The sequence below is a fragment of the Pantherophis guttatus genome, chromosome 4, assembly GCF_059756535.1.
Source record: "Pantherophis guttatus breed Tessera chromosome 4, ASM5975653v1, whole genome shotgun sequence".
Taxonomy (NCBI): Eukaryota; Metazoa; Chordata; class Lepidosauria; order Squamata; family Colubridae; genus Pantherophis; species Pantherophis guttatus.
The window spans coordinates 2237161-2520547 of NC_142066.1; the positions used below are offsets into that span (position 1 = coordinate 2237161).

At 50.5% G+C, this 283387-nt stretch overlaps 3 protein-coding genes and 1 pseudogene across 10 annotated transcripts in view; 3 read left to right on the forward strand and 1 right to left on the reverse strand.

Moving 5' to 3' along the window:
* Positions 1 to 13516, forward strand: part of EFNB3 (ephrin B3) — a 65571-nt gene extending 52055 nt beyond the window's left edge. The window contains exons 3-5 of the mRNA XM_034408131.3: positions 8569 to 8661; positions 9648 to 9752; positions 11519 to 13516. Coding sequence (XP_034264022.1) covers positions 8569 to 8661; positions 9648 to 9752; positions 11519 to 11925 — 605 coding nt within the window. The 3' untranslated portion in view covers positions 11926 to 13516. The remainder of the gene's footprint in view (positions 1 to 8568; positions 8662 to 9647; positions 9753 to 11518) is intronic.
* Positions 13517 to 52494: 38978 nt separating this feature from the next.
* Positions 52495 to 56352, reverse strand: LOC117660065 (T-complex protein 1 subunit theta pseudogene; annotated as a pseudogene). The gene is made up of 2 exons (XR_015733648.1): positions 56222 to 56352; positions 52495 to 54268 (listed from the first exon to the last, which is right to left on the reverse strand). The product of XR_015733648.1 is annotated as a T-complex protein 1 subunit theta pseudogene (transcript).
* A 13868-nt stretch (positions 56353 to 70220) lies between these two features.
* DNAH2 (dynein axonemal heavy chain 2) lies at positions 70221 to 232607 on the forward strand. The gene is made up of 88 exons (XM_087891622.1): positions 70221 to 70382; positions 72918 to 73051; positions 83081 to 83172; positions 87343 to 87513; positions 91390 to 91618; positions 92697 to 92807; positions 104201 to 104439; positions 106074 to 106265; positions 108085 to 108242; positions 114585 to 114672; positions 114966 to 115171; positions 115298 to 115427; positions 117132 to 117314; positions 124810 to 125024; positions 126097 to 126243; positions 130130 to 130286; positions 131405 to 131644; positions 132874 to 133062; positions 133384 to 133531; positions 137462 to 137654; positions 146896 to 147096; positions 147505 to 147661; positions 148836 to 149010; positions 150468 to 150631; positions 151147 to 151308; positions 152190 to 152293; positions 153803 to 153959; positions 154169 to 154251; positions 155734 to 155914; positions 156083 to 156221; positions 156446 to 156663; positions 157091 to 157189; positions 157535 to 157660; positions 158156 to 158266; positions 159597 to 159785; positions 160432 to 160535; positions 161304 to 161493; positions 163098 to 163278; positions 165176 to 165303; positions 165417 to 165569; positions 167292 to 167417; positions 168800 to 169018; positions 170274 to 170391; positions 172865 to 173001; positions 173116 to 173253; positions 175511 to 175663; positions 177353 to 177505; positions 177610 to 177701; positions 179074 to 179272; positions 181330 to 181554; positions 182084 to 182188; positions 183935 to 184123; positions 188994 to 189079; positions 190145 to 190275; positions 192368 to 192511; positions 194236 to 194403; positions 194519 to 194679; positions 197215 to 197354; positions 199930 to 200077; positions 202139 to 202278; positions 202457 to 202667; positions 202760 to 202876; positions 203831 to 203972; positions 204977 to 205146; positions 205227 to 205343; positions 206593 to 206757; positions 208069 to 208194; positions 208711 to 208859; positions 209006 to 209072; positions 210292 to 210442; positions 210534 to 210682; positions 210798 to 210931; positions 212256 to 212400; positions 213851 to 214050; positions 215245 to 215371; positions 216999 to 217185; positions 219640 to 219788; positions 221820 to 222003; positions 222111 to 222301; positions 224281 to 224472; positions 224923 to 225107; positions 226483 to 226711; positions 228583 to 228734; positions 230602 to 230716; positions 230907 to 231083; positions 231194 to 231268; positions 232076 to 232226; positions 232363 to 232607. The coding sequence occupies exons 2-88, from the start codon at positions 72934 to 72936 to the stop codon at positions 232515 to 232517; spliced, it is 13512 nt and encodes a 4503-aa protein (XP_087747748.1). The 5' UTR covers positions 70221 to 70382; positions 72918 to 72933; the 3' UTR covers positions 232518 to 232607.
* A 10808-nt stretch (positions 232608 to 243415) lies between these two features.
* KDM6B (lysine demethylase 6B) overlaps positions 243416 to 283387 on the forward strand; it is an 85667-nt gene continuing 45695 nt past the window's right edge. For 3 of the 7 annotated variants that reach the window (XM_060682672.2, XM_087891626.1, XM_087891625.1), the window contains exons 1-2: positions 251577 to 252122; positions 271391 to 271530. The gene's annotated coding sequence lies outside the window, so the exon portion shown is untranslated. Of the gene's footprint in view, positions 243608 to 244755; positions 244812 to 251576; positions 252123 to 271390; positions 271531 to 283387 lie in introns of those variants that run through there. The other 4 variants (XM_087891623.1, XM_087891628.1, XM_087891624.1 and 1 more) reach the window with 3 other exon arrangements.

The window sequence follows — 283387 nt, forward strand, 5'->3', positions numbered from 1 at the left end:
ATTCTATATTTCATTATCTATTCTATTCTAATTCTATATTTTATTATCTATTCTGTTCTATTTTCTATTCTATTCTATTCCATTCCTTACTCTATTCCATTCCATTCCATTCCATTCCGTATTTTCTATTCTATTCTATTCTATTCTATTCTATTCTATTCTATTCTATTCTATTCTATTCTATTCTATTCTATTCCATTCCATTCTATTGTTATTCTATTCTATTCCATTCCATTTCATTCCATTCCGTATTTTCTATTCTATTCTATTCTATTCTATTCTATTCTATTCTATTCTATTCTATTCTATTCTATTCTATTCTATTCTATTCCATATTTTCTACTGTTATTCTATTCTATTCCATTCCATTTCATTCCATTCCGTATTTTCTATTCTATTCTATTCTATTCTATTCTATTCTATTCTATTCTATTCTATTCTATTCTATTCTATTCTATTCTATTCTATTCTATTCTATTCTCACGCACACAAGGCGGGCACGGATGCCCAGATGCCCTGCTTCCTCCTCCTCTTTTCTCCGTGCGCCCCCCCGGCAAGTGGGGGAAAAAAGGGGGGCTGCCCTCTCTGGAAGACCCCTCCCCTGGGGCACTGCTGGGCACCGCCGGGTAGCGGAAGAGAACTCGACTCACCCTTTAAAATCTGGTGGCATGCAAGGATGTCGGCATCGCTGACAGCCCGTCTCGGCCTGCCCCAAATCCCTTCTGTCACCCTCCCCGCTTCCCTCCCATCAGCTGATGTGAGCCCCCCCCCCAGGTGTAGGAACCACGGCCGCAGGCGGGCATCACGGCGATGCCACCCTGGTGTCCTTTTTGGTGCCGGCGCGGTGCTGTTGACCCATATTTTTTCTCCTTTTTTGCAAAGGGTTTTATGCCCAGCCGAGCGTGAGAGGAGAGGAGTAGACAGCGGAGGGGAAGGGAGGGGAGGGAGCCAGCCGGGCGGTGGGCGGAGGTCCCTGGGGGGCTTGGCTGGGCCATCTAGGGCAGGGAGAGGGGAGGAGGGCATGGGGAAGCTTGCAAAAACCGGGTTGCGTCTTGCCAAGAAGGAAGGAGGGTGGAAAGATTTGAAGGACGGGGAAGAGCTTAGCAGGAATAGCCAGGAGGATGGGGTTCCCTGAGCATGTACAGAGTGCATTTCCCCCTCCACAATGGCCTCTGGTGGCAAGAGCAGTTTGGGAGAAGAAAAAGTGGAAATATTTGGACTAGAGGAGAGTTCTTAGCAGGAATTCCAGGAGGATAGGGTCCCTGAGCATGTGCAGAGTGCATTTCGCTCCCACAACAGCCTCTGGTGGCAAGAGCAGTTTGGGACAAAAAAATATTTGGACTAGAGGGGAGTTCTTAGCAGGAATTCCAGGAGGATGGGGTCCCTGAGCATGTGCAGAGTGCATTTCCCCTCCACAACGGCTTCTGGCGGCAAGAGCAGTTTGGGAGAAAAAAATATTTGGACTAGAGGGGAGTTCTTAGCAGGAATTCTAGGAGGATGGGAGTCCCTGAGCATGTGCAGAGTGCATTTCCCCTCCACAATGGCCTTTGGTGGCAAGAGCAGTTTGGGAGAAAAAAATATTTGGACTAGAGGGGAGTTCTTAGCAGGAATTCCAGGAGGATGGGAGTCTCTGAGCATGTCCAGAGTGCATTTCCCCTCCACAACAGCCTCTGGCAGCAGGACAATGGGTTCTCCGAGTATGTGCAGAGTTCAACGGCTTCTGAGAACTCCTGCTGAGGAATTGCAGAGAAAGCAATTTGACTTTTGGACCCATCTTCATCCGGGCTGGGTTAGACGGAGACGCGACACCCCAGGAGTGTAGGACTAGGGGACGCCGCAAAGCTGGCCCTGGTTGTGTCGAGACTTGGCTCCGTCGCCCATCCACCGGCTGGGCACCATGGGTTTGAAGGCACAAATGCTGGGCGCATCTAAAAACAGATGAGTTTGGCTTGCTTGCCTGCCTCCACCAGTTTACAAAACCCGTAGTAATATAGACGTAAAATATAACAGTCTGTTTCTTGAAAGCCTCCGGTGTTGGAGCGCCCACAAGTTCTGGTGGCAGGCAGTTCCACTGGTTAATTGTTCTTAATGTCAGGAAATTTCTCCTAGGTTGCTTGATAAGTTTCCATCTGTTGCTTCTTGTCCTGCCTTCAGGTGCTTTGGAGAATAGCTTGACTCCCTCTTTTTTGGGGCAGCCCCTGAGATATTGGAACTCGGCTATCATGTCTCCCCCGGTCCTTCTTTCCATTAAACTAGACCGACCCAATTCCTGCAACCGTTCTTCATATGTTTAAGCCTCCAGCCCCCTCATCATCTTGGTTGCTCTTCTCTGCACTCTTTCCAGAGTCTCAACGTCTTTTTTATATCGTGGCAGCCAAAACTGGACGCGATATTCCAAGTGTGGCCTTACCAAGGTATTATAAAAGAGTATTAACACTTCATATGATCTGTATCCCCATTGTGGTTCGCTTACTCTCTTCTAATCCCTTCCTCTGCGATCTCTCCACTCCCCAGCATAGCTGACTGGGGAATTCTGGGGTCTTACACAGTATTCCAAGTGTGGCCTTATCAAGGTATTATATCACTTCATATGATCTGTATCCCCATTGTGGTTCGCTTACTCTCTTCTAATCCCTTCCTCTGCGATCTCTCCACTCCCCAGCATAGCTGACTGGGGAATTCTGGGGTCTTACACAGTATTTCAAGTGTGGCCTTATCAAGGTATTATATCACTTCATATGATCTGTATCCCCATTGTGGTTCGCTTACTCTCTTCTAATCCCTTCCTCTGCGATCTCTCCACTCCCCAGCATAGCTGACTGGGGAATTCTGGGGTCTTACACAGTATTCCAAGTGTGGCCTTACCAAGGTATTATATCACTTCATGTGATCTGTATCCCCATTGTGGTCCGTCTTACTCTCTTCTAATCCCTTCCTCTGCGATCTCTCCACTCCCCAGCATAGCTGACTGGGGAATTCTGGGGTCTTACGCAGTATTCCAAGTGTGGCCTTACCAAGGTATTATATCACTTCATATGATCTGAATCCCCATTGTGGTCCGTCTTACTCTCTTCTAATCCCTTCCTCTGCGATCTCTCCCCTCTAGGGGGGTAGGAGGAAAAAAACCCAGCATAGCTGAATTCTGGGGTCTTACCAAGGGATTATAAAGTGGTATTAACACTTCATGTGATCTTGATTCTAACTCTCTGCAGCCTAGGACCGTATTAGCTTTTTTGGCAGCTGCCACACACTCCTGGCTCATACTTAAGTGGCTGCCTACTAGGAGTCCAAGATCCCTCTCGCAGTTAATGCTATTGAGCTACGTTTCATCTAATCTGTATATATTTATATATATATATGTAGGTCTTTGGTTATTCGGGTTTTCTTCCACGTAAAATTGGAAGTGTCCTGGCGACGTTTCGAAGTCTCATTCGTTATCTTCAGGCTGGTGTTTTCGGCTTCGTGCTTCTAGAAGCAATGATATATATATATATGATTATATGTGTTTTTTCTGTAGCCAATCATATATATGATTATCCTTTTCTCACCATCAAATTTCATTTTGTTAGAAAGGACCCAGTGTTCAACTATGTCAAAATCCTTCTGGATCTTGAGCCTATTTTCTGGGGATGTGGGTGAGGAGCAGCGGGGAAGGGAGGGAGAAGGGAAGGGAAGGGAAGGAGAGAGAAAAAGGAAGGAAGGAAGGAAGGAAGGAAGGAAGGAAGGAAGGAAGGAAGGACGGACAAAAGAAAGAACAAAAGAAAGAAAGAGAAGGAATGAAGGAAGACAAAATAAGAAAGAGGGAGAAAGAAAGAAGGAAGGAAGGAAGGAGAGATGGGAAGCAGAAGAAAAGGAAGAAAGGAGCAAGAAAGAAAGAAGGAAGGAAGGAAGAGGGAGGGAGAGAGGGGAGGGAAGGAAAAGAAGGAAGGAAGGAAGGCAAAGTAAGAAAGAGAGAAAGAAGGAAGGAAGGAAAGAAGGAAGGAAGGAGAGATGGGAAGCAGAAGAAAAGGAAGAAAGGAGCAAGAAAGAAGGAAGGAAGGAAGATGAGGGAGGGAGGGAGGGGAAGGAAGGAAAAGAAGGAAGGAAGGAAGGAGAGGGAGGGGAAGGAAGGAAGGAAAAGAAGGAAGGAAGGAGAGATGGGAAGTAGAAGAAAAGGAAGAAAGGAGCAGGAAAGAAAGAAAAAGGAAGGAAGGAAGGAGGGAAGGAAGATGAGGGAGGGAGGGAGGGGAAGGAAGGAAAAGAAGGAAGGAAGGAAGGAGAGGGAGGGAGAGGGAGGGGAAGGAAGGAAGGAAAAGAAGGAAGGAAGGAGAGATGGGAAGCAGAAGAAAAGGAAGGAAGGAGCAAGAAAGAAAGGAAAGAAGGAGGGAAGAAGGAAGAAAGAAAGAAGAAGAAAAAAGAGAGAAAGAAAGAATGAATGAAAGAAGGACAGAAGGAAGGAAGAAGAAAGAGAGAGAGATAGAAGGAAAGAAAGAAGATGAAGGGAGGGAGGGGAAGGAAGGAAAGGAAGGAAGGAAGGAAGGAAGGAAGGGGAGATGGGAAGCAGAAGAAAAGGAAGAAAGGAGCAAGAAAGAAAGAAAGGAAAGAAGGAAGAAGAAGGAAAAAGAGAGAAGGAAAGAAAGAACGTATGAAAGAAGGACAGAAGGAAGAGAGAGAGAAAGAAGGAAAGAAAGAAGATGAAGGGAGGGAGGGGAAGGAAGGAAAAGAAGGAAGGAAGGAAGGAGAAGGAGGGGAAGGAAGGAAGGAAGGAAAAGAAGGAAGGAAGGAAGGAAGGAAGGAAGGAAGGGGCGTCGGCTCTTCCTGCCCGCCAACATCAGGGCACACAATGGATTTAAAATCTTTTTTTTTTTTGGTAACGTGGTAACCAAAACTGGATGCACTACTCCAGGTGTGGCCTTCCCAAGGCATAGTAAGGCGATAGGAACCCTTGGCTGGGATCTTGATTCAATCCCTCTCTTCACACAGCCCAGGATTGTGGCTGGCATTGTCTCTTCCCTCCTTCCGCCAGGAGTTACGGCGAGCAGCAGGCGCGGAGGGGAAGGCTCGGCCATGGCAACCTGGTTTAATGTCATCGCGACCTGATTGCAAATCAAATTGCAAAAATGTCCTTTTTTTTCCCCCCCCTCCCCACATCTGTCAGAGCCTCTCCAGGTCTTCACCTGGCTTCAGACAATCTCGGGGGGTTTGTTTTATTTTTACAAAGAGTTCCCAGCTTGCTTATAAAGGAGTATTAGCACCGCTTTGTAAAGCCTTCGGAAGGCCACGCTTGAAATATTCTGCGTCCAGTTTTCGTCCCCACGTTACAAAAAAAAAAAGAAGTTGAGACTTTTGCAAAAAAGTGCAGAGAAGAGCAACGAAGAGGATCAAAGGCCCGGAGACTAAAATTATACAAAGAACGGTTGCAGGATTTGGGGTTTTGGCCGGTCTAGAGAAAAGATGGACTGGGGTGGTATTTGAGGGGCTACCCCAAAGAGGGAGTGGGGGGGGGAAATCCTCCTATTCTCCACCTGAAGGCAGGATTAGAAGCAAGGGATGGAAACGAATCAAGGAGAGAAGCAACCTGGAATGAAGGAGAAACTTCCTAACAGTGAGGTCACCAGTGGAACAGCTGGCCACCAGACGTTGTGGGTGCTCCATCACTGGAATAGAATAGAATAGAATAGAATAGAATAGAATAGAATAGAATGGAATGGAATGGAATGGAATGGAATGGAATGGAATGGAATGGAATGGAATAGAGTAAGGAATGGAATAGAATAGAAAATAGAACAGAATAGATAATAAAATATAGAATTAGAATAGAATAGATAATATAGAGTTAAGGAAGAATAGAATGGAATGGAATGGAATGGAATGGAATGGAATGGAATGGAATGGAATGGAGAAGAGAAGAGAAGAGAAGAGAAGAGAAGAGAAGAGAAGAGAAGAGAAGAGAAGAGAAGAGAAAATATGGAATGGAATGGAGTAGAATAGAAAATAGAACAGAATAGATAATAAAATATAGAATTAGAATAGAATAGATAATAAAATATAGAATTATAGTAGAATTGAACAGAATAGATTATAAAATATAGAATTAGAATAGATAATATAGAATTATAGTAGAATAGAATGGAATGGAAAAGAAGAGAGAAGAGAAGAGAAAATATGGAATGGAATGGAATAGAATAGAAAATAGAACAGAATAGATAATAAAATATAGAATTAGAATAGAATAGATAATAAAATATAGAATTATAGTAGAATAGAATAGAATAGATAATAAAATGTAGAATAGAAAATAGAATAGAATAGATAATAAAATATCGAGAATAGAATAGAAAAGAATATAGAAAATGGAATAGATAATAAAATATAGAATTATAGTAGAATAGAATAGAATAGAATAGATAATATAGAATTGGAATAGAATAGATAATAAAATAGAGAATTATAGTAGAATAGAATAGATAATAAAATGTAGAATAGAAAATAGAATAGAATAGATAATAAAATATTGAGAATAGAATAGAAAAGAATACAGAAAATAGAATAGAATAGAACAGAATAACTTTATTGTCACGTTGAATGTACACTAATTGGCATATGTTAAAAACGAGATTTCGTTGCCTACAGGCTCTTCAAGGGCCACCACCTCCAAGTTGACCACATACCACGCGACGAGATAAATAAGCAAATAAGTACAAAATTATGAACCTTGTGGAGGTTTTTAAGAAGAGATTGGACGGCCATTTGTCTGAGATGAGTTAAGAGCGACAGCGCTTAGACTGAGATCCCGCTTCACGGCGCCTTCCCGCCCTCTGTAAGCGGCTTACAGAGTCAGCCTCTTGCCCCCCCCCCAAAACCCTCCTTAAGGTCTCCGGCTTGAGCAGGGGGTTGGACTAGAAGACCTCGGAGGCCCCTTTCCAACCCTCTATTCTGATTCAGCTCGGAGTCCGTGGTGCGCTGGCAGCGTCCCTCTTCCTCATTCCTTGCACCCCGAATCAGCCCCGCCTAAGGCCTCCCTTGCGCCGTCTTGGCATCGCCTTAGATGCCCCGACTTGGCTCCCGATGCCCGGGTGACGTCTCCGGAGCCAGGACGAGGCTGGCGTTGGCACAGGGCCTGTGGGGACTGCCTGGCTGGCACCCGGATTCCTGCCAGCCTCCGGGAGAGCAGCTGCATTAAATCTGCCTGGGGATTAGAGCGGCTCATTACCAGATCACGCGGGATCCTTGTCTGGACAGATATTAAATAGCTTGTTTAAATATTAAATGGGCCTGCGGCCGTCGGGCGGGGCGGCAAGGAGGCGGGTGGGGGTATATGGATGGGCATCGGAGTGGCTGGCAGGTGACTCAGCCAGGCTGGGCCTTCCGTAAAATCAGATTTCCGGGATGGATAAAGGACTTTTTGTGCCATTTTGGGGGGAATCTCATCCTTTCTCCTTCCCACAGGTGTGTTCAAAAAAGTCGAGATTATGCAAAGGAGGCTCCGCCCCTATTTTACGGGGTGGCCATCTTGACTTTTTTGACCTCCCCTCCTGAGGTCATGTGATCCAAAAGTCCGCGGGGAAGCCAGATCCACTTCACAACCTTCAGTTAGTGTGACTCGCTGAAGAACTGCACTGATTCACTTAGCAACGGGGGCAGGAAAAATCATAAAACGGGGCAAAACTCCCTTGGCAACAAATGTCTCGCTTAGTGACATAAATTTTGGGGGCCGTTTACGCTCGTAAGTCGAGGAGTCCCTGTTTCAACTCACGTGTGGTTTGATTGGTTTCAAGTACGCTGAATGGGGCAAAACTCCCTTGAAAAATGTCTCGCTAAGCGACATAAATTTTGGGCGCCGTTATGGTCGTAAGTCGAGGACGTTGAGGGTATTCTCGGGGACCGGAGGAAAAGGAGAAATAGGGGCTTGAAGGATGATAAAATTAACTTAAATAAATAAAATAAAATAAAATAAACTTAAGTACAGGAAGTCCTCAAATTACGACCACAACTGAGGCCAAAATCTTCGTTGCTAAGCGAGACAGTTGTTAAGTGAATCACCTCAGTTGTCAGATTAGTAGTATGGTCGTTAAGCGAATCTGGCTTCCCCATTGACTTTGCTTCACAGGAGGTCACAAAACGGGATCATATAACCCCGGGACACTGCGACCGTCATAAATACGAGTCAGTCTAAATTTTGATCACGTGACCCTGGGGCCAAGGCGACGGTCAGAAGTGCGAAAAACGGTCCTAATTCCCTTTTTTTCCCCCAGCGTCGCTGTCACTACGGACGGTCGCTAAACGGACTGTTGTAAATCGAGGACTAAACCTGGGTTCTAATTTTAAAATCTTAAAAACGTTTTTAAAACAATAACGAAAAAGCCAGTAAAAAACATGAAAACCATGAAAAAGAATTAAAATGTCTCCGTCGATGACATGCCAGGCAAGAGTTGCCACCGGAAATGCGGTCGTAAGTCGAACAATTCCCGTATTTCGGAGCAGCTGAAGTTTCTAGACGGTCTTCAAGGGTGGGCCCCACCAACAGCCTGCTGCGGTAGTCTAATCCCGGACGGGCATTAATCTCAAACTCTTTCCTGTCTCCCGCAGCCACCTCAGACGGTACCAAGGAAGGTCTCGAGAACCTGAAAGGAGGCGCCTGTTTGTCCAAAGGGATGAAAGTGATGCTAAAAGTAGGACAGCGTAAGTGGTCCACCGAGGAGGGGGGGTGGAGCCTACACTGGTGGCTGTGGGGAGGCAGGCGGAAGTGACTTATGGGGCTGCGAAATCCGGGCCTCGCTCGTGGGGAGATGAGCTGCGGCGGTGGGGTGTCCTTTGTGTTGGAGAACGCCAGTAGTGGGTTTCACTTACCTTCGCTATCGGTCCGGGCCACCGCCGCTACCAATTCGCCCGAACCTGTGCGAACCGTTAGAAACCCACCACTGGAGAATACCCAATTCTTTTGACCAGAAGAAACAGAGGGCAGTATTTCTCAAACTCTGAAGATGGCTGGACTTCAGCTCCCAGAATTCCCCAGCGCCATCGCTTGGCAACCGCCTCACATTTAGGACCATCCTGCGGTCACATGACTGAGATTTTTGGCAATTTTGGGGGCCTGTTTCCGGCATTTCTGTCCGATTTCCAGCAACCCGTCGAAGAAAACAAGTGAAGCGGCGTCCACTTAATGTCCGCCACAAAAATGTCGTAAAATAAGAGTGCAGGCACACGGCGACCCGCTTAACAACAACATGATTATAATCCCGGACTCAGTTCCGATCCTAGTTTGAGGACTGCCTGTATGTTGGGTTTGTTAAGGCAGCTGTGTCATTCGCACGACATGATGGGCTTGTGTAGAGTAAGGAACGATGCTTGGCTAGTGTCTTAGCGCTGCGCGTGAACGCAATCCTTTGGGCATAGTTTTGACATCCTAGTGTAGCGGTGACACAAAAAATCTAGGTCAAGGCCCTTGTGTGAATGGGGTTAAGATGGTGACGGTAATTGTGTCATCGACGCCGCGCCCTTGGTGCCTGGTCGTAGAACCGACAGCACTTTGATTGTGTAGACATGGGTTTTTTTGACTCACTCCCCCGTTCGGTACCAAGGAGTGGGGGCTTGGGACGCTGCGTTGGGGCATGGTGTGTCTTTTCCTGCTCGGACCGTCCCTCTTTCCTCTGCCCCACCTTTCCCAGATCGCAACACGGGCTCCAAATCCCAGAATTCCATGCCCGCCACACCTCCGGAGAAGGACCGAGGGACGCCAGGTGCCGCCGAACCCAACAAGGAGATGGTCCCAGGTATGGCCCTTCTACCACCCCACCCCTGGCGATTTCTCTCCCGCCACCTAACACTGGCGCACTTTTGAAGAGGGCATTGCGACTGCCGTCACCGTAAGCCAGCAGGGTTAACCGTCCGCTCTCTGGCAAGAAGCTTTCCGTCGTAATGTGGAACCCAAATATTCCCACGGAATCTTTCTACATTGTCTTGATGTCCTGGAACCTCTTCCTCCTTCCCTTTCTCTCTTCCTCCCATTGCATGTAGTCCTCAACTAACAACCATTTGCATAGTGACTGTTCAAAGGTACGACAGCCCTGAAAAAAGAGTGACCGGTCCTCATACTTACAACATCTGCAGCATCCCCGTAGTTAAGTGATAAAAATTCAGGCAACTGGCATGTATTTATGATCGTTGTAGTGTTGTGTGATTGCCGTTTGGAAACCTTCCCAGCTGACTTCTGACAAGTAAAGTTAATGGGGGGGAAGCTGGATTCACTTAATGACCACGTGATTCACTTAACGACTGCAGGGATTCGTTCAACAACCGCGGCAAAAAGAGTCATAAAATCGGCCAAAACTCGCTTGCTTAGCCATGGAAATTTTGGGCTCGAGTGTGTCATACGCCGAGGATTCCCTGTACAGTCCTCGACTTAACGACCGTAATGAAGCCTGGAATTTTTGTTACCAGTCCCGTTTGTGGTCATAAATTGAGGACTACCTGAATTCCTCGTGGACTCTGAGCAAAATTTTCCATGAATGCTTGGCATATAACGAATAGGAAGATTAGGGAAGGAATTCAGTTGTAGCCGTAGTGGAAAAGAAGCAGGGGTGGGCTTCAAAAATTTTAGCAAGGTGTTCTCTGCCCAGTTGCTGGGTTGGCGTGGCCATGGTGGGTGTGGCCTAGTCGGCCTCCTGCACCACGTTTGGTGGGGGGTGTTTTTGCCCTCCCTGGGCTCCAGATGTTTTCCTCGAGCCTCCCAGAGGACAAAAACGGCCTCCCCAGGCTCTGGAGGCCCTCTGGAGGCCAGAAACAGGGCCATTTCCAGCCTTCCCAAACTTCCAGTAGGCCCATTTTTCGCCCTCCTCAAGCCTCCATAAGTGCCCTGCACTTACCTGCATCCAAAACGGGCCGCGTGGGGACTCCTGGGAGGGGCGGAGTGGGGTAGGCAGGACCAGCCAGGAGTGGGATTTGAGGGTTCTCCGAACTGCACAGAATCTTAGTTTGAGGTTCTTCTGAACCCCTGTGAACCTGAGCCCTGAGAAGAAGGCTGCTATCTCCAAAGGAACACAGAACCCATTTTCCACAGCGTTGCACTGCCTGCCTGACCTTCATGTCAGCTGAACGTGGAGGCATAGCTGGGGTTAAAAACAGTGAGTCAGCCTTCGTCCCCGTTTCCTATCTCGGCCTAGGTTGAGACGGATACTTCGGCGAGCCCAGACAGGGAAGAATTGGGGGACCAGCAGGTTCCTGTTTGGGCCCCCCCCTCCCCTTTTACCAGGAGAATAAAAGAGAGTTGGAGGGGGCAGAGCAGGGTGTGATGGGTCTTGAAAACTGAATGACCCCTACGAGGCTGTCCCGGGCAGATTTCCGCAAGGCAATTAGCTCTATTAATCAGACTCGACAGACGTGAAGGTTGTGCTGAGCAGGCAGTTGCTCCTTTGGGATGTCACGATGCGCCGAACGGTTTTCAACCACTTGTACAAATTGTGAGGCAGTGTTTCCGTGTCCTCTAAATCATGGTGGCTGCGTAGAATTAAGACTAATGCCCATTTCCCTGTGCCCACAGGACCCTCTTCTGGAAACACGACTGGGAAAGTGGGGGGCGAGAACGGCCCGTTGCCGCAGTCCAATGTACCCATCATTGCTGGTGCTGCCGGAGGAGCGGCGTTTGTGTTGCTGGTGGCGGCGGCCGTGACGGGGGCCCTGTGTTACCGCCACCACCGGGCCAAACACAGCGAGTCGCACCACCCGCCGTTGTCTCTCAGCACCCTGACCAGCCCCAAGCGAGTCGGGGGCGGAGGGGGCGCCAACAACAACGGCTCCGAGCCGAGCGATATCATCATCCCGCTCAGGACTTCAGACAGTGCGTTCTGCCCGCATTACGAGAAAGTGAGCGGCGATTACGGTCACCCTGTCTACATCGTACAGGAGATGCCACCGCAGAGCCCGGCTAACATCTACTACAAAGTATGAGGCGAGGGGTGGCTCATCTGAGCCCCCGTGGGCGGCCTTTGGAGCTCCGCGGTGGGCAGGCAAGGACTCGGAGCGGACAGGACACAAGCGGACATTTAGCCTTCCTGCCTGTTCTCGTTCATCTCGGATGCTGCACAGAGAAGGGTTTGATGCACAGGTGCCTCGTTCACCTCCAGTTATTTTGGGGGGGACCCTGGAACTGATACGGCCGCTGCCACAAGGGATGCAACTCCTGTCCGATCACGTACGAGCGGATTCGATCGCGACAGCCCTTCCCCGTCGATTCCACGGCAAGGTCCAGCCCAAGTGTGAAGTTCAGCTCCCACCTGCGGTGGGTGCCCACCTGCCAAAACAGATTTGGGAGTGGAAAACACTACACCTCCCCGTTTCTTTTGCAATAATTCAATCTGATTGCCTTGTCCGTCTCTCTCTCTCTCTCTCTTCTCCTTTTGACAGCTTATTCATGGGCCGCGGCTGATAAGGTTAGACGTATGGGGAAGGGTGGGGTGGTTTAAAAGCAAGCACCCCCCCAGCGCTCAAAAAAGGTTGCATTTGTTGTTAGTGCCACAAATCAAAACAAGGAACGTTGCAGGTCTGCCTTATTCCCACCACCATCCACCCCCAGAGCAGCATTTCAAATGTGTTGTTTTCGTTTCGTTTCGTTTTTTTTAACTTCAAAAGTTCGCACCCTTTTGGTGTTTTTCTTTTCTCTCTTTCTTTTTTTGGGGGGGCAATGTTGCCTCTGTAAGATCTCTTCTTATTTTTTTCCCACGGGGTTCCTTCGGGGTTGTAGCCCTGCAGACAAAGGGGCTCGTCCGTTCCCTAGTTGCAACCCTCATCCCAAATGGCCAGTTTCCCCCGTCGATACAGACAAATGTGTACATCCTCACGATGCACATGTGAATTGGGGGGGGAGGGAGCAGAGCCCCTTTCTCTCTCCCCACGTTTGGATCGGGGAACCCCGTTTCCACAGGTTGGACCCTGTTGCTGGGGAAAGGAGATCCTGGTTTGTTTTATCCATCGGCAACCATTTTGAAGTCTTCAATGGTTTCGTTGCTCGAAGGAGATGGCAAACAAAATGGCCGACTTTCCCACCCATCCACATCGGAAGTAGGATGGGAAGATGAATTCCTCCAAATTTTTAATGTTTCTCTCTGTCTCTCTGTCTCTCTCTCTCTCTTCTCTCCCCCCACCTCGCCATTCGGGACGGGATATTTCCCCAGCTTTTGATGGAGTTTTGACGAAGTGGCAACCTATTGTGTGTGATGTTTAGTGGCACGCCGAAAGAGGCGGGACTTCTTGTGTTAGACTGGGAAACGTACGTGGGTCAACTTTCCTGCTTTTTTCAGGGGAAACTGTGGTTTTTTTCAGCTTTAATAGATTTTTTTAAAAGTTCTTTTGTTTCGGTTTACTTTTTTTTAATCTGAAACGTTTTCTTAGCTTTCTTGGTGAAATTTTACTGTTGGACATTGTTGATTATAGACGTTCTTGTGCAACTGGTCTCGGACTCGTCTGGTTATTTCCTACGAAATTTCCTCCCGTTATAAAAAAATAAAAAAAAAATAAAATTAAAAACAAACCGCACAAAAAACCCGGTTCTTCTCTTGGTACCATCCCTGTGGACTTTCAAGGAGCCGATGGTCTTCGCCGTGTAGAACCGTACAGTTGGATCTTAGTCGGGTCCTAATTAGTTAAGTTGGGACTTAATTTGATCTCCGCTGGATGGTGGGTAGATCCAGTGGTGGGATTCAAATAATTTAACAACCAGTTCTCTGCCCTAATGATTTCTTCCAACAACCAGTTTACCGAACTGCTCAGAAAGTTAACAACCGGCTCTCCCGAAGTGGTGCGAACCGGCTGAATCCCACGACTGGGTAGATCGCAAAGCAACAGGATGCCTCCAGATTTGGGGTTTTTGGAGGGAGGGGGAAACAAATTTCATGGCTGAAGTTCGGCTTGGGGTGGGTTGTTCAGGGACACATGCATTTGGGGAAGGGGTGCAGAGACATCTCGGTGAATTAGGGGTGCACCTCAACCCCGAGAACCCAGCGTCTCGTTCTGGAGGTCCACCATTTTGGGGGCGGCTCAGGGCCTGATGGTGTTTCAACTTCCGGCCTCAAAGTCCGTTGACCCGAAATGCAAGCGGGCAGTTGCTGGGCGTGGGGCAGCCCCCAACCTCCCCCTTGATCATTCTGGGTTTTCCTCCCCCCCCCCCCGCCCGTCGCCCCTCACCCTCCACAGCTTCTCTGCCCATTCTTGAGCATTTCGAAGAAACGGCAGTGACATTTTTTGCACATGATGAATTGTGACAGGCCGGGCAGCACAGTGGACTCCCCAGGGCTACGTCTGTCCCTTGTATCAGGGATCTAATGGTGCCTCCCGCTCGACCATGCCTGGGCTTGCATTAAGTAAACAGCAGCCGGGGGGGATCTATGGGGTGAGAATTTGGGGGAAGGAGAGATAAGGAAACGGCCAGACCAGTAGCACCAGCTTTGCAGAAAAGTGTCGCCTCCTATCACCTCGATTTTGTTCTGACGGCTACAGGCAGGCGTGTAACCCTCCTGCCCTCCCTCCCCAATCTCACCCTGCCCTGCCCTCCCTTTCCTGCCCCACCAATCCAACAACTCTTTGGGGCCGGTCTCTTCCCATATCCAGACACCTTGTCAGTGTTGGAAGGAGACAAGGAACTCAGGAGGTTATTTTGGGAACAGGAGCCATACAACGCAGCAACTCTGCCATGCAAAAGAGAAATGCTGATCCTACATCTGCCCCAGTGAAGTGGGGGGGAGGAGGGGGTCAGAAGTGGCCATGAGATGGGTGGGGGGCTGGGAAAACAGAACACCGGCCGCCATATTGGCAGGGTCCAGTTTGAGAAAGAATTGAGCGCTACAAAGAGGCCCGTTGCGGTGCCACGCTGTTGAACGTATGTTCCCACCGTGTGAAACGGGACGCCGTAATGAAGGAGGACTTCTACCCGGCACCAGCAGGGGGTGCCCTGCAGAAGATGCCCCTTCTGCGACGCCCCGCGGGGCGACTTCTCCCTCCTGAAAGTCCAACCGGTGCAGCTCCTCTTGGCAGCCTCTCTTTGCCCGCCCAACGGTCTCGTCTACCTTGAGGTCTCTCGGCCGTTCTCTCTGAGCCACGGGGGTATTTTTTTTTCCCGAGTGGAAAAAGTGGCCAATTTGACCACGGTCTCTGCTGCATTTTGTGGGCTGAGCATGCAGTTCTGCTACACCTGGAACTGGGAAAGCATTTTTGGAAATAAGTTTTTTTTTTCCCCAGAGGGGAATGCTTTGATTTTTGGGGCATGCGGGCTTCGGTTTAATTATCCTTCCTAACAAGAAACAAAATCAGATGGGGCACCAACGATTGTGACCTGCCAAATTTATGTGGGGGGTGATCTCGGTGGGCTGGGGAAAGCAGGCCATCCTGAAACGTAGTTTGGTTTGAGGTGTCCTTGTTGGCCTCTGAGCTTGGTTGTTTTCTTGCAGACGTTTCATGGCCAACCTAGATAACGTCATCAGTGCTAGTAGGGAGTTAACGCCAAATTTAACATTAGACCAATAATCAAGCTAACGGTAAACAGCCCAACCAACGAAACGTCAAGACTCTCACTGACAGGCAAGCTGCTAGAATATAAAAAGAGAGCAAACTCCACTCCCTACTAGCCGTGATGATGTTACCTAGTTGGGTCATGAAATGTCTACAAGAAAACAATCAAGCTCAGAGACCAACAAGGACCCCATACTCCTCCTCCTCCTCTCCATAAACACCACTCCCTTCGAGCACTGATACTGTTATCTAGTTGGCTCAAGAAACTTCTTCAAGGAAACCACCCAGTTCACAGAACACCAAGGACCTCACTGTCCTTTTCTTCTCCTCCTCCTCCTCCCCCCTTCCAGCACTGATGATGTTCCCTAGTTGGGTCATGAAATATCTGCAACCCCACCCCCTCAGCCCAGCTCAGAGACCACCAAGGACCCCCCACCCCAGTTCAACCCTGAGCTACAAATAGGGTCTTCTCTCTCTATCAATAGTTGAGTTTGGCTCCATGGTGGTCCCCAGCACAGTCCTTCCTTCGCCCCGCTGGGGATTTATTATTTCAGGGCTGCCCGGCTAACTACGGTTGCCGTGCCTTTCTGTTTTCATTTTTTACGGAGGCTTTGAAGCCGCCTTCCCAAGTTTGGACGGCCGTTGTCTTCCAAATATGGGCTTAGGCAGAGCGTGGCCGATTCTTAAGGCCTCCTTGAATGAGGGGGTGTGAAATTGGGATTAAGATTTCGCTTTGCGTCGCTGGGGAGGGACGGAGGGAGAAATGCTCCCGCTCTTCTACACACAAACCCACAAACCCACAAAAGAAAACCCGATTCCCACAAGAGAGGAAGGCGTTGACTCCTCCAAAGTCGTGCATCAAACGTGAGACGGACCCAAATCGGTTCTCGTGTCTTTTTTTTAAGACACTGAGCTCGTCGATCGGAAAGGTCGGCCGTTCGGCCGTTTGAATCCCTAGGACATGGGGGTTGGATTAGATGGCCTCCGAGGTCCCTTCCAACACTGTTACTGTTGTTATTATCTCCTAGCAGGAGTTTTTTTTGGGGGGAGGGAGATGCCCTCCCTTCTCCCCACTCAACCACGGGACTGTGAGGAGGGGAGGGGGCGGAGGGGAGCCCATTAGCTCAGCCAGCTTGGCCGGGAGCCAGAGGTCGCCTGGGGTCACTCCCCAATTAGGTCACACATTTTCCTCCTGTCTCCGACTTGGAACAAACCGCCGCTAATGAGGCAACGGCTTTTCGGGGTGGGCTGGTGGGGGGGTTGTCCCTGGCTTTTGCAAGAAGGGATCTACTGGATTCGATCAGGAACGGGAGTGGGGTGGTGGGGGGGGGAATGCAGGACACGCTTTCCGCCTGCTGAAGTGGCAGAGAGAGACGTGACGGGAGGGATAAGAATAACGGGAGTAACCGAGCTGGAAGGGAACTCGGAGGTCCTCTAGTCCAACCCCCAGCTCAGGTAGGAAACCTTAGAACATTTCAGACAACTGGTCGTCCTGTCTCTTCTTCAAAACGTCCGGTGATGAAGCATCCACAACTTTTGGAGACAGATTGTTCCACTGATAAATAATAGAATAACAGAATAAACAGAATTGGAAGCGACTTCGGAGATCTTCTAGTCCAATGATGGCAAATCTTTTTGCCGTTGCGTGCCAAAAGTGGGGGGGGGGAGTGCGGGGGGTGGCTTGCGTGCCCACATGCCCACACCCATAATTCAATGCGGCCCATCCCCCATGCTTCCCCCCGCTTTTGGCACACGATGGCACAGTGGGCCCCATAGGCCCGTTTTTTACCTTTACCCAGGCTCCAGAGCCTTTCTAGGAACCTGGGGAGGGTGAAAACAGCCTTCCCCCCGCCAGAGGCCCTCCGGAGGCCAGAAACTGCCCATTTTCTGACTTCCATTGGGACCGGAGGGTCCGTTTTTCGCTCTCCCCAGGCTCCAGAGCCTTTCTAGGAACCTGGGGAGGGTGAAAACAGCCTTCCCCCCGCCAGAGGCCCTCCGGAGGCCAGAAACTGCCCATTTTTTGACTTCCGTTGGGACCGGAGGGTCCGTTTTTCGCTCTCCCCAGGCTCCAGAGCCTTTCTAGGAACCTGGGGAGGGCGAAAACGGCCTTCCCCACCCCACGGAGCCCCTCTGGAGGCCGGAAACAGCCTGTTTTATGACTTCCCACGGACCCGCGTGCGCCGGAACTGACCTAGGGCAACGCTTGCGTGCCCACCGATATGGCTCCGTGTGCCATAAGTGGCACGCGTGCCATAGGTTCACCATCACGGTTCTAATCTAACCCCCTGCTCCAGCAGGCGATCCTATACCATTTCAGAGGCCCCCCCCAACCTTTTGGGCACGGAGAGAGTTTTTTCCATGGAGCGGAGGAGGGGCATGGTTTCACATGCTGCCTGCATCCCACGGAGGGGGCTTTGCTTGTTTGAGTGGCCCGGTTTCTGGCATGCCGTGGACTGGTGTCGGTCCGTGACCCGGGGTTCAGGGACTCCTGCCCTTGACCATTTCAGACAAGCGACTGTCCAGTCTCTTCTTCAAAACTTCTAGAGATGGAGCACCCACAACGTCTGGTGGCAAGTAGTTCCACTGGTTAATTGTCCTCACTGTTAGGAAGTTTCTCCTTAATTCCAGGTTGCTTCTCTCCTTGATTCGTTTCCATCTCCTGCCTTTGGGTGCTTTGAAGAATAGTTTGACCCCCTCCTCTTCTTTGGGGCAGCCCCTCGAATACTGGAATATTGCTATAATGTCCCCCCCTAATTCTTCTTTTCTTTTGATTAGCCCAGCCCAAATCCTGCTATTGTTCTTCCTATGTTTTACTCTCCAGGCCTTTAATCATCTTAAATTCCGTCCGTCCATCCATCCATCCATCCATCCTATCTATCTATCCGTCCATCCATCCCTCTCTCCCTCCCTCCATTGTCTCTCTCTCTCTATCCCTCTCTCTATCCCTCTCTCCCTCCCTCATCTCTCTCTCTCTGTCTAGCTACCTACCTACCTATCTATATCACTCCCTCCCTCCCTCTGTCCATCCATCCATCCATCCATTCCTTCATCGTGTCTCTGTCTGTCTATTATCAATCTATCTATCTATCTATCTATCTATCTATCTATCTATCTATCTATCTATCTATCTATCTATCTATCCATCCATAATCTCTCTCTTTCTCTCTTTCTATCTGTCTATCTATCTATCTATCTATCTATCTATCTATCTATCTATCTATCCATCCATCCATAATATCTCTCTCTCTTTCTCCCTCTCTCTCTCATCTCTCTCATCTCTCTCTGTGTCTATCTAATCATCCATCCTGTCTGTCTGTCTGTCTATTATCTATCTATCTATCTATCTATCTATCTATCTATCTATCCATAATCTCTCTCTCTTTCTCTCTCTCTCTGTGTCTGTCTATCTAATCATCCATCCTGTCTGTCTGTCTGTCTATTATCTATCTATCTATCTATCTATCTATCTATCTATCTATCTATCTATCCATAATCTCTCTCTCTTTCTCTCTCTCTCTGTGTCTGTCTATCTAATCATCCATCCTGTCTGTCTGTCTGTCTATTATCTATCTATCTATCTATCTATCTATCTATCTATCTATCTATCTATCTATCTATCCATAATCTCTCTCTCTTTCTCTCTCTCTCTGTGTCTGTCTATCTAATCATCCATCCTGTCTGTCTGTCTGTCTATTATCTATCTATCTATCTATCTATCTATCTATCTATCTATCTATCTATCTATCCATAATCTCTCTCTCTCTTTCTCTCTCTCTCTGTGTCTGTCTATCTAATCATCCATCCTGTCTGTCTGTCTATTATCTATCTATCTATCTATCTATCTATCTATCTATCTATCTATCTATCTATCTATCTATCTATCCATAATCTCTCTCTCATCTCTCTCTCTGTGTGTCTGTCTATCTAATCATCCATCCTGCCTGTCTGTCTGTCTGTCATCTATCTGTGTTTCATCTTCCGATTGCAAAAGGCGTCCACTCCTGTACTCCGACCACCAACTCTTACGCGTCGGTTACTCAGACGCACCAATATTTGTCCTGGCACACACTGGATGGGAATCCCACCACACCTGGAGACGGAGCAGGTCCCACCCCCCTTATGGCCAAAACGTCATTCCTTTGGTCAGCCGCCCCCTCCCCGCCCCATGTTGGGGGTGTCCAGCCGATGGATTTTTCTGCCCCCTCCTCTCATCTCCCCCACCCCCTCTGGCTCCCCTGGATGGGGGGGGGGAAATGGGGGTGGGCCTTCTCTGAAGCAACAGGCGGCAGCTGCTGTGGGGCTGACCCGGGAGGAGAAAGGGGTGGTCCATCAATCACTTGCCCCCTACCCCCACCCCACATTTGGCGACAGGGAAACAACCTTCGCCCCCCTACTGGGCCGGAGTGGCAGGGTTCAAAGGTCAGCGAGAATGGATGGGGTGTCAAAGCCCCCCTCCCCTCATTTGCAGAGTGGCATCTCCAAACTCTGAGGACAGCGCCCTCTGGTGTACGTTGGCCTGCACTGCGCCCTAAAGCTCACGACGCCATGCTGACCCCTGGTGGTCAGCGAGGGGATATCCTCCCCTCCATGGAAGGAGAGGGTTGGTTTGAACAAGGAGTGGGGGGGTCTTTGGAGTTGGGGGGGGACGACTTTCCTAAGGGGGCGGGAAGGGAGAGGGGGGAGAGAGAGGAGGGGGAGAGGAAAGGTGATCTCGTGCCCACAACGCAACACACAACTGCACAATATGTATTTCTTTTTCTAGGCTGGGGTGGAGTGAGGAATTGGGGTGGGGGTGGGTGGGTTTAAAAGCATAGGATAGCCCTCAAAAGCATAGGATCCCGTCCCCCCTCCCTCCTAGGTTGCTTTCAAGGAATTTTCACTCAAGGTGTGTCTATATATATGTGTGTGTCGTTGTGTGAATTGTGCGTTCGACGACGGAGAAACCCCTGGGAAGAATAAAGGGGGAAAGTAGAATCTGGGTGTCTCTAAATCAACACACACCTACACACACCGCAAAAAGGAGGAAAAGGGGAGTGGGCCTGGGTCTATTAATTCCTGGGTAAACACCGTCTTGCCTTTTGTACACGTCGAGACCGAGTCCCTTTTTTCCCAGATATTCCGCACGAGTCCCCCACCTCGTCTGGAGGTGAAGAGGACGTCAAATGTTTTAATTTTTTCCCCCACCTGTGGGTCCTGCAATACACACACACACACAAACACGCAAAAAGGAGGAAAGGGGAGTGGGCCTGGATCTATTAATTCCTGGGTAAACACCGTCTGGCCTTTTGTACACGTCGAGACCGAATCCCTTTTTTCCCAGATATTCCGCACGAGTCCCCCACCTCGTCTGGAGGTGAAGAGGACGCCAAATGTTTACTTTTTTCCCCCCACCTGTGGGTCCTGTAAAACACACACACACACACACACACACGCAAAAAGGGGAGGGGGCCTGGATCTATTAATTCCTGGGTAAACACCGTCTTGCCTTTTGTACACGTCGAGACCGAATCCCTTTTTTCCCAGTATTCCGCACGAGTCCCCCACCTCGTCTGGAGGTGAAGAGGACGCCAAATGTTTTTAATTTTTTTCCCCACCCGTGGGTCCTGCAATACACACACACACACACACAAACACGCAAAAAGGGGAGGGGGCCTGGGTCTATTAATTCCTGGGTAAACACCGTCTGGCCTTTTGTACACGTCAAGACCGAGTCCCTTTTTTCCCCGATATTCCGCACGAGTCCCCTACCTCGTCTGGAGGTGAAGAGGACGTCAAATGTTTAATTTTTTTTCCCCACCTGTGAGTCTTGCAACACACATACGCAAACACGCAAAAGGGAGGAAAGGGGAGGGGGCCGTGTGCGGGCGAGCCGAGCCCATAAACCATTTTTCATATATATATATATATGTTGCTGCAAAAGACCCCTTGCATAAGCCTGATGATGGCAGATGAGATTCTGCCGAAACGTTGCCAGACTGCTCTCAATCTTACACAGGGAAAAGACACGAATACACCAAGACTTGCATATATATATATATAATTTTTTTCCCTCCAGAAATTTTTACATCTCTATTCTTTGGCAGCACCACACCCCCCACAGGAGAGGTGTTCCTATCGCTGGCCATCGCCCTGGGCAACCGCAACTGTAACCATGACAACCTGTTGCCCGGTGACAGAAACACAGTGTGCCAAGAAAGATGCCCTGACCTCAGGATCTCTCCCTCTCTCTCTCTCTCTCTCTCTCTGTGTCTCTCCTAGGAAAAAGAGGAGGGGGCTTCTCTTATCCACTTGACCCCCCCTCCCTCCTCTTCTTTCTAGCGCACAACTGGACATCTTAGGGAGGGGGAGAAGGGGCTCTGGGAGCTCTCGGACTCTCCCCAGAGTTTGTCGGTGTAAAGGATGCAATTGGCTGGGAAAAGAAAAGGGAGGGAGTGAGAGGGGGAGAATTTGGGGAGGGGGCTTCCGTCTCCTCCTCTCATTGTCGGACTCGAGATTATTTCCCTGTGCGGTTTTTTTTCTTTTTTTCCTCCGCTGCTTGCTTGTTGTTATTCCTTGTGTCTGGAAATGAAAAAAGAATGATAATTAATAAGAATATGAAAAAAGAATGATAATTAATAAGAATATGAAAAAAGAATGATAATTAATAGGAAGACGAAAAAAGAATGATAATTCCTAAGAATAATAAGAAGAAAATGCGTTTTTAGAAGCAGAATCGCTGGCAAACCTAGGACGGTTAGTCCTCGACGTATGATACACACACCCCAAATCGAGGCCCTCAAGTTTTGGCTGCTAAGTGAAACGGTCGGTTTGGGGAATCGTGCCCCATTTTACGAGCTTTCTCCTCACGGTTGTTAAGTGAATCACTGCAGTCGTTCAGGGAGTGACACCGTCACAGTGTCACAGTGACACTTTCCCTGTTGACTTTGTTTGTCCGAAGGTCGCAAAAAGGGGATCACGTGACACCTCCCCCCCACCTGGGACACTGCGACGGTTATAACTATGAGTCATCGTCCAAGCATCTGAATTTTGATCACCTGACCGTCGGGGGAAGGACTGCAACGGTCGTAAGTGCGAAACACAGTCCTAAGACTCTTTTTTTTCAGTGCGGTTGTAACTTTGGTCGGTCACTCAATGAACTGTCGTAAGTTGAGGACGGCGGCACTGACACAATCTCCATCCGTTTATTGATTTAGCGCCTGGCCTATCAAAAAATGGATTAACAATATAGGCAGGCAGTCCTTGACTTATAACGGTCCGTTTAGTGACCATTCTAAGTTTCAACGGCACTGGAGGAAAAAAGCGAATTAGGACCGTGTCTCACACTTACGACCGTTGCAGCTTTCCCCCACGGTCAGGTGATCAAAATTCGGACGCTTAGCTACTGACTTATATTTTTGATGATCAAAGCCTTCCCAGCTGGTTTCCCACCAGCAAAGTCAATGGGATTCGCTTAACGACTGTGGGATTTGCTTAACGGTTGCAGTGATTTGCTTAAGGACCATGACAAAAAAAAAACTAAAAACCAGGCATGGCTCAGGTAGCCACCGCCCTGCTTAGCAACGGAAATGCTGGTCCCCGTTGTGGTCGTAAGTCGAGGACTATCTCTATCAGAGCTCCTCCCCCTCCCTCAGAAGGATCTCCCATGGTGTGGTCAGAGTGGCCATCTTGACTTTTCTGACTCCCCCCCAAAAATCCAGGGATGGGATTCAAATAATTTAACAACCGGTTCTCTGCCCTAATGACCGGCTGAGTGGGCGTGGCCATGGTGGGGCGTGGCCAGGGGGTGTGACGGGCAGCACTCTGCCTCCTGCACCCCCCAGGGAGCAAAAATTGGCCACGGGGGGCCGCGCTGCACCCCCCACACCCGCTTTTGGGCCTAGTAGGCCTCCCTGCAGCCTCCTGGGAGCCAAAAGGGGGCGCTTGGGGACTTCTGGAAGGGGCAGGGAGGGGAGGGGCAGGGAGAGCCAGCAAATTTAACAACCGGTTCGGCCGAAGTGGTACGAACCGGCTGAATCCCATCCCCACTTCCGGTGGACGACGGAAAGTTTGCCGGCCGGCTTATTTAAAGTGGAGAGGACAGCAGAACTGAAATAGCTGGGAATTTCCCATAATGCCCTGCACTGACCCAAAGCTTCAAGGCCTTCTGGGAAATATCATCGGAGGGCCGTGACGAAGGTAGCTGACTAGTATGAGACCCCCGCTGCCTTCCTCCCCCCCCCAATTTAATTTCCACGTTTGGGGCAGAACGGCGCCTGGCAGCTGGGGAAAAGTCGGCGGGCGGAAACGGCTAATTGATTTTGACTTTGCAAAGCGTTCGGAGAACGTGGCCCGTGACGTCCTGATTAGCGGCGTCATTAATCTGGGCGGGATCATGGCACGTCTCTAAGCAGAGCCATGGCAAGCCCACCTCCCCAACCCTCCCGCCCACCGAAGCCTGGTGCCAGCCATCACCCAGGCAAAAAATTTGGGGGTGTCTCATTCATTTTGGGGTTATCACATCGATGACAAAAAGACCATTGACTGATTATAGACCGTCCTCGATTTACGACCACAATGGAGCCCCAAATTCATGTTGTTCGGTGAGAAAGTTTGTAAAGTAAATCCCTGCAGGCGTTAAGGAGGTAACACAGTGAATCTGGCCTCCCTGCTGACTTTTGCTTGTCGGAAGGTTGCTGCGACCGTCGTAAATATGAGTCCATCTGAAATTTGATCTTGTGATCGTGGGGAATGCTGCAACGGTCATAAATGTGAAAAACGGTCATAAGTCACTTTTTTCGGTGTACTTATTTTTCAGCCATCCCCATGCTAAATACATACATACATCTATACCAGGGGTCAGCAACCTGCGGCTCCAGAGCCACATGTGGCTCTTTGGGCCCTCTGGTGTGGCTCCCTATCAGGTGATCCTGATAAACGGAACGACATGCAACGATTCCGTTTGACCACGGTAGCCAGGGAGGTCGTAAAAACGAGTCGGAATTCGCTTTTGTCTCGCTTAGCGATGGAAAGGGGGGGAGGGGTTCTGTTGCAGTCGTAAGTCGAGGACTGTTTGTTTCCTGGTGGCTGAAAGAGAAAGCCGAACGGTCTGGGTTGGTGATGGGATAAGGCTGTCTTAACATGCTCAGAGGTACTGTTGTCCTATTTTTCAGAGAGCTGGAATCAAGCTTGGGGAAGGGGGATTTGATCCTTTCACGCGATTAGAGGGGGAAAAAAAATCTAATTTTTTTTCCCAATTTTTTTTTTTATTTTTCAAAACACAAAACGTAAAATACATCTTTCTAAATCTCCATCCTTTTAACAATCAATATTTCATATACATTTCTCAATTTAAGACCCCTTAGACCAAATCTATATCTCACCTCTTCTTGATCACAACTAATATCCAAATCTTATCAAAAATTTATTTCCCTGATCAAAAATCTAATTTTTTTTTGAAGGGTGGGGGGGACGCATTGAAAGGAAGCAGAATTGCTGGAAGGGACGGAGAAAAACATTCCTCGTTTTTTCTCCAGCAGCCTGTCAGCAGATCCAATTCTTGCCGCACTGCTTTTTCCGAGGTGTTAATTGAGACAGACTGTGTGTGTGTGTATGTGTGTGTTATTTGTGAGTTTGTGTGTGTGTGTGTGTGTGTGTGTGTGTGTGTGTGTGTAAGGAGAGAAGCAGCTGGCAAAGACGCGTGAAGAAGCCCCATCCAGCATCTGCAAGAAAACAAATCAGGGCCAAAGCAGAAGGAAGGCAGTTTATGGCCAATCATGGGTTGCAGTTCTCAAACCGTCATCTAACTCGGTTCCCTTTTCATCTGGGGCAAACTCAGGACAGGACAGGACAGGACAGGACAGGACAGGACAGGACAGGACAGGGCGATCCAGACATTTGAGGGTTTCCAAGGGGGGGAGGCTCAGCGGAAGGATTAGACCGAGATGACGAACCCTTCTTGGGTGGGCGGAGGGGAGAGGGGTTTGCGTCTTCTCGCTCAATAAACCAGGTTACGTGGGTGAAAGCACCCACAAATTATTTTTTGAACTATATGAGCATTTGGCTTGCTGTCTTGGAAGCCACCTGGAGTCAACCCTGGATAGTGAGATGGCTGGCATGTAAAATAGACGATGAGAGAGAGAGGGAGGGAAGGAGATTGGATGGATGGATGGATGGATGGATGGATGGATGGATGGATAGACAGACAGACGGACAGAGATGATATAGATGATAGATAGATAGATAGATAGATAGATAGATAGATAGATGATAGATAGATAGATAGATAGATAATGATACAGATAGAGAGACAGACAACAGACAGATAGATATAGATAGATAGATAGATAGATAGATAGATAGATAGATAGATAGATAGATAGATAACGATACAGATATATAGACACAGATGATAGATAGATGATAGATAGATAGATAGATAGATAGATAGATAGATAGATAACGATACAGATATATAGACACAGATGATAGATAGATGATAGATAGAAAGAGATAGATATAGATAGATGATAGATAGAAAGAGATAGATATAGATAGATAGATAGATAGATAGATAGATAGATAGATAGATAATTATACAGATATATAGACAGACAGACAGATAGACAGACAGATAGATAGACAGACAGATGATAGATAGATGATAGATAGAAAGATGGATAGATAGAAAGATAGATAGATAATGATACAGATAGATAGACAGACAGGCAGACAGATAGCTAGATAGCTAGATAGACAGATAGATGATAAATAGATGATAGATAGAAAGATAGATAGATAGATAGACAGACAGACTGACAGATGATACAGATAGACAGACAGACAGACAGACAGATAGATGATAGATAGAAAAATAGATACATGATAGAGAGAGAGAGAGAGAGAGATGATAGATAGTTAGAAAAGTAGAAAAATAGATGATAGACAGACAGATAGATAGAAAAATAGATAGACGATAGACAGATAGATAGAGAGAGTGAGAGAGAGAGAGACAGAGGGAGGGAGGGATAGGAGGGAGGGAGGGGGAGAGAGCGGGAGAGAGAGAGATGATGTAGATAGATGATAGAAGTGCTGGCAAGTTCTTTGCTATTGCCTCATTTTGGAAAAAAACAACAACAATCCATTTGCTTGTCCAGCTCTTCAGTCACACACTTCATTTGCAAAATGCTTTTTCCTACAAAGTAATCCCAGCTGGACAGTCCAGCCCGGGGAGGGGTCCTTGTGCTGCGGCCTCCCCCCCACCTAGCCAATTTTAATTCCCCACATTTATTTATTAAATATCTCTCCCGCTTCTTCGCTAACCTCTGGGGTGCCTACGGGGCAGCTTAGAGGACCCCCCCCTCCCAGAAATTCACATTTTCAAACGCTCTACGTCAAGGCCTGGCTGGAATTTCCACGGGCCTGTGGCCCTGCTTCCCATAGCCCCCTCCTCTGAAAATATATATATATATATATTTAAGGGGCACACACCGTCCCACGGCATTGTTGGAAACCTGTGTGCTCAGCAAATCTCGGGAACAAAAGCTTTGTCCGACTCTCTTCGGTGGCAAGCAGAGATGCCTAGGAACCAAGGTTTATTAAAAGAGGGGGGAAAAAAATAGGTTTTTTTTTTTTTAATTTAAAACCCACATCAATCACGCCCCCGGGGCAGCCGATCAGGCAAATGTCTTCTCATTCCCACAGTCCGGGAGTTTGGGAGGCAAAGTGGACAACAGCTGTGGGGCTGGCGAATGGGCAGCCAAGGGCAGGTGATGGTGGGAGGGGGGCACAGGATTTTCTCCAGCCTCCTTGACCTCTCTCATATTCGCCTGCCAAGCCAGGCTGGGATCCAACAGGCTGAGTCCTGAGTGCCAGCTGGGTTTTGCAAAACACTTACTCTGACCCAGCTTTTTTTAGGCTGGGGTCTTTAAGCCTCTTTAAAGGGCTTGGCAAAGGGTCTAGGGAAGTGCTATTGTCACTTGAAGATGGGTGGACTTCAACTCCCAGAATCCCCCAGCCAGCATGTGAGATATAGATACATCTTTGGTTGCTTTAAGATGGGTGGACTACAACTCCCAGAATCCCCCAGCCAGCATGTGAGATAAAGACACAGCTCTGGTCACTTTAACACGGGTGGACTTCAATTCCCAGAATCCCCCAACCAGCATGTGGAAATATAGATACAGCTTTCGTCACTTTAAGATGGATGGACTTCAACTCCCAGAATTCCCCAGACAGTATGTGGGAAATAGATTCAGTTTTGGTTGTTTTAAGATGGATGGACTTCAACTCCCAGAATCCCCCAGCCAGCATGTGAGATAAAGACACAGCTCTGGTCACTTTAACACAGGTGGACTTCAATTCCCAGAATCCTCCAGCCAGCCTGTGGGATATAGATACAGCTTTGGCTGCTTTAAGATGGATGGACTTCAACTCCCAGAATCCCCTGGACTTCAATTCCCAGAATCCTCCAGCCAGCATGTGGGAAATAGATACAGTTTTGGTCTCTTTAAGATGAATGGACTACAACTCCCAGAATCCCTCAACCAGCATATGCGATAAAGATACAGCTCTGGTCACTTTAACACGGGTGGACTTCAACTCCCAGAATCCCCTGGACTTCAATTCCCAGAATCCTCCAGCCAGCATGTGGGAAATAGATACAGTTTTGGTCTCTTTAAGATGAATGGACTACAACTCCCAGAATCCCTCAACCAGCATATGCGATAAAGATACAGCTCTGGTCACTTTAACACGGGTGGACTTCAACTCCCAGAATCCCTTGGACTTCAATTCCCAGAATCCTCAAGCCAGTATGTGAGATATAGATACAGCTTTGGCTGCTTTAATACGGGTGGACTTCAACTCCCAGAATCCCCCAGCCAGCATGTGAGATATAGACACAGCTCTGGTCACTTTAACACGGCTGGACTTCAACTCCCAGAATCCCCTGGACTTCAACTCCCAGAATCCCCTGGACTTCAATTCCCAGAATCCCCCAACCAGCATGTGAGATATACAGGATATACAGCTCAGGGTTGAATGCAACGATCAGATTTTTCTTCCAGTGTTGTGCACTGATTTGAATCCGGAACTTCTTTGCTATTGACAGTAAGATCACAGAAATACCAGCCTGTGCTTTCCCTCCCCACGGTTGTGATAGTCCTTGTGCCACAAAAAGCTGCGCGAGAGTTCACAGGTCTTGGGTTGAAGTTCAGAACTTGGTGCTCCTCGAACTGAGCAAACCGCGTTGGCGCTGGTTTGATGTGCCCATGGGAGACGGGGTAGAAGAACAGAACCAGCTTAAAAATACCAGCTGGGCGGGCTTGCCCATTTCTAGGCGGGGCACGGATGCCCTCCGGGATCTCATCTGTAGTTGTGGGTCTTTCTTGAGGGTCTTGGCCAGGAGTGTCAAACTCAAGGGCCGGGGGCCGGATTCGACCCGCGAGGTGCTTAGATCTGGCCCATGGGAAAGCAGGAGGCTGTCGCAGCCAAAAACTGAGCTTGCGAGGGCCGTATGTGGCTCTCCCGAGCTCCATTTTTGCTAGCAGAGGGTTGCAGGAGGCTGTCGCAGCTGAAAACGGAGCTTGCGAGGGCCGTGTGTGGCTCTCCCGAGTTCCATTTTCGCTGGCAGAGAGTTGCAGGAGGTGGTCGCAGCCGAAAATGGAGCTTGCGAGGGCCGTGTGTGGCTCTCCCAAGCTCTGTTTTCACTGGCAGTGGGTTGCAGGAGGCTGTTGCAGCCGAAAACGGAGCTTGCGAGGGCCGTGTGTGGCTCTCCTGACCACCATTTTCTCTGGCAGAGGGTTGCAGGAGGTGGTCGCAGCCGAAAACGGAGCTCGGGAGCCTGTTTTCACTGGCAGAGCGCTCGGGCCACCACAGGTGCCCCCGACACGAGTGAAGTTGAGCTGTACACGCCCACCCCAGGCATGCTCACCCCAGCCCCCCCCCCAAAGGTAAAACACAACCCTGATGTGGCCCTCAGTGAAATCGAGTTTGACACCCCTGGTCCAGGCCACCTCACCACAGGACAATTCAACACTGTATCAATCATTATATTCAGGTAGTTTTATTATTGGTGACCACGTTTTCGTCGAAATTATTATAACTCATGCACGTTTGGTCCTCAATTTACAACCAGAATTGAGGCCAAAATTTCTGCTGCTAAGCGAGACAGTTGTGAAGTGAATTTTGGCAACCTTTCTTGGCATGATTGTCCGAGAATCACCACAGTGGTTAAATTAACGACAGCCTGGTCATTGAGTGAATCCGGCTTCCCCAATTGAATTCGCTTCTCGGAAGTTCCACAAAAGGGGATCTCATGACCCCGGGACACTGTGACCCTCATAAATGTGAGTCTGTTGTCAAGCAGGTGACCCTGGAAATGTGGCAAGGTGTCATAAGTGTGAATCGCGGGCCTACGTCACTCTTCTCAGTGTCGTTGTCACTTTGAACGGTCACTAAACGAGCTGATGTAAGTGGACCGAGGCCTACCGAGGTATTTCTGGATCGACTTGCTTTCTTTTATTATTAATTCCCTCAAGATTAATTTAACGTTTGTATGTGTTGAATTGACCCGCGGCGAGTTGGCTTTGACGAGGTGTCCCATATTTCTCTCAGAGGCGGAATTCACATAATTTAGCTACCGGTTCTCCCAGCACCAAAAAATGTGAGTGCGTCATCTCCACACATGCGCCCGGCCTTCCGCACACGTGCTTTGCTCTCGCGCGCGACTTCCTAGCCTCGAAAATGTGCCTAAATAGGACAACATAGAGCCGGAACGGATGGGCAGGCCCACCTGTGATTTCTGCTACCGGTTCCCCCAAACCGTTCCGAACCGGTTGGATTCCACTTTCTTGAACAGGACGGCGAGAGGCCGAGATGGTTCCTCTCCTTCTCCGCTATCTGCCTTTCTTTTCGCCTTCTCCCGACTCTCCCGTCCCTTGCATCCGGGGGGCACGGATGTGTCACCTTCGAGTGTTTGCCTCTGTGTTGTGTATGTCTCTCGGTGTGTGTGTGTGTGTGTCTCTCTCTCTGTGTTTGACACCCGTTAAGGTGGCATCTTGGCTGTTGGCTGTGTAATTTCACAGCTCCGTCTCTGGCTCTGGAGTTGGAGAGCAGAGCTACCTGGGGGGGCTCTTGAGTTGGGGAGGGGGCCGGGGAAACCGGGGAGGAAAATTTATTAATCCGCAGACACCCCGGCACTCTCTCGCTTCGAGAGGAAGAAACACCTATCAATAGTCCCTAATTAAGACAAAAGGAACGGGAAGGAGCTTTGATTACATTTCCATCTAAAATAACGCTAATGACATTTCGCTCTTTATGTAGAAACTCTGATCTCGACGGTTTGGCATGGTGTGTGCGCACGCATTGCCTGCTTTCCCCCCCCACACACACACACAAATACCCCATCTGCTTGGCCCCCTCCCCTGGCAGCGGTGCAGCGGGCACAGCTCAAGGTGCAATGTGTGTGTGCACCCTGTTGCTATGTAAGCCATGTTGTGTTTTTTTTTTTTTGCAACCTGGCATGCCGGTCTGTGGGTGCGGGCATTACCGAAAGGTGAAAGGGCACCAGCTCGGATGGAAGGGAGGGGTGGGGGGTGTCTTTTCAGCCCCCCAACCCTTGTCAAATCCACTGGCCGGAAAACCCCGCAGGGCTCTTATGGCGGCCAATCAGGACTTGATTATCCCTCCCCGGCCTCTCATCTGGCAATCCCCGGCGTGGCTGTTCGGAGAAGTGTGCAATTATGGTTTTGTGCATTGGAGGCGTGCAAAGGCATAAGTGTGCCTCGATGGCTCTGGAAGGTGCCGGGTGGGGGAGGGAAGGGGCAAGGAGGGGCGAAGTTGAAAGGAGAAACACGGCGTACTAATGCTAAAATCGCGGATTTTTGTTCTAACGGCTAATTTTGGCGGTTCGTTTTTCCGGGCACGGGTTGCCAAAAAAAAATAAAATGAAACAGCTCGCGTTCCCGCAGAATAGATGACTGTTATTCAAAATAATAGGCCAGGATTGTGTGGTAGCCATGGTTAGTCAATCTCTCCTGGAAAAGAGCATCCGGGACCCACACAGGGGTCTCACCCGGATGAGTCCCTGTCCGGTTATGGGATACGATGACACTAACTACAACTAGGCCTTGATTTACAGCAGTTCATTTAGTGACCGCACTGAAAAACGTGACTTATGACCGTTTTCCACAGTTACGACCTTTGCACATTCCGACGAAAGTGTGATTAAAATTCAGGCGCTTGGTAACTGGTTCATACTTACGGCCGTTGCGGTATTCCGAGATCACGCAATTCCTTTTTGCGACCTGCTGACAAGCAACGTCCGTGGGGAGGCCAGATTCATTTAACAACCGGGTGGCTAACTTATCAGCTGCGGGGATTCACTTAACATCCGCGTCGAGAAAGGTCGTAAAAGGGGGCAAAACTCACTTAACGGATGTCTCGCTTAACCACAGAAATGTTGGGCTCCATGGTAGTCGTACATTGACGGCTCCCTGTACAACAGCATGATTGGTTCCACCAAGATGCTACGGGGTGCTTTGCTCAATCATGGTTCTGTAAAGCCACCATTGGCTCAGTTTCATGAAGCCGGTAACCATGATTCTCAAAACTGGGTTGAGACCCTTCAGATGGACCTTGATTCACAGTTGTTCATGGTCATCTCGGTGAAATATTCTGGACAACCGTCGAGAAGTGGGAAACTTCCCCTGGGAGGTTTTCTGACTTCTGAGTAGACCTAATTTTGGGGTTCTCCATCCAGGTTCTCACCAGCTCTGACCTTGCTTAGCTACCAAGGTCATCCAGATGCTACTAGCTGGCTGGGAATACACACAACCAACTTCCTGTTTCCGAGGATGGCCAACCCACTCTGTGACGGTCCCTGATCAAGGCTCATGTCGAAGAGACCATGCAGGAAGCTCATTTCGGGGTGTCCCACCCCACAGGAGAAACACGGTGAATGGACTATGGATCGTGACAGAGAAGATCACGTTGACCCTCAAAAACTGGGAGACGTAAGCAAAGATTAAAAAATGGTGATCTGTTAAATCGGGGCTTCTCCACCTTGGTAACCTGAAGATGGGTGGACTGCAAGTCCCAGAATCCCCTGCTGGCTGGGGAATTCTGGGAGTTGTACTCCACCCATCTTCAACTTGCCAAGTTGAGAACAGTCAAGAAATCACTTCCTGCTCTGAGATTCGAGGAACGAACACCCGTTTCCTCTTCGAGCTGGATCTCAGGAACAAAACTGATGTGTCCATCCAAGATCTTGCAACGTTGGGAAGGGGTCTTTCGCCCCCCCCAAAAAAAATAGCCCCCTAACCCCTGGCTCCTCTTGCTTTTCCAGCCCGTCTCCCTCCTTTCCAGTTACTACGACAGCCGTCTCCCACCGAGGCCTCGGTGGGGCAGGCGATGCTGACGGACACATGACTCGGAGATTCTCCGGCCCCCGAGGAGTGGGGTCGGAGGAGCTGTGGCGTGGGCCCCCACGGCGAAGTTAAATATTGACGGATTGGAAAGGTTGGCTCGTTACGCGCCAAGAGAATAAGCCGGGGTCTCCTGGAGCGTCGAGCCTTCAAAAGGCCTTCTGGTGGGAACCTGTCGAGGAAACGAGACGAGCGAAAGGCCATCCAGACATAAAGCAGGCAGGACAAAAGAGTTGAAATCCCACGACGAGCCAATATTTTTCTCTCTCTCTCTCTCTCTCTCTCTTTTTATTTTGCAATAAGTGTTTGGCCTCGGCAGCTGGACTGATTTAGCGTCCGGAAAGGTGTCTGCCAAATCGGGGAGGCCCAGAAAAAGGTCATCTCCCGCAGCTTGTCCAGCTGACGTCCAGGATCGCTCGGTGGTCGCTCCGCAAGACGGCCGAGACGGATTGGCGATCTCCGATGCACCTTGGCAAGCCGAGAGAGAGAGAGAGAGAGAGAGCAGAGGACCCCCGTTGCGTTCGCATTTTCTTCGTCGGGTTTTCCCAGGAGGATAATAGATAGCCCTCGACTTATGACCCATAAGGGAGCCCGACATTTATGCAGCTAAGCGAGACGTTGGTTAAGGGAGTATTCTCCCCGTTTTACAGCGCTGTTCAGGGAATAATCACCGCAGTCGTGACGTTAACCCAGAGAGTCCTCCAACGTACGACCCACAACGACTGAACCGAAAATTTCTATGGCTAAAGAAGACAGCTGCTAGGTGAGGTTTGCCCCATTTAACGGCCTTGCTGGCCGCCGTTGTTAAGTGAATCGCTGCGGTGGTTAACCGAGGAACACGGTCATTCAATGAATCCGACTTCCCCCGTTGACTTGAAGGCCGCAAAAGGGATCACATGACCCCCGGGACGCTGCCACCCTCATAAATACGAGTCGGTTGAACAGGTGACCCTGGGGGATGTCGCAACGGTCGGAAGTGTGAAAAACGGTCGTAACTTTTTTTTCAGTGCCATGGTCATTGTGAACGATCGCTACTGTAAATCAAGGACGACCTATATTTATTGATTTGATGTATTTGTTGAATTTATGTGCTGTCCATCTTGTAGCAAATGATTTTGGGTTTCTTAAGAGGTCTCTTCAGGGGGAGCCAGGGGGAACCTTCTGTACCCCAAACGGTTTGACCCCTGACCTGACACCTCCAAAATTCCCATCTTCCCTGGATTCTTCCCAGCATCTTTTATGTAGCTTTGCTAGGAAGTCCCACCTCTTCCTCCTGGTCCCAGCTACTCTCTTCCTTCCAGGCATGATCTTCTACAGGTCATTTTACAACCTGGTGGGGGGTTTTTTTTCGGTCTTGGCAAGGCTGGTACGGACTTCATCTCCCAGAATTCCTCAGCCCACCCCTGTTTGTTTGCTTTTTGCAGACGTTTCATGACCCACCTAGGTTACATCATCAGTGTTGAGATGGGAATGACGGTTGCAGAGAGGAGGAAGAGGAGGAGGAGGAGGAGACTGTGGGGTCCTCGGTGTTTTCTGAGCTCGCTTGTTTTCTTGCAGAGGTCTCATGACCTCATCAGTGCCAGAAAGGAGGCGGTTTTGCTCTCGGATTATGTACAAGTGGCTTGGTACGCTGATGACGTTACCTACTTGGGTCGTGAGACGTCTGCCAGAAAGCCGCCACTAGCTCAGAGAGCACCGAAGACCCCACTGCTCAATCCTGAGCGACAAAAAGTCCTCTTCCATTGTTACTTTAAGGTCTGTGGATTTTCGCCTCCCAGAATTCCACCGGGGGGAGAATTCTGGGAGTTGAAGTCCACACGTCATCTTAAAGGTCTCTATGGTTGAGAAGCCCTGACTTAGAGGTAGCTGGCAGTTCACTGCTCACCTGTTGGACATCCCTAGGAGGGACAGGATGCCATCCTGGCCTCGAGGTCAGCGGGGCCTCATGGGATCTCCAGGCAAAAAAATGGAAGGGCAGCAATTTACAGAAGGGGGATCCTTTCCTTTCCTAGTTGACTTTATTCGCCTTTCCCTAGGCAAGTGTTTCCCCAGGACTTCAACTCCCAGAATGCCTAGCCTGTTTGCTCTGAATGGTGGGAATTGAAGTCCCACCTCCCAATAGACAAAGAGAAGAGAAGTCCTCTAGTCCAACCCCCTGCAGAATAGGATAGGATAGGATAGGATAGAATAGAATAGAATAGAATAGAATAGAATAGAATAGAATAGAATAGAATAGAATAGAATAGAATAGAATAAAGAAAATATGGAATGGAATATACAGTAGAATAGAATAGAATAGAATAGAATAGAATAGAATAGAATAGAATAGAATAGAATAGAATAGAATAGAATAGAATAGAATAAATATGGAATGGAATGGAATAGAATAGAATAGAATAAAGAAAATATGGAATAGAATAGAATAGAATAGAATAGAATAGAATAGAATAGAATAGAATAGAAAAGATGGAATGGAATGGAATGGAATGGAATGGAATAGCATAGAATAGAATAAAGAAAATATGGAATGGAATGGAATATAGAATAGAATAGAAAAGAAAAGAAAAGAAAAGAAAATATGGAATGGAATGGAATGGAATGGAATGGAATGGAATAGAATAGAATAGAATAGAATAGAATAGAATAGAATAGAATAAATATGGAATGGAATGGAATAGAATAGAATAGAATAAAGAAAATATGGAATAGAATAGAATAGAATAGAATAGAATAGAATAGAATAGAATAGAATAGAATAGAATAGAATAGAATAGAATAGAATAGAATAGAAAAGATGGAATGGAATGGAATGGAATGGAATAGCATAGAATAGAATAAAGAAAATATGGAATGGAATGGAATATAGAATAGAAAAGAAAAGAAAAGAAAAGAAAATATGGAATGGAATGGAATGGAATGGAATGGAATGGAATGGAATAGAATAGAATAGAATAGAATAGAATAGAATAGAATAGAATAGAAAATATGGAATGGAATGGAATGGAATAGAATAGAAGAGAAGAGAATCTCAGAGTTGGAAGGGACCTTGGAGGTCTTCTAGTCCAACCCCCTCCTTAGGCAGGAAACCCTACACCACTTCAGACTGGATGAGAAAACCAGGTTACCATGTTCCACAACAACCCAACTCTGGTTTTTGTTTTTGTTTTGTTTTTTTTTTAAAAAAAACAAACTCCGATTCCTAAAGAGGATCCGTGCGTGCGCCCTTGGCAGACCCCCCCTCTCCCATCCACCCCCCACCCTACTGCCATTTCTCCTGCCGGCCTGAATTCCCCATCCTGCGCAACTGTCACCTCTGGTGCTCCCGACTCCCCTCGCCTCTCCCTTCTCTCCCTCCGCCCTTCGCACCTCTCCGCCTGTTCTTCCACCTCTTGATTCCTCACACCTCCTTCTCACAGCCCTCCTGCTGGGCCTGAGACCTCCTTCTGCTCTCCCCAGCTCCGTCTCACCCCCCATCTTCCCCCCCCCACAACCCCCCCACCCCACCCATTTCTCTTCCTTCAGATCCAGCTGCTCTCCACAGTACACAGGCCCATTTTGCAAATGCAAGACACGGGAGAATTGATGGATGGTACACAAAGGGGTCCAGGGAAGCCCCTTTTATATCCCACCCTTGGGATATTGCATCCAGTTTTTGGTCCCCACGAGATTAAAAATAAATAAATTAATAAATAAAGTGGTTGAAACTCTGGAAAGAGTGCAGAGAAGAGCAAGAAACACGATTAGGAGCAGTGGTGGAATTCAAATTTTTTTTTTACTACCGGTTCTGTGGGTGTGGCTTGGTGGGCGTGGCGGGGGAAGGATACTGCAAAATCCCCATTCCCTCCCCACTCCTGGGGGAAGGATATTGCAAAATCTCCATTCCCACCCCATTCCAGGGGAAGGATACTGCAAAATCTCCATTCCCTCCCCACTCCAGGGGAAGGATACTGCAAAATCTCCATTCCCTCCCCACTCCAGGGGAAGGATACTGCAAATTCTCCATTCCCTCCCCACTCCAGGGGAAGGATATTGCAAAATCCCCATTTTCTCCCCACTCCAGGGGAAGGATACTGCAAAATCTCCATTCCTTCCCCACTCCAGGGGAAGGATATTGCAAAATTCCCATTCCCTCCCCACGCTTGGGGGAAGGATACTGCAAATTCTCCATTCCCATCCCATTCCAGGGGAAGGATACTGCAAAATCCCCATTCCTTCCCCATTCCTGGGGAAGGATACTGCAAAATCTCCATTCCTTCCCCACTCCACGGGAAGGATATTGCAAAATTCCCATTCCTTCCCCACGCTTGGGGGAAGGATACTGCAAAATCTCCATTCCCATCCCATTCCAGGGGAAGGATACTGCAAAATCCCCATTCCTTCCCCATTCCTGGGGAAGGATACTGCAAAATCTCCATTCCTTCCCCACTCCACGGGAAGGATATTGCAAAATTCCCATTCCTTCCCCACGCTTGGGGGAAGGATACTGCAAAATCTCCATTCCCACCCTACTCCAGGGGAAGGATACTGCAAAACCCCCATTCCCAGTTCTCCGAACTACTCAAAATTTCTGCTACCAGTTCTCCAGAACTTGTCAGAACCTGCTGGATTTCACCCCTGGACTGGAGGCTAAAATAGACAAAGAACGGTTGCTCGAATTGGGCGTGAGTAGTCTAATGAAGAGAAGGACCAGGGGTGACATGACAGAGGTCTTCCACTATTTGAGGGGCTGCCCCAAAGAAGAAGGGGTCAAGTTATTTTCCAAAGCACCAGAAGGCAGGACAAGAAGCGAGGGATGGAAACTAACTAAAGGAGAGAAGCTACCTGGAATTGAGGAGAAACTTCCTGACAGTTGAGGACAATTAATCGCTTGCCACCAGAAGTTGTGGGTTCTCCAACACGAGGATTTGAAGAGACTGGTCAGCATTTGTGTGAAATGGTATATAGTACAGAGTCATCTGCTTGAGCTGGGGGTTGGACTAAATGACCTCTCAGGTCCCTTCGAAGTCTGTTATTCTATTAATTAATCAGTGGAACATCTTGCCTCCAGAAATTGTGGGTGCTCCAAAAAGAGGTTTTCAAGAAGAGGCTGGACAACCATTTATCTGAAATTATCTCGGATCTTCTGCTTGAGAAGCGGGTTGGACTAGAAGACCTCTAAGGCCCCTTCCAATTCTGTTGGACTGTTATTCGGTTATGGCCCTAATAAGACTTTTAAGAGGAAAGGGGAAAAAATGGTTCGTGGACCAAGGGGAAAAAAAATACACCCCGCTGTGCTGAGACTTGTTCAAAATCAACCCCGCTCCTTAGTTTCATCGCTGATGGCCGGCATTTGAATCCAGAGCTCAGCTGGAGCCTGGACCCACTTTATGAAGTCTGGGTCGCCATTAGCAGAGACCCCGCCGTTGGGGGCAAATGAAGCCGCTCGGCCATAAGGCTGCAGGGGGTCTCAGGTGAATAGGAATCTCCAGGCCCCTTGTTAGTCGTTCAGTCTTTCTTATTCTTGACAATTTGTAGATGGGTGGACTTCCACTCCCAGAATTCCCCAATCAGTGTGCTTTAAGATGAATGGACTTCAAGTCCCAGAATTCCCCAATCAGTGTGCTTTAAGAGGGGTGGACTTCAAGTCCCAGAATTCTCCAGTCGGCATGCTTTAAGGTGGGTGGACTTCCACTCCCAGAATTCCCCAGCTAGCATGCTTTAAGTCAGTATCCTTTAAGATGGGTGGACTTCGACTCCCAGAATTCCCCAGCTAGCATGCTTTAAGTCAGTATCCTTTAAGGTGGGTGGACTTCCACTCCCAGAATTCCCCAGCTAGCATGCTTTAAGTCAGTATCCTTTAAGATGGGTGGACTTCGACTCCCAGAATTCCCCAGCTAGCATGCTTTAAATCAGTATCCTTTAAGATGGGTGGACTTCCACTCCCAGAATTCCCCAGCTAGCATGCTTTAAGTCAGTATCCTTTAAGGTGGGTGGACTTCGACTCCCAGAATTCCCCAGCTAGCATGCTTTAAGTCAGTATCCTTTAAGATGGGTGGACTTCGACTCCCAGAATTCCCCAGCTAGCATGCTTTAAGTCAGTATCCTTTAAGGTGGGTGGACTTCCACTCCCAGAATTCCCCAGCTAGCATGCTTTAAGTCAGTATCCTTTAAGATGGGTGGACTTCGACTCCCAGAATTCCCCAGCTAGCATGCTTTAAATCAGTATCCTTTAAGATGGGTGGACTTCCACTCCCAGAATTCCCCAGCTAGCATGCTTTAAGTCAGTATCCTTTAAGGTGGGTGGACTTCGACTCCCAGAATTCCCCAGCTAGCATGCTTTAAGTCAGTATCCTTTAAGATGGGTGGACTTCCACTCCCAGAATTCCCCAGCTAGCATGCTTTAAGTCAGTATCCTTTAAGATGGGTGGACTTCGACTCCCAGAATTCCCCAGCTAGCATGCTTTAAATCAGTATCCTTTAAGATGGGTGGACTTCCACTCCCAGAATTCCCCAGCTAGCATGCTTTAAGTCAGTATCCTTTAAGATGGGTGGACTTCGACTCCCAGAATTCCCCAGCTAGCATGCTTTAAGTCAGTATCCTTTAAGATGGGTGGACTTCCACTCCCAGAATTCCCCAGCTAGCATGCTTTAAGTCAGTATCCTTTAAGATGGGTGGACTTCCACTCCCAGAATTCCCCAGCTAGCATGCTTTAAGTCAGTATCCTTTAAGATGGGTGGACTTCGACTCCCAGAATTCCCCAGCTAGCATGCTTTAAGTCAGTATCCTTTAAGATGGGTGGACTTCCACTCCCAGAATTCCCCAGCTAGCATGCTTTAAGTCAGTATCCTTTAAGATGGGTGGACTTCCACTCCCAGAATTCCCCAGCTAGCATGCTTTAAATCAGTATCCTTTAAGATGGGTGGACTTCCACTCCCAGAATTCCCCAGCTAGCATGCTTTAAGTCAGTATCCTTTAAGGTGGGTGGACTTCGACTCCCAGAATTCCCCAGCTAGCATGCTTTAAGTCAGTATCCTTTAAGATGGGTGGACTTCGACTCCCAGAATTCCCCAGCTAGCATGCTTTAAATCAGTATCCTTTAAGATGGGTGGACTTCCACTCCCAGAATTCCCCAGCTAGCATGCTTTAAGTCAGTATCCTTTAAGATGGGTGGACTTCGACTCCCAGAATTCCCCAGCTAGCATGCTTTAAGTCAGTATCCTTTAAGGTGGGTGGACTTCCACTCCCAGAATTCCCCAGCTAGCATGCTTTAAGTCAGTATCCTTTAAGATGGGTGGACTTCCACTCCCAGAATTCCCCAGCTAGCATGCTTTAAGTCAGTATCCTTTAAGATGGGTGGACTTCCACTCCCAGAATTCCCCAGCTAGCATGCTTTAAGTCAGTATCCTTTAAGATGGGTGGACTTCCACTCCCAGAATTCCCCAGCTAGCATGCTTTAAGTCAGTATCCTTTAAGGTGGGTGGACTTCCACTCCCAGAATTCCCCAGCTAGCATGCTTTAAGTCAGTATCCTTTAAGGTGGGTGGACTTCCACTCCCAGAATTCCCCAGCTAGCATGCTTTAAGTCAGTATCCTTTAAGGTGGGTGGACTTCCACTCCCAGAATTCCCCAGCTAGCATGCTTTAAGTCAGTATCCTTTAAGATGGGTGGACTTCGACTCCCAGAATTCCCCAGCTAGCATGCTTTAAATCAGTATCCTTTAAGATGGGTGGACTTCCACTCCCAGAATTCCCCAGCTAGCATGCTTTAAGTCAGTATCCTTTAAGGTGGGTGGACTTCGACTCCCAGAATTCCCCAGCTAGCATGCTTTAAGTCAGTATCCTTTAAGATGGGTGGACTTCGACTCCCAGAATTCCCCAGCTAGCATGCTTTAAGTCAGTATCCTTTAAGATGGGTGGACTTCCACTCCCAGAATTCCCCAGCTAGCATGCTTTAAGTCAGTATCCTTTAAGATGGGTGGACTTCCACTCCCAGAATTCCCCAGCTAGCATGCTTTAAGTCAGTATCCTTTAAGGTGGGTGGACTTCCACTCCCAGAATTCCCCAGCTAGCATGCTTTAAGTCAGTATCCTTTAAGATGGGTGGACTTCCACTCCCAGAATTCCCCAGCTAGCATGCTTTAAGTCAGTATCCTTTAAGGTGGGTGGACTTCCACTCCCAGAATTCCCCAGCTAGCATGCTTTAAGTCAGTATCCTTTAAGATGGGTGGACTTCGACTCCCAGAATTCCCCAGCTAGCATGCTTTAAATCAGTATCCTTTAAGATGGGTGGACTTCCACTCCCAGAATTCCCCAGCTAGCATGCTTTAAGTCAGTATCCTTTAAGATGGGTGGACTTCCACTCCCAGAATTCCCCAGCTAGCATGCTTTAAGTCAGTATCCTTTAAGATGGGTGGACTTCGACTCCCAGAATTCCCCAGCTAGCATGCTTTAAATCAGTATCCTTTAAGATGGGTGGACTTCCACTCCCAGAATTCCCCAGCTAGCATGCTTTAAGTCAGTATCCTTTAAGGTGGGTGGACTTCGACTCCCAGAATTCCCCAGCTAGCATGCTTTAAGTCAGTATCCTTTAAGATGGGTGGACTTCCACTCCCAGAATTCCCCAGCTAGCATGCTTTAAGTCAGTATCCTTTAAGATGGGTGGACTTCCACTCCCAGAATTCCCCAGCTAGCATGCTTTAAGTCAGTATCCTTTAAGGTGGGTGGACTTCGACTCCCAGAATTCCCCAGCTAGCATGCTTTAAGTCAGTATCCTTTAAGATGGGTGGACTTCGACTCCCAGAATTCCCCAGCTAGCATGCTTTAAATCAGTATCCTTTAAGATGGGTGGACTTCCACTCCCAGAATTCCCCAGCTAGCATGCTTTAAGTCAGTATCCTTTAAGATGGGTGGACTTCGACTCCCAGAATTCCCCAGCTAGCATGCTTTAAATCAGTATCCTTTAAGATGGGTGGACTTCCACTCCCAGAATTCCCCAGCTAGCATGCTTTAAGTCAGTATCCTTTAAGATGGGTGGACTTCCACTCCCAGAATTCCCCAGCTAGCATGCTTTAAGTCAGTATCCTTTAAGATGGGTGGACTTCGACTCCCAGAATTCCCCAGCTAGCATGCTTTAAGTCAGTATCCTTTAAGGTGGGTGGACTTCGACTCCCAGAATTCCCCAGCTAGCATGCTTTAAGTCAGTATCCTTTAAGATGGGTGGACTTCCACTCCCAGAATTCCCCAGCTAGCATGCTTTAAGTCAGTATCCTTTAAGATGGGTGGACTTCCACTCCCAGAATTCCCCAGCTAGCATGCTTTAAGTCAGTATCCTTTAAGATGGGTGGACTTCCACTCCCAGAATTCCCCAGCTAGCATGCTTTAAGTCAGTATCCTTTAAGATGGGTGGACTTCCACTCCCAGAATTCCCCAGCTAGCATGCTTTAAGTCAGTATCCTTTAAGGTGGGTGGACTTCCACTCCCAGAATTCCCCAGCTAGCATGCTTTAAGTCAGTATCCTTTAAGGTGGGTGGACTTCGACTCCCAGAATTCCCCAGCTAGCATGCTTTAAGTCAGTATCCTTTAAGATGGGTGGACTTCCACTCCCAGAATTCCCCAGCTAGCATGCTTTAAGTCAGTATCCTTTAAGATGGGTGGACTTCCACTCCCAGAATTCCCCAGCTAGCATGCTTTAAGTCAGTATCCTTTAAGGTGGGTGGACTTCGACTCCCAGAATTCCCCAGCTAGCATGCTTTAAGTCAGTATCCTTTAAGGTGGGTGGACTTCGACTCCCAGAATTCCCCAGCTAGCATGCTTTAAGTCAGTATCCTTTAAGATGGGTGGACTTCCACTCCCAGAATTCCCCAGCTAGCATGCTTTAAGTCAGTATCCTTTAAGATGGGTGGACTTCCACTCCCAGAATTCCCCAGCTAGCATGCTTTAAGTCAGTATCCTTTAAGGTGGGTGGACTTCCACTCCCAGAATTCCCCAGCTAGCATGCTTTAAGTCAGTATCCTTTAAGATGGGTGGACTTCCACTCCCAGAATTCCCCAGCTAGCATGCTTTAAGTCAGTATCCTTTAAGGTGGGTGGACTTCCACTCCCAGAATTCCCCAGCTAGCATGCTTTAAGTCAGTATCCTTTAAGATGGGTGGACTTCGACTCCCAGAATTCCCCAGCTAGCATGCTTTAAATCAGTATCCTTTAAGATGGGTGGACTTCCACTCCCAGAATTCCCCAGCTAGCATGCTTTAAGTCAGTATCCTTTAAGGTGGGTGGACTTCGACTCCCAGAATTCCCCAGCTAGCATGCTTTAAGTCAGTATCCTTTAAGATGGGTGGACTTCGACTCCCAGAATTCCCCAGCTAGCATGCTTTAAGTCAGTATCCTTTAAGATGGGTGGACTTCCACTCCCAGAATTCCCCAGCTAGCATGCTTTAAGTCAGTATCCTTTAAGGTGGGTGGACTTCCACTCCCAGAATTCCCCAGCTAGCATGCTTTAAGTCAGTATCCTTTAAGGTGGGTGGACTTCCACTCCCAGAATTCCCCAGCTAGCATGCTTTAAGTCAGTATCCTTTAAGATGGGTGGACTTCCACTCCCAGAATTCCCCAGCTAGCATGCTTTAAGTCAGTATCCTTTAAGGTGGGTGGACTTCCACTCCCAGAATTCCCCAGCTAGCATGCTTTAAGTCAGTATCCTTTAAGATGGGTGGACTTCGACTCCCAGAATTCCCCAGCTAGCATGCTTTAAATCAGTATCCTTTAAGATGGGTGGACTTCCACTCCCAGAATTCCCCAGCTAGCATGCTTTAAGTCAGTATCCTTTAAGGTGGGTGGACTTCGACTCCCAGAATTCCCCAGCTAGCATGCTTTAAGTCAGTATCCTTTAAGATGGGTGGACTTCGACTCCCAGAATTCCCCAGCTAGCATGCTTTAAATCAGTATCCTTTAAGATGGGTGGACTTCCACTCCCAGAATTCCCCAGCTAGCATGCTTTAAGTCAGTATCCTTTAAGATGGGTGGACTTCGACTCCCAGAATTCCCCAGCTAGCATGCTTTAAATCAGTATCCTTTAAGATGGGTGGACTTCCACTCCCAGAATTCCCCAGCTAGCATGCTTTAAGTCAGTATCCTTTAAGATGGGTGGACTTCGACTCCCAGAATTCCCCAGCTAGCATGCTTTAAGTCAGTATCCTTTAAGGTGGGTGGACTTCGACTCCCAGAATTCCCCAGCTAGCATGCTTTAAGTCAGTATCCTTTAAGATGGGTGGACTTCCACTCCCAGAATTCCCCAGCTAGCATGCTTTAAGTCAGTATCCTTTAAGATGGGTGGACTTCCACTCCCAGAATTCCCCAGCTAGCATGCTTTAAGTCAGTATCCTTTAAGATGGGTGGACTTCCACTCCCAGAATTCCCCAGCTAGCATGCTTTAAGTCAGTATCCTTTAAGGTGGGTGGACTTCCACTCCCAGAATTCCCCAGCTAGCATGCTTTAAGTCAGTATCCTTTAAGGTGGGTGGACTTCGACTCCCAGAATTCCCCAGCTAGCATGCTTTAAGTCAGTATCCTTTAAGATGGGTGGACTTCCACTCCCAGAATTCCCCAGCTAGCATGCTTTAAGTCAGTATCCTTTAAGATGGGTGGACTTCCACTCCCAGAATTCCCCAGCTAGCATGCTTTAAGTCAGTATCCTTTAAGATGGGTGGACTTCCACTCCCAGAATTCCCCAGCTAGCATGCTTTAAGTCAGTATCCTTTAAGATGGGTGGACTTCCACTCCCAGAATTCCCCAGCTAGCATGCTTTAAGTCAGTATCCTTTAAGATGGGTGGACTTCGACTCCCAGAATTCCCCAGCTAGCATGCTTTAAGTCAGTATCCTTTAAGATGGGTGGACTTCCACTCCCAGAATTCCCCAGCTAGCATGCTTTAAGTCAGTATCCTTTAAGATGGGTGGACTTCCACTCCCAGAATTCCCCAGCTAGCATGCTTTAAGTCAGTATCCTTTAAGATGGGTGGACTTCGACTCCCAGAATTCCCCAGCTAGCATGCTTTAAGTCAGTATCCTTTAAGATGGGTGGACTTCCACTCCCAGAATTCCCCAGCTAGCATGCTTTAAGTCAGTATCCTTTAAGATGGGTGGACTTCCACTCCCAGAATTCCCCAGCTAGCATGCGTTAAGTCAGTATCCTTTAAGATGGGTGGACTTCCACTCCCAGAATTCCCCAGCTAGCATGCTTTAAGTCAGTATCCTTTAAGATGGGTGGACTTCCACTCCCAGAATTCCCCAGCTAGCATGCTTTAAGTCAGTATCCTTTAAGATGGGTGGACTTCCACTCCCAGAATTCCCCAGCTAGCATGCTTTAAGTCAGTATCCTTTAAGATGGGTGGACTTCCACTCCCAGAATTCCCCAGCTAGCATGCTTTAAATCAGTATCCTTTAAGATGGGTGGACTTCCACTCCCAGAATTCCCCAGCTAGCATGCTTTAAGTCAGTATCCTTTAAGATGGGTGGACTTCCACTCCCAGAATTCCCCAGCTAGCATGCTTTAAGTCAGTATCCTTTAAGATGGGTGGACTTCCACTCCCAGAATTCCCCAGCTAGCATGCTTTAAATCAGTATCCTTTAAGATGGGTGGACTTCGACTCCCAGAATTCCCCAGCTAGCATGCTTTAAGTCAGTATCCTTTAAGATGGGTGGACTTCCACTCCCAGAATTCCCCAGCTAGCATGCTTTAAGTCAGTATCCTTTAAGATGGGTGGACTTCGACTCCCAGAATTCCCCAGCTAGCATGCTTTAAGTCAGTATCCTTTAAGATGGGTGGACTTCCACTCCCAGAATTCCCCAGCTAGCATGCGTTAAGTCAGTATCCTTTAAGATGGGTGGACTTCCACTCCCAGAATTCCCCAGCTAGCATGCGTTAAGTCAGTATCCTTTAAGATGGGTGGACTTCCACTCCCAGAATTCCCCAGCTAGCATGCTTTAAGTCAGTATCCTTTAAGATGGGTGGACTTCGACTCCCAGAATTCCCCAGCTAGCATGCTTTAAGTCAGTATCCTTTAAGATGGGTGGACTTCGACTCCCAGAATTCCCCAGCTAGCATGCTTTAAGTCAGTATCCTTTAAGATGGGTGGACTTCGACTCCCAGAATTCCCCAGCTAGCATGCTTTAAGTCAGTATCCTTTAAGATGGGTGGACTTCCACTCCCAGAATTCCCCAGCTAGCATGCTTTAAGTCAGTATCCTTTAAGATGGGTGGACTTCCACTCCCAGAATTCCCCAGCTAGCATGCTTTAAGTCAGTATCCTTTAAGATGGGTGGACTTCCACTCCCAGAATTCCCCAGCTAGCATGCGTTAAGTCAGTATCCTTTAAGATGGGTGGACTTCCACTCCCAGAATTCCCCAGCTAGCATGCTTTAAGTCAGTATCCTTTAAGATGGGTGGACTTCGACTCCCAGAATTCCCCAGCTAGCATGCTTTAAGTCAGTATCCTTTAAGATGGGTGGACTTCCACTCCCAGAATTCCCCAGCTAGCATGCTTTAAGTCAGTATCCTTTAAGATGGGTGGACTTCCACTCCCAGAATTCCCCAGCTAGCATGCTTTAAGTCAGTATCCTTTAAGATGGGTGGACTTCCACTCCCAGAATTCCCCAGCTAGCATGCTTTAAGTCAGTATCCTTTAAGATGGGTGGACTTCCACTCCCAGAATTCCCCAGCTAGCATGCTTTAAGTCAGTATCCTTTAAGATGGGTGGACTTCCACTCCCAGAATTCCCCAGCTAGCATGCTTTAAGTCAGTATCCTTTAAGATGGGTGGACTTCCACTCCCAGAATTCCCCAGCTAGCATGCTTTAAGTCAGTATCCTTTAAGATGGGTGGACTTCGACTCCCAGAATTCCCCAACCGGTATGCTTTAAGATGAATGGACTTCAACTCCCAGAATTCCTCAGCCAGCGTGCTTTAAGATGGGTAGACTTCGACTCCCAGAATTCCCCAGCTAGCATGCTTTAAGTCAGTGTCCTTTAAGATGGGTGGACTTCGACTCCCAGAATTCCCCAGTCGGCATGCTTTAAGATGGGTGGACTTCGACTCCCAGAATTCCCCAGCCAGCATACTTTAAGTCAGTGTCCTTTAAGATGGGTGGACTTCCACTCCCAGAATTCCCCAGCCAGCATGCTTTAAGTCAGTATCCTTTAAGTTGGGTGGACTTCAACTCCCAGAATTCCCCAGCCAGCATGCTTTAAGTCAGTATCCTTTAAGATGGGTGGACTTCCACTCCCAGAATTCCCCAGTCGGCATGCTTTAAGATGAATGGACTTCAACTCCCAGAATTCCCCAGCCAGCATGCTTTAAGTCTGTATCCTTTAAGATGGGTGGACTTCCACTCCCAGAATTCCCCAACTGGTATGCTTTAAGATGAATGGACTTCAACTCCCAGAATTCCCCAGCCAGCATGCTTTAAGTCAGTATCCTTTAAGATGGGTGGACTTGAACTCCCAGAATTCCCCAACCGGTATGCTTTAAGTTGGGTGGACTTCAACTCCCAGAATTCCTCAGCCAGCGTGCTTTAAGATGGGTGGACTTCGACTCCCAGAATTCCCCAGCCAGCATGCTTTACATTGGTGGACTTCAACTCCCAGAATTCCCTAGTCGGCATGCTTTAAGTTGGGTGGACTTCAACTCCCAGAATGCCCAGCCAGTGTGCTTTAAAATAGGAGGACTTCAATTCCCAGAATCCCCCAGCCGGCAGGGTTAAGAAAATTGCCCTAGATTTACACAAAGGCGTTAAGTATCAAAAACGTCTGAACCTTCCCTGCTAAAGAATCGGAGAAGCCTCGCCTCGTTTGTTTGCTCCGAAGCTCCTCGTGCAGAAGGGGGTTTGTGTGTCTGTGTGCTTGTGCGTTTGTGTGTCTGTGTGTCTGCTTGTGTCCAGCTTAGCACCAAAATCGGCACCATTTTACCCCATGTGCGAACAAAGGGATGCGTAACCAACTGACTGCGTTCCAGAGAGCTGTTCGAGTCCCTGCACAGCTGTCTGAGGACGACCAAAGGCAGAGACACAACGAGCAAATTAAAATAGGAAGAAGGCGGCTAGTCCTCATGCTCCCATCCCCGAGAGGTCCTTATCCGACCGTAGATATTCAGGAGCAGCAGGATTTTGAAATATTAAAGCGCGGCGCGGCGCATTATCCTTGCCACCGGGGCCGGCTCCCGCTTGGAACTCGAACACCGCCGAATGAATCATTGCAAACCCAGCTTAACTCCTCGCTGGGCTGCTTGGCTGCATTTCCCGGCTTGGCTGGCGCTGCGAGAACCGTCCCTGGACGCTCGCTCCAGTCTGGAAGCAACAGCTGGGTTTTCACTACAAACGCACAAACGAGGGTTTTTTTTGCGGGTGTCGGATCCAGGCTGGGTGTGGGGAGGAAGGACGGTGGTGGGGAGGCTTGCCCTAACCCCCTTCTTTGCGGAATTCCACCCCCCTACACACACACACACCCCTCTGGCCTGGCCACTGTGTGAGACGAATGAGGCGCGGCGTGGAATTGCAGGACCGCCGTGCCAAAAAATCTGGGCCACCCGGATAGCTGGGGAAGTCCGCGAGTCCAGCCAATGCCTCCCTGGCTTGGGAACGTGAATTTTAGAATCCTATATTTCAAATACAGCCGGCCTTCAGTGTCCGAGCGCAACGGAGCTTGAAGAATTTCGGGTCGTTAAGCGAGACCTGTGTTATGCGGGATTCGCCTCCTCCTTTTCACGGCCTTCCTTGCCGCAGTTGTCACGATGTGGTGAAGGGACGCCATCGAATCTGCCTGTCAGAAAGTCACCGAAATTGCACGACCACCATGCCGGCTCTTGCAACCGCTGTTAAGTACGTGCCAAGCGTCCGAATTTCGACCACGGGGATGCTGCCATGGTCGTAATTTAAAGGGAGGGGGGTCTTCCCTCCCCTAAGCAGGGCTGGGGGGCTGCCCCCTTTGTTTCCTCCGTTATGGCCAGGCCTGCTGCCTCCCCACGCCCCGTCAGCTGCCCCTCTCTGCCAGCACCGAGCGCCCAATCTACGCCGTTCCTCAGCCAAATGTGCGGCTACACATGAAATCGACCTGGCTTCGTTTAATTGATTACGGAGAAATCGGCTTCGTTGCAGGCCGTTTAGTTAATTACTCCTGGACGGGGAATCTCACTCGCTAATTGCCGCGTTTGGACGGAGTGGTAGAAGAGCTGCAGGTGCGGTGCAGTACCAGAGCCAGAAGAGGCCCAGGGCCTTCTCGCGTTAAACTATGGATAGTTCTCGACTTAAAGTAAAGGTAAATGTTCCCTTCGCACATATGTGCTAGTCGTTCCTGACTCTAGGGGGCGGTGCTCATCTCCGTTTCAAAGCCGAAGAGCCAGCGTTGTCCGAAGACGTCTCCGTGGTCGTGTGGCCGGCATGACTCAACACCAAAGGTGCACGGAACGCAGTTCCCTTCCTACCAAAGGGGGTCCCTATTTTCCTACTTGCCTTTTTTACCTGCTTTCAAACTGCTAGGTTGGCAGAAGCTGGGACAAGGAACGGGAGCTCGCCCCGTGACGCAGCACTTAGGGATTCGAACCGCTGAACTGCCGACCTTCTGATCGACAAGCTCAGCGTCTTAGCTACTGAGCCACCACGTCCCACTCTTGACTTAAAACAGTACATTTAATGAGTGTTCGATGTTACAACAATTAACTACTGTAACGCTCTCTACATGGGGCTCCCCTTGAGGAGCATCCGGAGGCTCCAACTGGCGCAGAGTGCGGCCGCGCGGGTGGGTATGGGAGCGACATGGCGTTCCTATGTAACACCTCTCCTGCGCGAGCTGCACTGGCTCCCGGTGGTCTTCCGGGTGCGCTTCAAGGTTTTGGTTGCCACCTTTAGAGCGCTCCATGGCTTAGGGCCTGGTTATTTACGGGACCGCCTGCTGCCGCAAATGGCCTCCCACCGGCTGGTACGCTCTCACAGAGAGGGACTCCTCCGGGTGCCGTCAGCCGAACAATGTTGGCTGGCGGCCCCCAGGGGGAGAGCCTTCTCTGTGGGGGCACCTACTATCTGGAATGAGAATCCGCTTTTGTGACCTTCAGACGAGCAAAGTCGACGGGGAAGCCAGGTTCGCTTAACAAGCGTGTTAACCGCTGCCGTGATTCGTATAACAACCGAGACAAGGGAGGTTGCAAAAGGGGGCAAAACTCACGCAACAACTGTCTCACTTAGCGACAGAAATATGGGGCTCGATTGGGGTCATAAGTGGAGGATTACCTATACATAATAATCGTGAGGGAGCTCTGGTTCAGATTAGGCGACGCCTGGCTCAAAAACTGCGGGAACTGCGAGATGGACCTTGGAGTCCCACGATCACTTGAAGACGAGCCAGCCGTGTGCGGCAGCAGCCAAAAAAAGCTAATACGATCCAGGATTGTATAAACAGAGGCATAGAATTAAAATCACGTGGAGTATTAGCACCGCTTTGTAAAGCCTTAGTAAGGCCGCACCTGGAATCCTGCAACGAATTTTGGTCCCCACATTACAAAAAAAAGATGTTGAGACTTTGGAAAAAGTGCAGAGAAGAGCAACTAAGAGGATCAAAGGCCCAGAGACCAAAACATAGGAAGAACATTTGCAGGATTTGGGTTTGGCCGGTCTAGAGAAAAGAAGGACTAGGGGGGACATGATAGCAGCGTTCCAATATTTGAGGGGCTGCCCCAAAGAAGAGGGGGTCAAATTATTCTCCAAAGCACCTGACGGCAAGAGAAGAAGCAACAGATAGAAACTAACCAAGGAGAGAAGCAACCTGGAATGAAGGAGAAACTTCCTAACAGTGAGAACAATTCACCAGTGGAACAGCTTGCCACCAGAAGTTGTGGGTGCTCCATCACAGGAGGTTTTTAAGAAAAGACCAGACAACCATTTGTCTGGAATGGTGTAGGACAGTGACGGCTAGCCTTTTTGGCATCGCGTGCCCCATTCCCCAACTGTTGGTAGCAGAGGATGGTTTAACGAACCTACGCTCATGTGGTAATGCGCTAGACTGGAATGTCTGCAGTTGAACAGATGTTGATTAGGGCAGCAGCAGCAGCAGCAAAAAGTATGAAGTCACAAACTGGACTGTCTGGGGCTCAGGCCAAAAATGTTTTGGCTGAAAAACCCCAAACTCTAATTGATTTAGAGAATAGTGGAGCTGTAGGTTTTGGAGCAGAGGCCTTAACTTCTAAAGTGCCTAAGATAGTGACTATACCATCATCACCTAAAGAAGTAGAGACTGGAAGAACGCCACTTCAGGTCTTGAAAACAAATACAGAACTGCCCCCCCCCGAACTCCCCCTGTTTTTGGCACACAATGGCACTGTGGACGCAGTAGGCCCATTTTTGTCCTCCCCAGGCTCCAGAGCCTTTCTAGGAGCCTGGGGAGGGCGAAAACGGCTCCCCCCCCCCGGTGGCCCTTCGGAGGCTGGAAACGGCCCGTTTGCAGGAAGTCGAGAAACGGGCCATTTCTGGCCTCTGGAGGGCCTCCAGGGTGACGAGGAAGGCTGTTTTCGCCCTCCCCAGGCTCCTAGAAAAACTCTGGACTCTGGGGAGAGTGAAAAACGGGCCTTCCGGTCCCACCGGAAGTTGGCAAATGGGCCATTTCCAGCCTCCAGAGGGCCTCCGGGGGTGTGTGGGGAAGGCTGTTTTTGCCCTCCCCAGGCTCCAAGAAAGCTTCTGGAGCTTGGGGAGAGTGAAAAACGGGCCTTCCCCATCCCCCCGGAGACCCTCCAGAGGCTGGAAACAGCCTGTTTCCCAACTTCTGGTGGTCCTGGAAGCCCCGAAAATCAGATGGCCAGATTTCGCATGCGTGCCGGAGCTGAGCTAGGGCCACACTCACATGCCCACTGATATGGCTATGTGTGTTGTGGCTCCGTCCTCCGAGCCTATCTTATCGGAGGAAGAAGGCTCCGAACATGAAGGAGAGGAGACGGCCAGGCCTCCCTCTCCAGGACCCTTCTCTCTGGCAATGCCTCAGGTGTCTCCCAAAGGAGAAGAGATTGGCCAGGAGCCAGGTGTTTCCGAGCCGTCGGATAGTGACGAAGAAACATTATGGTTGGACCCACGCCAGCGTCGGAGAGACAAGCGTGCGCAGCAGAAAAGGAGGCGTGCCAGAGATTAAGCTGAGTCACTGGACCACATCCCACAGGCTATAAAAGGGAGTGTGGTGGCCATTCAGACTCTGTGACGGACAAAGCTAATCTCTGGTGAGTCACTTTGCACCTTTGGACACAATGCCTATTTGCTGTGGATTTAATTACAAACTGGACTATTCAAACTGTGTGTATTTTTGTCTGTGTTATCGGAGTAAAAGTTCTTGGCAGGCAGCCACAGAGTTGCTGCCAAGTTCCTTATCACTGACGTTGAGTGTTTGAAGAGTTTATTTAACCCTCGGCTGGCTGGTTGGGTGTGTGCGTGGTACAGGGACAGAACAACGTGTGCCACCTTTTCCGCGTGGTTTCTTTTCCCAGAATTCTTTTCCCTACATCCTTGGAATGCAACTGGTATCGGCTCCGACCAGCAGATCCAGAAGTTAGAGCAAGAGGGATGTTGCTGGAAAAGCCAAGGTGTGTCACGCCCGCTACTCAATGCTGGATGGAAAGCGAGAAACTCTTTGATGGAGACCAAGATTTTATTAGTCAAAAATGAAAAGGACACCAACATGGCGCACAGCAGGCCTGGTACTTTACTTATAGGATGCTCTTGACCAACCTGAGGAGAACCTCTCAATCCAACGCATCTGGTTCTTTGTCCCAGTTGGGGTTATCTCCTCGTGGTTTGGGACCCCCACTCTTCTTGGCCATCATGATGTCGCTGACATCCAATAACGTCACTGCTATTTGAGTGGCCAGGACGATACCTCGGTATTTCACCAGGAACGGGTCCAGCACACCTTCCGTGACAGCATCCATGGTGCTGGCCTCTTCCACGCCCAACAGGATGCCGGTGTTCTGGTTGCCCAGTTGATGTTGGATTTCCATCTTGGCCATAATCTCATTGACCGGCAGGCCTGCATTGTCCGCCAGAGTAGCCGGGAGAGTTTTCAAAGCTTGGGAGAACTCCAAAATGCCGTACTGCTCACATCCGGGGTAGTACATGCCCAGAGTGCTCAGGCGCACTGAGAGGGCCATCTCTGTGGCGCCGGCCCCTGGCAAAAGCCGCACATCAGTGCCCAAGTTCTTGTAAACCTGTACGCCATCTTGGATGGCAACTTCCAGACAGTCCAGCATCTCACCGGTGGTTCCTCGGAGCACCACCGTAGCCAAAGGACACGGCGTACCGTGTTGACTGAAGACCAGTACAACGGTGCTGCCGATCTCGGTGGTGTAGACACGATAGCAGTGTCCGACCTCCTCAGGCGACGGCACCTCGGGCTTGTACAGTAGGGTGGCGCCCACTGTTTTGCACAGTTGCTGGAGCTGCATCCGGGATGGCAGCCGCACCACCATGATCCTGCATCGGTCGGCGTAGAAAAGAGCCAGACTGTCTACCCTTCCTCCCGCCACAATGACGTTGACCCCTGCTTTCGCAAGACCCAGGACTCGTTCAGCGATGAGGTTTTCTTCCTTTTTCCCGAAGTTCTTCAGCTGGGTCGCGCTTTCAAACATGACCATGTTCTTGGCTACCATCTTGGAGACACCAAAGGGACAACAGTAGGCCGCGATTCGGGCTCTCTCCACTCGCTTGATGACGCCCTCTGCCTCCGTGGGGATGAGCATCCCCTCCAAGACGTAGGAGTTCAAGATGCTACCCCCTAGGACTTTGAAGACACGGATGAGATCTGGGTTGAAATCCAAGTGGTCCGGCGGTGCCACCGCGATACAGGCCGTGGCCACCAGCTTGGACAAGAACTTCTGGTAGCTGAAAAATTTGCTGCCCATGATGGACTGTAAGACACATTGCACCTCCTCTTGGTTGTGGGGGTTTTTCAGCATGACGCAGACAAGGCCCGGCAACAGCCGTAGGACCTCTTTGCAAGCCATGTCATAGCCCGCTCGGATGTGGACAATCGACAGACCGGACCTCAGGAGCTTCTCGGCGTTCTCCAGCAGGGCCCCAGCCAGCAGGACGACGAAACTCGTGCCATCTCCCGTCTCTTCCTGTTGCGTTTCGGCAGCGGAACGCAATAGGCAAGCCATGGGGCTCTCCAATTCCAGCTCTTTCAAAATGGTGGCGGCGTGGGACGAATGGAACATCTTGCCCAGGTGGTTGATCACCAGCTTGTTGTGTCCCAAGGGACCGTAGCAGGTGCGTAGACAGTGCATCAGCGCTTTGCAGGCCATCAGGTTGGTGAAGAGAGTCTCCTGCAAGCCGCTGAAGTACTTCATCCCCGCCTTGAGCATCTGAGGAAGACCAGGGGCCGTGGGGACGTGGGCTGCCATGACCTGGGGAGAGAGAAGCAGGGGTTGGAGTAGAAAGGAGATCCCACGCCCAGCTTTCAGGTAGGACTTGACGAAGTCCAAACGAAGATCATTATTTCCAGAGATTGATTAGTAGAAGGAAGCCTTCTGCTCAACTACTGGGGAGGAAAGTCCTCCGTCTCTGCCCATCATGGATAACTACTCTATCTTCAAGACCTTAATTTCTCTCAGGAGGTGGTCCATAAGGTATGGTCCAGAAAGTCAGTTGCGCCATCATGGCTGCCATCTTGACTTTTTTGACCATGTCTTGGGGAGATCATTTCCCTTTTGTGCAGCCACTAGTGAGGTTGTCTTTACTCACCTCTACTCTACTCAACCAATTCTATTCTATCCTAATCTACTCAACCCAGTAGTGTTTTCCAGTTGTTTCTAATCCTCCATTCTGCACAACCTTTATCCATTCGACCCTACTCTACTCAACCTTCTCTATCCATTCGACCCTACTCTACTCAACCTTCTCTATCCATTCGACCCTACTCTACTCAACCTTCTCTATCCATTCTACTCTGCTCTACTCAACCTTCTCTATCCAGTCTACTCTACTCTACTCAACCTTCTCTATCCATTCTACCCTACTCTACTCAACCTTCTCTTATCCATTCTACCCTACTCTACTCTATCCATTCTACCCTGCTCTACTCAACCTTCTCTTATCCTTATCTTCTCTTATTAACTTTTGTATTTATGTATTTTATTCTGTGCCTGTTCACCGCCCTGAGTCCTTCGGGAGTAGGGCGGTATATAAATTTAATAAAACATAAACAAACAAACATCCATTCTACCCTACTCTACTCTATCCATTCTACCCTGCTCTACTCAACCTTCTCTATCCATTCTACCCTACTCTACTCAACCTACTCTATCCATTCTATTCTACTCTACTCAACCCACTACTGCTCCCCAGAGTTGTCTCTACTCAACTCACTCAACTCATTCTATTAGCTTGCTTAACCCAATATTGTTCCCCTGAGTTGCCTCTACTCAACTCAGCCTACTCTACCTCTATTGTGTCTGCTCTATTCCACCCACTACTGCTTCCCAGAGTTGTCTACTCAACTCTACTCTACCCTACTCTACTCAACCCACTACTGCTCTCCAAAGTTGTGTCTACTCAATTCTACTCAACCCAGTCTACCCATTCTACCCTACTCTCTTCAACCCACTACTGCTCTCCAGAGTTGTCTGCAAGCTAACTCCTCTCCCATCATTCCTTTCCCTCATACCTTTCGACCACCCTAGGCCGGATATGTCTGTCTAGCCCTAATCAACGCCACGAACATAGCTACTCATCTGCCTTTAAGCTTCACCTCCGGCACTGATTTTCTCTCGTCACGGCCTCCGCTAATAATACAGCTAATAGTAGAGCGAAGGGCGGCATAAAATCTTCCAAAGGACATAATAAAATGCTTTCATCGTCTCGTCCGCTGCCTCTCCTCCCTTCTCCACCCTTCCCCTCCCCTCCCCTCCCTCTCTCTTCTAATTTACAAAGCCTTTTAGAGCTGGGAAACTCATCTGGGTCTTGTTTACAGACGCCGGGGTGTAAATTAAGAGGAGGGGAAAAGTGAAATCGACGCTAATAGAGCCACGTCTATCCTGTTAAATGCTAACCGCCCCATTTCAGCTTCTTAAACCTGTTGCATCGGGGTCTCCCCATTGCAAGGTTTCTCAACTTTTTAGTAGCTTGAAGGCGGGTGGACTTCAACTCCCAGAATTCCCCAGCCGGGGAATTCTGGGAGTTGAAGTCCACCCGTCTTCAAGCTGTCAAGATTGAGAAACGCAGATTATTTAATCCCCAATAATCCCAGATTAAATACACCAAGGAGGACAGGGGTACCCCACTTTCTAGGGGTTGATTCCTCATTTTCTCTACCAACGGCGTCCCCCACCCACCCACCCCGGACCTCAAAATTAGCATACTGTAATATCTGGGGAGGGGTCCAGACAAGACCCACAGTGACCAGGAATACAGCAGGGGGCTTGAACAACGGAAGCGACCGGTTAACGGCGGTTGTGGTGGGAGGGGCCTGTGGGGTGATGATGTCACACTCGAAGCATTCCAGGAAGCGGCCAATGGCTTTAACCCGTCTTGCCCATCCACCGGACATCCAGCTGTGTTCGGTCCACTTTTATATTGCACAATTCTTAAATTTGACCGGAAATCGGGGCCAAATGGGTTTGAGGGCTGTTAGGATATTCCAGGCATTGGAGCTAGACCAGTTGAATGGGGATCTTGCAATCCAGGGATTGGAACTTGACCGGTTGAATGATGGCCTTGCAATGCAGGGCTCGGAGCTTGATCAGTTGAATCCTGGCCTTGCAATCCAGGAATTGGAACTGGACCGGTTGAATGCTGGTCTTTCAATCCAGGGCTAGGAGATTGACCGGTTGAATGATGGCCTTGCATTCCAGGCTTTGGAACTTGACCGGTTGAATGCTGGTCTTTCAATCCAGAGCTTGGAGCTTGACCAGTTGAATGGGGGTCTTGCAATCCAGGGATTGGAGCTTGATCGGTTGAATGGGGGTCTTGCAATCCAGGGCTTGGAGCTTGACCGGTTGAATGCTGGTCTTTCAATCCAGGGCTAGGAGCTTGACCAGTTGAATGGGGGTCTTGCAATCCAGGGATTGGAGCTTGATCGGTTGAATGGGGGTCTTGCAATCCAGGGCTTGGAGCTTGACCGGTTGAATGCTGGTCTTTCAATCCAGGGCTAGGAGCTTGACCAGTTGAATGGGGGTCTTGCAATCCAGGGCTTGGAGCTTGACCGGTTGAATGGGGGTCTTGCAATCCAGGGCTTGGAGCTTGACCAGTTGAATGGGGGTCTTGCAATTCAGGGCTTGGAGCTTGATCGGTTGAATGGGGGTCTTGCAATCCAGAGCTTGGAGCTTGACCGGTTGAATGGGGGTCTTGCAATCCAGGGCTTGGAGCTTGACCGGTTGAATGGGGGTCTTGCAATCCAGGGATTGGAGCTTGACCGGTTGAATGGGGGTCTTGCAATCCAGGGCTTGGAGCTTGACCGGTTGAATGGGGGTTTTGCAATCCAGGGCTTGGAGCTTGACCGGTTGAATGGGGGTCTTGCAATCCAGGGCTTGGAGCTTGACCGGTTGAATGGGGGTCTTGCAATCCAGGAATTGGAACTGGACCGGTTGAATGCTGGTCTTTCAATCCAGGGCTAGGAGATTGACCGGTTGAATGATGGCCTTGCAATACAGGGCTCGCAGCTTGATCAGTTGGTCTCACTTAGCAATGGAAATGTTCCATGTGGTCGTAAATTAAGGTGGCAAGGAAGGTGGCAATAACGGGGCACGATTCACCTGACCAAGCGTCTCGCTTAGCAACGGAAACGTTCCATTGTGGTCGTAAGTCGAGGTGGCAATGACAGGGCACGATTCACCTGACCAAGCGTCTCGCTTAGCAACGGAAACGTTCCATTGTGGTCGTAAGTCGAGGTGGCGAGGAAGGTGGCAATAACGGGGCAAGATTCACCTGACCAAGCGTCTCGCTTAGCAACGGAAACATTCCGCTGTGGTCGTAAGTCGAGGATTAGCTGTAATTTCCTTAAAGAGTTTTAAGGGCTTCGGAAAAAGAGTATATCGAGGTGACCTGGATTTCTCCACAAAAGCCGGACTATTTCGGGAACAGGGTTGCAAGAACAGGCTGTGAACCAGCTCCGTTGTTAAAAAAATAATAATTATAAAAATCCCAATATTTCCACTCTTCTGTCGCCCCAATTTACAAAAATAACGTTTCTTCCCCTCCCTCAAAAAAAAAGTGAGAATCGACTGATAGAAATTTCCAGAATTGGCTCCAAAAAACCCCCCACAAAAAAAACCAAACAAATCAGACTCCGGAGGTGGGAGAATGCTGTGATGGGCGTAAGTGCGAGGACTGGCCGTAAGCCACTTTTTAATTGTGACGTCGAACCGTTGCTAAAACCGACGGTTGTAAGTCGAGGACTGTTGTATTGACGGGAGAGGGTCCGTTTGAAAAATACTTATCCCAAATTTCCAAAAAAAACCCAGACACGTTGGCGTAAAATGCAAGGGGGGGGGGTTTGCCGTCGTAATTCGGAACGGTCGCTAAACGAATGGTTGTAAATCGAGGAGCTTTGTTTTGGGGTGGCCAGAATAAAAGGAGGAGGAGGAGGAGGAAGCTGGCTGTTTTCATGGGTGCCTGCCTGCTTTAAGGACGGATTTGCATCCCACGTGCCCTGGGATGCCAGCACGTTGCTAAATGAACGGTCGTAAATCGAGGACTACCTGCCTTGAGGGGGAATGTCTGCTAACTGAGGAACTGAATGGAACTCTTCTCTTTGAAGCCTTTTTTTCCAGCTTTGCTCCTTCTCTGTCTCCTTCCTTCTCTGTCTCCTTCCTTCTCTCTTTCTTCCTCTCTTCTTTCCCTCCTCTCTCTCTCTCTCTCTCTCCCTCTTTCTACCTCTTTCTCTCCCTCTTTCTCTCCCTCCCTCTTTCTCTCCCCACTCTCTCTCTCTTTCTTTCTCTCTTTCTCTCTCCCTGTTTCTCTCTCTTTTTGTCTCTTTCTCTCTCCTCTTTTCTCTCTCTCTCTCCCCTCTTTCTCCCCCGCTTTCTCTCCCTCTCTCTCTCCCCTATCACTTTCTCTCTCCCTCTTTCTCTCTCCCTCTCCTTCTCTCCCCCCTTTCTTTCTCTCTCCCTCTTTCTCTCTTTCTCTTTCCCTCTTTCTCTCTCCCCCTTTCCCTCCCTCTTTCTCTTCCCACTCTCTCTCTTTCTCTCTCTCTTTCTTCGTTTCTCTCTTTTTGTCTCTTTCCCTCTCCTCTCTTTTTCTCTCTCCCCCCTCTTCCTTCCCTGCTTTCTCTCTCTCTCTCTCCCTCCTTCTCTTCCCCCTCTCTCTCCTTTCCCCCTCTCTTTCTCTCTCCCCTTTTCTCTCTCCCTCTTTCTCTCCCTCTTGCTCTCTTTCTCTCTTTCTTTCTCCTTCTCTCTCTCTTTCTCTCTCCCCCCTTTCCCTCCCTCCCTTTTTCTCTCCCCACTCTCTCTCTTTCTCTCTCTTTCTCCCTGTTTCTCTCTCTTTTTGTCTCTTTCTCCTCTTTTTTTCTCTCTCTCTCCTCTTCCTCCCCCGCTTTCTCTCTCCCTCTCTCTCTCCCCCATCACTTTCTCTCTCTCCCCCTCTTTCTCTTTCTCCCTCCCTCTCTCCCTCTTTCTCTCTCTCCCTCCTTCTCTCCCTCTCCCTCCCCCCTCTCTTTCTCTTCCCTCTTTCTCTCTCTTTGTCTCTTTCTCTCTCCTCTCTTTTTCTCTCTCTCCCCTCTTCCTCCCCACTTTCTCTCTCCCTCTTTCTCCCCCCTCTTTCTCTCTCCCTCTCCCTCTCTTCCTCCCCCTCTCTTTCTCTCTCCCTCTTTCTCTCTCTTTTTGTCTCTTTCTCTCTCCCCTCTTTCTCTCTCTCTCCCCTCTTCCTCCCCTGCTTTCTCTCTCCCCCTCTCTCTTTCACATCACTTTCTCTCTGCCCCCTTCTTTCTCTTTCTCCTTCCCTCCCTCCTTCTCTCCCTCTCTGTTTCTCTCTCCCCCTCCTTCTCTCCCTCTCTCCTTTTCTCTTTCTCCTTCTCCAATCATCAGCCGATCTGTCCTCGCCATCCTCCGCTACGATAAGGCCTCTGCCAGAAGAATTTGGCTCTGGAGTTTTCGAAACAAAGGAGGGGAAAACCTCCGGTGGGAGTCCAGGGGAGGCGGAGAAGGGCCGGCTGCAAATCCTGCAGGACCCTGGGAAGGAGAAGGGAAGCTGGCCGGGTGATATGGTGCCCGAGAAATATCGCTGACTTATGGTGGGATTTTTTTTTTTTTTCTCACTCTTGTTTTCTCTCTCTCTCTTTGTGGCAAAAAAAAGCTTGCAAAATGTGGAGCAGACTTTTCTTCGCCAGGGAAAAGGAAGAGAGGAAAAAGGAGATATCCAACCTTGGGAACTTTTGTGGACTTCAACTCCCAGAATTCCCCCAGCCGGCATAGCCGACGACGGTGAGGAATCCGTAAAGTGAGTTTCGCTCTTACAACTTTTCTTGCCGACGTCGTTACGTCCATCGCTGCCGTCCGCCGTTAAAGGAGTCGCACGGCGGCGAAGCGAACCCGGCTACTCCATGGACTTGGCTTGCCAGAAGGTCGCAAAAGCATGACCTCGGGGCACTGCGGCCGTCATAAATACGAACAAGCATCCGAATGTAAATCACGTCACCGCAGGGAATGCCGCAGCGGTCGTTAAGCGTGAAAAGCGGTCATAATGGCATTTTTTTTCCAGTGCCGTTTTAACTTTGAATGGTCACTAAGTGTTGTAAGTCAAGGGACTACACTTCACACTTACGTCTGTTGCAGCTTCCCTGTGGATACGTGATCAAAATTCGGACGCTTGGCAACTGACTCGTATTTATTTAACAACGCTGGCGAGAAAGGTCGTAAAATGAGGCAAAACTCACTCCACAAATGTTTCCCTTAGCAACACAGATGTCAGGCTCCTTAATTTGAGGACTACTTGTATGGCAATTTTTCTGCAATCTTGTTCAGCTGGCAACTCCCCCTAAGCTACTCTCTTAAAGTCCTCCTCGCGATTCTCGGCCGTCGAGAAAACAAAAAAAAAATAATCTGATTTTTCGGCTTTTCCCGATGACCTCGTTTCTCCTTTTGTTTGCAACTTCTACGTCCTTCCTCCGGGGTCTTTTCTCCTGCAAAATTTCCCCGTCTCGCTTTCTCGGCCTGCTGTCTGGCACTTGGCTTTGCCTGTCGCTACTAAGGTAATCGTCGGTGAGCATCGCCAAATATCTGTGCTGAAAAAAAAAATCAAAAGAAACTTGGAATAAAACCACACGGATGCACCCATCAGGAGCGTAATGGGGGTTCGGGGCAATTCGGCTGGAACCGAAAACCATCAGCGGTCGGAATAATTGGTTCCGCGGTGAGACGGGAAGGAGGGGGGGAGATGGATACGAAAAAGTGAATTTCTTTCTTTTTTTTTTCCCCTTGTCCTGAAATTCAATCGGAATTCAGCTCGCCTGAAACTTAAGACCGCAAGTCCCTGTATTCCATTCTGAAACGATAAAAAACAGACATGGGTTATTTTCTCGGCCACAGGAAAAAAAAGAAGAGAGAGAGAATTATATGGAGTGTCCTCGATTTACGACCATAATGGAGCCTGTAATGTCTGTCGTTAAGCCAGACATTTGTTCAGTGAGCTTAGCCCCCGTTTTACGAACTTTTGTGTCACAGTTGCTGAGTGAGTTTCGCATCGTTTTATGGCCTTTCTTGCCAGATGTTGTTAAGTGAGTCACGTGGATGTTAAGTCCATCGGTATTGCTTGTTGGAAGGTCGCAAATGGGAATCGCATGACCCTGGGACACCGCAACCGTCATAAGTGTGAGGCAGTTGCCAAGTGTCTGACTTTTGATCAGGTGACCATGAGGGTGCTGCAACGGTCGTAAGTGTGAAAAACGGTCATAAGTCACATTTTCAGGACTGTTATAACTTCAAATGGTCACTAAATGAATTGTTGTAAATCAGGGAGTACCTTTTTTTTTCTTTCCCACCTAGTTTGGGGTCAAACCCCAGAGGTGATCAGCTGTCATTCCATTCTATTTTATATAGGGAATCCTCGACTTACGACAGTTCGCTTAGTGACCGTTCGAAGTTATGGCAACACTTTAAAAAGGGACTTATGACCGTTTTTCACACTTTACGACCGTGGTAGCCTCCCCATGGTCATGTGATTTACATTCAGGGGGCTTGACAACTGATTCGTATTTATGACAGTTGCCGTGTCCCAAGGTCACGTGATTTCCCCTTTGGCGACCTTCTGTGACAAGCAAAGTTGACAGGGAGGTCAGATTCACTTAACGACGAGGTAACTCATTGAACAACCGCAGCGATTCACTTAACAACTGTGGCAAGGAAGGTCGTAAAAGGAGGCAAGATTCACTTAATGACGCCCATTTAACGACGTAAATTTTGGGCTCAATTGTACGCAGTGGAATGACTTGCCACCGGAAGTTGAGGGTGCTCCATCACTGGAGGTTTTTAAGAAGAGATTGCACAGCCGCTCCCCCTACTTCTGGCACGCGATGGCCCAGTGGGCCAGAGCCTTTCTAGGAACCTGGGGAGGGCAAAAACAGCCTTCCCCACCACCCGCCCGGAGGCTCTCCAGAGGCCGGAAACAGCCTGTTTCCCAACTTCTGGTGGGCCCAAAAGGCCCGAAAATCAGTTGGCCGGAGCACGAATGCGCACCGGAGCTGAGCTCACGTGTCCACGAATATGGCTACGTGTGCCACCTGTGGCACACCTACCATAGATTCGTCATCACGGATATAGGATCTTCTGCTTGAGCCGGTATTGGACTAGAAGACCTTCAAGGTCCCTAAGAAAGGAAGGAAGGAAGGAAGGAAGGAAGGAAGGAAGGAAGGAAAAGAGAGAAAGAAAAAAAAAGAAAGCAAGGGAGATAGAAAAAAAGAGAAGGAAAGAAGGAAAAGAAAGAAAGAAGAAAGGAAGGGAAAGAGAAAGAGAGGGAGAAAGCAGGAGAAAGAAAAAGGAAGGAAGGATGGAAGGAAGGAAGAGAAAGAAAGAGGGCGGGAGGGAGGGAAGGAAGGAGGGAGAGAGGAAGGAAGGAAGGAAAAGAGAGAAAGAAAAAGAAAGGGAGATAGAAAGAAAGAGAAAGAAAGAAGGAAGGAAGGAAGGAAGGGAAAGAAAGAGAGGGAGAAAGAGCAGGAGAAAGAAAAAGGAAGGAAGGAAGAGAAAGAAAGAGAAAGAAAGAGAAAGAAAGAGGGCGGAAAGGAGGGAAGGAAGGAGGGAGGAAAGAAGGAAGGAAGAGGAAAAGAGGAAAGAAAGGGAAGGAAGGAAGGAAAAGAGAGAAATAAAAAGAAAGGGAGATAGAAAAAAGAAAGAAGGAAGGAAAAGAAAGAAAGAAGGAAGTAAGAAGAAAGGAAGGGAAAGAGAAAGAGAAAGAGAGGGAGAAAGAGCAGGAGAAAGAAGAAGGAAGGAAGGAAGAGAAAGAAAGAGAAAGAAAGAGGGCGGGAGGGAGGGAAGGAAGGAGAGAGGGAGGAAGAAGGAAGGAAGAAAGAAAGAGGAAAAGAGGAAAGAAAGGGAAGGAAGGAAGGAAGGAAGGAAGGAAGGAAGGAAGGAAGGAAGGAAGAGAAGCAACTTGGAACTAAGGAGAAACTTCCTAACAGTGAAAAGAATTAACCGGTGGAACTGCTTGCCACCAGAAGTTGTGGGTGCTCCATCAACTGGACAGCCATTTGCCTGAGGTGTTATAGGGTCTCCTGTTTGAGCAGAGGGGTGGACTAGAAGACCTCCGGGGTCCCTCCCAAACTCAGTCCTTCTGTCCTTCTCGAAGGACCCCCTGTAAAGATCTGGACCTCGATCCGTAGCCTTTTTTTAAGCCTTAGTTGCATCCTGGCTTAATTCCCTGCGCACAGCCGCACGACGGAGGGAAAAAAGCGATCTAAAAGGCACCGATTCTTATTTATATTTATTCCAGGCAAGGGGGAGAAAAAAAATCTGGTTTTTCGGATTACCGGTTGCGCAGAGGCCGGGGAAGGAAGCCGCCTCCTCCATATGAATGAGGGCCGTTATGCCGTTTTGCATGACACAAATGCATTTAGGCAGCAGGGGAGGGAAAGTGGCGGTGGTGGGTGGCTAGTATGCCACACCACAGGCTCTCCACCGTGCCAAACCAGACTTCCCCCCCCCCCCAACAGCCCAGCCCTTCCAAAGACCACAATTGGGAGACAAAGAAGCCGCAAGCTCTGGTTTTGATCTGGCCACGTCGAGAGACACCCGGGGAGAGAGAGAGAGAGAGAAAGAGAGAGAGAGAGAGGGAGGGAGGGAGGGAGGGAGGGAGAGAGAGAGAGAGAGAGAGATCAACGCCGGATGAATCCGGGCAAAGACGTCTCTGCTGGTGGCATTAAAAATAATAATAACAATTGGAGGGGGAAAAAAATCAGACCGGCGAGCTCATGGGAGACCTGTGGGACTCCTGCCTGACACCGAAAAACGGAAATCCACGCGGGATTTGCCGTGGACTCGCTAAATGAAATACTTATTGCAGTGATGGCTAACCTTTTTGCCGTCGTGTGCCAAAAGCGGGGGAGGGGGGAGTGCGGGAGGTCACCCACACCCATAATTCAATGCCACCCTGTGCTCCGCCCGCCGCGCATGTGTGCACGACAACCCACCCGCTCCGCACTCCCCTCGCTTTTGGCACACGATGGCAAAAAAGGTTACCGGTGGGCCTAGTAGGCCTGTTTTTTTGCCCTCCCCAGGCTCCAGAGACTTTCTTGGAGCCTGGGGAGGGCGGAAATGGCCTTCCCTATCCCCCCCCAGAGGCCCTCCGGAGGCCTGTTTCCCAATGGGCCAGGAAGGCCCGAAAATCAGCTGGTCGGCGCAGACATGCACACTGGAGCTGAGCGAGGGCAACGCTCGCGTGCCCACAGATATGGCTCCGTGTGCCACCCGTGGCACGTGTACCATAGGTTCTCCGTCACGGACTTATTAGAATGAAGGAATGAGCGGGAAGGGACCTTGGAGGTCTTGTAGTCCAGCCTCCTGCTCAAGCAGGAGAACCTTGACCAGCTGTCAGAGACAGATACAGAGAGGGGGAGAGATACAGAGAGAAAGGGAGGGAGGGAGAGAGAGAGACAGAGAGAGATACAGAGAGAGAGAGAGCGAGTGAGAGAGATACAGAGATACAGAGAGGGAGAGAGGGAGATATATATATATATATACAGAGAGAGAGAGAGACATAGAGAGATACAGAGAGAGAGAGAGCGAGTGAGAGAGATACAGAGATACAGAGAGGGAGAGAGGGAGATATATATATATATATACACAGAGAGAGAGACATAGAGAGATACAGAGAGAGGGAGAGAGGGAGAGAGAGATACAGAGTATATATATATATATAGAGAGAGAGAGAGAGAGAGAGAGAGAGATACAGCGAGAGAGAGAGAGAGAGACATAGATACAGAGAGAGAGAGAGGAGGGAGAGAGATACAGAGAGAGATACAGAGAGAGAGGGAGAGAGAGAGAGAGAGAGACTAGAGAGATACAGAAAGAGAGGGAGAGAGGGAGGGAGGGGAGAGAAAGAGATGTCAAAAGGATTTTGTGATTCCCGGTGTTTTTTAACAACTGGTTCTCTGCCCTAATGACCAGCTGGGTAGGCGTGGCTAGGGGGGGTGTCATGTGACTGGTGGAAGTGACTGACGTCGAGCTGGCCACGCCCACTCAGGTTTTGTGACTCCCGGTGTTTTCTTTTCTGTGGGAAACGGGTCCAAATGGCTCTTTTGAGTGTTGAAGGTTGCAGACCCCTGACCTAAACCAGTGATGGCGGACCTTTTCGGCACCGTGAGTGCCCAAACCGGAACGCACATGCACCGGTTTCTACCCAAAGACCAGCTGGCTGGTGGCACACGCCGTTGCGCTTACGACTGTTTGTTGCCGCGTCCCCCACGGTCCCGTGATTTAACGTTCGGGATGCTTGGCAACTGTCTCATATTTACGACGGTCGCAGCGTCCTGGGGAGGGGGTCCCGTGATCCCCTTTTGCGACCTTCTAACCGACAAAATCCACGGAGAAGCCGGATTCACTTAACAACGTGAAGACCGGAAGAGCAGCTGGCGACGGCGGACGTCCCCACAGAGAAGGCTCTGAATGCCACCTCTGGCACGCGTGCCATCACGGACCTAGGCTATTTCCCGATAAGTGACTGTCTAGACTCCCTTCTTTAAAAACCTCCAACTTCTGGTGGCAAGGGGTTCCCCTGGTGAATTGTCCTCACTTGTCAGGAGGTTTCTCCTGAATTCCAGGTTGCTTCTCTCTTTGATTCGTTTCCATCCGTTGCTTCTCGTCCTGGATTCTTCAACATCGCGTTACAGATAATCCTCGACTTACAACGGTTCGTTCAGTGACCGTTCGAAGTTAACGTGACACCGGAAAATGGGACTCGGGAGTGTTTTTCCCACACTTACGTCTCCGTGGCCACCTGATCAGAATTCGGAGGCTTGGCAGCTGACTCGTATTTACGACGGGTCACATGATTCCCCTTGTGACGAGCAAAGGCGATGGGGAGGCCACATTCACTTAACAACCGAGTGACTCATTTAATAACAGCAGGGATTCCCCTAACAATTGCAGCAAGGAAGATCGTAAAAGGAGGCACTTAGCAACTGTCTCACTTAGCAACGGTAATTCTTGTCCCAATTGTGGTCGTAACTTAAATCAAGGATTATCTCAGTATAGTTTAATGGAAAGAAGGACTAGGGGTGACATGATAGCAGTCTTCTAATATTTGTGGGGCTGCCCCAAAGAAGAGAGGGGGGGTCAAATTATTCTCCAGGGCACCTGAAGGCAGGAGAAGAAGCAACGGATGGAAACTAACCAAGGAGAGAAGCAACCTGGAATTATGGAGAAATTTCCTGACAGTGAGGACAATTCACCAGTGGAACTCCTTGCCACCAGAAGTTGTGAATGCTCCATCACTGGAGGCTTTTAAGAAGAGACGTGCACCTGAAAGGAAATCTGATAGATAGAAGAAGGGGAACCCAAGGAAAATGAATAGGGTGGGTGGGTGAGAGAATTAGCTATTTTTTGTTTTGTTTTGATTGATTTATTTTTATTTGATTTTTTTTGTTTTGTTTAACAGTGTTTTTCAAGCTTGGTCCCTTTAAGAGAAGGTGGACTATGACTCCTAGAATTCTGGGAGTTGAAGTCCATCCATCTTAAGCAGGGAATTCTGGGAGATGGTGTCCACCTATCTTAAGTGTGGAATTCTGGGAATTGAAGTCCATCTATTTTAAGCAGGGGATTCTGGGAGTTGAAGTCCATCCAACTGAAGCAGGGAATTCTGGGAGATGGTGTCCACCTATCTTAAGCGTGGAATTCTGGGAATTGAAGTCCATCCATCTGAGGCAGGGAATTCTGGGAATTGAAGTCCATCTATTTTAAGCAGGGGATTCTGGGAGTTGAAGTCCATCCATCTGAAGCAGGGAATTCTGGGAGATGGTGTCCACCTATCTTAAGCGTGGAATTCTGGGAATTGAAGTCCATGTGTTTTAAGCAGGGGATTCTGGGAGTTGAACTCCATCCATCTGAAGCAGGGAATTCTGGGAGATGGTGTCCACCTATCTTAAGTGTGGAATTCTGGGAATTGAAGTCCATCTATTTTAAGCAGGGGATTCTGGGAGTTGAAGTCCATCCATCTGAAGCAGGGAATTCTGGGAGATGGTGTCCACCTATCTTAAGTGTGGAATTCTGGGAATTGAAGTCCATTTATTTTTAAGCAAGGAATTCTGGGAATCGAAGTCCACCTTCTCTTAAAGGGGCCAAGCATGAAAAAACAGAAATTCCTTTGTGAAAGAGAGGAGCAAAAGGGTTGGTAACATAATACGGGAGAGTGCAAAAAAAAATAAATAAATTCACAGCTACTGTATTTTTATTTTTTTTTAATGGGGAAAGCTTGCATTTTTTTTTAAAAAAAAAAGTATTTTATTTTTTTGGGGCCACGGCAAGCCAGAAGTGGCCAATTTAATGGAGAAAATTGCTTCTGCCTGGATCCCTTCCTAACATCCTCCGCCCCGCCCAACCTCCGCCCTCACCCAAGTATCTCTGAACTGTTGCACGCTTTTACACACTCACTCTCGCTCTTCTCTTTCTCTCCGCAAAACAGAGATGGCCAGACTCAAAAGTGCAATTTTGCAGAGCCTAATTGCCCATTAGAGTGGACGGCTTCCCGCTTTGCATAAAAGGACTCGGAATAATATAACCGCCGGCAGCGGAGTAAACGCAGCCACGCGGACAGAGGCTTTTTGCAAAGGCTCTTTCCAGGCCTTTCCCCCCCCCACCCTCCCCATTTAGCAAGCGAGAAAATACAAGCAGTCCTTGACTTACAACGGTTCATTTAGCAACCAGAGTTACGACGGCACTGGAAAAAAAGGTGACTTGGGGCCCGTTTTTCCCGCTTACGACCGACCGTCGCAGCATCCCCAGGGTCGCACACGATCAAAATTCGGACGCTTCCCAACTGGCTCACATTTACGACGGTCGCAGTGTCCCGGGGGGGGGGGTGTCACGTTTTTGCGACCTTGGGACAGTCCGTGGGGAATGCAGATTTCACTTAACAACCGTGGGACTCTCTTTAAGAAACTCAGCGATGCCGTCGACGCCTTTTGGAGGCATCTCCGTGCGATCAAAATTTCAGAGGCTTTGGCGAACTGGTTCGTACTTATGACGGTTGCTGAGTCCCAAGGTCCCACAATCCCCTTTTTTGCGACCTTCTGACAAGCACAAGCAATGGGGAAGCCATAGATTCGCTTAACAACCATATTACTAACTTAACAGCTGCAGGGATCCCGTAATGACAGAAATTTTGGATCCGTCGTGGTCATAAGGCGAGGACCATCTGTAAGGACTTAGGGGGAGCAGGATGCAATGTTTTCCTGGCTTAGGGGGCCGCTCCCAATTGCTATTTCTCAATCTTGGCTATTATGCGAAGGGTGGACTTCAACTCCCAGAATTCCCCAGCCAGCCTTGCTCGCTTCAAGCTGAATTTTTTTAACTTTTCTTGAGCAAGATAATTAATGATTTATCATTTATTAACCCATTAAATTGATATGCTGTCCATCTTGCTCTGCAAAATGACTCTGGGAAGCTTTATCTGTTTATTTATTACATTGGGAAGCAGCCATCAAGTGACGCTCAGCGGTGGTGCAATGCATTATAGGAGGGCATCTGGTTTATTATTATTATTATTATTATTATTATTATTACTATTATTATTGGTTAATCTTTAGTGAGATTCACAGCATTTGAGGCTGGTTAATAGCTCAGCAGCTCGAGTCCTAACCAAGGACCTAGGAACTGTTAAGGTATCGTCGGAGGACGATATTATTATTATTATTATTATTATTATTATTATTATTATCTTTATTCATTAAATATGAAACTCAGTCAACTGAACTTTCAAAAATGCATCACAAATACCATTGACTGGTTATTGTTATTGTTGTTGTTGTTGTTGTTGTTGTTATTATTATTATTATTATTATTTACTTTATTCATTAAACATGAAACTCAGTCAACCGAACATTCAAAAATGCATCACAAATATGATTGACTGGTGCTAATGGTTTATGATGATGATGATGATAATAATAATAATAAGAAGAAGAAGAATTCTAAAATTAATGGCATTTTGGGGGGGGTTACAGTTTCCCTAGGCATGTATTGTACCACCTGAACAAAATTTGGCGATGAAACTCTGAATTTTCCTTTTTAGATTTTGTTAAAATGTGTTTTTTAAAATTAAAATTGATTAAAATATAAAACGTACTGAAAATTAAGATGTAATCAAATTAACATTTCTTAGAATTTATTAAAATTTAGAATTTGTTAAAATTAATATTTCTTCTCCATGATTGGTATATTCCCAATTACTATTTCTTTTTTCCCTCCCTAAATTTGATTTTTTTTTTAAATTTGGCTTTTCTTTTCAATTATGAGGTGTTATATTAGTTTGGAGGGGGTTAATGAATTCTGAATTGAAAATCTCCAGTTGACCACTAGGGGGCAGCAAGGAGACACCACCATCTTGTTCTTTGACGCCCTCTAACTATGGCAGGCCTAGTTTTTCTTTTTCCCCGATTCATATTATCCAATTAGATGAACCACAGGATGTGATTGACAGGCCGGCTCCCGCCTCCTCTCCACCCCCTCCTCTCGCTACCGCCTCGGGTTTGTACTGTATAATGATTGACAGCTGACGTAGATTTCCCCGCCTCTTCTTTCCCACCAACCGCCGCACGTTGTTTTTTTCCCACCCGCCCCGCCCTTGGTGATTTGCGCGCGAACTATTGTTCCTCCCTGTCACGCCCTCAACCGCTTCCCTCAGCCTCCTTTGCCTGTCACTCATGAGAACTGATGCCCGCCCACCGCCTTGCTTGAGGCAGCCGAGGCTCCGCCCCTCCCCGCAGCAACGGTTGCCACGCGGAGCTCCGCCCCCGAAGCCTTTACCGTTGATCCGTTGCCTTGGAAACACGGATGAAGGGGCGGAGACCTGGAAGAGACCAACCTGCTTTGGAAGGGGGGACAGGTGCGAAGTTGGGACGTGGAGAAGGAGGAGGGGGGGTGCGCATTTGCAAAAAAAGGGGCGAGGGGGGCAGGAGGAGGTGGGGAGGGGGCTCAAGCAGGGAGGGGCGGAAGGGGGGAGCAGAGGCTGCTGGGAAACCCAAAGGACGGGTAGAGTAGTGGTGAGAGCCACCTGAGATGCTGGGACTTCAGCTCCCACAATTCCCTGCAACCCTGACTGGTGGCTGGGATTGCTGGGAAATGTAGTCTCCAGGGCTTCTGCTGCCCCCCCCCCTTCTGCAAGGGGCTCTGTTGTGTGGGTCACGGAAAAGATGGGGCCAAAGGTCTCGGGGTTGGGGATGATGGGAAGATCATTGGGAATGATGGTGGGGGTCATTGGTGGGGGTGGGGGGGGGGAACCATGGCAGAGGAGTGAGGGATGAAGGAGGTGGGAGTCCCTCCCTTCCCCACAATTAGTTGTGAATTCAACAGGGGTGTGTGTGTGTGTGGCTTTGCACACTAGCTAAGTCAAGATATGGTTCATCTTGGATGTGACTGCCCATTAGGGCAGTGTTTTTCAACCTTGGCCCCTTTAAGACGGGTGGACTTCAACTCCCAGAATTCCCCAGCCAGCAACGCTGGCTGGGGAATTCTGGGAGTTGAAGTCCACCCGTCTTAAAGGGGCCAAGGTTGAAAAACACTGCATTAGGGTTTGCCAACCATCAGTATCAACTTAAATCAGAGGTGTCAGCAACCTGCGGCTCCGGAGCCCCATGCGGCTCTGTGAGCCCTCTGCTGTGGCTCCCTGTCCGGTAAGCCTACCGCTAGCTGTCCCCGTCCCTCGCCCTCCCCTACCAGTCCCTCCTCGCCTGGCCTGAGAAGGTAAGGGCGATGGCAGGGGATGGAGAAGTGGCCGGGACAGAGACAGAGATATATAGATAGAGAGAGAGAGAGGGAGGAGAGAGAGAGGGAGGAGAGAGAGGAGAGAGAGAGAGATATCAAAGGGGTTTTGTGGTTCCCGGTGTTTTCTAACAACCGGTTCTCTGCCCTAATGACCTGCTGGGTAGGCGTAGCTAAGGGGGGGGTGTCATGTGACTGCTGGAAGTGACTGACGTCGAGTTGGCCACGCCCACCCAGGTTTTGTGACTCCCGGTGTTTTCTTTTCTGTGGGAAACGGGTCCAAATGGCTCTTTGAGTGTTGAAGATTGCAGACTTAGATAAAGGAATTATTCATAGTCAACCATGATTTGAAGAAAATGGTGGCTTCATCTAAAGTGGGAAGCCCTGCTTGGGCGCCGATTCGGGGTGATTCGAATCCCGGCTGACTTCAGATCATACTAGGGCCCAGCCGATGCTGTCGAAGAGAAAGGGAAAATTTCATTGTTTCTTATTTCCTAAGTTTCTATGCCTCCCATCGGACAGCCGAGTTCACAACAGCCCAAAAGAGAGGATTACCGTATTTTCCGGCGTATAAAATGACTTTTTAACACATGAAAATCTTCTCAAAAGTCGGGGGTCGTCTTATACGCCAGGTGTCGTTCTCCTGTAACCAGGCAGACCAGCCCGAAAGCTAATCAGGCAACTCAGCTTGGATCGCCAGAGCCATGTAAAAGGAAAAAAGTTTTCCCCCTCCAGCTTGCTTACCTTAGCTGCAAGTCGCAACGCTTGCCTTGCTTCGCTTGCCTGAATCCATTCCATCAGCAAGCCACTCCCTGCCTGCAATCAAGCAGGCAGGGAGTTGTGGACTTCAACTCCCAGAATTCCTCAGCCAGCAAAGCAAAGCTGGCTGAGGAATTCTGGGAGTTGAAGTCTACAAGTCTTAAAAGTTGCCAAGGTTGGAGACCCCTGTTCTATTGGGTAAGTTTTTTTCCCCTTTGGGAGCTTTAAAAAAAAAAAAGTTAATTGGGGTTTTTTTTTATTGTTCTTTTTTAGACCTAGCCATTTAAAGTTTAGGAAGTTTTAAATTTTGCTTTCATATAAAAATAAAATAAAATAAAATAATATTTGTGCAGCTTTCTGAGATTTAGTGTGTTTCTGTAGTGTTTCACTCTAACCACACAAACACACAAAATCTCACAAAGCTGTATGTGTGTGTAAAGTGTGAAAGTTGTTTTTTGGGGGCTTTTTCTGGCTGTGGGAGGTTCCTGCTTGTTGCAGGGGCCATTTTGGGTCTAAGCACAGCTGCTTTTACATTGTGGGTGAGCCAGTTGATGTTTTTTAATTTTTATTTGGTGTGCGTTGGAAGAGGGGTGGTCTTATACGGCGAGTATAGCCCAAACCCTATATTTTAACAGGAAAAGTTGGGGGTTGTCTTATACGCCCAGTCGTCTTATACACCGGAAAATACGGGTAACAAACATTACATTTGTAATCAACATTTGTAACGTGGGATGAATTTTTACAAAGGAGAAATAAATATGTTTTTAAAAAAAAAAAAAAGAAATCCAACATTTTAGGGAGCCGAAGAGCAGAGAGCTGAGGCTCCGTTTTGCTTTCTGCTACTTTTCTTTGCTTGAACTTCATTCCTTACCTTCATTGCAACACGGATGTTGTCTTGCAGAATCCTGTGCTAAAAGATGTCCGCTCGACGACGTGGCACGGTTGCAGAGAAGAAAGGGAAACGCGCCTCACGGGCGATATCGTTATCCGGACAGAAGAATGACCTGACTACTCCGTCAGTCGTTGATGAATTGGGTAATTGCATAACCTGGGTGAATTGCAATCAGAATAGAGCTATACCCGTGATGACGAACGTGGAGCCATATCGGCGGGCATGTGAGCGTTGCCCTAGCTCAGCTGATTTTTGGGCCTTCTGGGCCCACCGGAAGTCGGGAAACAGGCTATTTCCGGCCTCCAGAGGGCCTCCGGGGTGTGTGTGTGTAGGGAAGGCTGTTTTTGCCCTCCCCAGGCTCCTAGAAAAGCTCTGGAGCCTGGGGACAGTGAAGAACGGGCCTTCCAGACCCATCGGAAGTCAGCAAACGGGCCATTTCCGGCCTCCGGGGGGATGGGGAAGGCTGTTTTTGCCCTCCCCAGGCTCCTAGAAAAGCTCTGGAGTCTGAGGAGGGCGAAAAACGGGCCTACTGGGCCCACCATGCCATCGTGTACCAAAAGCGGGGGGCGTGCAGGGGTGTCGCGCGCGCATGCGTGGGGAGGGGGCGGGACAAACTGAATTATGGGGGTGGGCACGCATGGGCGCAACCCCCCCCCCCACGCTCCCCCACGCTTTTGGCACATGACAGCAAAAAGGTTAGCCATCACTGCTCTATACCATTCTGGATAGCAAATGGCTATCTAGTCTCTTCTTAAAAGCCTCCAGTGATGAAGCACCCACAACTTCTGGTGGCAAGCTGTTCCCCTGGTTAATTGTCCCCAACGTTAGGAAGTTTCTCCTTCATTCCAGGTTGCTTCTCTCCCTGATGAGTTTCCATCCTTTGCTTCTTATCCTGCCTTCTGCCCCTATTCCTTCTTTTCATTAAACTAAACGTAGCCAATTCCTGAAACTGTTCTTTATATGTTTTAGCCTCCAGTCCCCTAATCACCTTTGTTGCTCTTCTCTGCACTCTTTCCCGAGTCTCAACATCTTTTTTACATCGTGGCGACCAAAACTGGATGCAGTCTTCCAGATGTGGTCTTACCAAGGCCTTATAAAGTGCTATTAACATTTCACGTGATATGTATCCCCATTGTGGTTCGTTTACTCTCTTCTAATCCCTTCTTCTGCAATTTCTCCACTTTAGGGAGTAGGAGGGAAAAAAAACCCAGGCTGACTGGAGAATTTTGGGGTCTTACCAAGGCTTTATAAAGTGGTATTAACACTTCACGTGATATGTATCCCCATTGTGGTTCGCTTACTCTCTTCTAATCCCTTCTTCTGCAATCTCTCCACTTTAGGGGATAGGAGGAAAAAAAAAACCCAGGCGGACTGCGGAATTTTGGGGTCTTACCAAGGCTTTATAAAGTGGTATTTACACTTCACGTGTTAATTCTTGATTCTATCCCTCTATTAATACAGCCTAGGATTGTGTTGGCCTTTTAGGCAGCTGCCGCACACGCCTGGCTCATATTTAATTGGCTGTCTACTAGGACTCCAAGATCCCTCTCGCAGTCACTACTATTGAGCTGTTTCACCTAATCTGTATATATACATTTACATTTTCTTGCCTAAATGTAGAACCTTCCTTTTTTCGCCGTTGTAAAAATCGTAGTCCCTGACCCGCAGTCGTTCTGATGAACCGTTCGTTCAGGGACCGTTCCCTCAAGTTACGGCGGCATTGAACGCGTGACTTGCGACCGGTTCTCGCCCTTAACAATCACGAAACGAATGGTTGTTAAGTCCAGGATCTACCTGGAGTAACACGACACAGGTGTACGCCTTTAGGTCCATGCGTGCGCCCCCGGGGACGGGCAGAAGCCCCCCCTCCCCTCGTGTGGATCTGGGGCGTCTCCTGCGAACAGATGTGGAGGAAGCTGACAGATGCAGCTTCCTGTTTAATTAGCCGCATCGTTTTGATGGCGTCCTCTGGGTGAAAAAAAGCAAGTAAAATTAAGAAAAAGGAGACGGCATCTGTTGGAAATTAATGGGGTGACGCAGGTCAGCTTCGAAAGACGTCTTTCCTTTCCCCCCACCTTCCCCTCTTGGAAGAGACGAGAATCGGCACTGGGGAGGGTGTCTTTCCTTAGAGAGCCCCCTCCTCTTTATACACAGGGGGGGGGTCCAGGAAACACGTGTGCATCACATTCGCCTTACCTGCGCGTTTCCACAGTAACTGGCCAGGATTTGCAACCGTGCCCCTGCAAGGAACTTGCGCCAGCTCTGAATCCTGGCATCGCCCAATCCCCAACCCTGTTGCCATCTGTCTTTGCTACAGGTGGGGGGAACCCACGTTGCCCTCTGAATCTGGGAAACGGAGTCCTGGTGCACGGCGGGGAGCTGAAGCCACGGGTGTGCTTGTGTGTGCGTGTGTGTTGCATCATGCGACAGGTGCCAGGGTCATGATTACGGAGGAGAGGGGTGCGCGGATGAAAGAGCTGAACGAGGTGGAGAGAGAGAGAGAGAAAGAGAGAGCTCCCAGCTGGTTAGCAGGCAGCATCGCCTGCGACACAGGGGTGGGATTCAACCGGTTTGGACCGGTTTGAGCGATCCGCTAGCTCCGACGATCAGCGCGTGATCACCGAACCGGTTATTAAACCGGCAGGATCGCACCACTGCTGGCACCCTCCCACCCTTCTCCCCTCCCCACCCACCCCAAGCAGCCCCGTCCGCAGCTGAGCCTCTTCTGCTCACATGGCACGGTAGCTTCGGTTCTGCTGCAGAAACGCGGCGGCCGATTCGGATGACAGTTTCCACATTTGCCCCATTCGGGAGAGTTAGGGGGTTTCGTCTTGGGGAGCAGGGGGAAGGTGTCAGAGGCCACTTGGAGTGGGCAAGCGAGGAACACAGTCATTAAGTGAATCCGGGCCTCCCCGTCGGCTTCGCTCGTCAGAAGGTTCGCCAAAGGAAAATCACGGGACCTCCGGGACACCGCCAAACCGTCGTACCCGCGAGTCCGTTGCCAAGGGCCTGATCACGGGACCGCACGGTCGTTCAGGGTGAAAAACGGTCACAGACCGCTTTGTTCAGTGCCGGTTGTAACTTTGAGCGGCCACGAAACGAAGTTGAGGAATACCTGTAGCGCCCTCAGGTGTGCGTGTGCATGGAGCGTGAGGGTCCCGTCGTCCGTCCCCCCGTTTCTCCTGTGCTCATCTCCAGCCTGGCTTCCCTACAAAGCAAGTGCAACACACACACACACGTCTGAAATGGTCTAGGACCGTGATGGCGAACCTGTGGCATAGGTGGCACGTGGAGCCATATCAGTGGGCACACGAGAGTTGCCCTAACTCAGCTGATTTTTGGGCCTTCCGGACCCACCGGAAGTCGGGAAACAGGCTATTTCCGGCCTCCAGAGGGCTTCCGGGGGCGTTTGGGAAGGCCGTTTTCGCCCTCCCCAGGCTCCTAGAAAGGCTCTGGAGAATGGGGAGAGTGAAGAACGGGTTTTCCAGTCCCACCGGAAGTCAGCAAACGGGCTGTTTCCGGCCTCCGGAGGGCCTCCAGGGGGATGGGGAAGGCTGTTTTCACCCTCCCCAGGCGCCAAGAAAGCCTCTGGAGTCTGGGGAGGGCGAAAAACGGGCCTATTGGGTCCACCACGCCATCACGTGCCAAAAACGGGGGGAACGCAGGGGTGTCACGCGTGCATGCGCAGGGGGCGGGGTGCACTGAATTATGGGTGCAACCCCCCCACACTCCCCTCCCACTTTTTGCACATGGCAGCAAAAAGGTTAGCTATCACTGGTCTAGGATTGAGCAGGGGGTTGGACTGGAAGACCTCCAAAATTCTCTTCCAGATCTATTCGAATTCGAATTTGAATTCTGAATTCTGTGCTGTTCCGTTCCAATTCTATTCTATTCTTCATTCCATTCTTCTCTTCTCTTCTCTTCTCTTCTCTTCTCTCCTCTCCTCTCCTCTCCTCTCCTCTCCTCTCCTCTCCTCTCTTCTCTTCTAGTCTTCATTCCATTCTTCTCTTCTCTTCTCTCCTCTCCTATTCTATTCTGTTCTTCATTCCATTATTCTCTTCTCTCTTCTCTTCTTCATTCCGTTCTTCTCTTCTCTTCTCTTCTCTTCTCTTCTCTTCTCTTCTCTTCTCTTCTCTTCTCTTCTCTCCTCTCCTCTCCTCTCCTCTCTTCTAGTCTTCATTCCATTCTTCTCTTCTCTTCTCTCCTCTCCTATTCTAGTCTGTTCTTCATTCCATTATTCTCTTCTCTCTTCTCTTCTTCATTCCGTTCTTCTCTTCTCTTCTCTTCTCTTCTCTTCTCTTCTCTTCTCTTCTCTTCTCTTCTCTTCTCTCCTCTCCTCTCCTCTCCTCTCCTCTCTTCTAGTCTTCATTCCATTCTTCTCTTCTCTTCTCTCCTCTCCTATTCTAGTCTGTTCTTCATTCCATTATTCTCTTCTCTCTTCTCTTCTTCATTCCGTTATTCTCTTCCCTTCCCTTCCCTTCCCTTCCCTTCCCTTCCCTTCCCTTCCCTTCCCTTCCCTTCCCTTCCCTTCCCTTCTCTTCTCTTCTTCATTCCATTATCCTATCCTATCCTAATTCTACCCCACCACTTCTGCTTTCTCCAGGTCACCCCCAAACTTCCCAGAGGTTGTGCCAGTCGCAGAAGGACCCCCACCGGTCTTTCCTCATCTGTGTCCCCACCTCCCGGTCCCTTCGGGTTGATGCCATAATCCCAGTGGGAATTTTGCCCGTCATCCTCGCTGGGTGCCAAGCCTCCCCACGGTGGGCTCGCTCCCTGGCTCCCCAGCTTTGGCAGCAGACCTGGCGATGCCATTGCGGTGGGAGAGTCGGAGAGGGTCCTCGGGGGGATGGGGTGGGGAGTGGGCTACCCCGAAAACCTCCTTTCCAGACCGGGGTTCTGCCCTGCCGGGTGAGAGTCTGTAAAATAGATATATTTTTTTTTGTCCTGCCTGCAGCATTAAAATATTTTGGTGGCCTCTGTCTCTCCTCCCACCCCTCAATTTTTGCTCCTGGAGACCCTTCTCTGCTCCGGGTGAAGAATCTATACGGGGGTGTATGTGTGAGTGGGGGGGGGAGATCAGCTCCTCTGAAAAGTGCCGTTTTCAATCAGCGTTAAACCTTCGTAGCTCATGACGACGTCTGACACAAAAAGAGGTTCATGGGGAAATGAATTGTAATTTAGTTTGACAATGCCAAATGTTCTCTGGAACAGTTGTACGCTCTCTCTCTCTCTCCCTCTCTCCGTCTCTCTCTCTCTCTCTCTCTTTCTGTCTGTGTTTCTCTCTCTCTCTCTCTCTCTCTCTCTGTCTCCCTCTGTCTTCCTCTCTCCCTCTCCCTCTGTCGCTCTCTGTCTCTCTCTCTGTCTCTCACACTGTCTCACTCTGTCTCCCTCTCTGTCTCTGTCTCTGTCTCTCGCTCTGTCTCTCTCTGTTTCCCTCTGTCTTCCTCTCTCCCTCTCTCTCTGTTGCTCTCTGTCTCTCTCTTTGTCTCTCTCTCTCTGTCTCTGTCTCTGTCTGTCTCTCTGTCTCCCTCTCCCTCTCTGTCTCTGTTTCTGGCTCTCCCTCTCTCTCTCTCTCTCTGTCTGTCTCTCTGTCTCTCTGTCTCTCTCTCTCTCTGTCTCTGTCTCTCTCTCTCTCTCTGTCTCTATCTCATGCTCTGTCTCTTCCTCACCTTCTCCCTCTCCCTCTCCCTCTCCCTCTGTCTCTCTGTCTCCCTCTGTCTTCCTCTCTCCCTCTGTCTCTCTCTGTCTGTCTCTCTGTCTCGCTCTGTCTCCCTCTCCCTCTCTGTCTCTGTCTTTCCCTCTCCATCCCTCTCTCTCTCTCTCTCTGTCTGTCTCTCTGTCTCTCTCTCTCTCTCTGTCTCTGTCTCTCTCTCTCTCTGTCTCTATCTCACGCTCTGTCTCTTCCTCACCTTCTCCCTCTCCCTCTCCCTCTCCCTCTGTCTCTCTGTCTCCCTCTGTCTTCCTCTCTCCCTCTGTCTCTCTCTGTCTGTCTCCCTGTTTCGCTCTGTCTCCCTCTCTGTCTCTGTCTTTCCCTCTCCCTCTCCCTGTCTCTCTCTCTGTCTCTCTCTCTCTCTCTGTCTCTATCTCATGCTCTGTCTCTTCCTCACCTTCTCCCTCTCCCTCTCCCACTCCCTCTGTCTCTCTGTCTCCCTCTGTCTTCCTCTCTCCCTCTGTCTCTCTCTGTCTGTCTCTCTGTCTCGCTCTGTCTCCCTCTCCCTCTCTGTCTCTGTCTTTCCCTCTCCATCCCTCTCTCTCTCTCTCTCTGTCTGTCTCTCTGTCTCTCTCTCTCTCTCTGTCTCTGTCTCTCTCTCTCTCTGTCTCTATCTCACGCTCTGTCTCTTCCTCACCTTCTCCCTCTCCCTCTCCCTCTCCCTCTGTCTCTCTGTCTCCCTCTGTCTTCCTCTGTCTCTCTCTGTCTGTCTCCCTGTTTCGCTCTGTCTCCCTCTCTGTCTCTGTCTTTCCCTCTCCCTCTCCCTGTCTCTCTCTCTGTCTCTCTCTCTCTCTCTCTCTGTCTCTATCTCATGCTCTGTCTCTTCCTCACCTTCTCCCTCTCCCTCTCCCTCTCCCTCTGTCTCTCTGTCTCCCTCTGTCTTCCTCTCTCCCTCTGTCTCTCTCTGTCTGTCTCTCTGTCTCGCTCTGTCTCCCTCTCCCTCTCTGTCTCTGTCTTTCCCTCTCCATCTCTCTCTCTCTCTCTCTCTCTCTGTCTCTCTCTGTCTGTCTCTCTGTCTCTGTCTCCCACTCTGTCTCTCCCTCGCCTCCCTCTCCCTCTGTCTCTCTGTCTCTCCCTCTCTCTCCAAATTCCACGAGAATAAATGAAAGGAAGATAATTGGGGGGCCTCTCTTTGTGTGTGTGTGTGATGGTGGTGGTGGGGAATAGGCCAGGAAGGGTCCGTCCTCACCCTGGTTCGTGACGCCTTGATGAAAAAAAAACCACCCTAACAGAATTTTGCAAATCGCTTTTTATTTATTCATTTTATCTGTTTCGTTAGATTTTTGTCCTGCCTTTATTACTTTATAGGCAGTGAGCATAACTAATATCACTCCTCCTGTTTTCATCATAACAACAACCCTGTGAGGTGGGATGGGCTGAGAAAGAGAGACTGACCCAGTGTCACCCAGCCAACGTTCATGCCTAAAGTGGGACTAGATCTCCCAGTCTCCTGGTGATAGGCCCAAAGTCACCGAGTCAGATTTCATACCTAAGGCGGGACTAGAGCTCACCGTCTCCTGGTGATAGGCCCAAAGTCACCCACCTGGCTCTTAGGCCTAAGGCGGGACTAGAACTCACCGTCTCCTGGTGATAGGCCCAAAGTCACCCACCTGGCTCTTAGGCCTAATGCGGGACTAGAACTCACCGTCTCCTGGTGATAGGCCCAAAGTCACCCACCTGGCTCTTAGGCTTAAGGTGGGACTAGAACTCACCGTCTCCTGGTGATAGGCCCAAAGTCAGCCACCTGGCTCTTAGGCCTAATGCGGGACTAGAACTCACCGTCTCCTGGTGGTAGGCCCAAAGTCACCCACCTGGCTCTTAGGCCTAATGCGGGACTAGAACTCACCGTCTCCTGGTGGTAGGCCCAAAGTCACCCACCTGGCTCTTAGGCCTAATGCGGGACTAGAACTCACTGTTTCCTGGTGATAGGCCCAAAGTCACCCACCTGGCTCTTAGGCCTAATGCGGGACTAGAACTCACCGTCTCCTGGTGGTAGGCCCAAAGTCACCCACCTGGCTCTTAGGCCTAATGCGGGACTAGAACTCACCGTCTCCTGGTGGTAGGCCCAAAGTCATCCAGTCAGATTTCATACGTAAGGCGGGACTAGAACTCACTGTCTCCTGGTGATAGGCCCAAAGTCAGCCACCTGGCTCTTAGGCCTAATGCGGGACTAGAACTCACCATCTCCTGGTGATAGGCCCAAAGTCACTCACCTGGCTCTTAGGCCTAATGCGGGACTAGAACTCACCGTCTCCTGGTGATAGGCCCAAAGTCACCCAGCTGGCTCTTAGACCTAATGCACGACTAGAACTCACTGTCTCCTAGTGACAGACCCAAAGTCACCCATTTGGCTCTTAGGCCTAATGCGGGACTAGAACTCATCGTCTCCTGGTGATAGGCCCAAAGTCACTCAGTCAGATTTCATACCTAAGGTGGGACTAGAACTCACCGTCTCCTGGTGATAGGCCCAAAGTCACTCAGTCAGATTTCATACCTAAGGTGGGACTAGAACTCACCGTCTCCTGGTGATAGGCCCAAAGTCACTCAGTCAGATTTCATACCTAAGGTGGGACTAGAACTCACCGTCTCCTGGTGATAGGCCCAAAGTCACTCAGTCAGATTTCATACCTAAGGTGGGACTAGAACTCACCGTCTCCTGGTGATAGGCCCAAAGTCACTCAGTCAGATTTCATACCTAAGGCGGGACTAGAACTCACCATCTCCTGGTGATAGGCCCAAAGTCAGCCACCCAGTTTCATCGCTAAGGCAGAACTAGAACTCACAGTCTCCCGCTTTCTAGCCTGGTGCCTTAACCACTAGACCAAGCCAGGGAGTGGGTGAGAAGATGCACCTTTGAGGCCCACCCCATCCATTCCCTGCATCTGAAGCAACCCCCCGGCCATCGGAGGGAGGGGAGGGCAAGACTTGCAGCTAGTAAAAGTTGCCAGGATCCCTCGTGGGGAAGCCGGCTTGTTTCTGAACTGAGGGCAAATGTGGTTTGTGAACGTGGCGTGTGGCCAGGAGGAGGTGGCACCTTGATGGCTTTGGGATGGTAGAGGCTCAAAGAGGTGGTCAAAGTTTGAGAGCTGCATGCAACGAAATTTCATTTTAATGTATGCCAGTTAGTGTACATTCAAAGAGATAATGAAATTATTCTATATCAGATAGATGGATATCTATCTATCTATCTATCCATCCTATCCTATCCTATCCTATCCTATCCTATCCTATCCTATCCTATCCTATCCTATCCTATCCTATCCTATCCTATCTATCTCTAATCTATCTAATCCATCCATCTATCTATCTATCTATCTATCTATCTATCTATCTATCTATCTATCTAATCTAATCTATCTATCTATCTATCTATCTATCTATCTATCTATCTATCTATCTATCTAATCTATATTTAATCTATCCGTCCATCCATCCATCCATCCATCCATCCATCCATCCATCCATCCATCCATGTATTCTATCTAATCTATCTATATCTATCCATTCATCCATCCATCCATATCTGTCTATCTGTCCTGTCCTGTCCTGTCCTGTCCTATCTTATCTATCTATCTATCTATCTATCTATCTATCTATCTATCTATCTATCTAATCTATATTTAATCTATCCGTCCGTCCATCCATCCATATCTATCTATCTATCTATCCATCTATCTAATCTATATTTAATCTATCTATCCATCCATCCATCCATCCATCTATCTAATCTATCTATATCTAATCTATCTGTCTGTCTGCCTATCTAATCATCCATCCACCCACCCACCCATCCATATCTACATCTACATCTACATCTACATCTACATCTACATCTACATCTACATCTACATCTACATCTACATCTACACCTACACCTATCCTATCCTATCCTATCCTATCCTATCCTATCCTATCCTATCCTATCCTATCCTATCTCTCTCTCTCTATCTAATCTATCCATCCATCCATCCATCCATCCATCCATCCATCCATCCATCTATCCTAGCCTATCCTATCTCTGTCTCTGTCTCTGTCTCTGTCTCTGTCTCTGTCTCTGTCTCTATTTCTATCTAATCTATCCATCCATCCATCAATCTATGTATCTAATCTATCTCTTGCTAAGGGCCGTCTTTCGACTTTGATCCTAAGGCAGGCTTCCTCAGCCTGGGCAGGCTTGGCCGGGGATCATGGGCCTTGTAGTTAGCAACGCTTGGGTGGGGGGACTGCCCCTAAGGTCCGAAGCGGCATCCTCGGGGCAACAAGGAGCAGCCCTGTTTAGTCCTCCGCTCCTTTCTTGGCCTTTCCTTTCCTTAGCCCTTCCCCTAACAACACCCCTGCGAGGTGGGCCGGCCGAAGAACAACGAAACGGCCCCCATTCCCTCCATGTGTATGGCTGAAACTCAGCTCTTCCCATTCTTAGTCCGGTGTCTCTAACCCCCCCCCTCTTCTTGCCCTCCCCCAGATTATATCCAGCCTAATGTCCCCGAAGAGGCGGAAGAGAACGTGGAGCTGGTCATCGTTCCTTCCACCCCCATGGAGGGAGAGGCGGATTTGGTAAGTGGGTAGGTGGGGGGGGCGGGTCTCGCCCTGTGTGGGGGGGCATCTGGGTCCCTTTGGGTCACCGTCCGCTGGCAGGACCCATCGAAACTCTGGGAATATACCGGCAGCTCCCGATTTACGACCGCAATTCGTTAGCGTGAGTTCTGCCCCATGTTGCAGCTTTTCTCTGCCACATTGACCGTCGTAATTTATTTATTTATTTATTTATTTAATTAATTAATTAATATACCGCCCTACTCCCAAAGGACTCAGGGCGGTGAACAGCCAAACAGTAAAAATACATAAATACAAAATTTAAAAACAAAGTAACTTTGAACGGTCGCTAAATGAGCCGTTGTAAGTCAAGGAGTACGCGTACTGGAAAAAAAAAAAAAAGGTGACTCGGGACCATTTTTCACACTTAACGACCGTGGCAGCATTCCCCGCAGTCACCCGATCAAAAATTCAGATGCCTCGAACCGACTCACTTTTACGACGGTCGCGTGCGTCCCGGCAGCCTTCTGACAAGCAAAAGACAAGGGGGAAGCAATGGGGGTGGGGGGGGGAAGAAGAAGAGACAGGACGGCCGTTTGTCCGAAACGGTCTAGGGTGGGGGGTCTCCTGTTTAAGCAGCGGCGTTGGACTAGAAGACCTTTTTAAGGATATTGTTGTGTTACCAACCAGCAGAGTACGTGCACAGAGAAACGGTACTGAGAGCAATGAATACAATACATACAAACTGGTTTAACAAAGCTTTTACTTTGTAGTAAAAAACAATTGCCTAGTCTTTTAATCAATCCAAGTCTTTAGCCATTCAAATCAGTCCGAAGTTACAGATACGTTCTTACCAGACAAACAGCAGTAATTCATGCTAGTAACAAATCACGATGGTAGCAGATCCATCCACGTCTTCACCCATGACAGTAACAGTTCCAATCAACAGTTCCAGTCAAGCAGCAAGTCAAGCAATGATGAGAGCAGGTCCAACAATGACTATAGCTGGGCTTCCTTCTTATATACAGTTTACATTAGTAATTATCCACTTAAGATAAGTGAAGTCAGCAGTGCAATGACTCAACAGTACAATTATGATAATTGCAGTCAGCAGTCATTAGTCATGACAATGACTCAGCAGTACAATTACTCAGCATTACATTTAAAAGTTACAGAATACATTTAAAGTTATAGCACACATATATTGCCTGGACAACTTGTTAGGTTTAAACCATATCCTAGCAGACCTCGGATCTATTCAAATGTATTGATTGGGACCCTGCCATCGTGCCGCCCTGGGATTGCATCTGCAGCCAGCGATTTTGCAATGGGGAGAAAGGGAGGAAGAGTCTTCCCTAAGCACAGGCAGTCGCTTGGATTCCCCCCCGTCCCCCCCCCGCAAGACAAATCCCAGGGAAGGCCCAAAAAAAAGGGGGGGAGTAATATTTCTGCTTGCAATCTTGCACACTTCCTTTGCATCACACACCCCAGCACATCTGGTTCTGCGCTTCCACGCCAGATGTTGTGTTAATGGGATCCTGATTTCCAGGGTTTTTTCCCCTCGGAAAAGCTCTTAGGAAAAGTTTATTCGTCAAGCATATATAAGATTACGGGTAAAAAGGATAAACATCCTTTGAATACCATTTGAAAAGGGTAAGTAAAAAGGAGTATTAGGACAGGGACGGTAGGCACGCTGGTGCACTTATGCACGCCCCTTATAAGGGGATAACTTGGGGTGAGGGGGGGGGAAGAAATTGGCTTGAAACAACCCCACCCTTTTCGTCCCCCTGACTTTTTTGGGGTTCCCCAAGCAGCAAAGTTTAGGTAGTCCTCGACTTACGACTGTAACGGAGCTCAGAATTACCAGTCGTGAAGTTGTGCCGGTCGTTAATTGGATGACCGCATGACCGTGCCTGGTTTTACGAGCAGGGTGGTTTTTTTTTCTTGCAGCGGTCGTTAAGTGGATCACTGATCATTAAGCAAATCCATTCATATATATGTGTGTGTGTGTGTGTGTATATATATATATATATATATATATATATATATATATATATATATATATATATATATATCTATCTATCTATCTATCTATCTATCTATCTATCTATCTATCTATATATATATATATATATTGTTCTTTTTAATTCGTAAGTTCAAATGTATAATACTTTTCTAGTCAGGGTTTTTATATATATATATATGTGTGTGTGTGTATATGTATATGTATATGTATATGTATGTATGTTTTTCTTTCTTTTTCGTAGGTTTTATTTGTATGTCTCTTTAGCCAGGTTCTACCTACGTAAACCAAGATATTATGCAGCCCTAGTTCAGTGAAATCACAATTCACTAGTTTCTGGGCTTTTTTTTTTTCTTTTTCTGGCAGCCAGCAGACCCTTTGCTGCCCATTGGGAGACTAAGATAGATCTATTTCAGCCTTATAAGGCCTCATCAGTTAGCCACACCCTCATCTCATCTCATATATGTATGTATGTATGTATGTATGTATGTATGTATGTATGTATGTATGTATTTTTCTTCAACCGGGTATTTTCCAACGTAAACCAAGTTTCTCAAATTGCAGCCATAGCTCAGTGAAATCACCTCCACTATCCTAGGCTTCTTCAGACAGCAAGCATGCATTTTGCTGCCTATTGCTTGCTGTCTGAAGAAGTCTAGGATAGTGGATGTGATTTCACTGAGCTATGGCTGCAATTTAAGAAACTTGGTTTCCGTAGGAAAATACCCGGTTGAAGAAAAATACATACAAAAAAACCTACGATAAGAGAGGAAAGCATATATATATATATATATATATATATATGTATGTATGTATGTATGTATGTATGTATGTATGTATGTATACATACATACATACACACAAACATACATATATATATGTGTGTGCCAAGATATTCTCAATCTTACACAGGAAAAGACCCGAATACACCAAAACTATATATATATATATGTATTTCTCTTTAGCCAGGTTCTTCCTACGTAAACCAAGATTTTTATGCAGCCCTTGTTCAGTGAAATCACAATCCATTAGTTTCTAGGCTTTTTTTCAGGCAGCCAGCAAGCACTCTAGCTGCCCATTGGGAGACTAAAGAGACTAAGATAGATCTATTTCGGACTTATTAGTCCTCATCAGTTAGCCACACCCTCATCCCATGTATCCTCCCTGTAAAGGTACAGTATTTGTTTTCTTTTCTTTTTGTAGGCCTTTATGTGTATTTCTCTTTAACCAGGTTCTTCCTACGTAAACCAAGAGTTTTATGCAGCCCTAGTTCAGGGAAATCGCAATCCACTAGTTTCTAGGCTTTTTTCAGGCCTAGATTTTTACAGGGAGGATACATGGGAGGAGGGTGTGACTAACTGATGAGGACTAATAAGTCCGAAATAGATCTATCTTAGTCTCCCAATGGGCAGCAGGGTGCTTGCTGGCTGCCTGAAAAAAGCCTATATAATACACACACACACACACACACACACACACACACACACATATATATATATTACAAACTATTCTAAAAATATATATATATTACAAAATATAAAATACATATATATTACAAAATACAATATATATATATATTGGTGGGAAACTAGGAAGTAAATGAAAGGTTTCCGTTAAATACGACATAAATATCAGCTGTGTGACCAAGGGACGCTGCAAACGGCCGTAAATTTGCCCAAAACCCCAAAGTGTGATATCACATGACGAGCAAGGGAGGTTGGGGGTGGTCACTGTCGGAATTTCAAATCTGGGTCGTAAGTACAGGTACGTCCTCGACTTACATCCGCAACTGAGCCCAAAAGTTCTGTTGCTAAGCGACACGGTCGTTAAGCGAATTCTGCCCCATTTTACGATCTTGGGACATTGCAACCGTCGTAAATGGGGATGCTTCAACGGGCGTAAGTGTGAAAAAACGGTCAGTTCTAACTTCGAACGGTCACTAAAACGAACTGTCGTAAATCGAGGACTCACTTTACCTGTATTCCCTCAGATAGGAACCTTTGAACGGTCACTTAAGGAACCGGTCGTAATTCGAGGATTATGTATGTGCATGTCTGTGGAGGACACAAACTCGTCCAGGGAAAAATCGTCCCTCTCTTGAAGACAGTGTGGCTTGTGTTACTTTGTCAAAATTGTGGGTTCCCCCCCCCTCCCCGGTCTTTGTGCAGAAACCATGCCTCCGAAAACGGCTGTCCTTGTCCGGCGTCACCGAAGAGATGTGGACGGAGGAACATCTGGCCGCCATGGACCAGTTCCTGAAGGATGTCACCCAAACCATGATTGTATTTTACGTCGACGACTTCGCCGGGCTGAAAGTGGAACCGGTCATACCTCACCAGGTCAATCAATCAATCAACCAATCAACCAATCAATCAGTCAATCAATCAATCAATCAGTCAGTCAGTCAATCAGAACACAGCTGGAAGGGATCTTGGAGGTCTTCTACTTCTCCAACCTTCTGCTCAAGCCGGAGATTCTACACCGTTTCAGACAAAGGGATGTCTGATCCCTTTTTAATAACCTCCAGCGATGAAACATCCCACAACTTCAAATTTTATTTCAATAAATCAAGGAACGTATTTTCCCAAAGCGCCGGAAGGCAGGACAAGAAGCAAGGGATGGAAACGAATCAAGGAGAGAAGCAACCTGGAATGGAGGAGAAACTTCCTGACAATGAGGACAATTAACCAGTGGAACAGCTTGCCACCGGAAGTTGTGGGTTGCTCCATCACTGGAGGCTTTTAAGAAGAGACTGGACAGCCACTGGAATGGGATAGGGCAGAGATGGGAAATCTTTTTGCCGTCGCGTGCCAAAAACGGGGGGAGTGGAGGGGAGGGGGGTTGCGTGCGCGCATTCCCACACCCATAATGCAATGACTCCCCGCACTGCCCCTGCGCCCGCTCTCCCCTGTGCATGCGAGAATGACCCCTCCATGCCTTGTTTTGGGCATAGCAGGCCTCCCTGAAGGCTCCAGAAGCCGGAATCAGCCCATTTCTGGACTTCCAGTAGGCCCGTTTTTCGCCTTCCCTAGGCTCCAGAAGCCTTCCTGGAGCCTGGGGAGGACGAAAACAGCCTTTCCCGGCTCTCTGGAGGCTAGAAACGGCCCATTTCTGGATTTCCAGTAGGCCCATTTTTCGCCTTCCCTAGGCTCCAGAAGCCTTCCTGGAGCCTGGGGAGGACGAAAACAGCCTTTCCCGGCTCTCTGGAAGCTCTCTGGAGGCTGGAAACGGCCCATTTCTGGACTTCCAGTAGGCCCGTTTTTCGCCTTCCCTAGGCTCCAGAAGCCTTCCTGGAGCCTGGGGAGGACGAAAACAGCCTTTCCCGGCTCTCTGGAAGCTCTCTGGAGGCTGGAAACGGCCCATTTCTGGACTTCCAGTAGGCCCGTTTTTCACCTTCCCTAGGCTCCAGAAGCCTTCCTGGAGCCTGGGGAGGATGAAAACAGCCTTTCCCGGCGCTCCGGAGGCTCTCTGGAGGCTGGAAACGGCCCATTTCTGGACTTCCAGTAGGCCCATTTTTCGCCTTCCCTAGGCTCCAGAAGCCTTCCTGGAGCCTGGGGAGGGCAAAAACAGCCTTTCCTGGCCCTCTGGAGGCTTTCTGGAGGCTGGAAACAGCCCATTTCTGGACTTCCAGTAGGCCCATTTTTCGCCTTCCCTAGGCTCCAGAAGCCTTCCTGGAGCCTGGGGAGGGCAAAAACAGCCTTTCCCGGCCCTCCGGAGGCTCTCTGGACGCTGGAAACGGCCCATTTCTGGACTTTCATTAGGCCCGTTTTTCGCTCTCCCAGAGCCTCCGGGTGAGCCCTGGACTTACCTGGCACCTGAAATGGGCTGCATGGAAACTTCTGGAAGGGGAGGGGCGGCATGGGCATGGGTGCGCATCTTCCGCATGTGCGGCAGAGAGCCGAAAATCAGCTGGCCAGCGGGAGGCACGCAAGCACGCATGGTGGAGGTGATCTAGGGCGACGGCTTGCGGGCCTGCAGAAATGGCTCTGCGTGCCACCTGTGACACGCGTGCCAATGGTTTGCCATCACTGCTATAGGATCTCCTGCTTGAGCATGGGGTTGGACTAAATGACCTCCAAGGTCCCTTCTGACTCTATTTGGATAGCTAGTGCAGGCCTGTCAAATTGGCAATTTGAAGACAGGTGGACTTCAACTCCCAGAATTCCCTGACACAAAGGCATTCCGTTGGATACGTTGATACCAGTGGTGGGTTCCTCCCGGTTCGGTCCGGTTCGGCCGAGCCGGTAGCGGTGACGATATGACGTCACCGAACCGGTTCTCCCCCCCCACCCTCCCACCCACCCCACCCACATTATTCTTACCTTTTATTTGGTCCCACCCCCAATCTATTGCTGCCTCCTGAGTCCCAGCTGATGACTAGAGGGAAAAAAAAACTGTTTAAACTCTTGCCGCGCGGCTTCAAAGGGCCGCCCTACAGCTGATCAGTGTTAAAAGCAAACAAATGATTCGGGTCGTAAGTGCGAGGACTGGTCGTACGTGCGAGGACCTTCCAGAAATGACTCTGACCAGCTAGCCACGCCCACCTAGTCACATGACCTCCAAGCCACACCCACAAAATAAGGCACGCCCACAGAACCGGTGGTAAAAAAAATTTAGAACCCACCCCTGGTTGATAACGTATCAAACGTTGTGGCCTGCTTACTCTTTTGTAATCCCTTCCTCTGCAATCTCTCCATTGTTCTGTTAAGTGGATCCAGCTAAGGTAGTGTTGGGTCAAGCAGAGACTTCCGTAAAGACTGTCGGAACAGAACGGAACAAAACGTCATTCGAACGGAAGGGACTTTGGAGGTCTTCTCGTCCAACTCCTTGCTCAGACAGGAAGACGTTATACCGTTTCAGACAATTCTGGGAGTTTGACGTCCACGGAGTTTTTTTTAAAAATTATTATTATTATTATTAGATTTATATACCGCCCTACTCCCGAAGGACTCAGGGCGGTGAACAGCCAAGAGATAAAACACACAGATTACAAAATTTAAAAACAGTATAAAAACCTAATTAAATAAATTTGGCCCGGAACAGATTAAAACACCCCTAAAAGTTTTAGACAAATTTAAAATTTACAATTAAAAAGGGCGGTTAGGCCAGGCCAACCTGTTGGAATAAAAAGGTCTTGAGGGCACGGCGGAAGGTGCGTAAATCCGGGATCCTCCGTATCTCCGGGGGGAGCTCTTTCCAGATAGCGGGTGCCTCCACAGAGAAGGCTCTTCCCCTGGGGGCCGCCAGTTGACACTGTTTGGCCGACGGCACCTGGAGGAGCCTCTCTCTATGGGAGCGTACTGGCCGGTGAAAGGCTACTGGTGGCAGCAGGCGGTCCCGTAAGTACCCGGGTCCTAAGCCATGGAGCGCTCTAAAGGTGGTAACCAAAACCTTGAAGCGCACCGGGAAGACCACCGGGAGCCAGTGCAGCTCGCGCAGGAGAGGTGTTACATGGGAACGCCACGTTGCTCCTATCACCACCCGCGCGGCCGCACTCTGCGCCAGTTGGAGCCTCCGAGTGCTCCTCAAGGGGAGCCCCATGTAGAGAGCATTACAGTAGTCCAGGCGGGAAGTGACGAGTGCTTGAGTGATCGTGCGTAAGGAGTCCCGATCCAGAAACGGACGCAACTGGTGGATTAGGCGAACCTGATAAAAAGTCCTCCCAGGCACAGCCGTCAAATGCTCTTCTAAAGACAGCCGCGAGTCCAGGAGGACACCCAAGTTGCGAACCCCATCTGTGGGGGCCAATGACTCGCCCCCAATAGTCAGAGATGGCACCAACTGACTATATCGGGACGCCGGGAGCCACAGCCACTCAGTCTTGGATGGGTTGAGCCTGAGCCTGTTTCTCCCCATCCAGATCCGTTCGGCCTCCAGGCACTTCAAGGGCATCATTGGGGTGGTCCGGGGTGGAGATGTACAGATGTACAGCTGGGTGTCATCAGCGTACTGATGGTACTTCACCCCGAAACCACGGATGATCTCACCCAGTGGCTTCACATAAATGTTGAACAGGAGGGGCGAGAGGACCGACCCCTGTGGCACCCCACATATATATATAATATAGTATTGTATATTTGTTTTCTCAGGTTTGTATATTGTATTGTATATAGTATTGTATACATATATACAAAATATATATATTGTAGGTTGAGAGAACGCGACGGCAGGGGACTCCCTTGTCCCCGTCTTGATTTTTGCCGTTCTCCCGACAGGAGCAGAAACAGCTGGCCTACTTCATCCGCCAGGAGAACGCCGAAATTACGGAGGAGAACTTCCACGAAGTGGTGCAGTTCGGCTCCGTGCGCAGGCCGTACATCGATTCCCTGATGCGCACGCTCAACGCGGCCTATCTGCCCCGCCTCTTCCGCAAAGGCTCCTGGCCGGAAAGCATCAAAAACGAATTTTTCTCCGAAATTTATCATTTCATGACCTCCCTGACAGGTAGGCTTCGGCCGTTTTTCCCGTCGGATCCGCCTTTGCGGTCACAGATCCGTGGGGCTGGTGCTTTGGGGTTGTCCCAGGCCTCTGGCTGCTGATACGGGGTCGTCCTCGGCTTAACGAGCACCACTGAGCCCAAAATGTCCGTTGCTAAGTGAGTCGTTTGTTCAGTGAGCCTTGCCCCGTCGTACGACCTCTCTTGCCATAGTGGTTAAGCGAATCAGTGCAGTCGTTAAGCGAATCCGGATAACCCACCCCCCATCCATCATCATCATCATCATCTTCATTTAACAACTCCATAATCCCTTGCGGGTGGAGTCTGGGCAACTGAATGGAGTTAGCAGTGTGTTTTTTAATGGCCGGATGCCTTTCCTGTCTCCAATGAGGAGTTTTGTTCGGCAGATACATTCTCAGTGTGCCCAGAGAGAGAAATAGCTGCCTCTACCTAGGCTCGAACTCACAGCCTCCTGATTGTGAGGCGAGAACGCCACCTCTGGGCCACCGCACCACTAACCCACCCCCGATTGCTTGTCCCAGAAGGAGATTGCATGAGTTTTGCCCCGTTTTACGACCTTGCTTGCCATTGTCGTTAAGCGAATCCCCGCTGTTGTTGAGTTAGGATCACCGTTGTTAAGTCAATCCGGCTTCCCCCATTGGCTTTGCTTGTCAGAAGGTCACAAATGGCCATCACGTGACCCGAGGACATTGCCACCGTCATAAATATGAATCGGTTGCTAAGAATCTTCATTTTTAATCACATGACCAAGGGGCGGAAGTGTGAAAAAAAGGTCATAAGTCATGTTTCTCAGTGCCGTTTGTAACTTTGAACGGTCACTAAACGAACTGTTGTAAGTCGAGGATTACCTGTGCTGGTCGTAAGTCGCTTTTTCGGTGCCGTCGTAACTTCAAACGGCCGCTAAACAAATCATCGTCAGTCGAATGGACTACCTGGGATTGTGGGTGTCTCAATGGAGGACCGAGGAGAATGAGAATTGGGGGGGGGTCCTAAGGAGATGTCCCGAGGTCTCCCTCCCTCCAAAAGCCAACAAAAACCCTAATCCCCGGCCCTCTCCGTCCGCAGATACTCGCTACAAGATGAAGGGCCGTACCGTCCTTTACATCCCGATCGAATCCTTCACCATCACCCCGGAGGTGGCCCAGAAGGACAAGGCCGTGGTCCATCGTCTGGAGAGTGAGTGATGGGTCTTGGGGTATCTGAGGGGGGTGGGGGGCGCTCACCGGATGGGAAGAGGAGGAGATGGGCCGCTGGGGAAGACCACACCAGGCGCGATCATCTCACCGGCCGCTCTCGCGTGTGAGTGGATTATCCAAGCCGCCTCCGCGCTGCGTCTATCATTCCCAATCTGGTCAGACGCTGTGTGTGCACCCGGTCTTACGGCAGGGCAATGAGTCCAGCTGCAGGGGGTGGGGGGAAACGGGAGGACGAGAAACCGGGGGTCTTCTTCCCAGCTCGGCTCCTCTGGGGTCCCGGGGAAGCCCGTTTTCTTCCTCCGCATCGGAATTCACCAAAGAAGCACAATATAGGCAGGATACAAATGAGGATGCAGGGAGGGAGGAAGAAGATGAGGGAGGAAGGGAGGAAGAAGACGAGAGAGGGAAGGGAGCGAGGGACGAAGGAGAGTGGAGGAAGGAAGGAAGAAGATGAGGGAGGAAGGAAGGAAGATGAGGGAGGGAGGGGGAGGGAGGGAGGAAGGAAGAAGATGAGGGAGGAAGGAAGGAAGAAGATGAGAGAGGGAAGGGAGCGAGGGACGAAGGAGAGTGGAGGAAGGAAGGAAGGAAGGTAGAAGATGAGAGAGGGAAGGGAGCGAGGGATGAAGGAGAGTGGAGGAAGGAAGGAGGAAGGTAGGAAGGAAGGAAGGTAGAAGATGAGGGAGGGAGGAAGGTAGCGAGGGACGAAGGAGAGTGGAGGAAGGAAGGAAGATAGAAGATGAGAGAGGAAGGAAGGAAGAAGATGAGAGAAGGAGGGTTAGGGAAGGAAGGAGGAAGGTAGGAAGGAAGGAAAGTGCAGGAAGGGAGGAAGGAAGGAAGAAGATGAGGGCGGGAGAGGAAGGTAGGAAGAAAGGAAGGGAGATGAGGGAGGGAGAGGAAGGGAGGGAGGGAGGGAGAGGAAGGGAGAGAGAAAGGAAGGAAGGGGAAACCATCCCTGTGGGGTTTGTGCATTCACAGATTTTTGTTCATCTGACAGTGGCCATTCGGGAGGGGTGGGCAACAGGAGGAGGACGGGCTGGGGTGGGTGGGTGGTCTCAGACACTGGAAAAAGGTCTCGAACTCCTAGAGGAAATCTGTCCTTCCTTCACGACCAACGTTGGGGGGGGGATTGTGGACGACCCACAATCGAGCCCCAAATTTCCATCGCTCAGCGTGACATCCATTAAGGGGAGTTTTGACCCGTTTTACGACTTTGCTTGTGAATCCACCGCAGTCGATAAATCGGTCGCCCGGTCGTTAAGCGAATCCGGCTACCCCGTGGACGTGGCTTGTCAGAAGGTTGCAAAAGGGGATTGCGTGACCCAGGGACACGGCGACCGACATAAGTATGGGTCAGTTGCCAAGCTTCTGAATTTTAATTGCGTGACCCCGGGGAATGCTTCAATGGTCGTAAGTGTGAAAAGCAGTCATCGGGGGAGGGGTTAGTGCTGTTGTAACTTTGAATGGTCACTAAATGAACTGTTGTAAGTGGAGGATTACCCGTGAAAGGTTTGGGGCCTGGTGGGGTGGAAATGAGGCATCCCCTGCAGTTGGGGTGTGGGGGAAGCTTATGAGGGGACCCAGTGGGAAGATGGACAGGGGTCCCTCCAGCGTTTCTGCGGTCAGTCATAACGGCAAATGAACATGGACGCGGTGCAGCGGCCGTAACATTGGGACCGTGTTGTAAGTAGCTTTTGAGAGGTCTGCGGTAACTTCAACGGTCATTAAGCGAGGACCGTCTACACAGAGTCCTCAACGTACGACCGCAGTTGAGCCCCAAACGCACGGGGTTAAGTGAGAAAGTTGCTCGGTGAGCTTTGCCCATTTTCCCGCCACCGTTGTTAAGTGAATCGCTGCGGTTCTGAAATGAGGAACACCGTCGTTAAGCGGATCCGGCTTCCCGGTGGACTTGGCTCGCCAGAGGGGAATCGCGTGACCCCGGGGATGCTCCCACCGTCATAAATCTGCGCCAATTGCCAAGGATCTGAATTTGTGACCACGGAGACGGCGCAACCGTCGTAAGTGTGAAGACGGCCGTAAGTCCTCTTTTTTTTCAGCCCCGTTCTAACTTCGAACGGCCACTAAGCGAACGGTTGTAAATCAAGGATTACCTGTGTTCTAAAAATTCTGCTTTAAATGTAGAGGCCGATTTGTTAGCACTTCCCCAAATTAATTCAAACCATGGTTTATTTCCACGCCTATCAAGGTTAGAAGCCGGCGTTACGTTGTAACGCAGCTTCCTGGCAGACGGGTTGGGGCAGCCTTCCGGCCGAGCAGAAATGCCCAAATTTGGGTGGTGATTGTTATCGGGCACTATCTCCGACAGGCCTCGCCAACGTTTCCGACGCCGTTCTTGCTTTTGGAGTGTCGAGGGGGTGTCGGAATTCGCACCCGGTCCCGTTCTTGAACCCTTTGCCCCATTTGCCTGAAAGAATTCCAAGGCCGTGGGGCACGCTGGGAGGTGAAGTCCAGCCGTCTTCAAAGTCGCTGAGGTCTGGAAACTTTGGGATAAAACCAGGGGCCGGCGAACTTGGCAACTTTAAGATTGGTGGACTTCAACTCCCAGAATTCCTCAGCCAGCAGGGAGGAATTCTGGGAGTTGAAGTCCAACAAGTCTTAAAAGTTCAGAAGTTCTAAAAAAGTCCAGAAGTCTTAAAGTCCAGAAGTTTTAAAAATCCAGAAGTTTTAAAAGCCCAGAAGTCTTAAAAGTCCAGAAGTCTTAAAAGTCCAGAAGTTTTAAAAGTCCAGAAGTTTTAAAAATCCAGAAGTTTTAAAAGCCCAGAAGTCTTAAAAGTCCAGAAGTTTTAAAAGTTCAGAAGACTTAAAGTTCAACAGTTTTAAAAGTCCAGAAGTCTTAAAAGTCCAGAAGTTTTAAAAGTTCAGAAGACTTAAACAGTTTTAAAAGTCCAGAAGTCTTAAAAGTCCAGAAGTTTTAAAAGTCCAGAAGTCTTAAAAGTCCAGAAGTTTTAAAAGTCCAGAAGTCTTAAAGTCAAGGTCTTACAAGTCCAGAAGTCTTAAAGGTCCAGAAGTTTTAAAAGTTCAGAAGAGTTAAAGTTCAACAGTTTTAAAAGTCTAGAAGTCTTAAAGTCCAAAAGTCTTAAAAGTTCAGAAGTCTTAAAGGTCCAGAAGTTTTAAAAGTTCAGAAGTCTTAAAAGTCCAGAAGTCTTAAAAGTCCAGAAGATTTAAAGTTCAACAGTTTTAAAAGTCCAGAAGTCTTAAAGTCCAGAAGTCTTAAAAGTTCAGAAGTCTTAAAAGCCCAGAAGTCTTAAAAGTCCAGAAGTTTTAAAAGTTCAGAAAACTTAAAGTTCAACAGTTTGAAAAGTCCAGAAGTCTTAAAAGTCCAGAAGTCTTAAAAGTCCAGAAGTTTTAAAAGTTCAGAAGACTTAAAGTTCAACAGTTTTAAAAGTCCAGAAGTCTTAAAAGTCCAGAAGTCTTAAAAGTCCAGAAGTTTTAAAAGTTCAGAAGACTTAAACAGTTTTAAAAGTCCAGAAGTCTTAAAAGTCCAGAAGTTTTAAAAGTCCAGAAGTCTTAAAAGTCCAGAAGTTTTAAAAGTCCAGAAGTCCTAAAAGTCCAGAAGTTTTAAAAGTCCAGAAGTCTTAAAGGTCCAGAAGTTTTAAAAGTTCAGAAGAGTTAAAGTCCAGAAGTCTTAAAAGTCCAGAAGAGTTAAAGTTCAACAGTTTTAAAAGTCTAGAAGTCTTAAAGTCCAAAAGTCTTAAAAGTTCAGAAGTCTTAAAGGTCCAGAAGTTTTAAAAGTTCAGAAGTCTTAAAAGTCCAGAAGTCTTAAAAGTCCAGAAGATTTAAAGTTCAACAGTTTTAAAAGTCCAGAAGTCTTAAAGTCCAGAAGTCTTAAAAGTTCAGAAGTCTTAAAAGTCCAGAAGTCTTAAAGGTCCAGAAGTTTTAAAAGTCCAGAAGTCTTAAAAGGCCAGAAGAGTTAAAGTTCAATGGTTTTAAAAGTCCAGAACTTTTAAAAGTCCAGAAATCTAAAAGTTGCCAAGTTTGTCCAGGTAATCCTCGATTTACAACAGTTTGTTTAGTGACCGTTCAAAGTTACAACGGCACGAAAAAAAAGTGACTTAGGACCGATTTTCACACTTAACGAAGGTTCCAACATCCCCACGGTCACCTGATCAAAATTTGGACACGCGGCAACTGGTTCCTACTAATGACGGTCGCAGTGTCCCGGGATCATGTGATCAAAATTCAGATGCTCAGCAGCTGACTTGTATTTATGACGGTCGCAGTATCCTGGGGGTCATGGGATCCCCTTTTGCGATCCTTCCGACAATGGGTAATCCAGATTCACTTAAGGACCGTTTTACTAACTTCGCAACTGCCGTGATTCGCTTAACAACTGTGGTGAGAAATGTCGTAAAGTGGAACAAAATTCACTTCACAAATTCCGATCACTCTTGTGGTCATAAGTCGAGGACTGCCGGTATCTCCGCTAAGGAAGAGATTAGAAAGAAAGATATGGAAGGCAATGAACAGGCCCGACAGTCTATAGCTAGTCCCCGATTTACAACGTAAATTTGGGGCTCAATTGCGGTTGTAAATCGGGGACTAGGCAGTCCTCGACTTATGACCACAAGAGCGATCGGAATTTGCGTCGCTAAGCAAGGTCAAATAAGTCAACGCCTGACTTTACGAGCTTCCTTGCCACGCTTGCTCAGGGAATGACCGCGTTTGTCCAACGGATCCGGCGGTCGTTAAACGAATCCAGCCCCCAGCATTCGCTTTGCCCGCGGGAAGTCCCTTGGGATGGTCGCAAAAAAGGGGACCGCGGGACCCTGCGACGGTCGTAAATACACACCCCTGAATTTTGATCCCTGGTGTTTGTCGCAACGGTTGTAAGCGTGAGGACTTTGAATGGCGGCTAAACACATGGTCGTAAATCGAGGACTGGCCGACCATTGGGGTTCAGACTTGTCGGGGTGAGCTGAGGGGGCCCTCCCCATCTCTTTTATTCCCCCATTTGCGTTGCCCCCCCCTCATTTTTGTGTGAGACCACCCAGCCAGGGGTCTCTCGCCTGCGCCGGGCGGGAGGGGGGGGCCGTCTTACGTCTCTTTCCCTGCCCCGCAGGCGGAAGGCGCGGCTGGGCGCTGTCGGCCGTCAGTTCTGGACCCGCGGCTCATTTGTTCCGCCCTGCGCAAATTCAATTGAACGTCTCGCTCTGCGGACCGGAGAGAAAGAGAGAGAGAGACGCTGACTGAATTATGCAGTGCCCACATCTCTATTAGGGAAGCGTGGAAGCCGGGCTGGGGAGGGTGGGACTCGGAGTGGAAATGGCTGGTTGGGCCGAGTCCCTCCTTGTGCAAGTGGCCAGGATTGTTTGTTTGTTTGTTTCCCATCCCTCCCTCTCCTTCTTTCCTTCCTTCCTTCCTTCCTTCCTTCCTTCCTTCTTTCCTTCCCCTCTCTCCCTCATGTCCTTCCTTCCAGTCCCTCCCTCTCCTTCCTTCCTTCCCCTCCCTCCCTCCCTCTCCTCCCTTCCTTCCACTTCCTCCTTCCCTTTCCTTCCTTCCATTTCCTTCCACTCCCTCCCTCCTTCCCTCACCTCCTTCCTTCCTTCCCCTCCCTCCCTCATCACCTTCCTTCCTTCCTTCCTTCCTTCCTTCCCCTCCCTCCCTCATCACCTCCCTTCCTTCCTTCTTTTCCTTCCTTCCTTCCTTCCTTCCCCTCCCTCCCTCCCTCCCTCTCCTTCCTTCCTTCCTTCCTCCCACTCCCTCCCTCCCTCATCTCCTTCTTTCCACTCCCTCCCTCTCCTTCCTTCCTTCCCCTCCGTCCCTCCCTCTCCTCCCTCCCTTCCACTTCCTTCTTCCCTTTCCTTCCTTCCTTCCACTCCCTCCCTCCTTCCCTCATTTCCTTCCTTCCTTCCTTCCTCCCTTCCCCTCCCTCCCTCATCACCTCCCTTCCTTCCTTCTTTTCCTTCCTTCCTTCTTTTTCTTCCTTCCTTTCTTCCTCCCTTCCCCTCCCTCCCTCATCACCTACCTTCCTTCCTTCTTTTCCTTCCTTTCTTCCTTTTCCTTCCTTCCTTCCCCTCCGTCCCTCCCTCTCCTCCCTTCCTTCCTTCCACTTCCTTCTTCCCTTTCCTTCCTTCCTTTTCCTTCCTTCCTTCCACTCCCTCCCTCCTTCCCTCATTTCCTTCCTTCCTTCCTTCTTTCCTCCCTTCCCCTCCCTCCCTCATCACCTTCCTTTCTTCCTTCCTTCCTTCCTTCCTTCCTTCTTATTTAATTCATATCCTGCCTTTATTATTTTTAAAAATATCTCAAGGCAGACATATCCCAAACTCCCTCCTCCTCCTATTTTCTCCACAAAAATAGACAAAAGAAAAAAGAAAGAAAAGAAAACTCCTATTTTCTGAGGTGGTGGGGCTGAGAGAAAGGGATTGGCCTAAAGTCACCCAGCCGGCTTTCATGCCTAAGGCAGGACTAGAACTCGCCGTCTCCCACTTTCTCACCCTCTGCCTTCACCCCTGGACCAAACTGGTACTCTGTGCCGGCCGCCTGGCACGACCCTCCTTTCCTTTGGAGCCCCGTAGGACCTTGTCTCTCTCGAAGAGGTACCGACATCACTCTCGCCTTGCCAGTTTCGGGGACTTGGGCGAGTTCTGCGTGCGAATTATCCCTCCCGCCAGCTTTTTGTGCTGGGTTTCCCTGGAAGTTGCGGAGTGGCCTCTTCCTTCGCTGTCTCGCCGTGGCCATTATCCGGAGCGGCTTTTAGTGTCGCTTTGTGTCACCTCGAGCCTGCTGGGCACGAATTGACCCGTTTTCCCCGGCGGAAAGCGAGGCCCGTCGTGACGGAAATAAGATACCCGCAAAGCCAGGGGAAAAAAAAAAAAGAGGGTATGATTTGAAGGGCTGGCATGTCCTTTTTTTCTTGGCTGTGCAGCTCTGGCAGTGTAAGAGAAAAAAAAAAATCAACCTGGACTACGACCATTCGCTTAGTGACGGTTCCAAGTTACAACAGCAGTGGAAAAAAGAGATTTTGCAACTTTTTTTAAAAAAAAATAAAACCTGAGTAAGGCCACACCTGGAATATTCTGCGTCCAGTTTTGGTCCCCACGTTACAAAAAAAGATATTGAGACTTTTGGAAAAAGTGCAGAGAAGAGCAACTGAGAGGATCCAAGTCCCGGAGACTAAAACATACGAATGGCTGCAGGATTTGGGTTTGGCCAATCTGGAGAAGAGAAGAATTGGGGGGGGGGATATGATAGGAGTATTCCAATATTTGAGGGGCTGCGACAGAGAAGGGGGGGTGTCCCCCTATTCTCCAAAGCCCCTGAAGGCAGGACAAGAAGCAACGGATGGAAACTCATCAAGGAGAGAAGCAACCTGGAATTAAGGAGAAATTTCCTAACAGGGAGGACAATTCGCCAGCGGAACTCCTTGCCACCAGAAGTTGCGGGTGCTCCATCACTGGAGGTTTTTAAGAAGAGACTGGACAGCCACTTGTCTGAAATGGCATAGGGCCGTGATGGAAAACTTATGGCACGCGTGGCACAGGTGGCCCGTAGAGCCATATCTGCGGGCATGTGAGCGTCGCCCTAGCTCAGCTCCAGCTGATTTTCGGGCCTTCTGGGCCCACCGGAAGTCGGGAAATGGGCAGTTTCTGGCCTTCGGAGGGCTTCCGGTGGGGAGGCAGTTTTCGCCCTCCCCAGGCTCCAAGAAAACCAGCTGATTTTTGGGCCTTCTGGGCCCACCGGAAGTCAGGAATGGGCCGTTTCTGGCCTTCGGAGGGCTTCCGTTGGGGAGGCAGTTTTTGCCGTCCCCAGGCTCCAAGAAAACCAGCTGATTTTCGGGCCTTCTGGGCCCGCCGGAAGTCGGGAAATGGGCTGTTTCTGGCCTTCGGAGGGCTTCCGGTAGGGAGGCAGTTTTCGCCCTTCCCAGGCTCCCAAAAAGCCCCTGGAGCCTGGGGAGGGCGAAAAATGGACCTACCAGGCTCACCGGTAAACTTTTTGCCGTCACGTGCCAACAGTGGGGGGGGACACGGGTGGGGGCATTGAATTATGGGTGTGGATACACACGTGTGCGACCCCCCCACACTTGCCCCCGCTTTTGGCACGTGACGGCAAAAAGGTTAGCCATCCCTGGGCATAGGGTCTCCTGCTTGTGCAAGCAGGGTCGTAAAACAGGCCAAAGCTTACTTTGCAACTGTCTCTCGCTCGGCCACGGAAATGTTGGGACCGTTGTGGCCGTTAAGCCGAGAGCTCCCCCGCAATCCTGGGGTTGCCACAACCAATTGGCGACCTCGGAGGGGCCTCGGGTGTCGCTCAAAGCTCGGCTGTTCTCCAGCCCTTGAATGACGCTCGGCTGTTTTAATCCCCTGAGCCGTGTGATTGTTTTGCCCGGTAATTTGGCACAAAGATTGCGGCTTCCATGCTGTGAGACGCTTTGGAGACAGCCGCCCGCCCGCCGGCGGCAGCTATTAGCCGATTCCATTCCGAGCCTTTGCTGGGGAGGGAGGCCAGGAGGGGTGAATTGCCAGCCTTTGCCCCAAACTTTTCGACCGTTGTAGCCGAGAAGCCTCTGGTGGGAAGGTCCTCTTTTGGGGGTCCTTGTAGGCCTCTCTTCACTTACTGGGGAGCCAAAATGGGGTGCGTGGGGAAGGGGAGGGGCAGGGAGGAACGGGGCGGGGCCAGCCAGCAATTTAACAACTGGTTCGGCCGAAGTGTGCGAACCGGTTGAATCCCATTACTGATCCTTGCCCATTCAGGCACTTTGGGGGGGTAGTCTTCCTTTGTTTGGCACCCCCACGAAAAAGAAGCCCACTTGGCAAGCGGGACCGGCCAAGGAACAGCCCGTGAAAATAAATAGTCCTCGACTTACGACCGCCATTGAGCAGTCCAAATTTCCGTTGCTAAGTGCGATAATCGTTTAGCGGTGACCTTTCTTGCCATGGTTCTTAAGATGAATCGCTGCAGTCATTAAGCGAATCTGGCTCCCCCGCTGACTTTGCTGGTCCGAAGGTCGCAAAAGAAGGATCGCGTGATATCCCCTCCCTTCCTTCCAGGGACGCTGCGACCGTCATAAATACGAGTCAGTTGCCAAGTGTCTGAATTTTAATCCTCGTGACCACGAGGATGTCGCCGCGGTCGTAAGTGTGAAAAATGGTCATGGGTCACTTCCCCCCCCCGTTCCGTTGTAGCTTTGAACAGTCACTAAACAAATGGTTGTAAGTCGAGGATCTCTGCACCCAACCAGATGTGGCGGCCACCACCACCTCAAAAAACCGCATTTTGGGCAGCTCCTGAGAGTGGTGGGGACAACAAAGTCCATAAGTGGCCACAAAGTTGGGACACCCCGGTAGAAGGTCTCCTGTTAAGAGCAGGGGGTTGGACTAGAAGACCTCCAAGGTCCCTACTAACTTTGGAATTCTGTATCGGTTCATATTGCACGCCAGTTAAGAAAACCCCTCGAAATCTGTAATGGCCTCCTCACGGACACACAATCTTTGGGGTGAAGCCAAAAGGCTGAGGAGAAGTTGTGGGCCTTTCCCCAAAGAGCTGGCACAGCCCGGCGTCACCATCTCCATCCCGGACCTTATTCCCCTGAGACCCCCTTCTGGCCTTACCCCATAGACCCGGGGTGTCCAACCTTGGCCACTTTAAGGACTTGTGGACTTCAACCCCCAGAATTCCTCAGCCAGCAAGGGTTTCCCAGAATTCAGCATGGATAGGATGAGAAGAAATGTGCCTAGACTAACCTTTATCGCATTTGTTGACAGGATATATAAATATATTTTAATAGATAGTGGGAATGCGGTCGATGTAATATATCTTGATTTCGGCCAATTGAAAAAGAGCTGGCTTGGAGAATTCTGGGAGTTGAAGTCCACAAGTCTTAAGTGGCTATGTTTGAAGACTTTGCTTTTTGATAGGATATTTTTTTAATACCAGTAGATAGTGGGAATGCGGTCGATGTAATATATCTTGATTTCGGCCAAGTGAAAAAAAGCTGGTTTGGAGAATTCTGGGAGTTGAAGTCCACAAGTCTTAAGTGGCTATGTTTGAAGGCTCCTGCTGTAGACCTTTGCTTTTTGATAGGATATTTTATAAAATACCGGTAGATAGTGGGAATGCAGTCGACGTAATATATCTTGATTTCAGCCAATTGAAAAAGAGCTGGCTTGGAGAATTCTGGGAGTTGAAGTCCACAAGTCTTAAGTGGCTATGTTTGAAGACTTTGCTGTAGACCTTTGCTTTTTGATAGGATAATTTTTTTAATACCGGTAGATAGTGGGAATGCGGTCGACGTAATATATCTTGATTTCGGCCTAGTGAAAAAAAGCTGGTTTGGAGAATTCTGGGAGTTGAAGTCCACAAGTCTTAAGTGGCTATGTTTGAAGGCTCCTGCTGTAGACCTTTGCTTTTTGATAGGATATTTTTTTAATACCGGTAGATAGTGGGAATGCGGTCGACGTAATATATCTTGATTTCGGCCTAGTGAAAAAAAGCTGGTTTGGAGAATTCTGGGAGTTGAAGTCCACAAGTCTTAAGTGGCTATGTTTGAAGACTTTGCTTTTTGATAGGATATTTTTTTAATACCAGTAGATAGTGGGAACGCGGTCGACGTAATATATCTTGATTTCAGCCTAGTGAAAAAAAGCTGGCTTGGAGAATTCTGGGAGTTGAAGTCCACAAGTCTTAAGTGGCTATGTTTGAAGGCTCCTGCTGTAGACCTTTGCTTTTTGATAGGATATTTTATAAAATACCGGTAGATAGTGGGAATGCGGTCGACGTAATATATCTTGATTTCGGCCTAGTGAAAAAAAGCTGGTTTGGAGAATTCTGGGAGCTGAAGTCCACAAGTCTTAAGTGGCTGTGTTTGAAGGTTCCTGCTGTAGACCTTTGCTTTTTGATAGGATATTTTTTTAAATACCGGTAGATAGTGGGAATGCGGTTGATGTAATATATCTTGATTTCAGCCAATTGAAAAAGAGCTTGCTTGGAGAATTCTAGAGTTGAAGTCCACAAGTCTTAAGTGGCTATGTTTGAAGGTTCCTGCTGTAGACCTTTGCTTTTTGACAAGATAATTTTTTTAGTAGATACTGTAGTGGGAATGCGGTTGATGTAATATATCTTGATTTTGACCAAGTGAAAAAAAAGCTGGCTTGGAGAATTCTGGGAGTTGAAGTTCTGGGAGTTTGAAGGTCTCCTATTAATAGACCTTCACTTATGGTTTTTCTCCATCCGGGCACACCTCCAAATGCACTGACCTCCGCTCCGCCCCCCCCTATTTTTATTTTCCAAGATTTCTCTGGACCCCCGGGATATGGCTGGCAACTCTTCGACCATGGCAGGCAGCTTGGGGGTGCCAAGATTTGCTCCTGGCTGGGCAAGGGGAGGCATCACCCTACCCCCTTTTTCTGTCTCTTCCAGCTTCCATGATTCACTGGACGCGACAGATCAAAGACGTGCTGAGGGCCCAAGAGGCGGTCGAGAGCCGAGAAAGCGCGGGGCCCCTGGAAGAGATTGCCTTCTGGAAGAACCGCTGCACCGACCTGTCGGAGATCAGCAAGCAGCTGTGCCAGAAGGGGGTGAAGCACATCGAGAGCATCCTGATGCTCTCCAAGTCCTCCTACGTGGCCCCTTTCCAGCGGCTCTCCAAGCAGATCCAGGTTAGGGGCAGGGAGAGGAACCGGGAATGGGGGGAGGCGCTTGTCCAACCAGGATGAGTTCTGCAGGACGGTGGCCAAAGGGCCAGGCTGGAGCAGGGGTTGCCCTGATGGTCTTCGGCCTGGCCGGCTTAGAATGTGGAACATAGGGTACAGTAACAGTGATAGAAGGGACCTTGGAGGTCTTCTAGTCCAACCCTCTGCTTGAGCAGGAAGTGCTATATCAAAAAAGGAAGGAAGGAAGGAAGGAATCAGGAAGGAAGGAGAGAGGGAGGGAGGAAGGAAGGAATCAGGGAGGAAGGGAGGAAGGAAATAAAGAAAGGGAAAGAAGGAAGGAAGGAAAGAAGGAAGGAGGGAATCAGGAAGGAAGGAGGGAGGGAGGGAGGGAGGAATGAATCAGGGAGGAAGGAAGGAAGGAAGGAAATAAAGGGAAGGAAGGAATCAGGAAGGAAGGAAGGAAGGAATCAGGAAGGAAGGAGGGAGGGAGGGAGGGAGGGAGGAATGAATCAGGGAGGAAGGAAGGAAGGAAGGAAATAAAGGGAAGGAAGGAAGGAATCAGGAAGGAAGGAAGGAAGGAATCAGGAAGGAAGGAGGGAGGGAGGAATGAATGAATCAGGAAGGAAGGAAGGAAAGAAAGAAAGAAGGAAATAAAGGAGGGAAGGAAGGAAGGAGGGAGGGAGGAAGGAATCAGGAAGAAAGGAGGGAGGGAGGAAGGAATCGGAGGAAGGAAGGAAGGAAAGAAAGAAAGGACGGAAGGAGGGAGGGAGGGAGGGGGAGGAAGGGAGGGAGGAAGGGAAGGAAGAGATTTATTAAAAATACAGCTGCAAGCTTTCCAATCTTTGCTTGAAAACCTCAAGATGATAGATGATAGATAGATAGATAGATAGATAGATAGATAGATAGATAGATAGATAGATAGATAGGTAGATCGATAGATAGACAGACAGATAGACAGACAGACAGACAGAGATAGGCAGGCAGGCAGGCAGGCAGACAGAGACAGATAATAGAGGAAAGAAAGAAAGGAGAGGGAGAGAGAGAAAGAAAAGTTGATAATAGAGATAAAGAAAAATGACAGAAGAAAAAAGAAAGAAACAGAAAAGAAACAGAAGAAAGATAGAAAAATAGATGATAATCGATAAAGAAATGACAGACAAGAAAGAAAAAAGAGAGAAGGAAAGGATGGATGGATGGATGGATGGATGGATGGATGGATAGATAGATAGATAGATAGATAGATAGATAGATAGATGATAGATAGATAGATAGATTATAGATAGATAGATAGATAGATAGATTATAGATAGATAGATACGATAGATAGATACAATGATAATGATAGATGATAGGTAGGTGATAGATAATGGATGGACAGACAGACAGTCACAGATAGATAGATAGATAGATAGATAGATAGATAGATAGATAGATAGATATTGATTCATATGGCTGGAAGTGCACCTTGGAGATCATCTAGTCCAACCCACTGTTTAAGCAAGAAGACCCTATTATATACCATCCTGGACCCATGGCTGCCCAATCTCTTTCGATGGTGTGACGGAGCGCCCATAACTTCTGGTGGCAAGCAGTTCCCCTGGCTAACTCTGGTTCTCTCGCTCTCTGCCCTTGCTTTGCAGGACGGGTCGGAGCAGGCCCAGTCCAACCTCCGCTTCCTGTCCATCCTGAAAGAGCCGTTCCAGGAACTGGCCACTCTACGGCCCAAAGATATCCCCGAAAAGCTGCCCCATCTCATCAGCCTGGTCCGGATCGTGTGGGTCAACTCCCCATACTACAATAGCCGAGAGAGGATCACGGCGCTCTTCCGGAAGGTGGGGGGGAGGCGGGGGCTGCCTTTATTTCTCCCCCCCATCCCTTTATTCTCTCTCTCTTCTTTTTTTTAAAAAAAAAAACTTTTAAAAATATTTTGTTTTGTCCAAACATGTTAGCTGAACAACTCACCCACGTTCTTCGAATGCAAAAATACCAAATACTAATATGTCGACTGATAGACGGGAATATTTGTCACTTAGGAAAGAGGAGGAGGAAGAGGAGGAGGAGGAGGAGGAGGAAGAAAAGTATGGTGGTTTTCTTGCAAGACGTCTCACGACCCAACTAGGGAATGTTATCAGTATTAGAAGAAAGAGGAGGTGGCAGAGAGGAGGAGGAAGCGTGTGAGGTCTCTAATGCTCCTTAAGCTTGGCTGGTTTTTTTTTTTTTTTTTTTTTGTAAGATGTTTCATGACCCAAGTAGGGAACATCATCAGTGCTAGAAGGGAGGGGGTATGTAGACGAGGAGGAGGAGGAGGAGGAGGAGGAGAAGAGGAAGAAGAAGGAAGAAGAAGAGGAGGAGGAGAGGAAGAAGAAGGAGGAGGAGATGAAGAAGGAGGAGGAGAGGAAGAAAAGGAAGAAGAAGAGGAGGAGAAGAAGAAGAAGGAAGAAGAGGAGGAGAGGAAGGAGGAGGAGGAGATGAAGAAGGAAGAAGAGGAGGAGAGGAAGAAAAGGAAGAAGAAGAAGAGGAGGAGATGAAGGAGGAGGAGGAGGAGATGAAGAAGGAGGAGGAGAGGAAGAAAAGGAAGAAGAAGAGGAGATGAAGAAGGAGGAGGAGAAGAAGAAGGAAGAAGAAGAGGAGGAGGAGATGAAGAAGGAAGAAGAAGAGGAGGAGATGAAGAAGAAAGAAGAAGAAGAGGAGGAGAAGAAGAAGAAGAAGAGGAGGAGAAGAAGAAGGAAGAAGAAGAAGAGGAGGAGATGAAGGAGGAGGAGGAGAGGAAGAAAAGGAAGAAGAAGAAGAGGAGGAGATGAAGAAGAAGGAGGAGGAGGAGAGGAAGAAGAAGAAGGAGAGGAAGAAGAAGAAGAAGAGGAGAAGGAGGAGGAGGAAAAATATGGGGCCCTTGGTGGTTTTCTTGCAGACGTTTCATAACCCAACTAGGGAACCTCATCAGTGCTAGAAGGAAGTGGAGTTTGTGAAGTGGAGGGAGGGAGGAGGAAGAGGAGGAGGAGGAGGAGAAGGTCCACTTTGGGGTCCTGGGTGCTCTCTGAGCTTGACTATTTTCTTTGCAGACGTTTCATGACCCAACTAGGGAACGTCATCAGTGCTAGAAGGGAGGGTTTGTGGAGGAGGAGGAGGACAACGACTCTAGGGTCCTTGGTGCTCTCTTGGTCATTTTAAGACCTGTGGACTTCAACTCCCAGAATTCCCCAGGCCAGCCACGTAGGGTAACTTTCTTCACATGTGGTGGGTATGCAGTAAACGTAATATATCTTGATATTCAGCAAAGTGGGGGAAAAAAGAGCTGGCTGGGGGATTCTGGGAGTTGAAGTCCACGAGTCTTAAATCAGGGGTCTCCAACCTTGGCAACTTTACGATTTGTGGACTTCAACTCCCAGAATTCCCCAGCCCAGCCACATAGGGTAACTTTCTTAATAGATGGAGGGTATACAGTGAGCGTAATATATCTTGGTATTCAGCAAAGTGAAACGAAAGAGCTGGCTGGGGAATTCTGGGAGTTGAAGTCCGCGAGTCATCAAAGGACCCTCGTTTCCCCCCCCCCCTGCCATGGAAGGACCTCAAAGGGGGGGGTCGTCCCCGAGGGGATTGTGAGGTCTCTCTCTCTCTCTCTCTCTCTCTCTCTCTCTCTCCTTTCTCCTCCAGATGAGCAACAAGATCATCCAGATGTGTTGCAAAGACATTTCCTTGGACCGCCTGTTCGAAGGCTACATCAACTCGTCCCGCCAGACGCTGCACAGCTGCATCTCCTGCATGTCGTCCTGGAAGGAGTGCTATCAGCAGGCGGCCTACATGCACAACAAGTAAGGGGGGGGCGGAGTCTGGGGGGGGCGAAGTTGCGCCGTGCCAAGAGGCTAGTCCTCAGTGATCACGATTGGCCGCCACTCGGATGTAGGACCGCTTGCGGCGCGGTCACGATCGGTGACCTCAGTAACTGATCTCTGACCAAGCAAAATGTCCCTTGGGGGAAGCGGGATCTGCTTAACGACCAGGGGATTCACTTAACGACCGCCAGTGTCTGTGCTAAAAATGGTTGTTAACAGGAAATATTCTGCTGTAAGGTACACAAATAATTCTCTTTATTCTCATTTTTCACCGTTTTATGGGCAACATTGCAACCGTTGATTTCAATTTTCCTTGTCAAATCCGGCTACTTTTGGGCCTTTTAATTTTCATTTTTCATTTCATTTTCATTTTTGGTGTTAATTTTCAAGTCTAACATTCCCTGCAAAAATGTGATTTTTTTCAGACAACGTGCAGAATAGCAGCGGTAAGATATATCTTCTCAACTCGTGCCTCTTTATATTCCTTACAGGCAGGCTTACGGCCACAATTGACCCCCAAATTTATGTTGTTAAGTGAGACATTTGTTTTTGCTCCGTTTTATGACCTTTCTAGCCACCGTTGTTAAGGGAACCGCTGCAGTTGTTAAATCGGTAACCCGGTTGTTAAGTGAATCTGGCTTCCCCGTTGACTTTGTTGGTCAGAAGGTCGTAAAAGCGGATCACCTGACCCCCCCCGGGACACTGCAACCGTCATAAATGTGAGTCAGTTGGCAAGTGTCTGAATTTTGATCATGTGATCACGGGGAGGCTGCAACGGACGTTAAGTGTGAACAACGTTCCATAAGTCACTATTTTTCAGCGCCATTTTAGCTTTGAATGGTCACTAAATGAACCGTTGTAAGTCGAGGACTACCTAAATTCCTGAGCTTTTTCCCTTGTTTTTCTGACCCCCTTAAATCAAGTTCGTTTAGTGACCATTTGCAGTTGCAACGGCCCTAAAAAAAAGGGGGGGGACTTATGACCGTGTTTCACACTTACGACCGTCGCAGCCTCTCCGTGGCCACGCGATTTACATTCAGATGCTTGACAACCGACTCACATTTATGACGGTTCCGGCGTCCCGGCATCACGTGATCTCCTTTTGTGACGATGGGGAAGTCTGATTAACTTAACGACCATGTGACTCACTTACCAACGGCAACGTTTCACTTAACAAGGGGGGCAAGAATGGTCGTAAAATGGGGCAAAATTCACTTCCCCAATGTAGCCGCAAGAAATTTTGAGCTCCGTTGCGGTCGTAAGTCGAGGACTACCCTGTATTGGAAGAAGCGATTCATTCCCGAAACTTTTTTTTTTTAAGACGTTTTTTTCCTAAATTTCCCGGGCTTCTCCCCAAAAGCTGCATTTCGAATCGAATACAAACCGAGCTGGAGGTGGGGGGGGGGCCTTGGAGGTCTTCTAGTCCAGCCCTCAGTTGTCGTTTTTGCTTGGATTTTCTCCTCTCCTGCTCGCACCGACACACTCTTTAACTCTGTTCTGCCCCAGCTACGGATCCCAAAGAATGTAGCACACGCAAACTCCGAACAAAACTGAGTTTACTTCAAAACACAGGTTTTTTTGCAAATGCAGGGCTGCAGAAGCCAGGTTTGCAGAGAAAATTCAAAACTCAACGATCAGCGAACGAACGGACGGACGCACGTTGTTTCCTGCAGCTTTTTACAAGCTGTGTGCAAACTTAAATAGGCTAAGGGAGTGGCCAATTAGCCCCAAGCCTTACTCTCAAGGAGACCTCCTCCTGAGTAACCCACTCCTGCCTTTTGGCAGCTCTGCGTGCTCGTGCATTGAGAAGTGATGGGCTTCGCCTGGATGTTAAGCAAGGCGCCCAGCCGTGTCCCCAAGCGAGATCTCATCCATATTTTGCCTATCTCGCCTTCCGCGCGGATGATGCCGCCACGGTCCCGCTGCGTTTTCTTTGCGTCATTTTTTTTTCCCCTCCTGTTTTTGGCCTTAACAGCTAGTCCTCGACTTCCGACGGTTCACTTAGTGACCAAAATTACACTTCGTGTTCGAAATGACAATGAAAAAAAGCAAAGAATGTTGACCAGGTTTCAGACTTAACGACTGTCGCGGTCTCCCCGTGGTCACGGGATCAAAATTCAGACGCTCGGCAATCGACTCGTATTTATGACGGATGCAGTGTCCCGGGGTCATGTGATTCCCTTTTGCGACCTTCCGACAGTGGGTAAGACAGATTCACTTAAAAGGACCGTGTTGCTCACTGAACAACTGCAGGGGTTCACTTCACGACGGCGGCAAGAAAGGTCGTAAAATGGGACAAAGCTCACTGAACAAAAGTCTCCCTTAGCGACATAAATTTGGGGCTCGGTTGCGGTCGTAACTCGAGGACTACCTGTATTTTCCTGTCCCAGTGGTGGACTGCCACAAAGGACAGGCAGCCCTTGACTTATGACCGCAATTGAGCCCAAAACGTCTGCTGTTAAGTGAAACATTTGTCAACTGAGTTTTGCCCCGGAAAAATGCCACCGTTGTTAAGTGAATTTTGCCCCGGAGAATGCCACCGTTGTTAAGAGAATCAAGGCCGTCAGGAAAGTTAGTCACTCGGCCGTAAAGTGAATCTGCCTTTCCCCGTTGACTTTGCTTGTCAACAAAAGGTCGCAAAAGCGAATCGCAGGACACACACACACTCCCGGGACACTGCGCCCGTCATAAATATGAGACAGTTGCCAATCGGCCAGAGATGGCGGCCACGGTCCTAAGTGCGAAAAAAGTTTCGCGAGTCCCTTTTTTTCAGCCCCGTCGTAACTTCGAACGGTCACTAAACGAATGGTTTATAAGTCGAGGTCTACCACCTGTCCACAAAGACCCCTCCAGAGATGACCTTGAGCCACGCCCTTCCCATCCTGGTTTGATGCTCGCACCCCCTCCCCTTTGGCAAGCTTTATCGGAGCTGGCAAACCACGGCTTATAATAACCGTGATGGCGAACGTACGGCAGGTGTGCCACGCAGAGCCATATCTTCGGGCACGCGAGCCGTTGTCCTAGCTCAGCTCCATGCGCGTGCCAGCCGGCTGATTTTCCGGCTGGCCCCGCCCGTGCCACCCCTCGCCTCCCGGGAGTCTCCACCCAGCCCGTTTTGGATGCCAGGTAAGTACGGGGCTGACGCGGAGGCTCCGGGAGGGCATTTTCGGCCTCCGAGCGGGTGAGGGAGGCCGTTTTTGCCCTCCGAACGGGTGAGGGAGGCCGTTTTTGCCCTCCGAGCGGGTGAGGGAGGCCGTTTTTGCCCTCCTCAGGCTCCAGAAAAGCCTCTGGAGCCTGGGGAGGGTGAAAAAATGGGCCTACCGGAAGTCTGGAAACAGGCCAGACCATTACGTTAAATTTTTGGGGGGTGGGTGGGGTGGAAAACCTTGCCATTCTTGGCTCCCCCCACCCTCCCGTCCTCTTCCAGCCCTGCCGGGGAGGCTTCTCCGAGCCCCCCCTCCCTTCCCCTCCGCCCGCCCGCCCGCCCAGCTTCTCCGCACTTGAGAAATAATCCATCATTATGATTAGGGCATGTCAGGTTTAAGTGGTTGCCTGGTCCTTGACAATTAAGTCTTAAGTGTTCCTTGCCCGCTTCAAATTCAAATTAGCAGGGCTGGATCAATATCCAGCAAGATACAAAAAGGCATTTTAAGACCCCCGCGGAGACCGGACCCCCGGATTAAGCTCTTGAGCTTAGTCTCTGGGGCTGGCGGGGGGGGGGGTCTCCGTCCTTCCCTGATTAGCTGATTTCTTTGGAAACCTCTTGCCCACCGAAGGGGGGGGGTTGGCATGGAGAGAAGAGGAAGATGAAGGAGATCAGCCAAGCCCCCCCCATTTTACTAAGGTTCTGGGCTGCTTGCTGCCGAGACCCTTCGCCCTTAGCCTCCCCACCCCTCCCCGGGAGAATAACAATAATAGAATTGGAAAAGGGACCTCGGAGGTCTTCTAGTCTGAAACAGGAGAAACTATCCCATTTCAGACAAGTGGTTGTCCAATTTAAAAAAAAAAAAATCTCCGGTGTTGGCAACGTCTGGTGGCAAGTTGTTCCACGGGTTAATGGTCCTCACTCTTAGACAGTTTCTCCTCGATTCCAGGTTGCTTCTCTCCTTGATTCGTTTCCGTCCGTTGCTTCGGGTGCTATGGAGAATAAATGGACACCCCCACCCCACCCGCCTCTTCTTTGGGGCAGCCCCTCAAATATTGGAACGCTGATCCCATTTCACTTCTCTTTGTTAGACTCACAGAATAATAAGAGTTAGAAGGGACCTTGGAGGCCTTCTAGTCTGACCCTCTGGCTCAAGCAGGAGAACCGTCCTAGACCATTTCCAACAAGGGGTTGTCCGATCTCTTCTTAAAAGCCTCCAGCGTTGAAGCACCCACAACTTCCGGTGGCAGGCTGTTCCACGGGTTAATTGTCCTCACCGTTGGGAAGTTTCTCCTTCAATTCCAGCTTGCTTCTCTCCTTGATTCGTTTCCATCCGTTGCTTCTTGTCCTGCCTTCAGGGGCTTTGGAGAATAGGTGGACCCCCTCCTCTTCTTCGGGGCAGCCCCTCAAATATTGGAACTCTGCTATCATGTCCTCCCTAGTCCTTCTTTTCATACGCAAATCCTGCAACCGTTCTTCGTATGTTTTAGTCTCCGGGCCTTCGATCCTCTTCGTTGCTCTTCTCTGCACTTTTTCCAAAAGTCTCAACGGTTTTTTTTTTTTTGTAACGGGACCAAAACTAGATGCGGGATTCCAGATGTGGCCTTACTAAGGCTTTACAAAGCAGTAGTAATCCTTCACCTGATTTTGATTCTGTTCCTCTGTTTATACAACCGAGGATCGTATTAGCTTTTTTGGCTGCTGCCGCACAGGCCTGTCTTACATTTAAGGGATCGTTGTCCATCCCCTTTTCTCCTGGGTCAAGATTTCCGGAGGGCTGTTAGGATATGGTTTGAGCCTAACAAGTTGTCCAGGCAATATATGTGTTCTGTGACTTTAATATGAATATGTATTGTGTGACTTTAAAGTTTTACTGCTGATTCCTTGTAATGCTGTAATTAGATAATCACTGGTTGTAAACGTATTTAAGAAAGGCACTGTAACGTATTCAGTTGATGATATGCTACCATTGTGTGAGGAGTTGCTTACCATTGTGCTATCATCGTTGGATGGATCTGCTACCATCGTGGCTTGTGAACCGGAGTGAGTTTGTTATTCTAACCAACTACTGTTTGTGTGGTAAGAAGAGTTTTTGTATCGCTGGACTGATTGAACTGATTGATTTAAAGACTACGAGATTGTTTTTTCCCTATAAAGTAAGCTTTTGATAAATTTATTTATTTATTATTATTTATTAATTTTATTTCTATACCGCCCTTCTCCTGAAGGACTCAGGGCGGTGTACAGGCTAATTAAAAACACAAAGACAGACAAAATTTAAAAATAATTAAAATTATTAAATAATAGGCCCAATTTATAAAACCCCAGATAAACCAGTTTGCACATCTCTTATTCATTGCTCTCAGCAACGTTTCTCTGTGCTCTACACTCTGCTGGTAGGTAACACAACAATAATATCCTTAACAACAACAACAACAACAACAACAACAACAACAACAACAACAACAACAATAATAATAATAATAATAATAATAATAATAATAATAATAATTTTATTTCTATACCGCCCTTCTCCCGAAGGACTCAGGGCAGTGTACAGCCTATTTAAAAACACAAGACAAACATCAATTTAAAATTTAAAATTATTAAATAAATTTGGCTCCATTTAAAGCCCCAGAAATTTAAAATACCCCAATTTAAAATTATTATGTCGATAGCCCGGCCTGGTGGAACAACAGGGTCTTCAGTGCACAGCGAAACACCCGGAGGTCGGAGATCTTACGTATTTCCGGGGGCAATATCCCCATTTTTTTTTAAGGTCTGGGGGATGTTTGCTGCTGATCCACATCCTTCCCTGTCCAGCGTAGCCCCCGTGAGAATCACAGAATGGCAGGATTGGTCGGGACCTTGGAGGTCTTCTAGTCCAACCCGCTGCTCAAATCAGGAGATCCTATCCCTGGGGGTCTCCCAACATGGCCGCTTTTAAGACTTCCGGACTTCAACTCCCAGAATTCCCCAGCCAGCCAGAATTCTGGGAGTTGAAGTCCACAAGTCTTAAAAGCGGCCATGTTGGGAGACCCCTGCCCTATACCATTTCAGAAAAATGGCTGTCCAGTTTCTTCTTAAAAACGTCCAGCGATGGAGCGCCCCACAACTTCTGGTGGCAAGCTGTTCCGTTGGTTAATTGTTAAATTAACTAGTGACTCTTTTGACAGGCTTTCTGGGAAGGGATGGGTCCTGGACCAGACCAGCATCTTCGCCCAGGTGGATGCATTTGTCCAACGCTGCAAAGACCTCTTGGAGGTAGGTGTGCGGTGACCATCTCTAGCGGTCCATGTGTCAAGTTTCGAGGTCGTCAAACACCATGTTAGCTTCCAAGGGTTGACCTCTGCAATCCATCCATGCCTGCTGGCACCGTTGAGGTCCGGTCTTCTGCAGACAAAGAATGGATTGGCTGGATGGAGGGATCTCCAGCCTGGTGGACAGTTCCCTGTTCCCGCATCTTTTCCCATAATTCTCTGGGCCACCTGGATTCGTGCCCAAGAGAGTAGATCCCAGGGAAGACGGTGATCGCAGCCGCTTCCTTCTCCTGGTAGGTGTGCGACAGCCAGCAACACTTCGCCCGCTGGGAAGACGGCAAACAGACTCCGCTACCTTGTTTCTTTGGTCAACAAGGCCCTCAGATGACCCGCAGCTTGCTGGAGATCGAGGAGACCTTCAATAAATATCTCAACAACCTTCGGAACGTGAAGGGAGGAATTCTGGATGTGAAGAACACGACCTGGCATGAAGACTTCAGCCGGTGAGAAAAGTCTACTTCAACGAGAGAAGACGGGTTTTCCTATGGGTGTGGAGAATGGGAGCTCCATGGGACGTGTGCCATGGAGGTCCACCACGAGCTTCTTCTCCGTTCTTCTTGCGCCATCAGTTTCCGCGCAGGAGTCAAAGACCTGGAAGTCATGACCCAGAACTTGATGACTTCGGCCTTCGAGACGGTGAAGGATGTAGAACACGGGGTGCAGATTCAGGACATCTTCCAACATCTGTCATCCCGAGAGGTACACTTCTTGGACCAACAATGGCTGGCCTGGGGAGATGGGGGGCAGCTGGTGGGAGGGGGGGGGAGAAGGAAAGACAGGGCTTCCAGGAATGGCTGTCTATCGACGCTAAAGTGGCATCTGGTGGACCTGTGGTCCAGTTTTCTTAGCGAGCAGAAGGAGGGCTTGGACCTGAGATGGTCTTTAGGTCTCCTGATGGATGCTTGGAAGGGTTGAAGCAACTTGACAATGGGTAGACTTCAAATCCCAGAATCTGGGAGATGGTGTCCACCTATCTTAAGCATAGAATTCTGGGAGATGAAGTCCATCCATCTGAAGCAGGGAATTCTGGGAGATGGTGTCCACCTATCTTAAGCGTGGAATTCTGGGAATTGAAGTCCATCTATTTTAAGCAGGGAATTATGGGAGTTCAAATCCATCCATCAGAAGCAGGGAATTCTGGGAGATTGTGTCCACCTATCTTAAGCGTGGAATTCTGGGAATTGAAGTCCATCTATTTTAAGCAGGGAATTCTGGGAATTGAAGTCCATCTATTTTAAGCAGGGAATTATGGGAGTTCAAATCCATCCATCAGAAGCAGGGAATTCTGGGAGATGGTGTCCACCTATTTTAAGTGTGGAATTCTGGGAGTTGAAGTCCATCTATTTTAAGCAGGGAATTCTGGGAACTGAAGCAGGGGTGAAATTCAAATTTTTTCCCTACTGGTTCTGTGGGCGTGGCTTGGTCGGCATGGCAGGGGAAAGATACTGCAAAATCCCCATTCCCTCCCCACTCCTGGGGGAAGGATACTGCAAAATCTCCATTCCCACCCCACTCTGGGGCCAGCCAGAGATGGTATTTGCCGGTTCTCCGAACTACTCAAAATTTCCACTACCAGTTCTCCAGAACCTGTCAGAACCTGCTGAATTTCACCCCTGAACCGAAGTCCCATACATCTTAAGCAGGGAATTCTGGGAGTTGAAATCCACCCATCCTGAAGTTGCCGAGGTTGAGCTAGAATGTCTTAGCACAGCCTCTTCCAAGCTGGACTTCAACTCCCAGAATCCCTTGGCCGGGAAGGGAATTCTGGGATCCTGGAAGGGCCCTTTGGTCTAACCAAAGCAACCAATCTCCTCAGTTGTGAGATCCACGTGAGCGCAAGAGAGAAGTGAGGAACATGGTGGTAGCAACCAGAACAGTCTTCTCAACCTTGATAGCTTGAAGATGGCTGGACTTCATCTCCAACATGGCTGGTTGGGGAATTCTGGGAGTTGAAGTCCACCCATCTCCAGGTTGCCCAGTCTCGAAAACACCAGGTTCAAGGAATAGAAGAGAGCTGGTAGGGACCTTGGAGGTCTTCTAGTCCAGCCCTCTGCTCAAGCAGGAGATCCTATCCCGTTTCAGACAAAGGGCTGTCCAATCTGTTCAATCCAGCACCCACAACTTCTGGTGGCAAGCAGTTCCACTGGTTAATTGTCCTCCCTGTTAGGAAGTTCCCCAGGTTGCTTCTCCCCTTGATTAGTCTCCATCCGTTGCTTCTTGTCCTGCCCTCTGGTGCTTTGGAGAATAAATTGGAAAGAAACCCAACTTAGATTGGAAGCTGGGGAGATGCAGGAGGACCTGATAACAGAACGGAAGGACAGAGTTGGAAGGGGCCTTGGAGGCCTTCTAGGACACCTTTCGCTCCCTTGACCTGTCCCAACCGGTGTCTTCTCCTTCCTTCAGGCCATCAAGCGCACCTTCGACAAGAAGACGGTGGACGTTTTCATGCTCTTCAACCGGGAGCTATCCCTGGTCAACAAGGAACTCAGCAAGAAGGCCCCGTTCCTGACGCCATACATGTGTCATTATTCAGGCATGGCCCACTGGATGCGTGCGCTCCGGCGGCGTGTGGACAGACCCATGAAGGTATGGCTGATGCTTCTAAAAGGCTGGGTCGGAGACTGGTCTGAGGGCATCTCCCATAGCTTTCCAGCGTGGCTTCTCCTGAGCTTCTGGTTCAGTTGGGTGGCCATCAAGAGAACGGTGAAGATATTTTACAGGGAGTCCTTGACTTACGTTGGAGACTAGGCTGAAGGCATCTCCCATAGCTTCCCAGCGTGGCTTCTCCTCAGCTCCTGGTTCAGTTGGGTGGCTAGGGAGTCCTTGACATGTTGGAGACTAGGCTGAGGGCATCTCCCATAGCTTCCCAGCGTGGCTTCTCCTCAGCTCCTGGTTCAGTTGGGTGGCTAGGGGGTCCTTGACTTACGTTGGAGACTAGGCTGAGGGCATCTCCCATAGCTTCCCAGCATGGCTTCTCCTCAGCTCCTGGTTCAGTTGGGTGACTAGGGGGTCCTTGACTTACGTTGGAGACTAGGCTGAAGGCATCTCCCATAGCTTCCCAGCGTGGCTTCTCCTCAGCTCCTGGTTCAGTTGGGTGGCTAGGGGGTCCTTGACTTACGTTGGAGACTAGGCTGAAGGCATCTCCCATAGCTTCCCAGCGTGGCTTCTCCTCAGCTTCTGGTTCAGTTGGGTGGCTAGGGAGTCCTTGACTTACGTTGGAGACTAGGCTGAGGGCATCTCCCATAGCTTCCCAGTGTGGCTTCTCCTCAGCTCCTGGTTCAGTTGGGTGGCTAGGGAGTCCTTGACTTATGTTGGAGACTAGGCTGAGGGCATCTCCCATAGCTTCCCAGCGTGGCTTCTCCTCAGCTCCTGGTTCAGTTGGGTGGCTAGGGAGTCCTTGACTTGCGTTGGAGACTAGGCTGAGGACATCTCCCATAGCTTCCCAGCGTGGCTTCTCCTCAGCTCCTGGTTCAGTTGGGTGGCTAGGGAGTCCTTGACTTACGTTGGAGACTAGGCTGAGGACATCTCCCATAGCTTCCCAGCGTGGCTTCTCCTCAGCTCCTGGTTCAGTTGGGTGACTAGGGGGTCCTTGACTTACGTTGGAGACTAGGCTGAAGGCATCTCCCATAGCTTCCCAGCGTGGCTTCTCCTCAGCTTCTGGTTCAGTTGGGTGGCTAGGGAGTCCTTGACTTATGTTGGAGACTAGGCTGAGGACATCTCCCATAGCTTCCCAGCGTGGCTTCTCCTCAGCTCCTGGTTCAGTTGGGTGGCCATCAAGACAACAGTGAAGATGTTTTATAGAAAGATGGGGCAGAACTCCCTTCATAAATGTCTCGCTTAGGAACAGAAATGTCATCGACATAAGTCGAGGACTTCCTGTATTGGACAGGTCCCCGTCAGGAAATCCCAAAGCTGCCGATTAGATCAGGAAGGGGGAAAAAGCGACAAATGCAAAGTGTAACAAATGATTTTATCTGAATATCCAACCTTCTGACAAGCTTTGGGAAGCTGGATTTTAATGAACCACTGTGTGATTAACGACGCAACTGCAGCGACACACTTAACAACGGTGGCCAGAAAAGTTGTGAAAGGGGGCCAAAACCCGCTTCACAAATGGCTCGCTTCGCAATAGAAATGTCGGGCTCCGTGTGTGCGGTCGTAAGTCGAGGAAATTACCTGTAAATAAGATTGTGGCTTCCCGGTGCTCTGGGCGTTAAAAACAGGGTGGAAAAATCCTTCTTCGTTTCCACCGACCAGCAAAATAACAACAACAACAACAAGAAAAAGAAAAAGAGGAGGAGGGAGAGGAAGAGGAAGAGGGAAGAAGAGGAGGAGGAGGAGAAAAGAAAGAAGGGAGAAGAAGAGGAGGAGGAGGGAGAAGGAGGAGGAGTAGAGAAAGAAGAAGAGGGGAGGAGGATGGAAGAAGAGGAGGAGGAGAAGAGGAAGAAGAAGGAAGAAGAGGAGGAAGAGGAGATGAAGAAGGAGGAGGAGGAGGGGGAGAGGAAGAAGAAGTAGAGGAGGAAGGGAGGAGGAGGAAAGAAGAGAAGGAGAAGAAGGAGGAGGAGGAAGGAGGAGAAATAAGGGGAGGAGGAGGAGAAGGGAAGAAGACAAGGAGGAGAGGAAGAAGAAGAGGAGGAAGAAGGAGGAGGAGGAAGAGGAGGGGAGAAGGAGAGGAAGAAGAAGAGGAGGAAGAAGGAGGAGGAGGAAGAGGAGGGGAGGAGGAGAAGGAAGAGGAGGAGGAAGAGAAGAAGAGGAGGAGGAAGAAGGAGGAGGAAGAGGAAGAGGAGGGGAGGAGGGGGAGGAGGAGGGGAGAAGGAGGAGGAGGAGGAAGGAGGAGGAAGAGAAGGGGAGGAGAAGGGAAGAAGAGAAGGAGGAGAGGAAGAAGAAGAGGAGGAGGAAGAAGGAGGAGGAGGAAGAGGAGGGGAGGAGGAGAAGGAAGAGGAGGAGGAGAAGGAAGAAGAGGAGGAGGAAGAAGGAGGAGGAGGAGGAAGAGGAGGGGAGGAGGAGGAGGGAAGAAGAGGAGGAGGAGGGGAGAAAGAGGAGGAGGAGAAGAGGAGGAAGAAGGAGGAGAAGAAGGGAAGAAGAGGAGGAGAGGGAGGAGAGGAAGAGGAAGAGGAGGGGGAGAAGGAGGGAAGAAGAGAAGGAGAAGAAGAAGGAGGAGGAAGAGGAGGGGGAGGGGGAGGAGGAGGGTTGTGAACCAGTGTCAACATCTGGCTGACTGTACGATTAATTACAATAAGAATAACAATAGGAACAATAATAATGGAAACCCCACTTCGGTCTTTGTTTATGGCCATCGTGGCTGTTCGCGATTCATTCCTTTTCGTTTTTTTCTTTTTTTTTCCCCTTCTCCTTTTCGGCTCTTTACCTGAATAACCTCCTCCTTCGCTGGTTCCTTTTAGCAGCTTTAATTATACGCCAGGAGAGAAACAACCTGGCATTCCAGCCGTCAATCAAACGCCAATGCCCCCCCCCTGCATGCCTCCCCCCCCCGTCCTCTCCCGGTGCCCACTCGAAAATGGAAAATAGACAAATTGGCGAAAAACAAAATGGTTTCCTCCGAAGGTCCTGGAGGAAATTTTCCCTCAGGAGGGCGAGAATGTTTTTTTTTTTTTTTATGCCCTCGCTGGCTGGCTTGGAGCGCAAAAGAAGCACTTTTCCGGCTTTAATGTTAGCGGCGCGTGGTGGGAGATGTGCCCGGCCTTTGAAACGCAGGCGGTCCTCAGACTTACGACCGCAATTGAGCCCCGTCACTAAGCGAGACATCGGTGAAGAGACTTACGGCCTTTCGTGCCACGGTCGCTAAGGGAAATCGCCGTGGTGGTTCAGCGAGTGACGTGGTTGACAGCAAGTGCCGTCGTAACTTGGAACGGTCGCTAAGTGAATGATGATGAGCCCAGGGCTATCTTACAGGTCGTTGTGAGGTCCTTGGGGGGTCCCTGAGCTCGGTGTTTTGTTTGGAGACGTTTCACAACCCAGCTAGGTAACGTCATCAGCGCTGGAAGGGGGTGGGATGTGTGAAGTGGAGTAAGGAGAAGGGGAGGAGGAGGAGGAGGAGAAGGAGGAGGAAGAGGAGGGGGAGGCCGCTCACCTCCGTCTTATGAACTAAACGAGGTCACGGAACTGACCGCACAACTCTATTTCACCATTGATGGAGGAAGGGTCTTAAGAGGTCATCCAGCCTAACCCCCTTTACGCTGCAGAATTCACACCATCTCCCATACTGCGCTATTCAGTGACCATTCAGCCTCAGTTTGAAAACCAGCGGGGAAGGGGAAGAAATGCCTCTCTGTCAATCATTGATTGGATTGACAGCTCTTCCTGTCCACAAGACCTCCCTAATATCTCATCTATTGATCCCTCATCTCATTCCTTCTCATCTTACTCTCTGGAGCAGGTGAGAAGGAGCTTTCTCAACCTTAGCAACTCTTAAGACAGGTGGACTGCAACCCCCAGAATTCCACACTTACTGTAAGATGCTTAGACTTCAACTCCCAGAATTCCACACTTAAGGTCCATGTTTAAAATGGAGGGACTTCAACTCCCAGAATTCCACATTTAAAGCGAGTGGATTTCAACTTCCAGATGTCCATATTTAAGATTGATTGTCTTCCAACTCCCAGAATTCCACACTTAAAATGGGAGGACTTTCAGCTCCCAGAATTCCATGCTTATGATTAATGGACTTCAACTCCCAGGATTCCATGCTTAAGACAAGTGCACTTCAACTCCAGGATTCCACACTTAAGATGAGTGGACTTCAACTCCCAGAATTCTACACTTAAGGCGAGTGGATTTCAACTCCCAGGATTCCATGCTTAAGACAAGTGCACTTCAACTCCAGGATTCCACACTTAAGATGAGTGGACTTCAACTCCCAGAATTCTACATTTAAGGCGAGTGGATTTCAACTCCCAGGATTCCATGCTTAAAACGGATGGACTTCAACTCTCCCAGAATTCCCTGCTTAAGATGGATGGACTCCATCTCCCAGAATTCCCTGCTTTAGATGGGAGGACTTCAATTCCCAGAATTCCATGCTTAAAACGGACATACTTCAAATCTCCCAGAATTCCCTGCTTAAAATAGGTGGATACCATCTCCCAGAATTCCATGCTTTAGGTGGGACGATTTCAACTCCCAGAATTCCCTGCTTCAAATGGACGTACTTCAAATCTCCCAGAATTCCCTACTTAAGATAGGTGGACACCATCTCCCAGAATTCCATGCTTTAAGTGGGACAACTTCAACTCCCAGAATTCCATTCTTAAGACAAGTGCACTTCAACTCCCAGAATTCTACACTTAAGGCGAGTGGATTTCAACTCCCAGGATTCCATGCTTAAAACGGATGGACTTCAAATCTCCCAGAATTCTCTGCTTAAGATGAATGGACTCCTTTTCCCAGAATTCCATGCTTTAGATGGGAGGACTTCAACTCCCAGAATTCTATGCTTCAAATGGACATACTTCAAATCTCCCAGAATTCCCTGCTTAAAATAGGTGGATACCATCTCCTAGAATTCTATGCTTTAGGTGGGATGATTTCAACTCCCAGAATTCCATGCTTAAAATGGACATACTTCAAATCTCCCAGAATTCCCTGCTTAAAATAGGTGGATACCATCTCCTAGAATTCCATGCTTTAGGTGGGACGATTTCAACTCCCAGAATTCCATGCTTAAAATGGACATACTTCAAATCTCCCAGAATTTCCTGCTTAAAATAGGTGGACACCATCTCCCAGAATTCCATGCTTTAAGTGGGACAACTTCAACTCCCAGAATTCCATTCTTAAGACAAGTGCACTTCAACTCCCAGAATTCTACACTTAAGGCGAGTGGATTTCAACTCCCAGGATTCCATGCTTAAAACGGATGGACTTCAAATCTCCCAGAATTCTCTGCTTAAGATGAATGGACTCCTTCTCCCAGAATTCCATGCTTTAGATGGGAGGACTTCAACTCCCAGAATTCCACGCTTCAGATATGTGTGGACTTCACCCATGGTGCTCTTTCCTTCTCTCTCTCTCTCTCATGCCCCCATGCCTATGCAATGCTCACAACCATTCCCCATTTGGTTTTACGGGCTGTGCCTTCTGGGTGTTGTGATCCCAAGCATCCGAGGCGATCGGGTTGCCTGCCCCTCCGCGGATGGAAAGCAAGATGGCTTCCCAGGCAGCACCTACAGAACGGCTGGCGCCGGTTTTGAAGAGCTGGGGGGGGATGCGTTTGTGGGGCGATGCCCCTCCTGTCGTTCTTGGGAGGGCACAGGGAGCAACCCCCCCCCCAATTCTGCACCCCGCGCCAGCTCTGACGAAGCGACCCCTCGCTGGGCGAGTTGGCACAGGCGGCAACTGACTCAACTGACTGCTAATGGCAGCTGTTTTTTTTTCCGAAAACATTTCTTACTTTTTTATCTTGGCACCGACGGTTGGCACCCCTTTTCCTAAGGTGGCATGTGTTGTTTTGTTCATTACGCCCACCCGAACGTCTCTCCATGGGCAACGGGGAATGTATTTTGCAATTTCCTGTTGACCGAGCCGAGGACGAGGTGAGCAAAAAGACTCAGGGAGTGGAACATGGGAGCTCTGGTTGGCAGCCAGGAAAGGAATGGGCTCTGGCCAGCTTTTGAAGTCCCTGAACGGGTGCCAGGAGACCGTGGGCGTTACCGTTAGGATGTCACACACACACAGCGCCATGATCACCTTTGCCAGGTGCGTGGTAGCTGCTAGGAATTACAGGTAGTCTTTGACTTACAATGGTTCTCTTAGTGACCGTTTGAAGTTACGACGGCGCTGAAAAAAAGGACCGTTTTTCACACTTAGGACCGTTGCAGTCACATGATCAAAATTCAGACGTTTGGCAACTGACTCATATTTATGACGGTCGCAGTTCCCCGGGGTCATGTTGATCCCCTTCTGGCAAGCAAAGTCAACGCGAAATCCAGATTCGCTGAGCAACTGTGTTACTGCAGCAATTCCCTTAACGACGGTAGCAAGAAAGGTCGTAAAATGGGGCGAGATCAGTGGTGGGCTTCAGCCAGTTCGCACCTATTCGGGAGAACCGGTTGTTAACTTTCTAAGCAGTTCGGAGAACCGGTTGTTGGAAGAAATCTTACTTTGTTTGTTTCCCACTTTACAGGGCTAATCCTGTAAGGAAGGCAGGAAGGAAACATTCTGGTGGTGTTTCTAGCCTAATCTTTATTGCCCTGCTTACAGAAACTGCCTCTCTGCTTAACCCTTATTACATTGTAACAGCTAAGGCGAAGCGCCCATCGACGTGAGTGACATTGAGTTGGCTACGCCCACACGGTCACATGACCACCCAGCCACGCCTACCCAGCTGGTCATTTAGGGCAGAGAACTGGTTGCTAAATTATTTGAATGCCACCACTGGGCAAGATTCACTTAACAACGGTCTGACTGAGCAACAGAAATGTGGGGCTCCTTTGGGGTCGTAAATCGAGGACTACCTGTAATTTACGGCCACCTTTCGCATTCTGGCCTCTCCTGATGCAATTTGCACGCAAAACGTTTCCGCTCTTGGAAAGAAATTGTGTTACAGGTAGTCCTCGACTTACGACCACAATTGAACCCAAATTGCTAAGAAAGACAGTTGTTAAGTGAGCTTTGCCCCGTTTTTAACCACCTTTCTTGCCACCGTTCTTAAGCGAATCACTGCCGTCGTTAAGTTAGTCATACGGTTGTTAAGTGAATCGGGCTTCCCCCGTTGACTTTGCTTGTCGGAAGGTCACAAAAAGAGGATCACATGACCCCAGGAAACGGCGGCTGTCATGATGGTGCAACGGTCGTCAGTGTGAAAAATGGTCATATAAGTCGTATTTGTCACGGTCGTTAAATGAAAGGTTATAAGCTGAGGACTACATGTACACAAGAATTTAGTCAATCAACAGTCAACATTACATTGGTATTAGATAAGGGTCAACGGAATTCAAGGGAGGCTGAACTTGCATCACTTACGGCAACGCAAAGGATTCTGCACTGATGACGCATTTAACGCCACCCTCCAAGGCTCTGCAGACTATTCTCCTACAGTCCCTTTCTCTTCCTCCCTGGCCAGTGTCTCACCAAAGCCCACTTCATCCCTCACATTGGGACTGGAGAAGAGAGCTTCCAGACCTATCAGCTTCTGGTGCAGGCCATGGATGAGATCGAGAGGAAGACCTTCCACGAGTGGACCCAAGGCTTGGACAAGGACAGCTTGAAGCGTCTGGACACCCCGCTCCTCATCACGAGTGCCGAGATGCCAGGAATGCTGGACATCAATTTTGACAAGTGAGTGAAAAACGCGGGAAGAACCGGAAGAGGACCTTGTTGCCCTGGCGTTCCACCACTGTCTCATGGGCTCCCTTTTTCCTTCTCCTTCTCCCTCCTTCTCCTTCTCTTTCTCCTTCTTCCTATTCCTTCTCTTCCGTCCTTCTCTTTCTCCTTCTTCTCCTTCTTCCTCCTTCTCTTCCTTCTCCTTCTGTTCCTTCTCCTTCTCCTTCCCCTTCTTCTTCTTCCTTCTCCTCCTCCTCCTCCTCCTTTTCCTTCCTCCTTTTCCTTCTTGTTCTTCTTCTTCTCTTTCTTCTTCCTTCTCCTTCTCCTTCTCTTTCTCCTTCTTCCTCCCTCTCCTTCTCCTTCTTCCTTCTTCCTTCTCCTCCTCCTTCTCCTCCTTCTCCTTCTCCTTCTCCTCCCTCTTCTCCTTCTCCTTCTCCTTCTCCTTCTCCTCTCTTCTCCTTCAGCTTCTGCTTCTTCTCCTTCTCCTCTCCTCCTCCTTCTCCTCCCTCTTCTCCTTCTCCTTCTCCTGCTTCTCCTTCTTCTCCTTCTCTTTCTCCTTCTTCTTCTTCTCCTTCACTTTCTCTTTCTCCTTCTTCTCTTTCTCCTTCTTTCTCCTTCCCCTTCTCCTTCTGCTTCTCCTTCTTCTCCTCCCTCTTCTCCTTCTCCTCCCTCTTCTCCTTCTCCTCCCTCTTCTCCTTCTGCTTCTCTTTCTCCTTCTGCTTCTCCTTCTGCTTCTTCTTCTTCTTCTCCTTCTCTTTCTCCTCCTTCCTCCTTCTCTTCCCCTTCCCCTTCTTCCTTCTCCTCCTTCTTCTCCTTCTTTCTACTTCTCCTTCTTCTCCTTCTCCTTCTCTTTCTCCTCCTTCCTCCTTCTCTTTCCCCTTCCCCTTCTCCTTCCCCTTCTCCTTCTTCCTTCTCCTCCTCCTTCTCCTCCCTCGTCTCCTTCTGCTTCTCCTTCTCCTTCTTCTCCTTCTCCTTCTCCCTCTTCTCCTTCTCCTTCTGCTTCTCTTTCTCCTTCTCCTTCCCCTTCTCCTTCTCCTTCCCGTTCTCCTTCTCTTTCTTTTTCTCATTCTTCTTTCTCCTTCTCCAGGCACCTGCTAAAATTATTTGTGGAAATCCACTACTGGGAGAGGGTGCTCTTTGAGATCCCACATTACGTGGTGGAGGTGTACGAACGGAAGGAGGACCTGAGGAACTTAAGGGAGAACCTTCTGCTGGTGGTCCGAGACTACAACAGGTGAGTAGCTTCGTATCCCACGAAACTTGGAAAGTTCTCTCGGCCTCCTTTCGATTTCGGAAGAGCTGTTATGGGGTCCGCAATCCCTGCCCGATCCTGTGGGAGGGTAGACATCTCCCTCAGCTTCACAACCAATAATCACGGCAACCTTTTGCACCCTCCTCCTGCAAGCAGGTAGGACTTGCCTTTTGAGGCCTAGGTGCTGATCCAGTTAACCAGTGGAACTCCTTGCCTCCAGAAGTCCGTAGAGATTCTCAGCCATCCAGGTCACGGCTGTCCCAAAGGTGCTTTTTTTAGGAGGCAACTGGACTTCCGTGGTTTTTTTTTCTTTTTCTTTTGAAGACCTTTCGCTTCTCATCCAAGAAGCTTCTTTCAGCTCTGACAGGATTCCCCATTATCCTGTCAGCCATATTGGTGGGCATGCGAGCTCAGCTCCGGCACGCATGTGTTTCGGGCCTTCTGGGGCCACCGGAAGTCGGGAAACAGGCAGTTTCCGGCCTCCGTTTGGCCTCCGGGCAGGTGGGGAAGGCTGTTTTCGCCCTCTCCGGGCTCCTAGAAAGGCTCTGGAGCCTGGGGAGAGTGAAAAACGGGCCTTTTGGTCTCACCGGAAGTCGGCAAATGGGCCATTTCTGGCCTCCAAAGGGCCCTCCCCGGGGGGGGAAAGGCCGTTTTTGTCCTCCGCAGGCTCCTAGATAGCCCCTGGCGCCTGGGGAGGGCGAAAAATGGGCCTACCGGGCCCACCATGCCATCACGTGCCAAAAGTGTGTGGGGGGTCACGCGCGCATGTGTGTGGGGGGGTGCATAGAATTATGGATGTGGGCACGTGTGTGCGAGAAAGTTAGCCATCACTGGTCTAGGGTCTCCTGCCTGAGCAGGGGGTTGGACTAGAAGACCTCCAAGGTCCCTTCCGTTATTCTGTTAGTCTGACGAAGAGAAGGACCTAGGGGGGACATGATAGCAGTCTTCCAATATTTGAGGGGCTGCCCCAAAGAAGAGGGAGTCAAGCTATTCTCCAAAGCCCCTGAAGGCAGGAGAAGAAGCAACGGGTGGAAACTCATCAAAGAGAGAAGCAACCTAGAATTAAGGAGAAACTTCCTGACAGTGAGGACAATTAACCTGTGGAACTCCTTGCCACCGGAAGTTGTGGGTTGCTCCATCACTGGAGGCTTTTAAGAAAAGACTGGACAGCCATTTGTCTGAAATGGTATATACGGTATCTTGCTTGGGTAGCGGGTTGGACTAGAAGACCTCCAAGGTCCCCTCCAGTTCTTCTCTCTGAAGCCCCTTGGCTCAGGTGTCTGAGAAAGAGGAAGGCCAGGGCTGCCCTCTTCTCATTCTTATGTCCCCAGATTTGAAGTCTGGGACCTCCCGATGTAGAAGCCAGGATGTCCTGTCGAAAAGCTGATGTTTGTTTGAGTCCAAATCAGGGTGGATAAAAATCAATGATTTTTTTTTAAAAAAAATCAAAAAAAATCAGATTTTTTTGATTTAAATCGGATTTTTTAAAATTTTTATTGAATTTATTTTAATAAAAAACTTTTGAGGTAAAAATCTATCGTAAGATAGTTTTCTATTTAAGATACATCAATAGTTTAGTTTATTCCGCATGAAATGGAGCTGAGTTATGTAGCAGGAGGCTGTATATTCTGCAACACTGGGACTATCGGTGAGTCAACAGTGGGTCAAAGGAGTAGCAGAGATGAGAGTTGCTCTTTAAAAATTACGATTTAAATCGAGTTGATTTAAAGCAAGCCTTTTTACTAGTGATTTAAATGCAACTCGATTTAAATCAAATCCACCCTGGTCCAAATGGGGGGCTGCCCGCCCAGCGGTGACCCCTCACGGCCCCTAATCTAGCTTTGGTGGAGAAGACCTTCCTCAAATCCTCAAATCCAGACGCCGGGCAACTGGCTCCCGTTTATGACGGTTGCAACGTCCCTGGGGACATGCGATGCCTCTTTTGGCGACCAGTGAGAAACCCAGACTCGCTTAACGGCGGTCTTCCTGTTGCGATTCGCTTGCCGACGAGGCTGGCGCACTTCTTCCCGGGCAAAATACTTCTGATCGGTTGACATAATGGAGAAAATCCGGGCTACCAACCAACCACGGCTGGCGGGCGGGATTGGAAGGGAGCTTAGAGGTCTTCTAGTCCAACCCCAGGAGACCCAGAAGAAGGACCTATTATCCAAAAATCGGATCAGAGATTCGGGGGTTGTCGAGGGACTGAAGAACGTCTTCCCGCAGGAGAGGCCACGGGGTGGAGAAGTCATTTCAGTGGAGCCCCCTCGAGAGGTTCCTTGTGGAGGTGGGTTTAGCAAGGAGGGTCCCTGTTTTTCCTTTCCTTTCTGGAGGCGCCAGGGAGAGGCGTTGGCTCTGCCGAGGAAGCGCGGCTTGCAACGAGCTTTCTCTTGGCAGCTGTGCTTTTTATCATGACACACACGTGTGCGAAGCTTGTGGTTTTTTTGCGCCTGTTTTATTTTCTCCTCGGAAGTTAATGGGGTGGGTGGGAGGGAGGGAGGGAGGGAGCCGGGCAGGATGCGGAGGTCTGTTTTCGTCCAATTTGCAGATTCCTCTCAGGAAGGATGGACACGGGCCTGGGCGTTCGGTCTTCCTGGGGATTACTGTAACCATCGTCCATATCCAACATGGGTTAGGGTGGGAATGTGGGAGGGGGGGGCTGGGAGTAATGGGTCTGTAGGCCAACGTGCCACCAGGGCAGGGAAGATGGAAGGATGGAGGGTCTTAGGACAGGGTTTCTCAGTGTTGGGCACTTTAAGACACATGGACTTCAACTCCCAGAATTCCATCTTTAAGATAGGAGGACTTCAACTCCCAGAATTCCATCTTTAAGATAGGAGGACTTCATCTCCCAGAATTCCATTTTTAAGATAGGAGGACTTCAACTCCCAGAATTCCATGTTTAAGATGGGTGGATTTCATCTCCCAGAATTCCATGTTTAAAATGGGTGGATTTCATCTCCCAGAATTCCACGATTAAGATGGGTGGACTTCAATTCCCAGAATTCCACGTTTAAAATGGGTGGATTTAATCTCCCAGAATTCCATGCTTAAGATGGGTGGACTTCATTTCCCAGAATTCCACGTTTAAGATGGGTGGATTTCATCTCCCAGAATTCCACACTTAAGATGGGTGGATTTCATCTCCCAGAATTCCATGCTTAAGATGGGTGGATTTCATCTCCCAGAATTCCACGTTTAAGATGGGTGGATTTCATCTCCCAGAATTCCACATTTAAGATGGTTGAACTTCAACACCCAGAATTCCATGTTTAAGATAGATGTGCTATCTCCCAGAATTCCATGGTTAAGATGGGTGGACTTCAATTCCCAGAATTCCACACTTAAGATGGGTGGATTTCATCTCCCAGAATTCCACCCTTAAGTTAGGTGGGCTTCAGCACCTGGAATTCCATGCTTAAAATGGGTGGACTTCATCTCCTAAAATTCCATGCTTAAGACAGGTGGACCAATTCCCAGAATTCCACGCTTTAAGATGGGTGGACTTCAACCAGGCCGGCTGGGGAATTCTGGGAGTTGAAGTCCCCTTCAACTTGCTTTAAAGATCCGTTATGAAGGACCCTTGAGGGACCTTCAGGGTTTGGAGTTGGGCAAAATTTGCCGGTTGTCCTTAAGGAAACCCAAAGCTATGAGAGGCTGAGCCATCTCCAACAGGCCTCTCTCTTCCAGAACCAGGGATGGGAGTGATTTATGGAAACGAGGAACATCTGGCCGGAAGGCCGCCTGCTGCATAATGTATTTTGTCGGCAAGGCCTGGAATGCGTCACAATTTGGCTTCTTTCCCCATCTTGGGGGAAGGAGGAGCTGCATCTTAACACCTTCCACTCTTCGTTGGGTACACACACAGGATCATCGGCATGCTGTCTGACGAGGAGAGGGGCCTCTTCCGGGAACGCATCCGCTACCTGGACCGGAAGATCCAACCTGGCCTCAAGAAGCTCCACTGGTCCCTCAAGGGAGCCAGCACGGTCTTCATCTCGGAGTGTCGTCTCCATGCCAGCAAGGTCAGGACGAGGGCTCCTTGGGCCCCCAGGATGCCTTGAGAGACCCGAAAAATGAGGGTTGACATCCCGAGACCCATAACTCACTGCGTAGCAGATCTGCCCCTCTCCCAGTTGCTTTGTTCACTCGGCACAGGGGGATTGTGAAAGATGGAGGACATCAGGGTAGGGTTTCTCTCCTTCTGAGATTCTGCTCTGGCAAGGAGTACCTCAGTCCCCTTATTATGGAAATGATGGCATTAGCCTTCTCTTGCCTATCTTCAAGTGGCCTTCACTTCTAGCTTGGTTGCCCTCTTTGGTAACCCATCAGCTGCCTCTTGGGGCCAAAGCCACCTCCTGCTCCTCTGACTGTGTCCTCCAAGACAGAGGAGATGCCCGTTCTGACCCAGCCTTAGCAGAAGCAAGAAACAAACTCCTGGTCACGAAAAAAAAACACCTCTTGTGAATTAATGGCCTCCACCCACCGAAAAGTCCAGGCAAGGAGTTAACTGTAGTAACAGACTTGATCAGTTCCTTGCGATAATTGCCAGGCCGAAGTTCTGGCAAACGGTCCTTGCGGCACGAAACGCCATGAGCAAAATCTCCAGAAATACGAACGGTTGTCTCCTACGACCACCACTCCCCCTTTCCTCCTGTTTATTTCCCCAGCCAGGGAGGGGCCATTCAGCGTCCATGTGTGCTTTGCTTCCCGAGTCGACTCCTTGTCCTCCGTTGCTCCCCTCTCCTAACTCCTCTGTGCATACCACGTGCATCTGGAACAGGCCCCAGCTGTTCTTCCTCCTCACTCATCTCAGTTTCCGAAGGCAGCTGCCTCTCCGGTGGCTGGGAAATGTCGGACGGCCCTGGCTCTATCTCTGCGTCCGACGCAGAGCATCCATCAGAGTCCAGCACTGGCCCAAGTTCCTCTCCATCTCCTCATCGTCCGAGTCTGCAGCCAGCTCCGCTGGCAGCTGGAAGCCCACAACAATGCCCTTGAGATCCCTTCTGATCTCTTGGGACGGCTATGTCGTCTCCTCTTGCCATTCTGAGTGTGGTCCTCCAGGCCCACTAGGAGCCACCTCTTCCCAACGTCTGTGGCTCTTCTCCCATCTTCTCTCCTGATGTCCTCCCTCTTCCCACAGGTCCAGAACATTGTGAACGAATACAAAGCGGCCACCTTGGCCATTGCTCGCCGGGCCCAGCAGATGAGCGAGGCTCTGTTGGTCCGGATCACTGGGAAGCGAGTCTACAACGACCTGGAGTTTGAAGAGGACCAGAAAGAGCACCGGGACATGGTGCAGAAGAAGCTGGTCACCTTCCACGAAGGCAGCATCGCCATCATGCGGCAGACGTACGAAGTCTTCAAGAACGATGGGTCGGAGGTGAGGAGGACCAGCGAGTAGCCGTTGGCCAGGGAGATCTTCATGAGCGGCATGCTTGAAGGACACAGGGCCGAACCCCTGTGTGATGCTTTCAGAAATTATTATTTCTTCTTCTTCTTCTCCTTCTCCTTCTCCTTCTCCTTCTCCTTCTTCTGCTTCTGCTTCTCCTCCTTCTTCTCCTCCTTCTCCCTTTTTTCCTTCTCCTTCTCCTTCTGTTTCTGCTTCTGCTTCTCCTTCCCCTTCTGCTCCTCCTCCTCCTTCTTCCTCCTCCTCCTGCTGCTTCTTCTCCTTTCCCTTCTTCTCCCTCTTCTCCTTCTCCTTGTTTCTCTTTCTTCTTCCTCTTCTTGTCCTCCTCCATCTTGTCCTCCTTCTTTCTGCTTCTTCTCCTCCTTCTCCCTCTCCCTCTCCCTCCTCCTCCTCCTCCTCCTCCTCCTCCTCCTCCTCCTCCTCCTCCTCCTCCTCCTCCTCCTCCTCCTCCTCCTCCTCCTCTTCTTCTTCTTCTTCTTCTTCTTCTTCTTCTTCTTCTTCTTCTTCTTCTTCTTCTTCTTCCTCCTCCTCCTCCTCCTCCTCCTCCTCCTCCCTCCTCTTACTCCTCCTGCTTCTTCTCCTTCCCCTTCTTCTCCCTCTTCTCCTTTTGCTTCTCCTTCTCCTTCTTCTCCCTCTTGTCCTTCTGCTTCTGCTTCTCCTCCTCCTTCTTCTCCTCCTTCTCCCTTTTTTCCTTCTGCTTCTCCTTCAGCTTGTTCTCCTTCTCCTTCTGCTTCTCCTTCTCTTCCTCCTTCTTGTTCCTCCTCCTCCTCCCCCTACTACTTCTTCCCCTTCCCCTTCTTTGATGTGTCTTTGATGCTGTCTCTCCATCTTCTTCTCGGTCTGCCTCATGTTCTTTGGCCTTCTCCTCTTTTTCGCGTATGTCTTGTGTGGTATAGAATCCCAAGATTCAGAATTTAGTAGCACCTGAAAATTGGTGGTTGGTATCCGCTGGAATGGTGGGGTGGTGCCCCCTGGCGTTTCAGTGAAGGCCCTGTTTGATTGGAGGGGCTACATCGTCCCTTGATCTGGTGATGTCCAGCGGCTGCCTTTGCCATGGATGTTGAAGGCCCACTTAGGATCCTGAGGAAGGCTTTCTCCTCCTCACCTCAGTGGGCTGGTCGAGGCCCTCTTCTGCAGATTCCCAGTGGACCTTTCCTGGTGCCAACCCATCCATCCCCTCTTCCCCGACTCGTCTCCATCAGGTCCAGCAGCACTGGTTCAACTACACGGTCAGGATGAACCGGATGATGGAGGACGCCCTGCGGCTGAACGTCAAGTGGTCCCTGATGGAGCTCTCCAGGGCCATCAACGGCGATGGCAAGACCAGCCCCAACCCGCTCTTCCGGGTGAAGGTCATTCTGCAGGACAACTCTCCTGGGCAGACTCCCCAGGTGAGCCCTGGAGGCTTTCTCGCATCTAAGGGCAACCTTTCTCCTCCTGAAGTGTGCAGATGAAGGTTAGATCTCTGCTTTGTTTCCAGAATCAAAGGACATGCCAAGCTCCTTTGAGGAACCTGAAAAACGGGTCCACCTTCTCCTGAGCTTGTGGTCCTGTCCTCAGCAGCCGCCCTTTCGACTCTAGCAGAGTTGTGGGTCTGGAGACCCCAGATTTCATCGATTTTTCTTCCTCCTGGCCTCGCCTTGTTTCTTGGTAGACCTTGAGGTCCTCTTGTTGACTGTTGTTGACTCCCTGGCTGGTTTCTGCTCTCCTAGGTGGCCTTCTCCCCTTCGCTTCTCCAGCTAGCAAGCATGGTCAATGACATCAGCAGCCACCTGATCTCCAGCATCACTGTCTTCCGGCATCTTCCGGAGATCCTCGTCCGGCGGAAGTTTGCCCGTGACCCCATTTCTGTCCTCGTGGGTAAGGCAGCCTCCTTAGGCGGGTCACTTGTCCCCAGTCCACCAAGGTCTGTTGGGATTCAGATTATAGATTAAAAAAAAGTTGGAAGGGACCTTGTAGGTCATCTAGTCCAACCCCCCACCCAAGCAGGAAACCCTACACCATTTCTGACAGATCTGTCCAGTCTCTTCTTGAAAGCCTCCAGTGATGAAGTTCCCACAACTTCTGAAGGCAACTTCTGGTTCATCGGTTGATTGATCTCACTGTCAGAAAATGTCTCCTTATTTCTAGGTTGAATCTCTCCTTGATCAGTTTCCATCCATTATTTCTTGTCTGGCCTTCGGGTGCTTTGGAGAATAGCTTGACCCCCCTCCTCTCTGTGTTAGCCCCCCAAATATGGGAAGATGGATATCCTGTCTCCCCTGGTCCTTCTCTTCACTAGACCAGCCATGCCCAGTTTCTGCAACTATTCTTCATATGTTTTAGCCTCCAGTCCCCTCATCATCCTGGTTGCTCTTCTCTGCACTCTTTCTAGAGTCTCAACGTCCTTTTTATAGTGTGGTGACCAAAACTGGATGCAGGACTCTAGGTGTGGCCTTACTAAGGCTTTATAGAGGGGTATTAGTACCTCCCTTGATCTAGATTGTATCCCTCTGTTTGTTTGTTTGTTTATGTTTGTTTGTTTATTTGATTTATATACCGCCCTACTCCCGGAGGACTCAGGGCGGTGAACAGCCACAGGATAAAAACACATAAATACAAAATTTAAAAGCTGAATACAACTGAATTAAACAATTTGGCCGAAGACAGATTTAAAACACCCCAATAAATTAAGAACAAATTAAAATTTGCGTTTTAAAAAGGGGAAAAAGGGAAAAAATTAGGCCAGGCCAGCCTGATGGAATAAAAAGGTCTTGAGAGCACGGCAGAAGGTGCGCAGATCCGGGATCTTCCATATCTCCGGGGGGAGCTCGTTCCAGATAGTAGGTGCCCCCACAGAGAAGGCTCTCCCCCTAGGGGCCACCAGTCGACACTGTTTGGCCGACGGCATCCGGAGGAGCCCCTCTCTATGAGAGCGTACCGGCCGGTGGGAGGCTATTGGTGGTAGCAGGCGGTCCCGTAGATAACCAGGTCCTGAGCCATGGAGCGCTCTAAAGGTGGTAACCAAAACCTTGAAGCGCACTCGGAAGACCACCGGGAGCCAGTGCAGCTCGCGCAGGAGAGGTGTTACATGGGAGCGCCACGTTGCTCCCATACCCACCCGCGTGGCCGCACTCTGCGCCAGTTGGAGCCTCCGGGTGCTCCTCAAGGGGAGCCCCATGTAGAGAGCGTTACAGTAGTCCAGGCGGAAAGTGACAAGGGCATGAGTGACCGTGCGTAAGGAGTCCCGATCCAGAAAGGGACGCAACTGGCGAATCAGGCGAACCTGATGAAAAATCCTCCCGGTCACGGCCGTCAAGTGCTCTTCTAAAGACAGCCGTGAATCCAGGAGGACGCCCAAGTTGCGCGTCCTCTCCGTGGAGGCCAATGATTCGCCCCCAATAGTCAGCGAAGGCACCAACTGACTATCGGGACGTTGGAAACCACAGCCACTCGGTCTTGGATGGGTTGAGCCTGAGCCTGTTAATGCAATTTAGGATTGCGTTGGCTTTTTTGGCTGCCGCCGCACACGGCTGGCTCATATTTAGCCGGTTGTCCACTAAGACTCCAAGATCCCTCTCATAGTGACCGCTATTAAGCCTGGTTTCCCCCAGTCTGTATGTGTACTTGTGGTTTTTCTTGCCTCAGTGTAAGACTTGACTTTTCTCTACGTTGAATTTCATTTTATGAGATAGGGCCCAGGGTTTGAGACTGTCAAGATCCATCTGGATCGTGAGCCTAGTTCAGACACAGGACCTCAGAGAACGTCTCTGAGTGCGTGGACTCTGCCCGTTTCCTCCTTCCCAGGTTAGATGAATGCAGTCGCCCGTCGGTTCAGACCTTGTCTTGAATGAAGCTAGGTAGAAAAGCAGAGAGAGGTTCCTCACACGAAGAGAATGGTTGGGTACCCCATAACTGGGAGCTTCGGCTAAACCATAAGGCTGTGGCCAAGCAGTTATGGAGACAACACTTCTGCTTTGTCCCTCAAATTAGGGTTCCAGGTGCAATTCACGGTGCTGGTTCACACACCTCGGCGAAGATCCGTGATGGTGAACCTATGACACGTGTGCCACAGGTGGCACGTATAGCCATATCAGTGGGCACGCGAGCTCAGCTCTGGCGCGAAACAGGCTGTTTCCTGACTCCGGAGAGCCTTGGGGGAGTGTGGGGGGAAGGCCCGTTTTTTGCTGTCCCCAGCCTCCAGAGCCTCTCTAGGAAGTTGGCAAACGGGCCAGTTTCGGCGTCCGGAGGGCCTCCAGGGGCTGGGGAAGGCAGTTTTCACTCTCCGCAGACTCCTAGAGAGGCTCTGGAGGCTGGGGACAGCAAAAAACAGGCCTTCCGGTCCTACCGGAAGTTGGCAAAAGGGCCATTTCTGGCCTCCGGAGGGCCTCGGGGATGGGGTAGGGTGAGGAAGGCCGTTTTTGCCCTCCCCAGACTCCTAGAAAGGCTGTGGAGCCAAGTGAGAGAGAAAAACAGGCCTACTGGGCCATCATGTGCCAGGAGCAGGCAGGGGGAGGGTAATGTGCACATGCGCAGGGGCGGGGCGCATAGAATTATGGGTGTGGGCACGTGGGCGCGCAACCCCTCTAGCCCCTCCCTCCTTACACGCGATGGCAAAAAGGTTAGCCATCACTGGCCTAGGTCCATGATGGCGAACCTATGGCACCTCTGCCCAATGTGGCACGCAAAGCCATGTTGCCCAGTACGCACGGCCTAGCCTGTTTGTGTTCCGGGTTTCTGGCGCACATGCGCATACAACGATCAGTAGTTCACGTGCACGGCTGATCGTTGGGCACGCATGCGCGCTAGAACCCGGAAGTTCGGCTTTTCCGGAGCACGGCCTCGACAAGTGTATGTGCGACATTTCCGTGTGACCTTTTCGGCACTCATTGGCCGAATCACTGGCCTAGGTGATCTGAGGAACCATCTCTCTTGTGTGTTGAATTTATATTTTACTCATTTTATTCGGTAGACAAGGTTGCCCTGATCGACCTGGTCTCACCGGAAAAAAAACCACTTAATCTCTCCCCTGGTATAGCCGACAAAGCGAGGAGAGCCCGTGGCTTAGAGGTTAATACCAGAGGTGGGCGGCACATGAATTAACAACCGGGTCACCCAGCACCGAAAATGTGAGTGCACGCAGGTAAATAGGATGGCATAGCGCCAGGGCGGGTGGGTGGCCCACCCGCAGGTCGCAACTAGCGGGTCGCCTGAACCGGTCTGAACCGCCGGCAGCCCACCACTGGTTAATACATCTACCTAATATGCAAGTAACCTGGGTTTGAATCCCAGAAAAGATATGGCTAGCTGATGAGAGCTAAATAGCTCGAAAGAGTAGCATAGCATGGCATGACATAGGACAGTGATGGCTAAACTTTTTGTCATCGTGTACCAGGAGGGGGGGGAGGGGGGGAGGTTTGCGTGTGCCAAGACCCATAATTCTATGCACCCCGCCCTGTGTGTCAACCCTCCCTCCCCCTGCTCCTGACACGCGATGGCCCAATAGGCCCGTTTATCTTTCTCACCTGGCTCCAGATCCTCTCTATGCATCTGGGGAGGGCAAAAACAGCCTTCCCCACCCCTTCGGAGGCCCTCCGGAGGCCTGAAACGGCCCATTTCCCAACTCTCGGTTGGACAGGAAGTGACGTATTTTGCTATCCCCCAGCCTCCAGAGCCTCTCTAGGAGTGGCACGTGTGCCATAGGTTCGCCATCATGGGCATAGGATCTCCCCGAGTCCTACTGACTGTGCGGGATAATTGGTGCGGAATCTCGGAAAGTCCTGGGTAACTAGGCGTTCCTTCTTCCTTCAGAGCGGGATGAAGACATCAAGAAAATCCAGACTCAGATCAGCAATGGCATGCAGAACAACGCCGCCCTCCTCCAGGCCTACCTGAAGACCTGGGACGTCTACCGAGAGATTTGGGAAGTCAACAAAGACGCCTTTATCAACCGATACCGGCACCTCAACCCACTGGTCTCGTCCTTCGACGCCGATACTGCTCGGTAAGGGGCTTCTCGGGCTACGGGGGTAGAGGCAATCGACTGACCTCCTGCCGACACCAAACCTAGAGGTGCCTTGAAGGCTTCAGGAGAACCTCAAGAGATACCCTCAAAGTATTCCAATTCTCCTTTAGACCCATCTTTTTAGTAGCCATCGTCATGTCTGGCAGATAAGAATGGAATGGAATGGAATGGAATGGAAATAGAATAGAATAGAATAGAATAGAATAGAATAGAATAGAATAGAATAGAATAGAATAGAATAGAATAGAATAGAATAGAATAGAGGTGTCCCATGTAACACCTCTCCTGCGTGAGCTGCACTGGTCTTCCAGGTGCACTTCAAGGTTTTGGTTACCACCTTTAGAGCGCTCCATGGCTTAGGACCAGTAGCCTCCCCCCGGCCAGTACGCTCACATAGAGAGGGGCTCCTCCGGGTGCCGTCGGCCAAACAATGTCGGCTGTCGGCCCCCAGGGGGAGAGCCTTCTCTGTGGGGGCACCCACCATCTGGAACGAGCTCCCCCCGGAGATACGGAGGATCCCGGATCTGCGCACCTTCCGCCGCGCCCTCAAAACCTTTCTATTTCAACAGGCTGGCCTGGCCTAACTTTTCCCTTTTTAAATTGTAAATTTTAAATTTGTCTTAATCATTGGGGGTGTTTTTAATTTGTCCCGGGCGAAATTATTTAATGTGGTTTTATACTGTCTTTTAAATTTTGTAATCTAGGTGTTTTATTTTTTGGCTGTTCACCGCCCTGAGTCCTTCAGGAGTAGGGCAGTATATAAATCAAATCAAATCAAATCAAATCAAATCAATAAAAATAGAATAGAATAGAATAGAATAGAATAGAATAGAATAGAATAGAATAGAATAGAATAGAACAGAACAGAACAGAACAGAACAGAACAGAACAGAACAGAACAGAACAGAACAGAACAGAACAGAACAGAAAATATGGAATGGAATGGAATGGAATGGAATGGAATGGAATGGAATGAAATGGAATTAGAATAGAATGGAATTGGAATTGGAATTGGAATTGGAATTGGAATTGGAATTGGAATTGGAATTGGAATTGGAATAGAATAGAATAGAATAGAATAGAACTGAAACGAACAGAACAGAACAGAACAGAACAGAATAGAAAATATGGAATGGAATGGAATGAAATGGAATTAGAATAGAATGGAATTGGAATTGGAATAGAATAGAATAGAATAGAACAGAACAGAACAGAACAGAACAGAACAGAACAGAACAGAATAGAAAATATGGAATGGAATGAAATGGAATTAGAATAGAATGGAATTGGAATTGGAATAGGAATTGGAATAGAATAGAATAGAATAGAATAGAATAGAATAGAATAGAATAGAACAGAACAGAACAGAACAGAACAGAACAGAACAGAACAGAACAGAACAGAACAGAATAGAATAGAAAATACAGAATGGAATGGAATGGAATGGAATAGAATAGAATAGAATAGAATAGAATAGAATAGAATAGAATAGAATAGAATAGAATAACAGAGTTGGAAGGGACCTTGGAGGTCTTCTAGTCCAACCCCCTGCTTAGACAGGAAACCCTACACCATTTCAGACAAATAGTTGTTCTCACTGACAGGAAGTTTCTCCTTAGTTCTAAGTTGCTTCTCTCCTTGTTTAGTTTCCACCCGTTGCTTCTTCTCCTGCCTTCTGCTGCTTCGGAGGATAGCTTGAGCCCCCTCTTCTTCAGGGCAGCCCCTCAAATATTGGAACTCTGCTATCACGTCACCCCCCGGTCCTTCTTTTCATCAAACTGGACATCCCCAATTCCAGCAACCGTTCTTTATATGGACCCCACGAAGCGTTTGATCCCATCAAGGCCCATTTGATCAGACCCAGCATTGGTTTTTCATGGCAACTTAGCAGGTGGCTCTGAGGACCTCCCAGCAGGAGAAGGCCTCTCCTGTCAGAATCCCGCGCCCCCCCCAACGGTCAATGGAGGCCTCTTCCCCCAACCTTGGAGGTAGCATGGAGTCTCCTTGAGGCATCCTAGCCTTCGATAGATCTGTCCCCCGGGAACAGATCTATTTTCCCCCCCTCCAGGTTGGTGGCCATCCCCACCTTGAGTCATGAATTCTCACGAGTTAATTATGCGGTACTTTATCTCTCGTAAATCTCCTTTAAGTCAGCTCCGTTGCGCAATTAGATGCTTCAAACCTTGCCGGCACGACGCTAATAAGCTGTTTGTGCGTGCACGCATAAGGGGTGGATGATGAGGGGACCGTTCAGATCCACGAGTCACGGGATGCCGCTGCCGGAACAGGTGTGACGCCGGATGGTGTCCATGAAGAACCAATCCAGTGGGAGGTTGAAGGGCTGCAGGTCCCAGGAGAGGTTCTTCAGACCAGGAGAGAGAACAGCTGACTGGGTCTGGTTCAGTGGTGGGATTCAGCCGGTTCGGGCCAGTTCAGGCGAACCGGTAGTTAAATTTCTGGCTGACCCCGTCCCTCCCCATCCTGCCCCTTCCAGGAGTCCCCATGCGCCCCATTTTGGCTCCCATGTAAATCCAGGGAGGCCTCCTAGGCCCAAAACAGGCTGCGGGGATGCGGCAGCACCTCCGCGGCCTGTTTTTGCTCCCAGAAGGCTTCAGGGAGGCTGCGTAGGCCCAAAACATGGCACAGTTGGCGGTGCATCCCCGCCCCCGGCCCATTTTTGCTCCCAGGGGGATGCAGGAGGCGGAGTGCTGCCTGTCACACCCCCTGACCACGCCCACCATGGCCACGCCCACCCAACTGGTGTTTAGGGCAGAGAACCGGTTGTTAAATTATTTCAATCCCACCACTGGTCTGGTTGACCCAAAGCCACAGGTCCACGTAGGACCATCTCTGATCTTCTCAATGGCCCAAGAAGACAATTCAGGTTCTCCAAGGAGGTCAATTTTTGAAGAAGAATCCGCTGGTCCGGAGAGTGGCGCGGTGGCCTAGAAGTGGATCTCTCGCCCCACAATCAGGAGGCTGTGAGTTCGATCCTAGGTAGAGTCAGATATTTCTCTCTCTCTCAGCACAATGAGAAATATATCTGCTGAACAAAACTCCTCATTGGTGATAAGAAAGGCATCCGGCCAGTAAAACACTCAGCTCCATTCAGTTGCCCAGACTCCATCCCGCAAGGGATTATGGGGTCGTTAAAAGATTATTATGATATAAACCTAAATGCTGAGTGGTGCAGTGGCCTAGAGGCAGGAGGCCGTGAGTTCAATCCTAGGTAGAGGCAGATATTTCTCTCTCTCTCGGCACAATGAGAAATATATCTGCTGAACAAAACTCCGCACTGGCGACAAGAAAGGCATCCGGCCAGTAAAACACTCAGCTCCATTCAGTTGCCCAGACTCCATCCCGCAAGGGATTATGGGGTCGTTAAAAGATTATTATGATATAAACCTAAATGCTGAGTGGTGCAGTGGCCTAGAGGCAGGAGGCCGTGAGTTCAATCCTAGGTAGAGGCAGATATTTCTGTCTCTGGGCACAATGAGAATATATCTGCCGAACAAAACTCCGCACTGGCGACAAGAAAGGCATCCGGCCAGTAAAACACTCAGCTCCATTCAGTTGCCCAGACTCCATCCCGCAAGGGATTATGGGGTCGTTAAAAGGTGATGAATCCGCTGGTCCGGAATAGTTCCAGGAGAGGATAAGCGAAGCTGAGCATGGAAACCCACCTCCAAGCAGATGTCCACCTCAAGTGGGCAGGGAAGGCCAGGAAAGATAGAAATGTGCGGGGTATTCTCTACGAGGAATGTTTCTTGCTTGAGTAGGGGGTTAGACTCCAAGATCCCTTCCAACTGTTATTGTGTTACAACCATTTATTTGGTGACCAATCGAAGTTACAACGTCAGTGTAAAAGGGGGACCTTACGACCGATTCTCACACTTAACGACCGTTGAACCATCCCCGCTGTAACGTGACCATAATTCGGACCCTTGGCAACTGGCTCCTCTTTATGACGACTGCAACATCCCGGGCCTTCTGACGAGCAAAGTCAATGGGGAAGCCATTAACATCCATGTTCCTAACTTACCACTACAGTGATTCACTTAACAGCTGTTGTAAAATGGGGCAAAACTCACTTAACAACTCTCTCACATAGCAGTGGAAAGGTTGGTCTCAATTGGTCTCTTATCTGTAATTACAATTCGTGTATAAGTGTAGTAAGTGTATTAATTATTAAGGATAACTCTAATTGTAATTAAGAGGCCAACGCGGGGCCGATGACTCCCGGGGCGCCTCGGTGGTTGCCAGTGAATGGCATCCATTCCAGGAGCAGAACAGCTGAGGCCCATGGGACCAAAGTCTCCCCTCCCTCTCTCTCCCTCCCAACCCGTCTTTCCCCACTGAGCCTTTGGCAGGTTTCCCATGTCCGCCCTCCGCTGTGGGTCGGCACGACTGCTGTGTGCTGCTGTTGCTGCCGCCCTGCCCATTCCCCCTGGAATTGAGCGTCTCGCGCGAGCCACGGCAAACGAGGAGCAGCCGGGAGATGGAAAAACCTGTTTCCATGCAAAATGTCAAAAGCGATTGGGGGGAAGCGTTAAAGCCGGGGGCCGAAATGCAGAGCGTCTTTGTGCGAGTCGGATGTTTGTACAGCTCTGCCTCTGGAGACCTCCCATTAAGGGCTGCGTCAATGAGATCCAGCTGCTGCCGCAGGCCGGGGGGGGTGGACCCTCGGAAGCCCCTCCCCACCCTAGGCCTGGTCCAGGGATTGTGGGGGGCGGGGGGGCTGGCGGGTGGAGAGAGCCTGTGTTGGGAATGCAGTGGCTTTATTTTGGAGAGGGGATTACATTCCCCCTTGGCTATGATCAATCACATTTAATTCAAGTAGTCCTCCACTTATGACCCTAATTAGAGTAGAGTAGAATAGAATAGAATAGAATAGAATAGAATAGAATAGAATAGAATAGAGTAGAATAGAATACAAATACAAATACAAATACAAATACAAATACAAATACAAATACAAATACAAATACAAATACAAATACAAATACAAATACAAATACAATACAATACAATACGTGAGTGAATCTGGCTTCTTCACGGACTTTGCTTCTCAGAAGGTCGCAAAAGGGGATCAGGTGACCCCCCCCAAAACACTGCAACCGTCATAAATACAAGTCAGTGGCTAAGCGTCCAAATTTGGATCACGTGATGATCGGGTGGCTGCAACGGTCGTAAGGGAGAAAACCGTCTGGAGGTCACGTTTTTCAGTGTCTTGGTGATGGAGTGAACCGTCTTAAGTCGAGGACTCCCTGTGATTGTGGAAAGCCCTGTCCGTTGGCTGAGGTAGGACACGCGGTCCTTCACTTACGACCAATCCCTTAACGACCAAAGTTTTGACAGATCTCCCTGGGATTACAGGGAGTCCTCAATGGGGACCATAGAAAATCCATTGCTAAGCAAGGCCGTTGTTAAGGGAGTCGCACCTCATTTTATAACCATTTTTTTTGCTCCGGTTGTTAAGTGAATCATCATGGTCGTTAAGCGAATCTGGCTTCCCTCATTGCTTGTCGGAAGTCAGCTGGGAAGGTCATGTGACCACTGCAACTCGTGGTAAATCCAGGCTGTTTACCAAGCGCACGAATTTTGATCACATTAATGTGGGAATGCTCTGATGGCCGTATGTTCGAGGACCAGTCGTAAGCGTGAGGACTGGTCATAAGCGCGAGGACCTGTTGTAAGTGTGAGGACTAAGTCGCAAGTCACTGTTTCAGTGCTGCTTTTAACTTTTAATGGTCCTTAAACGTGTGGTTTTAAGTCAAGGACCTCCGGTACTTATGACCCGGATTTGAAGTTGCGGCCTCCTGCAGTCACGTCGCTATCTTTACATTGGCTCATTTAACGACCGCGGCCTTCGCATAACAACCACGGCGGCCGGTTTACAGTCGCCACGCTTTCTTGATGATTGCCTGCCGTAAAAAAAGGTCACGAAATCGGGGTCGATTGTGCGGTCATTCCAAGTTAACAACCGTGGCGGGCAGGCTCCGTTCCCGTCGTACCTCGAGGACCCCCTATAGCCACGCCCACTCACCCTTCAAACTCCCTTTTGCTTTCAGCCCTCTGTGGGGCTGGGGGCATCCGTCGGATGGACCCTCGGGTGTATTCCCAGATTTGGGGCAGGCAGAGGGGGGAAAAAACAGAATAATACTGTTTATTGATTGATTGATTGATTGATTGATTGATTGATTGATTGATTGGTTTAGGAAATTTATATTGCCGCCTATTCCCCCATGGCGACTCAAGGCGTCTTACAGAATATAAAACCCCGTATAAAAACAATAAAACGAATAAAAGAAGTCACCAGGCCTTCAGCGCCTTCCGGAAGAGGGGTGGGGTCCACCACGGAGAAGGCCCTTCTTCTGGGTCCCGCCAGGTGTATCTCCCTCGGGGACGGGACCCCCAACATTCCCTGCCTCCCCGCTCTGAATGGATCGGGTACAGAAGTACAGGTATTCAGCCGGTTCGGATCGGTTCGTCGGAACCGATAACAGAAATCGCTCTATGCCATCCTATTTAGGCACATTTTTGAGGCCGGGTGCATACGCTGAAGGTGCGCTCACATTTGCGAACCTGTAGGAAAAGTAAGTTAATACCCCCCCTGGTCAGGTAGATGTGACCGGCAAGAGGCGGTCCCTCAGATCACCTGATCCGAGGCTTTAAAGGTGACAACCAGCACCCTGAATTGCACCCGGAAGCAAATCGGCAAGCAACGCAGCTCCCGCAGGAGAGGCGTGATACATGTGCGCCCCGGGGTCTGCCCAAAACCACGCGGGCCGCTGGCATTTTGCACCAACTGGAGGCTTCCGGATGCTCTTCAAGGGCAGCCCCAAGTAGCGCGCGTTGCAGTAGTCAAGACGGGAAGTGACTAGGGCACGAGTGACTGTGAGTAGGGATCGTCGGTCCAGGAAAGGGCGTAACTGGAGCACAACCCGCAGTTGCGCAAAGGCCCTCCTGGCAGGAATGGGATTCAGCCGGTTCAGACCGGTTCGGGTAAACCGGTAGCTCCGACGATCAGGTGGGTTCGCCCACCCGCCCGCCGCGCTTTACTTACCTTTATCCTCTCAGCGGATTCGCGCGGCAGAGCGGATTGCTGCGCCTCAGCTGTATTACTTCCCAGAAGTAACACGGAAGGTTAGTTTTGGTCAAATTCTGCACGCACGCACAGCGAAACCCGCGATCCCCGAACCGGTTGTTAAACCGGCAGGATCCCACCACTGCCTCCTGGCCACGACCGCCACCTGCTCGTCGAGCAGGAGTCCAGGAGAACCCCCCCAGATTACGCACAGGATCTGTTTGGGGGGTAGTGCCACCCCATCCAAGACCAAAAGCGGCAATTTTTCCCCGAGCCAACGAACCCCAAACCCGGAGCCAAAACTCGGTCTTGCCGGGTGAGGGTGAGGGCGTTTCGTTTTCAACCCCGTTATTCTGCGATTCGGAATAAAACCAGCTTAAAATTCGAGAACAAAGCCCGCGTCGAATTCAGACTAAAGTCAGATTTTCACGGGGAAATCCACAATAAACCCCCAAATGCGGCCCTCTTGAGACGCTCCTTTTCCGTGTTGGTTGCCCCCCTCCCCACCCCTCACCCCGTCCAGATGGTGAGAAGCGATGGGCAAAAGGGGAGTCTGGCATCTCACGACGGCATAAATCTCTTTGGCACTCCGAAGCGGCATCTTCTCGGCCAGCTTCTGCAACTCTCAGCACTTCTGACATGGCTGATTTAAGAAGCCCAGCCTGGGAAAAAAAAAAAAAAAAGGTGGATTTGGACCCATAGAATGAGTGGGGCCCGGCATAAGACACCCCCCCCTCCTCACTCACCCCCGGTAGCCTCATCTGTCTCTGCCAGGAGGACCCCCGTTCCCAATTTTTAAAAACATTTTTTTTTCTTCTCCTCCTTTGATCTTTCTCCCTCTCTCTCTCTCTTTTTTTTCCCCCTCTCCCTGTTAATAAAAAGTTTGGCTTCGTGCTTGCGGTGACCCATTAACGGGGAATTAATTAATGAAAGAAGGAAGATTTAATAAGTCCCCTTGGGGGCTGGAAGCATTCTCCACCTGCTGGCCTCCTTTGCTCGGATGGCTCCCGGAGAGGGAAATCATCCAAAAGGCTACATTTCAATTAACAAAAGGCTTCGGAAAAACTTCTTCGCCTTCCTCCAGAGCCCTGGCTTTGGGGATGGGACGGGGGGGGGGGAGTCCTTTGGGCAGGTGGGGGGGGTCTCTGCACAATGGGGGGCGGTGGGAAAAGGCAGATTTATGCTTTCTTTCTTTTTCTCTCTCTCTTTCTGTTCTTTCTTCCTTTCTTTCTTTCTTTCTCCCCATTCCTTCCTTCCTTCTCTTTTTCCTTCCTCTGTCCCTCTGTCCCCCCCTTTCTTCTCTTTCTTTTTCCTTTCTTCCTACCTTCTTTCTTCCCTCCCTCCCTCCCATCTTTCCTTTTCCTTTTCCTTTTCTTTCTTCCTTCTTTCTTTTTCTTTCTTTCTCTCCTTCCTTCCTTTCCTCCTCTCCCTTCCCTCTCCTTCCTTTCCTCCCTTCCACCCAACCCTTCTTTCTTCCTTCTTTCCTCCCTCTCTCCCCGTCATCTTCCTTTCTTTCCTTCTTTCTTTTTCTTTTCCTCCTTCCTTCCCTCCTTCCCTTCCCTCCCCTTCCTCCTTCCGTTCCCCCTCTCCTTCCTTCCTTCCCTCCCTCCCTCTCTCCCACCTTTCTTTCTTTCTTTTTTCTTTCCTTCTTCCTTCTTTCCCTCCTTCCCTTCCCTCCCCTTCCTCCTTCCGTCCCTCCCACTCCTTCCTTCCTTCCCTCCTTCTTCATGCATGCATCCATCCATCTGTCTATCACTCTATCCATCATTTATCCATCATTTATCAATTATCCATCCATCCATCCATCCATCTACTATCTATCTATCTATCTATCTATCTATCTATCTATCTATCTATCTATCTGTCTGTCCGTCCATCCGACTATCCATCCATCCATCCATCCATCCATCTATCTATCACTCTATCTATCTCTTATCCATCATTTATCAATCATCCATTCATCCGTCCGTCCATCATCTATCTATCTATCTATCTATCTATCTATCTATCTATCTATCTATCTATCTATCATCTTTACATTTTCAATATAAAGTTTCAATATATTGGACAGGGGGTTGGACTAGAAGACCTCCGAGTCCCCCTTCCAGCCCTCTGAGTCTCTGCTCCTTCTAGCTACATGGAGGTGGCCAACAACGCCCAGAAGGAGGAGACGGTGCTGAGCATCCAATTTGTGCTCCTGGATTGCTCCCACCTCAAGGCCGCCGTGGTCCAGCACTGCAACGAGTGGCAGAACAAGCTGACCAACCTCCTGAAGGAGATGGCCACCGGCCGCTTGCGGGAACTGACCGCCTACCTGCAGGACAACGCAGCCGAGTGAGTGTCCGACCATCGATCCCCTCCCTCTCTTTTCCCACCCCTTCCCGACATAAAAGAGCAATGCGGTGGCTCAGGGGTTAAGACGCTGGGCTTGTCGGCTGGAAAGTCGGCAGCTCAGGTTCGAGACCCGAGCTCCATGCGATGGGGTGAGCTCCCGTTCCTCGCTCCAACTCCTGCCAACCTAGCAGTTCGAAAGCCTGCAAATGCGAGTAGATCAATAGGTACCACTTCGGTGGGAAGGTAACAGCACCGCATGACATCATGCTGGCCACACAACTGCGGAAATGTCTTTGGACAGCGCTGGTTCAATGGCCTTGAAACTGGGAGCACCGCCCCCTACAGTCAGCCACAACTAGCGGAGTAAAATGCCTCATCTGGCCTAAAATGCTCCTTTTGCCCCCGCAGTATCGGCCGTCCTCCGCAGACCCTGGAGGAGCTGAGCCGAAGCCTCCAGCTGCACGAGACGCTGCAGAACGACCTGCTGAAGATCGAGGGGCAGATCCCCCCCATCCACGAGCAGTTTGCCATCCTGGAGAAGTACGAGGTCGTGGTGGACGAAGAGGTAAGTTCTGCGGCTGAGGATTCGGGGCTGACGTGGCCAGGAAACGCAGCTTTCCTCCTCCTGCCGAGGTTGACAGTCTCTGTACAGGGAGTCCTCAACTTAACAACGGTCTGTTTAGCGACCGAAATTGCAACAGGAATGGGGAAAAAAGTGACTTACGAGCCGTCCTCGCACTTACGATGGTCACAACATTCCCCGCGGGCAGGTGATCAAAATTTGCGTGCTTGGCCACCGACATGATGCAGGATCCTGGGGTCGCAGGATCGCCATTTGTGGCCTTCCAACAATGGGGAAAGGCGGATTTGCTTAACGCCTGTGAGATTCACTTAACAACTGAAGAGGTTCGCTTAACAACCTTGGCAAAAAAAAATCAGAAACAACTCTATTAACAATGCTTAGGAATGGAAATTCTGGCCCCGATTTTGGTCGTATGTTGAGGACTCCCTGTATTAGGTTAGTCATTGCCTCCTTTTGTCGGTCCACGCCCCCCACAACTCCCGCCCAGTGGTGAAATCCTCTGCGTGGAAAAAGGAGGCTTTACTGCATACCCACCATCTATTAAGAAAGTTATCCTGTGTGGCTGGCTGGGGAATTCTGGGAGTTGAAGTTCACGAGTCTTAAATCAGGGGTCTCCAACCCCCTGATTTAAGACTCGTGGACTTCAACTCCCAGAATCCCCCAGCCAGCTCTTTTTTTCCCCTCACTTTGCTGAATATCAAGATATATTACGCTTACTGCATACCCACCATCTATTAAGAAAGTTACCCTACGTGGCTGGCTGGAGAATTCTGGGAGTTGAAGTCCACAGGTCTTCAAGCTTCCAAGGTTGGGGACCCCTGTTCTAGAATATTCTCCTGCCAGAGCTGAGGTTGGTCTTCCAGAGTGACTTTAAAACCCGGCTCTTCCGGTTGGCCTGGGGTCCTGACGCAGCTGCTTTACTCTCTGGTTGATGGGATGGACACAACATCCTGATTTTTTTAGTCTTTATTTATTGTCGGAAAGACCGGTTTGCCCGAACTGGTAGCTTTTTTTTTTTTACTACCGGTTCGCTCAAACCGGTGCGAACCGGTAGCATTTCACCCTTGTTCCCGCCACAACTTTGTGGTGCTTATCTCTGCTGGTCCTCCTCATCTCTTTTTTGTGCTCAACGCCGCTCGGTTTCCCATCCTGCCAGGTCCTGCAGCTGCTGGGTGATTTGAATTCGGAGTGGCTAGCTTTCCAACAATGCCTCCTGGACAGCGAAACCATGTTGAAAAAGCACAAGGAGAAGTTCAAGACGGGCCTGATCCACTGCGCAGATGACTTCAAGAAGAAGGCCCAAAATCTCCTCCAGGACTTTGATATGAATGGTGGGTATCTCGGGGCTTGATCCTCCTCTCCCTCTCGGCCCATCGTCCCCTCCTGAGGACAAAAAGGACAGATGGCCCTTCTCTTTGACTACCCTTCGGTTCCTTAAGCGGGAGCGGGCTGGGTTGGTTTTCTTCTGGGTTTTGTAGGAAAACGGTAGGGTTGAGAACTTCTGGTTGGTGCCTCTTGTCCCTCAAGAGGAAGCCCCATTCGGGTTAGGGGAACTGAAGAGGGCTGGTCCTGTCGGTCATGAAAGACCATATCCACCCGTGAAGGTCCAGTTTAACTGCTTTATTGTTGAAACTCTCTGCGCGGGAATCTTCTAACTAAACTGCTTTACTGCTAAAAGACCATGCACAGGAATCTTCTAACTAAATTGCTTTATTGCTGAAAGCCTCTGCGTGGGAATCTTCTAACTAAACTGCTTTATGGCTGAAAGCCTCTGCGCGGGAATCTTCTAACTAAACTGCTTTATTGCTGAAAGCCTCTGCGCAGGAATCTTCTAACTAAACTGCTTTATTGCTGAAAGCCTCTGCGCAGGAATCTTCTAACTAAACTGCTTTATTGCTGAAAGCCTCTGCGCAGGAATCTTCTAACTAAACTGCTTTATTGCTGAAAGCCTCTGTGCAGGAATCTTCTAACTAAACTGCTTTATTGCTGAAAGCCTCTGCGCGGGAATCTTCTAACTAAACTGCTTTATTGCTGAAAACCTCTGCGCGGGAATCTTCTAACTAAACTGCTTTATTGCTGAAAGCCTCTGCGCAGGAATCTTCTAACTAAACTGCTTTATTGCTGAAAGCCTCTGCGCGGGAATCTTCTAACTAAACTGCTTTATTGCTGAAAGCCTCTGCGCGGGAATCTTCTAACTAAACTGCTTTATTGCTGAAAGCCTCTGCGCGGGAATCTTCTAACTAAACTGCTTTATTGCTGAAAGCCTCTGCGCGGGAATCTTCTAACTAAATTGTTTTATTGCTGAAAGCCTCTGCGCGGGAATCTTCTAACTAAACTGCTTTATTGCTGAAAGCCTCTGCGCGGGAATCTTCTAACTAAACTGCTTTATTGCTGAAAGCCTCTGCGCGGGAATCTTCTAACTAAACTGCTTTATTGCTGAAAGCCTCTGCGCGAGAATCTTCTCATCTAATGCTTGGCAGATGCTATGAGTTAGATTAAGGCCTACGGATTCAAGGGCAGTTGGACTTTGTTCACTTGTGATTACAATAAGGACTCTAGGCTGATTCCTGTTTTGACTCCGCCCCCTGCTTCTGCCACTCCTCTTCCTAAAAGAAAAGGCGACACCCCACCCGGGCCCAGCTTCACCTGTGTTTGAACCACAGCAGCCTTCTCACAAGCAGAGGCCTGCGGTGGTTGGCTCGGAGGTAGGCGTAGCCAATATGCCGGCCAATCCCCAGAGAAAGCACGGAAGAAGTCATCCACGTCTTTTGTCCTTCTCCACCGGCAGGTCCCTTCACCAGTGCCGTCTCGGCTGACGCTGCCCTGGAGCAGATCATGGCCATGAGGCAGTTACTGGCCACCATGAAGGAGGAGGAGAACGCCTTGCGCTCCAACCTGGGCATCTTCAAGATTGACCAGCCCGCCTCCAAAGACCTTCAGAAGCTGGAGAGGGTGAGAGGACCTTCTACCGTTGACCAGGGGTGGGATTCTCGGTTGTTGGATGGGTGTGGCCATAGTGGGCGTGGCCTACTCGGCCTCCTGCACCACAGCGGATCAGGCGTTTTCACCCTCCCCAGGCTCTGGAGGCTTTCCTCGAGCCTCCAGGAGGGTGAAAATAGCCTGCCCCGGGCTCCAGAGGCCTTCTGGAGACCGGAAACGGACCCGTTTCCAGACTTCTGGAACTTCTGGGAGGCCCGTTTTTCGCCCTCCCAGAGCCTCCATGCAGGCACTTACTGGCATCCAAAATGGGCCGCGTGGAGATTCCTGGAGGGGCGGGGCAGGGTGGGCGGGGCCAGCCAGTCCTTGCAGCTACCGGTTCGGCAAACCAGATGTAAAATTAGCATTCGATTTGCCCAAACCGGTCCAAACCGGCTGAATCCCACCCCTGCTGTTGACCTTCTTCCGAAGAGAAGATCTCAGATCCCAAGGTCGGGCTTCATAACTCACCTCTGGCATGTCTTCTGCAGGAGCTGGATTACATCCAACAAGTCTGGGAGATCACGAAGGAATGGGAGGTCCACTGGGAGGAGTGGAAGAACGGGAGCTTCAAGACCTTGAAGACGGAGGTGATGGAGAACACCGCCTTCGCCCTCTTCCGCAAGCTGAACAAGCTGAGCAAGGAGCTTAAGGCAAGTGAGCCCCGGAAGGCTTTGCGGTGGGGAAAGAAGGGAGGTTCAGGAGCTCCTCCGTAGGGAAGGCGATTGTGGAGGATGGGCCTTTTCAGCTTCCCCGTTGGACTTGGGTTCAAAGTTCAATGGGAGGAGGAGGTGTGAGGATGGAGGGAGGGATTCCCCACTCAACCGCAGCCCAACCTAGGTCAACTGGATTGAATCAAAAAACCGCTAAGAACATTCCCACCAACACCGAGAGAGCAAGTCATTCGTATATAACATGGGTCCTCAAACTACAGCCTGCGGGCCACATGCAGCCCGCTGAAGCCGTTAATCCGGCCTGCGCAGGATCACGAGGCTGCCCCGCCCATATCACCCCGCCCACCCTTCGGCCAAGCGCAGGACTTAACTTCGCTAGCCCCGCGGGCTGGACCTGAAAGGTAAGGCCAACGATTTTGGCCTGCAGAGACGTTCTGGAGGTGTGGGGGAGTGAAAATTGGGGCGCACAGATGCCCCAGGAGGCAAATGAAAGTTGAATGGACTGTTAAATTGGCCACGCCCACTAGTCACATGACCTAGCCACGCCCACCGAGACAGTCCGGGGCCCCCAACAGTCTGAGGGACCGTGAATTGCCCTCCCCTCCCCGATGTTTAAAAAATTTGAGGAGCCCTGGTATATAAAATGAGAGCAAACCGCGCTCCCTTCTCGCACTGATATTGTTCCCTAGTTGGGTTGTGAAACGTCTGCAAGTAAATAGAACCCATCTCGGAGAGCATCAAGGAATTGACGTTGAGGTTGAGGGCATCCGGCAGTTTTCTAGCCCCAACCCAGAAATCAAATGCTTTCCCATTTTCATCATTGAATGAGCTTTTGACCCCCTCTTCTTTTGTGACCGAAGGACCGGAACTGGGAAATAATTGAGACCTCCAAGGCCAAGATTGAGCAGTTTAAGAGGACCATGCCTTTGGTCACGGATCTCAGGAACCCAGCTTTGCGAGAGAGGTAGGCAGCTTCAGTTGGCCAGGAATCACAGGCCGGGGTTGGCCGAGTTGAAGGACACTGGCCTGGTCTTGGGCCCAGGAGAACTTTGACCAAGGATGGATGGGTGGGTGGATAAAGAGAGAGAGAGACAAAGACAGACAGATAGATATAGAGAGATGATAGATAGATAGATAGATAGATAGACAGACAGACAGACAGACAGACAGACAGACAGACAGACAGACAGATGATAGAGAGAGAGAGACAGACAGACAGACAGACAGATGATATGGATGAATGGATGGATAAAGAGAGAGACAAAGACTGACAGATAGATATAGAGAGATGATAGATAGATAGATATAGATAGCAGATAGATGGATAGATAGATAGATAGATAGATAGATAGATAGATAGATAGATAGAGACAGGCAGACAGACAGACATAGAAAGATGTTAGATAGATAGAAGATAGATAGAGATAGATAGATAGATAGATAGATAGATAGATAGATAGATAGATATAGAGAAGATAGGTAGGTAGGTAGATAGATAGATGATAGTTGTTGATGATGATTATGATAGACAGACAGAAAGACAGATAGATATAGATAGGTAGATATGATATTTGATGATAGATAGATAGATAGATAGATAGATAGATAGATAGATAGATAGATAGATAGATAGGCAGGCAGGAAGGCAGGAAGGCAGACAGACAGACAGACAGACAGACAGACAGATAGATGATAAAGAGAGAGAGAGGCAGGCAGACAGACAGACAAACAGACATAGAGAGATGTTAGATAGATAGAAGATATGAGATGGATGGATGGATGGATAAAGAGACAGAGACAAAGACAGATAGATAGATATAGAGAGATGATAGATGATAGAGAGAGAGAGAGGCAGGCAGGCAGGCAGACAGACAGACAAACAGACATAGAGAGATGTTAGATACATAGAAGATAGAGATAGATAGATAGATAGATAGATAGATAGATAGATAGATAGATATAGAGAAGATAGGTAGGTAGGTAGATGATAGTTGATGATGATGATGATAACATAGATATAGACAGATAGATATAGAGAAGATAGGTAGGTAGGTAGGTAGATGATAGTTGATGCTGATGCTGATAGACAGACAGACAGATAGATAGATATAGATAGATATAGATAGGTAGATAGATAGATATAGAGGATAGGTAGGTAGGTAGATAGATGATAGTTGATGATGATGATGATAGACAGACAGACAGACAGATAGATATAGTAGATAGGTAGATATGATAATTGATGATAGATAGATAGATAGACAGATATATGGATAGATAGATAGATAGATATGATAATTGATGATGTAGATAGATAGATAGATGATAGATAGATAGATAGATAGATGATAGATAGATAGATAGATAGATAGATAGATAGATAGATAGATAGATAGATAGATAGATAGATAGGTGTGAGACAGACAGAATCATTCATTCATTCCTTCATTCATTCATTCCTGGTCACCTGCAGACACTGGGACCAGGTGAAGGACTTGGTCCTTCGGACATTCGATCAAGATGCTGAGGACTTCAGACTGGAAAATATCATTGAATTGGGCTTGGACAAACACGTGGAGAAGATTGCTGAGATTTCTTCCTCAGCCACCAAGGAACTGGCCATCGAGCAGGTAAGCGTCTTCTTCTGCTTGGTTGACCGGCAGTCAACTCAACTGAACTCTCCCCCCCAATTCTTCAAAGGAGAGCCTGAGGAATTGGTTTTCAGAAGCCCACAGTGGCTCTTGACTTCCATGAAACTCTTCTTGCGTGTCCCGTTGAGAAGCCCCTGCAAGCGTTCCGAACAAAGGGATGACTCGTTCTTGTGTCCTTCTCCTTCCAGGCTCTTGAGAACATCGCGAAGACCTGGGCTGCAACCTCATTGGACATTGTCCCGTACAAAGATAAAGGACACCACCGGATCAGGTAGGTCTGGTTGGGTTCAAGGTTGGGAGAAGGACGGCCATGTAGCATCAGGGCATGACCATGGAGATACGGGCTTTGGACATGCCAGGTCAACACTCTACAATATCTGAAGGACCAACGTCAGCGGCCTCTGAGTGCAGAACCAAGACTCTGGATGGGGTTCTATCATCTCTGCCTATCATCTTCCTCTCTTTCTGACTTTCGATCTGTCAGTCTATTATCCATCCATATCTATCTATCTACCTATCCATCCATCCATCCACCTGTCTATCATCTTTCTCTCTTTCAGACTATCTGTCAGTCTATCATCCATATCTATCTATCTATCTATCTATCTATCTATCTATCTATCTATCTATCTATCTATCTATCTATCTATCTATCTAACTAACTAACTAACTAACTAACTATCTTATCTATCTACCTACCTACCTACCTACCTACCCACCCACCCATCCATCCATCCATCCATCTATCCATCTATCCATCCATCCATCATCTGTCTATTATCTTTCTCTCTATCTATCATCCGTAAATATATCTATCTTTCTATCTATCCATCCATCCATCCATCCATCCATCCATCCATCATCCATTATCTTTCTATGTCTATCATCCATCCGTCTGTCTGTCTGTCTGTCTGTCTGTCCGTCCATCCATCCATCCATCCATCCATCCATCCATCCATCCATCCATCTATCTATCTATCTATCTATCTATCTATCTATCTATCTATCTATCTATCTACCCACCCACCCACCCACCCATCCATCCATCCATCCATCCATCTACCTACCCATCCATCCATCATCTTCTTTCTATCTATCATCCGTAAGTATATCTATCTTTCTATCTATCTATCCATCCATCATCCATTATCTTTCTGTCTATGTCTATCATCCATCCGCCTGTCTGTCTGTCTGTCTGTCTGTCTGTCTGTCTGTCTATCTGTCCGTCCATCCATCCATCCATCCATCCATCCATCCATCCATCCATCCATCTATCTATCTATCTATCTATCTATCTATCTATCTATCTATGTCCCCAGAAGCTACGATGGCCATGTTGGCTTCTGGAAGGAAATCCATGTGGTGGTTACCATCATCAAAGGTTTAATAGTTTTGGACTGAGATAAGGTAGCTAAAGGCTGTCTTCTCCTGCCTGGACTTCACAATCTACTGGGTGTATCCTTCTCTGGTGTCCTTGGTCCTCTCCAAATTTGGTTCAAGGGAGGTTCAAGGACTTCACAGTTCAACCTCTAGTATCCTCATTAGAATGTCTTCTGAGGTCCAAGTGAGTTCCAAAATCTCGGGAGTGGAAAGGGGGAATGTAGACTTCACCAACCTTCGATGAAGTCCATAAGGGGCTCTAGATTAAGGAGAGCAGAGGTCCTCTTCCAGAACAGGTCTTCTGACTCAGAAGTCCTCTGCTACTTGGCCTTCTTTGAGGTCCTGCACTCAGAAAGACTCTCTCTTTCTACAGAGGAACCGAGGATGTCTTCCAGGCTCTGGATGACAATCAGGTGGCCTTGTCCACCATGAAGGCGTCACGTTTTGTGAAGCCGTTCGAGAAGGACGTGGACCGGTGGGAACGCTGCCTCTCGCTCATCCTGGAGGTGATCGAGATGTTACTGACCGTCCAACGTCAGTGGATGTACCTGGAGGTGAGGTTCTCCTCCTTTCTGAAGGCGTGGGTCGTTACCTCCATCGTCTCTTTGGTGGGGCAGTAGACCACTGTGGTGGCGATGAGCAATATTGAAGGGCTACCCTTCCCATGAAAGGGCCACGTGCTTTACAAATCCAGACGTGTCTTGTCTCTCCTTCATCTCCAGAACATCTTCTTGGGAGAAGATATCCGCAAGCAGCTGCCCGGTGAATCGTCCTCCTTCGACAACATCAACAGCAGCTGGAAGACTATCATGGACCGCTTTGTGAAGGACAATAACGCTCTGAGGGCTACTCATTACCCAGGTTGCTTCTTCCTCCTTTCTGTCATGGTGGAGGGATGGTCCACAGCTCAGGGGAAGAAGCCCAGTCAGCTTTGCGCCCGATGTTTCTAGGTTCCACCTCACCATCTGGAGATAGGAAGAAGGTCGTAGGAGGCCTTCAGGATTCTGAGACCTCTGAGGAGAGCAGGTTTCTTGGCCAGGACCAGGGAGACACTTATGACTCTTCTGTGCTTCTCCTCCCTGCAGGACTCCTGGACAAGCTGGTAGAAATGAACAGTGCTTTAGAAGACATCCAGAAGTCCCTTGACATGTACTTGGAGACCAAGCGTCATATCTTTCCCCGATTCTACTTCCTCTCCAACGATGACCTCTTGGAGATCTTGGGCCAGTCCCGTAACCCGGAGGCTGTCCAGCCCCACCTCAAGAAATGCTTTGACAACATCAAGTGCCTCAAAATTCAGAAGGTACGACTCATGAAAGGTTGGGGTCTCCTGTCCACATCCTTTTGGTTTCTCCATGGGCTTAGAACGAAGACGTTCTTAGGTCTAGAACAACCTAGAACCAAGGAGAAACTTCCTGACGGTGAGAACGACTAAGCAATGGAACGGAGGTTGTGGATGCTCCATCACTGGAGGCCTTTAAGAAGACACGGGACAACCCTTTGTCTAGAATGTTTCAGGAGGTTGGATTAGAAGACCTCCAAGGTCCCTTCCAACTCCGATGACGATGGCTCCGTTTCTTCCTTTCCACGTAATGCTGTGGATGATTGGTAGTCAGAATTCGGCTTGGCCTTGTCACTTTTGGTGGGCAAACCCAACGGAGAAGGTCTTCCTTGGGTCAGGAGATGATGGGGCACCGGTGGAGACAACTGATTCTCCTTTCCCTGCTCAGATTGGGACCAGCCAGCGATCTGAAGCCCTCGGCATGTTCTCCCTGGATGGGGAATATGTGGACTACACCCATTCCGTGCTGCTGGAAGGACCTGTGGAGGTGAGCAGTTTCTCCTTGGCTTCACCTGGAATCATTTGATAATTGTGAAGGTGTTGAAGATACCACCTGGCGTGAAACACCACGTAGATCCATCATGTTCTCTCCCTGGTCTATTCTTTTTTTGCGGGGATGAGAGCTTGCTTGGAGCTCCTTTCCTGATCTTCTGCCCGTCATCACGATGACCTTTCCCTTGTCCTAGGACTGCCCAGATCATGCCTGGTCCCGTTGGGCGTTGACAAGGGTAGCTCCAGTCACTGCTCCTCCACTGGACTATCCCACAAGGGTGGGGTGGGGGGTCCTGGCAGACTCCTCCATTGTGACCGAGAATCAATGTTGTCCCCTCAGGAGTGGCTGTGCGACGTGGAGAGGGCCATGCGCTGGACGTTGAGGGAAGTGCTACGGAATTGCCGGCTGGCCTTGAAGAAGATGTTGACCAAGAGAGACAAATGGGTGAAGGAATGGCCTGGACAGGTAAGGATGCAGACCCTGGCCAAGAGGTCATATGGAGTCTCTGAAGTGTCCCGGCAGGTGCCGAGGGGGTGGCGAGCTCTGATATGGCCGGGCACCCCATCTTTTTTTGGTGGGACATGCAGGTCTCCTTCCGTGGTGCTGCCAACCCTGATGTTCATGTCCCCATCCTGCCTGTAGGATGATCGTGGGCGTCTTTGACCTGTGGCCAAAAGAGAAGATGAAGGGAGAGAGGGAGGGATCCTTATGGGATGGACTCCCCCCCTCCATAGCTCTAACCGGAGTCTCCCCCCATAGCTGTAACCGGAGTCTAACCCCACTTTACCAGATGTTCCCCGTGGGACCTTCTTAAAATGTTGGCGTTCCCACCCTTGAGTGGAGATTTCCTTTCCCTCAACACCCCAGATCAAGCTGAGGAACGGGGAGGTGGGTCTCCTTCCCCCTTGACTCCCCCTCCCCAAATAAGCCGATTTTTCCTTTCCCCCCCTCCCCCGCCAGATGGTGATCACCGCAAGCCAGATCCAATGGACGACCGACGTCAGTAAATGCTTGGCCACCTGTAAGGAACGCGGTGACAAGAAGTACCTCAAAGCGATGAAGAAGAAGCAGGTGAGGATGTCCCTGGGACTCTCGCCGTCCTGCACACACCCCTTCGCCCTTCGGCGGGTCCATAGCAGCCCCGACCGGCCAGACAGTACAAGTAGTCCTCAACTTACAACGGTTCATTTCGTGACCGTTCAAAGCGTGGGCCGGTGGCCTAGAGGCGGAGCTCTCGCCTCACAATCAGCGGGCTGTGAGTTCGATCCTAGGTAGAGGTAGATATTTCTCTCTCGGCGCAATGAGAATATATCTGCCGAACAAAACTCCGCACTGGCGACAAGAAAGGCATCCGGCCAGTAAAACACTCAGCTCCATTCAGTTGAACAAACTCTACCCCGCAAGGGATTATGGGGTCGTTAATTTAGTGATTTAGTGACCGTTTAAAATTACGATGGCACTGAAAAGAGTGACTGAGGACCATTTTTCACACTTACGACCGTGGCAGCATCCCCAATGGTCAGGGGGGGGTCAAAATTCGGACGCTTGGCAAGTGACTCGTATTTATGACGGTTGCAGTATCCCCCAGGGTCACGCCGGGAAGTCAGAGGAGCCAGATTCATTTCAAAAGGGCGTGACTCGCTTATCGACTGCAGCGATTCACTTAACAACGGTGGCGAGAAAAGTGGTAAAATGGAGGCAGACTTCGCTTAATAAGTGTCCTGCTCAACAATGGAAATTTTGGGTTGAACTGTGGTCGTAAGTCGAGCACTGCCTATAATCCACTTTCTTGCCAAGTGGGGAAATGTTTTGCGTGCACATTGTTATCAGGAGAGGCCAGAATGCGAAAGAAGGCCTAAACCACAGGCAGTCCTCGATTTATGACCATTGAGCCCAAAATTTATGTTGCTAAATCAGACCGTTGTTAAATGAATCTTTCCCCCCCCTCTTTTACGACCTTTCTGGCTACAGTGGTTAAGTGAATCTGGATTTCTCCTTGACTTTTGCTTGCCAGAAGGGGAAGTCAATGGGGAAGCCAGATTCACTTAACCGCGTGACTCACTTATCGACTGCGGCAAGAAAAACGGTAAAATGGGGCAAAACGTCACTTAGCGACTGTCTCGTTTAGCAACGGAAATGTGCGGTCGTAAGTCGAGGACTCCCTGTATCTACTGCTGGGCTACGTCGTCTTTGCAGTATCTACATAATGTCCTTCTCGCAAGCGAGGGTGGGGGTACAGCATCCTCCCCCTAAGCTGGTTTCCCTCTACATCCAGAATTGTTAAGATAGACTGCAGCTGGACTTGGAAGCTCCCCGCAGCCCTCGAGACAAACTTCTTTCCTTTTTTGTGTGTGTGTGTTTTTGTGCGTGTTGTGTTCGCGTGTGGCTGGGCGGGGATCAGATCTCCATGCTCAACAAATACTCGGAGGCCATCCGGGGCAGCCTGACCAAAATCATGCGCCTGAAGATCGTGGCGCTGGTGACGGTGGAAGTCCACGCCCGGGACGTCATCGAGAAGCTTTACAAGAGCGGCATGTTGGACGTGACGTCCTTCGAGTGGTTGAGCCAGCTTCGCCTCTACTGGGAGAAGGTGAGGAGGAGGGGGAGCAGGTGCTCGCGCGCGCGCGTGCGCCCACTCGCACATAGGCGTGCGATGCCACCCGTCCCTCTGCTGCCACCTGCTGGAGAGAACGGGCTTCACGGTGGAATGCTGGAAGCTTACCTTCAGCCTTGGGTCTTGCTGCCCCCTGCTGGACATGTGTAGAAGCACAGATGACCCACAGGTGACGTGGATGCTGCTCAGCTGGTAGGAAGCTCACACACACACACATGTGGACATTCCGGGACTTTCTCGGTGCATTCCATCAATGCGCTAGCACTGATGACGTTAGCTAGATGGGTCACGAAATGTCTGGAAGAAAACAAGCAAGCTCAGAGAGCACCAAGGACCCCACTGTCCTTTTCTTCCCCCCACTTCCTCGTCCTCCTCGTCCTCCTCCTCTTTTGTCTTCCTCTTCCTCTCTGCAAACTCCGCTCCCTTCCAGCACTGATGATGTTACCTAGTTGGGTCACGAGACGTCTTGCAAGAAAATAAGCAAGTTCAGAGAGCACCAAGGACCCCACAGTTCTCCTCCTCCTCCTCTCTGCAGACTCCGTTCTCCTGCAGCACTGATGACGTTCCCTAGTTGGGTCCTGAAATGTTTGCGAGGAAACCCCCAACCTTTCTCTCTTTGCAGGATTTGGACGATTGCGTGATCCGGCAGACCAACACTCAGTTCGCTTACGGCTACGAGTATCTGGGGAACTCCGGGCGGCTGGTCATCACCCCTCTGACTGACAGGTGCCCTGAGGGGGCGGGGTAGAGGGGAGGGGCTTGAATTGGGGGCTTTCGGATCCCCCGTGAAGGTGGGAGGACGGGAGTGTGAGATTGACAGAGCCTGCCCGGATTGCCTCTTGCGGGGCAGAGTTTGCAGGCTTTTGCTGGCTGGGAGTACAGGTAGTCCTCGACTTACGACCACAATTTCTGTCGCTAAGCGAGACATTGACTAAGGGAGTTTCACCCCATTTCCCAACCTTTCCTTGCCACAGCGGCTAAGTGAATCCCTGCAGTTTTTAAGCGAGTCACACGTCAGAAGGTCACAAATAGGAATCACACGACCCTGGGACGCTGTGACCGTCATAAATGCGAGCCGGTGGCCGAGTGCTTGAATTTTGATCCCGTGACCACCATGGGGATACCGCCATGGTCGTTAAATCATCTTTTAACGAGCCCGTAATCCCTTGCAGGGTAGAGTTGGGGCAACTGAACGGAGCTGAGTGTTTTACTGGCCGGATGCCCTTCTTGTCACCAATGCGGAGTTTTGTTCGGCAGATATATTCCCAATGTGCCCAGAGAGAAACGTATCTGCCTCTACCTAGGATCAAATTTCACAGCCTCCTGGTTGTGAGTTTGATCCTAGGCAGAGGATTGTGAGAAGAGGCCTCCACCTGTAGACCCACCGTACCACTCTAATTATGGTCACTAAATGAACGGTTGTAAGTCAAGGACAGCCTCCGGGGAAAGACAAGACAGCTGGGTCATTGAGCACCTGTGCTCTTCCCTTCTCAGGTGCTACATGACGCTGACCACGGCCCTCCATCTCCACCGAGGAGGGTCCCCGAAAGGCCCCGCGGGCACCGGCAAGACGGAGACCGTGAAGGATCTGGGCAAGGCCCTCGGCATGTACGTGATCGTGGTGAACTGCTCGGAGGGCCTGGACTACAAATCCATGGGGCGCATGTACTCCGGACTCGCCCAGGTGAGCCTCTTTACAGGACAGTCCTCGACTTAACGACTGCAATTGAGCCCCGAATTTCCTGCGCTGTCGCACCGGCTGAGTGTCGTCACCCGGTGGTCAGATGGGCGGCCGATAAATTGGATAAATCAAATCAAACGAGTTTTGTTCCACGTTACGTCCTTTCCGGATACCGCTGTTAAGCGCATCCCTGCGGTCGATTCACTTAACAACGGTATCCGGAAAGGACATATAACGTGGAGCAAAACTTGTTTGATTTGATGGATCTATCAACTTTTTAAGTTAGCGGCACCGTCGTGAAGCGAATCGGGCTTCCCGATTTGCTGGTCAAAAGGTCGCAAAAGGGTGTGACTTCCCCGGGACACTGCGACCATCATAAATACGAATCAGTGGCCAAGCGTCCGAATTTTGATCGGGTGCAACGGTCGTAAGTGTGAAAAATGGCCCCAAGTCACTTTTTTTCAGGGCCGTTGTAAACTTCTAACGGTCACTAAACGAACTGTTGTAAATCGAGGACTACCTGAGTCTACTGTATAGCAAGCCAATTCCCTTGTCCAATAATTTGCACAGATTTAACAGTAATCAAAATGTAGGTAGTCCTTGATTTACAACCACAATTGACCTGAATATTTTTGTTCAGTTGTTCAGTGAATTTTGCCTCCTTTTACGGCCTTTCTTGCCACCGTCACTAAATGAGCTGCAGCCGTTGTTAAGTAGGTCATACAATTCTTGAACGAACCCAGCTTCCCCGTTGACTGTGCTCGTCAGGAGACGCTGCGACTGTCATAAATACGAGTTGGTTGTCAATTTTGATCCCGTGACCACAAGCGAGGCTGCGACGGTCGTAAGTCTGAAAACGGTCCTAAGTCACTTTTTTAAGAGCTGAAAACTTGAAAGTCTTGTTATCGCCTGATTTCCCCTAGGCTGGCTGGGGGAATTCTGGGAATTGAAGTCCACAAGCAGCCAAGGTAGGATATTCCTGTCCTAGAACAACCTTTTTCAATCTAAGCAGCTTTTAAGATGTATGGACTTCGACTCCCAGAATCCCCCAGTCAAAATAGCTTGCTGGGGGATTCTGGGAGTTGAAGTCTACAAGTCTTAAAGCGGTCAAGGTTGGAGGATCCCTCTCCTAGAACAGCGTTTTTCAATCTGTATATCTTTTAAATTGCATGAACTTCAACTCCCAGAATCCCCCAGTCAAGATGGCTGACTGGGGGATTCTGGGAGTTGAAGTCCACAAGCGGCCAAGGTTAGAGAATCCCTCTCCTAGAACAGCGTTTTTCAATCTATATATGTTTTAAATTGCATGAACTTCAACTCCCAGAATCCCCCAGTCAAGATGGCTGACTGGGGGATTCTGGGAGTTGAAGTCCACAAGCAGCCAAGGTTAGAGAATCCCTCTCCTAGAACAGCGTTTTTCAATCTATATATCTTTTAAATTGCATGAACTTCAACTCCCAGAATCCCCCAGTCAAGATGGCTGATTGAGGATTCTGGGAGTTGAAGTCCACAAGTCTTAAAGCGGCCATGTTTGAAGACTCTGGTTGATCCTGGGTGGGGGAAAAACTCCTGGCTGACCCCCATTGATTTGTCCCCCCCCCCCACAGACGGGAGCCTGGGGGTGCTTTGACGAATTCAACCGCATCAACATTGAGGTCCTCTCGGTGGTGGCCCAGCAAATCCTCTCCATCCTGTCCGCCCTGGCGGCCAACATGACCCGGTTCACCTTCGAAGGCCACGAGATCAACCTGGTGTGGTCTTGTGGCATCTTCATCACCATGAATCCAGGTGGGACCTGGTAGGATCTCTCGGGGGTGAGGTGGGGAGGAACTGGAGGGGTTTTGGGTGGGTGGGGGGCAAAACCTAGAATTTAGGTTCTCCCTCTCCATGGTTTTGGAGATATCATGGTCCTACATCATGGTCCTTCCAGATGTTGCAGGATCTGACCGGCTTCGATTCCCACCACTGGAAATTCTAGGAGAAACATGGGAATGGCTTTAATGGCGGCAAATTTAAGAGGGGTGAACTTCAACTCCCAGAATTCCCCCAGACAGGAAGACACGGGGCGGGAGGGATGCCTCTGGGCCTGCATGGAACAGGACCACCGGAAGTGACTACCTCAGGCCGGGGTGGGGAATTTGGGCCCTTTTATGACTCGTGGACTTCAACTCCCAGAATTCCTGAGCCAGCATGATGCAAAGGGACAAAGTGCCCCATGTTGGCTCAGGAATTCTGGGAGTTGAAGTCCCCAAGTCATGAAAGGGCCCAAATTCCCCATGTTGGCTCAGGAATTCTGGGAGTTGAAGTCCCCAAGTCATGAGAGGGCCCAAATTCCCCATGTTGGCTGAGGAATTCTGGGAGTTGAAGTCCCCAAGTCATGAAAGGGCCCAAATTGCCCATGTTGGCTGAGGAATTCTGGGAGTTGAAGTCCCCAAGTCATGAAAGGGCCCAAATTCCCCATGTTGGCTCAGGAATTCTGGGAGTTGAAGTCCCCAAGTCATGAAAGGGCCCAAATTCCCCATGTTGGCTGAGGAATTCTGGGAGTTGAAGTCCCCAAGTCATGAAAGGGCCCAAATTCCCCATGTTGGCTGAGGAATTCTGGGAGTTGAAGTCCCCAAGTCATGAAAGGGCCCAAATTCCCCATGTTGGCTGAGGAATTCTGGGAGTTGAAGTCCCCAAGTCATGAAAGGGCCCAAATTCCCCATGTTGGCTGAGGAATTCTGGGAGTTGAAGTCCCCAAGTCATGAAAGGGCCCAAATTCCCCATGTTGGCTGAGGAATTCTGGGAGTTGAAGTCCACCCGTGTTAAAGTGACCAAAGCTGTATCTATATCTCACATGCTGACTGGGGGATGCTGGGATTTGTAGTCCACCCATCTTAAAGGGGCCAAAGCTGTATCTATATCTCACATGCTGGCTGGGGGATTCTGGGATTTGTAGTCCACCCATCTTAAAGTGACCAAAGCTGTATCTATATCTCATATGCTGACTGAGGGATGCTGGGATTTGTAGTCCACCCATCTTAAAGGGGCCAAAGCTGTATCTATATCTCACATGCTGGCTGGGGGATTCTGGGATTTGTAGTCCACCCATCTTAAAGTGACCAAAGCTGTATCTATATCTCATATGCTGACTGAGGGATGCTGGGATTTGTAGTCCACCCATCTTAAAGGGGCCAAAGCTGTATCTATATCTCACATGCTGGCTGGGGGATTCTGGGATTTGTAGTCCACCCATCTTAAAGTGACCAAAGCTGTATCTATATCCCACATGCTGACTGGGGAATTCTGGGAATTGAAGTCTATCCATCCTAAAGGGGCCAAAGCTGTATCTATATCCCACATGCTGACTGGGGGATGCTGGGATTTGTAGTCCACCCATCTTAAAGGGGCCAAAGCTGTATCTATATCTCACATGCTGGCTGGGGGATTCTGGGATTTGTAGTCCACCCATCTTAAAGTGACCAAAGCTGTATCTATATCCCACATGCTGACTGGGGGATGCTGGGAATTGAAGTCCATCCATCTTAAAGGGGCCAAAGCTGTATCTATATCCCTCATGCTGGCTGGGGGATTCTGGGAGTTGTAGTCCACCCCTCTGAAAGTGGCCCAGCTTGTAAACAACCTACCTACGGCTGCCCCCGTGACCCCCTCTTCTGACCTCCTCTTCCCCGGGGTGTTTTGGCAGGCTACGCCGGGCGCACGGAATTGCCGGACAACCTGAAGTCCATGTTTCGTCCCATCTCCATGGTGGTCCCGGATTCCACCCTCATCGCCGAGATCATCCTTTTCGGAGAAGGCTTCAACAACTGTAAGGTATTCATCCAGTGGTGGGGAGGCTGGGGGGGGTTTTGTGGGTGGCGGGAGGCCGAGGTTCCAACCCCGGGGGAGATCTTCTCCAGCTTCTCTTCTCCCCCCCCCACCCCCAGATCTTGGCCAAGAAGGTCTACACCCTCTACTCCCTGGCCGTGCAACAGCTCTCCAAGCAGGACCACTACGACTTCGGCCTGCGGGCCCTCACTTCCCTCCTGCGTTACGCCGGGAAGAAGCGCCGGGTGCGGCCGGACCTCTCGGACGAAGAGGTGGGCTTGAAGGGGGGGGAGGGATTGCTGCGAGGGTGGGTGGGTGGGAGGCAGAGGGGCCTTGTGGAGCTCTCTGAGGCCGCTGCAGGAAGTCCTCGACTTACGACCGCAAGGGAGGGCAAGGTTTCCTACGTATTTGCTAAAGGAGTTTTGTCCCTTTTTTATGGCTTTCCTTTGGGAGCATTTTATGATGTTCCTTCCTTCTACTTTTCTATCTACTTCCTTTCTTCCTCTCGCCCTTCCTCCCTCTTCCCTTCCCTCCTTTCCTTCCTCCCTCCCTCTTCCCTTCCTTTTCTCCCTCTTTCTTCCTTTCTTTCCTGCCTTCCTTCCTTCCTTCCTTCCTCTTTCCCTTCCTCCCTGATTCCTTCCTTTCTTCCCTCTCTCCCTCTATCTTTCCTTCCTCCGTCCCTCCTTCCTTTGCTCCTTCCCTCCCTCCTTCCCTCCCTCTGTTCCTTCCTTCCTTAGATCTCCTTTCTTCCTCCCTTCCTCACTCTTTTTCCTTCTTTCCTTCTTTCCTTCCTTTTCTCTCTCCTTTCTCTCTCTCCTTTCTTCCTTCCTCTTTCCCTTCCTTTCTCCCTTCCCTTCCTCTCTCCCTCCTTCACTCCCTCCTTCACTCCCTCTGTTCCTTCCTTCCTCTCCTCCTTTCCCTTTCTCTCTTCCCCTTCCTTCCTCCCTCCCTTCCTTCCCTCCCTCTGTCTCTCCCTTCCTTCCTCTTTCCCTTCCTTCCTGATTTCTTCCTTTCTTCCCTCCCTCTATCTTTCCTTCCTCCGTCCCTCGTTCCTTTGCTCCTTCCCTCCCTCTGTTCCTTCCTTCCTTATATCTCCTTTCTTCCTCCCTTTCTCACTCTTTTTCCTTCTTTCCTTCCTTTTCCTTCTTTCCTTTCTCTCTCTCCTTTCTTCCTTCCTCTTTCCCTTCCTCCCTGATTCCTTCCTTCCTCCCTTCCCTTCCTCTCTCCCTTCCCTTCCTCTCTCCCTACTTCACTCCCTACTTCCCTCCCTCCCTCCCTTCCCTCCCTCTGTCTCTCCCTTCCTTCCTTCCTCATTTCTTCCTTTCTTCCCTCTCTCCCTCTATCTTTCCTTCCTCCGTCCCTCCTTCCTTTGCTCCTTCCCTCCCTCTGTTCCTTCCTTCCTTATATCTCCTTCCTTCCTCCCTTCCTCACTCTTTTTCCTTCTTTCCTTCTTTCCTTCCTTTTCTCTCTCCTTCCTTCCTTCTCTCCTTCCTTCCTTCCCACCCTTATTAAGCAAATCACTGCTGTTGTGCATTTAGCCCCACGGTCGTTAAGTAAGTGAATCTGGCTTCCCCATTACTTTGCTCACGGTCGAGCGTCTGAATTTTGATCCCGCGTTCGAATGCTGCAACGGTCATAAATGTGAGAAATGTTCATACGTGACGGTTTTCAGCGCCGTTGCAGCTTCGAACGGTCACTAAACGAACGGTCGTAAGTCGAGGACTGCCTGTAATGGGTCTTCCGGGCAGGCGAGGGGGCTGCTGAGCCCCCAGAGGGAAGGTCTCCTCCATCCAGGGGCTTCTGCTCTCCTCTCCTCTCTTCTTGGTGGGGACCTTCAGTTAGAACCGAGGAAGCTTCCGGGGCTGAGAAGGGAAATGTTTTCAAAGAAAAAAGGAAAAATAAAGTCCAGTTAGATTTTTGAACCCTGGCCTGGAGGACGGAGCATCTCCTTGATGAGGACTGGGCTCTTGACTCTTCCCTTCCGGGGGTTGCAGATCCTCCTCATGGCCATGAAGGACATGAACATCGCCAAGCTGACCTCCGGGGACGTCCCGCTCTTCAACGCCATCACCCAGGACCTCTTCCCGGGCATCGAGTGCCCCGTCATTGACTACGGCAAGGTCAGCTGCGGCCCCTCCCTCCGTCTGCCGGACCCCCCTGGGCCTGGTGGCCCTCTGCCCTCCTCCGGGGAAGAGGCTGAGGTGGGGGGGGGGTCCAGAGAGGGGAGGGGGAGCTATGCAGGGCTTCCCTGGGACCTCTGGACGTCTTCTGTGAGGGATGGGAAGGGCTGCCAGGCTCAGAGACACAATTCCTTCTTTCCTTCCTTCTTTCCTTCCTTCCTTCCTTCCTTCCTTCCCTTCTTTCATTCCTTTCTCTTCCCTTCCCTTCTTTCATTCCTCTTTTCTATCTTCTTCCATCGTTCCATCCTCATTTCTGTCTCCTTCCTTCCTCCTCCCTCCCTGCTTTCTTTCATTTGGCTTTTCTATCTCCTTCCCCCTCCCTTCCTTTCTTCCTTCCCTCCTTCCTCCCTCCCTTCTTTCATTCCTCTTTTCTATCTTCTTCCATCCTTCCTTCCTCATTTCTGTCTCCTTCCTTTTCCTTCCTCCCTCCTTTCTTTCATTCATCTTTTGTATTTCCTTCCTTCCTTCCTTCTTCTTTCCCTCCCTTCCTTCTTTCATTCCTCTTTTCTATCTTCTTCCATCGTCCCTTCCTCCTCCCTCCCTCCTTTCTTTCATTTGGCTTTTGTATCTCCTCCCTCCTCCCTTCCTTTCTTCCTTCCCTCCTTCCTCCCTCCCTTCTTTCATTCCTCATTTCTGTCTCCTTCCTTCCTCCTCCCTCCTTTCTTTCATTCATCTTTTGTATCTCCTTCCTTCTTCTCTCCCTCCCTTTCTTCTTTCATTCCTCTTTTCTATCTCCCTCTCTCCCTCCCTCCCTCCCTTTTTCATTCCTCTTTTCTATTTTCTTCCTTCCTTCCTCATTCTCTCTCCTTCCTCCTTCCTCCCTCCTTTCTTTCTTTCATCTTTTGTATCTCCTTCGTTCCTTCCTTCTTCTCTCCCTCCCTTCCTTCTTTCATTCCTCTTTTCTATCTCCCTTTCTCCCTCCCTCCTTCCTTTCTTCTTTCATTCCCCTTTTCTATCTTCTTCCATCCTTCCTTCCTCATTTCTGTCTCCTTCCTTCCTCCTCCCTCCCTCCCTCCTTTCTTTTGTATCTCCTTCCTTCCTTCCTTCTTCTCTCCCTCCCTTCCTTCTTTCATTCCTCTTTTCTATCTCCCTCCTTCCCTCCCTCCCTCCTTCCTTCTTTCATTTCTCTTTTCTATCTCCCTCCTTCCCTCCCTCCCTCCTTCCTTCTTTCCTTCCTTTTTTCTATCTCTTCCTTCCTTCCTTTCCTTTTTTCTATCTCTTCCCTCTTTCTTTCTTTCTTTCTTTTTCTTTTTTCTTTCTTTCTCTCTCCCTTTTTCCCTCTCTCTCCCTCCCTTCCATCTCTTCCCTCCCTTCCCCAACAGCTGAAAGAAATGCTGGAGGGGGAGCTGAGGGAGCTGGGGCTGCAGGTCATCCCCTTCACCATCATGAAGGTCATCCAGCTCTTTGAGACCAAGAATTCCCGCCACTCCTCCATGATCGTGGGCAACACCGGCAGCGGCAAAACCATCACCTGGAAGGCCCTGCAGGCCACCCTCTGCAGCCTCCACAGGAGCGGAGACGCCGGCTTCAACCTGGTCCGGGTGAGTGAGTGGCTGGGGGGGGGCAGAGAGCTCAGCGCCCCTTCCCCTCCCCTCCCCTCCCCTCCCCTCCCATCCATCCATCCATCCATCCATTATTCCATGGTCTCTCCTCCTCCCTGTTTTTGTCCCTCTCTCCTTTCCTCCCTCCCTCTCGTCCTGCCTTCCATCCATCCATCCATCCTTTCCCCACACCCTCTCTTGCTCCTTCCTTCCTTCCTTCCCTCCTTCCCTCCTTCTCTCCTCCCTTTCTTCCTCCCTCCCTCTCTCTCCTCCCTCCTTTTCTCCCTCCTACTTCCCTACTTCTCTCTCTCTCCTATCCATCCATCCATCCATTATTCCATCCTCTCCCCACCTCCCTCTCTCTCCTCCCTCTCCTTCCTCCCTCCCTCTCATCCTGCCTTCCATCCATCCATCCATTATTCCATCCTCTCCCCACCTCCCTGTTTTTGTCCCTCTCTCCTTTCCTCTCTCCCTCTCGTCCTGGCTTCCATCTATCTATCCATCCTTTCCCCACACCCTCTCTTGCTCCTTCCTTCCTTCCTCCCCTCCCTTCCTCCTTCTCTCCTCCCTTTCTTCCTCCCTCCCTCCCTCCCTTCCATCCATCCATCCATCCATCCATCCATTATTCCATCCTCTCCCTCCCTCCCTTCCTTTCTTCCTCCCTCTCTCTCCTCTCTTTTTCTCCCTCTCCTTTCCTCCCTCCCACTCATCATTCCTTCCATCCATCCATCCATCCATCCATCATCCCATCCCTTCTTTCTCCTTTCCCTCTCTCTTCCTCCCTCCCTCTCCTCCCTCTCCTTTCCTTCCTCCCTGCCTTTCCTCCCTCTCTCCCTCCTTCCCTCCCTCCCATCCATCCATCCATTATTTCATCCTCTCCCTCCCTCCCTCTCTCTCCTCCCTCCTTTTCTCCCTCCCTACTTCCCTACTTCTCTCCCTCCTATCCATCCACCCATCCCTTCTTTCCCCTCTCCCTCCCTCCCTTTCCTTTTCCCCACTTGGCCAGGAGCGTCTGTGGGCCCCATTCGTTCCTTCGTGTGAGAGCCACAGAAAAAATGGTTCATGTGAGGGGAAGGGGGGAGAGGGGAGAGGGGGCGGCCTGGGTCCCCCTGCCCAACGGAGGGGCCATGAATTGCAGAGGAGGAAATGGGAGGGGGTGGGGAGGGGCTCTGCCTGGCCTGGCCTGGCTTGGCCTCTGTTGCATGCTTCTGAGCTTCCTCCTCCTCCTCCTCCTCCTCTCCTCCCTCCCCCCCAGGACTATCCCCTGAACCCCAAGGCGGTGTCCCTGGGCGAGCTGTACGGAGAGTACAACCTCAGCACCAATGAGTGGACGGACGGCATTCTCTCCAGCGTTATGCGGACGGCCTGCGCAGGTACAGCGGTGTACACACACACCTACTCTTTGTTGCTGGCACATTTCTCTTTGACCGGGGAGGGGGCTCACCCCATGTGGTGGAAGACCCCCCACACACACACACACACTGCCCAGACTTATGGGCAGAGAAAGGCCAGAGGGGTCCGTCCCGCTCGCTCCAACAAGAAGAGGCCTTATCCGGGCCCCGTCTGCCAGTGAATTTCACCTGGCGGGGTCCAGGAGAAGGGCCTTTTTGGTGTGGCCCCCACCCCCCACCCTCTAGAACAGGAGTCCCCAACCTTGGCAACTTTAAGACCTGTGGACTTCAACTCCCAGAATTCCCCAGCCAGCTCTTTTTTTTTTCACTTTGCCGAAGTCAAGATATATTATGCTTACTGCATACCCACCATCTATTAAGAAAGTTATCCTACGTGGCTGGCCTGGGGAATTCTGGGAGTTGAAGTCCACAGGTCTTCAAGCTTCCAAGGTTGGAGACCCCTGATTTAAGACTCGTGGACTTCAACTCCCAGAATTCCCCAGCCAGCTCTTTCGTTTCACTTTGCTGAATATCAAGGTATATTACGCTTACTGTATATCCTCCATCTATTAAGAAAGTTGCCCTACGTGGCTGGCTGGAGAATTCTGGGAGTTGAAGTCCACAAGTCTTAAAGTTGCCAAGGTTGGAGACCCCTGATTTAAGACGTGTGGACTTCAACTCCCAGAATTCCCCAGCCATTTCTTTTTTTTTTTCCACTTTGCTGAAGTCAAGATATATTACGCTTACTGCATACCCACCGTCTATTAAGAAAGTTTATTAAGCCGTTTAGTCTTTGAAACATAGTTTAAGTAGTTTAAATGGTTTATTTAGTCTTTGAAACACCCGTTTCAACAGCGAGACGGGTGGTATATCAATTGAATCAATCAGAAATAACAGAGTTGGAAGGGACCTTTGGAGGTCTTCTAGTCCAACCTTTTGCTCAAGCAAGAAACTCTAGAGTCTACCATTTCAGATAAGTGACCGTCTAGTCTCCAGAGGTGGAGCACCCACAATTTCTGGTGGCAAGCTGTTCCACTGGTTAATTGTCCTACTGTTAGGAAGTTTCTCCGTAGTTCCAGGTTGCTTCTCTCCTTGGTTGGTTTCCACCCGTTGCTTCTTGTCCTGCCTTATAGAAATAGAAATAGAAATAGAAATAGAAATAGAAATAATAGAAATAGAAATAGAAATAATAGAAATAGAAATAGAAATAATAGAAATTGAAATAAAAATAGAAATAGAAATAGAATGGAATGGAACAGGGGGAAAGGAAACATATCTATGTAGCACCCAAGCATTACCCTAGCTCAGCGCAAGCACGAAGTGCACATGGCCAGCTGATTTTCAGGCCTTCCGGGCTCACTGGAAGTCAGGAAACGGGCTGTTTCCAGCCTCCGAAAGGCCTCCGGAGTGGTGGGGAAGGCTGTTTTCGCCCTCCCCAGGCTCCAAGGAAGCCTCTGGAGCCTTGGGATGGCGAAAAATGGGCCTATCGGGCCCACCATGCCATTGCGTGCCAAAAGCGGGGTGAGCGGGGGAGGTCGCGCCCGCATGCGTGGGGCGCATTGAGTTATGGGTGTCGGCACGCGCCCGATCACCCCCCACACACTCCCCCCGCTTTTGGCACGTGACGGCAAAAAGGTTGGCCATCACCGTCCTATACCATTTCAGGTAAATGGCTGTCCAATCTCTTCTTGAAAACTTCCAGTGTTGGAGCCTTTGCGACTTCCGGTGGCAAGCTGTTCCACGGGTTAATTGTCCTCGCCATTAGGAAGCTTCTCCTTAGTTCCAGGTTGCTTCTCTCCTTGATGAGTTTCCATCTGTGAATGAATGAATTAATCAACCAACCAACCAACCAACTCTAAGATGCCATTAGGAGAAATACCTTTGCTTCTTCTGGCGTCGTTCGGTTGATGGGAGCCTAGATTTGGGTTCATTGAGTGGCCCCTAAAGGGTCTTGTCTACAGCTAGGGTTATGAAAGAGATAATATAGTGATAATGATAGATAACAACAACAACAACAACAATAATAATGCCCTTGGCCCTTCCCTCTCTTACTATAATGCCCGGCGTCCGTTTCCTGATGCAAGAGACCAAAATGGGTGGGTGGCAGAGATGGGTTTCAGCAGGTTCTGACCGGTTCGGGAGAACCGGTAGCGGAAATTTTGAGTAGTTCTGGAGAACCGGTAGTAAAAAATTCTGACTGGCCCCGCCCGCATCTATTCTCGGCCTCCCGAGTCCCAGCTGATTGGGAGGAAATGGGGATTTTGCAGTATCCTTCCCCTGGAGTGGGGTGGGAATGGAGATTTTACAGTATCCTTCCCCTGCCACGCCCACCAAGCCACGCCCACAGAACCGTTAGCAAAAAAAAATTACTACCGGTGATGGGTGGGTGGGATATGTTGTGGGGTCTTCTCCTGTCCCTCACGGGCTCTGACCGAGCCTCCCCTCTTCGTCGCAGACGAGAAACCGGATGAAAAATGGATCCTTTTCGACGGACCGGTGGACACGCTGTGGATCGAGAGCATGAACTCGGTCATGGACGACAACAAAGTCCTGACCCTCATCAATGGGGAGAGGATCGCCATGCCCGAACAGGTAAGTTAAAGACCCTACTACCCTCGTGCCCCCTCCTGCTCCGTTTGAGCAGCCGAGCTGGGCTCCCACCGCATCTGATGGACGTTGGGGGTGGGGTGGGGGTGTCTTCTCCAGGTTTCGCTGTTGTTTGAAGTGGAGAACCTGGCGGTCGCCTCTCCCGCCACCGTCTCCCGATGTGGGATGGTTTACACCGACTACAGCGACCTGGGTTGGAAGCCGTACGTCCTATCCTGGATCGAGAGGCGTCCGAAGGTAGTGGAGGGGGCGGGATTGAGTTTAGGATGGCGACTTGGCAACTGTAAGACGGGTGGACTTCAACTCCCAGGATTCCCCAGCCAGCCGTGCCTGTATTATTTTTTTTCCCCTCTCCTATCCTCTAAAATGGAGAGATTGCAGAGGAAGGGATTGCAAGAGAATACGCGCGCACGTATCAAAAGGAATGCATTACTGTCAGGGAATTCGGGGAGTTGAGCTCCACCCGTCTTCACATTGCCGAGGTTGAGAAACACTCCCCAAGACAGTCTTGATTATTGTGGGGTCATCCATGGTTATGCAATCAGAATAGAGCTGGAAGGGACGTCGGAGGTCATCTAGTCAAACCCCATGCTCAAGCTGGAGATCCTCTACCATTTCAGACAAGTGACCGTCCAATCTCTTCTTAAAAGCCTCCAGTGTTGAAAGCACCCGCAACTTCTGGTGGCAAGCTGTTCCGCTGGCGAATTGTCCTCGCTTTGAGGAAATTTCTCCCCAGTTCCAGGTTGCTTCTCTCCTTGATGTGTTTCCATCCGTTGCTTCTTCTCCTGCCTTCTGGTGTTTTGGAAAATAGGTGGACCTCCTCGCTCACAGCCTCTTGGACTTTTCCCTCCTGAGGATGTACCCTATACGTTGTGGGGTAAGAAATCCCCAAAATCATAGAGGCGTGATTTGAGAGGAAGCAAGAAGTCCTCAAGTTATTTTTGGAGGACACCCGTTGGCTGATCGGAGTCTTCAAGATGATAAGGAGCAAAACCTCAAGAAGAAATAATTGCGCGGAAGGAGAAACTTGGGAGTCTCTAGGCCAACTCGTTGCGGTCAACTCTCTGTGGGATAAATCAACGCTGTATTAATCGTTTCATTCGGTTACTTTTATCGATCAAAAACCAGGGGTGACATGATAACCGTATTCCTATATTTGAGGGGCTGCCCCAAAGAAGAGGGAGTCAAGCTATTCTCCAAAGCCCCTGAAGGCAGGACAAGAAGCAACGGGTGGAAACTGATCAAAGAGAGAAGCAATTTAGAACTAAGGAGAAATTTCCTGACAGGGAGGACAGTTAACCCGTGGAACAGCTTGCCACCAGAAGTTGTGTGAGTTCCATCACCGGAAGACAAGACTGGATGGTCGCTTGTCTGAAATGATAAGAGGGCAGGGGTCTCCAATCCTGGCAACTTTGAAGATTTATGGACTTCAGCTCCCAGAATTCCTCAGCCAGCCATGCCTGTAATTTTTTTTTTTTTTTGGCCTCCGACCTCCTAGAGTGGAGCGTTTGCAGAGGAAGGGATTAGAAGAGAGTAAGCGGGCCGCGACAGGTGTACGCATCGAAAGGAATGGATTCAAAAGGAACGCTCGTCCCCAGATGTTGTGGGTGCTCCCCACAACTTCCCCGGAGATTTAAAAAACAAAAAAAAGATTGGACAGCCACTTGCATGGACGCACTGGGAAGCTGAGCTTCCGGTTTCCGGCCTGCGCATGTGCGCCAATCATCTGCTCTTTCATGTGTGCACGAAGACCAGGTGGCTGGAACCCAGCGGAGTAACAGGCGACGGCTGGCGTGCCCAGAGAGATGGCTCTGCGTGCACATTCGCCATAACTGGTATAGGGCAGGGGTGAAATGCTACCGGTTCGCACCGGTTCAGGGGAACCGGTAACGGTGGTGGCGCAAGTAGATTTTACCCAGAGGTGGGTTTCAGCAGGTTCTGACCAGTTCTGGAGAACTGGTAGTGGAAATGTTGAGTAGTTCGGAGAACCGGTAGTAAAAATTCCCATCTATTCTCTGCCTCCCGAGTCCCAGCTGATCAGGAGGAAATGGGGATTTTGCAGTAACCTTCCGTTGGAGTGGGGTGGGAATGGAGATTTTACAGTATCCTTCCCTTGGAAGGCCCACCAAGCCGCGCCCACAAAACCGGTAGCAAAAATTTTTGAAACCCACCACTGATTTCACCCCTGGTATAGGGTCAAGAGTTACCGTAATTTCGATGAACTCAAATCGATCCATCAGAACCGAGCTGGAAGGGACCTTAGAGGTCTTCTAGTCGGTCCCTTCCAGCTCGGTTCTGATGGATCCATTTGAGTTCATCGAAATTACGGTACCTCTCGTATTTCTGGATTGACTTTTCTTCCTCTTACGGCCGCAATTCCATTGAAATTGACGTAGCTTTTGCATTTTGCCGAATCGTCCTGCGGGAAACCTGTCCCAGGACGAATTGGCCGTGGCGAGTTTCCGCGCACCTGCACCCCCTTCTCCCTTCCCAGGTGGAAACGGAAACGTTGCAGCGGATGTTTGACAAATTCACCAACAAGATCCTCAACTTCAAGAAGGAGAATTGCCAGGAGTTGGTTCCCATCGTTGAATACAGTGGCATTGTGTCTCTCTGCAAACTCTTCTCGTCCTTGGCCGAGGAAGGGGTAAGCGCTGGGCGAGGGGGACACCCTCCCCTTCCCATGTGGGTCCTTCTAATACAGGTAATCTTTAACTTACAACAGTTTGTTTAGTCACCATCTTCTTTTAATGACTCCATAATCTCTCGCGGGGTGGAGTCTGGGCAGCTGAATGGAGCTGAGTGTTTTACTGGCCGGATGCTTTTCCCTGTTGCCAGTGCGGAGTTTTGTTCAGCAGATATATTCTCATTGTGCGAGAGTGCGAGAGAGAGAGAAAAATATCTGCCTCTATCTAGGATCGAATTCCCGGCCTCCTGATTGTGAGGCGAGAGCTCCACCTCTAGGCCACCGCTCCACTGTCCAACAGTTCGCTTAGTGACTGTTAGAAATTGCGATGGCTCTGAAATGAGTGACTTAAGATCGTTTTTCACACAAGAGCGGCAGCATCTCCCTGGCCACATGATCAAAACTCAGAGGCTTATAAAAAGATAAAAAAAATAAAAAAAAATAAAAAATAAAAAAAATTCAGAGGCTTGGCAACGGATTTGTATTTATGATGGTCGTGGCGTCCCGGGGTCACATGATCCCTTTTTGGGACCTTATGACAAGCAAAAGTCCACAGGGAAGCCAAATTCACTTAACGGCCTTTTGACTAACTTAACAACCACAGTGATTCACTTAACAATGGTGGCAAGGAAGGAAGGATGGAAGGAGGGAGAGAGGGAGGAAGGAAGGAAAGAGGGAGAGAGGGAGGGAAGAAGGAAGGAGGGAAGGAAGGAGGGAAGGAAGGAAAGGGAGAAGGAGGAGGGAAGGACTGAGGGTGGGAGGGAGGGAGGGAAGAAGGAAGGAACAAAGGAAGGAAGGAAAGGGGGAGAGGGAGGGAGGGAGGGAGGAAGGAAGGAAGGAAGGAAGGAAGGAAGGAAAGGGGGAGAAGGAGGAGGGAAGGAGGAAAGGAAGGAAGGTGGGAGGGAGGGAGGGCGGGAGGGAGGAACAAAGAAAGGGAAGGAAAGGGGGAGAAGGAGGAGGGAAGGAGGAAAGGAATGAGGGAGGGAGGGAGGGAGGAAGGAACAAAGAAAGGAAGGAAGAAAGGATGGAAGCCTGAGTCAATCTTGACCCTGATTCGAACTGTTAAATGAAACAAAGGTCCTCCATTGACTTTGCTGGTCGGGAGGTCGCAAAAGGCGATCTCACCTGACTCCGGGACACTGCGACCGTCATAAATACAAGTCCGTTGCCGAGCTTCCTGGGTTTTGATCCCATGATCGTGGGATTGCTAACGGTCGTAAGTGTGAAAATCGCTCATAATGGTCCTAAGTCACTTTTCTCAGTGCCGTTGTAATTTCCAACCGTCGCTAAATGAACCATTGTAAGAGGGGTGCGGCGGCCTAGAGGCAGAGCTCTCGCCTCACAATCAGGAAGCTGTGAGTTCGATCCTAGGTAGAGGCAGATATTTCCCTCTCTCTGGGCACAATGAGAATTTATCTGCTGAATATAACTCCGCACTGGCAACAAGAAAGGCATCCGGCCAGTAAAACACTCAGCTCCATTCAGTTGCTGAGAGAAGATGAACTAAATGAACTGTTGTAAGTGAAGGACTACTTGTGCTTCAACAGACCTTCCAAGCTGTCGGTCTGGTCCGTCTCTCTCTGCCCCACATCCCTGTCTAGGGAGATGCTGGTGGTGGCCCTTAAGTGAGGATCTCCCCGTTCCTTCCAGCTGAATCTCACCGACACCGAGAACTACACCACCTTGGTGGAGATGTATTACGTCTTCAGCATGATCTGGTCGCTGTGCGCAGCCGTCGACGAGGAAGGCCGGAAGAAGATCGACAGCTTCCTGCGGGAAATCGAGGGATCCTTCCCTAACAAGGTCGTTCAGATTCGCTTGGCTTTCCGGGATCTTCCGGGATCGGTCGGAAAAGCAAACGTCGTGAGACGATCCACCTCACCTACTCCTTGCTTGCTCCTCCGCAGGACACCGTCTACGAGTATTACGTGGACCCCAAGAGGAAGCAGTGGGTTGCCTTCGAGGACAACCTTCCCAAGATGTGGAGATACCCTCCCAAGTGAGTAACCCTTCGGACAGTCAGCGGGGAAGCCAGATTCATTTAACGACCGTGTGACTCTCTTAACAACTGTGTCAGGAAAGGTCATAAAACAGGGCACAAAACTCAGCAAATGTCTCGCTCTGGGTCTAAACACGGCATAGCAATTATCTGGCTTAGCAACGGAAATGTTGGGCTCCATTGTGGTCGTAAATCGAGGACCCCTTGAAGAGGAGGCGGTGAAGACATGGTCTCCATGGCTGAGCTAACCTCTTCGTGCCCAGCTTGGTTTCTCAATTCTCTGATTTCCGGCCTCCACGTAACCACACCCAACATCACAATTGCTGTCTTCCCCTGCCATCCCTCACGGCTGCCAGCCAAGCATCTGTGATTTAAGCCTGTGCTCGCATCCATTTACACACACACACACACACACTCGTCCCTAATCCAATCAGCGGCCTGGAATTACCGGAGGGTGCGGTCCCCCAGCGGCCACGGGCAGGTGCCTGCCCACGCACAACGCCGGGCGAGGTGTTCTGTCCCCGTCTCACACACGCACACAAACAGTCAGCCAGGGGTTAAATAAAACTTGCAGACAATAAATTCCTTTGATAACAGGATTGGCAGCAACCCAGTAGCTGCTTGCCAAGAACTTTACTCACAGAGGGAGGTGTTCCTCCTCCGTCAGATAAACCAAAGCAAATATACAAAGTCAAAAAATTGTCAAGTCCAGTCCGTATTAAATCCAAGGCAGGCAGATGACGTAGTTTCAGAGATACAATGCGACTCGCTAGTTGTTTAGTTTTGTCCGTCACAGAGCCTGAATGGCCACCACACCCCCTTTTATCCCCTGTGGGGTGTGGTCCAGTGACTCAGCTTAATCTCTGGCACGCCTCCTTTTCTGCTGCGTGCGCCTGTCTCTCCGACGCTGGCGTGGATCCAGCCAAGACTTATCTCCTTCACTGTCCGACTGTGAGGAGATATCTGGCTCCTGGCCAATCTCTTCTCCCTCGGGAGACACCTGAGGCATTGCCAGAGAGGAGGGTCCTGGAGAGGGAGGCCTGGCCAACTCCTCTCCTTCATGTTCGGAGCCTTCTCCCTCCGATAAGTCGGCCTCGGGGGTCGGAGTCACAACACGAGGGACGGACAGCATCGAAAATAGTGGCTGCCTTCCAAGCTTTCAACTTCCAGCCGGGATAACAACCGCGGGAATTGTGTCTCGTGTCGGCTGTCTTCATGCCTCTCGACAAGGGTTTTCGGCATAGCCGCGAGAGCTACCTTGGAAGGGACCACACACACACCGGGGACTCAGCTTGGGGCGGGCACATCTGCCAAGGGGGTGGGCGATAGCCGAGCACGAGTCCTGAGCCGAGACCTCCGCTCCTCTCCCCAGCATCCCCTTCTACAAGATCATCGTGCCGACGGTGGACACTATGCGGTACAACTATCTCGTCAACGCCTTGATTGCCAACCAACAGCCGGTGTTGCTGACCGGCATGGTGGGCACGGGGAAGACCTCCATCGCCCAAGGGGTGCTTCAGTCCCTGGACAGCGTCAAGTGGGCCGTCTTGGTCATCAACATGTCCGCCCAGGTAACGACTCACCTGCGCCCAAACAAGGACAAAGAGGGAAGCCTTCACAGAAAGAATGGAACCGAATTAACAGAGTTGGAAGGGAGCTGATAGGTCATCTAGTCCATCCCGCTGGTTGAGCAGGAAACCTCCAGTGATGAAAGCATCCACAACTTCTAGTGGCAGGCTGTTCCACTGGTTAATTATTCTCCCTGTCGGGAAGTTTCTCCTTCAATTCCAGGTTGCTTCTCTCCTTGATTCGTTTCCATCCGTCGCTTCTTCTCCTGCCTTCAGATGCTTTGGAGAATAGCTTGAGCCCCTCCTCTTCTTTGGGGCAGCCCCTCAAATATTGGAACTCTGCTACGGTGTCTCCCCTAGTCCTTCTTGTCAGAATAACAGAATCACAAGAGTTCGGAGGGACCTCAGAGGTCATCTATCCCAACCCCCTGCTCGAGAAGGAGATCCTATACCGTTTCAGACAAATGCCTGTCCGATCTCTTCTTAAATGACAGCTCACTTAACGAACCCCTCGAGGAAATTTGGGGCTCTTGTTTTGGTGGTAAATGGTGGCCCAGTGGTTAGAGTGCAGGCTACTTCTGCTGACTGCCGGCTGCCTGCAGTTCAGCAGTTCGATCCTGACCAGGCTCAAGGTTGACTCGGCCTTCCATCCTTCCGAGGTCGGTAAAGCGAGGACCCAGATTGTTGGGGGCAAGAGGCTGACTCTGTAAACCGCTTAGAGAGGCCTGTAAAGGAAGGAAGGAAGGAAGGAAGGAAGGAAAAGGGAGGGAAGGAGGAAGGGAAGGAAGAGAAAAAGGCAAGAAGGGAGGGAGGAAGGAAGGGGAGGGAAGGAAAGAATGAAGAGAAAAAGAGAGGAAGGAAGGAAGGAAAAGGGAGGGGAGGAGGAAGGGAAGGAAGAGAAAAAGGCAAGAAGGGAGGGAGGAAGGAAGGAAGGGGAGGGAAGGAGGGAGGGAAGGAAAGAAGGAAGAGAAAAAGAGAAGAAGGAAGGAAGCTGTGGTGACACAGTGGTTAGAATGCACTATTGCACGCTGACTCTGCCCAATGTCAGGAGTTCAATCCTGACCAGCTCAAGGTTGACTCAGCCTTCCGTCCTTCCTTCTGAAGTCGGTAAAACGAGGACCCAGATTGTTGGAGGGGCAAGAGGCTGACTCTGTAAACTGCTTAGAGAGCGCTGTAAAGGAAGGAAGGGGGAGGGAAGGAGGGAGGGAGGGAGGGAAGGAAGAGAAAAAGGCAAGAAGGGAGGAAGGAAGGAAGGGGAGGGAAGGAGGAAGGGAAGGAAGAGAAAAAGGCAAGAAGGAAGAAGGGAAGGAAGGAAGGAAAAGGGAGGGAAGGAGGAAGGAAGGGAAGGAAGAGAAAAAGGCAAGAAGGAAGGGAAGGAAGGAAAAGGGAGGGAAGGAGGAAGGAAGGGAAGGAAGAGAAAAAGGCAAGAAGGAAGAAGGGAAGGAAGGAAGGAAAAGGGAGGGAAGGAGGAATGGAAGGAGGAGAAAAAAGCAAGAAGGAAGAAGGGAAGGAAGGAAGGAAAAGGGAGGGAAGGAGGAGGGGAAGGAAGAGAAAAAGGCAAGAAGGAAGAAGGGAGGGAAGGAAGGAAAAGGGAGGGAAGGAGGAAGGGAAGGAAGAGAAAAAGGCAAGAAGGAAGAAGGGAAGGAAGGAAGGAAAAGGGAGGGAAGGAGGAAGGAAGGGAAGGAAGAGAAAAAGGCAAGAAGGAAGAAGGGAAGGAAGGAAGGAAAAATGAGAAAGAACGAAGGACGCCGTGGTGGTGCAGTGGTTAGAATGCCCTATTGCATGGTGACTCTGCCCAGTGCCAGGAGTTCGATCCTGACCAGCTCAAGGTTGACTCAGCCTTCCGTCTGAAGTGGGTAAAACGAGGACCCGGATTGTTGGGGGGAGGGGCAAGAGCCTGACTCTGCAAACAGCTTAGAGAGGGCTGTAAAAGCCCTGTGAAGCGGTATATAAGTCTTAAGGGCTACCGCTATTGTTGTAACCCATGTTCCCTGGCTAACGGGCCTTTGGTCCTTTGGGGTCTCCCCCTTCTGTAAGGACGTCCCTTCCCTTTCCCGTAGACCACCTCCAACAACGTCCAAAGCATCATCGAGAGCCGCGTGGAGAAACGCACCAAGGGCGTCTACGTGCCCATGGGAGGGAAAAGCATGATCACCTTCATGGATGACCTCAACATGCCGGCCAAAGACACGTTCGGTTCGCAGCCTCCTCTGGAGCTACTACGGCTTTGGCTGGACTACGGCTTCTGGTACGACCGGACCAAGCAGACCATCAAACACATCAAGGTCAGAACCGGGTCGGGGCCCTCACCCACCTGCCGTGCCCCCCTACTAGAAACCCCCTCCCCCCGATGCCCGCCTTCCTTCCCGTCCGCCTGCTCGCCAGGGCCGATTGTTTCTACAAGGCGCCTCTCCGGCGCATTAAATGCGGTCACGCACCGAACTCGGCATTGTCTCTTTAGACCCCCGGGTTGTTTGAAAACTCGGCAGCTGGCGATGAAAGACATTTGTGCCCGGAATAATTGTCTTAAAGAGGCCGTCGTGTCTCTGGATTTCAGTCAGGGGTGGAGAAGAGGAGGGAGGCCGGCGCGGCACAGGACCCCTCGAGGGAAGGGCAGGGTGGCACGCGCCATGCCGGCGATGATTAAAGTTCCCCTTTTTGTATGCCACCAGCTTCGTCGTCCGCCGGCTTCAGCACGGACCCTTCGCAGCCAGAGGGTGGGCTGCGGGGAAGGTGGTTGGGTGGGTCCTTTCTCCCCCCTTTTTTTTTGATCCACGAGGACGTCTGTCTCCCCCCCCCTCTGTCGTCCCCCAGGACATGTTCCTGATGGCGGCCATGGGACCTCCCGGAGGAGGGCGTACGGTGATCTCCAGCCGTCTGCAGAGCCGGTTCAACCTCATCAATATGACCTTCCCCACCGTAAGGGCTGATTGGCAGCCAAGCTGAGGAAGGGGCCGCGGGTCAGGGCTCAACCTGGCGAGCGAAGGAGAGAGACCCCCCCCTCCCCAACCTTTCCTGATCCTCTCCGCCAGCAATTCCTGCAGAGGTGGCCCAGCCAGTTCTAACGTCAGCCCGCCGTCTCTTCGGTGGAGGGCAGGACGGGGACGATGGGAAGAGGATGGGGAGAGGTTTGGGTAGGCCCTGCCGGTGAGGCACACCTGGAACGTGGGGGGGCGGGGGCTAGGGCACAATGCAGGAAGTTCACTGTGGTATCTCTACCTGCTTCTGAACCTCCTTGAAGCTCCATGCGAGGTGGGCTCCCATCTTCACGTCCCTTGCATCTAGCAGGACCTTCCTGTTGAGGTGGAAGGAGATCGGCTTTGGGGTGTTGACCCTGTTGTGGAATATAAATTGGGATTTCTCAAGTTTGGTCATTTTAAGAGGTGTGGGCTTCAACTCCCCAAATTCCCCAGCCAGCCACGTAGGATAACTTTCTTAATAGATGGAGGGTATGGAGTAAGCGTCATATATCTTGATATTCAGCAAAGTGAAACAACGAACCGGCTGGGGAATTCTGGGAGTTGAAGTCCACAAGTCTTAAATCAGGAGTCTCCAACCTTGGTCACTTTAAGACCTGTGGACTTCAACTCCCAGAATTCCCCAGCCAGCCACATAGGGTAACTTTCTTAATAGATGGAGGGTATGCAGTGAGCGTATTATATCTTGATATTCAGCAAAGTGAAACAACGAACCGGCTGGGGAATTCTGGGAGTCGAAGTCCACACCTCTGAAAGTGGCCAAGATTGAAAAAAAAAAAGGTTTAACGGCAATCGGAAGAAAACTCTGATCGTTGTATTCAACCCTGAGCTGTATGTATGCCTCACATGCTGGCTGGGGGGGATTCTGGGAGTTGAAGTCCACGCGCCTTAAAGCAATCGAAGGTGGAGATCCATTCGCTCTTATTCAACATTTGTTCCAAGTTTTCAATGGGCTCCTTTGAACGTTGGCTTTGACTCACATTGCAAGGGGGGGGTGCTCTTTCCCTCAAGTGCTGGAACCCCCCCCCCAAAAAAAATCACGGGGTCTCCGGGTTTAACCTCCGAGGTTTGCCTTTGCATCAGAACCAATCTATGCCCTGCAACCCTTGAAGCAGGTGCGGGATTCAGCCGGTTCGGAATGGGTGAATCAGATGTTAATTTTACATTTGGTTCGACGAACCGGTTGTTGCAAGGTCTGGCTGGCCCCTCCCACTCCGCCCCTCCCCAGAAGTCTCCATGCGGCCCATTTTGGGGGCCAGGTAAGTGCAGGGCCCGCACGGAGGTTCTGGGAGGACGAAAAATGGGTCTAACGGAAGTCCAGAAATGGGCCCGTTTCCAGCCTCTGGAGGCCCTCCGGAGCCCAGGAGAGGCCGTTCTCGCCATCCCGGAGGCGCGAAGAAAGCCTCCAGAGCCTAGGGAGGGCGAAAACGTCCCCCTCACTGTGGTACAGGAAGCCGGCTAGGCCACGCCCCCATGGCCATGCCCACCCAGCAATCAGGCAGAGAACCGGTTGCTAAAATTTTTCAATCCCACCCCTGCCTTTGAAGTCCATCTAGCATGCAGAGAGCTTCCAGAAAGACATTTCCTGCAGTTGGAGGCTTAACTCAGACCCACGTGAGATGGGGAGGGTGTTGTCCTGCTGTTCCCCGCCCCCCCGCCTTCCTGATTTTCTTCCCCCCCTGGACAGGATTCCCAAATCCGTCGCATCTTCGGCACCATGATCAATCAGAAGTTGCAGAACTTCGAGGAGGCCGTCAAACCGATCGGGAACGTCATCACCGAGGCCACGGTGGAGCTCTACAACAGTGTGGTCCAACGGTTCCTGCCCACGCCGGCCAAAATCCACTACCTCTTCAACCTCCGGGACATTTCCAAGGTAGAAAGAAGGGTCCCCCAGTAGGAGTGGTGCGGTGGCCTAGAGGTGGCGCTCTCGCCTCACAATCAGGAGGCCGTGAGTTCGATCCTAGGTAGAGGCAGATATTTCTCTCTCTGGGCACAATGAGAATATATATATATATCTGCTGAACAGAACTCCTCATTGGTGATAAGAAAGGCATCCGGCCAGTAAAACACTCAGCTCCATTCAGTTGCCCAAGACTCCACTCAGCAAGGGATGACGGGATCGTTAAAAGATGATGATGATATAAGCCTAAATGGTTAGTGGTGTGGTGGCCTAGAGGTGGCGCTCTTGCCTCACAATCAGGAGGCCGTGAGTTCGATCCCAGGTAGAGGCAGCTATTTCTCTCTCTGGGCACAATGAGAATATATATATATCTGCTGAACAGAACTCCTCATTGGTGATAAGAAAGGCATCCGGCCAGTAAAACACTCTGCTAGCTCCATTCAGTTGCCCAGACTCCACCCTGCATGAGGTTGTGGGGTTGTTAAACAACAGCAAAAAAAAAGAAGGGTCCCCAGTGCCCCTTCCTCTTCTCCAGCTAACGGGAGGGTGGGGGTTGTCCTGGAGGTCCGAATTGTGCTGCTGTCGAAGTTCCTTTTTCAGGAATCACATTGCTCTTGGCAGAGGGAGGGGGCCTTCAGTGAAGTGATGGCAGCCGACCCCGTGCGGAGGGGTGGCGGGCTCCCCTCGCGGGTCGTCAGCCGGTTGTGCCTCGGGCAAGGAAGCGAATCCTGTTTAGCTTCTCAAAGCTTGGAATTAGGAACGATTTCTCTGCATCCTCCCAAGGTCTCCCGAACATCCTGTGGTTTTCTGCCCCCCCTCCCTCCTCAAATCCCGGGGAATTCCTCCCCCTCCCTGCTTCTCTCCTATCGCCGGGATGGGTGCCAACATCCCCACCTTTCGTGACCGTCCTGACTGGGGGCGTCGAGCGGCAAACGAGGCCTGTTATCGCGAGCCAGGCCGTTTCCAAGGGTTTTGTGGTTTTTTCCTGCGCCACCTCCACGGATGCCCAGAGGCTGTGAGCATTAGGATTCCAAGCAGGGCAGAGATGCAGAGCGCACATCAAATGGGCATTGCGGCTTTGGAGACATCAAATGCCGCCGAATGTTTATCCCAGGTTTTCAGCCCCGAAGCTCTTCTCCCGCACATCAAATGCAGCCCCGGATGCCCGTGAGGTGCCAGCCTGCCTCCCTTTCAGCTGGTTAAAGGGGGGGCAGAGCACGGCCAGAAATTGGGGGGGAGGTCCTCACTCCCCAAAGTGTAAGAATTGCGGCATTCCTCCCCTCCGTCCACGGCTTCTCCGAACAACAACAACATTATTATTCCGTTGTTATTGCATTTTCCCGCTGCTTAAAATTGGACGTAGGTATCCCAATGCCAGGCCGGTCCTTATTTAGATCTTCGGCTTTGTTAAAAACAAAAAAAATTGGAGTTTTTTTTTTTTTAAATCAGTCAAATGACAGCTTGAATCGTAAGGAGTTGATGCGATGGAAGGCGGATCAGGGAAACAGGCAGATTTGAGTGCAGGGAAAGGAAAGGGATCTGAATGTTTTCGCCGGGTGGCAATTGTACAAGGAAGAGGAATTTAATGGAAAAGTTGATGGCAAGGAAGAGAAGAAAGAAAGAGAGAGGGAGGGAGGGAGGGAGGAAAAGAAAGAGAGAGAGAAAGAGAGAGAGAGAGAGAGAGAAAGAAAGAAAAGAAAGAAAGAAAGGGGAGAGAGAGAAAGGAAGAGGGAAAAGAAGGAAGGAGAGAGAAAGAGAAAGAAAGAAGGAGGGAGGGAGGGAGGAAAAGAGAAAGAAAGAAAGGGGAGAGAGAAAGGAAGAGGGAAAGTAAGGAGAGAGAAAGAAAGGAAGAGAGAAAAAGAAGGAAGGAAGAAAAGGAAGAGGGAGGGAGGGAGAGAGGAAGGAAGGAAAAGAGAAAGGGGGAGAGAGAAAGAGAAAGAAAGAAAAGAAAGAAAAGGAGGGAGGGGGAAAAAGAAAGAAAGAAGGGAGAGAGAAAAAAAGAAAGGAAGGAGAGAGAAAGGAAAAGAAAGAAAAGGTGGGAGAGAGGGAGGAAGGAAAAGAAAGGGGGAGAGAGAGGGAAAGAAAGAAGAAAAGGGGGACAGAGAGAAAGAAAGGGAAAGGAAGGAAGGAGAGAAAGAAAAAGAAGGAAAAAAAAACGGGAGAGAAAGAAGGGAAGGGAGAGAAAGAGAGAGAGAGAAGGAAAGAAAGAGGGCGGGAGGGAGGGAGGAAGGAAAAGAGAAAGAGGGGGAGAGAGTGGAAAAGAAATGGAGAGAGAGAGACAGGGAAGGGAAGGAAGGAAGAGAGAAAAAGAAAGAAAGAAAAGAAAGGGGAGGAAGACAGGGAAGGAAAGAAGGAAAGGAAGGAGGGAGAGAGAGAGAGAAAAAAAGAAATAGGAGAGAGAAGGAAAGAAGGAAAGAAAGAAAGAAGGAAAGAAAGAAAGAAAGAAAGAAAGAAAGAAAGAAAGAAAGAAAGAAAGGACGGGAGCAACATAGGGAGACGGTGTTTACTTCACCTGCCTTAAACTGATTAATTCTGGGCAGCTACTAGCCAGTTCCAGGTTCTTAGATAATCCAATTAAATCAGACTATATATATTTTGCTTCAGTGAGCCTCCCGCTCCTTTGTTCCCGCTTAATTGTTGAGAAATGGAAAGAAAGAAGAAAAACGGAACGTAAAAAAAGCTTTCCTGGGGCTGTCGGTACAGATAGGCGAGAATAGTTATCGCTCTCGGTTGAATCGGGGGGGGTGGGGGTCTTCGGGGGTCTCTGCAGACGTTTCAGGACCCAACTAGGGAACAGCATCAGTAGTAGAAGGGGGGGGAGGGTTTCCGGAAATGGGAAAGAGGAGGGGGAAAAGGGAGGAGGAGGACCGGGGGGTCCTCGGTGCTCTCTGGGTTTGACTGCTTCCTTGCAAACGTTTCATGACCCAACTAGGGAACAGCATCAGCGTTGTTGTTGCTGATGATCCTCATCTCACTTCCATCTCTTCTAGCACTGATGCTGGTATCTAGTTGGGCCATGAAACGTCTACAAGAAAACAGCCAAGCTCAGGGACCACCAAGGACCCCACAGTCTTCCTCCTCCTCCTCCTCCTCCTCCTCCTCCTCCTCCTCCTCCCTCCACTTCACAAACTGAACTCTCTTCTAGCACTGATGAGGTTACTTAGCTGGGTCGTGAAACGTTTGCAAGAAAACCATCACAATCAGAGACCACCAGGAACCTCCTCCTCTTCCTCCTCCTCTTCCTCCTCTCCTCCTCTTCCTCCTCCTCCTCTTCCTCCTCCTCTTCCTCCTCCTCCCTCTCCTCCTCTTCCTCCTCCCTCCTCTCCTCCTCTTCCTCCTCCTCTTCCTCCTCTTCTTCCTCTTCTTCTTCCTCCTCCTCCTCCCCCCTCTCTTCCTCTTCCTCCTCCCTCCTCTCCTCCTCTTCCTCCTCCTCTTCCTCCTCCTCTTCCTCCTCTTCCTCTTCTTCTTCCTCCTCCTCCTCCCCCCTCTCTTCCTCTTCCTCCTCTTCCTCTTCCTCTTCCTCCTCCTCCCCCTCTCCTCCTCTTCCTCCTCCTGCCTCTTCCTCTTCTTCTTCCTCCTCCTCCTCCCCCCTCTCTTCCTCTTCCTCCTCCTCTTCCTCCTCCTCCCCCCTCTCTTCCTCTTCCTCCTCCTCTTCCTCCCTCCTCTCCTCCTCTTCCTCCTCCTCTTCCTCCTCCTCCTCCCCCCTCTCCTCCTCTTCCTCCCTCCTCCTCCTCCCTCCTCTCCTCCTCTTCCTCCTCCTCTTCCTCCTCCTCCTCCCCCCTCTCCTCTTCCTCCTCCTCTTCCTCCTCCTCCTCCCCCCTCTCCTCCTCTTCCTCCTCCCTCCTCTCCTCCTCTTCCTCCTCCTCTTCCTCCTCTTCCTCCTCTTCCTCTTCTTCTTCCTCCTCCTCCTCCCCCCTCTCTTCCTCTTCCTCCTCTTCCTCTTCCTCTTCCTCCTCCTCCCCCTCTCCTCCTCTTCCTCCTCCCTCCTCTCCTCCTCTTCCTCCTCCTCTTCCTCCTCTTCTTCCTCTTCTTCTTCCTCCTCCTCCTCCCCCCTCTCTTCCTCTTCCTCCTCCCTCCTCTCCTCCTCTTCCTCCTCCTCTTCCTCCTCTTCCTCCTCTTCCTCCTCTTCCTCTTCTTCTTCCTCCTCCTCCTCCCCCCTCTCTTCCTCTTCCTCCTCTTCCTCTTCCTCTTCCTCCTCCTCCCCCTCTCCTCCTCTTCCTCCTCCTGCCTCTTCCTCTTCTTCCTCCTCCTCCTCCTCCCCCCTCTCTTCCTCTTCCTCCTCCTCCCCCCTCTCACCTCCTCTTCCTCACTCCTCCTCCTCCCTCCTCTCCTCCTCTTCCTCCTCCTCTTCCTCCTCCTCCTCCCCCCTCTCCTCCTCTTCCTCCTCCTCTTCCTCCTCCTCCTCCCCCCTCTCCTCCTCTTCCTCCTCCTCTTCCTCCTCCTCCTCCCCCCTCTCCTCTTCCTCCTCCTCTTCCTCCTCCTCCTCCTCCCTCCTCTCCTCCTCTTCCTCCTCCTCTTCCTCCTCCTCCTCCCCCCTCTCCTCCTCTTCCTCCTCCTCCTCCTCCCTCCTCTCCTCCTCTTCCTCCTCCTCCTCCTCCTCCAGCTGGGCCCGCCTGTGTTGCAAAGCATCTTAACGGACCCCTTTATTTCCCACCAAGGGGGCACCAGGAAGAAGCCAGCAGGCTGGGAGGTTGGAGGGCAGAGAGAACGACCTCTTCCTTCTCCCTGGCGTCTAGCAGCCGCCCCGGGGGGGGTCTTGTGTTCGAGATTGTGCGGTTGTGTCCCATCTCTCAATGGTGGTCCTTTGGTTCCCCCCACCACCACCCCCTTTCTCCTCCTTCAGGTCTTCCAAGGCATGCTGAGGGCCCACAAGGACTTCCACGATACCAAAGCCAGCCTGACCCGTCTCTGGATCCACGAATGCTTCAGGTGGGGGCTCTCTCGCCCGGCTTCTTTCTCTCTGGAGGGTTCCTGCCAACTCTGTTCTGTTCTACTCTATTTTATTCTCTATTTTATTTTACTTTATTCTATTCTATTCTATTCTTCTTTTCTATTCTATTTTTCCTATTCTATTCTATTCTATTCCCTATTTTATTCTATTCTATTTTCTGTTCTATTCTATTCTATTTTTCTATTCTATTCTATTCTATTCTATTTTTTCTATTCTATTCTATTCTATTCTATTCTATTCTACTCTATTCTATTCTCTATTTATTTTATTCTATTCTCTATTTTATTCTATTCTATTTTCTATTCTATTCTATTCTATTCTATTTTTCTATTCTATTCTATTCTATTTTCTATTTATTCTATTCTATTCTATTCTATTCTACTCTATTCTATTCTCTATTTATTTTATTCTATTCTATTCTATTTTCTATTCTATTTTCTATTCTATTTTCTATTTATTCTATTCTATTCTATTCTATTCTATTTTCTATTCTATTCTATTTTTCTTTTCTATTCTACTCTACTCTATTCTATTCTCTATTTATTTTATTCTATTCTATTGTATTTCTATTCTATTCTATTCTATTTTCTATTCTATTCTATTCTATTGTATTTCTATTCTATTCTATTTTCTATTCTATTCTACTCTATTCTATTCGATATTTATTTTATTCTATTCTATTTTTCTATTCTATTCTATTCTATTCTATTCTATTCTATTCTATTTTCTATTCTATTCTATTCTATTCTATTCTATTCTATTCTATTCTATTTTATTCTATTCTATTCTATTCTCCAGGGGGTTGGACTAGAGGACCTCCAAGGTCCCTTCCAACTGTTATTCTATTCTTCCGTCAAGCCCATCCTCCCCTTCTGGGTGGAAGGTGCCAGCCATCCCCTGCTGGGCTGGAGATGGCTTTGCAAGAGGCTGCTTGTGTGTGTTTGTGTGTGTGTGCGTGTGTGTGTCGTGGCCGTGGCCGTGGCCATGGCCAGCAGGGGGCGCCAGAGTGAAGGTTTCTTTTCTTCTGGCCTCCTCCTCTGCAGGGTCTTCTCGGACCGCCTGGTGGACAGCCCCGACATGGAGACCTTCGTGGCCCTCCTGGGAGAGAAGCTGGGCACTTTCTTCGACCTGACCTTCCACCACATTTGCCCCAACAAGCGCTCGCCCATTTTTGGTAGGTGCCAACGTCCCTTGGGCGCCTCTTTGGCCACCGTCGTTAAGCGAGTCCTAGCAGTTATTAAGGGAATCCCATGGTCGTTAAGCGAATCCGGCGTCCTCCATTGACTTTCCCGGACAGAAGCCGGCTGGTTTTTAACCTCCTTTGCCAGGGTCGTTAAGCGAATTATCACCATCGTTAAGCAGGAGATCCTCGACCATTTAACCAGAATAAAATAGAATAGAATGAGGTGGAAGGGACCTTGGAGGTCTTCTAGTCCAGCCCCCATATTTTCTCTCTTTTTTTTTCCCTTTTGTCCCTCCATCCCTCCTCGTTTTCTATTCCTTTTTTATAAATTTCTCTCTGTATTTTATATTTCCATCGACTAATTTTAAAAAAATAACAAAAAACCACGAGGCAAAATTCACTTAAACAACGGTCTCACTCGGCCAGGGAAATCTGAGGCGCCATCGTGGTCGTAAGCCGAGGACCAGCCGCGCTCGGGGACTCAAGAAGTTGGGAAGAGGGTCATCCATGGTCAGTTGGCGCCATCGCTGACTATTGGGGGCCAATCATTGGCCCCCACGGAGAGGGCTCGCAACTTGGGCGTCCTCCTGGATTTACGGCTGTCTTTAGAAGAGCATTTGACGGCCGTGTCCGGGAGGATTTTTCATCAGGTTCGCCTGATCCGCCAGTTGCGTCCCTTTCTAGATCGGGACTCCCTACGCACAGTCACTCATGCCCTCGTCACCTCTCGTCTGGACTATTGTAACGCTCTCTACATGGGGCTCCCCTTGAGGTGCACCCAGAGGCTCCAACTGGCGCAGAGTGCGGCCGCGCGGGTGGTTATGGGAGCAACATGGAGGTCCCATGTAACACCTCTCCTGCGCGAGCTGCACTGGCTCCCGGTGGTCTTCCGGGTGCGCTTCAAGATTTTGGTTACCACCTTTAGAGCGCTCCATGGCTTAGGACCTGGCTACTTACGGGACCGCCTACTACCACCAATAGCCTCCTACCGGCCGGTACGCTCTCATAGAGAGGGGCTCCTCCGGGTGCCGTCGGCCAAACAGTGGCTCCCAGGGGGAGGGCCTTTTCTGTGGGGGCACCTACGATCTGGAAGCAGCTCCCCCCGGAGATACGGAGGATCCCGGATCTGCGCACCTTCCGCTGTGCTCTCAAGACCTTTTTATTCCATCAAGCTGGCCTGGCCTAAATCTTCTCCCTTTTTTAAATGTAAATTTTAATTTGTTTTTTAAATGATTGGGGTGTTTTAATTTGTCTGGGCCAAATTGTTTAATTCGATTTTATCCTGTTTTTTTTAATTTTGTATTTATGTATTTTTACTGTTTGGCTGTTCACCGCCCTGAGTCCTTCGGGAGTAGGGCAGTATACAAATCAAATTGTTGTGGCTCCGTTACCGGAGCCTGTGTCATCGGCAGGAGAGGACTCCGAGAGTGAAGGAGAGGCGTTGGCAAGGCCTCCCTCTCCAGGACCCTCCTCTCTGGCAATGCCTTCGGTGTCCACCGAAGGGCAAGAGATAGGGCCAGGGCCAAGCACGTCCACGCAGCCACAGGTGGACAGTGATGAGGGTAATGAGTCCTGGCTGGATCCACGCCAGCGTCGCAGAGATAAGCGTGTGCAACAGAAGAAAAGGCGTGCCCGAGATTAGGCTGAGTCACTGGACCACACCCCACAGGATATAAAAGGGAGCGTGGTGGCCAGTCAAACCTTGTGACGAACAAAGCTGAAAGCTTCCACGCCATTCTGCATTGCCGGACTTTTTGCTATAGACTTTGCTGGATTATCTCTGGACTTGATTGACTCCGTAATTATTGAGCTGTTTCTTTTGATGTACCAGAAGCGGGGAGAAGTTATCTCTCCTCTTCGTAAATAATAAACTCTTGGCAGGCAGCCACTAGGTCGTTGCCAAGTTCCGTTATCATAAGGATAAGGATTTTGCCGGCTGGTTTGGTCTTTAACTCTTGAATGTCTGTTGGGGGGTGTGCGTGTGGTTGGGGACAGAACACAAATAAAGATAAAGATAAAGATAAACACCCCCTCCCCAGATCTCCCCCCCCCAATCCAGAAAGGGTGCCGTTTCCCCCCACAGGTGACTTCATGCGCAACGTGTACGAGGACATGATAGACATGGGCATCCTGAAGGCCGAGATGGAGCGGGCGCTGGGGGACTACAACCGCACCCCAGGCGTGGTACCCATGAGGCTGGTGCTCTTCCGGGACGCCATCGAGCACAGTGAGTGGGGCAGCCTGCGTTTCCCCCCCTAGTGGGAGGGCACGGTGGACAAGAACGTGGATAGAACAGGATAAGCAGAGTGGGTGGGGACCTCGGAGGTCATCTAGTCCAACCCCCCCGCTCAAGCAAGAGATCCTATATCCCGTCACAGATGATTGGCTGTCCGGTCTCTTCTTAAAAAGCCTCCAGTGATGGAGCATACCCACAACTTCTGGTGGCAAGCTGTTCCGCTGGTGAATTGTCCTCACCGTCAGGAAGTTTCTCCTTAGTTCCAGGTTGTTTCTCTCCTTGATTAGTTTCCATCTGTTTGTTTTGTTTTTTTTTGTCCTGCCTTCGGGTGCTTTGGAGAAAAGGTTAATTCTTATAAACCGCTTAGCGAGGGCTGTAACTATGAAGTAGTATATAAATTTAAGTGCTATTGTTTATCTATCTGTCTGTCTGTCCATCCGTCTGTCCGTCCATCCATCCATCCATCCATCCATCCATCCATCCATCCATCATCCATCTGTCTATCATCTTTCTCTTTCTTTCTTTCTTTCTTTCTTTCTTTCTTTCTTTCTTTCTTTCTTTCTTTCCTTCTTTCTTTCTTTCTTTCTTTCTTTCTCTCTCTCTCTCTCCCTTCCTTCCTTCCTTCCTTTCTTTTTCTTTCTGTCTGTCTGTCTAGCTAGCTAGCTAGCTATAGATACCATTCTATCCATCATTTATCTATCCATCCATCCATCATACGTCTGTATCTATCTTTCTTTCTTTCTCTCCCTCTCTTTTTCTTTCTTTCTTTCTTTCTTTCTTTCTTTCTCTTTCTTTCTTTCTGTCTATCTGTCTAGCTATTTATCTAGCTAGCTAGCTAGCTATAGATATCATTCTATCCATTTTATCTATCCATCCATCATACGTCTGTATCTTTCTTTCTTTCTTTCTTTCCTTCTTTCCATCTGTCTGTCTGTCTGTCTGTCTGTCAATCTACCGTGTCTGTCTGTCTGTCTGTCTGTCTATCTATCTAACTATCTATCTATCTATCTATCTATCTATCTATCTGTTTCTAGCTACCTAGCTATCATTCTATCCATCATTTATTTATCCATCCATCCATCCATCCATCCATCATATGTCTGTCTATCACCTTCCTTTCTTCCTTCCTTCCTTCCTCCCTCCCTCCCTTCCTTCCTTCCTTCCTTCCTTCCTTCCTTCCTTCCTTTCTTTCTTTCTATCTACTCTATCTATCTATCTACTCTATCTATCTATCTATCTATCATCCATCCATCCATCCATCCATCCATCCATCCATCCAGGCATTATCTATCCAACATCTATCTATTATCTATTTGTCTATTTGTCTGTCTGTCTGTCTGTTCGTCCATCCTTCCATCCATCTCTCTCTCTCTCTCTCTCTCTCTCTCTCTCTCTCTCTCTCTCTCTATCTATCTATCTATCTATCTATCTATCATCTCTGTCTCTGTCTCTCTCTCTCATCTATTTCATCTATCTCATATAGAATCATAGAATCCTAGGGCTGGAAGGGACCTTGGAGGTCTTCCAGTCTGACCCTCTGCTCAAGCAGGAGACCCCATACCACTTCAGAGAAAATTGTTGTCCGGCCTCTCTCTTCTTAAAAAGCTCCAGTGATGGAGCAACCACAACTTCTGGAGATCATGGCTGGTCCGAGGTCGCTTGTCCCCCCTCGGCTTGCCCCCTTTGCCGTGACTCTCTCCCCTCCTCTCTCGTAGTAACCCGCATCGTCCGGGTGATCAGCCAGCCCCGTGGCAACATGCTGCTGGTGGGCATCGGAGGGAGCGGGCGCCAGAGCCTGGCGCGCTTGGCCTCCTCCATCTGCGAGTACTACACGTTCCAGATCGAGGTCTCCCGCCAGTACCGCAAACAAGAATTCCGAGAAGGTGAGCAGGTCCCTCACCTCGTTGGAGGCGAAGAATGTTCTTCCACGTTCTCCTCACGAGGCCCTGAGGCCTTACTGATCCTGTGGTCCTCACAAGAGGTGTCCTTTCTCTCCAGACATCAAGAAGCTGTACCGGCAGACCGGGGTCGACCTGAAGCCCACCACCTTCCTCTTCGTGGACACTCAGATAGCGGATGAATGCTTCTTGGAGGACATCAACAACATCCTGAGCTCCGGGGAAGTGCCCAACCTCTACAAATCGGATGAGTTTGAGGAGGTGTGTGACAGGGGGCAAGCATTTCTCCCCCCCCCGGCCCAGCCGTCCTTGTCCTCTTTCGGCTTAGCGGAGGCTCTGAGACGTCGAGTAGACCAGTGATGGCCAACGTTTTCGGCACGTGCGTTTTTTGGGCCGTTTTTGGGCCACTTTTCAGGCTGTTTTATGGGCTGTTTTCCGGCCGTTTTTCAAGCTGTTAATGGGCCGTTTTTCTGGCTGTGTTTGGACCGTTTTCAGGCTGTTTTCAGGCCATTTTCCGGGCTGTTTACAGGCCATTTTTTGAGCTGTTTTTGGACCGTTTTTCAGGCCGTTTTAAGGCTGTTTCAAGCTATTTCTCAGGCTGTTTTCAGGCCATTTTTCAGGCTGTTTTCAGGCCATTTTTGAGCTGTTTTTGGACCGTTTTTCAGGCTGTTTTCAGGCCGTTTTCAAGTTATTTCTCGGGCCATTTTCAGGCCGTTTTCTGGGCCATTTTCCAGGCTGTTTTCAGGCCATTTTTTGGGTTGTGTTTGGACTGTTTTTCAGGCCATTTTCCGTGCCATTTTCAGGCCATCTTTTGGGCTGTTTTTCAGGCCGTTTTAAGGCTGTTTTCAAGCTATTTCTCAGGCTGTTTTCAGGCCATTTTGGGGCTGTTTTTGGACTGTTTTTCAGCCCGTTTTAAGGCTGTTTTCAAGTTATTTCTCGGGCTGTTTTCAGGCCATTTTCTGGGCCATTTTCCAGGCCATTTTCAGGCTGTTTTCAGGCCATTTTTGGGGCTGTGTTTGGACTGTTTTTCAGGCCATTTTCAGGCTGTTTTCAGGCCATCTTTTGGGCTGTTTTCAGGCTGTTTTCAAGCTATTTCTCAGGCTGTTTTCAGGCTATTTTCCGGGCCATTTTTCAGGCTGTTTTCAGGCTGTTTTCAAGTTATTTCTCGGGCCGTTTTAAGGCCATTTTCCAGGCCATTTTCAGGCCATTTCTCGGGCTGTTTTCAGGCCGTTTTCAGGCTGTTTTCAGCCTATTTCTCAGGCTGTTTTTAGGCCATTTTCCAGGCTGTTTTCAGGCCATTTTTGGCCTGTTTTTGGACTGTTTTTCAGGCCATTTCTCGGGCTGTTTTCAGGCCATTTTTTGGGTTGTTTTCAGACCGTTTTTCAGGCCATTTTCAGGCCATTTTCCAGGCTGTTTTCAGATCGTTTTTCGGGCTGTTTTCAGGCTGCTTTTGACCATTTTCGGGCTGTTTTCAGGCGGAGACCAGAAAAACAGCTGGCGATGTCACGCGTTCCCACATAGAGGGCTCTTCGTGCCACCTGTGACACGTGTGCCACCGGTTCGCCATCACGGGAATAGACCAAAAGACTCTGAAAAGAGTGCAGAGAAGAGCCACAAGGAGGATTGGAGGAGAAAACAAAACAAAGAACGGCGGCTGGAATTGAATATGTTCAGTTTAATGAAAAGGAGGACTAGGGGGGACACGATAGAGGTCTTCCAATATTTGAGGGGCTGCCCCAAAGGAGAGGAGGGGGAGTCAGCCTATTCTCCAAAGCACCAGAAGGCAGGAGAAGAAGCAACGGATGGAAACTCATCAAGGAGAGAAGCAACCTAGAAATAAGGGGAAATTTCCTGACAGTGAGAACAGTTAACCAGTGGAACAGCTTGCCACTAGAAGTTGTGGGTGCTCCAATGCTAGAAGGTCTCCTGCTTGAACAGGGGGTTGGACTAGAAGACCTCTAAGCTCCCTTCCAACTCTGTGATTCTCTTAAAATTGGGCAAAAAAAAAACCACAAGCAAACAAAAATCTCAAGAGCTGGACAGAAGACAGTAAATGGGCAGCCGAGGAGCGCTAGGTGCTGCCAGGCGCGATCTGCTTAGGAAGTGTCCAAAGAAAGGCTCCCGCATGGGTGATGGGAAGACCTTCCTTCCTTCCACAGCTCCAATATGGCCCCTGCCTCGAAAAGTATTGCTCATCTCCCAAGACCGACCGGTGTCCGAGATTCAGGGTAACCCCTCAGCCTGAGGAAGGACGTTCTGTGTTGTTGAGAAAAACGGTAGATCTAGAATAACAGAGAATGGGAAGGGACCTTGGAGGTCTTCTAGTCCAACCCTCCTGCTAAACCAGGACACCCTATCCCATTTCAGACAAATGGCTGTCCAGTCTCTTCTTCAAAACCTCCAGTGATGGAGCAACCCACAACGTCCGGTGGCAGGCTGTTCCGCTGGTTAATTGTCCTCACTGTTAGGAAGTTTCTCCTTAGTTCTCTCCTTGAATAGTTTCCATCCGTTGATTCTTCTTCTCCTGCCTTCAGGGGCTTTGGAAAATAGGTGGACCCCCCCTCTTCTTTGGGGCAGCCCTTCAAATATTGGAAGATGCTATCATGTCCCCCGTACTCCTTCCTTCTTTTCATTAAATTCCTGCAACCGTTCTTCGTGTGTTTTGTCCTCCGGTCCCCTATTCCTCTTCGTTGCTCTTCTCTGTACTCTTTCCAAAGTCTCAATGTATTTTTTTTTTATATTGTGGCGACCAAAACTGAATGATTTTTTTCTCCTCCTCCCCCCCCCCACCCCCAGATCCAAAGCCACATCATCGACGCAGCCCGGGCCGAGGGGATCCAGGAGAGTCAGGACAGCCTGTTTGCCTACCTGATCGAAAGAGTCCGGAACAATCTTCACGTCGTGCTGTGCCTGAGCCCTGTGGGGGACCCCTTCAGGTGAGGCTTTCTGGGCCTGAGACCAGGAGTGGGATTCAGCCAGTTCGAATAGGTTCGGACCGGTTCGGAGCGGTTTGGGTGTACCGGTAGCTCCATCGATCAGCTCGTAACGAACCGGTTCGCTCCAACAATCAGATGGGCCCGCCCGCCCCTGCGTGCTTTACTTACCTTTATCCTCTCAGCTGATTTGCACGGCAGAGCGGATTGCCCGCATCAGCTGTGTTAGTCCCCAGAAGTAACGCGGAAGTATAGTTTTGTCAAAACTGTGCACAGTTGCACAGCGTGCACGCAAAACACGTGATCACCGAACCGGTTGTTAAACCGGCAGGATCCCACCATTGCCTGAGACCTCGGGGGGATCCCTTCAGGTGAGGCTTTCGGGGCCTGAGACCAGGGTTGGGATTCAGCTGGTTCAGACCAGTTTGGGCCTACCGGTAGCTCTGACGATCAGCTGGAAGCGAACCGGTTTGTTCCGACGATCAGGTGGGCCTGCTTTACTTATCTTTATCCTCTCAACTGATTCGCGCGGCAGAGCGGATTGCCGCACATCAACTATGTTAATCCCCAGAAGTAACACAGAAGTTAGTTTTGTCAAAACTGTGCACTCGGGCACAGCACGCGCGCGAATCACGTGATCACCGAACCGGTTGGTAAATCGGCAGGATCCCACCATTGCCTGAGACCTATGGGGGACCCCTTCAGTGAAGCTTTCTGGGCCTGAGACCAGGGGTAGGATTTAGCCGGTTTGGACCGGTTCAGGCGTATCAGTAGCTCTGACGATCAGGTGGGCCCGCTTTACTTACCTATATCTTCTCAGCTGATTCGTGCGGCAGAGCTGATTGCCACGGATCAGCTGTGTTAATCCCCAGAAGTAACGCTGAACTTTAGTTTTGTCAAAACTGTGCGTACGCTGTGCGCAAGAAACACTTGATCACCGAACCGGTTGTTAAACTGGCAGGATCCCACCACTGCCTGAGACCTTTGAGGGACCGCTTCAGTTAGGCTTTCTGGGCCTGAGACCGAGGTGGGATTCAGCCGGTTCAGACCGGTTCGGGCGTACCGGTAGCTCCAACGATCAGCAGAGAGCGAACCGGTTCGTTCCGACAATCAGGTGGGCCTGCTTTTCTTATCTTTATCCTCTCAGCTGATTCACGCGGCAGAGCTGATTGCCGTGCATCAGCCGCGTTACTCCCCAGAAGGAACGCGGAAGTTTAGTTTTGTCAAAACTGCGCACGCATGTACAGTGCGCACGCAAAACACGTGATCACCGAACCGGTTCTTAAACCGGCAGGATCCCACCATTGCCTGAGACCTCTGGGAGACCCCTTTAGGTGAGGCTTTCTGGGCCTGAGCCCCGTGGGGGGACCCCTTCAGGTGAGGCTTTCCGGGCCCTTCCGGCGAGGCGTTCGGGGTGGGCGGCATCTAGGCAAGGTGGGGAGAAGATTCTGCGTGGAGCAACAGCGACCTCCAGTGGCCAAAGAGCCACAGGCCTGGTGAATGGGAGAAACGTGTAGGGTGGGTTTTTAGAGGCTGGGGGCCAGGCAGACCCCCAGGTTGAGGCGTGGAGAAAAAGGCCCTTTGTGGCCTTCAGACAAGCAGTCGAGGTTGAAACAGGCAGCTGTCTCACTTAGCAACAAATGTTGGTTTCGATTGTGGTCGTAAGTTGAGGACTAACCGTAGTCTTTGAAGCTCCCTCCCAGTGGTGGAAAGCATTAGCTGATGCTCGAACCCACTCCTGGGGGGGGGGTGTCTCTGGAGCGATGGTGGGAAGCTGCTTTTCTCTCTTACTACGTCAATCAGAATAGAGCCGGAAGGGGCCTTGAAGGTCTTCTAGTCCAACCCCCTGCTCAGGTTAGACTAGAAGACCTCCAAGGTCCCTTCCGGCACTGCTATGCTGTATTCTATTCTGGATAAGAAGCAATGGGTGGGAGACTATCAAAGAGAGAGCCAACCTAGAATTAAAGAGATTTTTTTTTTCTGACTGTGAGAGCGATTAACCAGGGGAACTGCCTGCCACCAGACGTTGTGAATGCTCCAACACTGGAGGTTTTGAAGAAGAGACTGGACAGCCATTTGTCTGAAATGGTATAGGACAGTGATGGCTAACCTTTTTGCCATCGCGTGCCAAAAGTGGGGGGGGAGGGGGAGCGGAGGCGACACAGGCACGTGTGCCCACATCCATAATTCTATGCGCCCCGCCCCTCCCATGCTCCCCTTGCTTTTGGCACGCGGTGGCACGGTGGGCCCAGTAGGTCCATTTTTTGCTCTCCCCAGCCTCCAGAGCCTTTCTAGGAGCCTGGGGAGGGCAAAAACAGCCTTCCCCAGCCTTCCTAGAGGGCCTCCAAAGGTTGGAAACAGCATGTTTCCTGACTTCTGGTGGGCCCAGAAGGCCCAAAAAATCAACTGGCCGGCGCACGCATGTGTGCCGGAGCTGAGCCCGCGTGCCCACCGATATGGCTCCACGTGCCACCTGTGCCACCCATGCCATAGGTTCGCCATCACGGGTATAGGATCTCCTGCCTAGAAGACCTCCAAGGCCCCGTCGAACTCTGCTTATTCTCTTGTTCTTCCCCAGGAACCGGATTCGCCAGTATCCTGCTTTGGTGAACTGCACCACCATCGACTGGTTCTCGGAGTGGCCGAAGGAAGCCCTGCTGGAGGTGGCGGAGAAGTATCTGGAAGGCGTCGATTTGGGCACGGTGGAAAAGGGCAGCCTCGACACGGTGAGAGCCCACCGCCCATCCAAGAGGGGATCCTTCAAAAACCTGGCAGGGGCTTCGAGATCTGGGGTTCCGAGTGGACAATCGTTTAAATATGAGCCAGCCCTGTGCGGCAGCTGCCAAAAAAGCCAATGCAATCCTAGGTTGCCGTAACAGAGGGATAGAATGAAGATCATGTGAAGTATTAGTACCAATTTATAAGGCCTTAGTAAGACCCCAGAATTCCCCAGTCAGCCATGCCGGGGTTTGTTTTTTTTTCATCCTACCCTCTTAAAGTGGAGAGATTGCAGAGGAAGGGATTAGAAGAGAGTGAGCAAACCACAATGGGGATACATATCATGTGAAGTATTAGTACCAATTTATAAGGCCTTAGTAAGACCCCAGAATTCCCCAGTCAGCCATGCTGTTGTTGTTTTTTTTATCCTACCCTCTTAAAGTGGAGAGATTGCAGAGGAAGGGATTAGAAGAGAGTGAGCAAACCACAATGGGGATACATATCATGTGAAGTATTAGTACCAATTTATAAGGCCTTAGTAAGACCCCAGAATTCCCCAGCCAGCCATGCCTGGGGTTTTTTTCCTCCTACCCCCTAAAGTAGAGAGATCGCAGAGGAAGGGATTAGAAGAGAGTAAGCGAACCACAATGGGGATACATGTCACGTGAAGTGTTAATACCACTTTATAAGGCCTTGGTAAGACCACGCTTGGAATACCGTGTCCAGTTTTGGTCACCACGATATAAACATACGTTGGGACTTTAGAAAGAGTGCAGAGAAGAGCAACAAAGATGATTAGGGGAATGGAGGATAAAACATACAAAAAACAGTTTCAGGAATTGGCTATGTCTAGTTTAATGAAAAGAAGGAGTAGAGGAGACATGATAGGGCTGCCCCAAAGAAGAGGGGATCTACCAATTCTCCAAAGCACCAGAAGGCAGGACAAGAAGCAAAGGATGGAAACCCATCAAGGAGAGAAGCAACCTGGAATTAAGGAGGAATTTCCTGACAGTGAGGACAATTAACCAGTGGAACAGCCTGCCACCAGAAGTTATGGGTGCTCCATCACTGGAGGCTTTTAAGAAGAGACCGGATAGCCATTTGTCTGGAATGGTATAGGGCAGGGGTCTCCAAGCTTGGTAACTTTAAGATTTATGGACTTCGGCTCCCAGAATTCCTCAACCAGCCATGCCTGTATTTTTTTCTCTCCTAACCTCTAGAGTGGAGAGTTTGCAGAGGAAGGGATTACAAGAGAGTAAGAGAGCCACAACAGGTGTACATAGCAAAAGGAATGCATTAGGCTCGGGGAATTCTAGGAGTTGAAGTCCAGGCAACTTGAAGCTACCAAGTTTGGAGACCCCTTTTTGCCATCACGTGCCAGGAGGGGGGGCGGAGGTGTTGCGCTTGCATGTGCCCACACCCATAATTTTATGTGCCCCCCCTCTGCGTATGCGCGCCTGACACCCCCCCTCCCCGCTCCTGGCACGCGATGGCCTGGTAGACCCGTTTTTCTCTCTCTAGGAGTCTGGGGAGGGCGAAAACGGCCTTCCCCACCCCCCTGGAGGCCCTCCAGAGGCCAGAAACGGCCCGTTTGCCAACTTCCAGTGAGACTGAAAGGCCCGTTTTTTGCTGTCCCCAGCCTCCAGAGCCTCTCTAGGAGTCTGGAGAGGGCGAAAACGGCCTCCCCACCCCACCCCGGAGGTCTTCCAGAGGCCAGAAACGGGCCATTTTTGGCCTCTGGAGGACCTCTGGGGGAGTGGGGAAGGCTGTTTTCACCCTCCCCAGACTCCTAGAAAGGCTCTGGAGCCAGGTGAGAGAGAAAAACAGGCCTTCCCCACCACCCCCTGAGGCCCTCCGGAGGCAGGAAACAACCTGTTTCCCTACTTCTGGTGGGCCCAGAAGGACCGAAAATCAGCGGAGCTAAGCTCACGTGCCCACTGATATGGCTTCGCGTGCCACCTGCGGCACGTGTGCCATAGGTTCGCCATCACGGGTCTAGGGTCTCCTGCTTGAGATGACCTCTAAGATCCCTTCCAACGCTATTATTCTGTACTCTCACTTTCGCCTAGATGCAAAAGCGAGTGGCTAAAATCTTCGTCACCATGCACTGGTCAGTGGCCAGATACTCTCACAAGATGCTACTGGAACTCCGTCGCCATAACTACGTGACACCCACCAACTACTTGGAGCTGGTGTCTGGCTACAAGAAGTAAGGGGGGATTTGGAGCTCTCGGCAGGCGGGATGGTGGAATACTCCCTCTTCCCAGGAGAAAGACCCCAGCTTGGGGACAGGAGAGTCAAAGGGTCAAACGACCCTTGCAAGTGATCCAGGCCTCGGACAACGGTCCCCGCAGCACGAGCTTTCTCCTGTCCACCCCTTTTTGCAGACTTCTGGCCGAGAAACGGAAAGAGCTTTCCGATCAGGCCAACAAACTTCGCAACGGCCTCTTCAAAATCGACGAGACCCGAGAAAAAGTCGAGGTGATGACTTTGGAGCTGGAGGAGGCCCGGAGGAAGGTGGCCGAATTCCAGAAACAGTGCGAGGAATACCTGGTGATCATTGTCCAGCAGAAGCGGGAAGCCGATGAGCAACAGAAGGTGAGCGTCCGAGGTTTGGCCGCCGCCCGTTTCCCCTCTGAACCCATGATGGGCGTCGTCATCATCCTCTCATCTTCTTTGTTCTCCCGTAGACGGTGTCAGCCAACAGCGAGAAGATCGCTGCCGAGGAGATCAAGTGCAAAGCGTTGGCCGACAATGCCCAGAAGGATCTGGAGGAAGCGTTGCCCGCACTGGAGGAAGCCATGAAGGTAGGAGAGAACACCTCCCTCAAGGCCGGTGGGCCAGATCTGGCCCACCGGGGGGGGAGGCTTAAATCTGGCCCATGGAGCCAGCCTAGAAATATCAGCCCCGTGGTGACTCTGCCAAGCAAAATGGGCCGTGCGGGAGCCATGCATCGCCTCTGGGCGGCCCGTTTTTGGCCAGCAGAGTGCTGCTGGAGACCGAGGAGGCCCGTTTTCGGCCTCCCAAGCCTCCAGCAGCACTTGGCCCATTTTTGGCCAGCAGAGTGCTGCAGGAGGACTGGATTGGACTGGATTAACAATTACGTGGCCTCGAGTAAGCACCTAATCTGGATAGAAAGCAAGCAACCTCCTGCGTTAATACTACAGTTTAATGCCCGATTTTACATCCTGTGTAGGTCCATTTAATCGACAGTCTATAATGGACAGCCGTCCCTATTTACTAACCTGGAAATTTACCGCCGCTCTTCGATCTCGTACGATCATGTTATGTATGCGATTGTATTTGTATTTATTAGTTGGATAATAAAAATACAATAGTATAAACGGCTTGTTCTGCCTGGAAAAGCAATTTACTATTAAACAATGGGGTGCAAATTTAGAAATAAAAAGTGTAGTGGAGTATGAAGAATAAGCGATAAATGTTTGCCCGTAATATCAGGTTGGTAGAAGGGATAGGAAAATGGTTATAGGAAAGAACTGTGGAAAGAAAGGAGAGAAGGGGAAAAAAATGCATCTTGAGCCTGTGTCAAACGCCCACTATGGCCACGCCTACACACACACACACACACACACACACACACCGGCCCTCCGAGGTCAAACACAACCCTGATGCGGCCCTCAATGAAATCAAGTTTGATACCCCTGCTCTAAGGCCACCATAGAAGGTTGGCACCTTGAAGGTTGGGGGAGAAGCTGTGGATGAGTTTTGGAACTTGCCTGACCCGCCCTGTGCCTCCTCAGGCTTTGGAGTCCCTCAACAAGAAGGACCTGACGGAGATCAAGTCCTACGGCCGGCCACCTACGCTGGTGGAGACCGTGATGCAGGCCGTCATGATCCTGCGGGGCAATGAGCCCACCTGGACGGAAGCCAAGAAGCAGCTAGGTAAGAGGTCCCGAGGAACCCACCTTGAGTGTTCTGTCCCCGTCCCACACCCGCACCCCCACAGACGGCCCGGAGTTAATAAGCCACACGACAAAATCTTTGAAGATAAAGCTGGCAGCAACCCAGTGGCTAGCTGCCAATTCAGACTTTACTCATACAAAACAAAGATTAGACTGCAAGCATTCCGATAAAACAGGCAGAGTTTCAACAATACAAGGATTAGTCCAAATGCAGTCCGACAAGGCAGGCAGAAGTCCAGTTACGCAGAGATCATGGATTATTTCTAGTTTTTGCTCATCACAAACTGAACCAGCCACCACACCCACATTTATACCCTGTGCGGTGTGGTCCAGTGACTCAGCTAATCTCTGGCACGCCTTCCCCTCTGCTGCACACGCTTCTCCCTGCGCCGCTGCCGAGGATCCAGCCAGCACTTATCTCCTTCGTCGCTGTCCACCTGTGGCTGCGGGGACGTGCTTGGCTCTGGGCCTATCTCTTGGCCTTCGGTGTCCTCCGGAGGCATTGCCAGAGAGGAGGGTCCTGGAGTGGGAGGCCTTGCCAACTCCTCTCCCTCACTCTCGGAGTCTGCATCTGTCGATAGCCCAGGCTCAGGCAACAGAGCCACAACATTGAGGTCCAAATGGGTGTCATCTGCCTTGCCTTCCTCTGTGGTGGACAGCTCCTCCGAGGGTGGACCTCAACGTGGTTTCTCCCGGGGAGGAGAGGATGGGTGGAATGCAGAGATGGTATTCACCCGGTTTGGACCGGTTCGCCGGAACTGTTTGTAGCGACCTGGCTCCGGCACTATGCTGTCCTATTTAGGCATGTTTTCACGCGCGAGCAAAACACATGTGCGGATGGGGCATATGCGAGTGAAGGGAGCGTCCCCGCGCGCGCACATGCTCTCACATTTGCGAACCGGTAGGGAAAGTAAGTGAGTACCACTCCCCGGTGGGATGATTTGATGACTGGGCCTCTCTGACCCCACCTGGCTTCTTCTCCAGGAGAGCCCAACTTCATCAAGCAACTGGTGTACTTCGACAAGGACAACATCTCCGACAAAGTCCTCAAGAAGATCAGCGCCTACTGCTCCCAGCCGGACTTCCAGCCGGACATCATCGGGCGGGTCTCGGTGGCCGCCAAATCTCTGTGCATGTGGGTGCGAGCCATGGAGGTGAGGTGGGGTCTTCGGGGGAGGAACGGTCTTCTCTTGGGCCTTCACTCATGCCTTGCTAAGGTCTCCCCTCTCCCCAGATGTACGGGCGCATCTACCGCGTGGTGGAGCCCAAGCGCGCTCGCATGAACGCCGCCTTGGCGCAGCTGGCAGAGAAGCAGGCGGCCCAGGCCGAAGCCCAGGAGCGGCTGCGAGAGGTCGGTTCGGTTGTGGCAGAAGGAAACCCGGGGACAGAGCTGCTCCTCAACCTTGGCCACTGTAAGCTGTGTGTGGACTTCGACTCCCAGAATTCCCCCAGCCAGCATGGATTCTGGGAGTTGAAGTCCACAAAGTTGCTAAGGTTGAGAAACACTGACCTCCCTCCGCCCCCAGAGGATGGATGGGTCACTGGAGTGGTGGGAATCCGTGGAGGTCCTCTGGTCCTGGAGGGAAGGGAAGGAGAAGGAAGGAAGGAAGGAATAAAGGTTGGGAGAAGGAGGGAGGGAGATGGGAAGGAGAAGGAAGGGACGGAGGGAAAAAGGAAGGAAGGAGAAGAAGGCAGAAAGGAGAGAGGAAGGAAGGAAGGAAGGAGAGGGATGGGAAGGAAGGAGGGAGGAAATACAGATTGGAAGAAGGGATGTGAAGGAGAAGGAAGGAAGGAAGGAATAGAGATGGGAAAAAGGAGGGAAGAGGGGAGGGAGATGGGAAGGAGAAGGAAGGGACGGAGGGAAAAAGGAAGGAAGGAGAGGAAGGCAGAAAGGAGAGAGGAAAGAAGGAAGGAAGGAAGGAGGGAATACAGATTGGAAGAAGGGATGCGAAGGAAAAGGAAGGAAGGAAGGAATAGAAATGGGAAAAAAGAGGGTAATGTGAAGGGGAAGGAAGGAGCGGAAGGAAGGAGAGGGAGGCAGAAAGGAGGGATGGGAAGGAAGGAAGGAAAGAGAGGGAAGGAGAAAGGAGAGAGAAGGGAAGGAAGGGAAGGAGAAGGAAGGAAGGAAGGAATAAAGGTTGGGAGGAGAAGAAGGCAGAAAGGAGAGAGGAAGGAAGGAAGGAAGGAGAAGGATGGGAAGGAAGGAGGGAGGAAATACAGATTGGAAGAAGGGATGTGAAGGAGAAGGAAGGAAGGAAGGAATAGAGATGGGAAAAAGGAGGGAAGAGGGGAGGGAGATGGGAAGGAGAAGGAAGGGACAGAGGGAAAAAGGAAGGAAGGAGAGGAAGGCAGAAAGGAGAGAGGAAGGAAGGAGGCAAAAAGGAGAGGGATGGGAAGGAAGGAGGGAATACAGATTGGAAGAAGGGAAGGAGATGCGAAGGAGAAGGAAGGAAGGAATAGAGATGGGAAAAAAGAGGGTAATGTGAAGGGGAAGGAAGGAGCGGAAGGAAGGAGAGGGAGGCAGAAAAGAGGGATGGGAAGGAAGGAAGGAAGGGAGTCGGTGGATAGCCCTGAGACTTCTTCCGCCTCCCACCCACCAGGTTGCAGAGAAGCTGGAGATGCTGAAGAAGGAGTACGAGGAGAAGCTGGCGCAGAAGGAGGAGCTGCGCAAGAAGTCCGAGGAGATGGAGATCAAACTCGACCGGGCTGACAAGCTGGTCTCCGGCCTGGCCGGGGAGAAGATCCGCTGGGAGGAGACCGTCAAGGTAAGCCCTTCACCCACGTGAACTCTCAGGGCTCTCTGGCCCACGAAGGACGGCTCTCCAACCTTGGCACTTGTGGACTTCGGCTCCCAGAATTCCTCAGCCAGCCTTCCCTCCCTCCCTCCCTCCCATCTCCTTTCCTTTCCTTTCCTTTCCTTTCCTTTCCTTTCCTTTCCTTTCCTTCTTTCCTCCTTTTTCTATCTTCCTTTCCTTTCCTTTCCTTTCCTTCTTTCCTCCTTTTTCTATCTTCCTTTCCTTTCCTTTCCTTTCCTTTCCTTTCCTTTCCTTTCCTTTCCTTTCCTTTCCTTTCCTTTCCTTTCCTTCTTTCCTCCTTTTTCTATCTTCCTTTCCTTTCCTTTCCTTTCCTTTCCTTCTTTCCTCCTTTTTCTATCTTCCTTTCCTTTCCTTCTTTCCTCCTTTTTCTATCTTCCTTTCCTTTCCTTTCCTTCTTTCCTCCTTTTTCTATCTTCCTTTTCTTTCCTTTCCTTCTTTCCTCCTTTTTCTATCTTCCTTTCATTTCCTTTCCTTCTTTCCTCCTTTTTCTATCTTCCTTTCATTTCCTTTCCTTTCCTTTCCTTTCCTTCTTTCCTCCTTTTTCTATCTTCCTTTCCTTTCCTTTCCTTCTTTCCTCCTTTTTCTATCTTCCTTTTCTTTCCTTTCCTTCTTTCCTCCTTTTTCTATCTTCCTTTCATTTCCTTTCCTTTCCTTTCCTTTCCTTCTTTCCTCCTTTTTCTATCTTCCTTTCCTTTCCTTTAATTTCCTTTCCTTTTCTTCTTTCCTCCTTTTTCTATCTTTCTTCCTTTCCTTCTTTCTTTTCCTTTCCTTTCCTTCTTTCCTTTCCTTTCCTTTCCTTCTTTCCTTTCCTTTCCTTTCCTTTCCTTTCCTTCTTTCCTCCTTTTTCTATCTTCCTTTCCTTTCCTTTCCTTTCCTTCTTTCCTTTCCTTTCCTTTCCTTTCCTTTCCTTTCCTTTCCTTTCCTTTCCTTTCCTTTCCTTTCCTTTCCTTTCCTTTCCTTTCTCCTTTCTCCTTTCTTTCTCCTTTCTCCTCTTCTCCCTCCCTTCTCTTCCCTTCCCTTCCCTTCTTTTCCTTTCCTTTCCTTTCCTTTCCTTTTCCTTTTCCTTTTCCTTTTCCTTTTCCTTTCCTTCCTTCCTTCCTTCCTTCTTCCTTTCTCTCTCTCCCTCTTTCTCCCTGCCTTCCCTTTCCTCCCCTCCCCTCCCCTCCCCTCCCCTTCCACGCTGGCTGAGGAATTCTGGGAGTTGAAGTCCACAGGTCGGAGACCTCCTGAGGTAATTGAACGGTTCTCGATTCCCCGCAGGGCCTGGAGGAAGACCTGGGCTACCTGGTGGGCGACTGCCTCCTCGCCTCAGCCTTTGTGTCCTACATGGGGCCCTTCCTGTCCATTTACCGGGATGAGATGCTCTCCCACATCTGGATGAAGCAGGTGAGACCCACAAGGACCTCCTGCTCTTCTCCGGGTTGGCCACCGGGGCCAGAGTTGGCCTTCTCGAGGTTGTCCTCTCCTTCGCTGGAGAAGGTTCCTCTGGGCGTTTGGACCTCGCTGGTCACACCTGCCCTGTCCTCCTCCTCCTCTTCCTCCTCCTCCAACAAGATCTGGTGGGGTTTTGAGACCCAGATCCTTCTCCCGTCCTGGTGATGACCTCCCTCGTGGGATGGATCTGGGAGAGGTTCCAGGTGCTCAAAGAAGGCCCCCCGTGATTCCAAGATCATCCTCATCTTTTAAGAACCCCATAATCCCAACTGAATGGAGCTAGCAGAGTGTGTTTTACTGGCCGGATGCCTTTCCTGTTGTCGATGAGGAGTTTTGTTCGGCAGATACATTCTCATTGTGGCCCAGAGAGAGGAATATCTGCCTCTACCTAGGATCGAAGATGGCCGGGACTTATCCTGTTCTGGTGCTGCCGGCCCTCTTCGGTTCCTCACAGCTTTCCTCCCGCAGATCCGGCAGCTTCACGTGCCTTGCTCGCCCATGTTCACCTGCGACAGCTTCCTCTCCAACCCAACCATGGTGCGCAACTGGAACATCCAGGGACTGCCCTCCGACGACTTCTCCACCGAAAACGGGATTATCGTCACGCGAGGAAACCGGTGAGGTCCTTCTGGGTCGGCCAGCCTGACTGCCTGTGGGGTGGGGGTGGGGGCTTTGAGGGGCTTTGAAGGAGTCCATCTGGAGACCCTTCCTCACCGAGGAATCGAAGAGGTTCTAAGGTGGCCTTTGGTTTTTTTTTCCTTAGGTGGCCTCTGATGATCGACCCTCAATGCCAGGCCACCAAGTGGATCAAGAACATGGAAGCCAAGAAAGTGAGGAGCCACTTTTGACCTGGCCCTCCCCCGCCCCACAGCAGAGCTTCGTCCTGGGGCCACTCCTCCCTCCCTCTATTCCTCTGGCTCCCTCCTTCCTTCTCATTCACATCTCCTCCCTCCATTCATTCCTTCACTTTTTCCATCTCAATCCCAGCTCCTTCATTCCTCCCTCCCTTCTCATCTACTTCCTCCCTCCTTCCTCCCCTCTCTTCCCCTTCCTTCCTTCCTTTCTTCCCTTCCTTCTTTCTTTCTTTTCTTCCTTCCTTCCTTTCTTCCTTTCCTTCCTTTCTTCTCCTCTTCTCATCCATATTCTCAGTGTCATCTCCTTCCTTCCTTCCCCTCTTCTCATTCTTTCTCATTCTCATCTCCTTCCTTCCTTCCTTCCCCTCTTCTCATTCCTTCTCTTTCTCAACTCCTTCCTTCCTCTCTCCCTTCTCATTCTCATCTACTTCCTCCCTTCCTCCTTTCCTCTCTTCTTCCTTCCTTCTTTCTTTCCTTCCTTCTTTCTTTCCTTCCTTCCTTCTTTTCTTCCTTCCTTCCTCTGTCTCTCCCTTCGCATTCTCATCTACTACCACCCTGCCTTTCCTCTCTTCTTCCTTCCTTCCTTTTCTTCCTTCCTTCTTTCCTTCCTTCCTTCTTTCTTTTCTTCCTTCCTTCCTCTCTCTCCCTTCACATTCTCATCTACTACCACCCTTCCTCCTTACCTCTCTTCTTCCTTCCTTCCTTCCTTCCTTCCTTCCTTCCTTCCTTCCTTCCTTCTTTCTTTTCTTCCTTCCCTGTCTCTCCCTTCGCATTCTCATCTACTTCCACCCTGCCTCCTTTCCTCTCTTCTTCCTTCCTTCCTTCTTTCTTTCCTTCCTTCTTTCTTTCCTTCCTTCCTTCCTTCTTTCTTTCCTTCCTTCCTTCCTTCCTTCCGTTCTTCTCATTCATTCTCATTCTCATCTCCTTCTTTCCTTCTTCCTTCCTTCCCTTCCTTCCCCTCTTCTCATTCATTCTCTTTCGCTTTCTCATTCTCATCTTCCTCCCTCCCTCCCTCCCTTTGACTGTGCTAGCGGTTCCTGCCAGCTGAGTGCCCTGCGTGAGTCCCTGGAGTCTCCTAAACACTTTGGGGGGGCGGAAGCAGTGAGCGATGGGCCCCAAATGGCCCCTGGCTCAGAGACCCTCTTCCCCACCGGACCCCCACCCAGACCCTTTCCTTTCCCCCCTGGCCCAATAGGGCTTGAAGATCATCGACCTGCAGATGCCCGACTACCTGCGCATCCTGGAGTCGGCCATCCAGCTGGGCTCCCCGGTGCTGCTCCAGAACGTGCAGGAGGAACTGGACCCCACCCTCGCCCCCATCCTCAACAAGTCGGTCACCAAAGTGGGTGAGTGCCGGGCAGCCCTTTGGAGCAGGAGTTCCCCCCTTGGGCTCCCGTGACTGGCCCCTAACCCTCCCCACTTCCTGGTGTCTGGCAGGTGGGCGCCTGCTGATCCGGCTGGGGGACAAGGAGGTGGAGTACCACCCCGACTTCCGATTCTACCTCACCACCAAGCTCTCCAACCCTCACTACACGCCCGAGACTTCCTCGCAAACCACCATCGTCAATTTTGCCGTCAAGGAGCAGGTAGGTAGTTGCTTCGCCCACGGTGCCCTCTGGATGGCGTCCCAGGAGGGACCTCCATTTTACTGGCTCCGGGGGCGATGGGTGCAGGACCTACTGGGCACCCTCCTGCTTTCAGGGCCTGGAGGCCCAGCTGCTGGGCATCGTGGTCCGGAAAGAGCGGCCCGAACTGGAGGAACAGAAGGACTCCCTGGTGCTCAACATTGCGGCCGGCAAGAGGAAGCTGAAGGAGCTGGAAGACGAAATCCTCAGGTGGGACTTTACCTTAACCCTAACCCTAACCCCACAGTGTCTCCTTAAGGCTCCATCCCCAGGTGTGCCCTGTGAAGGGGAGAGGGGCGTTCTCTTCCTGAGTAACCTCAGTTTGCACTGTTCCCGCCTTCTCTCCACTCTCCGTGCTCGGGGATCAGGAGGGGGTGGTCCTTGCTCATCGCCTGAACTCTGTCTCTCAGGTTCACTGCTTAGCCTCTTTTGTCCCCATCTTCCTCCCCGCGTACGAGCCGTCCCAATCCTGAAAGGCCCTGTCCTGACTCGGTCTGCTCCTCCCCATTTTCCTCCCAAGCCAACGAAGCCGCCTCCCTCAATCTGCTCCTGTTCTGAGGGGGGTCTTCCCCCTCAGATTCAGACTCCAAGAGGTGGTGGGCATAATTATTTACGGCAGGGGTATCCAACCTTGGGAACTTTAAGACTGGTGGGCTTCGATTCCCCAGCCAGAATTCAGCACGGATAGGACAAGAACAAATATCACTTGGGTTCGATTGAGAAACTTTTCGTAGTAGATGGTGGGAATGCAGTAGACGTAATATATCTTTGACTTCAGCAAAGTGGGGGAAAAAATAACCCGTGACAAGTTAAATTAATGCATGTTAAGAGGTGGACTGGATGGCCTGACAATTAAGTAGGAAAGTGTTGTGCTGGCTGGGGAATTCTGGGAGTTGAAGTCCACGCCTCTTAAAGGGGCCAGGGTTGCAAAATCCTGTCTACGTTTTTTTGGGGGGGAAGGATTTTCATGGGAATGGCTTTGCAGCGGAGATGGGGGGGTGGGGGGAGTGTCCAACTATCTGAAACCGCAGCAGAATTATAAAAGGATGCCGCAGAGATAGAAGCACAGGTACTCCTCGATTTACAACCATTTAGTGACCGTTCCAAATAACAACGTCACTTTAAAAAAAGGGACCTAGGACCGATTCTCGCACTTAACGATCATCTCAACAATCTCCAATGTACTTACAACAGTTGGAGCATCCCTGGATCATGTGACCCTCATTTGCAACTCTCACAACTGGCTTCTGACACGCAAAGTCAAGGGGGGGGTGGGGGTGGGATTCAGTTAACAAACATGGGATTCACTTAACACTGCAGCGATGGGCAAAAAAGGTCATAAAACTGGGTGTGGCTCCGTTAGCAATGGAAATTCTGGTCCCCCTTGTGGTCGCAAGTCGAGGACTCAGTGACTTTCGAGCTTTGGAGTCAGCTGCTGGTTCTTCTCACCTCTGGACGGAGCTGCTGGCGCTCGGTCGGCAGAGGGAGGCACGGGAACCACGCGTTGCTCAGCTCCTTGTCCTCCCGCCCGCAGGTTGCTGAACGAAGCCACCGGCTCCCTGCTGGACGATGTTCAGCTGGTCAACACCTTGCAGACCTCCAAAGTGACCGCCACGGAAGTGACGGAGCAGCTGGAGACCAGCGAGATGACCGAGATCAAGATTGACACTGCCCGGGAGGCAAGTACCCACTTTGCTGGGGTTCTTCTACGCAGCAGAGTTTCCAACCTCAGCCCCTTTAACACGGGTGGACTTCAACTCCTAGAATTTCCCCAGTGGAGAGATTGCAGAGGAAGGGATTGTAAGAGAATAAGCACGTCGTTCGGGTATACACGTCGAAAGGAATGCATGAGTGCCAGGGACTATAAGATTTATGGACTTCAATTCCCAGAGTTCCCCAGCCAGCCATGCCTTTCCCCCCCGCCCCACTTCCTATAATTGTTCTGCCCCAGCTACGGACCCCAAAGAACGCAGCACACACAAAGTCCGTTCAAACCTTAGTTTACTAAATAAACCAGTTTTTTTACAACAACGGCTGTTAATTAACTGCATTAACAGCCGCCAAGAAGTCAAAGAATAATACTGAAAGCTTAGAGTGGTTGGCAGAATGCCCAGAAGCAATTTGCAGGAAGCTGATAAGATAAGCGAGACAAGACACGAAGGTATGTGAACGAAGTTGTTCCCTGCAAATTGCTTTAGTCGGCGTTCCTCCTTAAATAGGCTAAGGGAGTGGCCAATCAGCCCCAAGCCTTACTCTCGAGGAAACCTCCTCCTGAGGAGCCACTCCTGCCTTTTGGCAGCTCTGCGCGCCCGTGCATCGAGAAGAGGCTCCTCCTCTTCGTCCTCTTCACTTATGGGAGCTTCTGGAGGTTCTGAAGGTTCTGCAACGTGACGCCGCGAGTTTCACACCCGTGCTTTAAAGAAAACGTGGCCACTATAAGACCGATGGACTTCAATTCCCAGAATTCGTCAGCCAGCAATTTCCTCCCCCCCCCCGACTTTGCTGAAATCAAGATATATTACGTCGACCGCAGACCCACCGTCTATTAAAGTTACCCTATCAAAAAATGTAATAAAGGTAGTTCTAGCCAGATTTATTGTTGTCCTATTCATGCTGAATTCTGGTAAACGCTGGCTGGGGAATTCTGGGAGTTGAACTTTCCACAAGAAAGTGGCCAGGTTTGGAGACCCCCCCCCCCCTGGTCTACAGGATCCCCTTTCTGAGGCTGAGATGGGATAGGGCAGGAGTCAGCAACCTGCGGCTCTGGAGCCGCATGTGGCTCTTTCACTCCTCTGCTGCAGCTCCCTGTCACTCAAAATATGCGTCACAACCGCCAATGTGCGACACCCACCCGGCACACGATTTATTGAGCTTTTCAACCCCTCAGTAGGCCAACCATGGATAAATCCAAGAAAAGGAAAGTTTCAGAAGAAAACAGAAGGTTTAATTCGACTACATTTGCTAGTTTGGGGGCCGCTCGAGAAATCGTCCGGCACGGGGAGGGTTTTTGTGGCTCCCGGTGTTTTCTTTTCTGTGGGAAACTCTTTTGAGTGTTTAAGGTTGCAGACCTCTGGGATAGGGGATACGGGGCTGTTCCCACACTGACCCACTCCACTGTTCCCTATATAGGCCTACCGGCCTTGTGCCCAGAGAGCCTCCATCCTCTTCTTCGTGCTCAACGACATGGGGCGCATCGACCCCATGTACCAGTTCTCCCTGGACGCCTACATCGACCTCTTCAACCTCAGCATCAACAAGAGCCATCGCAGCCACAAGCTGGACGAACGGATCCGACACCTCAACGAGTACCACACCTACGCCGTCTATAGGTCAGCTGCCCTCTCCGACCGCCACCCTCGGGGGTTCCGGGGAACGCCACCAAACCAACCGGAAGTCCCCCCATCCGCCCTTCCGCTGCTCCCCACTGAAAAAGTGGAATGAGCCCGTACTGTAGCCTCGAGTTGTGACTACAGATACTCCTCGACTTACGACGGTTCATTAAGTGACCGTTTGCGGTTACAACGGCACTGACTTATGACCGTTTTTCCACACTGACAACGTTTGCATCACCCCTAATCGAAATTCAGACACCCCGTAATCGAAATTCAGACACTAGGCCACCGACTCGTATTTATGACGGTCACAGTGTCACGTGATCCCCTTTTGCGACCTTCTGACAAGCAAAGTCCACGGGGAAGCCGGATTCACTTAACGACCGGGTGACTAATTTATCAACTGCGGGGATTCATTTAACGACCATGGCAAGAAAGGTCGTAAAATGAGGCCAACTCACTTAACAAATGTCTCACTTAGCAACATAAATTTTGGGCTCCATTGTAAGTTGAGGACGACCTGTATAATGCAGGCTGCCCGTTGCGGACGTTAAGTCGTAACCTAAAACATTTCGGTAAAAAGTTTCGGCTGAATGGCCCACTTCCCTGCTTCCATTTCCTTGAAATTAGAGGATGAGCAGCCGGCTTCTCTTCCAAACACGCCCTGCAAGCTCAGTCTTTAATGACGGTCGTTAAGCGAACCCTGCGGTCATTAAGCGAGCCAGTGGGCTGCTCTGGGCGTGCGTTGGCTGAAAACTAGAAATAATTGCCAGTTTTCGGCAAAAAAAAAATCCCCAACCCATTTCCATGACCTCAGGGATGCTGCAAACTGTCGTCAATGATCTGGATCGTAGGGTCCGTCGTAACTTTGAGTGACCGGTCGTAAGTCGAGGACTGGCTATATACAGCTTCAAGTTGGCAGCTGAGACGTTCCGCAGCGAGTCGGAGCTTTGTGGGGAAGGCGCCGGGAGGCTGTCTCTTTCCCTCGCAGGGAGGAGCAGGCTGATGGGCATTGGAGTCCTCCTGGTGAGGCAAGGGGCGGGGTCAGTGTGATGGCCAGACAAGATGGCTCCCTGCTTCTGACTTCTGCTTCCACGAACCCCGGGGGAGGGGGGTTCGGCCTCTGCGGAGTGAGACCCCCGAGTCCCCCGGCAGGTGGGATCCTGACCAAGGTGTGTCTCCTTTGCGCAGGTACACCTGCCGGGGTCTCTTTGAGCGACACAAGCTGCTCTTCAGCTTCCAGATGTGCGCCAAGATTCTGGAAATGTCCGGCACCTTGAAGATGGACGAGTACAACTTCTTCCTGCGGGGCGGAGTGGTTAGTGCCAGAGCGGGGTAGGGGGGGCACTGGGGGAGGCGGCCCTGTCTTAGCTTCTTGGTTTATTTTATCTTTTATCCCACCTTGATTACTCTCTAAGTGACTGAAACAGGTAAGTTTACCTGATGATCTACGTTGGGACTAGAACTCCCAGTCTCCTGGTGATTGGCCCAGAGTCACCAGTCGGCTTTCATGCCTAAGGCAGGACTACAATTCCCAGTCTCCTGGTGATTGGCCCAGAGTCACTTAGCCGGCTTTCATGCCTAAAGCAGGACTAGAACTCCCAGTCTCCTGATGATTGGCCCAGAGTCACCCAGTCGGTTTTCATGCCTAAGGCGGGACTACAATTCCCAGTCTCCTGGTGATTGGCCCAGAGTCACTTAGCCGGCTTTTATGCCTAAAGCAGGACTAGAACTCCCAGTCTCCTGATGATTGGCCCAAAATCACGCAGCCAGCTTTCATGCCTAAGGCGGGACTAGAACTCACTATCTCCTGGTGATTGGCCCAGAATCACCCAGCCAGCTTTCATGCCTGAGGCAGGACTAGAACTCCCAGTCTCCTGGTGATTGGCCCAGAGTCACACAGCCAGCTTTCATGCCTAAGGCGGGACTAGAACTCCCAGTCTCCTGGTGATTGGCCCAGAGTCACCCAGCCGGCTTTCATGCCTAAAGCAGACTAGAACTCCCAGTCTCCTGGTGATTGGCCCAAGGTCACCCAGTTGGCTTTCATGCCCAAGGCGGGACTAGAACTCCCAGTCTCCTGGTGATTGGCCCAAAATCACCCAGCTGGCTTTCATGCCCAAAGCAGGACTAGAACTCCCAGTCTGCTGGTGATTGGCCCAAAATCACCTAGCTGGCTTTCATGCCCAAAGCGGGACTAGAACTCCCAGTCTCCTGGTGATTGGCCCAAAATTAACCAGCCAGTTTTCATGCGTAAGCAGGACTAGAACTCCCAGTCTCCTGGTGATTGGCCCAAAATTAACCAGCCAGCTTTCATGCGTAAGCAGGACTAGAACTCCCAGTCTCCTGGTGATTGGCCCTAAGTCACCCAGCCGGCTTTCGTATCACTGAACAACTGTGGCACGAACGGTCGTGTATTGGGGCAAGACTCACTTAACAACTGTCTCACTTAACGACATAATTTTTGGGGGTCTCAACGGCAGTCGCGAGTCGAGGACTACCTTGTGTCTGATTTTTCTCGTATAAATAAACGTAGCTGGCTCAGACAGGGGTCATCCGAATATAGATCCTTTTAAACATTCCGTATTTTACCGCGTTTTTAATTTAAGGGAATCGCTATTACCTGTGGTGGTATCCAGCCGGTTTGGATCGGTTCAGGCGTACCGATTGTGGCGATCTTCTCACCCGCCCGGCTGTTATGCTGTCCTATTGAGCCACGTTTTCTAAGCCTTGTGCAAGCTGTGCGCACCAGCAAAGCGCCTGCGTGGAAAGGGCGCGCTCGCATTTTTGGTGCGCGGCGAACCAGCGGTAAAATCATATGAAACCCAACTCGGGTTATTACCGCTGGAAAGTCCGTGTAGGTTGTGCCGCGTGCTAAATCAATCGCTTCGCCCGGACCGGAGGTCCTTTCTGCCAAGGTGTGATTCACCTCTGCGTCCTGCTGGTAGGTGCTGGACCGGGAAGGACAGATGGACAACCCTTGCACCAGCTGGCTCTCCGACATCTACTGGGACAACGTGACGGAGCTGGACAAGCTGACCAATTTTCACGGCATCATGAACTCCTTCGAACAGTATCCCAGGGACTGGAACCTCTGGTACACCAGCTCCAAGCCGGAGAAGGCCATGCTGCCAGGTCTGCCGAATTCTTCCCGTCTCTGGTCCAACGCGGGGCACCTTCGCCGCTCGCCCACCCGTGCTAAGGAGCGGGAGGAGCGATAGAAACAGAAGGAGATCCTGGGAGCTCAGGGTCGAAATGGGGTAGGGAGGGTCCTTTAGGGGTCTCTGAGCTGGGGAGGCATGCAGAGAGGAGGAGGAGGAGGAGGAGGAGGAGGAAGACTGTGGGATTCTTGGTGCTCCCCGAGTCAGTTTTCTTGCAGATGTTTCATGACCCAACTAGGGAACGTCATCGGTGCTACATATGCAAAGCTCACGACCTTCCAGCACTGATGGTGTTACCTAGTTGGGTCATGAAACGTCTGCAAGAAAACAGTCAAACTCGGGGATCACCAAGAACCCCACAGTCTTCCTCCTCTTCCTCCTTCTCCTCCTCTATCTCCTCCTCCTCCTGCTGCTCCTCCCACCTTCTCCTCCTCCTGCTGCTCCTCCCCTTCTCCTCCTGCTCCTCCTCCTCCCCTTCTCCTCCTGCTCCTCCCCCTCCCCTTCTCCTCCTCCTCCCCCTCCCCCTACTCCCCCCTCCCCCTCTTTCTCCTCCCCTTCTCTTCCTCCTCCTTCTCCTCCTCCTCCTGCTCCTCCTCCTCCACCTTCTCCTCTTCCTCTTCTCTTCCTCCTCCTCTCCTCCTCCTCTTCCTCCTGCTCCTGCTCCTCCTCCTCCTCCTCCTCTTTCATCCTGCTCCCCCCCCTCCTCCTCCTGCTCCTCCTCCTCCTCCTCCCCTTCTCCTCCCCCTCCTCCTCCCCCTCTCTGCAAACTCCACTCCCTTGTAGCCCTGATGATGTTCCCAAGTTGGGTCATGAAACATCTGCAAGAAAACAACGAAACTCTGGGAGCAGCAAGAACCCCACCCTCCTCCTCCTCCCCTTCTCATTCCTCCTCTCCACAAACACCACTCCCTTCTAGCACTGATAATGTTTCCTAGTTGGGTCATGAAACGTCTGCAAGAAAACCACCCAGTTCAGGGACCCCATCAAGCAGGAGCAGTTCAGATTCCTCACCGTCTGAGCACCGAACCAGGGAAAAGGGTTTGCGGTCTCCGAGAAGACCCACAACCTGCGACAGCTTCCTGCAACCCATCCGCCAGCGAAAACGGGGCTCGGGAGGGCCACCCGCAGCCCTCGCCGGCTCCGTTTTCGGCTGCGACGGTGTCCTGCAATCCTCTGCCAGCAAAAATGGAACTCGGGGGGGCCGCCCGTGGTCCTCACGAGTACCATTTTTCGGCTGCAACGGCATTCTGCAACCCTATGCTTGCGAAAACATGGGCAGCCCTCCCGAGCGCTGTTTCCAGGGTGACTCTGCAGGCCACATCTAAGCACCCCGCGAGCCAGATCAGGGGCCCCGGGCCTTGAGTTTGATACCCCTGTTCTTTAGCAAGCCAAAGACCCTGCTCTGTTCCCAGGATGCAGAGAAGGTCTACCTGGGTGGACTCCTGAAGACCATCTGGCGGGGCGGGTGCCGGGGGGGGGGTGGGACTGGCTCTCTAGGCCTGGCCGCCTTTCTCCAGTCCTCACTAACCAGGGGTGGGATTCAGCCGGTTCGGAAAAACCGGATGCTAATTTTTGTTTTAAAAAAATTGATTTATATGCCGCCCTTCTCTGGAGACTCAGGGCGGCTTACAGTGCGTTAAGCAATAGCCTTCATCCTTTTGTATATTTATACAAAGTCAGCTTATTGCCCCCACAAACTGGGTCCTCAAATTTACCTACCTTAAGAAAGGATGGAAGGCTGAGTCAACCTTGAGCCTTGGCGAGATTTGAACCTGCAGTAATTGCAGACAGCTGAATGTTAATAACAGGGTGCTTTAGACCACTGTACTACCAAGGCTCTACATCTGGTTCGCCGAACCGGTAGTGGGTTGCCTTTGCATCAGAACCAATCTATGCCCTGCAAGCCTTGAAGCAGAGGTGGATTCAGCCGGTTCGGAATGGGTGAAACAGATGTTAATTTTACATCTGGTTCGACGAACTGGTAGTTGCAAGGTCTGGCTGGCCCCTCCTACCCTGTCCCTCCCCTCCCAGGAGTCTCCATGCGGCCCATTTTGGATGCCAGGTAAGTGCAGGACCCGCATGGAGGCTCTGGGAGGGGAGGGATGGGGTAGGCGGGGCCAGCCAGACCTTGCAACAACCGGTTCGTCCTGGAAGTTCCAGAAGTCCAGAAACGAGCCCGTTTCCAGCCTCCGGAGGGCCTCCGGAATCCGGAGAGGTTGTTTTCGTCCTTCTGGAGGCTCAAGGAAAACCTCCGGAGCTTGGTAAGGGCGAAAACGCTCCCCCCCCACAACCCCGCTGTGGTGCAGGAGGCCGAGTAGGCCACGCCCTCCATGGCCATGCCCACCCAGCAACCGGGCAGGGAAATTTTTGAATCCCACCCCGGCCACTAACCCTCTCTTCTTGCCCCCTTTCTCCTCCCCCTTTCCAGGCGAGTGGGAAAACTCCTGCAACCAAATGCAGCGGATGTTGGTTGTCCGGTCTCTGCGGCCGGACCGGGTGGCTTTTTGCGTCACGGCCTTCATCGTCTCCAACCTGGGCTCCCAGTTTATCGAGCCCCCCGTGCTGAACATGAAGTCGGTGAGCGAGGGGTCCCTTCCCCTGCTAGTGGAGAGACGCAGAGTGGCTTCCCCAACTCCCTTCGGATTTCAGTTGGAGAGATGACCCACATACACCCCCTAATATTTTTCCCCGTGTGGCACAATTCCAATTTCGCTACAGGTAGCAATGGACATTAGGGCCTCTTTTTCAGCGCTGTTTGTAACTTCGGATGGTCAGTAAACGAAAAATTGTAAGTCGAGCTTACAATTTTTCGTTTACTAGCCATCCGAAGTTACAAACGGCGCCGAAAAAGAGGCCTTAATGTCCATTGTCCACACTTAATGACCGTTTCAGCATCCCTGTGGTCACGTGATCAAAATTCGGACGGTTAGCGACCGGCTCGTATTTATGACGGTCGCAGCGTCCCGGGATTGCGCAATTCCCTTTTTTGCGACCTTCTGGCGAGCCAGATTTGTTTAACACAACCATGTGGCTCAATTAACAACAGCAGTGGTTCATTTAATGACTGCGGCAATGAAAGGTCGGAAAAGGCGGCAAAGCTCACTCGAGAACTGTCTCGCTTAGTAACATGGACATTTTGGGCTCCGTTGCGGTTGTAATTCGAGGACTGCTTGTACTTTGTTGTTCGCTGCCTATAGTACAGGAATCTTCCCAGTCTGGCATCTTTTGCCTGGGAAAGACCAGATCAGGCTCAAAGGCCTTCAGGGATGGATCAGATTTATCCTTCTGGTGTTTTACGTAGTGATTCCAGGCTAATTCCTCGCTTGATCCCTCCTTTTCTTTCTTTTTTTTGCTTCTCTTGGTGAAGTGAACAGCTGCTGCGTTTTCTGCCCATCTCAATCAATCAATCAATCAGAATAGGACTGGAAGGGACCTTGGAGGTCCTCTAGTCCAACCCCCCGCCCAAACGGCCCCCACAACTTCTGGTGGCAAGGAGTTCCACCGGTTAATTGTCCTCACCGTTAAGGAAATTCCTCCTTAGTTCGAGATTGCTCCTCTCCTTGATTAGTTTCCATCCCTTGCTCCTTGTCCTGCCTTCGGGGGCTTTGGAGGATAGGGGGACCCCCTCTTCTTTGAGGCAGCCCCTCAAATACTGGAATTCTGCTATCATGTCATCCCTGGTCCTTCTCTTCGTTAGACTAACAGAATAACAGAGTTAGAAGGGACCTTGGAGGTCATCTAGCCCAGCCCTCTGCTCAAGCAGGAGAATATACACTATTCCAGTCAAATGACTGTCCAGTCTCTTCTTAAAAACCTCCAGGGATGGAGCAGCACCCACGATATCTGGTGGCAAGGAGTTCCACTGGTTAATTGTCCTCACTGTTAAGGAAATTCCTGCTTAATGCCAGGTTGCTTCTTTCCTTGGTTAGTTTCCTTCCATTGCTTCTTATCTTGTCTGCCTTCTGGTGCTTTGGGGAATAGGGGGACCCCGCCCCCTCTTCTTTGGGGCAGCCCCACCAATGTTGGAAGAATCAACCCACGGAACAGAAGCTGCCTTCAGAAGTTGTGGGAGCTTCGTCACTGGAGGCTATCAAGGGGAGATTGGACGGCCATTTGTCGGGGATGGTGCTTGGGCAGAGGGGGGTTGGATTAGATGACCTATAACCGTGATGGCGAACCTATGGCATGCGTGCCACAGGTGGCACGTGGAACCATGTTGCCTGGCACGCCGGCTCAGCTCTCAGCCTCTCTAGGAGACTCTGGAGGCTGGGGACAGCAAAAAAGTCACTTCCTGTCTAACCGAAAGTTGGAAAACAGGCCCTTTTGGGCTTCCGGAGGACCTCCGAGGGAGTGGGGAAGGCTGTTTTAGTCCTCCCCAGATGCATAGAGAGGATCTGGAGCCAGGTGAGAAAGAAAAACAGGCCTAGTGGGCCATCGTGTGCCAGAAGTGGGGGGTGGGGCAGGGCACATAGAATTATGGGTGTGGGCTCCTGCCCCCCACCTTCCTGGCACACGATGGCAAAAAGGTTAGCCATCACTGACCTATAAGGTCCCTTCTCATTCTGTTAAACTATGTTAATCTTATCCTTTCCTGCTTTCTGCTTGCAGGTGGTGGACGACTCCACCACAAAGACCCCCCTGATCTTCGTCCTGTCTCCAGGCGTCGACCCCACCTCTTCCTTGCTTCAGCTGGCTGAGCAGTCGGGCATGGCTCAACGTTTCCACGCCCTGTCCTTGGGTCAGGGCCAGGCACCCATCGCCACACGTATGATTAAGGACGGGGTCCACCAGGGTGAGTGCCAAGCCCTTCCACCTCCCTAACCTGGAGCGGCAACTTCATCTTCATCACTCCTAAATCCGGAAGCCTTGGTGAGTCTTCCTGGGCCTTCCCTTCCACAGGTAACTGGGTTTTCCTAGCCAACTGCCACCTGTCTCTATCCTGGATGCCACAGCTGGACAAACTGGTGGAACAGCTGCAGGTCGAAGAGCCGCATCCTTCCTTCCGCCTGTGGCTAAGTTCCAGCCCCCATCCGGAATTCCCCATCTCGATCCTGCAGGCGGGCATCAAGATGACAACGGAGCCCCCCACGGTAAGTGGAGAAACCCCAGAGAGGGGGGCAAGGCTCTCCCAAGCTAGCCCCAAATGTGCCGTATCCCTGCAAGTAACACTTTACGGTTTTGCCTTCTCTCGGTCTAAGCCAGAGGTGTCAAACAGAAGGCCCGCGAGCCACATCTGGCCCCACGATGGTCGGATCCGGCCCCGCGATGTGGTTGGATCCGGCCCGCAGGGCTATCCCTGACTTCCGCCCGGTCTACCCAATACGAAGAGAAAACATGCCAGCAGTTTGGGGGATGGCGTCAAGCTGGTCACGCCCACCCACTCGGCCACACCCACCCACTCGGCCACACCCTCCCCAACCCCCGAGGTCAAACACAGCCCTGATGCGGCCGTCATTGAAATTGAATTTGACACCCCCGGTCTAAGCGGTCAGTTTCCAATCAATGGTGGGTTGCTACCGGTTTAGACCGGTTCGAGCGAACCGATAGTCACCTGCCTGGGTGCAATCCCGTCCTATATCGCTGTGTTTTTTGATGCGATGCACGTGAGCCAATTGCTGTGTTTTGTGACACTGCACGCATGCATGGATGGCATATGCTCACATTTCCGGTACTGGGCGAACCGGTTGTTACCGTACGTGGCCCACATCTGTTTCCAACTCTTGGTAGGAAAGTTCAAGCGAGGTCAGTTTTCTACAAAACAGAAGAGAAGGAGACTAACGGGTGGCAACTTTTAAGGCTTGTGGACTTCGACTCCCAGAATCCTCCAGCCGGCTGTTTCCCCCCCCCCCCCATTTTGCTGAAGTCAAGATATATTACTTCTGCCACATTCCCACCGTCTATTAAGAAAATTACCCTATTTAAAAAAAAAAAAAGGCGAGAAAGTAGTTTAGCCACCTTTCTTCTCGTCCTATCCATGCTGAATTCTGGGAAATCCTTGCTGGCTGGGGAATTCTGGGAGTTGAAGTCCACAAGTCTTCAAGTGGCCAAGTTTGGAGATTTCTGTTCTACACAAACACACTGTTGTGACTCTGACCCCCGAGGCTGACTTATCGGAAGGAGAAGGCTCTGAACATGAAGGAGAGGAGTTGGCCAGGCCAACTCTCCAGGACCCTCCTCTCTGGCAATGCCTCTCCAGGACCCTCCTCTCTGGCAATGCCTCAGGTGTCTCCCGAGGGAGAAGAGATTGGCCAGGAGCCAGGTATCTCCTCACAGTCGGACAGTGACGGAGATAAGTCTTGGCTGGATCCACGCCAGCGTCGGAGAGACAGGCGCACGCAGCAGAAAAGGAGGCGTGCCAGAGATTAAGCTGAGTCACTGGACCACACCCCACAGGGGATAAAAGGGGGTGAGGTGGCCATTCAGACTCTGTGACAGACAAAACTAACTACTAGCGAGTCACATTGTATCTTTGAAACAACGTTATCTGCCTTGGATTTAATACGGACTGGACTTGACAATTCTTGAACTGAGTAAAGTTCTTGGCAAGCAGCTACTGGGTTGCTGCCAATCCTCTTATCGAAAGAATTTGTTGTCTGCCAGTTTTATTTAACCCCTGTTTGTGTGCGTGTGTGAGACAGGGACAGAACACACGCAACCTCGCAATGATTCGGTGGGATGTTTGCAAGGACTGATGGTCATTCTTTCTCCACTTTGGGGGAAACTAAGCCAGAAGTGGTATTCAGCCAGTTTGGATCGATTCGCCCGTACTGGTAGCAGAAATTGCGAGTGGGCCCGCCCACCTGCCCCGGCTCTATGCCATCCTATTTAGGCATGTTTTTGAGGCTGGGCACATGCGCGAAAGGCCGGCTGCAGGTCTGGAAGGCAGGGGCGCATGCGAACCGGGCACACGCACGGCGAACCAGTAGTAACATAAAGTGAAACCCACCCGTGAACCAAGCCCAACGGCTCTTCGTCCATCCAAACTCTTGGCCCTGGAAGAATCTAGAACGTTTCCCTCATGGATTTTACCAGCCTTCCCAAACCGGCTTTCGTGGCTTGTCTCCCGCAGGGCTTGAAGGCGAACATGAAGCGGTTGTACCAGCTAATCACGGATGCCCAGTTCAACCGTTGCACGAAGCCCAGCAAGTACAAGAAGCTGCTCTTCGCCCTCTGCTTCTTCCACAGCGTCCTGCTGGAACGCAAGAAGTTCCTACAGCTGGGCTGGAACATCATCTATGGCTTCAACGACTCCGATTTTGAGGTGTGTGGGGGGTCACCTGAGAGGGAGGCGACGGGGGCAGGTGGGGCAGGAGTACCATCAAAAACTGGGAGGATGGGCTCAGTGGACTCTCCACCCTCTCTGCTCTGGCTTTGTGGCCTAACCCTAATCCTAATCTTAATCCTAATCCCAACCTGGTCTTTCCCCCCACTTTGCTGAAGTCAAGATATATTACATCTGCCCCATTCCCACCGTCTATTAAGAAAGTTACCCTATCCAAAATATACGATAGAACAGTATGGCCACTTTTGTTCTTGTCCTATCCCTGCTGAATTCTGGGAATTTGCTGGCTGGGGCATCCTGGGAGTTGAAGTCCACGTATCTTCAAGTGGCCAAGATTGAAAACCACGTTTCGGTGTCGTTCTTGGGTTGGGCCCGAGATCGCTTTCGTCGTCCCCCTCCCCTCCCCGTCAACACTCACCTGTCCTCCAGGTGTCCGAGAATCTCCTCAGCCTGTACCTGGACGAGTATGAGGACACCCCGTGGGATGCATTGAAGTACCTGATCGCCGGGGTCAACTATGGGGGCCACGTGACGGACGACTGGGACCGGCGTCTCCTGACCACTTACATCAACGACTACTTCTGCGATCAAACCGTGGCCGCCCCTTTCTACAAGTACGCATTGGGGTGGGGAGGGGGGGGTGCGTGAAAGGTTGCAAGGGCTGGTGGCAGTGGTGGGTTTATACCGGTTCGCCCCGGTTCAGGGGAACCGGTAATGACAGCGGTGGGAGCCTCCACTCACCCGCCCGGATGTCCTCACGGACGCTCTGCGCAAGCTACCTTGTTATTGGGTGACCTTGTTACATTGTTACAGGGTTTCCTGCCTGAGCAGGGGGTTGGACTAGAAGACCTCCGAGGTCCCTTCCAACTCCGTTATTCTATTCTATTCTATTCTATTCTCTTTTTTTATTCTATTCTATTCTTTTCTATACTATTTTTCTATTCTATTCTATTTTTCTATTCTATTCTCTTTTTTTATTCTATTCTATTCTTTTCTATACTATTTTTCTATTCTATTCTATTCTGTTCTATACTACTTTTCTATTCTATTCTATTCTGTTCTATTCTGTTCTGTTCTGTTCTATTTTTCTTTTCTTTTCTATTCTATTCTATTCTATTCTATTCTATTCTCTTTTTCTATTCTATTCTATTCTTTTCTATACTACTTTTCTATTCTATTCTATTTTTCTATTCTATTCTATACTATACTATTTTTCTATTCTATTCTATTCTATTCTCTTTTTCTATTCTATTCTATTCTTTTCTATACTACTTTTCTATTCTATTCTATTTTTCTATTCTATTCTATTCTATTCTATTCTATTCTATTCTATTCTATTCTATTCTGTTCTATTCTCTTTTTCTATTCTGTTCTATTCTTTTCTATACTACTTTTCATTCTATTCTATTCTATTCTATTCTATTCTATTCTATTCTATTCTATTCTATTCTATTCTATTCTATTCTATTCTATTTTTCTATTCTATCCTATCCTATCCTATCCTATCCTATCCTATCCTATCCAGGGGTGAAATCCAGCAGGTTCTGACAGATTCTGGCGAACCGGTAGCGGAAATTTTGAGTAGTTCGGAGAACCGGCAAATACCACCTCAGGCTGGGCCCAGAGTGGGGAGGGAATGGAGATTTTGCAATATCCTTCCCCTGCCACGCCCACCAAGCCACACCACACCACGCCCACCAAGCCACGCCCACAGAACCGGTAGTAAAAAAATTTGGATTTGACCACTGATCCGATCCTATCCTATCCTATCCTATCCCGATCCCTACTCTTCTTTTGATAACCATCCACATTTTTCAATTTTCTTTCAATGAACAAAGCTGTTGTTGTTGTTGTTGTTGTTGTTGTTGTTATTATTATTATTATTATTTTGCGATAAAAGCTTGAGCAGACCCAATGAGTAGCCAGCTGTTCCTGCATGAGATCTGAGTACCTGACGCTTCTCACCCGCTCTCTCGGTTCTCCCTGCAGGCTCACGGTGTTAGACACTTACTACATCCCCAAGGACGGCTACCTCTCCTCTTACAAGGAGTACATCAGCCTTCTGCCGGGCATGGACCCCCCGGAGGCCTTCGGCCAGCACCCCAACGCCGACGTGGCCTCGCAGATCACCGAGGCCCGAACCCTCTTCGAAACTCTGCTCTCCCTCCAGCCTCAAACCACCCCCACCGGGGCAGCCGGGCAGAGCCGCGAGGACAAGGTACGGTCCGAGCGGGTTTAATCTGGCGCAGGTGCCAACCGGAGCCTGGACACGAGAGGAAGTTTTCTCGGGAGTATTTCAGCGAAGGGGTCCCGTCGGATAAAGGAGTCGGAACCCCGAACAATTCACAAATACAAATTTTATACAGTTATGATAACTTCCTTAATAACTTCCTTAATCATAACTGTATAAAATTTGTATTTGTGAATTGTTCGGGGCTCCGATTCCTTTATCCGACGGGACCCCTTCGCTGAAATACTCCGAGAAAACTTCCTTGAACCGCCTCTCGTGTCCGGCTGTTTCTTTTGATCGGATTCCTCTGCGGGTAGTCCTCGACTTACGACCAGGATGGAGCCGTCAATTTCAGTTGCTAAGCGAGACAGTTGTTCAGTGAACTTGGCCCCGTTCTACTACTTGTCTTGCCGCGGTTGTTAAGTGAATCCATAGAGTTGTTAATGAGACGGTCGTTAAGTGAATCCGTCTTCCCCGTCGACTTTGCTGGTTGAGAAGGTCGCAAAAGGGGATCCCGTGAGCCCTGGGACTCTGCAACCGTCATAAATCTGAATCAGCGGCTGAGCGGCCGAATTTTGATCAGGTGACCATGGGGATAATAATAATAATAATTTTATTTCTATACCGCCCTTCTCCTGAAGGACTCAGGGCGGCGTACAGCCAATTTAAAAACACAGGACACAACAATGATTAAAAATTAAAATAATTAAATAGATTTGGCCGATTTAAAACCCCAAAAATTTAAAATACCCCAATATTAAAATTGCTGCAACAACGGTCATAAGTGTGAGAAACGGTCATAAGTCACTTTTTTCCGTGCCGTTCTACCCTGTTTCCCCCAAAATAAGACGTCCCCCTGATAATAAGCCCAATCGGACTTTTGAGCGCATGGCAATATTTCAGGGTTCAAAAAAAAAAAAAATAAGACAGGGACTTATTTTCGGGGAAACACTGTAACTTTAAACAGTCATTAAATGAACGGTCGCAATTCGAGGACTACCTGTATGCATCAGCAATGCATGTTATTTTGGCCTGGCCTTTCTTCCTGCCTTTCGCAGCAGATTTCAGAAATCCCTGTTGCTTACCCAAGGGATCCTTGAGGTCATGTAGACAACCCCTGCTTGGTGCAGCCATCCAAAGTTTTGAGCCGGCAATGGGACTCTGATGCATCCTTTTAAGACATTGGCTCCTCTGATAAATCAGCCAGTCAGAACAGAACCGGAAGGGACCCTGGAGGTCTTCTAGTCCAACCCCTTGCTCAAACAGGAGACCTTATCCCATTTCCGACAAATAGCTGTCCAGTTCAGTGGTGGGTTGCTACCGGTTCTACCCAGATCGGCAAACTGGTAGCGGCGGCGGCGGGAGGCTCACGGACGAGCGAACCGGTAGCGACGGGTTTTGGAACCCACTACTGGTCCAGTTCCTTCCAGTGATGGAGCATACACAACTTCCGGTGGCGAGCTGTTCCACTGGTTAATTGTCCTCAGTATCAGGAAATTCCTCCTTGTTCCAGGTTGTTTCTCTCCTTTCATCCGTTGCTTCTCGTCCTGCCTTCAGGGGCTTTGGAGAATAGGTTCGACCCCCCTCATCTTTGGGGCAGCCCCTCAAATAATGAAACTCTGCTATCACGTCCCTCCTTACTCCTTTTTGTTAAACGAGATGTAACCAATTGCTGCAACCGTTCTTTATATGTTTTAGTCTCCAGCCTCCTAATCGTTTTAGTTGCTTTTCTTCTCTTCAGCTCCCCCTGGTGGAAAACGAGGGACTTGACAGGTCTCTCTTCACCTTGGTCTCTTATGCATCCCTTTCACTCATTTTATTTTATTTTATTTTTAATAAAATAAAATAAATAAATGCAGGTCCTGGAGCTCTCTGCCGACGTGCGCAGCAAGATTCCAGAGGAGATCGACTACGAGGGGACCTGCAAGGTACTCTCCACCGATCCCTCCCCTCTCAACGTGGTCCTGTTGCAAGAGATCCAGCGTTACAACTCCCTGCTGCAGGTCATCAGGTGAAGGGGGCCACCCACTCCTTCATCTGTGGGGTGGTGAGGTTTGTGGGGGTGGGGGGGTGGGAGGTCCCTGGTTTGCAAATCCAAAACAGAGCATCCCTGGGTCAAAACATCAGAGTTTTCCCCTTTTTACTCAGTGTAGTAGAGACAGTCCTCGACTTACGACCACAAATTACTGTCGCTAAGCGAGACCGTGGTCGTTTTGCCCCGTTTTGCATCCGTTCCTGCCACCGTTGTTAAGTGAAGTTGTTAAATTAGTAGCACGGTTGTTAAATGAAATCCGGCTTCTCCGTTGACCTTGCTGGTCAGAAGGTCGCAAAAAGGGGGGATCACATGACTATGGGATGCTGCAACCGTCATAAATCTGAGACACGAGCATGGGGATGCTGCAACGGTCGTTAGTGTGAAAAATGGCCATCGGTCCCTTTTTTCAGTGCCGTTGCAACTTTGAACTGTCACTAAACGAGGACTAACCGGAGTTCCTTCCAGGAAGAACTTGCCTGCAGGTGTCCTGAAGGAAGAATGGCCTGTTTCATCCTAGATGTTGGATTATTTGGGTTGAACTATGATAGTTTAAGCACTTAGACCCATGATTCTCAACTTGGATAACTTTTAAGATGGGTGGACTTCAACTCCCAGAATTCCCCAGTCAGCACTGAATTACGAGTAACAATGGCTGCGATTTTAAAATGAAGTTTGAATTTAATTGCAATAAAATTTAATTCAAAAGCATACATGGAATGATGAAGTGGAAGTGTCTATGGATGACAAAAAAAATAGGCAGAGAAGGGGAAAGTGTACAGGCTGTCCTCAATTTACAACAGTTCATTTAGTGACCGTTTGAAGTTACAGCAGCACTGAAAAAAGTGACTTAGGACCGTTTTTCACACGTACGACTGTCGCAGCATCTACAGGATAATGTCATCCAAATTAAGACGGTTGGCAATATTTATGACAGTCGCAGTGTCCCGTGGTCACGTGATTCCCCCTTTTTGCGACCTTCTGCCAAACAAAGTCCACGGGGAAGCTGGATTCACTTAACGACCATGTGACTCACTTAACAACTGCAACGGTTCGCTTAACAACGGTGGCAGGAAAGGTGGTAAAACGGGGGGGGGGGAAAGTCACTTAACAACTATTTTGCTTAGCATCAGAAATTTGGGGGTCCATTGTGGAATGGAAATGAGTGGTGCGGTGGCCTAGAGGTGGAGCTCTCGCCTCACAGAGACTGTGAGTTCGATCCTAGGTAGAGGCTGATATTTCTCTCTCTGGGCTCAATGAGAATATATCTGCTGCACAAAACTCCGCGTTGGCGACAGGAAAGGCATCCGGCCAGTAAACACTGAACTCCATTCAGTTGCCCAGACTCCACCCCGCAAGGGATTATGGGGTCATTAAAAGAGGATGGTGATGTTGGTTATGGAATGGAAATGTCAGACAGTCATCAGTCAAGGACTGCCTGTGTAGAATTGAGATGCGGATGATGAAGCGAAAAAGCCGAGGATGGGAAAACGCGTGCAAGGCAACTGGGAGCGAATCCGAGAGATCGTGCGTAGTTATTTTTATTTGTTTTGTTTTGGAAAATTGAAAATTGCCGCCTGCTCGCACTCAAGGCGTCTTAAAACACAGGTAAAAAAACCACGTAAAAGAAATAAAAATAATAAATTAGTAAATTAGTAAAATAACCACCCCCACCCCAGCGACAACACACATTCATACAAACCGTAATGCATAGAATGCCATCGTCGCAGAGCGTGTTCCTCTTCCTCCTTTGGGGAGTATGGGCTTTGGTGTGCTTGCCCTCCCCAGGCCTAAACTGTGTGTCCCCCCCGAGCCCCCCACTCCTATTCTGTCCTCCCCTTTACAGCTCATCGCTGGTGGAGCTGGAGAAGGGCATTCAAGGCCTGGTGGTTATGTCGACGGATCTGGAAGAGATTTTCAATTGCATTTTTGATGCCCGCGTGCCCCCCATGTGGGAAAGGGTGAGGGTCTCCTGGCTGCTTGTGGTTGCCCCCTTCCTCCTTTATTCACCTGGGGGGGAATCAGTCTCTGCCCCACGGCCTCTTTGCAGGCAGGGAGACCCCGTATGTTCGCTGGAGAAACAATCCCCTCCCCAGTACGGCCGCTGCGGGGATTGGCGCTTTCTCAACTCCGGCCACCCCCCTCCTGCAGGCCTACTCTTCCCAGAAGCCCCTGGCTGCTTGGACCCGGGACCTGGGCCTGCGGGTGGAGCAGTTTGCCCGCTGGGCGAAGACGGCCCATCCGCCAGTGCTCTTCTGGCTCTCGGCCTTCACCTTCCCCACCGGATTCCTGACGGCTGTCTTGCAGGCCGCCGTGCGGCAGAACAATGTACGGCGGGGCGCGGTGGGGAGGGCAGCGGGTCGGACAGACGGGGCAGGGCGGGTGCCCGACACCCGTCCTCGGAGGCCTGACACCCATTTTTTTTGTGGGGGGGGCAGATCTCTGTGGACACCCTGAGCTGGGAGTTCATCGTCTCTACGGTGGACGACAACAATCTGGTGTACCCCCCTAAGGTGAGCACCCCCTCCTGTCAAATTAAGCACCCCTCCCCCATATAAGCACCCCCTCCCCTCCGCCCAAGGCAAGCACCCCTTTCCTGGTATGGGACCCTCCCCTCCTCCTAAGGCAGTGGTGACGAACCTTTTACTCACCGAGTGCCGAACAGGCACGTGCTTCGCGCGTGCTATCTGACTAACATGCACTGCTCCTCCCCATGCACTGCGCGGACAACCGCACCATCTGCACAGGCGCACAGCTTTCATGCACGTCACCCCTGCACGCTGTGCACGCAATCGTACCATCCGTGCAGGTGTGTGCACGAACACCGTCGGCGCATGTGCGCGCTGTGCACCAGTACTCTTGCACGCAGGCGCAAATGAGAGCACTCTGAAGACCAGCTGGGCCCTCTCTCGAATTGCGCGCAGGCGCACCGGAGGCCCGAACACCAGCTGTGGCGCGGGCGCTCATGCACAGCTGCAGGTGCATTGGCCGACAGTTTGCGTGCCCAGAAAAATGTGTCTGTGTGCCACTCCCAGCACATGTGCCATAGGTTCACTATCACGGTTCTAAGGTATGCATCCTCTCCTCTCACCCAAAGTAAGTGCCCCTTTCCCTCCCCCAGGGTAAGCACCTCCCTCCCTGTCTTCTCCCCCAAGTAAGCCCCCTTAGCCCCTCGATGCAAAAGCCCCCTCCCCTCCCCCAAGGTAAGCCCTCACTCTCCCCTCCGCCCACAGAGCAGGTGCCCTCTCCTCTTGCCCTCCCCCTGTCCCCCTTGGAAGAAGGCCGCTTCACCCTCTGCCCTCCCTTCCCCCCCCATGCAGGAGGGGGTGTGGATCCGGGGTCTTTTCCTGGAGGGGGCCGGCTGGGACAAGAAGAACTCCTGCCTGGTGGAGGCCGAGCCCATGCAGCTCGTCTGCCCCATTCCCACCATCCACTTCAAGCCCGTGGAGAACAAGAAGAAGAGCGGCAAAGGTGGGCACAGGCGGGCACCGGTGGGCAGGCGGGCAGGGGTCTGGGGGGGGCCGCAGCAGAGTCCTCCCGTCCCCATGACCCTGACCCATCGGGCCCTCCTCTCTCTCTCTTCTTCTCCCTCCTCACCCCCTACCAGGCATCTACTCCTGCCCTTGCTACTACTACCCCAACCGGGCGGGCACCTCCGGGCGCCCCTCCTTCGTCATCGGCGTGGACCTGCGCTCCGGAGCCATGCCCCCCGACCACTGGATCAAGCGTGGCACCGCCCTGCTGATGAGCCTGGATACATGAAACTGGGGACCGACCCCCCCATCTCCTTCTTATGACCCCCACCCCCACCCCCAGCCCTCTAGGAAATTAAATAAAGCTGTTTCATTTAAAGTGACTGTTTTTAGGGGGTGTCCAGCAAAGTTTGGGTGGCGGTCTTCATTCCGGCCATACTCCCCACAAACTCATAGATTGGGGAGGGGGCTTGAGCTGCCTCCCCCAACCCCAGATTTTGGGGTGACAGCCCCCCCCCTCCCAACCTCAACAAGGCTGGTCGAGAGAAGGAATCCAGCCAGGGCCTAGCCAGTTAGGGGGCTAAGGAAACCTATGGAAGGGGGCAGCTGGGGGTCCGGCTCAGGCAGGAGCCCTGAGAGGGAGGGAGAGAGAGAGGGAAGGAAGGAGGGAGGAGAAAGGAGTACCCTCCTTGCCTTGCCAAGATGGGGTGGTCTACATGCCTCAGGGTGTCCCTTCCTCTGGGTAGGCAGGAATTGGGGGACGGAGTGACGGGGCAGCTAGTGCCCAGGCCAGTTAGGGAGCTAAGGAATCTGGGGGGGGGGAGATTGGGGGTCTGGCTCATACGGGAGCCCTGGGAGGGAGGGAGGGAGGCTGCCAGCTGGGCACAGGGGAAAAAAGGGGCACCCTCCTTTCCTTGCCAAGCCAGGATGGTCTACGTGCAAGGGGCAGGGTGGAGTGGGGTGCGGGTGGGGGTCAGCCAGACGGTGCCCAGGCCAGTTAGGGGGCTCAGGAAGCCAGTGGGGGGGGGAGAGAGAGTTGAGGGTCCAGCTTATTCAGGAACCATGGGAGAGAAAGAGAGAGGCTGCCAGCTGGGCACAAGGACAGAAAGCGGGGATGGTCTACATGCCTCGGGGTGCCCCTTCCCCATGGCAGGCAGGAACCAGGAGGCGGGGTGAGTGGGGGGTGGGTTGCCAGCTAGTGCCCAGGCCAGTTAGGGGGCTAAGGAAGCCAGTGGAGGGGAGAGTTGGGGGGTCCCTAGGAGGGGAGGACGGAGGCTGCCAGCTTGGCACAGTGGGAAAAAGGGATACCCTCCTTTCCTTGCCAAGCGGGGGTGGTCTACATGCCTCGGGGTGCCCCTTCCCCTGGGCAGGCAGGGGGGGCGGGGTGATTGGGGAGGGGGGCGTGGCGGCAGGGGAGGGAGGGGCGACTCCTTGCCAGGCAGTGGGGGGGGGGCGGTTTAGCGCCAGCTGGGCAGCCGCGTCGGGAAATGCAACTGCGCAACGGGCGGTACTTTTCCAGGGCACCGCCGCCCCACGCGCGACGGGGGTGGGGTGGGGTGGGGGGACAGCCCTCCCTCCCACCCACCCCTCCCTCCCAATGCCGGTGCATTGCAGCCTCGGGGTCCCGGCAGGACCTGGGCAGGGGGCTTCGGCTCCCCCGCAGTGCCAGGTAAGCGAAAGTGCGCAACTTCGCCGGACTTTGGTCCCGGGACGGCCGCCCCTCCCTCCCTTCAAAAGGGGGTCTCTAGGTGGGGAGGGGGGAGGGCTCTCATTCCCAAAAGAGGGGGGGGTCTCCAATTTGTCTGGGAGGGGCCGGTGGGCTTCCCCTCTCCTCCCTCGTTACTCCGTGAATTTGCAAAGGGAGGGGAGGGAAGAGGGGGGCAGGCAGAATGGGGCGGGGGTCTCGCGGGCCCCCTCCTCCTTTTTGCCCCCACCCGGCTGCCTCACCCCCCCTCCCCCTTGGAGGGTCTTTCTTTGAGTTGCATCTTCCTGCTTCGGGGGTGGGGAGGAGGAAGGCTGAGCCCCCTCCCCACGCCAGGGAGGGGTTGGGTTGGGGGGGGCTGCGCTGGGGTCTCCCAACCCGAGATTCTTCAGCCTCTTTGGGGCGGGGGTCTCTTCCCCAGCTGGCCTTCCTCCTCCTCCTCCTCCTCCTCCTCCATCGATGGGGGACCCTCGTGAAATGAGTGGGTGGGTGGAAACCCCTTGTCACTCACTCCCCCCTCCCTCTCCACGCTTCCCGGGGGTCTTTTGGCTGGGTTTTTACACGCGGCAGGCTTCCCTTGCACGTTTGCACGCGTTGCGTGGGTAAAATCTCACCCACAGAACGGGCCAAGGTTGCTTCCTTGGGGTTGGTGAAACTCGAACCCAGCACCCTGCAAACCTTTCCGCCCTTGACTCGCGTAAGCCATCATATCTTGGTTTAAATGGGGGCCCAAAACAAGCCAGCTTGATACTGGAGGTGCCAATTCTCTCATGGATGGGCATCAACCCCCCCCCAAAAAAAAAACACACGCAAAAAAAAAACACCCAGAAAAATTCTGCATTTTTTTCCCCTCTGCTCGACTGTTTTGAAATGTAAATGAAGAAAAGGGTGGGGGGGGGGTGTTTGGGGAGGGGGCGCTTCAACTGGCAGCTGGCTTTCCTATTGGACGGCTTGACTGAACCCTGGCAGCTGTTTGGGCCAATCAGGAGGGAGGAGGGCTCGCCCTGTGCCACAGCTGCCTGCAAGTGGGGTGAAGCTGGCAGAGGGGAGAAATTAAAGATCGAGGCAGGATCATCTGGTGGGTTTATTTATGGGGGGGGGCAGCCTAGAAGTGGGGAGATCCAGGTTCACCCCGCCCCCCACCTTTGGCTGTGGGGGGGAGACCCAGGTTCAGCCCCCTCCCCTTTACTGGGTGGGGGTATCTCTGAGCAGGATCCTCCCCGTAAGCCAAAATTCTGAATGGGAGCCAGAATATCAAACCAACGTGTATCAATATCAAACCAAATTTTTTTCTAACTTGAAGATGGGTGGACTTCAACTCCCAGAATTCCCCAGCCAGTTTGGGGCCTTCCAGATGGGTGGACTTCAATTCCCAGAATTCCCCAAACTGGCTGGGGAATTCTGGGAGTTGAAGTCCACTCATCTCGAAGTCCTCAAGTTTGAAAAACTTTTCCCCCCCCCCTGCAATACTGCTTTCCTTCCAGGGACCCAACCTCAGACAAACCAAACCAGGATTCTCTCTCTCCCACCCAAAATCCAGGTTTGAATCCAATCGCTGCATTATAAACCATCATTTCTGGGTTTGTTTGCTGTAACTCCAAGCCCTAAATCCTGGCTTAGTGAGAAAAGTCTTAGGATTGCCTCCAAATGGACGTTGGCTCTCCCAGATTTATATTAGGACTTGGGTTTGGCTTGGCTCTATTAATGAAACAGGTGGGTAGCTCCTGAGCTCGTGCAGAGTGCCGCAAAGAGCCAACACGGAACGCATAAAGAGACCGACGGGGCCTGCCAAGCACAAAACCGAGCGCTCTTGCATTTCTCAGCGTGGTTTTTCTCCAGGTGTAGGGAGGAAGGTCCCATCGTCCCCAGCCTGCAGAGCCACAGGATGGGAGTTGTGATCCCACCTCTTTTTGCAAATGGGTGTTGTAATGCAACGGGATGGCCACCAGAGGGCAACCAATGATTAGGAAAGCAAAAGAAACCCCTTTCCCTAGTTTAGACTAAATTGGTTGAAAAAATTAAACATTTTTTTTAAAAAGTTTTCTTTTTTTTAAAAAAAAGACTGTGCGGTATAGTGGTCGAAGCTAGAAACCAGGTGACAGCGAGTTCTAGTCCCACCCCGGGTGATCTTGAAAGCCTGCCACTTTCTCTCAGCCCACGATCAATGTCCCTGAGCGTGCACAGAGCGCAAACGAGCTCTGGATTCCAATTTTAGTATCTTGGATCCTGAGTTTTTGTTTTTTTTTTAAATAAAAAATAAAAAAGATTTGCTGCCTTTGAGCAAAACATTCCCCTTATTTTCATTTCATACACGAACCAGACACAATTTGTTCACACAACTTTAGGTCCTTAATGTTCTTAAGGAGAACACGCGTCGCGCTTCGACCGTTCGAAAACGGAGCCAAAACTTTGGCAAATTGTTCGGTCCAGAAAAGCCGCCTGGGTTTTTTAAAAGATATTTTTGGCTCGGTTGCCAAAAAAAAAAAAAAAAAAAAGGTATATTTTCACACGCACACAAACTCACACACGCCGCCCCCTCCCCTTCCTTCGCTGCCTCGGATGCCATGCCAGCTGTTTGGGTCCAAAACCCTCAATCTTGGTTTCTTCTTACTCGAAAGCGAGGCTGTAATTCCCGTCTTAATTACCGTTTTCAGCCAATTTAGCCGGGGCTCCCTAACTCTTTCCCTGGGTTCCAGGCCCATATGTTGCCGCTTTAATGAGCAGGTGCGGAGAACATGTTTACCAAACGCCTAGCTCTCATTTCTCCTCTCTTAGGGACTAGAAGCTTGTTTAATGCGGTGGAGAATTTCAAACCCACCCCTCCCCTGGGACTTTTGGTTTCTGCAGAGAGACAGATGCCAGGAGGAGGGAGAAGGGCCCGGTTTCTGGATTTGCAAAACCAGGAGTAGTTTGCCAAAGCCTCCCAAAAGATATTTTTAATGCTTAATTTAATTCCGGAAAGGGTGCTTCAATTCCCGCGGCGCCTGGTTCGTTGGAGTCGGTTGGAAACTTGAGAAGGCCACACTTCACTCCGCGCGGCTGAGTCCGTTAGGGCTCACCAATCGCTCCCACCATCATCCCCGGCCTGGGTCTAACCCCTAGGCAGGACTGTCTTTGGTGTCTTCTCCCCACTCTTTAATTTAAAGTTTTGCAGGGACATCTCTTCGGCACACCCCCGATGTCTAATTGTTTCATTTTATTTCTTAATAAATTAAATTTATATGCCATCCATCTGACCCGTCTGGCGACGCTGGGCAGCTTATAAACGCGGTACAAGGTTAAATATAAGTAGTCCTCGATTTACGACCACGACAGAGCCTGAACTGTCTTGTTGCTCAGCGAGACAGGCGTTGAGTGAGTTTCCCCCCTCGTTTTACGAGTTTTCTCGCCCCGGCTGTTAAGTGAATCACTGCGGGTGTTAAGGTGAGGGACATGGTCGTTCTGCGAATCCGGCGTCCCCCCTCGCCGTCGAAGGTCGCAAAAGGGGATCGCGTGACCCCCATTGATGACCCCGGCGGCGACCGTCGTAAAACGTGAGTCCGTCGCCGAGCACCTGAATTTCGATCGTGGGACTGCGGGGATGCTGCGTCGTTAAGTGTGACAAGGGTCGTAAAGCGTGGAAAACGGTCGTGAGTCGGGTTTTTTTTTTCCGGCGCTGTTGTAACTTTGAGCGGTCACTAAATGAACTGATGTAAGGCGAGGAATAGTTAGATTAAAACGAACAGATTTTAAGTTTATATATATATATATATATATATATATATATATATTTAAAAAAAACAAACCAACAGAATCCTGCGGGATGAAAGCGAAACTTCTCCGTTCTTTGTTGTTTACCTGAGCAGCCATATGTCACACCTGTGTCAGGTGAGCAGGTGGGATCGTACGATGGCAGAAGAATCTTTTGTGACTCCGTATCCCATTGTCTGGAAACGCTGTGGCAGCTGGGTCTGAAAACTGTCCCTTTCAGAGAAGGGAGCAAACATTCAACGCCGGTAGTCCTCAATTTACAAGCATTTGTTTAACGACGGTTCAAAGCATCCTCGTGGTCACGTGATCCAAATTTGGGGGGGCTTACTATTGTGCACCTGGGGTCACGTGATTGATCTTCTGGCAAGCAAGGTCGATGGGGAACGCCGGTTTGTTTAACCACCGGCCTCACAGACTTCACAAGGCCGCGATTCGCTTCACGACAGCGGTCATAAAACGGGGCAAGGATCTCTTAATGACGGTCTTGCTGAGCGGTTGTCAGTTGCGGCCGTACGTTGAGGGCTACCTGTGCTAACCTCGAAAGGGCGAGGATTCACTTAACAACTGCGGCCAGCAAAGTCGTAAAATGGGACGAGCCTCAACTTACCACTGGCTCGCTGAGCGTTTCGGCCCCAATTGCGGTCGTAAGTTTGAGGACCGCCCAAGACTTAGAAAGTGGATTTTGAGTCTTGAATTAAATCAAGCCGGGTTTGCCAAGTCAATTCCGGACGTTTGCAAGTAGGATTTGGGAGAAATTTTATCTAAAACTCTCTTGTGGTGATTTGGGGAGGGAGGGGTGCCTTGACCCACTGGGAGCGAGGACGGGGGTCTCGGTGTTCCCACCTGCAGTGTCTCTTGACCTCAGCCCCCTTTAAGACGGGTGACTTCAACTCCCAGAATTCCCCAGTCAGCCCTGTGCTTTTTTTTCCTCTTTACCTCCTAGAGCAGAGAGATTGCAGAGGAAGGGATTAGAAGAGAGTATGCAGTTGAGTGAGGACGGGGGATCTCGGTGTCCCTACCAGCAGTGTTTCTCAACCTCAGCCCCCTTTAAAATGGGTGGACTTCTACTCCCAGAATTCCCAGCCAGCTATTCCTGTGCTGTTCTTTCTGTTTACCTCCTAGAGCGGAGAGATTGCAGAGGAAGGGATTAGAAGAGAGTATGCAGTTGAGCGAGGACGGGGGATCTCGGTGTCCCTACCAGCAGTGTTTCTCAACCTCAGCCCCCTTTAAAATGGGTGGACTTCTACTCCCAGAATTCCCAGCCAGCTATTCCTGTGCTGTTCTTTCTCTTTACCTCCTAGAGCGGAGAGATTGCAGAGGAAGGGATTAGAAGAGAGTATGCAGTTGAGTGAGGACGGGGGATCTCGGTGTCCCCACCAGCAGTGTTTCTCAACCTCAGCCCCCTTTAAAACGGGTGGACTTCTATTCCCAGAATTCCCCAGCCAGCCATCCCTGTGCTGTTCTTTCTCTTTAACTCCTACAGCGGAGAGATTGCAGAGGAAGGGATTAGAAGAGAGTATGCAGTCCACAATGGGCATACACATCAAAAGGAATGCATTAGCGTCGGGGAATTCTGGGAGTTGAAGTCCACCCGTTCTCAAGAGGTTGAGAAACACTGCCAGGCAGCCGTGCCCAATAGGAGCAAACTCCAGTCCGGGCACAATTGATACCCCCTACCCTCCCAAATTGTGGGGAATGTTCCCGACCCCCTCCACACCATGCTTGAAGTGAATGTAGTTGTTGGTTTATGCGCTCCCTTTACTTGCTTTGCAGGTGTGCAAAACAGGAAGTTGTTCACACACCCCTCGAAAAGAGGTGGGTGGGGGGGCGTTCCCACTTCCGGGGGTGCAACGTTAGGGGTTTAAGCAGGGAAGAGTTTGAAGGGCCCCTCGCCCTCTGATCTTACTTGAGGCAGGTTTCATTGCCCATAATCGGTGCTGCGGTTAATCTCGTGTGCGAAGATTTGTTTAGTGACCGTTTGACACAGAAAAAAGTGACTTATGAAGAGTTCTTGCTTTGAGGACGGTCCCAGCATCCCCACGAACCTTGGATCAAAATTCAGGTGCTTGTACAAAGTAGTCCTCAACTTACGACCACAACTAAGCCCAAAATGTAGGTTGCTAAGTGAGTTTTGCCCCAATTTTCCAATGTTTCTTGCCACCGTTGCTAAGAGAATCGTTGCTGTTCTTAAACGAGTAACGTTGTTAAGTGAATCTGGCTTCCCCGTTGACCTTGCTTGTCAGAAGGTTGCGCAACGCGATCCAGGACCCTGCGACCGTCATAAATAGGAATCATTTGCCAAGCAACTGAATCTTACGTGAAAAATAGGTAAAATTTAGGTAAGGGTGAAAAATGGTCATAAGTCACTTTTTTCAGCGCCGTTGTAACTTTGAACGGGTCACTGAACGAACTGTTGTAAATCGAGGACTACTCGTTTTAACCACCCTTAACGTTAGTGGCACGTTAACGTTAATTCCCTTAACGTTTGTGGCAAAACTGTCAGACAATCAGGTACGACTCACTTAACTGTCCTCTTGCTTAGCAACGGCAATTCTGGTCATAAGCCGAGGACTCCCCGTACGACGTCAATGAAAAATGTGACTTACAACCAGTCCTCGCCCTTGCGACCACTGCAGTATCCCCCCCGCTTCTCCACACGATCAACATTCCGACAAGCAAAATCGAGAGGAGCCGCCATTCGTTTAACGACGGTCCCAAAAATTGTTGTGTGCGCCGTTTTTATATTTGTTTGGCCGAGAAACATTTGACGTCTACGCCGAAAACGATGCCCCCGAGGCACCTGGCAATCTCAGCCACCGCTGTCTGGTGCCTTTCCAGACCGGCTGGGATGATGGGAGTCGGAGTCGGGCGTACCCGGAGGGCACCTCGTTGGGGAAAGATAGACCTCGTAAATTTGGCTTACGGCCTTTGTGTGTGCGTGTGCGTGTGTGTACACGGAACACACCCCAGGCGCAGCCAGGCGTGCTTGGAGGTTGCTGGGGGCCTCCGTTGCGGTGGGTGAATGATTAACCTGCACGTACCTTTGCTCTCACCTGGAGACAGGTGTGCCCCCCCTCCCTCCTTTGCTCTCCATCTGCCCGGTTGTGCCTGGTAATATTCCTCCATGCCAGGTTCTTGTTCTTTGTGGTCTCCTTCCCATCCCATCCGCAGGGAGGGAGAGGCAGCCACAGCGGCCCACGCAAACCCGCTCACCCCCCCCACACACACACGCCCCGCTCGCACCTGGCAACTCCAGGGCCCTGGCGCCGTTTTTGCCAACCCGTCCCGCGTCAAGACGAGTTCGGGCAGTTGCTCCCGGTTTGCGGCCGGGGTGTGTGTGTGTGGAGGGAAAAGGGCCTGCCAGGCGGGAAGGAGTCCTCGGTGGCAACCTGTATTTCCAGCTCGGGCGTTGCAATCCAGTGGTAGGGAGTTCCGCAGGCAAAGTGGCGTGCCAGGCGACGCCAGGCTTCTGCGTGGGTAGGCTTTTCAAGGGGGGGGGGGAGGAGAGCTGCTTTTGCAAACTCGCTGGGGGGCCGAACGGGGAGAAGGTGAGTGGAGAGGGGGGGGGTGTCCCAAGTCTTGGCGGAGAACCCGGAGGCGGCTTCCAGTCGTGCCCATCCCCGGTGGTGAAGCGGAAAACCGGCGGCCTTTTTTTCCAATCCGTGCAATTGAGGCCTGGTCCGGAGATGTGCAAAAACACCCCCTCCGAGGCAGGCGACAGGCACGATTGCATTACTCTGCCCGCTTGGAGCATGAGCTCCTGAGCTCGTGCAGAGTGCGTTTCCTTTCCGGGAGGGGCCTTGGGCCCTGGGGCTTGCCAGGTTCTAGGCAGCCCCAGGGCTTGGAGAGGAAGTGGCGATGCGCTTGTGCTTCCTCCTGGCACACGCCGGCATTCGCACCCACATGGGGTGTGGGGGTGCACACTCACAAGGGAGGGGAGGGAAAGGACGGGGAGGGGGGGGGTTGAAGGCCGGAGCCTGCTCAGCTGCTGCTGTGCTTGCCTTGTTGCCATGGCAACAGCAGGCAGGCCCGGTTTGCCCTCATCCCCGGCCCGGCCTATTAACTTTTCAGGCAGGATGACGTCACCGGCCGGGCAGCCAATGGCCTCGCGGCGACGGCTTTGTTGCTGGGGCGATGGGACGGGAGAGAGGGAGTGTGGGGAGGGGGGGGCTTGGCTACAGCTGCTAAGGCCGGCACGTGCAGGCACGCACATCCACAGGGCACGCCCGGACACGCTCCCGCACACATGGAACACGCCTGCACATGCTAGGCGGGGGTGGGGAGTGAGAGAGGGGGGGGCAAGCCGCTCTACCTGTGCGGTTGTGGCCTAATCTGCCCTCCTTTTGCCCAGGTTTCCCCAAGATATTGTTTGGCGGGACTGGATTACAGTGCCCATCCTCCCCAGCCGGGGTTAGTTGAAAGTGAGAAGATTGGGCTACTCTGTTGTGAGGTCACGGCCTAACCTGCTACCCCCCGACCCCCTTTTGCAGGCCTCCAAGATATTCCAGGTTGCCTGGCGGGGGGGGGGGGGGGAAGGATCTGGACTACATGGCCCATCCTCCCCGGCAGTGGGAGTTAATAAGAGGCAGGCTTTGCCACCCTCCTTCCCCCAGAGAGAGATCTACCTGTGGGGGCCTTGGCCTAACCTGGCCATCTTTTTTTAAAGATACTCCAGGTTGCCTTGAGGACTGGATTACAGGGCCCATCCTCCCCAGCTGCCTTAGCTGGGGGATGGGGGTTAATGAGAGGCAGGCTGTGGTTTGGCAGCCCTACCTGTGAGGTCTTTGGCTGCCCTACCTGTGAGGTCACAGCCTATCCTGGCCACCTTTTTCAAGCTATTCCAGGCTGCCTGGACTATGGTACCCATCTTCCCCGGCGGGCTACTGTGGGTGACGATGGGGAGGCGGCGAGTGAGGGGCAGGCTGTGCCCCTGGCAAAAGCTTTGGCTGCTCGACCTGTTGGGGTCACGGCCTAACCCAATGTTTCCAGGCATTCAAGATATTCCAGGCTGACAAGGGGTCGGGACTACAGTGCCTATCTTCCCCAGCTGCCTGGTGTTTAGTGCTGCTAGAGGGTGCTGGATGTCCCATCCCGCCCCTCCCCCTGCCCCAAATGCATGGGGTGGGCATCAAATGGAGGGGGGGGCATCCTTGGCCTGCCGGGATGCCCCATTGATATTCCCAGTCTCCTTCAATCTTACCCCCCCTCTGCTCATCTCCCAGCCCCCCCCAATTGCCCCCCACCCCCAATCTCTAGGCTTTGCCCCAATTTCACCTCCCACCCAAATGGGGTGGGGGTCAATCCCGATTAAGGTGGCCCCCTCCTCTTTCTCTTCCCCAGGCTGGTTAAAATCTGCCCCCCCTTTTTTTCCTTGCCTCATGAAAGATGGACTTCCACTCCCAGCATTCCCCAGGCAGCATGCATTAAGATGGCTGGACTTCCACTCCCAGAATTCCCCAGGCAGAATGCTTTAAGATGGCTGGACTTCAACTCCCAGCATTCCCCAGGCAGCAGTGTTTCCCAATCTCGTCTACTTGTCTAGCTTTGCTGGCTGGGGAATGCTGGGAGTTGAAGTCCCACCCATCTTCAAGTTGCAAACTTGAGAAACTGAAGGATGGAGAACTCAGGAATTTGGGGATCGCACAATTTGGGGGTCTCGGAAAACAATCCCAACGGGACTGAGAAACCCAAGAGGGTCTCTGTATGAGTAACCCCCCCCTTTTTTTTTTCGTTTTAGGGCTCCCCGCTTGCCTCCCAGGCCAGGGACTCATTCCTCTTCGGCCAGCGAGACACGGTGAGTGCAGCTGTGCACCTCCTCCTCTTCCTCATTTTCCGTCGGAGCTGGGCCTCATTTCCCAGAATTCCCCCTCCCTCTCTCGGAGGTGGGGAGGGAGGACTGCAATTCCCATCAGCCTCCAGGTCACTAGGTATTTTGGTGTGTGTGTGTGTGTGTGGCCCTTAAGCTTAGGAGGAAGGCTAATTTGCCCGTTTTAAAATATTGTTTTACTTGGCCGTCCTCGATTTATGACCACAATTGGGATGGGAATTCCGGTTGTACGTCGTTGCGGTCATAGGTCGAGGCACCACATAAATGGACCTGGTTTTTTTCAACTGGCTATTCGGCAAATCTCACGGTCGTAAGTCGAAATCCACTTTCCCGAATGGGCATTTTTGGCTGGTTTAACAAGTGGTCATAAATTGAGGACTATCTATATATAGGTGGAATAATCATAATAAAGGTCATCCTTGACTTATGGCCGGATGGCCCCTCCTCCGTGCATGTCAAACCCTCAGCAACTGACCCACGTTTACGACCGTTTGCAATGTCCCACAGTTACGTCAGTATGTTTTACGACGGTTTTCCCGAAAACTGGCGTTCACATCGGGTTTGGGACAAATCCGCCCCCTAGCGAGCCACGGATTCACTTAACAACCACAGCATTCACTTTACAACTCCTGCCCAGATGTCGATGACCCGATTTACGACTATGAGAGTCAGACTCTGTTATGGTCATAAATCGAGGACTACCCGGAATAACGATAACCAAAGACCAGGAAGTCAAGACTGGGGGCTGAGGCAGAGAGTGGGGGTACTATAGCAGCAGCTGTGGGAGATTGGAAGGGTCCCATGGCTTCTACAGGCAGTCCTCGGCTTATGACCCCAACTGGACCCAAAATTTATGTCACTAAGTGAGACATTGGTCATCCTTGCGTGATGACCATGATTTGAGCCCCAAACTTACGTTGCTCGGTGAAAACATTTGTTAAGTGAATTTTGCCCCGTTTTACGACTTTTCTGGCCACCGTTAAGTGAATCGCTGCGGTTGTTAAGTCAGTCACCCGGTTGTTAAGCGAATCCAGCTCCCCCAATGACTTTGTTCGTCGCAAAAGCAGATCACAGGACACACACACACACACACCCCCGGGACGCCACGACCGTCATAAATACGAGCCAGTTGCCACGCGTCCCAACTTTTGATCCCGTGACTGCGGGGATGGCTGCGACGGCCGTACGTTTGAGAAAGGGAGGTCGTAAGTGTGAGAAAGGGCTCCTAAATCTCTCTTTTTTTTCCAGTGTCGTTGGAAACGGTCACTATAACCGAACGGTTTTAAGTCGGGGACTTCCCGTAGGTGAGCGGAGAGGGCCGACTAAATGGGGAGGGGGGTCTCCATCCTCTCTCCTCCCACCCCCTTACCTCCGTGGGGGGCAAAGCCTCCGGCTGGGAGGGGGAGGAAGGTCAGCCCCCCACCTCTCCTCCCCGTTAAAAGAGATTTTGCAAAAGAAAGGATTTAAGGTGAGCGTTTAAGGGCTGCTGGGATCTATGGCCAGGGGGACGGACGTGTGGGGGGGGGGCTCAATGGGGCAGGGGTCTCCAAGGCCTGTTTCTATTACCACCCCCCTCCTCCAACCCCCCCCTCTCTTCCCTACCTTGCCTTCCCTTTGCGAGCAGCTTACATAATGGCCACTCTTTCGGCTGTCCTGAATTGAACTTTTCGGGCTCTCTTGAAATTGGCAAAGCAGAACGAGAAAAGAGGGGAAGGAGGGAGGGAAGGAAGGGAAGAAGGGGAAATTGCGTGGGGCAGCAAGGCCGCTGCGGATTGGGATCTGCCGCCCTCCCCCCCCCCCCCGAAGCCGTCAGAGAGACGAAGAAGAGGAGGAGGAGGAAGATCCGGCTGGAAACCGGGGATGTGGGTATGTGGGTCACATTTGACGGCAACAAGGGACAGCGTTGGGTTGGCTGCAAAATGTGTGTTCTTTCTTAGGGGGGGACGGGGGGGGAATTGGGAATCTCCCCCCCCTTTCAATCTGCTTTGACCTCTGCCTCTTATCTCCAAGGGGGGGGAGGGAGGGAGGGGGGGAGGGCTCACCCCTCCTAAGAAACCAGAACGGAGGCAAATCTCTCTTTAAGACAATCTTTTGTCGCTTCCTGTCATCGTCGTCGTCCCCCGTGGCGTACAGGTGATCCTCGACTTACGAGTGTCATTGAGCCCAGCCTCTCTGCTGTTAAGCCAGGCGTCGGTTCTGTGGGTTTGGCCGCGTTTGACGAGCTTGCTCGCCGTTAAATGAAGCAGTGCCAGTTTGATGAGTTGGTCACCCGGTTGTTAAGTGAATCGCTGGCTTTCTGCCCCCCCCCTCCGCCCCCCGCCCGTTGCTGGTTGGAAGGTCGCAAAAGAGGATCGGCTGACCTCTTCCACCCCACCCCACCCCACCCGGGATGCTGCGACCGTCATAAATACGAGTCAGCGGCCGAGCGTCTGAATTGTGATCGGGTGAATGCTGCAAAGGTCGTAAGTGTGAAAAACGGTCGTAGGTCTCTTTTTCTCAGGGCCCTTGTGATTTCGGACGGGTCCCTCAGCAAGTTGTAAGTCAAGGATGACCGGTAATTGGCAAGAAAAATGGCAAAAAATAAATAGGTAAATTTATTTGAGGCCGGGCCAGAGATTTTCCTCGTACCTCCTGCCCCCACCCCAAATAAAATGGGGAGGGGGAGGGGAGGGGTCTGAGAATCTAATCAGGGCAGGGTCAGGAATCTATTTTTGGGGGGGGGGGCAGGACTTTTGCAGAAACAGGAGCCCTGGGAGAGGAGGCAGGAAATAGGAGGGAGACAAAGGGTGCGTGTGTGTGAGAGAAAGAGAGAGAAAGAGAGAGGAGGGGGAGGGAAAGAAAGAGAGAGAGAAAGAAATAGAGGGACAGAGGGAGAGGGGAGAGAAAGAGAAGGATGGGGAGGGAGAGAAAGAGAGAGAGAGAAAGAAAGAAAGAAAGAAAGAAAGAAAGAAAGAAAGAAAGAAAGAAAGAAAGAAAGAAAGAAAGAAAGAAAGAAAAAAGGAAGGAAAGAATGAAGGTAGAAAGGAAAGAAGGCAGGCAGGCGAGAAATAAAGAGATAGGGAAAGAAAAAAATAGAAAGGGGGAGAGAAAGATTGGGGAGAGAGAGAGAGAAAGAGCGAGAAAAAAAGAAAGGAGAGAGAAAAAGAAAGAAAGAAAAAAGGAAGAAAAGAATGAAGGAAGGAAAGAAGGCAGGCAGGTGAGAAATGAAGAGAGAGGGAAAGAAAAAAATAGGGGGAAAGATTGGGGGGAGAGAGAGAGAAAGAAAGAAAGGAGAGAGAGAAAAAGAAAGGAGAGAGAAAAAGAAAGGAGAGAGAGAAAGAGTAAGAGCAAGAGAAAGAAAGGAGGGAGAGAGAAAGAGCGAGAGAAAGAGAAAGGAGGGAGAAAAAGAAAGAAAGGAGAGAAAGAGCAAAAGAAAGAAAGGAGGGAGAGAGAAAGAGCGAGAGAAAGAAAGGAGGGAGAGAAAAAGAAAGAAAGAAAGGAGAGAAAGAGCAAGAGAAAGAAAGGAGGGAGAGAGAAAGAGCGAGAGAAAGAGAAAGGAGGGAGAGAAAAAGAAAGGAGAGAAAGAGCAAGAGAAAGAAAGGAGGGAGAAAGAAAGAGAGAGGGAGGGGCTGGGGTCTCCATTTTGCCCCTAACTCTTGGCCGCATCTGTTCCTCTCCCGGTGCAGTGTGGTCAGAGGTGGGGTGAAAGGTCGTGGGGAGGGGGATTACGTGGCCTCCGCACGTGCCCAGTTGCTGGGTAACCCAGGGTGGGGGATTGGGGGGTCCCTCCTCCCCTGCTCTCTCTCTCTCTCTCTCTCCATTCAAGCCCCAGCTATAAATATTCGCCTGGGTGCCCCCCTGGGACTTGCTAGCAGAGGTGGGATGGGGGGGGGTTCCCCACCCTGGCAGTGGGAGTGGGCTCCTCCTGCTTGCCAGCTGACGGGGAAGCCCCCTTCTTCCCCACCCACCCTGCTCCCGGATTGGTCCTCTGGATCTGGGGGGGGGAAGGAGTAGAAGGAGTAGGCACTCATAGCCCCCTCCCCTCTCCTGCAACTGTCCATAAGCAGACTCAATTCTGCTTATCGCGGAGGTCTGGGGGGGCGTCCAGCTTCCCGTTACCCCCCCACTCATGTTTTTTTTTACTTCCCAGAAATGGGCCTGATTAGTGTGGGAGAATTCGAACTCGGAGCCCCTCTCAAGCTGCCTGTGGTGGAGGGGGGGGAGGAGGGCTTCCATTGGCCTCAGGGCAGCATGGCTCCCTCCTTGATTTAAGAGGGAAGGACCCCCTCTTCCCCACCCCCGCATCTGTAGGTGGAGGTAGTCCTCGACTTACGACCACAATGGAGCCTGTCGTTTCTGTCGTTAAGCGCGACGTTTGTTCCAGTTGAGTGTGGCCTGCCACCTTTGACCCGCCTTTCTTGCTGCCGTCGTTAAACGGATTGCAGCCGTTGCTAAAAGTTAGTGACACCGGTCGTTAAGTGAATCTGGCATTGGGGAGAACGGCACGGCGGACTGGCGTGTGAAGCAAGGCGTGAAGCAGTTTGCGTCTCTTGAACCCGCAACTGGGAAACCGAACCCGGGAATTCTAGCGCGAAGGCGTTCTGCGCGTGCCCGTTGGCACTGCCAGGCGCAGCTGGGCACTGGGGCTCTCGGCTGCTTAGTTGAGGTCTTCAACTCCCAGAATTCCTCAGCCGCTTTAAGGCTGGTGGCCTTCAACTCCCAGAATTCCTCAGCCGCTTTAAGGCTGGTGGCCTTCAACTCCCAGAATTCCTCAGCCGCTTTAAGGCTTGTGGCCTTCAAATCCCAGAATTCCTCAGCCGCTTTAAGGCTGGTGGCCTTCGACTCCCAGAATTCCTCATCCGCTTTAAGGCTTGTGGCCTTCGACTCCCAGAATTCCTCAGCCGCTTTAAGGCTGGTGGCCTTCAATTCCCAGAATTCCTCAGCCGCTTTAAGGCTGGTGGATTTCAACTCCCAGAATTCCTCAGCCGCTTTACGGCTTGAGGCCTTCAACTCCCAGAATTCCTCAGCCGCTTTAAGGCTTGTGGCCTTCAACTCCCAGAATTCCTCAGTCATTTTAAGGCTTCTGGCTTTTAACTCCCAGAATTCCTCAGCCGCTTTAAGGCTTGTGGCCTTTAACTCCCAGAATTCCTCAGTCATTTTAAGGCTTCTGGCTTTTAACTCCCAGAATTCCTCAGCCGCTTTAAGGCTTGAGGCCTTCAACTCCCAGAATTCCTCAGCTGCTTTAAGGCTGGTGGCCTTCAACTCCCAGAATTCCTCAGCCTCTTTAAGGCTTCTGGCTTTTAACTCCCAGAATTCCACAGTCATTTTAAGGCTTCTGGCTTTTAACTCCCAGAATTCCACAGTCATTTTAAGGCAGCCGCTTTAAGGCTTGTGGCCTTCAACTCCCAGAATTCCTCAGCCGCTTTAAGGCTTGAGGCCTTCAACTCCCAGAATTCCTCAGCCGCTTTAAGGCTTGTGGCCTTCAACTCCCAGAATTCCTCAGTCATTTTAAGGCTTCTGGCTTTTAACTCCCAGAATTCCTCAGCCGCTTTAAGGCTTGAGGCCTTCAACTCCCAGAATTCCTCAGTCATTTTAAGGCTTCTGGCTTTTAACTCCCAGAATTCCTCAGTCATTTTAAGGCTTCTGGCTTTTAACTCCCAGAATTCCTCAGCCGCTTTAAGGCTTGAGGCCTCCAACTCCCAGAATTGAAATGAAGGGGGGGGGTAGGGTGTTGGATGGTGCCTGGCCATTTCAAAAGGGGGTCACCCTGACCCTTCCCCTCTTCCTCCTGCACTAGGATGCCCTCCCCTCCCCCACACATGCCCTGCCATTGGTGCCCCCCAACCCTCCCCCCCTTTGGGTTTTCAGGAAATTGGCTTGTTCCAAAGAACCTCTTTTTCTTCTTCTTCTCCCTCCTTCCCTTTTTCTTCCCTCTCCTCTTCCTTTTCTTATTTCCTTCTGACTTCTCTCCCTCTTCTTCCTTCCCTCTCTCCTCTCCCTCCCTCTCGCTTCCCTCTCCTCCCTTCCTCTCTCCTCCCTTTCATTTTTTCTTTCTTTCTTTTTCTGCCTCTCAACTTCTTCCTTCCTTCCTCTCCCTCCCTCTCCTCCTTTCCTTTTCTTCCCTTCCTCCCTCCCTTTCCCTTTCTCTCTTCCCCTTCCTTCAATCTCCCTCCCTCCTGCCCTCCCTGTTCTCCCTCTCTTCTGTCTTTCTTCCTTCCTACCTCTCCTCCTTCCCCTTTCTCCCTCTCTCCTTTTTTTCTTCCTTTTCCTCCCTTCCCCTTCTCTCCTTCCTTCCTTCTCTCCTTCTTTCCATTTCTTCCCTTCCTTCCTCTCCTTCCTTCCCTTCCTCTCCTCTCTTCCCTCTCTCTCCTTTCCCTCTCCTTCTTTGCTCTCCTCCCTTCCCTTGCTCTCCTCCCTCCCTCCCTCCCCCCTCTCTCCTCCTTTCCATCTCCCTTCCCTTCCTCCTTCCTCCCTTCCTTCCCTCTCTCCTCCCTTCCCTTTCTCTCCTTCCTCCTTTCCCTTTCTCCCCTTCTATGCTCTCCTCCCTTCCCTTCCTCTCCTCCCTCCCTCCCTTCCCCCTCTCTCTCCTCCTTTCCATCTCCCTTCCCTTTCTCCTTCCTTCTCTCTCTCCTTTCCCTCTCTCCCCTTCTTTGCTCTCCTCCCTTCCCCTTCTCCCCTTATTTGCTCTCCTCCTTTCCCTTTCTCTCCTTCCTTCTCTCTCCTTTCCCTCTCTCCCCTTCTTTGCTCTCCTCCCTTCTCTTTCTCCCCGTCTTTGCTCTCCTCCTTTCCCTTTCTCTCCCCTCCTTTGCTCTCCTCCCTTCCCTTTCTCTCCTTCCTTCCTCCCTCCCTCCCTTCCCTCTCTCCTCCTTTCCCTTTCTCCCCTTCCTTCCTCTCCTCCTTTCCCCCTCTCCTCCTTTCCATCTCCCTTCCTTTTTTCCCCTTCCTTTTTCTCCCTCCTCTTTTCCCTCTCTCCCCTTCTTTGCTCTCCTCCCTTCCCTTTCTCTCTTTCCTCCCTCCCTCCCTTCCCTCTCTCCTCCTTTCCCTTTCTCCCCTTCCTTCCCCTCCTCCCTTTCCCCTCTCTCTCCTCCTTTCCATCTCCCTTCCCTTTCTCCTTCCTTCTCTCTCTCCTTTCCCTCTCTCCCCGTTTGCTCTCCTCCCTTCCCTTTCTCTCCTTCCGTCCTCCCTTCCTTTCTCTCTCCCCTTCTTTGCTCTCCTCCCTTCCCTTTCTCTCCTTCCTTCCTCCCTCCCTCCCTTCCCTCTCTCCTCCTTTCCCTTTCTCCCCTTCCATCCCCTCCTCCCTTCCCCCTCTCTCTCCTCCTTTCCATCTCCCTTCCCCTTTTCCCCTTCCTCCTTTCCCTCTCAGCTCCTTTGCTCTCCTTCTTTCCCTCTCTCCCCTTCTTTGCTCTCCTCCCTTCCCTTTCTCTCTTTCCTTCCTCCCTCCCTTCCCTCTCTCCTCCTTTCCCTTTCTCCCCTTCCTTCCTCTCCTCCTTTCCATCTCCCTTCCCTTTTTCTCCCTCTCCTCCTTTCCCCTCTCCCCTCCTTTGCTCTCCTTCCTTCCCTTTCGCTCCTTCCTTCTTTCCTCCCTCCCTCCCTTCCCTCTCCTTTCCCTTTCTCCCCTTCCTTCCTCTCCTCCCTTCCCCCTCTCTCCTCCTTTCCATCTCCCTTCCCTTTTTCTCCCTCTCCTCCTTTCCCTCTCTCCCCTCCTTTGCTCTCCTCCTTTCCCTTTCTCCCCTTCCTTCCTCTCCTCCTTTCCATCTCCCTTCTCTTTTTCTCCCTCTCCTCCTTTCCCCTCTCTCCCCTCCTTTGCTCTCCTCCTTTCCCTTTCTCTCCTTGCCTGGCGGGGCCGGGGGCGGCTGAGCCCGAGCTCTCTCTCTCTCTCTCTCTCTCTCTTTCTTCCCTTCCTTTCCTTCCTTCCTTCCTTCCTCGCTTGCCCTCCGCCAGCGGGCTCTCCAGCACATGTGTGAGCGCGCTGGGAACATGGAAGCGGGGCCGCCTTGTGCCGGAAAGGGAGGGGGCGGAGGAGGATATGTCTGGGCTGGGGAAGGGGGGGGAGGGAGGGAGGGAGGGGGCTGGGCACGGAACACAACCCTCATTTCTTTGTTTGAGTAGAGAGGGGGGGGGGCGCAGCCGAGCCGAGCCAGCCAGAGAGACTTAGCGGAGAGGATCGCGCTGGATTTACCCCGCTCCGCTCCCCGAAGAAGAAGGAGAAGAAGAAGGAGGAGAAGGAGGAGAAGAAGGAGGAGAAGCCAGCTCGGCCCTCGCTTTAATATTATTATTATTATTATTTTTTGGCGGGGGGAGGGGGCTTTTTTCCCTCCCCCACCTCCTCTCCTTCTTTTCTTCCTGCCCTTCCGATTTCTTTCTTCTTCTTCTTCTCCTTCTTTTTTTTTTTTCTCTCTCATTCTTTCTTCCCTCGGAGGAAAGAAGAGAAGAGAAGAGAGGGAGGCTGGTGGGGGGGTGTTTTTTTTGTGTGTGTTTTTTTTTTTGGGGGGGGGGGAAGAAAATCCACAGCTTTTTTTTTTTTTTGTTCCTTTTTTTTTTGGTGTGTGTGTTTTTCCCAGCCAGGCGAGGGGAGAGAGACCCTCGAGGGGTTCCCCCCCCCACATCCCCAAAATCATAGCCGTCCTTTTCTGCAGGTAATGTTGGTCTCTCTTTCTTTCTTTCTCTCTCTCTCTCTCTCTCTCTTTCCGCACCCCTCTTTCTTTTCCTCTCCTCCGCTGTCTGTCTGGCGCTCTCCCCCCTTTTTTTTCTTTTATTCCCCTCTCTTTTTCTCTCTCGTTTCTTTTTTTTTTTTCCCTTTGGGTGGGTGGGCGCTGGACTGAACCGACCCTGTTTGATGGGGGGGTGGACTGGGGAGGGGGTCTCGGGCAAAGGGGCTTGTGGGGGCAGCCCTGTGTATGTATGTTTGTGTGTTATGCTTCCTGGCTGCTTTGTTATCGGGTGGGAAGAAAAGTGAAGGGACGGGTGGAGGAAACCCCCACCCCCAAGTCTGGCACAGGCCTGGCCTCCCTCCCCCCTACCTCCTCCGGCCGGGTGGGTGGGTAGGTGGGCAGGCTGGGTGCTGCGGCCACTCCTGTCTCGGTGGCACCCAGATGCCCGCCTGGACGAGAGACCAGCTGGCTTGGCTTGGCCGCAGCAAAGACCCCGCTCTCGCTTCCAGGCCTGCCCGGTTACCTTCAAATTGGGATGCCCGGGGCCCATCCAAGGAGGGTGGCAGGAGGGGCAGAATTCGCACTTGGCACTCCTCTTGAGTTGCTGCTATCCTGAGCTGGGGGTCCCAGGCGGGCAGGAACTTGCCAGTGGCCTGACCCGAAGTGGGGAAAGGATCTTTTGTACCTTCTTTGGAAATTTGGCATCCTTATGGGCCCCGGGGTCCGTCTCCGTGACAACAAACCAGGATCTGGCCCGGAGGGTCTTGAGTTCGAGGGCAGTTGACAGGGCCCCTGCCCAGCAGCTGCCTTCTTCCGGCTTCTTATCCTTATCCTTGTTGGGATGCCGGATAGCTCAGCAGCGGGCACCCTGCGAGACCATCTCAGGATCCAGCAAACCAGGAATGGTGGTTGGAAGGTCAGATTGGAGGGAGCCCCTTCCCCTGGGTTTGTTAGGATCAGGGGCAAATCCGGGGCGATGGTGGATGGGGGGCGGAAAGTTGCGAGTTGTTAAGTGGTTCCTCTTAACAGCTCCAGTGGATCTGGTCCCTTTGGGAGCCCAGCTCTGAACGGAGGATCCGGTAGGAAAGGGATCTCTCTCTTTTTGGTGCCTGCTGATTTTAATCCCTTTCTCCAGCTGGGGACACAATGAGCGTGGACCCACATTTCGGTTGTGCCAACTTCCAACTTTGCGGGACGGTCCAAAAATGTGCTGCGTTTTTTTGTGTACTTTTGGGGAAAATCAGACAAAAGGGGAAGGGGCTTGAAAGAGCCCGATTGGGGCAGACGGGGGGGGGGGGCACCAGGGGGATGTGTGTGGGGGGGATGCAGCGTTTTGGGAGAGCTGAGTTGTGTGACTTTGGGGAGGGGGGGGTCTTGTGTGTGTGTGTGTAGCAGGCATGGGGGGGGTTTGCTGAGGATTGTGGCTTGAGAGGAGGGTCTCGCCGACCAGATTGGAAGAAGTTTTGGGGTGCGGAAAGTTTTGCCGTGGGTTTCTAATGCATTGGGAGGAACTGGGGGGGAGAAAAAAAATGGGAATTATATTTGAATTGTCAGTCGGATTCGGAATTGGGATTGGCGGTCATCGGAGCTTGGAAATCGGACAGTGATGGATGAGAAGGGGAGGTGGATCCGGAGACATTTTGTAGGCCGTGGAAGTTGGGGTGAACTCGGCCGAGGGGGTCTGTCTGTTTACAATTAAATGGGGAGGGGGGGGCCACCCCAGCTTCGGCTTCCTTGCTCAGCCAGCCTTGACTTTCCGGCATCTGGGGACGGTGGGCTTGTGGGGTGGGTGCCCGTCAGAGGGAGAAAGAAGGAACTTTGCCCACGGAAAACCTGTGCCAAGCCAAAAAAATAAAAAAGAGAGAGAGACAAGGGCTGTGCTGTTGAAGGGCAGAATTGGGGTGGGTGGGTTTGGGGTAGAAGTGCATGTGGGGGGGGGAGGTCGGTGTGAGTTAGAGGAAGTCTGTGAAAATGAAACAGGGGGCATTGTCTTGGTGTCTTGTTTTCCCGCAGCGGTTACAAAGACGGGCAGGACTCCTGAGCATGTACAGAGTGTTCTTTTTTATTTTTTGGGCGCCGGGCGAGGGGACGGGGATGGGACCTGGCAGGTTGAGGTGGTCTAGAAGTTCGGCGGCAGATGGTGGAACTGGGAAGGTGGGTGAGGAGGGGAGGGGTGTCTCTGCCCCAGCTGCTCGCTGGTGTTCCCCTCCATCCAGGTGTTTAAAAAAAAGGGGTGCCTGGCCCTTTAAGAGTGCCCAGGTGAGACGGGCAGGGTGTGTGCAGCCAGGCAAGGAAGGTGGCACCAACCGGTCGGGCAGGCAACCACCGAATCTCCTCGCGAGCGGGTGCTGAGGACGGGACAAGCAGACGGGCCAGGCCAGGTGAGGCCCCTGGGCCGAATTTTGCTCCCGGGGGGTGTTTTTTTGGGGGGACGTTGAGGTCCCCCTGGTGTGTGTGTGTGTGTGTGTGTATGCAGAGATTTTCTTAATTTCTTTTTCCTTGTGCTTTTAAATCGCTGCGGTCTGTGTGCGAGAGCGGGGTGCCCTCGCTCAGCTAAAAAACGGGGGGGGGCAGGCAGAAAATGGGGGGGCAGACGGGGTCTCTCCTTCCCGTCCCCACCCCACCCCCAGAATGGCTTTTGAACCGCTCACTTTCTGACACTGTTGCCCCAAGAATGGGGGGGGCGGGCAGTGGCATTGGGTGCCACAGTGGCAGGCCTCTCGTGGGTCACGTGAGGTCATCGAGACGGTTCTCTGAGGATGAATGAGATATGTGTACACCCCCACCCCCTACCCCCCCAGAAATTTTCTCACGGAGAAAATTTACCCCCAGAAATTTCCTGCGGAGGGAAGGCAGCCCTTGGGGTTCTCCTCCTCGCACCCCCTTTTCAAGTGGCGGGACGTGGGCAGAGTGCCCCGAAAGTGGGGGGTGTCTTGTGAATCAGAACAAACTTGGTTGAGAACCGCGAAGCAGAGGGGGGGGGGCGGAGGCTACCACGGGTGCCCAATCGGGCACCTCCGGCAGACCTGGATGACGGTTCCCATCCCACACCCCAGCTGCCGTTCTGGGGGCGCGTCAGCCCTGCCCCGGGTGTCTTTCCGATTTCCGGGTGATTTGCATTTTCCCTAGCCTGGGAAAGGGAAAGGGAACCCGAGACCGGTTGTGAAATCATTTTGCACAATTGGGAAGCACGTTTGCGCGATTGTGGCTTCGGCTGAATTGTGGGCAGCGTTCCCTCCTTGGCTTGAGTTTCGGGCTTGGCTGATGATGATGATGATGGGCTGTGGGGGAAACCGTTTGCGTGTGTCTCTTGCGTTAAACACCCACTCAACTCTCGGATTTTTTTTTTAGACAGGCGATCCCTGCGAATGTTGTTTGAAACGTCATCAAAGCAGGTTTATATTTATATATATATTATATATATATATATACCTTTTCCCCCCAAAATAAGACATCCCCCTGATAATAAGCCTACTCGGGCTTTTGAGCACATGGCAATAAGGCCAAGCGCTTATTTCAGGGTTCAAAAAAAATATAAGACAGGGTCTTATTTTCGGGGAAACACAGTATCTAATATATTATATTATATATCTCAAATATATATATGTGTGTGTGTAAAAAAAGAAGCAAACATACTGCGAACTCTGGAACTTAAGATTTTAACATTTTTAAAGAATTACACAGAAAAACACACCTGCTTTGATGACAGATGTATGATGATAATACTGTGTTTTCCCCGAAAATAAGACCCTGTCTTATATTTTTTGGAACCGCGAAATAAGCGCTTGGCCTTATTTTTTTGGGGGGGGGGGTTTCCTTATTATTTTGGGGCGCATGGAGCAAGACGGGGCTCCTCGTGCCGTCTTATCTGATCTCCAGCTCTGCGTTTAAATATTTTTTGAGTGGGCTTATTTTTGGGGGGGAGGCTTATTTTAGCGCATGCGCTCAAAAGCCCGATTGGGCTTATTATCAGGGGAGGTCTTATTTTCGGGGAAATAGGGTCTGTCTGTCTGTCTGTCTATCTATCTATCTATCTATCTATCTATCTATCTATCTATCTATCTATCTATCTATCTATCTATCTGTTACCGTCCGTGTGTAAAATCAGGCATTTCGTAGAATGCTAAAATTTGGGACATCGAAATACGAAACGCTTATGTTTCTATGTGGGTCTCTCTATGGGTCTGTTCCAGAAGTGGGTTTCACATGATGTTACTACGGGTTTGCCGCGCGCACACTCGCTTTCTGCGCGCACATGCCCAGTCTGCACTCACACCTGCGTTCCGTGCATGCGCCCGGGCTCAAAAACGTGCCGAAATAGGACGGCATGGAGCCGGGGAGTGTGGGCCGATCCATCCGGGATTTCCGCAACCGGTACGGGCGAACCGGTCTGAACCGGCTGAATATTACCTCTTGTCTGTTCCCACTCTCCAGATAATTACAGGTAGTCCTCGACCTTACGACCACTATTGAGCCCAAAGATTGCGGTTGCGTAGGGAGACAATTTTTGTTCAGTGAGTTTTGCTCCCGTTTTTATGACTTTCCTCGCCACGTTTCTTCAGTGCCGTTGTTAAATGAGTAGAATGCCAAAATTGGGACGTCACAAATAAGAAACGCTTAATATTTTCACCCGTTTCCTAGGCATTCTGTGTGCAATGCCAAAAGGCACGCCGGCAAAGTCCGGGTGGTCCTTGACTTATGACCGCAACAGAGCCCAAAATTTGTGTGGCTAAAGCGAGACCTGTGTGAAGTGAGCTTTGCCCCGTTTTCACGACCTTCCTTGCCGCCGTTGTTAAGCGAGTCGCCTCCGTTTGTTAGGTTAGTCACCCGGTCGTTAAGCGAATCTGGCTTCCCTGTTGACTTTGCGGGTTGGATGGTCGCGAAAGGGGATCACGTGACAGCCCCTCCCCCCTGGGGACGCTGCAACCGTCATAAGCGTGAGTCGGTTGTCAAACATCCGAACGTAAATCATGCGACGTGGGCTTGGTACAAGGGTCGTAAGTGTGAAAAACGGTCCTAAATCACTCTTCTCAGTGACGTCGTAACTTCGAACGGTCACTAAACGAACTGTTGTAAATCAGGGACTACCTTTACGTCAATACTGGTCTTTTTGTGTTGTTGGTTTTTTTAATTAAGAAAGTCTTGTATACTTTTATTTTGCATTTCTTTTTTGTTTTCATATACATCTTTTCAATAAAAGATTAGAGTTAGGATTAGAATTAGGGTTAGGATTACAGTTAGGGTTAGGGTTAGGGTTAGAATTAGGGCTAGGATTAGGATTAGGATTAGGGCTAGGATTAGGGCTAGGATGAGGATTAGGATGAGGATTAGGATTAGGGCTAGGGCTAGGGTTAGGATTAGGGTTGGGGTTAGGGTTAGGGTTAGGGTTAGGGTTAGGATTAGAGTTAGGGCTAGGATTAGGGCTAGGATTAGGGCTAGGATTAGGATTAGGATTAGGGCTAAGGTTAGGATTAGGGTTAGGGTTAGGGTTAGGATTAGGGCTAGAGTTAGGATTAGGGTTAGGGCTAGTGCTAGGGTTAGGGTTAGGGTTAGGACTCGTGTTAGGATTAGAGTTAGGATTTAATATGTAAATTTTAATCTGTTTTTAAATTATTGGGGTGTTTTAATCTGTCCGGGCCAAAATGATTTAATTTGATTTTATTTGGTTTTTAAATTTTGTGTATTTATGTATTTTATTGCTTGGCTGTTCACCGCCCTGAGTCCTTCAGGAGTAGGACGGTATACAAATCAAATAAACTAAACTAAACTAAACTACGATTAGAGTTAGGATTAGGGTTTGGGTTAGGATTAGAGTTAGGATTATGGTTAGAGTTAGAGTTAGGGTAATCCTAACTCTACTCCTTACCCTTTTCATGACTGTCCTTTCATACTTTCCCTAAATAGCTCTTGTGTCATTCTGCATAATAATACCTTGGTATTATATATTATATCCAGCGAATGTATATAGCATATTAAAATAACTCAGATATTTTGTATTTTGCCTAAAAATGTCACATATTCTATAAGTCTCCTAGGCAATATATATATACCATATGCAAAGCTTTTTATACATTGTCAGTCACATAACGGCTTACGACAGTTTGTTTGGTGACCGCTCGGAGTGAAAAAAACCCGACTTACGGCCGTTTTTCACACTTACGACCGTTACGGCATCCCCCGCGATCGGGTGACCAAAATTTGATCACAATCAAGTGTTTTTGATCGTGTGATCAAACTTTCGGCCATTCAGCAACTGTCTCCTATTTATGACGGCCGCAGTGTCCCCGGGGGTCACACGATCCCCTTTTGCGATCTTACGACGAGCAACGTCAACGGGGGAAGCCGGATTCGTTTAACGACCTTGTCGCTCACTTCGCGGCTGCAGGGATCAAATTCACTTAACAAATGTCGGGCACACTTCAGGTTGTAAATCGAGGACTACCTATATATATATATTAAATATATATTTTTCTTTTTCTTTTTCGTAGACTTTTATGTGCATATCCTGAGGCCGCGCAAATCTTTTCCAATAGCAACATTTTGAATCCCTTCGGCCCCAAATACCTAAATTAAAATAAATTAAGTTAAACCTAAATTTAATTTAATACCTAAATTAAAATAAAAATAATCTTTTCTTTTCACTTTTCTAACTTTATTCCACGTTAAGCGATCAGCGTGAGTGTCAGGCGTGGCTCAGGTGACGTGTCACCGATGCGATGAAGTCCGTCCCCCACTCGCGTCCCCGTCCCACAGATCTCTGGGCTTTCCCCCCCTCCCTGATTTTTTTATAGACCCCCCCCCAGTATATTATTTTATCTGTGTTTGCGTGTTTTAATCGCTGTCTAATCGTAGGCAGGAGGAAGGCTGGGGGCCACGTGCTCGTGGGTTGGTGGGTGGGAGTCTGTGGCTGGCTGCTGTTTCCGGGAAGGGGGGGAGAGAGAAAGACGAGAGGGGTGAAAATGGCTTCAGATGACTGCTCTTGTGTGCTTGTGTGTGTCTTTGTGTGTGTATACACACCCAGGCAGCTCACTTTTAACTGTTCCCCCTCCCACCTCCTTCCCGCTGGCAGGTCGAGCCCACGGCGGTGTGTCTTTTCTCCGGGGACTTTCTACGTGGGTCTTTCTATGGGTCTGTTCCAGCAGTGGGTTTCACATGAAGTTACTACGGGTTCGCCGCGCGCACGCTCGCTTTCTGCGCGCGTATGCCCAGTCTGCGCTCACACCTGCCTTCCGTGCACGCGCCCGGGCTCAAAAACGTGCCGAAATAGGACGGCATGGAGCCGGGGAGTGTGGGCTGATCCATCTGGGATTTCCGCAACCGGTTCGCGTGAACCGGTCTGAACCGGCTGAATATCACCTCTGGTCTGTTCCCTCTCTCCAGATAATTACAGGTAGTCCTCGACCTTACGACCACAATTGAGCTCAAAGATTGCGGTTGCGTAGGGAGACAATTTTTGTTCAGTGAGTTTTGCTCCCGTTTTTACGACTTTCCTCGCCACGTTTCTTCAGCGCCGTTGTTAAATGAGTAGAATGTCAAAATTGGGACGTCACAAATACGAAACGCTTAATATTTTCACACGTTTCCTAGGCATTCTGTGTGCAACGCCAAAAGACACGCCGGCAAAGTCCGGGTGGTCCTTGACTTACGACCGCAATGGAGCCCAACATTTGTGTGGCTAAAGCGAGACCTGTGTGAAGTGAGCTTTGTCCTGTTTTCACGACCTTTCTTGCCCGCCGTTGTTAAGCGAGTCGCCGCTGTTGTTAGGTTAGTCACCCGGTTGTTAAGTGAATCTGGCTTCCCCGTTGACTTTGCTGGTCGGAAGGTTGCGAGAGGGAATTGCGTGACCCTCCGAGACGCTGCAACCGTCATAAATGTGAGTCCGTTGTCAAGCATCTGAACGTAAATCACGAGATATGAGGATGGTGCAACGGTCGTAAGTGTGAAAAATGGTCCCTCTTTTTCAGTGCCATTATAACTTCGAGCGGTCACTAAATGAAATGTTGTAAAATTGTTGAGTAACCCGGTTGTTAAGTGAATCCTGCTTCCCCCATTGTCTTTGCTCGTTTCGGGGTTTCTCTCCCCCGGGGATTTGCGACATAAAAATGAGTCCGTTGTCAAGCAAGACTGAATGTAAGTCGCGCGATGCTTTGTTCCGGTTGTCGTCGTAACTTCGAACGGTCACTAAGCGAACGGTTGTAAGTCAAGGACTACCTGTGCATCTGTGGTCCCTCCGTTGCCCCATAAGGAGAAGCCCAATGGCATGCTTTTTAGGTGGTCCTCGACTTATGACCATAGCGGAGGCCAGGATTTCCGTGGTTAACCAAGACGGTCGTTGAGTCGCGTCCAATCTTAACGACCCTTTTTGTGTGTCTGTGTGTGTGTCTGTGGCCATGGTTGTTAAGTGAATCGCTTTTCAGTCGTTGAAAGAATAGCGCGGTGGTTAAGCGAATCCGGCTTTTCCCCCCGTTGACTTTGCTTGTCGGAAGGTTCGCAACCGTCGTAAGTACATGCCAGTTGTCAAATGTTGAGCATGTAACCCATGGGGTGGGGGGGAAAGCTGCAGTGGTTGTAAGTGCGCGGAATGGTCGTAAGTCGCTTTGTCGTAACTTTGAAGAGTTGCTAAGCAAACGTTCGTAAGTGGAGGACTAGCTGTGGTTCCCTCCAGCTGCCTTCTCGTCCTCCTTAGGGATCCAGCCTGTTGCCCCCCACCCACCCACCCCCTGGGGGTTTCTGGCCCCCCCCTTGGAGACCTGAGCTGGAGAGATTTGGGGTCTCCAAGGAGTCTCCCAGGGGGATTCTGGGAGCTGAGCTGCCTATATTTCTCTCAAAATCCCTATATTTCTCTCCTTTTCCGTATCGGATAAGTCTGGCTAGGAAGAATCCAAGTAGATTCAGACATTTCACCCAAGTACAGGTAGTCCTCGACTTAGGACCGCAATTGAGCCCATGGTTTCCGTCACTAAGCGAGACATTTCTTCGGCGAGTTTCACCCCACCTTTCTGGCCGCGGTTCCTAAGCAAATCACCGAAGTTGTTATTGTGAATCGGGCTTCCCCCATAGGCATTGCTCGTCGGAAGTCGCAAAAGGGGATGACACCACTCCGGGGCGCCGCAAACCGTCATAAATACGAGTCATTTGCTGAGTGTTTTGATCACATGAGCACGGGGGATGCTGCAGTCGTTGTGGGTGTGAAGAACGATCTAAAGTCACTTGTTTTCGGTGACGTTGTAACTTTGGTCGCTGACTGAACTGTCCGTAAGTGGAGGACTATGTGTCTGGCTCTCCCCTTATCCCAGATTTTGCTGGGGTAGATGGGCTTTGGAGTCCAGGACATCATGAGCTCAACCAGGTCACTTATGCTCTTAGGAATGTTTGGCTCTTTAGGCAGTCCTCAATTTACGTCAAGAATTGGGAATGTCCGGCAGCTGTTAAACGAATCTCGCCCAATGCAGGCAGTTCTCGATTTACAACCACAATTGAGCTGAAGGTTTATGTTGTTAAGGGAGACATTTGTTCAGTATGCTTGGCCCCATTTTATGACTTGCCTTGCCATGTTGGTTAAGCGAAGCACCGCTGTCGTTAAATGAGTAACCCGGTTGTTAAGTGAATCCGGCCTCCCCTTGGACTTTGCTGGTCAAAAGGTCGCGAAAAGGGATCACATGACCCCCAGGGACACCGCGACCGTCATAAATGTGAGTCGGCTGTGGGTCAGGTGACCACGGGGGTGGCACAACGGTCGTAAGTGTGAAAAACGGCCGTAAGTCACTTTTTTCAGTGTCATCGTCACTTCGAACGGTCGCTTAAGTGAACTGTTGTAAGTCAAGGACTACTCTTTTTTTTGCCACGGTTGTTTAAGCGAATAACTGTAGTTGTGAAGAGACTCATGTGGTCACTAAATGAATCCGACTGCTTGGCGGAAGCCAGCTGGGAAGTTCGCAGGTAATTGTCACGTGACGCCAGTTTGATGCGCTTGTCATACATATATGACAGTTGTCGAGCACATAATATTGATGACATCAGCGTGCGGTTGTAAGTGTGAGGATCGGTTGTTAATTTCTGTTCTCGGTGCAAATGGTAACTTTGAACAGTCGCTAAACGAGAATCTTTGTAACGAGGACTAGCTATGAATATATTGCTTGTGCCCAAATGAAATCCGACAACTCTGCTTTGTTAAACAGGAGAAACCCAGGGAGTCCTCGACCTTACGACTGCAACGGAGCCCAAAATTTCTGTTGCTAAGCGAGATGTATTGATAAATGAGTCCCCCCCCCCAATTTAGGACCTTTCCTGCCACGGTTGTTAAATGAATCATTGCACTTACTAAGTTAGTCACATGGTTGTTAAGTGAATTTGACCTTTCCTGCCATGGTTGTTAAATGAATCATTGCACTTAACGAAGTCACATCGTTGTTAAGTGAATTTGACTTCCCCGTTGACTTGGCTTGTCAGACAAAAGGGAATCCCGGGACCCCGGGACCCTGCAACCGTCGTAAGCATGAGTCAGCTGCCAAGCGTCTTAAATTTTGATCACGGGGACCGCGGGGACGCTCCAGTCGGTCGTAAGTGTGAAAAACGTACGTGTAAGTCACTTTTCTCAGTGCCGCTGTAACTTCGATCGCTAAGCGAGCTGTCGTAAGTCGAGGATGGCCTGTCGTCACTGCAGAAGCGGCGTTTCTCAACCTTGGCGGCTTGACGACGGGTGGACTTCAACTCCCAGAATTCCCCCCAGCTGGGGGAATTCTGGGAGTTGAAGTCCATCCATCTTCCAAGGGCACCGAAGCTTTGAATGCTGCGAGTTAGCGGCTACATTCCCAGTTTCCAGTGGGACACAACTCAACACAACAAGGCAGTGTGGGTGTGTTGTTGTGCGCTTAGATTCCCGGAGACAATGAGTGTGTCTGTGACACCGAAAAGCAGGGAGAGGAGAGAATTTAACACTTGATTGGGGGCTTGGTTGGAACCGGGAGGGGCGGAGATAGAATTATCCGGAAGTTACAAGTGGCCCTTGACTTACTTAGCGACCATTCAAAGCCACAATGGCACTGAAAAAAGTGACTTAACAACCGTTGTTCGCACTTACGACCGTTGCCGTGTTCCCTTATGGTCGCGGGATCAAAATTCAGACGCTCGGCCGCTGACTCGTCTTTCTGACGGTGTTCACCTGATCCCCTTTTGCGACCTCCTTATAAGCATAGTCAAGGAGGGGAAAGGGAAGAGAAATCAGATTCGCTTAACGACTGCGTGGCTAGCTTAACAGCGGCCGTGATTCATTTAACAACGGTGGGAAGAAAAGCCGCCGATTCTCTTAACTTTTAGCCGCATGAAACGTTGGGCTCGATTACGGCCGTACGCTGAGGACTGAATTGGGAGTCCCTGAGCCGGGGTGCCGTTTTTCCACGCGGAGAGGAAGAGACAGGAAAAACTAGACGGACTTGAATAACGTCCGTCGCTGGCGCGGTGGTGCCGAAAGCGAAATGACGGATGTGCAGAGGTTGCAAGCTTGAACCGTGGGGCGGCAGGTCAAACCGTAGGGGAAGTACCTACTCGTACACCTGAGTTGGTGTTGTTGTGCAAGCCGCCCCCCCACCCCACGCCCCAAAAGTTCTTTTTCCATTTGTTTTGTGACATCACTGTTTCTCAAATTTGGACCCTAGAAGGTGGGGGGACTTCGACTCCCAGAATTCCCCAGCCAGCCTGCTTTAAGAGGGGTGGGCTTCGACTCCTAGAATTCCCCAGCCAGCCTGCTTTAAGAGGGGTGGGCTTCCACTCGCAGAATTCCCCAGCCAGCCTGCTTTAAGAGGGGTGGGTTTTGACTCCCAGGATTCCCCAGGCAGCAATGTTTTAAGAGGGGTGGGCTTCCACTTGCAGAATTCCCCAGCCAGCCTTATTTAAGAGGAGTGGGCTTTGACTCCCAGAATTCCCCAGGCAGCCTGCTTTAAGAGGGGTGGGCTTCGACTCCCAGGATTCCCCAGGCAGCCTCCTTTAAGAGAGGTGGGCTTCCACTCGCAGAATTCCCCAGACAGCCTCCTTTAAGAGGGGTGGGCTTTGACTCCCAGAATTCCCCAGACAGCCTCCTTTAAGAGAGGTGGGCTTCCACTCCCAGAATTCCCCAGACAGCCTCCTTTAAGAGAGGTGGGCTTCCACTTACAGAATTCCCCAGACAGCCTCCTTTAAGAGGGGTGGGCTTCCACTCGCAGAATTCCCCAGCCAGCCTGCTTTAAGAGGGGTGGGCTTCCACTCCCAGAATTCCCCAGCCAGCCTTATTTAAGAGGTGTGGGTTTTGACTCCCAGAATTCCCCAGCCAGCCTCCTTTAAGAGGGGTGGGCTTCCACTCCCAGGATTCCCCAGCCAGCCTCCTTTAAGAGGGCTGGGCTTTGACTCCCAGGATTCCCCAGGCAGCAATGTTTTAAGAGGGGTGGGCTTCCACTTGCAGAATTCCCCAGCCAGCTTGTTTTAAGAGGGGTGGGCTTCCACTTGCAGAATTCCCCAGCCAGCCTGCTTTAAGAGGGGTGGGCTTCCACTCCCAGGATTCCCCAGCCAGCCTCCTTTAAGAGGGGTGGGCTTCCACTCGCAGAATTCCCCAGCCAGCCTGCTTTAAGAGGGGTGGGCTTTGACTCCCAGAATTCCCCAGGCAGCCTGCTTTAAGAGGGGTGGGCTTCCACTCCCAGGATTCCCCAGCCAGTCTCCTTTAAGAGGGGTGGGCTTCGATTCCCAGGATTTCCCGGCCAGCCTGCTTTAAGAGGGGTGGGCTTCCACTCCCAGGATTCCCCAGCCAGCTTGTTTTAAGAGGGGTGGGCTTCCACTTGCAGAATTCCCCAGCCAGCCTGCTTTAAGAGGGGTGGGCTTCCACTCCCAGGATTCCCCAGCCAGCCTCCTTTAAGAGGGGTGGGCTTCCACTCGCAGAATTCCCCAGCCAGCCTGCTTTAAGAGGGGTGGGCTTTGACTCCCAGAATTCCCCAGGCAGCCTGCTTTAAGAGGGGTGGGCTTCCACTCCCAGGATTCCCCAGCCAGTCTCCTTTAAGAGGGGTGGGCTTCGATTCCCAGGATTTCCCGGCCAGCCTGCTTTAAGAGGGGTGGGCTTCCACTCGCAGAATTCCCCAGTCAGTCTTCTTTAAGAGTTCAACTCCCAGAATTCCCCAGACAGCGTGCTTTCAGATGGGTGGACTTCAACTCCCAGAATTCCTCTGAAATCTCCCCATTTTAAAGCACGCTGGGTGGAGAATTCTGGGAGTTGAAGTCCACCCATCTTCAAGGAGCCAAGATTGAAAAACTCTGTTTTAGCAACTATTTTTAATGCATCAGGTGCTTTGCAGAATATTCTTGCCGTCCTCGATTTACAACCACAGTTTCCGTTGCTAAGCAAGGCGGTCGTAAAGCTGGTCGCGCCCAATCTTACAAATGTTTTATTTGGCTAAACGGATCCCTGCGGTTGATCAGCCAATCACGTGTCGTCAAATGAATTCAGCTTCCCCTCCCCCTTCTTAGGCTTGTTGGATGGTGGCCACGGACAATCACGTGGCCTGGGGGGTGGGATGGGGGTGGGGGACTCTGCCGTCATCGTAAATACATGCCGGTTGACAGGCGTCCAGTCTTCATCCTGTGACGGTCGTAACTGTAAGGACTGGGTCGTGAGTCACGTTTTTTTTCTCCCCAGTGCCGTCGTAACTTGGAATGGTCACTAAATGAATGGTTTTAAATTGAGAGCTGCTTGGAACGGTCGCTAAATGAGTGGTTTTGAATTCAGGCCCGCTTGGAATGGTCTCTAAATGGGTGGTCGTAAGACGAGGACCAGCTGTGACGCATTCCTTAAAGGGGGTTCTGCAAAACACAGGGAGTCCTCGATGGACGACCAAAATTGCGCCCGACATTTCCGTTGCTGGGCAAGACCCATTCTTAAATGAGCGTTGCTCCATTTTATGGCCGCAGTTGTTAAGTGAGCAGCACCGTTGTTAAGTGAATCTGGCTTTCCCCGTTGGCTTTGCTCGTCAGAAGGTTGCAAAAGGGACCCTGCAACCGTCGTAAGTACCTGCCAGTTGCCAAGTGTCCGAAATTTTGATCCCTTGACCGTGAAGAGTTTCAGTGCCATTGTAACTAATGGTCACTAAATGAATGCTTGTAAATTGAGGATTACCAGTACTGAGCTGGCTTGGCCCGTCTAACACCCCCCCAAGAGGAATTAACAGAATAGCAGAGTTGGAAGGGACCTTGGAGATCTTCTAGTCCAACCTTCTGCTTAGGCAGGAAGCCTTATACCTGGGATGGCGAACCTGTGGCACGCATGCCACAGGTGGCACGCGGAGCCATATCTGTGGGCACGCGAGCATTGCCCTAGCTCAGTTCCAGCGCGCATGTGCGTGCCGGCCAGCTGATTTTTGGGTCACCGGAAGTTGGGAAACGGGTTGTTTCCGGCCTCCGGACGGCCTCCAGCGGGGTAGGGAAGGCTGTTTTTGCCCTCCCCAGGCTCCAAGAAAGCCTCTGTAGTCTGGGAAGGGCGAAAAACAGGCCTACTGGGCACATCGGTAACCTTTTTGAGCACGGGGGGGGCGTGTTATACGTGCAAGCACAGGGAGGGGGCGTGGCGTGGGGGGACATTATGGGTGTGGGCACGCACACACGAGTGACCCCCCCCGCATTTCCTCCGTTTTTGGCACGCGACGGCAAAAAGGTTAGCCATCACTGCCCTATACTATTTCAGACAAATATGACTGTCTGATCTCTTCTTAAAAACCACCAGTGATGGAGCGCGCCCACAACTTCTGGTGGCAAGCAGTTCCACCGGTGAATTGTCCTTACTGTTAGGAAGTTTCTCCTGAATTCCACGTTGCTTCTTTTCTTGATGAGTTCCCATCCGTTGCTTCTTGTCCTGCCTTCGGGTGCTTTGGAGAATAGGCTGACCCCCTCTCCTCTTCGGGGCAGCCCCTCAGATATTGGGTGACGCTATCATGTAGCGTCCTTCTTTTCACTAGACTAGACATCCCAAATTCCTGCAACCGTTTTTCGTATGTTTGAGTCTCCAAGCCTTTAATCATCTTAGTTGCTCTTCTTGGCACTCTTTCTAGAATCTCAACATCTTTTTGTGCAAGGGATGATGGTGTGTATTCAGCCGGTTCAGAGGTGTGTATTCAGCTGGTTCAGAGGTGTGTATTCAGCCGGTTCAGACCAGTTCACCCGAACCGGTAGCGGAAATTGTGGGTGGGCCCGGCCACCCGACCCAGCTCTATGTCATCCTGTTTAGGCACATTTTTGAGGCTGGGCGCATGCACGGAAGCTATGTGTGTGTGTGCGGAAGGCAGCGCACGATCTGGGTGTGCGCACACGAACCGGAGCGAACCAGTAGTAAAATAATCCGAAACCCATCGCTGGTTGTACCCCACTGCTAAACTAAACGAAGAGAAAATTAATCTGAAGTAATTAATCCGGATCAGAATAGGTGGCCATCCTCAGGGGAGCTAGTCCCGAAATACCGCGCAGAGACCCCTGGGTGCGACCAGCTGCTCGGCCAACTATGGGAGCGGTTACATCACGAGACGCAACTGATTGCGCCGGGTTGCATCACCAGGCAACGAGGGCAGCTGGGCGCATTTGCGGACTCCATGCGCCGGAGTGTTTCCCCCATCTGTTTAAAAAAAAAAAAAATATATTGGGTTGGATGAAATGCTACGATTCGAGTCCGTTTTAGCAGAATAGCAGAGTTGGAAGGGAACCCTGGAGGTCATCTAGCCCGACCTCCTGCTCAGGCAGGAAACACTGCCCCGTTTCAGACAAAACGTCAGTCCAGTCTCTTCTTAAAAGGGCTTAATTTTTTTTTTTTCGGCGGATGGGAGACGCTTCCTGCTAGGTTGTGATTATACCAATCCCAAACACTGGGCCGTGCGATTTGATATTTTTAAAATACGTCCTCAATTTATGACTCATTCATTTTAGTGACAGTTTGAAGTTACAACGGCACTAAAAAAAAGTGGCTTAGGACCGTTGTTCGTCCTTTATGACCTCTGCAGCAAGCCCGTGGCCACTTCATCAAAATTCGGACGCTTGGCAACCGATTCGCATTTACGACGGTTGCGGTGTCGTGGGTGTCACGCGATCCCTTTTTGCGACCTTCTGACGAGCAAAGTCAACGGGGAAGCCAGGTTCACTGTGGTCGTAAGAGTGGAGGACTGCCTGTATTTGGGAGCTTGGTTCCCGCACATGCACAACATCAGGGCGTGGTGAGTCAGTTCTGGTTGGGCGGTTTGGAGACAATCCGGTAGGCGGATTTCCGTCGGGGGGTTTACATGGGGACCCTGTGTTCTTACGGCTCTTGCCGGGCTCTACGTTTCGTGTGTGCACACACAAAGACACAGACACACATATACAGATGCAGGATCTCCCTTGCCCTCGTGGGTGGCTCCGCTTACGCCACGAGACTGTGCTGTGTTCATTGTCTGGGCACAGGGCGGCCTTTATATTTTCGCCAGGCCAGAGATGCCATCCGCTATGCCTCATTTTCCCGCTGAAGGTCTCCTTTGTGGGCCCGGGGCTCAAGATGCGCCTCTGGGCCATCCGCTTTGCTCCCATTTTAGAGACCAACTGAGGCCGAAGCTGAGAGGACGGGAACACGGGGGTGGGGTGGGTGGAACTGAGTCTGTCTGTCTGATGCACGTCAAAAAAATTAGTTTGGATTGTTGCGGCCAACGTCTTGACGTACTTGAGGTCCCCTGCGCTGTCTGAGCTTAGTTTATTTTTGTCTTGCAGACATTTCATGGCCCAGCTAGAGAACATCCTCAGTGCGGGTGAGTGTGGATTTTGCAAATTCCACAAGTAAACTGCACTCCCTTCTAGCACTGATGATGTTACCTCGTTGGGTCATGAAACATCTGCAAGAAAATCACCAAACTCAGGGAACACCAAAGACCCTCCAGTCGTTGTCCTCCTCGTCCTCTCCTCCTTGCAAACCCCATTCCCTTCTAGCACTGATGATAATACCTAGTTGGGTTAGGAAACGTCTCCGCAGAGCAATGGATGTTTTCGTTTCGATTGCTGTCGTTAAGCCGAGCAGTACCAGTACTGAACGGTGTGTCCCCTTTGCTCTGCTGAGTGGTGGTTGGGGTGGAACAGTGGAAGACATGCCACAATCCACCAAGGACCCCATAGTCGTCGTCCTTCTCCTCCTCCTTTTCCTCCTCTTCCTCCCTGCAAAAACCACTCCCTCCTAGTACTGATTTCATTCCCTACTTTGGTCATAAAATGTCTGCAAGGAAACCACCAATCTCAGAGACCACGAGGGACCCCACAGTTCAACTCTGAACTCTGAATATTCTGTCCTTTCTACTTCCTTGACCACACTCTGCAGATACGCCCCCACCCCCAGTCATGGCCATTATGTCGTGGTTCACCCCTGAGGCTTAGCCACAAACCGTGTGCAGAGACAACGCCGGTTCACCCCCGAGGCGCGCAGTACAGAACACGACGATACAGAAACGGCAAAACATGTCTTGCGCCATCCCAGCGGCCGCCCCAGGCCGTCGTCCTTGCGTCCTGCTGTCTGATGCTTGGTGCCATCGCGCTGGGACCCGCGTTTTGTAATCTGACCTCCCCCCCTCCCCGTGGTCATCTTGTGAGACTTTGTGACTAAGCAGGTTCGGGACAAGGGGACGGGGAGAGGTCAGTAAGGTTGCTGTGGGTGTGTTGGTTTGCGGGCAGGTGCTGCCCAAAGGGGGAACCACCTGAGGCAGGCCGGACCACATCGCAGGAGGCAATGTGCGGCCTTCTCTTTTTCTCTGAGGATCAAGCCCAGGTGTCGTGGCAAGCGAACTGGGAAGGCTGGGTTATAGAGTCCTCCGGCTGGAGGATTCCAGCGTGTCTTCCACTGTTCCACACCGGCCGTCACTCAGAGCAAAGGGGACACACCGTTCAGTACTGGTACTGCTCAGCTTAACGACTGCAATCGAAACGAAAACATCAGTCGCTCTGCGGAGACGGTTGTGGCGTTTGGCTCGATTTTGCATTTGTTTTTGCCACGGCGGTGAAGGGACTCACTACGCCGCGGGTATGAAGTTAGCCGCAGGGTCGTTAAGCGAATCCGGCTTTCCCCGTGGACTTTTAGCTCGACCGAAGGTCGCAAAAGGGGATCGTGCGACCATCAGAAATGCGAGCCAGTGGCAAGTGTCTCAAAAAAGTGTGGAAAAGTCACTTTTTTCTGCGCCGTTGTCATTTGGAACAGTCACTAAACGGAACGGTTCTAAGGCGAGGACTACTTGTACAACTGAGCCAAGTCGCCAGATTTTTCCTGGGGTCACTTGCAGGAGTCTTCCTCCTCCCCCCCCAACTTAGGATCCTGGGATTTCCATTAGGGTAGAGGTAGTCCCCGACTTACAACCGTTCATTTAGTGAAGTTACAACGGTACTGGGAAAAAAATGATTTACGACCATTTTTCACACTTAATGACCATTGCAGCAACCCCATAGTCATGTGATCAAACTTCAGAGGTTTAGCAACCGACTCCTATTTATGATGGTCGCAAGGGGTGGGGGGTGTTGTTTCATGCGATCCCCTTTTGCGACGTTCCAACAAGCAAAGTCAAGGGGGAAAGCCGGATTCATTTAACGACCATGTCGTTAACAACTGAAGCGATTCGCCTAACAGCCGTGACTGGAAAGATTGCAAAACCAGGGCCAAATGGACTGAATAAATGTGTCGCTTAGCAACAGAAAAACGTTGAGCACGTTCGTGGCCATAAGTCGAGGACTTAAGTCTAGCATGCGCCATGCCAAGAGACCAGGGGCGGTATTCACTTAGCTTCGCTACCGGTTCACAAATGTGAGCCTGCGCAGAGCGTCCAAAACGGGACGTAATGACATCTGAATGGGTGGACGGAACTTGCCGCAGCCGCCGCTACCAGTTTCGCTGAACCTGATACAACCGGCTGAATACCACCACTGCAGGAGACCCTGCTTCTCACCCTCTCCTTTTCTGAGGTTTCGGGGTCCCTTTCAGCCGAGGGATTGCCTTTTCCGTGTGTTTTTTTGGGGGGTGGGAGGATGTCGCTATTTTGCAAATCGGCAGAGTGGCTGATTCGGCGGAGTATAAGTGTCGAGGAATGTGGAACGCCACGCGTGTGGGAGGGAACAGATGGACACGGCTGTCTCTTTTGGGAGGAAGAGAGGTGAACATAAATAAGTGGCTTTCCTGAGGGGGGGGACATAAATGGATAAACCTCGGTTTCCTTAAAACCGCCCACCCCCCTAATGCTTGCTTTCTTCTTTTCCTACAGAATCAGCGTCCGCACCATGGCGGGAGAGTAGCCGTACCCCCCCACCAGCCACTCCTCGTGGCCCGAGACGGCGCATGGGCCCGGTGTGGCGGGGGACCCAACTCATGAGAAAGGAGCGAGGGGAGCATGTTCCTCCTCTGGTGAGTGGCCGAAAGCAGACCGCCGCGCGGTGGGGGCCGCCGTGTTCCCGTTGTCACGTTCCGTTGTTGGCGCGATAAACAGGCCGTCCTCGTCTTACGGATGTCAGTTGAGCCCAAAATGTCTGTTGCTAAGCGAGACATTGGTTAAGGCTGGCCAAAATTGTGAAAAACCCTTTTGGGAAAAGTGTATTTTTGAGGTTTGATGGCTAATAACACCACTGTTTTTTTCGGAGTTTCAAGATCGGGGAATAGCCCAGACCTTAACCCAAGTCAAAATCTCTGGAGCCGATGAAAGAAACTGGTTAGCCAGAAGCGACCCAGCAATAAAACCCAGTTAATAGAAGCCATCATTCAATCTTGGTTTCACATGATAACAGCTGCAGAACTCAAAGACTCGGTTCGCTCCATGGGAAGACGTAAGGCCGTCATACATGCTAAAGGTTACCCAATTGTCATGGGGATCATTTTTATATATATGTCATTTTTTCTATGATGATAATTTTTGTATATCTCATTTTTTCTATGATGATAATTTTTGTATATCTCATTTTTTCTACATGTTTCACTTTTCTTCTTTATACTGTGGCTGCTATTCTCATAGCAAACCCTTCATCAAAGTGATTGCATTACATTCTTGATTAAATTATCTTTCCATTGATATATAATTTTATGGTACTACTCCAAGAAAAAATTGGTGTTATTAGCTAGTTTTAGAAAATACGCTTTTGCCAAAAGGTTTCCATAATTTTGGCCACTACTGTACAGGTATTGTACAGTTGATTGACAGTGACACTTAAGCCCCAAATTGCTGTCGCTGAGCGAAAGACAGGTAGTCCTCGACTTACGACAATGGTTCGTTTAGTGACCGAAGTTACAACGGCATTGACAAAAGGAACTTTTTCACACTTAATACGACAGTTGTAACATCCCTGGAATCACAAGATTTACATTCGGATGCCTGACCGCGGACTCGCATTTCTGACGGTTGCAGCGTCCCACGGCACGCAATTCCCCTTTTGCGACTTTCTGACAAGCAAAGTCACTGGGGAAGCCAGATTCATTTAACAACCATGTTACTAATCGAACAACTGTAGCGATTCGCTTAACAAATGCGGCAAGCAAATTTCTCACTTTAACAAGATAAATTGTGGGCTCAATTGTGGTCGTAAGATGAGGATTACCTGCAGTTAAGTGAGTTCTGCCACCTTTTACGACCTTTCTTGATACAGTTGTTAAGTGAATCAATGCAGTCGTTATTTGAACAACAGGGTTGTTAAGCGTCCCCGTTGCTTGTCAGGAAGTCACGAGATGACATAACCCCAGGACACTGTAACCGTCGTAAATGTGAATCAATTGCCAAGCCGACCTATGATTTTTTGATCACGTGACGCTGCAACAGTTGTTAAGTGTAAAAAACGGTCATAAATCACTTTTTCAATGCTGTTGTAACTTTGAACGGTCACTCAATGTTGTAAGTTGAGGACTACCTGTAATGGATGCTGCCATGGCTGGAATTTTTGTCCTCGACTCACACCCATTCATTTAGCCAATGTTTCCATGTTCCGATGGCGGTGAAAATATGACTCGCGACTGGTCCTCACACTTACGACCGTCGCAGCATCGGGGTCAAAATTCAGGTGCTTGGCGACCGATGTGTATTTACGTTAGTGTATTTACGGATCACCATTTATAACCTTTGACAAGCAGAGTCGGAATGGGGAGGAAAGATCACGCAGGACTGCGCGCACGAGGCCGCTGTTGGGCGGGGAGAGGAACTAAGGAAACACGAGAAAGTCAATCCTCGCCAAAGCAGAACGGGGTTTTCCGGTGAGGCCACCGGCAAGCCGATTTCTTTTTTTTTGCGAAAATGGAAACTGTGCAACGATGACACACACGTCAGTTGCTCAACTGGAAGCAGGCTCGAGGGCTTTTGTTTGGCATCGCCTTTTGTGGGTCAAAACTTCGGCGGGTACGTCGTCGCCGTCGCCCGTGTGCATCACTGCACTTTCCCTGCGCATCAAACGCATGCTCTCCCTTTCTCTCGCTGTCTCTCTCTCTCTCTCTGTCCCTCCGGAATGCGTCTTGCACAAAGGCTCCCTCGCAGCTGCTGCTCTTACTCCTCGTCCCACCCCCTGCAACCGCTGCCTGAGGGCCGGGCCGTGGACTCCTCCAGTGCTGTCCCCGCCCTCTGGCGCCCGGCCAGCGAAGCAGCTGGGCCTGGTGGGTGGGAGGGGGAGCGCAACGGGGAGGGAAGATCCACTACGTAAGGGCTGCGGGGAGGGGGAGGAGGAGGAGGACAGAGTACGACGACGACGGAGGAGTGAGCCTGTGACTCACTCGCATGCTTTCCCCAAGCAGCCGCTGTGACCTTAAAAGGCTCCTTGTTGGAGTGAACAAACAATTAACCCCCTTGCTGCCTTCGTTCCTGCCCTACGTCTGGAGCCGGGCCCCCAAACAAAAATCCCAGGTTCTCTGGGGCGCAGGGTTTTTACCCAAAAAAAACCTCCCCGGAAGTGCTCTCTCTTTGTTTGCGCACACTCCTTTTGCAACAGATTAGGATTGGCTGAAAGTTGGCGTGAGAATTGGTGTCTGGATCCCGCCACTGTTGTCTGGAGGGACCCCGGAACGAGGGTGACCCAACCATTGGACGTTGTAAACTCTGACCCCCACGACCGAAAACAGGCGTATGCGTGTTTCTCTCCTCTTGGAGGTGCATGTGCTTCTTTTTTTTTTTTACATGTAGTCCTCGATTTAGAATGGTTCACTTAAGCGACGGTTTGAAGTTACGAAAAAGTGACTTAGGACCATTTTTTCGCACTTACGACCGTTGCAGCATCCTCGCAGTCAAGGGACGGAAGTTCAGATACTTGGCAACGGACTCATATTTATGACCGTTGCAGCGCCCCGGGGTCATGCGATCCACTTTCGCGACAATCTGACAAGCAAAGTCAATCGGGGAAGTCAGATTCACTTAACAACCGTGGTGTTAACTGAACCACTGCAGTGTTTCACTGGACAACGGTGGCGAGAAAGATCATAAAATGGGGCACAGCTCATTTAACAGCCGTCTTGCGTAACAGCAGAAATTTTGGGGCTCAATTGCATAGGCCGAGGACTACATGTACTGTACTGTACTGTATTGTCTTGGATCAACTACCCCTAATCCAGCATCCTGCACAAGTGCTGGGGCTCCTCCTGGGGGTTGATGATGGGAGGTGTAGTCCTAAAGTGCCATATGGAAAGGTGCCACTGAGAGAGAGGGGCTGCCTTCCCACAAGTTTGCAAACAACAGAGCGGCACACACTTGTATCGTCGTAGCCGGGAGACGTTGGTCACAGAAGGCCTCTAGACGCGCCGCTGAAATGTAGAACTCTGTACCCAAATTTGTTTGCCTTGTGTGAGGCTGAGCAAGCAGGGATTCTTGTGTACACAACGCACACCCTGGCCCCTTTGGTTTTGTTCGGTGCACAGCTACGGTGCCTGGGACATTTTCTCCAGGCTGGCAGACGGGAGGCTGCCCCGAAAATGTGTCGGGAACCAGCAGGGAAACGGTTACAGATCTGATGACGTGAGCATGGGCTGCCACCGCGCCAACAGGAGCTGGCACGATCCTGGCGTTCTCTGCTGCCGTGGCCAAGTTCTTTTAATTTTTTTTCCTCTTTCCTTACAATCGCTTAAACGGTTGCTTTGGCAATGCCGCCGCCGTTTCCTTGCCCCGCTTGGCACTCGGATGGGCCAGGAAGGGAGGACTGGCATGGAGAAGATGGGGTTCGTGCGATACAAACGATGTCGGGGTCTCGTGCCGTGGCTGCTCCTTCAGGACGTGCCAGAGAAGGACAGTAGCCGGGTTTTGCCGAGCGCGTGTGTATCGGGGTAGGAGGGACTCTTCCACGGTTGTGCCATTGTCAGGTGTAGTAGGACCCATGTATGCCATGTACGGGGATTGCCGCAAATGACCTTTTGGTGGTATGTGCAGTGTGACATCGCTGGCATGTTTGTCTTCCATGTCCTTGGACGGGGTGCTCGGTCTAGTAGCGTGTGCGGTCATGCATTTTCTGAGCATGCCTATGTGGTTGTCCTCTTCACATAAGTGCGTGGAACAGTCCTCCAAGAAAACATGCTGGTGGTGAACAGGTAGTCCTCGACTTACGACAGTTTGCTTAGTGACCCTTCAAACTTCCAACAGCATTGGAAAAAAAAAAGACGTCTTTTTCACACGTGTGACCCTTTCCGCATCCCTATGGTCACCGTGAGCCAAATTCAGAGGCGTTGGCAACTGACTCATCTTTGTGACGGGTGCCGTGTCCCAGGGTCGTGTGATCCCCTTTTGCGACCTTCGGACAAGCAAAAGTCCCACGGGGAAGCTAGATTTCTTTAACAACCGTGCGACTGATTTTAACAACGGCCGCGCTTCATTTATGTGGCCAGCAAGGTGGTCAAAACTCGCTCAACCACCGCCTGGCTTAGCGACAGGCCAATTGCGGTCACAAGTCGAGGACTACCTGTACTACGAGGAGCCCTCTCTGCATTCAAACCTACACATTATCAGAGCTTCTCGTTACGCCACGGCGGTGGTGGCCTCTGTAGCAGGCGATTCAACCGTGTTGTGGTTGATTTTGCTGGAGAATTCTGACAAAGACTGAGCGAGCTGGGATTGCCTAAGTAGGGCAGGGCTTCTGAAGACGTGGGGGCGGAGGAGGGACCTAGACTTGTGGGGTTGGGGAGGGGGGGGAAACTAATGAAGTCATTCTAGCCCTTTAAACCGGGACAAATTTTCCGGGGGAGGGAAGAGGCTGAGTCACTTGTGGCCGGAATTTACCCCACACACACGCTCCACTGACTTGGCAGGAACCCTGAACCCCACATGGTGGCCTGGTGGGGGGGAGGATAAGGGTGGGGGGGGGGAGGAGAGAGAAAGACACACCAGCGGAAAGGAGTGACAAGTTACATTCTCCTAGTATGTCCCGGTTGCACATTAGTCGTCGAGGCACCGGGGCGGTAGTAGTAAACACTCCCGGCAGGGATACTTCGCCAAGACGTGAAAGCGCCACGCCTCTCACGTCCACCCCTTGTGTGCCAGGAGGTAAGGCCCTACTGTCGGCGTGTGGAGGGGGGGGGAAGATGTGTGAGCGGAGGAGCGAGGGCACTGTGTGTGTCTGTACAAGGACCTTGTCGTTCTTTTCTTCCCTAGACAGCAAATGTGTGTCGGTAACCCCCACCCCCACCCCGGTTGTTGGAAGACGTGTTGTGCTGTACTGTACTGTTCGTGTAGTGCCTCACCCTGTTTGATCCCCTTGGGCCGTGGCCAATTGTGGATCGGGTATTGTGGGTCTTTGACCCGTATGTGCTGACACTGCTTGTTTGTTTAACTCTTTGGCCAACCCTTTTGTTGTGTGTGTTCGAGAGCAGGATTCACCTCAGGGCGCACGGACGTGTCTCTGCTTGGCGTGTTGTTGTTTTTTGTCGTTGTTTGTTTTTGTGGTTTACAAAAGCTGTGGTTGTCGATACGGAACGGGGGTGGCGGGGATTGTCTGCCCACAGAACGTTGTGGGTCCGTTATTTCATGGGGGTTGCGAGGTTCCCGGCCGGCAGTGAAAAGGATCAACGCCGCAGCGGGGGCAACTTTGTGCCAGGGCCACTTTTGTGTTGAAATTGTTTGTGTGTCTGCAATTCTCTTCCTTCCTTCCCTCCCCCCACCCCCCCCATCCCGGCCTCCCGAAATCTTGGGACTTTGGAACGATTTTGTAACTTCAAGGCAGCTTTTGATTAACTGGCGATCCTCTTTTTGATGGGTTGCTGAGACTGCAGTTCCCAAATTCTCCTTTTTTCTTCCTGCCGGGAGAATTGGGAATTCTGGGAACCTTGGCCTATCTCTGGAGGGTTAGACTTGTGTTGACTTTTCGCGGTGTTAAGATTAATCTTTTGTGGGTGAATGTCTGTGCTGAATTAGTGTGTTGGCGCGCATACGTTTCTCCCCAAAATATAAATAGTCCTCGACATACAACAGTTCATTTAGCGACCGATGTTGCCACGGCACTGAAAAAGGGACTTATGACTATTTTGGGGGGGGGTGTCACGCGATCCCCTTTTGTGACCTTCTCACAAGTGAAACCAACAACTGCGGGGATTGGCTTTTAGCGATGGTGGCGAGAGAGATTGTGAAATGGGGCAAAGTTCACTTAACAGCCGTCTCGCTGGGCCGGCAAAACTTGTGCTCGATTGTGGTCGTAAGTCGAGGACTGCTGTACCCGTCAACGGCCCGTCGTGGGTTCGGTTTCTCTCTCTGATATTGATCGAGAGGGGAATTGGCAGAACGAGACGGGGATTTCCCACCCCAAAGCTTGATCTATAAAGCTCACGAAGGGGCTTTCCGGCGCTGTAATTCCCGACCTTTGCCTGGCGCAGGCGTGCACCTAAAACCCTTCGGGTGAGTTGTGTGTTTATCAGGCTGACCTTTCTTGGAAAGGAGGAGGAGACCAAACCACACAACTCCCAACCGCACTGTGGATCCCGTCAGCTTACATGCATCATGTTCTCTGCTTCTCCGTATCTCCGCACAACACCTACACCCACATAAACACAAGTGGGGGGAGAGAAAGAGAGGGAGGGAAGGAGAGGGAGAGAGAAAGAGGGAGTGTGAGAGAGAGAGAGATACAGACAGATAGGGAGAGAGAAAGAGAGAAATAGAGAAAGAGTAAAAGAGAGTGTGAGAAAGTATGGAAGAGAAAAAGAGAAAGAGAGAAAGAGAGAGAAAGAGAGAGAGAAAGAGAAAAAAAGAGTGAAAGAGAAAAAGTGAGAAAGAATGAAGAGAGGGAGAGAGGGAGAGAAAGAGAGAGAAAGAATGAGAGAGAAAGAGTGAAAGAGAGAAAGGGAGAGAAAGAGTGAAAGAATGAGAGAGAGAGAGAGTGAAAGAGAGAGGGAAGCCATGCACTCTTTTTAAAAGCCATTGATTGGTGTCCTCGAGTTACGACCACAATTGAGCCCAAAATTTCCGTTGCTCAGTGAAATGTTTGTCAAGTGAGTTTTGCCCCTATTTTGACGACCTTTCTCGCCACCGTCGTTAAGTGAATCCTTGCAGAGGTTAAGTTAGTAACCCGGTTGTTAAGTGAATCTGGATTTTCCCCATGAACGTTGCTTATCGGCAACTTGCAACAGGGGATCCCAGGACCTCCCCCGGGACACGGCAACCATCACAAATCTGAACCAGGGGCCAAGCGCCTGAATTTGGATCACGTGATGCCGCAGCGGTCGTACGGGTGAAAAAACCGGTCCTTAGGTCGCTCTTTCGGTGCCGTGACAACTTCGAACGGTCACTAAACGAGGCGTTGTTAAGCCGAGGGCTCCTTGTATTGCTGTTCGTGTCGTGGAAGGAATGTCATTCAGGGGCCAGGGCAAGAGTGTCGCGATGCCCGCAGGGGCTGCAGTCATTTGTATCTGTGTGTGTTTGTTTGTGTGTGTGTTTGTGTGTGAAATTGGTCACTCCTCGGAGGCTTATTTTGTTGCGCCCACCAAGGTGGGCTGGCTTTCGACAATCCCGTTGCGCCTTTGACACCAAGAGGTGTGTCCCTTCCGCCTGTGTGCGCGTGTAGACGACGTACGCTCCTGTGTTGTGTTGAACGGGACCCGTTGGTGTTTTCCCGGCTGATGATTATCGTCAGGCGCGAGTCAGGGAGAGCGTGTGTGGTCCATCCGGTGTGAAAAGCAGGACATGTGGAAGGGGGGTGGGTGGTTTGATGTTGCCCCCCACCCCCTATACTCAGTCATTTTCAAGGGGGGGTGGGTTGAAAAAGGGGCAGTGTCCTTGCTGGCTGCTGACTCAGTGCTGACACAGCTGTGTCTGGTAAGCATGTGGGGAGACCTTGCTATGTGCCGCGTGATTCACAACCTGCTTACACACCAAACAGGCGCCCCACACGCCCCCCCTTCTTCCCCATCGCCTGCTCCCCTCCAAAAAAAAAACAATTCCGAGCCCCACATCCTGGAAGGCTCTACCACCGATCCATGTTTCCTGTGTGGGTTTCTCTTCCCGGAGACTGCCCTCCCTTCCCTCCCTATATACAGGTAACTCCTCGGGTTACGACCACAACGGAGCCCGGAATTGATGCTGCCGAAGCGAAACGTTGGAAATTTTGGCCCATTTTAACGACTCGTTTTTGCCACCGTTGTTAAGTCAATCGCGACGGTTGTTGAGGGAGTCGCCTGGCCGTTAAAGTGAATCTGGATTTTTCCCCGTGGACTTTTGCTGGTCGCGAAACGGGATCACATGACCCCCGGGACACTCCGATCGTCGTAAATGTGAACCTGTTGTCGAGGGTCTGAATTTTGATCGCGGGACCCCAGGGAGGCTGCGATGGTCGGAAGGGTGAAAAATGGTCGTAAGTCCCTTTTTTTCAGTGCCGTTGAAACATCGGTCACTAAACGAACTGTTGTAAGTTGAGGACTGCTTGGACATGCTGCTTTGCACTTACACACTCTCACCCTTTCCACTCGTGCAGCCATCTACCAGCTCTGCAGAGCCTTCCCCCAAGCTAACCCATCATCCCCAGCTGGCTGGAGGGATGGGAGTTGTAGTGCAGTCTATCTGGAGGATGCCAGCAGGGTGAAGACTGCCCAAAGTTTTTCCTTACTGTCTTGTCTCTTACTTGTGAGGGATAATTTGGGCTTCAACCTTTGTACTACAGGTAGTACTACTGGTAGTATTACAACAGTTCGTTTAACGACCATTCAGAGTTACAAAAAAGTGAATTACGACCCTTTTTCACACTTATGACCACTGCAGCATCCCCAGTCAAAATTCGGACGCTTGGCATCCGACTCCTATTTATGATGGTCACAACATTCCGGGGGGGGGGGGAGTGTCCCACGATCCCCCATTGCGGTCGTAAGTCGAGGACTTCCCGTATTCTAGAACGCTGCGTGGTCACGTCTCGCTCGTGCTTATCCTTGCACACGCATGCTTTTGCTTGCACAGATGACTGGGGAAATATTCCCGCTTATTTTGCAAAAATTTCCTCCCCACCCCTATACATATTGCACATAATACACACTTACCCCTACACACACATACACACCAGGGCTTGTGAATTGCTGTTACCTTTGCGGTTTCTGCTTCTTGGCGTCCTCCGAAGTTCCTTTTTCTTGTAAATCCGTACAACTTGGAGCTCGCAAAAAAAGTTTTTTTTTTGTGTTGTATTTTTTTGTTGTCGTTTTCGGAGAAGTGGCCGCAGGGGGAAGGAAGTTGCGAAGGGGCAGGATGCCCAAAATGCTGAGCCTGGCAGCGTGGGTGGGAGAGGGGTTGGGGGGGGAAAGCCCGCCAGCCAGCAAGAATTGCTGACTTGGTCAAATCGGTCAGAGTTTTAGGGTCTCGGGGTACCCTGGCCGCATCCCGGGGCAGGAAAAGGGGGTGCATTTTGGGTAGGCGGAGAAACCAAAGATTGCAAAAATTCTTCTGCCCCCTTCCTTTCCTTCCAGTGCTCCGTGATGCGCCGGGGTTTGCCTTCCTGGAAGCGCCAGGGTGGAAATCCCCCGCGCATCACCAGCCTGACGTACGGCAGGGTGGATGGGTGGGCCAGCGCATGCGCTCAAACAGGTGGGGGGAACCTCTCTGCTTACCTAGAATTCTCTGCGTGGTGCAGAGATCAGAAACGGGACGGGGGGGACGGGACGTGCGGCTGGGTTCAAGGTTGACTGTCGTCTTCATGCAGGGGGGGCAGCAGGCACAGCCGCATGGCGACGTAGCAGGATTTTCGTCGCAGGGTTTTGAGCGTCGTTCTTTTTTTGGGGGGCTGTTCCCACCTCCCCCTCTTTTTCGATTTGTGTGCCGCTTCTTCAGTTCCTCCCCGGGCACTCAGTGCCAGGGGGGGGTATCTCCAATTTCCCACGATGCAATTCTGCCATGCCCATCGTCACTTTGCCCGAAGAAACATCACTTGAACCTTGGCAGGCAGGACACCATCCATCCCAGCGGATTTATTATTTAATTATGGGGAGTCCTCGACTTAATGACCATAACGGCGCTCCAAATTTCCATCGGTCGTTAAGTGACTTCTCCCCCTTTTTCCAACCTTTCTCGCCAGTGTTATTAAGGGCATCATGTCAGGTTTCGAGTCGTCTGAAATAAATTGCATTTCAAAGAAAGTCTTTGATGAAAAACTCCCATTTATTAAGCACTCTAAACATTCTAATTCCGACTCCATAGAAGCCAACACTGACTTCCTGACCCAGAACCCTCCCTTTCCTTTCCCCACTCCTCTGCACTCATTGGCCATCTTCCAAGTCACTCTACCCCTAATCTACTGCTCCAGCTCAAAGGAATTTCCCCCCTCCCATCCCACCTCCTAGGGGATATTATCTCCAGGGAAAATAAGTAGGTGAAAAGTCAAACGTCCCTTTCCAGACACCTCCGCTTCTGCTTCTTATGTCAGCACAAGAGTAAATGCAGCTTGAAGTGCTGACACATCACACCGTTGTGAAGCAAATCTGGCTTTTCCGCAAAAAGGGATTGCGTGACAGACACACACACCCCCGGGGACACCGCGACCGTCATAAATGTGAGTCCGTTGCCCAGCGTCCTGAATTTGATCCCGTGAGCGTGGGGATGTTGCCATTGTAACTTGGAACGGGTCACTAAATGAACTGTTGTAAATCCAGGATTATCCGCATTAAAACAAATTTACACGGACGCCCAACTCACTCGTGGTGACGATGGGCAGCTTAAAGAAACAACCCCCCCCTCACAAATTCAAGCCCCCAAAACCCCCTATCCCTTCTGGTGACAACATTCAAAGCAACTCATTGATGGGGTCCTCTATCACTTTGGGGTCCCTATGCCCACTGGCAAACAGGGAGGGAGCCACCACGGAGAAGGTCCTTCTTTATCCCACCGAATGGGCCTCTTTAAGAGTGGAATTTACAGAATAACAGAGCTGGAAGGGACCTTGTAGGTCATCTACTCCAACCCTCTGCTCAAACAGGTGACCCTATACCGTTCCAGACAAATGGCCGTCCAGTCTCTTCTTGAAGGCCTCCAATGATGGAGTCCCCACAACTGCTGGTGGCAAGCTGTTCCACCGGTTAATTGTTCTCATTGTCAGGCAATTTCTCTTTAGTTCTAAGTTGCTTCCCTCCTTGATTAGTTGCCACCCGTTGCTTCTTGTCCTGCCTTCTGGTGCTTTGGAGAAGAAATTGACCCCCTCATCTTTGGGGCAGCCCCTCAAATATTGGAACTCTGCTATCATGTCTCTCCTAGTCCTTCTGTTTGTTAAACTAGCCACGTCCAGGTCCTGCAACTGTTCTTATGTCAATCCCCTTCGTTGCTCTTCTCTGCACTCTTTCCAGAGTTTCAACATCTTTTTTACATCCGGGTGACCAAAACTGGATGTAGTATTCTAGGTGCGGCCTTACTAAGGCTTTGTAGAGCGGTATTAGTACCTCAGGTGAGCTTAACGTCGCTTGCCCTCCCTGCTCTGGATGTAACTGGGAAACGACTGGGTCCTTCCACTAAGCACGGACCGTTTTAAACCTGACAACTACTCGGGACCTGAACGGGACCTGGAAGCAAATCGGCTGCCAGTTGCAGTTCACACAAGCAATTTGCACAAGGATTCTTGGTATCGGCGTGTGCAAATCTAGACTTTGCTCGCGAATGCCAGACTTGGGAGGGTGGGGAGGAAAAAAGGGTGGAAACTGGGTTTCAAGAGAGGTGGGCGAGTTTGTCCTTGAGTCCTTTGACCATCAGGGTTGAGCTGAAAAACCCCACAGTAGGCAGCGCGCAGTGGAGGCTGCCTGGTTTTAAATCGGAGACTGTGGCAATGGGTTAGAACGGTGTCGGCGAATATTTTCGGCACCGAGTGCCGAA

What these genes read in the sequence shown, in the direction of transcription:
- DNAH2 (XM_087891622.1), top strand. Translation starts at nt 72,934, where the DNA reads ATGTCCGCTCGACGACGTGGCACGGTTGCAGAGAAGAAAGGGAAACGC. An exon ending in TTTCATGACCTCCCTGACAG is followed by an intron (nt 91,619 to 92,696) that starts GTAGGCTTCGGC and finishes CTCCGTCCGCAG; the next exon opens with ATACTCGCTACAAGATGAAG. An exon ending in AAAGGACACCACCGGATCAG is followed by an intron (nt 154,252 to 155,733) that starts GTAGGTCTGGTT and finishes CTCTTTCTACAG; the next exon opens with AGGAACCGAGGATGTCTTCC.